This window comes from Echiichthys vipera, assembly GCF_963691815.1.
Source record: "Echiichthys vipera genome assembly, chromosome: 19".
In the NCBI taxonomy this organism is placed as follows: domain Eukaryota; kingdom Metazoa; phylum Chordata; class Actinopteri; order Perciformes; family Trachinidae; genus Echiichthys; species Echiichthys vipera.
The window spans coordinates 10,608,441-10,837,472 of NC_139844.1; the positions used below are offsets into that span (position 1 = coordinate 10,608,441).

General features: G+C 41.3%; 7 protein-coding genes across 12 annotated transcripts; 2 read left to right on the forward strand and 5 right to left on the reverse strand.

The window, feature by feature from the left end:
• Positions 1 to 1,404: 1,404 nt before the first annotated feature.
• Positions 1,405 to 5,230, reverse strand: cep57l1 (centrosomal protein 57, like 1). Its single transcript, XM_083934254.1, has 10 exons — positions 5,090 to 5,230; positions 4,042 to 4,213; positions 3,725 to 3,919; positions 3,519 to 3,640; positions 3,211 to 3,324; positions 3,045 to 3,122; positions 2,632 to 2,796; positions 2,283 to 2,545; positions 2,048 to 2,192; positions 1,405 to 1,868 (listed from the first exon to the last, which is right to left on the reverse strand). The coding sequence occupies exons 1-10, from the start codon at positions 5,108 to 5,110 to the stop codon at positions 1,662 to 1,664; spliced, it is 1,482 nt and encodes a 493-aa protein (XP_083790380.1). The 5' UTR covers positions 5,111 to 5,230; the 3' UTR covers positions 1,405 to 1,661.
• Positions 5,231 to 6,553: 1,323 nt separating this feature from the next.
• On the forward strand, positions 6,554 to 58,563 carry sesn1 (sestrin 1). 4 transcript variants are annotated; one of them, XM_083934120.1, is made up of 10 exons: positions 6,554 to 6,623; positions 7,645 to 7,964; positions 55,159 to 55,233; positions 55,331 to 55,531; positions 55,623 to 55,805; positions 56,093 to 56,329; positions 56,483 to 56,737; positions 56,826 to 57,016; positions 57,124 to 57,268; positions 57,361 to 58,563. In XM_083934120.1, exons 2-10 carry the CDS (start codon positions 7,686 to 7,688, stop codon positions 57,445 to 57,447), a joined length of 1,653 nt encoding a protein of 550 aa, XP_083790246.1. In that variant the 5' UTR covers positions 6,554 to 6,623; positions 7,645 to 7,685; the 3' UTR covers positions 57,448 to 58,563. The 4 variants fall into 4 exon arrangements, with proteins under 4 accessions (XP_083790246.1, XP_083790247.1, XP_083790248.1 ...); XM_083934121.1 differs by having other exon boundaries at positions 55,159 to 55,224; XM_083934122.1 differs by lacking the exons at positions 6,554 to 6,623; positions 7,645 to 7,964 and adding an exon at positions 54,156 to 54,392.
• A 1,997-nt stretch (positions 58,564 to 60,560) lies between these two features.
• On the reverse strand, positions 60,561 to 77,127 carry armc2 (armadillo repeat containing 2; the record flags this gene model as incomplete). The annotated part of the gene is made up of 17 exons (XM_083934080.1): positions 60,561 to 61,051; positions 61,307 to 61,461; positions 62,504 to 62,636; positions 63,052 to 63,165; positions 63,345 to 63,473; positions 65,212 to 65,542; positions 66,612 to 66,711; positions 69,072 to 69,217; positions 69,996 to 70,210; positions 70,566 to 70,668; positions 70,766 to 70,950; positions 72,014 to 72,124; positions 72,792 to 72,859; positions 75,532 to 75,664; positions 76,246 to 76,411; positions 76,740 to 76,812; positions 76,910 to 77,127. The coding sequence occupies 17 exons, from the start codon at positions 77,125 to 77,127 to the stop codon at positions 60,918 to 60,920; spliced, it is 2,514 nt and encodes an 837-aa protein (XP_083790206.1). The 3' UTR covers positions 60,561 to 60,917.
• Positions 77,128 to 100,292: 23,165 nt separating this feature from the next.
• Positions 100,293 to 150,394, reverse strand: foxo3b (forkhead box O3b). 2 transcript variants are annotated; one of them, XM_083934013.1, is made up of 4 exons: positions 150,228 to 150,394; positions 149,125 to 149,848; positions 105,972 to 107,440; positions 100,293 to 103,641 (listed from the first exon to the last, which is right to left on the reverse strand). In XM_083934013.1, the coding sequence occupies exons 2-3, from the start codon at positions 149,680 to 149,682 to the stop codon at positions 106,001 to 106,003; spliced, it is 1,998 nt and encodes a 665-aa protein (XP_083790139.1). In that variant the 5' UTR covers positions 149,683 to 149,848; positions 150,228 to 150,394; the 3' UTR covers positions 100,293 to 103,641; positions 105,972 to 106,000. The 2 variants fall into 2 exon arrangements, with proteins under 2 accessions (XP_083790139.1, XP_083790140.1); XM_083934014.1 differs by having other exon boundaries at positions 105,968 to 107,440.
• A 4,371-nt stretch (positions 150,395 to 154,765) lies between these two features.
• afg1lb (AFG1 like ATPase b) lies at positions 154,766 to 189,795 on the reverse strand (the record flags this gene model as incomplete). The annotated part of the gene is made up of 13 exons (XM_083934571.1): positions 154,766 to 154,912; positions 155,336 to 155,443; positions 156,514 to 156,654; positions 161,049 to 161,149; positions 161,687 to 161,757; positions 162,547 to 162,629; positions 173,269 to 173,327; positions 177,902 to 178,001; positions 182,766 to 182,893; positions 183,149 to 183,250; positions 183,352 to 183,406; positions 187,945 to 188,261; positions 189,684 to 189,795. 13 exons carry the CDS (start codon positions 189,793 to 189,795, stop codon positions 154,766 to 154,768), a joined length of 1,524 nt encoding a protein of 507 aa, XP_083790697.1.
• A 249-nt stretch (positions 189,796 to 190,044) lies between these two features.
• snx3 (sorting nexin 3) lies at positions 190,045 to 204,670 on the forward strand. Its single transcript, XM_083934337.1, has 4 exons — positions 190,045 to 190,222; positions 200,518 to 200,613; positions 200,941 to 201,065; positions 203,873 to 204,670. Exons 1-4 carry the CDS (start codon positions 190,061 to 190,063, stop codon positions 203,976 to 203,978), a joined length of 489 nt encoding a protein of 162 aa, XP_083790463.1. The 5' UTR covers positions 190,045 to 190,060; the 3' UTR covers positions 203,979 to 204,670.
• Positions 204,671 to 207,165: 2,495 nt separating this feature from the next.
• nr2e1 (nuclear receptor subfamily 2, group E, member 1) lies at positions 207,166 to 213,405 on the reverse strand (the record flags this gene model as incomplete). Of its 2 annotated transcripts, none has more annotated exons than XM_083934704.1 (9): positions 207,166 to 207,328; positions 207,651 to 207,756; positions 207,915 to 208,064; positions 208,185 to 208,281; positions 208,531 to 208,677; positions 209,133 to 209,368; positions 209,723 to 209,810; positions 210,542 to 210,687; positions 213,378 to 213,405. In XM_083934704.1, the coding sequence occupies 9 exons, from the start codon at positions 213,403 to 213,405 to the stop codon at positions 207,166 to 207,168; spliced, it is 1,161 nt and encodes a 386-aa protein (XP_083790830.1). The 2 variants fall into 2 exon arrangements, with proteins under 2 accessions (XP_083790830.1, XP_083790829.1); XM_083934703.1 differs by having other exon boundaries at positions 213,345 to 213,405.
• Positions 213,406 to 229,032: the final 15,627 nt, after the last annotated feature.

The following is a 229,032-nucleotide window of genomic DNA, read 5'->3' on the forward strand; positions in this document are numbered from 1 at the left end:
AATAACCGTGAAAAGATGTATATTACCCGTTTTTTTCCCAAGTAAACTAAAAATGAATCTTACACAGCAGATATATCTTTGTGGTCTTAAGACGATAGCTGTTTATAGCCAATCCTCTCATACACCCACAACAAAATGCCTTACAGACTCACATCTATACTAGCACTCCTACCTACACCGCTCTCTGAACACACCACTGCCATTCAACACCAGGCAAAAAAAGAGGGGTGTGCAGTCACAAGGTCTCAGAGCTGCAGGGTCAGGAGAGATGTATGTCGGTATGGAGGGGTCTTGACTTGTCTCAGCTAATTTGATCGCCGTGTCCAGTCATGCTCTGTAATCTAATATGGAAGAACAGGGAAACAATGCAATAGGGTTGGTTTCTCTCTCCTATGCTGGCTCAGTCCATTTAACCATGCCCTGAACTCAGAGTCACGCCAAGTACACCAGGACCAAGCGATTCTAGCTGGATAATAAACTGAAAAGGCTGAATGCAGAAGGCAGTAGTAACAATGAACTGTTTTCTACTCCTATGACCCAGAACCTCCAACAGGATAGTGATGCACTGTTTTTTTATGTCAACAATTTCTGAATAAACAACCACTGTGGAATTGGCGGTATAGGGAATGAGCAAGATAAGCTTTGAGATGAAAAAGAAAAAAATCCTTATGTATCAAGAATGTGACCTAATGAGACAATAAAAATGTTGACCGAGACTTGATAACGAGGAGATAATGCAGGAATGTTATGAAGGAAGCTTCACGTGGTTATTCATCCCATAAAAAGGTGGCTGACTCAAATAAAGAGAGTAAATATGAAAGCCTCAGCCACGCCAGAAATGTGTCCTGTCATGTGACAAGCCTAGAATTTAAAAGAGTAATTGCTATCACAGTTGTATTTAAAGGGGATTGAGCTGTTTTGGCAGTGTGGAATAACAGAATCCTGTGGCAAAAAGCAGTTCCTCCCACTCGCACAGCGAAAAAAACCACATCCGTTTGTCCTGTGGTCAGGGCGACATTTACACAGCTGTCCTGACAGCTGCTGTAACAGAGTTCACAAAGCTTTGGTCCACATCCATTACAGACTGTTCAAAACAGTAGAAGCCTGATGCTGCATGCAACAATATATAAAGGTAATATACATACAACTGTACGGTGTGTGTGTGTGTGTAAGCGGGGTAAAAGACTTTACATTGGTAAAATAGAGAGGCTGAGCACTGCCACCCAGTGGTTCTTAGTGGGAAGTCATTACACAGAGGAAAACGTGTTGGCAAACGTGAACAAATATTTATTTACAATATGTAGAGAGAATAAGCTTTATTAAAAATTAAAAATATGTCTACTCCAGCTTCATTTGGGATGAGACAGGTGAACGTCATCATGATGCATAAAATACACCCCCTCTACCTATGGAAAACCCTCTACGTGCAAGATTTTATTCAAGTCAACAACCTTTTTTTAAAAAATAGGTTTTATGAATTATTAGACCCTGTGTGAAACACAAAAACACTTCACCCCCTCTTTTCATTGGTTACTAAAAATGTCCCAGAGGCCATTTGAACAGAGGGAAAAAGATCATCTGCCAGGAACCAAGGGGAGTCTTGCGGTTCAACCAGCTGTAGCATCAAAGCCCGCACACACAGAAAGGTCTTTCAGAGAACCTCATGTTTCCCAGCAGAGGTCGTCTTCTTTTAGGCTGTTTCTGAATTTCTGGGTCTCTCTAAGAAGCTGCAGGTTGTTGTGAGTGGTCCCACCTTTCTGTCCTTTCTTCTTAGCCTTAACAGGAGAGGGAACTGGTGGCTTGATCCCACTCAACTTCTTTGCTTTGTGTTCCTCAACCCATGGATGGCTATGGGTTAATTTATGGACCTGTGCAGGAGCAGAAGACAGAAAAGTTTAGACATCTACGCGACTAACACAATTAGGGATAGAAATCAGCTGACGCTACAAACATGACACGGAACATACTTAAACTTCTGTTGGCAGACAAAACATTCACACATGCACAAAGCCTGCCTCTGGACTGTTCTGAGATATGGTTCACATACCGTTCGCTGGTGTCTGCGGAGCTTAGTGATCTGAGCTCCTTTTTCCTCCATTCTGGCAACCAACCTCTCCAGTTCTGGCTGCAGACCCTGCCTCTGCTCGGGATGCTGGGTTGCGTCTATCTGATGCACCAACTCCTGGTGCTCACTGACAAAAAAACAAACACACACACACACAAATTATAAAATCTGTCAAAGAAAAAGTAAAACAAAACAATATACAAAAACGCTTACTCACAAGCTCATTTGTCCTAGCTCGTCCTGCAGAGCCAGGAGCAGGTCCGACAGTGAGCCAAGTAACTTATCTGCTTGTTCGAGTTCTCTTTCAGGCTTGTGAAACGTGTTGGAAGATGGAGCAAAGTCCTTTTGGAGGCTTTTCTTGGCTGCACAACCAGACCTGTGTACAGCGCTCACACGTTCACACAGCTGGGGCTGATGGTGCTTCATCATGTGAAGTATACTTTGTACGTTGGCGTGCACTGAGTGGCTCGGGCTTGTCGACTGTGACATGGAGGGGAAATTAAAAAGGAATTTAAAAAATGGGAAAGAGTTAATAATACATTTTTTAAGAGTTAGTGCCGACTTACCGTTCCTGCAACAAAGGGCATTTTTTGTAGACTCGGGCCGCTCGGTGATGCCAGCTCATGCTGTCTGTAGGCTTTTTTGGTGGTCTTTTTTGTTTTCTTTATTGGCTTTATTTCTTCAGTAGTCGGCACAGACAGTTGAAAGTTGATTTCCAACTCCTTCTGCAACTGTGGACATGACAATAATAGTATTCTTGTATTGCGGTTTTACATTATTAGACTTAAAACTCAACTTTAACAAAGGAACAGTAACATAATCTTTATATATATATATTTTTTTTTAAATATTGCTGATTTTTTTCTGTATTTATTGTTAAAAATGTGTATGTTCATTAAAATAAAAAAACAACAACATGAAAACATGTATTCTTGTGTCATTGTTGTGCTGATCCAAAAAGTGAAGTGTCTGGACTGACCTCATCCGCTTTCTCCTGCACAAGTTTACGCTCGTGCTCTTCTTTCAGTAGTTTTTGCTCCAGAATGGCAAGCTTCGACTGAAAGCCAAATTGCATTGTAATAAAGATCATATCATTCAGACTGTGTTAGTGTTTGGATTAATACGTTGTTAAAACTGTGAATTACTTCTGCCAGAGTTTGGGTCCTGCTCAATTTGAGACACTCGGATTCAAGCTTCTCCAGCTTCTCCTGCTGAGATTGGGTATTTGAACTGATCGGCTGCTGGTTCTGCAGTGAGGCCTAGTGGACAGGTAAACAGAGATTACATGGTTGTTTAGTAACATGCTTTTATGCCACTTACAGTACATCCAGAAATGCTAGGATGTAATGTAATGTTCTCCAGACTATAATTTGTCTCTCATGTTCTATAGGGTCTACTTTAAAGAAACATCGTTAATGACTTCTGTTTCTTTCAGTGTGCAGAGCTGGAGTACCTGATTCTCCATAAGGACAACCCTCTCCTTCTTAGCGTTTTCAACCATCTTCCGCATGTAGTCCAGCTGCTTCTCAAGAACCTTACACCGAGCCTCTGCAGACAACAGCTTTGAATCCAGCTCTGTTATCACAAACACAAGTACAACTATCAAAAAACATCTACAGAAAAGACTTTGCTTCTCGCTTTGCACCCTCCATCACTTACCTTTCCTGCCAGAGTTATTTGTCTCAGGCAGGCTGGCAGCTGCTTGACTGGTAGTGGGCACTGTTGAAGATGCTGTGACTTGTTGATACCGCTGAGCATCATGGGAAAACTGACTATAGCTCTTCTCCGCTTGCTTCCTTTCCAGCTCCAATCGCTTGATTTTCTCCTGGAGGGTCTTCAGTGCATCAACAACAGCTGAAGATGAGTTAGGAAAAACAGAAAGGTGTCAATGGTAAGTGCAGCAGCAGGTGGCCATAACAAAAGTGTTGCGTGAGACAAGAATAAGAAGCTTGACATAAAGGCTGTGCCACACACACCTTTGCTGTCAATTATGGGTTTGGACTGAGACATTCGAGGGCTGGTCATCTGTGGGTCCATGCTGATGGATGAGTGGGCAGGGAAATCCAGCTGTCTTGCTACTGGTAGTATCCTGTCTGGGGGTTGGTAATAGCTCCCAATATAACTGTTTTTGGAGGGTGAGTCTAAAGTCTACAGACAAAAAGAGGACGAAGTTGCATTAAAAAAAAAAAAATCCCACTGCCCAAGGCGAGTTCTTCAAATAGGGCTGTTTTGTTTGACTCATCGACTAAGTTTTGCAAACTTTAATTTCCACTATGTAAAGCTTGCGTTTAAATGTTTAAATGGACTTGCTCCTCAGCCTCTCTGTAAATACATAAAGAGACTACAGAGCAGCAGCAGATCCACCAGAGCAGCTTTAAGTGGCAACTGTAAAGCCTCATTCTGAAAAACATCTTCCGCTCAGGCAGCTTTTTTTTCTCTGAGAGAGGAGCAAAGTCTTCAAACTTGTTACCTGATAACTTGAAATTTGCTGTAAACTTGTTAGTTAGTTACCAAATCCACTCATGTCTAGTTGTCTGTCGCTATATTACTACTAAATGTGTTTTTTGTATCTAGTTGTACTCTGTTTACCTTGCTTTAATCTCTTTTTTCCACAAAAGCACTTCTAGGTGTTGCAAATACATTGGGTAGGTATTCTCAGTTTGTCTATGTACACTGTATCTGTTCCTAGCAAATAAACCATAAATAAACATAACAATAATACCAAAATAATATACAGTGTATCCACATTTGTGGAGTCAGACAAGTTCAGTGTGTTCTCCTATTTAAAATATTAAATTACTAACGTTAAGTGATCAACATTGTAACTGGTAAACTAACCTGAAAATCAAATCTTCATGAGTTCTTTCATAACTGCTAATGCTACGCAAAGGAAAACAACTGACTTTGTTTACAAACAACGCTATGGTCATTAACGTCAGCTTAGTACCGTAAACACTGCTAAAGCTAACTTGTTAGCCGCTATCGGTCGCTAACAGTAGCTAACGGCCGATTAGCGGACGTTACCTGGTCGTGATGAGTCTCCATGTTGTGACATTTGAGGTTCGATTCTCGTTTCGAAGAGAAAAATATGTTTGTATATCACATAATCTCAGACTGGTTATGTTTTAAAAGAAGCTAAGCTAACCGAACGACTGTCAGCCGTCACCAACGGGCAGTCCGCACTTTTTAAATTTCCCTCCTCTTTGCCTGCTACCATCACATTGGTTCCGCCTGCTCATTGGTTCCTCCTCCATCTCTCCAATCCACAGTGGTCTAGCTGTATGCAAGTATGATCAGCGTTTAAGATAAATACATGTCTCGGATGGGAGGTTGTGTCAATGAGACACCATCTGACACTTTCATACAATTTAAATAAAAGTAAGTAAAATTGATAAGAACAGCACCCACCTAAAAAACAATCCTACACACACTCCATTGGAGGACACATTTTAGCAATCTAAAGTTAAAATGTTGGAATTTTTTAAATAAATAAAATCCAGATTACAAGTTCAAAGATATTTATACCGTTGACAGAAATGCAAATCAGTCCTGCATGCAGCTTTTATGGATTAAAAGTATTTTTATCTGTAACTAACCAACCAGCAGCACCTCATTTTCAATCTAAACACTGGTGCAAGTACGAAGAAAACAGTACCCTGACAGTCTTACACACACACACACACACACACACACACACACACACACGCGCACACACACACACACACACACACACCAAAATACCTTGGTGAAATTGGGAGTACATCATACAATTATGCTGAGACATGAAAATAGTTGAAGCCATTTTTCTGATCGTTATTTTCGGTTAGTAAAGTGTATTTAGTCAGTAAATCAATCAATCACCCTGTAAACATTTGCACAGCAGTATGCAAATAGCCTGCAGCAGGAGAAAGGCAGCATGTCTACAGTGTGGCAGGTGTGCTGCATGGAGGGAAGGGACATATTATCTGTTATACTATAGATTTGTGTAACTTTTTGTTAGTTTTTTCATTTTGCAACAAAAAAAAATCACATTTCCCCTAAAACAGACTTACATTACGACACACCAGAATCCAATTTTAACAGTTTGACATGTTGTATGCTTTTTTATCAACTGACGTTACCCGTTTAAGTTCATTATTTGTCTGTTGAATTAAATACAAATGAACTTAAACGTAATTCTCCCTTTCTTTCTCTCCTTGTCCTGTCTCACTAGCCCAGTTTTTCTGATAAACAACACTCGAAATGCACGATGGGAGATGTTGTTCCCAAGATTTACCCTCCACACCACGCACTGAACGTAGATAACTCAACTCCCATAAAACCTTCCCCCGCGAGCTTGGCAACTCCTCTGCAACCAATCATTTGTCAGAAAATAACACGGCACCGCCCCTAGAATGCCCAGGGACGCATTTCATTGGTCTGTCCGTTCTGCCAATCAAATGCTTCCCCCTTAAACCGTCTCCTCCCCTCATTTCTACCTAGGGGACTAACGTTACTGGCCAGTTGCTGTGTCAAGGCGTCCCGTGGCAGAAGACCTGCACCGAAGAATGTGGTTGAAGTGAGTATTTAGAGAATGACACTTTTGTTTTTTTGGTCCACAGTGAAAGGTTTGTGTGTGGGAATGTTGTTTTGGCCGCGGTGCTGTTGTACACTACTGCTGTCTTTGTTTAACGGGCAGCTAGAAAGCCGTGACACCAAAGAAGAAGAAGAAGCCGAATGACAGCTTGCGCATTTGTACATTTTATAGTCATCATATGTCTAACATTTAGATATAAAGTCATTAACCGTAAACCTACGAGGGCTTATTATTGTTTCTAAAAGCTAATAACACTGTAATTACCAGATTATGGATGCTTGGAAGTCTGACAGACCAAATATCAGTACAGTTTTCAGCATGATCTGGATTTACATCCCTGTGTTCAATTATATTTGTTTTAGCTTTTATCCTTTACATAAACACATTTAATAAAACTCCCTTAAATTCCATTTTTAAAGAATTGTAACCACGATATTTTACTGAATAGGGTTGATTGATTTCTCCATAGCATAAATAGTAGTATCTATACCCTTTTACTGTCACTGTGATATCGGGGATTTTGTTGTGTATTTATTTTACTTTCTGTAGGCAGTTCCTCATGTCATTTTCAAGAAAATGTATTTTTACCACAGTATATATATTGCAATATAAAAACACATATAAGATTTATCCATATTTCTCGTTCGTTGTGCTGATGGGAAAATATTGAAAAATAAAATTGCAAGTGCTCTCCAGTGGACAAAGCATGTCATTTCAGCATAGAAATTACATTTCCATTAATTTCAGTTTTCAAAACATTTTGGGAATTTTTATACTGCAGTTTCTTGTTACATATGTGCTGATATGGATATATGTGTGATTAACTAAAACCACACAATAGTATTGGCTGGCTTATTTATCAATCAGGCTCTAATTCCTGCAATGCTGTTTGACACTGAATGGCATTATAGGTGCATGCCCACCTGCAGTACCCCATTAGAATATCTTTCATCACATTGTTAAAGATTGTTTTTGACTTTTTCATGTGTTATTTGTTACATAGCCAGTTGTAAGAAAGCACAATCGTTAGTCCTACGTCAAAAGATGGAAGTGCAGGACCAGGAGTCTCTGAGGAGATGGGACGGGCTTGGCAGCCGGGATGCCATCTCCAGAACTGAAGCCATGGAGAACATCCGCCAGGACGTCATGAGGAAAGTGGAGGCCATCAGGCCCATACCGTCATTGGCCCCATCACCCCCAGCCTCGGGAAGCCCTCCCAATAGTGACCTGAATGACATCCTGGCTCACCTCCTCATGCTTACCAAACGGTGTCCCTTTGACGACGTCAAGGAGCGATGCATCCGACTTCTACAGGGTGTCCAGGTAGGAGATTCATACAGCTTATAATGAGACGTGGTGAGCTTCTTGCTCTATGTTGCATTAAGCTGCACCAGTCCTCCCATCCTAGTGCTTATGCCATTGTTCTGCTGCCATCTGCTCCTCTCTTCACCTCTTCATAAGCATCGCAAACATTGTGGTTGAGTCAGCACGTAGTTGAAACCCAATGCATGTTAAGTCAAGTGGTTTACATTCACTGACACGATCAGACAAGTGAACTCCTTAACACTTAACAGCAAAAGAGTTAAGGACTTACCAATGCAGCACCTCAACTACATGCAAAGAGAAGAGCAAGTCAATAATTTGCACAAACATTTTAGGAATGGTACAAGAAATGAGACTGGCTGAAGGAGCAACATCACACCAACCAGTTAGTGGTCGGTCACAACCATATCCTCATATCAGATCAAATCAGAGTCAGCACTATCAGTGTGCCCTGTAGTTTTTGATGTCATTGCAGATGTGGTGGGGTGTAGTTGGGATTCAGGTCACGCTGAATTTTTTGATGATTAATTTTGGCACTAAAGCATTTTGGGTTTATTATAATTTGTCAGTTAAAATGTCCTTATGTGTTTGCACGGAACAAAATATCGGATTTATCCCGGCTTTAGCGCGGTGTTAGCTGTGGCCTGTTCTACTTAATGAGTCGCCTATTAACAAACAAAACTAAGCCTTGTAACTTTTGATGGCCTGAAATGTTGTTATTCTGAGGAAACGGACTGTTTTGCCGTGGCATTAATTCTTGTTTATGCGGAAGTGTTTTTGGAAGATGGAGGAGAGGGGCAGAGAGAGAGATGAGAGAGGGAGAAAGCTGCTTTGCAGGTTTAGCAGTGCACCACAGTACACACCGTCTGGTATTTTTGAATTATGCTAAGCTGCATTTGCTGTGGGTTTGCCAAAGGGTACATTTATGAGCCCAATGTGGCAGCTCACGGTTGAAGAGCCCCCCCCCCCACACACACACACACACTACACACACACACACCTTTCTAACATTGTCAGAGATGGAAGGGGGTAAGGGAGGGAGGCTTTGGGCTCAGACAGACTCTAATTCCAGCAGATCCGCTGATTTAAGACAAAATCTTTGAAAGCACGGTCCTCATGGTCTTCTGCTTGGTGAGAATAATGTCTCTTAATACTCGCATGTCTTGCAAAAATTGGCCTGGAACTGTGATTTGCTGGTTTATTGCATATCCACATAACATTTTGTGCATTTATCATCTGTTGGAAGTAAATCCAATAACATTGTCCATGGTGTGGCATGAAAAAAATCTAATTCCAGGCCCTCTTATACAGTAGATGGTTCAAAATAAAAAGCTATAATATGTGCTTTTAGTACGTTAAAAAAGATATGCTAATGCCTATTGGCACACTTACTCACACTTCCAAGCAAAGGTTTGAAAGGTTTGTCCTTTGAGTAAAACACTTATTCAATGTCCTTATTATATTATTGACTTGGCTGTTTTCTCTCTGTCAGCGAATTCTTATTAAAAATACTTTAGGAGGTATGTTGCCATATCCAAATAAAGATTTTTAAATAAACTGTGCCTCTTACATGTCTGGCAGCTCGTTAACAATTAGGGGGTATCCATGTAAGAAGCCTTGTAATTATCAGACTATAATAACCATGGCTGATAGTAAGCGGCATAAACGTCAACCAAACTGGACACAAGAATAGCTTTTAGCTTTAGCTCTCAGCAAACTACTAAGGCAAGTGTGCTGATACATAATGGCAAGGATTTTTTTTTTATCCCACACTCTACATTTGCACCTGAATGAAGGCAGAATTAGGTTTTTTTCCTTTTTTGCTTCTGTTGCCATTCTTGTTCTAGATCCAATCATAGTTGAGGAACCCATATGATTAAAACAGAGATTCAGAAACATCTCTCATTGACGGCCATAAACCCATCTCTGGTCCCAGCAGTTACCTCATTTGGCTTTTTTTTTTAATGCAATCTGAGGCTTTGCTTGTTGTTCAAGGCGCCCTGTTAATATGCAGGTCAAGCTGTGTGTGTGTGTGTGTGTGTTCACAGTTAAAGGAATGGGCTTGAATGTTTGCTGTGTTATGTTGCCCCACTATTTCTGAGGTTAAGAGGTCACAGGTTTGTGGCTGAAAATAGGGTTCTATATGTGAGCAGGGAGGAGGCGCCGTTCTCATGTAAGGATCTGCTGGGTTGAATTTACAAGGGTCAAAATCCTGTGCAATCCTGCAAGTATGGCCAATGGCGGTGGACCTAGCTGAGCTTTATTGACCTAATGCATATAGTAACACAGAATAACGATGGGTGAAGACAACTGCACACACATGCATTGCATACAAACCCGTAGAGACAATAGCAAGTGTTTGTTCTGAGTCTATAAAAGGGGTGTGCAGACTCTATCGTCCCTCTCACTCTCCAGTCTCCATGTTCCCTCACTGGATGAAAGGAGCCCAGTCTTGGGCGGCTGGACGGAGACAGAGAGGGGGTTCTTTGTGTTATGTAATTACTCCATTGTGTTAGCCCTCTACCCTAACTTGAATTAAGAGCCACTCTCAAAAGATCAACGTGTTACTGCTCAGATTCCAGAGACTTTGTCCACATCAACAGCCTACAGGGATGAAATTATGTAGTGAAGAACTTGCAATACCAAATGGACTTAGTGTCTCTTTGAGTTTCATCCAGTCCAGTACTGAGTATATATAATCACTGGTAATGCAGTCCAGTCAATTCTAGGTCGGATATTCTTTGCCATTTAGACTTGGTTTCATTACAAAATTGCAGAACAAAAATTAGCATTTTACTTTGTTAGTATTGCAGCTTGTTCTAAAGCCAAGCCTTTCTTATTCTAATGCACAGTTCAGCATTGTACAGCCCCAGTTTGTGCCTCTTTTTTATTTTTTATATATGTCTGTATATATATGCATATGTGTGTGTATCATAACATTTGAGCCACAGAGCTAAGCATTTGTTTTTCTGAAAGCTTTGACAATCTTTTAAAAACCCTGCGGCTTATTTAACATTTAACAACAACTGCATTATTATTACGGCATATTACGGTATTTACAGAATGCTCAAAGACTCCTTTGTCCATAAGGATAAAAAGAAAAGAAACTGTGCAGTAAAGAAATTTTGTTTTTGAAATTGTGACTGTTTCCTTACGCATACAAAGATGAATGTTAAATTTGTATGATGTGACCCAAAAGTAAAAGGTTTAACTGTAGGTTGCAGTTATTTTCCAATTCCTTTTAGTATTTTCATACATAATACTGCATTTATATTTTTCTGGCCTCTCATTCTACAAAATGCAGAAACCATCTTGTTCCGGTTTAGAAAAGTGGAGTTGTAACTTGTGAAGTGGGTTTAAAAAATCTTTTTCACTGTGCAGCAGACACATTTTGGTTTTGAGCCAGATCTTGTAGCTTAAAGACTACAACGATGAGAGGTGAATGTTTTAGAGATTTCTTTACATAAGCAACACAGTCGTGATTTAGACTTTAGCTAGCTTGTTTTTCTCTGACGAAGTCTGTGGATGTTTCAAGCTTATGCTGCTCCTAATTTCTTACACATACTTATTTAGCTAATTATGGACATTTAGGATGACTCAGCAGTTACTGCAATAAACACTTATGTGTGATTAATTAACTGAAATTGCTTCCTGGATCTGGCCTCCTCTCATAATAACCCAAAACACATTTTTGTCTCCACAATAAAAGCTTGGGTGTGTCTCCAGGACCTTAGAGATGACATCGGATATTGCTTTTTTCAGGATTGATTCATTCATAGAAGGCGCATAAGGTCTCTGTCGTACAGGTTTTAAAGGTTGTACATTGCCTTTCAAATTTGTGTGTCAAGACCGAAATATGTATGGTTGGACAATTACCAATTTACATCCCTTCTCTGAGGGTTTGAGATTAATGTGTGGTGGCTTCTGCAGTGATTTTAGTTCTTTGAGATATTGTTGCGTACTTTGTGAATGCTTGTAGATTTGTTTTGGTCTCGGAAAGCATGTCGCCTGCATAAGCCTGTCTCAAAGGTGGCATGCTTGTGCTGAGGATATATAAACACATTTGACTTGTCAACCTTGACAGACAGGAGTGTGGACAGATGCAACATTGCTTTTCAGAGAGTCAAAGTCCACTCGTAGACCATAACATTAGTTCACAGTTGTTAAAGTTTTTGCTCACCCTCACAGTTCCAAGAAGTTCTCTTATTTTCATATGCTTTTGTGTATGTGTGTATGTACCTGCCTGTGTGTTTCTGAGGGTACTGTATGTGTCAGCGTGTTTGTGTACATGCTAGTCCAGTCCTCTCCAGGCCACCTCTGCTTACTCTGTAAATAGAGGAGGGACCCACAGAGGGAAAGCCTTGTGGTCTGGACAGATCTGCTGGATTATGGGCGATTTTTGCACGAACCAGGTCAGACAAATTGCATGTTGAGGGGGGAGAGAAAGCAGCAGCAGCGGGCAGTGACCTTTGGCACAGTAACTGTACAGTGCTCCATGGATATGGAGGATGTGATCAAGAAATAAAGCTGTGGATTTACAGCTGCCAGCCAGCTGGGCAGAATGATGGGACAGTGTTGATAGGAGCTGGGGTGGGTGTGTATGGACTGGCAGTTTGTGTCTGTGTACAGTCTGTGGGATGTTCAATCTAACTAAGCTACACAAAGCTTTTTGATGCATCCATTCTGCGGCCACTTAAGGCTCATCTACACTCCTTCAAGCCTCTTGTACTGTGATTGTTTACAGCCCTGGTGATGCTGATACTGGTGATGGAAGCTGCACAATGATGCATTGAATTCTTTGATGCATTTTAGCTTCTTTTCTGTTACTTTTCCATCTTTTGGTGCAATTAATCAGTGATTCAATCGACCTAAAATGTATCAACAGCATTTATGATAAATCATTTCAGCCACTTTTTCAGCCTCTCCACTGTGAGGATTTTACATCCTTATAAACTGATTATATACAGTATGGTTTGGGACATTTGATTAATTGAATATAATGTAGCTAATAATTGCTGTCCAAGTACAACCTCAACATTGTAAGTATGTGGGTTTTATCCTTATGCCACAAAAGTCTATGAATAAAACACACAGTGAGTGGCTTTCTCAAAGTAAAATATGAATTAAAAAACACCAATAATTAATAAAATCTATAATAAATAAGTCTTTATTTATAAAGTGTGTCAAGTTCACTGCACAGGATAATAAACTGTGCAAGAAACTGAGGATTTACACAATATCTTGCAGCCTCAATGCCTGTTTTGCCAGGATATTAGAGACCATTTCTAACATGCTAGGAAAACATACCAACACACAAGCCCCCGCTTTGATCCTACAACGCAGACAGACCCCCACCTTCCAGGCAGTGCAGCATGCTGCCGGCTGTAGACTCAGGAAGACTAGTGAGGAGGGGGCATGCGGGAAGTGTGCATCTAGGTCACTGTCAATCCTATTCTAAGGCTGAATAAATGATATAAAAGCACCATTTTCTGTTTTTAGCCATTATTACACAAGTAAAAAAATCTCTGAAACATTTTCCTGTAGAAAGAAAAGGAAGAATGTTTTTTTTAATTTGCTCCCTGTATCATTCGTCTTCATCTGTAACGGCAGTTTCACTAAAACATGTAAAGGCTGTATTATGCTGGTGTTGAGTATGGGCTTTTGCAGAGCCTCGGCAGTCGTCATGGTACCAGTGGCATGAGGTGCAATGATGTGGTGGGTTGGTTGACGTCGTTACTTGGGGATGGGGTGGGGGTGCTGGCTTGTCTGCGATTATTTCTGGCAATCCTATTCAGGAATTGAGAGGGAGCGAGATGGAAGAAGAGGAGTAGACAGGTTGCAAAACATGATGTCTACGCACTGACGGTTGGACAAGAGATTGGGGGGGGGGGGGGTTACTGCGTTTGAATAGATCATGTGAGAGAGGTGAAGGGGTGAAAACTGAGGAGGTGGAACGCACACTGTCCTTCTCTTTATTCAGTCAGCAACCTCCAGTGGAAAACTACTAGCACCCTGAGTCTATGAGCTATATTCTATATTATAAATATTATTCTATTATGAATATTATCTATAATAACAATAATTTCTGCCAGATCCAGAACCGAACCCAATTAATAATAGCTATAACTGTCCGTAATGGGAGTAAACCCCAAATAGGTAAGAATTTCCCTCATAATAAGGTGATAATCAGGCCACTTTGTCACCCGAGCCTACATCCTTGCAATCCACCCTTGCTTGCAGTTGTCGCCCTTCTGCTCACGCACACATTGCAAGGCTCAGCTTGTCTGACCCACACACCCCGACTGTGGGAGGAAGAGGAGGAGGAGGAGGAGGGAGGAGGGTGGAGAGAGGAGACTGTGGGGAGAGGAGGCCCGGCTGTGGACAACAGTAACAAAGTGCTGCAGCAGGAGGTGGGGAAGGAAAAGCAAACTCTTTTGAAGGAGAGAAACGCACAAAGAAAAGGCACATAAATAAAAGAGATATACCGTAGGTCCATGCTATCAGTGCAGTGCGTGGAAAAAAAAATCCACCTCAGCCAGAGGATTTACTGTGTTACTCCTATCAGGAGATTTGAGAGTAGAGATAGGGTGATCACATGGCGCTGTTGAATAAACAAGGCTCGCTCTCCCTCTCATTGCCATACTGTGATATTTAGAACTTGCATATGGAATTAATTTTCACACATTATTTATGAAGTTAAGCTTTCTGCTGTTTCGTTAGCTCCTATTTTTTATTTCTTTTCTCAGCACGTCCCTCACAAGTTTGTGTTCAACTTTCTCTTCTGTTGGTTTAATGTTGCCAGTAGAAACTGGAGCTTGTGTAACTGTAACCACAGATTAGTCCTGTTGGTTTAACATGTTAACACACATCCTTAACAGGTTCATCCACTGGGGCAACTTTAATGGTTCTTCAGCTCTGTGGACCCCTTTTTTCGAAGCAGACATTTTGACTTGTTATAACATGAAAAAGTAATAAGTAAAAAGTAAAGTAAAAAGTAGTAATAACATAACTGATGCCTGGTATCGTCCTTGTTGGCTTGCTGACATGGGTGACCGGACACTAATGAAATAGAGCCATCATTAATGTTAATTAACACCTGTGCTTTTCGTGCCATGACAAGTCAAAATGTCTGCTGTGAGAAAGGTACAGTATATTGACCCTGTAATCTGGTGACAGCATTACATCATCCTGTAGCAATAGGCTTTTTTTTATGGCATACATTTGGACATGTTACAATAAAAGCAAGGTGGAAATACAATAAAATAAATTATAGTTGAATTCATTATTGTGCGCTCAGAAATGAGCTTTAAGGAACCAGTGTACTCCAAAAGACGTACTCACCACACAAGATTAAAGTATAATGTTCTTTATTACAAAGCATGAAGTCTCTTTCAAGTAAACTGAACAGGATTGTTTTTGTAAAGTAAGTGCAATAATAATACACATACATAAATATCTTTTGGTTGAAGAAGCTCTCACTGTACTGTTTTTGCATATTTCTGTAGGCTTTTGGATATCCTTAGCCAGCATTCAAACACACACACACACACACACACACACACACACACACACACACACACACACACACACACACACACACACACACACACACACACACACACACACACACACACACACGCGCACACACACACACACACACACACACACACACACACACACACACACACACACAATCCAACAAAATAAATCTGGCTGATTATAGAAGTGGCTGCATATCACCCCACTTGCCTCATGCACTCAGCCCCTAGTGTCAGACACTTTCATCTATCGACTTGCATGCCATCTGTTCAGGATTAATTTGATCGAATTCATAAATGAATGATGAAGGTTATTGTCCGGTGGAGGCAGCACTTGAGAAAAATCAATATTTGCCCTTTATCCTCCACCCTCTTACTCTTTAATGTTCCTCTTTTTACTTGATGAGAAAGAATCGAATTGAGTGGATTCATCATTCACACAGTGTACTGAGGGACTGAGACAGCTGCTGTTCACCTGTGTGGACACAGGGTGGCGCACTGCACCAATCTGTAGTGTGTTTTTGCTCTCCTCAAGTTGCTGGATGGGAATTTTCCATGCCCTGTGCTGAATGCATGCAATGCTGCACATGATTTTAATTTTTTCCTTTTGCCCTGGTCACCGGGCGTTCATCCAGTTTGTGTGTGTGTGTGTGTGTGTGTGTGTGTGTCTCTCTCTCTCTCTTTTCTATGTGCTAATGTCTGTCTATGTGTGTGTTGGTGTGGCTGCCTTTGAGTGTCAATGTTGTGTGTTGTGTGTTTACAGGTCTTGAGAGATTTATAGCAGTGAGCATGCAGGATTTAGAGGCATCTGTGGATCAGGTCACAAAGCATGAATAGCCTGGTGGCTGCGGTCCAGGCCTCAGTCTGAGGTGGCCCCTATTAGGATACAAACCACACAGGCTCAACACCCAGCTTAACCAGCTGGAATACACAAACAAAATATTAGGGACTCTCGCTCCTGTTCTCGGGAAATATTGTGTAACCACTGGAATTGAGTTCAATCTGAATCCAGGTGAAAAGCTACCACTCTTTATCGGTTTAATGTATTGTATCTGCTTCTGACTTGAGAAAAAGATGCTACTGAACAGTAGTATATCTACAAAATTGTCCCAATGGATTGCATTAATCATGTAAAAACGGCAAACATTTACTTGTTGTAGTTGCGTTTCTCTGTATATCACTGAAAAGTGAATATCTTTTGGTCTTGGACCACTGATTGGACAAAATAAGGTCTTGGGCCCATTTTTCATTGCTTTGACATTTTATAGACCAAATGATTCATTGACATATCAATATAATTGTTAACAAATGACATTGTTGCATCCCTAAATGACACAAGTTTTAGACTTTTGAGGGTTGGACTGCCTTAATAGTTGTGTATATCAGTTATAATGGGGCAAATAATAAAAATCAAGATGTATAAACTTTTAGTTTGCCACCAGTGTTTTTCTGATTGTGTGGGCTTCCCTGTGAGTTTCAAAGGCCCCTAACTGCCAGAGCCAGACCGATATATCAGTCTTCCTTTGTTATCGGTTGATATTGGCCTATCCCAGAGATATAGTTATTGGTGTATGTGTTTTCTGATATGCAAACCTTTTTATTGTACAAATAATGCAGGAAAAAAGCTTGCTGTGATTTGGAAATGGTGTCACATAACTCTAAAATTGGTATCTGTCTCAATAATCCCATATCGGTCGGGCCCTTCTTACTGCCTTTAGTCTTAAAGGAATACATTAAACCTGCAGCAGTACTCACACAGTTCTCACAAGGGCACGTTCACCTCTGTGCACCTCATCCATTCTTGTAAAGACCCCACACTTTGAGACACGAACTTAGCTTTGGTCAGCAGCACCTGATGGATGGTTTCCCACTGCAGGCATCGTAGGGTGCTGCTCACTGAGTGGTGTTGCTTCAGTTTACCCAGTGCCATGTTGGCTTAGGCCTGGCTATGATGTTGTTTCAGTGTGTGTGTGTGTGTGTGTGGTATTGTTTCAGGCCCAGTGTGGAGTGGTATTGTGCTCTCTTCTCGGGGTATTGTCCCAAGCTGATGTATGTGTGCTTGTTTATGTTACAGGCCAGTTTGTCAGAACAGCGACAGTTTCACGCTACGGGACCTCAGTGTTCCCACACTCGTTCACCTCTGACCTCAGCTCTTTTGCTCCAAAACCAAGTGTGAGTGTCTGTGTGTGTGTGTGTGTTTGGTAGAAATGTGGAGGGGGAGAGTGTTTGTCACATGCATGATTGACGTATAGTGTTTGTAAAAAGTGTTTACTTAGGGTAGGAACACACACTCCCTCACATTGACCAGTGTATCTGCCCTAAATCTGGACGTGCACCTTCATGTTGGAGGTTATTTGGTCTTATCACACACACATACCTAAATATTATTTACTAAAAAAAAAAATTCAGTTTTGTCAGAGAGTTTGAAATGAAACAATGATTGTGAGATTTCAGTGTAAGCACATTTTCAAACACCAATAAATAAATATAAAGAAAATCATTCACACATGAAAAGCAAAACCCTTGTAGCACCCCCAGAAAAGTCAATATTTTCAGGATGTCCCTGCTGCATTGTCCTAAAATTGGGCTAAAAACAGGAACAAAATGTAGTAACATAAACTTTACTACCACAAATATGTTTATTATATATTCTGTTATAGCATAGGTGCGCGTATAGGTCAATACCCGATAGAAATTAGCTATATTTGTCACTATAATGGTATTTATAGTAGTAGGTTGCAGCCAGCTGTTGAGAAGCTTCTAGTTTTAGAAGTGTAACCAGATACTGTGCCAAAATACTCCTGATGATATTGACCACCACACATCGGCCACCAAGACACTTTGAGGATCAAGATTAATAGCTAGTGACACATTTTCATCCTGTAGTTGACTCACAGAAGAATTCCAGGTTTGCAGTGAATATTTTAAAGGAGCTTTGCATTCACCAGGTGACCAAAAAACATGACTCCAAATGAATAAAAATGTTGCTCTGTAACTGCTGGATGTGCAGCTGTTTGCTATAAAGTTCACCAGGTGAAGGAGATTATATGTCAATGTTTTGTTCTATGCTGCCCCCAAGTGGCTAAAATAGTCTGCTATTGATAAATGCAATAACTTAGGTAAATGCGCATTTTAGCTACTCCATATAACAATACCCAAAATCCCCTATGATATGTAGTTTTGCACAATTGTAATAATATCATATCAGTATTTCACCTTTCCAAATACTGTATATGGAAGTTGATATGTACAAAGTTATGGGCTGTCAGAAATTGTATTTGTTCACTAATTATAATAAAATATGCCTGTGTGATGAGTCTGACAATCTATAAATCTGGAATGAAAGCAGCCTGTTAGCATTTTTTTTCAGACTCTGCCCCTCCTCACTATGGGTAATGAAACTCAAACGTGTTTATGTGTGCGTGTGCTCACTCTGAGACCAGCGTGTTGCTGTTCTCGGTTGATTTGGTCACTTCACATGTGTCTGGTGTCTAAGTAAAAGAAGACTCACGTGTCAAAGAAGAGGAAATGCTTTTGTTCCCCTTTTTTGTTTTTTTGTTTTAACAGCTCAACAGTTTTTAAAGTTCATGACTGAATAAAGAACGGAAACTTCATCTCAGTGGTGCAAAGCAAGTGCACAGAGTTGTTTACCCTTCTGACGCTCACACACTTGTACTACATGTCCTAACTCAGTGATTGGGAGAGATTCCGTTACATCATGTTGTCATCCATCACACCTTGAGGATTTATTAGACCCCCGAGTGTGGCCACCCTGACACACACACACACACACACACACACACACAAACACACACACACACACACACGCACGTACTAAGCACTCCTGGAATGTTCTGATAGCACATTACCTAATAACTCCACACTTTTATGTCTTCTGTCAGTGTCGTACATGTAAGCACGTTTGTATTACTTTACTGACTTGTTTTGCAGGAATCGATTGGTTGGATATACGGTGCAAGCTGGTCCCTGAACACATCACGTAACTGTGGCCTTTGTAAGCCGAGCCCTTCTGACTCATGAGCCTTGTAGGAAAATACTGGTGTTTTGTTGTTTGCACCAATAATTGAGGTTGTCCCCTCCTTTTGAATTATTCCAGATGTTAGCTTAAGCCACCTTGACAATATTACAACATAGACATCAGTGAAATAAAGTGGTTATCTCATAGGTTCTTCCAGCTGAACTTACATAATATAGTTTTAGTAATCGACCAAAAGAAGCTGAAAATTGGTGTTTATTGAGATTTAGTCACACACGAAACGCTATTTAAATACATTTTACCACCTGAAGAACATTGCAAAAGTCAGGATGTTTTTTCTCCCTCCTGATGACTCAGAATATCTGGAAAATCAGCTGGCTGGACTAATGATTCTTTGTTCTGGAGACTCTTTTCTGCCGCCAGTAAATGAGCTCCTTAAGATTTCTTATAATAAGAGCTTATTTTGTCTGACATGCATTGGAAAAATCTGTGCTTCTGTTTCAATTTTTAAGCATTTAATCAGTGGCAGCTTTAATTAATCTGTCTGGCTTACATTTTTCTTATTTAATTCAGTTTTGATAGGATTCCTTTAATAATATTTCCTTTAATTATCTATTTACTTTTAGTTCACTGTAGCCTGTTATCTTTGACTTACACTGGCATTGTTATACATGTTATGTATTTAGTCTTATTTGGAGGAATCAGGGCTAGTTTTTCAGTCAGATAATGACTCTTGTGAAGTAGTCTATCACTTAACTAACATTCTTAATGAGTTTTTATCAAGTTTTACACCTTTGATTGCTATTTTAGTTTGGTGAAGATGAAACTCACACAGAGATGTTCCATTGGACCGTAGATACAGTTCATGCTCTTTGATTTGGACAGGTGGGGCTGCACATTGTACCTGTTGACATTGAATGTTTAATGCGATTCTTTATGTTTACCTTATAGGCGGTTTTATAACTTGTTTTTTTTTCCTGCTGAAAATGTAGGAGTCATTAAGGCAGATGGATGTATAATGGCAGCGTTTCTCAAAACTGTGTTCAGAAAGTCCTGGAGAGAACTGCAGAGGGTCTCCACTTTACTGTAATCAAGAGAACTTTACCCAATTTCAAAACGATTAAAATTGACTGCTGGACTCAAAGGTCAACAATGGAGAGTATGGACGTTTCTGAGGATTAATATTTAACTTACGAGGGAGTGTGGAAGTCTATTTGGAGGCCCAGCAAACAAATATATGTATACAGTAGAAACAAGGTCCTTTTTTGTGGTCTGCAGGTTCTAATACATCATGCATAACAGTGCACAAAGCCTTCACCAGAGCATTTCAACGGGAGCGTATAGGCTTACAGTGAGCATGCAGTATGTGTAATCCAGCGGTGATTAGAAAGTAAGAAAGAGCCCCTCTTTGAAAAGACCAAGTATAATCTCTGAGGCCAAAGAGCACATTAGTCAGAGATCTTAACAAGTAGAAATATTTGGAAACAATGCAATCCCTTGTTTAATGTGCAGGACAGTGAAAATGAGAGGTTGGACTGGAGGTATGTGAATGAACAGGTACAGTGATGTATAGCCAAAAGAGAATGCCAAAAAGAAACAGTAAACAGGGGGAAAGTAGATGGAAAATAAGGTAGCAAAAAGATGTTTCAGGCTACAACCAGGTTCTAGTAGAGAGAAAACCCATATTTTGACTGACTTTTTTGGAGCTTGGAAGTACAAGAATAGTAGGGGCCAAGCTTGGCTAAACTCTTGAGAGAACAGAAGTATCTAGGCCACAGGGAGATCGATGGCAAGATAGACGAAAACAACTTCTCCATCTGGTTCCTGAATAGTCTTTGCTGGCAGGTTGCCACACCTTGTCTGCTCCTCTGTAGATTTCTAGTCATGTTGCAGTAAACACTCAGAGGCCCTTAGGAAACCAGGCATGTAAAAGTTGGCAACCAACCAACACAAAATATACACAAACCCTGGAGTCAGTCAGTCAGTCAGCTCAGTTTCCCCCCTCTTTTTCACCACTGGGGATAACATCCTGGTAAATATCTCTAAGCCCTGAACTAAGATCAGCTTTCCCCAACATCAAACCTTAATCTCTGAAATGGTAGAGAAGGAGTCCATATCTGCAGTAAGAACAGAGCCCCTCATGACCGGCATGAGCTTATTCGGACAAGATCCCCTCCGGATATCAATCAGTTAAATGCTCTAAGTCGTTTATTGGCTTGTTTTAAGGGTGTGTCAGCGGCTCATTGGCTCATTTCTCGTCACTCAACGTCAGGAAAGAAGGAGGGGAAGGAAACGGAAACTCTGTAAGGACCCCTTATCATAAATCAAGCACAGGGCATGCTGTGATGTCAGGAGAGAAAGCAACTAAATGTTATGTAAAACATTTTCCTCGATGTCCAGCCAGTGAGCAAGTCATTAGTCAGATCTTTATCTTAAAATCAGTCAGATTTATTGAGGTTAAATGCTGAAGCCGATCTCTGAAATTGACGCCTGTCCAAACTGGCCTTGATTTATAGGTAGATTTAGCTGAGTCGGCAGATCGATAGGTGTAGAAAGGTTGTTGTATAGATGACCCATTTATTGTTCTTTACGAGAAATATGTTCCCCTCTCTGTGGCTGCACTGCCCATCTGTCATCTGTCAGTTCTGTGCGTTTGTATATCTTTGTCCGGACACGGCATATTTTTCTTTGCAGTGTTGCCTTGTTTAGCTTGTTTGCTTTTGCTCGAGACACCAAGCCAATTTGCCATATGGTGGTCATGTTCTTTATCACATGTGTGCGTCTACCTGCCTGTGTTGTTTTTATGTCTGCTTCCAATTGGGTAGAGAAGGCCGTGTTTCAAATGTTGTTGTTTTTAATCAACTCATGCACAGTTGGGATGTTTATTAATAGTTAATGTTTCAAGCTCAAGTCTAAAAACCTGACTGTTCAAAGACCAAGCTGTAGAAGTGTGGTGAAGAAATACGTTACTGTCAGTATAGTTGGTGAAAAAGGTAAATATAGGGTCCAGTCCAAAAAGTTTGGCTCCAGTTTTGATAATTAATGAATCCTTTAAGTCATTTACCAAGTGAAAATGGTAACCATGTCTTGCTTCCAGCTTCTCAAATGTGATGATTTGCTCTTTTTCTTATATTGTAAATTGGGTTTTGTGCTGTTGCTCAAAACAAAACAAACAATGCAAGGAGGTCAGCTTAATGGCAGTTTGTGTTTTTCAATATTTTTTAAAAGAAAAGTGAGAATTGGCCAGTTGATATTAGCTTATTAGCAAATATGTCTGCTGATAAGTCATTTGCAATTCAGAAATGCCAAAAACATGTAAAAGAAAGTGTGCAATACTCAGTCTCTGAGTCAAAGCATGGATCAGAGCCAGCCAGCTCTGTGCATAATGGCATTACGCCCGGCTGTAAACGGTTTCTATGTCCATTAAATCGCCTGAAAACACCACTCTGCTACACACCACACTGATATCTACACACATCGGACAGCTCGGTTATAACGCAAAAACGGCAATGTTAGAAAATCTCAGTGACAAGTTTATTTTTCGCGTGTGAAGTATCCCACACCTGGTCACAATTCTTGCATGCCCTAATTTACAGATCCTTACAGAAATGTTGTTTTTAAAAAAATGTTTATCAATCTCGTTCTGTATAGCATTGACAAAGTCAGCATCGGCATTAGCCTCAAAATATAGTTTCAGTCAAGTTATGGTTAAGTGTCTATATAATGATTAAAATAATGATTTCCTGCAGCCCCATTAGGGTCCACTCAACTTGAAAATGTATTTGTCAAGTGACCGAGCCAAACTAATTTATGTATGGCTTGATAGATGTTTAAAACTTGTCTAAGCCTGTTTTTGCTCACATATGAATATGGGTCAGCAGGACTAAGTTATACATGGATAAAGGCGTCCAAACATGCTTTCATCACTCCCTTGTCTCAGAAGTGTTCCCTCCTCATACACGTGAAAGAAGAAAAAACACAGTGGAGCGTTTATGCCAAGTCAAGCTCATAAACTTGTTTTCAAGTCGTATTTGATGTGATTGTCTATTTGTGGTCACCCCACAACGATTCTTTTGTTAACCAGTTGAACTTTTTATCACCCGCTGTTATCGCAGGAGGTCTGAGCAGTTGCATTTCACTTGATAAGGGCCGTGTTTGCTCAAGATTTTTCTTTTGAGTCGTTACAGAAGTACCAAACAACACTCTGGTAGCTTTATTGGGCAACACAACCCCATTGCATAAATTTGACTTGAAGAGGGAAGGAGGCAGAGGGAGAAAAACAAGTCATGAATGTTTTCCTTCTTCATATTTTTGGTGATCTTCTGCAAAAAAAACCTGTAGTACATGTGTTTTTAAATCTGTGGTGCTGTTTGAAAATGCGAATCCTTTCCAGTTTCTGAAACTACACTACTTTTGATATGTTGAAATTGTTTGCAAATTTTCTCTAAAAAAACAAGAACTACTTTTGGCTCTGCTTATTTTGAACTTCTATTTTGTGCTGATGTTGATATGGGAAGTGCAGAATTATCTGTGTTTGTTGTTGACTGGTTTGACAGGTGCCCTGTTTGCACTAGGCAGACAGTCTTTCCCCTATCGCCCGCTCTCCACACCCTCTGACCAGATATAACTAGCAACTGTGGGCTGTTTGGGTGTGTGTGTGGGAGGGAGAGATGATGACAATGATGTTTATGTGCAAGAAACAAAGTCTGGTCTCTGTGTCTTTGAGAAAGGGAGAGGGAGGGAGAGAGATAGATAATGATGAAGCGCATGTGAATGCTGTGTAGGTTCAGTGGTAAAACAAAGTGTGTTTGTGTGTGTGTGTGTGTGTGTGTGTGTGTACGTACATGTGCACTATGCACATACACTTGTGAATTTGGGATTAGCCCCCACCTAATTGTGGGCAAGCACTCAAAGCCTATTAATGCCTGACCTGACCTCCTCTTTATTCCCTCCATCCATCACCCTGAATGAAGAAAACACAGAGAGCAGCAAAACAACAACTGCCGTTAACAGAAGGAGAGCCGGCTGCTCCAACCGGCCGCTGTGATTGGCCCAGATGCACAGCTTGGAAAGGCTGCTATTGGCTGTGAGGAGACACACCTCTAGAATCTGTTTATGTGCAGCCAGAGAGCAGGGGGGGCTGGTTGGAGGAAGTTGATATTGGGGTAGGGGTGTGATTGCGATGTGCAGAAACAGAAGGCAAGAGCTTTGGGTGGAGTGCAGTTGCATATATTTTCTGGAAAACTTCCATTGGATCGCGTTCAAATCCTTCTAGGAAACTAGGATGTTTGTTTGCTTTTCTTTGTATTTGTGTGTGTGTCTGTGTGTGTGTTTTGTAATGAGCCCCGCTGAAAATCACAACCAGGCCAAACTAATTTAGTCAACACCATTAATGTGCCAGCAGCCCTTCCCTGAAAGTTGACCGGCAGCAACTGCATGTAGAATGGTTGCAATAGAGGAAAATCAACATCTTTATCTCTGTTAATCACATCAACATGCTTCTGTGGTCAGGCCTGCCCTTGCATGCTACAAAAGACCCACTTTATTAACAACAGCAGCTAAGTCACTTGTGTTTTTCACATTTGACATACATGGGCATTTCCTTGCAGCATAGTACAGCACAGTGAAGCATATACATCATTTGACAAATGTGACCTACTGAGAGGCAGAGGGGAGCGTATCACACAGTATCACTCTCTGAAGTTAAAGCAAAACAGGCAGTTACAGCTGGCGGGTCTGTGTCTGCAGAGCTGTTGTTTTCTAATCACAGAGGCTAAGGATGTAGGAGGAGCTTGCGATGTTTGTGTGTCAGTTTAGATGTTGAGAAGATCTGCACATTTTGTGCAGGTGAAACCTCAGCCATTGAGATGAGCCAACAGGTTGAGCCAACAGGTTGACAGATGTCAGGGAGATCCCTGTGCTCTTCAAGACATTGATCTCAACCAAGATTAGACAATACAGGGCAAGGGCCGATTTCTTCTTAAAGTAAGTTAAAGTATATTGCAGAGTTGTACCCCCTAGGGCAGTAATATAAATAGGCTCAAATGTGTTCTGAGAATTTAGGCAGAGTTTTGGGAAGTGCTTACAAACAAACAAGTGCACAACTAAAACCTTTGTATAAAACGAAGAGATATTTTTAGTTGCATCATCTTATTTGCCTCACACAGTACTGTTTGTATCAACCAAGTGAAAAGCAATCCTTGTAAATTCTGGTTAGGATCAGGGTGATATCACAACCTTATGGTTAATTTCACAGGGCTACGATGGAATTATAAAACAATTATCCATGCATCAAACCTTTTTATTTTTCTACATGACTTGTTTTTTTTCCCCATGTGCGACTACTTGCTACTTTTAAAGCATAGCATATCTATAATGATCCATAATTAGAAAATGTTGATGAAGTAGCCTAGCTTAATATGTAAACATGATGCACATGTTTACGGAACGTACAACCAAAAAATAGTTACAGACGATCATGTCGAAAATTGGGTTATAAATGTCCCATTATTGACTTTTACGCTGTCAAGAGAGAATCACAATGATTCTAAGAATCCATTTTTTTCCTCCAACAGTAGAAAATATTAAAGTAATCACTATTTTCAACATCACTCATGTTGCTAGATTACTGTCTTTTGACCACAGTTCCCAGGGTTGATTGAGGCCAAAGGTACGGGAGATGTCATAGTTTCAATACAGATATGTTTGAACAGTGCTTGCTACAGTCTGCATCGAGTGTGTGTGTAATAGAGTGTGTTTATTAGCAGAGTTAAAGCCAGGAATTTGTGCTTGTTATGTAAGCTGAGAGCCTGGCTAATCTGAGGAAGAAGTGTAGGGTTTCTGATGTGTAGGTTACTTGTGTACATTGACTTTTCTAAACATCATATGACAAAAAGGTTCTGTTACCTAAAAAGTAAGGCTATTATATTATATTATATATATTAGGGGGGCGCACTTTGGAAGAAACAGAGACAGTTTTAAGATGTTGAGGAGATCAATGTTCATTCATGCATACTGTGTGTATGAATAAGTGATACATACAGTACAGCATTTAATTGATTGACAATTAAACAAACAACAGGTCCTAATTTAAAAAGTGATGATGTTTGTGCTTTATTGTTTGTATTGTCAAATGACATCTAACGCTTTAATAATAGAAAATTTTATGAAGGTGAGACTAACCAATAAGTTTGGAAAATTGAAGTTGAGTAAAGGATAAATTGTATAAAAAAATGACAGGTCGGGATCCGTTCTCTCAACTTATCGTATTCGCCTACGGGCCTGTCTCGTCAGACTATGACTCCTCCTCATTTCCTTTTACCAAAAAAGGCATGTATGTGACATTGGGGGGAGGGAGAGACGTCCATTCGGCTGACATATACCTCCGAGGAGAAAAGAGGGCCAGCCGCTAGCTGTCACTCAAGAGGCCACGCCCCTAATGATTCATAACTTTAACCTCTAACAAAATAAAAACTAGCCTGGTACAAAATAAAATCACTGTTGTCATGGAGATGTGACCTAAACATACAGACATTAATGGTTTTTGTACCAGCCTTAAACAGGTTTAATTATGCTGTGATGTGAAAACAAACACAAGTCGCTGTGGTGTGGGCTTAAGTAAAAGTAGTGACCATAGACTTTATGGTAGCGAAGAAGGCGGAGCTTATGTAATAAGCACACGTTTAACTAATGTGGTTGTGATTGGCTGGTTAGTGGTATCTATGTAAATAAACATCTACAACAGCTTGACAACGGCATTAGTATTTTAATATTACCTCTATTTTTGATCTTAAATGATTGTTCTGTGTTGTTCTGTTATTGTTCTGTTATTGTTATGTAAATGTTATTGTTATTGTTATATATTGTTTAGGTTTGTCCTGTTAAATGTTTGGAAACTGTGAGCAAAGCATAAGCCGGAGTCAAATTCTCTGTATGTCCAACATACTTAGCAATAAACCTGATTCTGATTCTGATTCTGATTCTAATTAGTCCCACCCATGGCGCTGACCGGCTATTCGCTAGTCACCCTGGGGCGGGAATTATTGGCTCGAATGGGTTTTCAGTCGAAAAACAGCAGTCAGATGTACGAATCAGTCAGCTCGGTGGGGTTGTTCTTGTGTTTAAAAAAGAAAAATGTATACCATCTTCCAAACTTGTTTACTGACAATAGCTCTTAGCATTGCCCCACACCTTCTGCTGCAGCATGTTAAAAAGAAACCCAAAGCTTGACAGACCTGCGGTACCTAGCCACCTTTACAAAGCTATGTTTGTAAAACTGCTGTGCAGAGGAGAGGTTCAGTTAACGGCCAATTTCCAAACAATATGTTACTTTGTTCTCAGCTTTAAGAGAGTTTTTTCCACCTTATACCAATTACTAATTTTGACATGTACTATTGATTGTTTTCCCTGGTTTTATCAAAGGCATGTAAGACATCTAAGATATTGCACATGCCAAACAGATGAGTAAACAAGTGTGTGTGGCAGACGTTCATGTGTTATATTTCATTCAACAACTCCTCACTCCCTGCAGCAGACTGCTGAAGGCTGGTGGTTACATGTTCGGGCATGTTGTGTCAAGATATCGTATAGCTCCATGTGTCTCATTTTCCTGTCTGGACACATTCTCGTGGCAACAAATTCAATATAAACAAATAACTGCAAGAGCTGGAAGCTGCATTGTTTCCTTGTGTGCAGCGGTATCGCCCTCAAATAGGGACTTAGGATCGTATCTGTCCCTTCCATCAAGCTTGTAATGCAGCCACCAGGTACCTGGAGATGCATATTCATAAATAATTTGCTGAAAACACATTGCACATACACATCCACAGTCTTGTTTTTTTTTATGTGGGTACAGAAAGTATGTGAACATTCCTGATCCCTTTACTGGATGTACTTCCTGCCACTGGGTCAGTTTACTCAGAGTTGAAAGGTTACAGCACTTAACAGAATGGTGCATACATAAGTCACAGTTATACATACATAAAAGTGTGTATGCAAACAGAGCTGTACACTTGTATAAACTAACCGGTAAGCCATTCATGAAGCTGTCGTGCAAGAAACTCGTGTGAAATGTCTTATGGCCAAATCGTTCCCATATGTGTATCTGTGAACATGCGACAGACTCCACAATGGAAAAAAGCTATTGAAAGCACAGCAACAGCAATCTTGTCTGAGTGTATACAACATGAGGTGTGTGATAGACAGATATCTGTGTGTTTATGCATGTTTGTATGCATGTGTGAGGAGATTTTTGTGTACTGTATGAGGTCTGTGGTCAGTGTCTGTGTGTTGTCTGTTGGCTGGAGCCCACAGTCCTCACTGGTTCAAACTAGTTTATCTTTCATTGTGGGGTATGTGGCTGTGGCCTCGCCGCACAAAGCCACTTGTAATAACAGAGGGGTTTTTGCTCTGCATGAAGGGTGGTGGTTGATGGAGTGAGGTGCTGTGTTTGGGCAGAATTGCACAAACCAGTTTGGTGCCAAACCCACCACTGCCGCTTCTTCCAGTGTCCCAACTTCACAGACGGGAGTCGAAAATAGACGTATGAACAAGTATTTAAACGATGACAAACAAACAGATAAGAGAGTGATATTAAAAGAAGGTGCAGTGGTTTAGAAAGGAAGGAAGGTTTATGCTGTAAAAGCTATGAAGGGAAATGTCTGTGTCTTTCATAGGAAGTGAGACTCTTGAGTGTGCTACCCCACACAGGAAGTACAAAGAGTATGTAAGAGGTCGTCTGAGCCCACAGGGGAAAGTTTCTCCAAGGTTTCAACATCTGCGTGCTATCTACTGTACCCTGCATTTACATGTTGGAGTGCAGACCTCTGTATGCTTCAAACCAATGAGGTCGTGTGATGTGTCGTCCAACCACGTCCAAAGTGCAGAATGCAGTTATTAAACCTGTTCTGAATGGCCACACTGGAAAAGTCTGTCAGTCTAAGCCTTCTCTGGCGATTTACACTGCCTCCCAAATCTCTCTACTAAAACTGTACCTGTACTCAGACACTACCAGATGATCCAACAAGCACTTTGTTTTAAACATACTGCTGAGGCCTTAGGTCCTGGTCAGGCAGAGCACTTTTTAGCAGTCTGGGTTGACTGTTTTAAAACTGTTTTGAGGTGAGAGTAAAGCGTTTTGCTTGCTCTTTTTTTGCATTGCTGAGTGTTTTACGTTTTTTCTGCTCTATGTGCCTTGAGGCCTGAGTGTCTCAGAGCGGAAAAGTGCCCAACATCATTTAACTTCACAGCAAAATGACGGTTAAGTCAGGGCCTTACTTTTTAGCTAATAGACAGATAGTTAATAGGCAGTTAGTTAGTAGTCAGTTAATGGACAGTTATTTGAATGTTAGTCAATAGTTAGTTAATAGACAAACAGATAATTAGTTTGAAGTTATTTAATAGTAATTGATTGATAATTAGTTTATAGTCAGTTAATAGACAGTAATTTGATAGTTAGTTAATAGTTAGTTAATACAGTTAATTAACAGATAATTAGTTTATAGTTATTTAATGGTAATTGATTGATAATTTGTTTATAGTTAGCTAATAGACAGTTATTTGATAGTTAGTTAATAGTTAGTTAATACAGTTAGTTAACAGATAATTAGTTTATAGTAAGTTAATAGACAGTTAGTAATAGATTATTCGTTTATAGATAGTTGATAATTAATAGACAATTAGTCAATAGTTTGTTAATAGGCAGTTAATATATAGTTAGTTAATAGATAATTAGTTAATAGTTCCTTAATAGATTGTCAATAGACAGTTGGTTAATAGTAAGTTAGATAGTCTGAAGTGCAATGAAATCCGACAATTTAAAATCAGTGTTGTATGTTCAGTAAACTAATGTCAACCTCTATAAAAAAAATCAAGCATGACACATTTTCTTTAGGTTTTTTACCTTCTATGAATCCTAAAGTAACTGTATTATTCTGTCTAATGCCCCATATGAACAATGATTATCTCTCTTGAGTTTCTCCCTCTGATATTTTTAATATTTCACACTTCAATGTTCTCACTGTCTTCTTTTTCACACCCAGCTCTTCCTCTCCCCCACAGATACTGTTTTTTTTCTTCTTCGTCTTCACACATACACACTTTTAGAGAGACACACACCAGACGCTCACTGACAGTGACTAAAGTCGGCTTGTTGTTGCAGGCAGCTGGCGGAGGGCTTTCCTGTCTAAACAGCCCAAACGCTGAGGTGGCAGAGCTGTGAGGGACAGGCAGAGTTACACAGGGGAGAGAGAATAGGCCGAGTGGGGTGACCACCAGCTAATCCTCAGGCCGTCCAGGGGGGTGGAGCAGGAAACAGGGGGCATGGGAGATGGGCGAAGGCCAACAAGTTCTTCCTCTCTTACCCCCGAACGGCTGATATGGCAGGACCTACAAATTCACACACGGACACCCACGTGCAAAGACACATGCATGAACACATACATACACTTTTGTTGGGAGTTATTTTACAGCACGAAAGCCAACCCTGACTTGCTCCGCCACCCCACGGAGTTTGTCAGAGGAGAGTCGAGACGCTGCTCACCTCAGCATATCGTCATCCTCATACTTTTCCTCCCTCTTTGATAGCTGACAGGGGATGAGGACTGTATCTCAGTTAAAGGAAATGTTAAGTAATTCTGCTTTCTGATAAGCTTACAGAAAACAATGTCACTGACACACCACAATTAAACAAACTGTACAGTAGCGTAGAAAGGTAACGTTAGATGATGAGTCATACCACAACTAAGTCCAACTTTCTGTCTAAACTGTAGGTGCACCTCAGAGTACCAGTGGGGAAGTTTCCGACCCGGCTCGTTGTCTGTTTGTAGTGTTGTGCTTTTTAAGTGCAAAGAGTTATTGTTGGCTTTTCCTTTCCTCAATAAATATTTTCTCCCTCAGTAGTTTAAGTCATCTTTCAAGCAACATTTCCCCTTTCCATCTTAGTCTTAGTCGTATATGATGGTGAACTGAATATCTATGTGAATATTTTTGACTGATAAACAAAAATAACAGTGAAGGATGTCCCCTTGACCTTTAGGAAAATGTGATCTCTGATATTTTGTTAACTAATGGAGGAAAAGTCATTGTTAGTTGCAGCCCTAGTGTAGTACTTTTTTAAAGTGCATGCTTTGAAGGTCTTTATGGAGAAGAAATTAAGTTGAATTACATTTAATTATTTTACTTTTCATGGTATCATCCTACTGGTGTTCAAAAAGCTTTAAGTAGTGCTTCGTTGATGCATTAGTCACAACTTTAATTCCATGAACAGGGGCAATGCATTAGTTCTGACAGAGTTAATATGTAGCCATAGTTGTTAATGTTTGATAAAGATTACAGCTAACAGTTGAGGTGGTTTGAAAACATAAACACTACCTCACTGTTATAGGTACAGATGCCAGCAGACATTATAAGCTGTATTCCTAGGGGTAAATGACCCGAGGTACAACCTGCTGAGAGTCATGTGACACCCCCCCCCCCCCCCCCCAGCTCAGCCCCTCAGTGTTATGTAACCCCGGGGTAAGTGTGACGGCTGCAGGGGTTTTATTTCTGTGCTCCGACGTTCAGGTGTGACATTCTGTACTGACCAAAACCTAAACGTCCTCTGTGTTTTTGTATTTCCTCTTAACAGACATTTCGGTAGGCAGGTAATTACACACATGTACGGTGAAGAATCTAGAGTCGTGAAAACACACTGGACACTGATACTGCAGCGGGAACAGCCATGAAAACACAGAGAAAGGAAAAGGGAAGGGTCAGAAACCAAAACAAAGAGTGGAGCCACCCAGGACAAGCACTGAGCAGTGGGAACTGTGTGCCTTCTTGACTCCGTGTTAGCAGACGGGGCTGCTTTGTTGTAGGTTTTCTCCTTATCCATGTCAGTGGCTCCACTTTCTGTAGTCTCCATATGGAAAAGAAGAGGGAGTGATAGTCTGAGGGAAAGTAGAGGAATGAGACAGAGAGTTTGCAAGATGGCTGAGGTGAGATAATAGTGAGAATTTGAATAAAAAAATGCACATTAAGAGATGCTGAATAGACAATGAAAAGACACAGCTAGAGAGGATAGAGTGGAAGTGGTTATTTTGGCAGATAGCCTGTGCAGCTGCTTCAGACAAGAAGCAAAGATCAGGAAAATGTTATCCGCACTGATACACACTTACCCTCTCTCACACACACACACTCTCGTATCATATTGAAGACCTTCACTTTTTTGTCACCAGCAGCTTGCCTTTGTCGTCTGTGCTCTGAAAGTGGTTTTTCAAACACTGATTTAAATCAATTTGAGAAATTAGAAGATGAGAGGTTTCTGCTTTCACCATGTGATGATGTAATCTAAGTTACTGAAGAATAAACAGACCTCAGTGGAAACTTTTACAGTTGTCTTACCATGCAAATGCCCTCACCGTGAGTTTTATTTTCATGTTGCAGCATTTAGACACAAGACCTTTAATGACTTAAAATGTAATGACTTAAAATGAACTATACCTTCTCATGACATATTTTGCAATCTTCTTTGAATTTGAGTTCTTTGAGTCTGACGTCTCGACATTTCAGAGCTGTTGCATAACCGCACGAGTGCATGATCATTCACACCGTATCCATCAGACAGATACCTTCAGCACGCTTTGCTCAGCATCTCCAGCACATCTGACATGAAGGTGTAAAACATTCCTGCTGCTATCTAGAATTAATGTTTAGGTGTTTGTTTGTTTGTGTAGTTGAAACCAGCTCATCGTTACTGACTGTGCAGCACAGCGGAGACTCCACGTGACAGTTAAATGACACACACATTCACACAGACAGACCAGGGCCTTGTCCTGAGGGGACACGGTGTTCAGTTGACCCTGCAGTGGGAGGACAGGGCAGGAATATTGGGAGTAGCTATAGTGACATGTCCATTAACATGCTTGTGAGAAACAGCACCCTGCCCAGACCCCAGGCAACCCGTCTCTGACTCTGCTTATTTAACGTGTGTGTGTGTGTGTGTGTGTGTGTGTGTGTGTGTGTGTGTGTGTGTGTGTGTGTGTGTGTGTGTGTGTGTGTGTGTGTGTGTGTGTTTGTGTGTGTGTATGTGTGTGTGTGTGTGTTCACTGTCAACATGGATGCCTGCTGGTCATTGTTGGGGATCTCTATGCAGCGAGTGTGTTTTATGTGTCCTCAGGCCTTGACTTCTTCTGAAACACATGCCACAAATATAATACACTCTTGCCAGCTGTTCATTGATCCCAGCATGTTATCTATTGCAGTTATTAATCATCCAGACTGTTTGTCCCGTACCGTCAACTATTGCCTAAAATTACATTTTGAAAACTAGTCCTACAGTAAAGTGGGATTATCCTTAAGGCCTTTTAAAGTGAAACACTAAATCCTTCCATTAAATCAGAATGTAAATCCTATATTTGTGTAGCTTTAGTCACATACTCGCACACTCACTGAGAGTAACTAACAGCCAAAGAAAATAATTCGGGGCCGTTTCTTAGACTGTTGACTTTATCACTTTGAACTTGTTTTTCTCAGAAATGTATTTTATCCGTGGCAGCAGAAATAATGACATGAGCTGTCAGAAACTGTAGGTCAACCTGCACTTACTGAAGACTTTTACAAATACACTAAAGCCCCTTTCCCACTGAACAAAAAACACAAACACCCACTTATATCTGGCTTTTGTCTTTAGTGGGAAAGGTTACAATCTTAATTCCTTCCCGGGACTCTGCGGTAGTCATGGATATTTATCGACTCCAGCTCCAATTTGCTGCAGTGATGGAAACATGTCAAGCTATGCTCCGTCGATAATTTCTGCTACTCTTTGTCATCTCAGCCACAATTTGCATCTGTCTTCGTGCAAGCAGCGACATTGTTCCAAATTAGTCGACTGAGTTTGAAAGAGAGACTAAGAAGTAACCGCTGAAACATTTTAACTGGCCTTTATGCTGCTTTCTACAGTTTACTCAGCCTGTTTTCCTTGTCTGGGATGTTGAACGTGACCACACCAGAAAAACAGAACAAATACTCGTCTACTGCCAATGGTAAAGGAGTCTGCTTTCAACGTGTTTTCCTTTGTTTAAAAAACCTGCATATATACTCACTTATTTAGTTGGAAAAGGGGTAAAACAAACTTGAAGAAACTCACTAGCCTTGCAACATCCAGGCTATAAATGACCCATAATGTCAGTCAGTGTGCTTATATGCACAGCAGTAACCTTAAAAAAAGGTTAAGGGAATAATCTGATCATTGAAGTTCCCCATGTATACATGAGAGGGGGTTGAAAGTGAAAATGACAAGAGTAACTCCGGTACAGTAGGTGGCACAACAAACAGCTGGTTGGATTTCAGCTTTTTTTCCCGGTTCACTTTTGTCAAAATCACAAGCGGACAAATTTGGACAGAATTACGACTGAAACGGATCTTCTTGGTAGTGATGTTAGTTGCCATGGCGAAGTCCTCCCCTGGTTTAAAGGTAAAACTCTATTGTTGTTGTTGTTTTTTACGTTGTTTTCGGTGCCTTTGCCTACTAATTTATTCTATTTACGGATCAAAAACCAATGTCGCAGAGTAGGGAAGGGGAGTTATAACCCACGGAGCATGCGCAGACGCAGAACCTCATATTAATCCGAGAAGGCTGTTTTCATGCTCCGGAGGAGTTATCTAGGTCTGTTAACCGGGGTATGACAACTCTAATTTTACCTGGGGTACAACGTTTACATGGTGTTTAAGAAACCGGATGTCCTTAACCCGAATATAATCTGTTTTTTTAACTGCATGTAAACGAACTGAATGTAGCAACCAGTGTTGCACCGGTATTCACTCAGACTGTTGTCTCATATATAGGCTAAGACGGTACTTTTATTAACACTTGTTGTTGATGAATAGCATGTATACAAGCCAGGTGTCAGGTCTCCCCCTCTGATTCTGATATATCGTGTGTGTGTGTGTGTGTGTGTGTGTGTGTGTGCGTGTGTGCGTGTGTGCGTGTGTGTGTGTGTGTGTGTGCTTCCTTCCTGCGCTGCCACAATCTTGGTCAGGCTTCCTTCATGTTGTCCATGAACTCCATGTAATCTACTGTGTGTGACTGAGATTGTTGGCGTGCGTCTCTGTACACAAGTGTGCATGACACACACGCAGCAGGTGCTGATGAGAGCGCACACAGAAAATTGGGAGACAGGGCTCCTCCGCTGTGTTTTGATGTGACCCTCGCTCTGCACGCACAAACATCCCCTGGCACCTGTGAGGTCAGAGGCCGATAAGAAAAGACATGAAGTAACTTTCCCACGCAGTGATGTCACCGCTTGTGAAAATCTTGTCACAAACCAGCCTGTCTCTGGTTGCTATGAATCATTTTCTCTTGGTTCTTTTGCTTTCCCACCTCTTATATCAGTCCCACCTAACCAGACTTTGTCCTGCGTCATCGATACCTGCTGAGAGGTTACAGGGTCAACAAGCTGGCTCAGACTCTCACAGACATGTCAACACCAAAAAAGGCAGTCTTGGCTCGTCTTTATGTGGTTAGCACTTCTCCATCATTGATGAAACGGCAGTTTTCTTGCAACACAAGAATGTTTCTGCTTTTTGTCTGGGCACTGTTGGGTGCTGGGTACTGTTGTTTTGACCCTTGTGGACTTTATTGGCTACTTGTGCTGTTATTTCCACCAGTTTTGTAATCTGGATAAAGAGAGAAGGCCTGTTGTTCACTGGATATGACCCAACAATGTTACGGCAACTTTAGTTATTGGTCATATAGAGGACAATTATTGATTAATCATTAGGCTTACATAACACATGCTGTTCCTTGACATGGGCCATTTTACAGTATCACCTAGATAAGTTAGATATTTGAATATTCACAAGCAAGCACATCATTTGATTCAGAAATAAAATGATATGTTCCCATGCTGTATAATCAGCTTTAGGAGTGTCCGCGTGGGCAGATGCATTGACGTCAAAAGGGGAATGTTTGTAACTGAAACAATTCGATAAAGAAAAGTAGCAATGATTATGGTATCAAGCAACATTTAAAAACAGCTGCTCCTGCAAAAGATAAAATTAATTCTCTGCAACTTGCAGGATTTCTGGAGGAAATAGATTAAATCAGCCTGCACCAAAACTAAAGCCTAAACCAATATTAAGTAAAAAAAATTGAATGCATCACCGTGATCTCCTGAACACAGACAATCTTTCAGCATTGGCTTACTTTATTTACATGCCAATATACCCACTTTTGATTCATCCAATACTTAATAATAATAATTCATTTATTTTATACAGCGCTTTACAGGGACCCAAAGATGCTTACAGTGAAAGTAACAGAGAAAACATTTTTACAGACATGGTGGTGGCAGGTTGATGAGAGCGACTGAACTGTAAAAAGGCGTGCTAACTTATTAGCCAAGGCTGCATTACTACGAGGTACAGGCTAACATTAATCCTACAGCACATATGCTACATAACATAAGGCATTATTGCAACCGGTGTGCCCGCAAGCCATCCAAAAATCAAGTAACGTGTATTTTAGTATGACAGATAAAAAAAAGAAAACGTTAACTCCTTAAAACGTTTGGATGTTGTTCATATATGAATCTAACATCACCTTGAAATAATCGCTGGACTGTAACTGTACCTCCTTGTTTGGTTTTTCATTACAATGTTAAACATAACGTTACCTATCTGATCCGTCTTTATATTTTTGTTTGAGCAAATGTGTCAGTTATGTTATGAATGTTGCATGTTGTTATGGTAAATGCTAAGTATTGTTTCCCTTGGTCTGAAGACCACGGTGGCATTGATTGCATAGTGGCTTCTGCGGATTGATGATACCATCACGGTCATCTGCCTCATACGTAAAGTACTTCCATATATGACACCACCTGGTCCAGTTTTGCTAAGAGTGGATTTAGGAGGAGCTCTGTTTTGTCACTGTTGAGTTTTAGAAAGTTGTGGGTCATGTTTTTATTACCCTTTTTTTATTACACTTTTGCAGGGGTTCTCCCTGAGTGCTGAACATCAGATCAATGATAAATGTCAGTGTTACAGTATCTAAGCAGCCCAGTCTCCTAAAAACTAGGTTCCCATACAACAAAATGGCATTCTCAATTAAGTTTTGAGGTAACGTAACACAACAACGTTTCGTATCAAAGAGGTCAGGGTGAATGGACGGGTCAAGGAGACTGCTGTTTGTGTCCTGTGTAAAACCAAAAGTCAACTCTGACCTGTTTATGGAACGTTCTTAACTTACCTAGTTAAATCATGTAACAAAAACACCAAACCTAACTAAGTTTGTTGGTGGTTTCTGACAGTGGAGTGTGTAGTATACGGACAGACAGGATCAGCATAGCTTTTTTTAAACTCTGGTCAGTTTCAGTATATCTTGACCCTCTGGAATCGTCTCTGGCCTGTCTGAGGTCATGAGACTGTATGTGTGTATATAGCTGCCATAGAAACCATGCTGATAGGAGGACCTGTCCTCTATCTTGGCCTGTGGTAGAATCCACTCCTGAGCTCTTGTGAAGTACTTTGGAAAATATGCACTTTAACTACACACACACACACACACACACACACACACACACACACACACACACACACACACACACACACACACACACACACACACACACACACACACACACACACACTGACACAGATAGCTGGTAAATTTATGGCATGACTGATGCCCTAGATGCCAGAGCAGTAGTTCCTTTAAGGTTCACCGTTAAAATTCATAATTTGTTTCAAAATGGAAAAATCCAGTGCATAAAAATCAGACGGGCGAAACAAAACAGGAAGAACGCATGATCCTTTCTAAAAGCAGATCCCGTGAAAGCAACCAGTAGACAAAAACAGAAACACGACTGTCATGTGCCCTGTAAGATGCAGACACACTATGTCTCCCTCGGCTGCTGCAGAAGATATTTTAATGTGTTTTCAATAAGATTCTTTCCATGAAAGTGTCAGTCGTGTCCCATAGACAGTTTGACTTTTTTAGACAGACTTTTAGATGATAAGAACCCGTGCCCAGATGCCTTCCACAAATATCCCACAAAAAAAGTGTTGATTGCATCAACGCTCCTAATCAAACGCCTCATTCGCACCACACAACCCAAACTTTTACCCAAAAAATCTCAACCACGACTCATTCGTTTGCTTTCCAGCAAAACAACTTGCACAACCCCACTCAGATTCTCTCTTACACAGCCCACAAAACACCCAAGAATCCCCCAAAGAAAGACTTTAAAGAGAAAACACAATCTGTCTTCGGAGTGAGAAAAGCATTTTTCAAGATACCAGTGTTTTTTGTTTTTTTCCAGCGTTCACAGAAAACAGTGTGGAAAACACATTTTGCCTTTTTCTTCCACAATTGTTTCCATGCGGTAAAATCGTTTCAGCTGTAGGAGTGTCAGCGTGGGGAGATGCCTGGACGTCACAGGGGGAATGTTTGCAACTACGACAAGCCGATAAAGGAAAGTAACAATGATTGCGGTGTCCAAACACAGATACGAGGAAGGAAAAGTGGTGAAAAAAGCCTTGAAATTGATCAGAAGTCTCTCAACTGTGAAGTCTGAGGCCTCACTATAACTGGGTTGTCTTTGCTGCGGGGGGCTGCAGACTGGTATAGAAGGGGCCCTGTTTTCCAAGTGCGCTGTTCATACTTGCAGTGTTCCTCTTAAGGCAGGCTGTCAGTATGTTGAACAGCCGTAGAGGGCCTTGGCTCAGGGCTTTCTGTGTTTTTTGCTGGGGTTTGAGCTGTAGCATCTGTTGCTTTGAGGGGGCCTGCTATTTATCAAATTGAAGCGGAGTCTGCTGGGAGCCCACAGGGAAAGAAACATGGCTCACTATATAGGTTAACCCCTCCTACTCCCGTCCTACTCCCTCTCTCTCTCTGTCTCTCTCTCTGTCTCTCTCTCTCTGTCTCTCTCTCTCTCTCTCTCTCTCTCTCTCTCTCTCTCTCTCTCTCTCTCTCTCTCTCTCTCTCTCTCTCTCTCTCTCTCTCTCTCTATCCTACCCTCTGTTACCTCTGAATCTGTAGACATGTTTTTCAGAGCTGTGTTTGTGCGAAGGGAATAACTAGGAGGGGGTTTGGGGGGGAATTGGAGGGGGAAGGGGGTTGAGGAGGTAAAATAAGAAAAAAGGATGTGACTTACAGTATTTCCAATGACTCCCTATAGTGTTACAGTTAGATCTATGAAGAAATCGACCTTTTTTAGACAGGCACTTGGCACCCGATGTTGTTTTTGAAAACTCTGTCGAAATAGTTGAGTACTGAAATACAGATTTGCCCCAGGCTTTTCAGGAATCCACCAGCACTTTCCTAGAAAGACTGCATTTAGGGAAGAAAAAAAACCAACTTGTAGGTTTGGTTTTATCCCAGGCGCCTTGGAGCAATCATAAAAAACAAAACAGTTGTGTTTTTTTGTTTAGTAGAAACGGGCAACAGAAGCACACTTGCACAACAGGAGACATGTCATGTCAGGCACCTTTTTTAACAATTTAACCAAACATCGTCACACAAACACACACACAGGCGTGACCTGAGCTGCTTCTCACTGAGATGACTCATGCGTCAGCCGGCCCTCAGGCTTGCCTAAATACTGCTTTGGCCACATTGTTCTGAACTGTCCCATTGACAAGAACAATGATCAGGGGGTGATTGCTTAGCTTCAAGGCGATGATGAAAGACAACAGGGACACAAATTGACAGGGAAAGGTGGGTGAAAGCAGTGGACGAAGATGAGTATTGATTAACAGGACAGAAGTAAACTGCTTGACAGAAAACACTTGAGGGGGGACTGGGTCAGGTAAAAAAGAAAATGAGGTTGCATATCTACCCCATGCATGAAAACTTACAGCACAAGTATTATTTCCTTCCCATCCATTGACCCACTTACACCCCCAACGGTCAAATTTCTCTGCTTCTCTCTGCTCTTTTCCCCCCTTGTCCCACTTTCCCTGTGTCACTTTCTCTTCCCCTTGCTTTTATTTGACCTCCCTCCTTCTTTCTCTCTAACTCTTTTCGTTGTCATGCCACCTTTGTGATGTAACATTCCCCAGCAAACGTACTCTTGAAGGAGGCCACTCTGCCACGCACACAGAGGCTCCATTCATACAAAGTTGTTTTCTGTGGTTTACGTCTTTCTTTTTCACACAAGAGCGCAAATGGCTCACATGTCTCTCGCGCATCTGTTGGCCCGCCGCAGCCAATAAGTCCTTTATTTATGTAAGATGAATCTTGTTGTGGGTTTAGCTGCCCCCAAAACATGCCTCCTGACACGCCACAGAAAATAGAACAGGCTGAAAATGCAGGGCTGGTGTTTTTTTTTTCCTGTATTAACATAGGCCGAAACAAGAACATAACATAAACAGTTTTTACAGTGCGCACACAGTAAGCTTGAGGCTCTTCCTCCTCTCTCGCTCACACACACACACACACACACACACACACACACACACACACACACACACACACACACACACACACACACACACACACACACACATTCTCTCCAATCAAAACGTTCACGCTGAGAGGCAGCAACTGGTCAACAGGATATGAAACCCTCCTTTCTGTTTTTTTTTCTTTTCTTCTTCATGTCAGAATTGACCTTTCTCCTACTTTTGCCTTTTCTGCACTGAAGGTCACTCTCACTCTCTGCCTGTGTTTGCGGTTTACCCCCAGTTTGTGCGCTCAACATTTTTCAACCTGTGATAGAGATTTCAAACACTACTATAAGAATATACCTTCACTTGGGGAAACTGTGCGTCTCAGTCAGCACATCTGGGTCTAATAAACTCTCCATTTCTGAGCTGTAACTCCGTGCAGACTTGCAGATAATCAGTGTCCAGCTCATTTGCTTCATGGGTTATGGCTGAGTCATTCCCATGTACTTGGTGAAAGGTGTTCGCTCCGAGACCACTCTTTGGAGCCTCACCCCCCTCCCCTCCCTTCTGACTGGTGTTAGTGGAAGGGAAGATGACCATCTGCTGCCCCAGTTGCCCGGTGACTGGACAACAGCCTTCCCTTATGGCACAGTTCCACTGTCCATTGTCTGCTGAGACTGTGTGTGTGTGTGTGTGTGTGTGTGTGTGTGTGTGTGTGTGTGTGTGTGTATGTGTGTGTGTGTGTGTGTGTGTGTGTGTGTGTGTGTGTGTGTGTGTGTGTGTGTGTGTGTGTGTGTGTGTGTGTGTGTGTGTGTGTGTGTGTGTACATCTAACATAAGTGAGAGGGATTGTGTTCTTGCCTTTTATTTGTGAGTGTTGAAGTTTGTCTTAATCTGTCTTTGTGTGTGTGCATATGCGTGTGTGTGTGTCCCTCAAGGAGAGCCAAGTATTGTGTGAGCTTTCCTGTGGGAGTCCCGTAGAGAACGCACCCTCACCCAGCAGGACGGTGCTCTGCGCCGTGCGAGCTGACTCGGCCTTACAGTCGGGTTAGTGGAGGGTCAGGGATTTATACGGCTATAGGCCAAATCTTTGCTCCGGTGCATCAAGAGAATACATTTCCTCTCCAGACGTGTGTGCAATCACACACTTGCAGACAAAGCCACACACACACATACACATCCATGCACACTATTGTTGTGGATCACATCATTAGCCTTCATGGACACGTTGAGTGTGTAGAAGGTGGGTAAAGGTCAAGGCTCAAACTGTCATATTACATTTGTATTTGCAGTGTCGTGCCCGTAGAATCCTTAACCGTCTTGTTGCAGTGGATGCTGTGTCATATTTGTATTCAAAGCTGTTTAAATTTCTACAACATCCACGTGACCAGTTCATTCACAAAGCTGCAGTTTATGTGACTTAGGAAGCAGCTGCTTATTCATGAGCACATGGAGTTGTGTTTGTGTTTTCAGCATGTTATAAAAAAAAAAAGAAGTCATCATTCAACTGATTGGTGGCCATCTTCACTCACGAGGCCATCTCTGACATTTGGTGAGCACTAGAGGTTGTCATGTTAGCTCACTGTTCATGTTTCGTTTTACGTGCCGAACGGAAACCAATACTGAAAGATCTGCTGTGGCTAACCCAACAAGAGAAATATACAGTACCTTACGTGATCATGAAACCCCATTTGTTCTCTGTAGAAACAAAATACACCCACTCAGCAGATAGATGTCTTTCGTCTCTTTGTCTTTAATTTTGATATCGAGAGTAAGAGTCAGTTTATAACTTTTCTGATCACACATTTCTTTTGAGCTGTATTTAGTTTGTGTGATGTGAAAGTGTTGTTTGATGCTTTTCTCGCCCTCTATTTCCATTTCTGTCTCGTCTCTTATCCCCTCTCCTTCCTGTTGCACACTCTGTCTCTCTCACACAGGTGATTTGGGACCTAGCTGAACTCTGTTACTCATTATCCCCTCCTCCAGTCCTGTCAGATAGCTGTCTGCTCGCTTTCACAGGGGAACAGTGGCAATCTCAGAGCCGTGCAGAGCAGAACTCTTCTGCTCAGACATTTAGCGAGGAAAACAAGCCCAAAACCATGCATTTTTTTCTATCTTAGCTTCTTTCGCAAGATTCATGAAAGAATCTTGCGAGCGTTTCCAGCTACAGTTTTGTGAATGGTGCCTAAAGCTCATACCACAGAGACACTCATTTATGGGTGACAAAATTTACGAGAAGCTTTTTGAGTGATGCTAAATGCCTTTGTACGTGTGTGGTGCAAAATGTTGTTAGGCCCCACTTCTTCATTTTTATTACCTTTTTAAACCTGAACTCAGTCTTTATTGCATAATGATATACTGTAGATTAAGAACAGAGTTTGACAAATGCTCCTGAAGAAAGCAGGGGGATCTGGGAGATTTGCGGACTGCGGCTGAGCCATGCTGCTTTGATATTTAGGTGTGTGTATGTGTGTGTTAAACCTGATAGAAATCTGATTTGGCATAGCCATTATCCCCTTTAGACTTCAACAGTAGGCCTACACCGCACTGTGGCTGCCACTAATCCCATAATGGGCTGACGCTGCACTGAAGCCGCACAAATACTGTTCCCCTTGGTGAAAACTGTGACACAGAGTTTGTTTCTGTTAATGCTCCCCTGTGTATGTGCAATCTGCAATACAGTGTGTGCATTAGTTGTGTGTGTGTGTGCCTCCTCAGGTGAGTGGGCACGGATAGGTAATCTAGTGTACAGAGTCATCGATTTTCCTGCTGCACAGGAAGTGGCTGGTTATTGATTCTCAGGGACAATGATGTCACTCCAGACGGTGTGGGGTGTTTGCTTATCCATGATAAAGGTACGAGGCGCTTTCTCTCCCACACTGGTCAAATAATCCTCTCCCTCTGCCCTCTTACCTTTTATCACTCTTCTCTCATCACTCTTTCCACCCTCCATCTTTTCATTCATGTGAATGCCCTCTGTAACCCTCACATCCATTATGTGTGACATAATCCCTGATGAGGGATTGTCACTTATGACCCGTATAAATGTCTTATTAGCTAGTAAGTATAAATGTATGCATTTAGATTTAGATAGTGGGCCCTTTGTTTGATACAGTAGACCATTAATTTGGTCAAAAAGTATGAAATTTGAAAAGTTCTGCAGCTGCTGATCTAAATTATATAAGCAGCGTTAAGAGCTTTGTATTTTAAAAGACCTTGTCTTTGATTACAAAAACAATGGATCGCTTTACTTTTCTTCACTCTTGGGTGCTGACTTTACTTTGTCATGATGTGCTTGTCCTTTTTCTTCCTCCTTTAAAAAAATAATGTGAGTACTCAACACTTTCCGACTTCACTGACTCAGTCGAGCTACAATGCCAATTAAGCTGAGTTCACTAAACAGCATTCTATCACTGACTATCAACTTACTCATAGATTAATCAGTCTTTATCAAACATGACACCAATGGGAACACTGCCAGGAGGAACAATGGCGTCTATCTATTTGAGTTATGTAAGACCACTTATTGCACATCAGCTCCCAGAAATTAACAGGTTATCTGTTTGCTCGTTTTTTAACAATAATAGAAAACAAAATACTTGATATAAACATATAAAGTAAGAACTGATCTGATTGCAAAACAATATTTTACTTGCTGCATGAACTGATTGACTTATGTTACCGTTCACCACAGTACGCTGGACAGAAGCCATCTTATCTCATAATTATATCTGACACTTCAAAGTTAGTGAGGTATTTGAATCGGAGTCCACAAGGGGAACGATACAGAAGAGTTTCGGCTGTTGGTTTGTTCTTTTCTTGGTCCCACAGGCCTGTAATTGATTAACCACAGAGCAAATATGTCCAAACACTACCTGTGGCATGAGGACCACACACACACACACACACACACACACACACACACACACACACACACACAAACACACGCACACACACACACACACACACACACACACACGAACACACACACACACACACACACACACACACACACACACACACACACACACACACACACACACACACACACACACACACACACACACACACACACACACACACACACAGGGTTGTGAGGTCCATGGGGAGTTTTGTAGAAGTGACACTGTAGATTCTTAAAGTGAGGGTTCAGAAAAGTTTAAGATGGATTCATTGTTAAAATAAATTAAAAAACACAGATATTATTGGAATATTTGTCTTTAAAGAGTCTGAGTTTTTGTATTAATATTTAATTAGAAATACATTTACATGCAGTGTTTAATTTCATCAAGCAAACACTGCATGTAATCATAAAAAAATGCAAAAACACGTATTTGTAAACGTAGACTGTATATTGTGCTCATGAAATCATGAAAACATGTTCTCTCTAAAATATCTACATCAAGTGATGGTTTGCAAAAGCTGCTATACTTAGATTTAATTGTTATAAAGCATCTTTATAACTTTATAGGTATTGTAATTTCAGTTTACTTAAGTTTACTGTGAGACATGTGAATGACTCAGCATGCACTGTTTGCGTAACCGGTAGGATGTATGGACATATTTTTAGGCCTCAGTAATCATTTTCTGCATTTTTCCAGTGTTGTTTTGGACAGTACAAACTCATGATCTCATGTCATGTGCTGGTGTTTGAGGAACTCACTGGGCATAGTCCCAAGAGGACATGAATGTACATGACGACTGTGACTTTGTGTATGTTGGTACTTGTCCCTCTTGTGTTTGCACACATTGTCTGCCGACTTCACTGAGTATATTTTAAGCACGTCATATTGGACCTGTGTGAAGTTGAACTTGTGGTGCAAGAGTCCACAGCTGTAATCTGTACACTTCAGTTTATTAGAAGGTAAAATATTGTTATTCAGACTCCTCTTATTTACCCTTGGCTGGCCTGGTTGATTGAGAGTTCACCCAGGAAAGTAAAAAATTAAACAGGTGGAGCTTGGAGGGGAAACCTTCGAAAAAAAAAAAAATGATGGACCCAGGGAAGGGGGGTAACATTTCGAGGAAAAAGTTGCAGATTTATAAGATTCAAAGTTGGAAAATAGTGTTTTGTTTTACATTCCCTGTTAAACTACATCGCTTTAGGATCAACACAGACACTGCTGCATGCCGTGTAGGCTACTATGTCTGCAGCAAACTCTGAAAAATATTATACAACAATAATAATGTAATAAAATAATACTGTGTTTTGAAGTTAAGAAAGAATGAAGGACGCCAAAGGTTTGAAATATTACCCCCCTCCCCGGGTCTTAATTTGGCCCTCATACGCTGTCGTAGAAATCAGCCCATGTTGCCTCAGGGTTTGTAAGACAGTGTATTTTTTGTTAGCATGGTAAACAAGAAGAACAAGTGTGTATCTGATCTAATTTAAGAAGTGACCGACAGCATATGGATATCTAGCTTACCTCCAAAGCAAAGAAGCATTTCATACTACATTGGTTTATAAGGTTACAGGTTGGTTAAAAATACAACATCTCTTCATGAAAGCACATTTAGTGTGCAGCTTTAATGCTTTATCACATTGTTAGGTAGTATTAGCAGGCTTGTCCTTCCCTAATTGGATTTGAGGTTGTTTACACTCCAGCAACTCCAGCCAAAGTTGTTATCGAGATGGTGGTAGTTTACCAAACACACTGGTTCGTCCTCAACATAAAAGTTAAAAATCTGAACGCTAAAACTCACTCAACCCACAGCATTTGCATTGCTTGTCCAAGTATGTAAACTCAGCATACAGACAGGGTTATGTAGGAATACAGTAATCAATACATAATACATTTCCCTTATCCCACTTTGTACTAGTGTTTACTGACTCTATTCTGCAACACAAGAACAATGCTGCTCCTTTAGATCATGGATCATTTAACTGGTAAGGATGTAGATTTTGTTTTCCAGTGACCTGCAGCTTTAGCTTCAGTCTGTGTTGTAGCCATCAAGTGCATATTTATGATCGGATGAATCTTTGTTTACACTTTTAAATGAAAAACTGATTTAAACCTTTTATCTTATGTTGAGTATGGGGGAGATTTAAGTCGCTATGAGGAAATAGTATTAAGTTATATTTAACTTTAATATTACCATTTTGCACCAGTCATTGATTTGATTTCCAGCTTCTCTTTCTGCCGTTCTTCTTCTGTCTCCACTGTTCAGTGTTACACAAACCGTCCACGTCTTAAAATAATCTAAACTGATTGAAAATGTCAAGTTAGTGACGGTGGGTGAAGAGGACAGCGACCAAGGGGATCGAGTTTCCACCTAATCAAACAGACATTTCATAAACGATTAAACATTAATGGGGCAGTTGCCATGACGTTGCACTTAAATGAGGTTCTGCCGGCTATTTTGTTCTGCCATTCAGTACCGGGGCTCATTGCCTATTAATGAAGTAACAGGAGACGGCCAGAATGGTTCTGAGGGCAGCGATTAGGCCATATCGCTTCCCCGCCCCCCCAAAGTCCAGAAGTATCACATCCACTCTCAACTTTGCAATCAAAATGCGTCCTGGTGAAGGTTACAGATTGAGAGAGTCCATGGTGGAAGTGGAACAGGCGTTAACAGGAGTGCGATGGTTTCTAATCTTTGCTGAAGATCGTTGCTCGCAGGACTGTTGAAGCTTCTTATTCTATTTTATAACAGTTCATCGACTTACTTGTTTCAACCAAGCCTCCACCACAGCGACTTCCTGGTTGATCCAATCAGGAAGTGCCAAAAACTGCAGTTCTCTGAGTGTCCACTAGGGGCAGGTTTCAGTATAGAATAATTTCTCATTGACCCCCATGTTAAACAGGCTGTTTTCACAGCATAATTATAACCTATTTAAGCCCTGGTACAACAAAACAAGCACAACATTGATGGATTTATACTGTATATAATAACTATAATAATTATTACAGTTTTTATTAAAGATAGTGCGACTTGTTGCTGCTCATGGGGAAATTGTTGAGTCTCTGTAAATCATGAATAAGTCGTAGTGTGGTCATTAACTGGCTGCTCTATATGTAAAGTGTCTTGATATAACTTCTGTTATGACTTGGCACTGTAAATAATATTGAATTGAATTAATCGCTTTTATTGCAAAGAATTTCTAGGAAATTAAATGCGTTTATCAACCGTGTTTAAAGCCGCTCCTTTGACCACTTTATCCCAGTCCTGGATCAGCCCGCTGCTGTTGAACGCCATCAACTCAAGGCGAGCGTGTTAAAGACATACTTTCAAGCGTGTGGCCTTGTTGTAATGGAGATGCAAATCCTTGCTGTGCTGGGTTGAAGCGCTGAGTCAAACTGAGTGAAGCCAAGCCAACACGTGTGTATGGAAAAGGGGCTTTTGAGTAGAAGCTGGAGCTTTAAGCTGCTGTTGTGAACTTGTTGTTTATTGGTATTTAGGGGAGTGAATTACCTCTGTTCTGTATTCTCACAAAGACAGGTGAAGGGTTGGTTCTTTTGTGCTGGGTTTACATTGCCCATTAGAATTACAGGGTGATGATCAACAACTTTTTGGCCAGTTTCCCAGTGAGATGAGTCATTTTTGCACAGTCAGCAGAACCGAGGTCTTGTCAGAGAGAGAAAAATAAACAGCTGTGCATGCCAGGAGGCACACAGCAGCGTCCGACCAGAGGGGCTGTTTTCTTTGGGGCTGTTCGAGTCTTAATGCTGGTGTAAAGTCAGCTTTGTTAGTCCCATGTTTTTGGATAATAGTAGAGATAAGCTTTCACTAGATTTCACCGTGCATGTCTTCAGTATCTGAAACAGTTTTGCTATGATACTTTGCAAGACTCCGAGTTATTTCTTTTGAACTTTTGGCAGCACCTCTGGACTCGCACCGCAGTGTTATCTCCTGTGTTTCCCATCAGTAAACTTTATGAAGAGGGGGAGTCAAAGGACAGCTGGGCTTGTTATCAGAGAAAAAGAGAGAATATAGTAGAGAAAAGAGGACAGGCGAGTTTTTCATTGATTTGTGGTGGCTGTGTCATATCAATCTAAAGATAGCAGGGGGAGGGTTTGGTATTTTTTGTTTTTCTATGGGATCTTTTCTCTCGGAGCCTGTTGTATTGTGACAGCTGCCCTCTCCCTGTTAGAATAACATCCCCGGGAACTCACTCTTCCTCACGTGCACACAGGGGTTGCAGGCCAACGCCTTTTCTCCTGTATTGTAACCCACTGTACATATAGATTATTCAGGGAATTGTGTACATACATGTTTACGCAGTATTAAGCCACAAAAGAGGAGTTATCTTTGGTCCCTCGATGTGTAGGGTTTTTTTTCTTCTCTTTTCCTTGTGCTCCCTGAGGTCTCCACAGTTCCTCTGCGTTTCATAGAATCCAGGGAGCGCTGCTTCCTCCCAGTGTTGGTGTGCGCTTGTCCAGGACCTGCTGGTCTGGGGGGCACGCCTCTCCTCTCAGGAAAGCCGGCGCTTGGCGAGACCGCTCCACTCTGATAGCCTGCCAGAAAACACACAGATCAGAAGAAGAGGCGACTGGGGAAAAAAAAGTTGAAGAAAAGGAACCAAGAGTCGCTCAAAGAGGGCCAAAAGGCAACTCTGGTCCAGTTAGTTCCCACGTTGGTTCAAGCATTGACATCAAATGAAAATAAGGTTCAAGAAACAATACATGAAACCCTCAATTATCATTCTGAAGCTTATGATCAACATGTTTTGACAACAGCCCCTGGTTACTGCTGTGTAAGACGATAGAAAAGTCTGCTGCAAGGGTTAACCCTCCAGTTTGCTGAGTTAAATGCTCTGTGATAGGTGAACCTGGCTCCACACAGAGCCGTGTTTGAAGAGTGGGGTGGGGGATACCCTCTCACTCTGCAGTTTTCACTCTGTGCACAAGTTTAAAACTACACCTACAACTGTAGATCTATAGTGTTTAATGATTTACTGTAAAATACAGTTACTGAAGCTTTCAGAGTTCATCTGTTTACATGGAGAAAGAAAATTCTCGGGTTGTTTTTCCGCAGATGAGAGTTGCTGTTGTGAACCTCTGGGTTAATTTGAACCATGTGGTTTTGTGTTTGCTGTAAAGTTAGAGGACAGTTATTTTGCCACTTTTTGTCAGAGAAAAAAGTTTTATAACTGGGCAAATACATCAGGAAACTGAATTACTTTCTATGAAACAAACCAGCTTAGTTTGTTCAGTGAACTTCATACCTTGGCAAAACTTTCCCCCCCTGTTTTTCTTTTCTTTTTTCAGAGAAACAAGAGAGCAGAGAGAGAGGGCAGAGAAGATTGGTTCCTCTAACTGTTGATCTGCCCCGTGATTGGTGGAAGCCTGTTGCTAGGCTTATGTCAGTGTTTGAGAGTTTTCTGCTTCCTCTTCTCTGTGCACTGATAGGTTAGGTTTGAACTGGTCTGGTGGACTTCTGCCACTTGTTGAACATCCCCACAGTTTTTGCGGTTCCCTCGCATCTCGCTGCATGAGAAAACACAGCAGCCGCAGCGCTGAGACACATATGTGCAGAGCTCACGTCTGGCATGGCTTCCTCTCCATGTTTTTTTTAATCTTATTAACTTTTATCATCCTCTTTATTGGTTTAAGTCTGTTTTTAATTCTGCTCCTCACTCATAAAGGAAAAACAACTGCTTGTGTGAGAAAGTAGCTGCCATACTTTCTAACTTATGAAAGGTTTAGTGAACTAATAATAATCAACAGGAGACAGTTGGATCTTAATGAAATGCTACTTTTCTTTAAAACTACGAATTGTTTGGTCCAGTTTTAGTATCCTTTTTCTAAAGTAATCTTCATAACTTGGCAGTGATGTTATAGATGTCTGTTTACTGGTGTATTTCACTAAACCTTAAATTCCTCACTGGAAGCATCACTTATTGAACTTTCTATACCTAGTATGGTTTCACTCCTTTCTGTGGTGTGTATTTCACGCTTTGTTGACTGATACTTACTATGCTATATATAACGTATACGTATTCTGTGGACGTAAATACTGCTGGCTGTACAACGTTTGGAGCTCATTCGCTCGCGAAGCACATAGACAGTGGTCAGAACGCCAAAATGTCTACTTCTTAAACCGCTCCTGCAATACACAGCCATCTTTTCACCTAGATAGAACCAGAAATACTGTTTCTAAACTTTCATATCTTGCTTCCTCCACCATGAAATGTGCTTAAGCTGAGGCTCTCGTGTGTCAAGTATGCATTAAGTGTCTACGGCTACTGTGCCAGGCATCAAAACGTTTCCTGAACACCATGCCTCTGTGGCCACAAGAAGCAATTATGGTATAATGGTGAATGATCAAATGTAGTGATAGAGTAGCAAAATCAAAGAGGAGTCACAAAGTCCGATACTGGGCGTTATTATTTCCAATGGCATCCTCCAGTGCTGAAAAATGGAGTCAACGCGGAAGTGCTAAAAACTGGAAAAAATCGATCCATCCATGTTAAACTGCAACTTCACAGCAGAAATAAACACGTTTACAGCCAGGTGCAAAAAATAGTTTTGGTCTCTATAGCTAATTTCCCCGTTCATGACAACTGTACGAGAGGTGATTTTGTTTTTTTTGATATAACTCACCTGTTTAAAGTATGTCACGGCTTTGAAATCCCAATGTTGTCCTAACGTCTGTACACACACACACACACACACACACACACACACACACACACACACACACACACACACACACAGTTACATATCCAGGGTGTCACGATGGCTTAGTAGCCAATCTTGTAGCCAAAAGGTCACTGGTTTATCCTCCACAACAGCTAATGAGTCTCTCAGCCCCCTTGTGCATGATCACAACAAGCTTATTTGGAGTGGTTCAGATCATTTCCTCACGTCACAGCCATTAGCCAACTAAAAACACTGTTAGGGACATCAAATAACTGAGACACCTAAAGATGTAGGTCTCCAGACTCCTGCGAAGACACCTGTCTTATGAACCAGTCAGGCATAATGTACTGAAGTCTGCAGTCTAATTCTTTTTTTATGTTTTCTTACATCATCAACACCAGAGACATGAAGTCCAAGTTTGCAAACAAGTTCAACACACTTATCTAAAGATACAGGGATTGGAACTGGATGTATACTTGGACAAAAAACATCTTAACTCAAGGGTCAGTTAGGAGGTTTTTTCTGGAGTTTTCCAAATTCTTCCATTAAAGAAACATCCATAAAATAGTACATGGATGGTAAGTGTTTTGATGAAGTTGTTTATTACGCAAACTTTTATTAATTCCATGAAACTTGTTTACAAGTTTGCTTTTGCAATATTTCACTCTGAGAACCAACCACGAACATGAAACTTTTTATCACTTGGACCAAAGACAGTGACCTGGAGGACGTGTAGTCACAGCCTTGATGTAGGAAGGAGCAGATATTCCTGGGTCACTGCACACACAGAGATACTCCTGATGTGAGTACAGTAAAGCCTACAGAGTAGTCAGTGCATGCCCAATGACAATGGTGTTTGGCCCTGTCCGCGAGGCCGGACCCCCCGAGCCTAAGCGCTTTTATGTGAAAAGGTTTGGTGTGTCGTAAGCCCTAACGCTGACCAGCCTCTTCTGCAGCTTTGCTGAGCCATGGGGCTCCCAGCAGCCCTGGGAGTGCTGACTCCAGCCCTGGGAACATGTTTACTGCTGCCCCGCACCCCACCCTGTGCCATCAGGAGAGGGACCGGGGGGCGGTTGGCTCGATTCACACAATGAACCTGCTGAATACTGTGCTATCTAACTGTCAGGGCTGCGGACTTGCAGTCGGTTGCCAAACTGGCCGGGCAGGCTCTTGATCGTAGTGCACAGGGACATACTTGCCTTTTCTTTGCTTCCACTCACCATGTCCTCATCGTTACCAAATGTTACTTGTTTGTCAGTTTTTTTACTGGGTTTTTATTGGGTAACACAGTTCACCCAAACACTTACGCACACAGGAGTTGTTGCAGTAAGGATGAAGTGAAGCATCTCACAAAAAGTTCAACTTCACAAACCCATTATGTAGTTTTTTTCCCCATAAAATGTGTCTGTGAAATCTCTGAAAAGCATTTTTTGTGTCATGTTGAAATCTCACACAGAAACATGACGCACAGATGTGCATGTATGTGTGTGCACACTGGTCAGTATGTGGATGCTTTTGTAATATGGTTGCTGACAATCCACAGGGGGAAACGACACTTGACTCACATGTGCTTTCGCATGAAATTACAACCGTTTATCTCTTGTTTACCAGGAATCTCAAAAACAAGTACACCACTTCTGGTACAAATCATGTCCATAACAGACCTGTCTGTATGAAATAAGGTGGCTATTGCAGTGTAATATAAAATTTGCGGTACACAGTGTTGTTTTCAGTCCATCTCATCCGATATCATTCTAAGTAATTATTGACTTTTTAACCACCGCGGTGTGATAAACCAGTTAAACACTGTTCCAATGAACGTGTTATTGCCAAGCTGGGATAAACAAAGCCATAAGAACTGCCTTCCCTGTTTCTGCTTCCTTCTGGCGTTTAAAGGACTCCTTCAGCTGAGGCTGATAGGTGGATCACATTATCTGTGGTCTGATAGGCTGTGGTGCAAAACCACTAACTGAAGTGGCTGTTGTTGTTGCGGCAGGTCCTGCAGCTATCCATCTCGCTGTGTGGCGTGCGTGCTGATGCTGATCTTTACACAGCAGACCTCTACCTTCTTCTGTTGCTCATAAAGGACAGATGGGAGCTCAGTTCATCCCCCCACCTCCGAGTGCAGCAAGAAGCCAACAGGGGGACTTTGCTGCTTCATGCTAGAACTGGATTTGTGTTGTTGTTGTTTTCATTAAATGCACTTAACACAGATGAACACACAGATACCACAAACATGCCTTTTTCCAGTGACATTTGGCAGCGTTACAGAAAACAGTTTTGAGTAATCCTGCAGAGTTAGTTTCTCCACACCACGAGAATTGATTAAAGAATTGATTGGAGTGATCGGGTGGAAAGTCAATCATACAGTTACCTTGAATTGATTGCTGCCATTATTTTGCATACAGAGTCAAATGCATTACATACAGTAAATTCGGTCATGATCAATGGCAGCAGCAGGGAACAAAAGAAGAGAGAAGTGATGATGTTCTTAGAGGGGGGGATTGTTCTCTCTCTGCTCACGTTTAGGACCCCCCTCCCTCCCCTCTCGTTCCTCACGCTTAGCTCCGCCCACACGTGCCCCCTCCCGCCGCCATTGGCTGCTGTGAGGCTGTTTTCGCAACCCGATTGGCCGCCGAGCACGTCAATCACACGAGCCTCGACTTATTTACCGAATGTATGAGCTAGAGAGGACGGTATTCTGCTGGAGGGCTGCAACAGCTGACTGCCGAGCACTTTACCCAGTGCCTCAAGGAACAAAGAGAGGAGGAAACAGCCATCCAGAAAATACGCGTTTTAATTTTTTTTATTCCCTTCAAATAATCAAAGTGCAGCGAGGACACGCGATGAGGCACGCAGTCGCACCGGCAGAAAACGTGGAAAATAATTATTTTGCAGTGACAGACCTGTTAAAGATATGTACCCATTGTGAACGGCATAGCAAAAAGGTAAGAAAGAAAGAAAGAAAAGGGGCTTCAGGAGCAAATAACACTCTTTGTAAACGCACGGCTATTAAAGCTTCCCTCTGGTGTTGGGATATAGATGAGCATGTCACATTATTGGTGTTTTTAAGCGACGTTTTCCCTTTGAACAAACAAGCTGCAGTGCAGTCTTTTGTGCATACTTGTTTACGAGTAACAAGAGTTTCTGGTCATCGGTCAGGAAATCGTCTCTGCGTCTGTTTTCTGTGTTTTAAATTCCCACAGACACAGACGTGTAACTGAGAGGTGTCAAGTCATGTTTTTAACCCAGTGTCATTTCTGAATAATATGCTTTTATTTGGTCATTCATTCATCCTCTTCATGTCCGCTGCGGGACGGTGTCCGCTAGTGGACATGTCTCGACAAGCAGCGGAAAGTTACAGGACACAATAAGAGGCAATGCAAATGTCCTATTGTGTTTTACATTTTGCATGAAGGCAAAGTGTGCGTTTGAATTCCTCCATTAATAATTCAACTCTAGAGTTTAATCTTTTTTTTTTTTTGCATTCGTATATTGACTTGCAGATGAGAAAACCTTGAATCGCAATTTTTTTTTTATTCAGTAAATAATCGGTGATAAACAAAGCCTGAGATTTCCCTCACTGGTGAACAATACAGTGACAACAGAAAATGAGAAGTGATGATCGCAGACAAACAAAGTACAAGGAGCGTTTCCTCCGTTTCTCCTGTGGTATTTAAAGTGCATCTGTTCTCTCATTTCTTTGACCCACAGGACTTGGGAGTAAGGATCCCAAGACCCTTAGGAAACGGACCAAGCAGATTTATCCCCGAGAAAGAGGTAAAAAACGTATGTAATCTGTAATCTCACCGGAGACTTTTAACTCACTTGCAAATGTGAAATGTATATCAAGAACTTATTTATTTTTGTTTTTTTTTCCTGTTAGATTCTTCAAATCAGTAAAGTGGACGCCAGGACACAGTCGATATTTGAGGATGCGTTTGCAGCCCTCGGTCGCCTTGATAACATTTCTCTGGTGATGGGCTTCCATCCGCAGTACCTAGGGAGTTTTCTCCGGACGCAGCACTACCTGCTGCAGATGGATGGACCCCTGTCTTTGCACTACCGACACTACATCGGCATCATGGTACAGTTGCGTTTATCTTCTGATGTCAAGTCCACGCCTCAAAAAGCTGTGAAATATCTCATGGTTAATTTCTTCTCCTCTGATCCTGCAGGCGGCAGCTAGACACCAGTGTTCCTACTTGGTCAACCTCCACGTGAACGACTTCCTCCAGGTTGGGGGTGATCCCAAGTGGCTGAATGGCCTGGATGACGCCCCGCAGAAGCTGCAGCAGCTCGGGGAGCTCAACAAAATTCTGGCCCACCGACCTTGGCTTCTCACCAAGGAACACATCGAGGTGAGAAGGACGGGCATGGTGTCGGGGGCTGGACATGAGAAGTCTTGCGTAACGGGCTGAGATCATGGGTGGAGGCTAGAGTATAGCTGCAGCTGTAGGACTTTGGAAGGATTTGGGAGTTGTAGCTGTAGAGGTATAGTGATGGAGGGGTGGAAAATCTAGAGACAATAAATTGGAAGGGAAGGGTTAAAACACATTTTCCAACTTCTTAAAAGGTCAGTGATATTGAAGTCATTATTTGGCCCCAGCTACCAAGACTCATTTTATTTTTTTCTTATTTTTTCCAGCGCCTTCTGAAGGCAGAGGAGCACAGCTGGTCCCTTGCAGAGCTAATCCATGCCGTGGTCCTCCTCACACACTACCACTCCCTAGCCTCGTTCACTTTCGGTTGCGGCATCACGCCCGAGATCCATTGTGACGGCGGTCACACTTTCAGACCCCCCTCCCTCAGCCAGTACTGCGTCTGTGACATTGCCAATGGCAACGGGCATGCTAATCACCATGATGATCCGCTTGGCAACCAGGTGAGTGTGTGCAGTAGAGCTAGAGCTTGTGATGGTTTTCTTTCAAGGTGTAATCCCAGCACTTATTATTGTTTGTGTGTTTAGATGCAGCTGAGTGAGGATGCTTCCTGTAGGACTCTTTTCTAACTGTAGGCGTGCTCTTTGTTTCCATAGGAGATGTGTGGCGAGGTGGAGGTGCTGATGGAGCGCATGAAGCAGCTGCAGGAGTGCCGCGACGACGAGGAAGCTAGCCAGGAAGAGATGGCAACTCGCTTTGAGAGGGAGAAAACGGAGAGCATGCTGGTGGTCACAGCGGAGGACGAAGAGTGTGTCCCCTCCAGAGATATCTCCCGACACTTTGAGGACCCCAGCTACGGTTACAAGGACTTCTCCAGGAGGGGGGAACATGTGCCCACATTCAGAGTGCAGGTAGAGATCAGATACAGACCAGATTTAAAAGTACACTAACGGATGATCCATATGACTGTCATTGACTTCTCTTTTCTCTTTTCTCCAGGACTACAGCTGGGAGGATCACGGTTTCTCCCTGGTTAACAGACTGTACCCTGATGTTGGTCAGATGCTGGACGAGAAGTTCCAGATGGCCTACAATCTGACCTACAACACCATGGCAACACACAAGGATGTGGACACGAGTATGCTACGCAGGGCAATCTGGAACTACATCCACTGCATGTTTGGCATCAGGTCAGTCGCTGGACTCTTTGTCTTGTTCTTTGATGTTACCTTTATTTTGTAGAATGTGCCGCCATGCTCGGCACTGTTGCCTCACACAGTTTCTCTGTGTTCTTCAGGTATGATGACTATGATTACGGGGAGATAAACCAGCTTCTGGACCGTAGCTTTAAGATCTATATCAAGACAATGGTGTGTAGCCCTGAGAAGACCACCAAACGAATGTATGAGAGTTTCTGGAGGCAGTTTCAGCACTCCGAGAAGGTAAGATCCTGATATGGCCTGGTGTGTTAAAGCTATTTTAATTTGTTGATTAATGTACAGTGTTTAATACGTTTCTTTTTTTTCTCCTGCAGGTCCACGTTAATCTGCTTCTTATGGAAGCGCGAATGCAGGCAGAACTGTTATACGCTCTGAGAGCGATCACCCGCTACATGACATGAAGTGCTTTTGGCGTTTTTATTGTTGTCTTTTTACTGTTATTGTCGTTACTCATTATGGGGCACCTTGAGAAAAAAAAAAAAGAAAATCAAACGGGAGGGGGATTCAACAAAAAAATGTGGAAGAGATGTGAGAAGCCCTGGGTTGTGACGGTGCTCTTTGGATGGATTTTGAGAAGAGGATCAGAACAAATGAAAGCAAGAGAGAGGAAAAAAAAAAAGAACTGTTGAAGAAAGTCATCTCAAACTACAAGTGGATACACAAACTTAGTTCATGTTGCCTGCAGTGCCAAAACTGACCAAGAGAGGGCAGCCTAGCGTGAACTCCTGCTCCGGGCCTGAGCACCGACACCGGAGGCACCCAGGACAACGTTTCAGTATTCAAGCATGCAACACCTTTTTGTTGCCAATCTGTTCTGTCACCTGGTAGAGTGAGGACCCACAGAAAATCCCCAGAAAGCTGTGCAGCCAGAAACAGTCTGCACTTTGATTCTGTTGTCACTGTTAAATGTGTTGAGTATCTTTTTATTTCATTTTGTATTAAGGGAAGTGGATGTTGTTGTCGATGTGGTTGCTGTTAGTGGTAACTGGAGATGGAAGCATTAACTTTAGGCATTTTTTTTTTTACGTGTGCCTGAACTATCCAGCACAGTGTGCATACGTGCTGATGCTGCTGCTCCCATGTTGTATTCAGCGGGGTCATATTGATCCCCAAATCACCCCATCCCCATTATATCCCCTAAGCCCCTATCCATTAGAAATCCACTGCATTACCCCCCTCCCTCTAGCTTGTCCTCTACCCTCATCCCAAATCTCAAACGTCAATGTAAGCTAATCCACAGAGTGTGTGTGAAAACCAGAGAGTTGTGGAGAAAGAAACTCAAAGAACACTGTCTGAGCCCATTTTGAGTATGCCTGTACACGTGTGGATGAGTTGTGTTCATGATGATGACTGAGGTGTGTTCGTGTGTGAGAAATGATAGAGGAAAAAAAGTTTGTCTTTGGATTTCATGTGTCAAAAAAAAATAGTGCGGCACTTTGAAGGGAAGACTGTAGCTCTGTTATTGTTAGATAAGTGTTTATCATTTGTTTTTGATGATGTCTATTATTTTTCTGGTAATGGGAGGGGAGGGGAGGGAGGGGAGGGAGGGGGGAGAAAAAAAGCTAATCAAAAAGAAAGTTAGAAACCAGGTTTTCCAGGAGGGATTTGCTTCCGGTTGCCCCAACCACACCATATCTGTCTTCCGCTTATCCCAGCTGCCTGGTCACCCTAACACTTTCGAAGCTTTGGATTGTGAATTTACCAGTAAATGAATACCTCTTCTGTTTTCTCTATAAAACATATTAAAAGTGCTCTTTGGTGAGCAGAGACTCTTTCTGGGTCGCCGTGTTCCCATTGCTCGGGGACCCTGCGGGGCCCACACGGGGCCGTCTGCGGTCGATTAGCTGTCGAATGCAAAGGGTTGTAGCTGTGCTTATTTCCCTGCGGGGGAAGTCTAACCAGTGCAAAGCAGCTTTTTAAAAAAAAAATTGAACAGAGGTGTGACACCTCTACTGTTTTGTTTTTTGTTTACTAAAACCAGTAAAGTACTGCATTCTTCTGAGGGTGGATCGAGAAAATCAGACCGATGAATGAGTGATGATGAGAAGGGTGAAGATGATAAAGGAATGGTACATTTGGAAGTGTTTTGAGAGGAAGTGGAGATTTTTTTTTTTCAAACTTCTGACTGATGTCAGGTTACTGACACTTTTTATATGAAAATATATGAAAATTCTAAAAAAAAATAAAACTATGATATTAAATTGTTGTGTATTATTCGTAGTTTTCTCCTAAACAATTTGATTTCTCTGCTTCATCAATGAGATTGTAATAGATGTGGAGACGCCGACACAATTCAGGAAACAAAACAGCACAATCGATCAGCTTCCACTGTTCAGGTGCACAAGTATAGGAAACTAAATGACCCACGGTAAGATGACTCATGAAAAGACATGTGATTCTATCACCTTTGGTTCTAAAGTACACTCGGCTGTTTGATCAGAAAGCTGACTTCATCAACAGCTGTGAGTCATCAGTTCGGTCCAGGGTTTGACATGAATTGTATTTTACTGTACAAGCTTGAGCAACTGTTTGACTCAATGGGCTCCACTAATGGTCCCAGTTCCTGTGGTGTGGTTTGCTCCTGTTAGCGGTAATTCATTGTAGGAGACCGTACTTATCTTTGCTGTTTGCCCCTACATCACACCTCGCAGGGAAAAATCCTTTACTTCCCTGATGAGGCTGTCTGAAGTTCAGGGTGTTTTCCATCAAGGCCACAGAGGCCTGTCGGTCAAAACACAATCCCCTTGGCGTTATCCCCAATGACCAAACTGCCTTCACATTTCGGTGGCTTTCCCAGACGATATATATGGAATAGGAAAGATTTATTAAGCAACCGTCATTTCAGCCAGCCAACTGTCTTTCATATCAACCTGAGAAAATCTTTGTAGAGAACAATGTTTGTTATTAGCTTTGGCTAACGAAGCGTTTTTTTAAAACATCAGCTTGTCTTGTGGTTGTTTTAAGGTCGCTTTTGTGTGAAAACTGGGCGAAGTGACAAAGGGGGGGGTTTTACATTAAGTGCCGTTTCTGATTTGTTTTGTTGTAATAACGATGTGATTATGAAACGCTGTACTTTAGGCTACTTATTGAACTTGTAAGCACTGCCTGGCCCCATATATGTGTAATAATAAAGGCTTTGAGAAGCAAACATGTTTTTTCAATTTCTTCTGCTTTATTATGTACACGTTTCAATGCCACACAATCCCCAAACAATAAAAGATTTAGTTATGAGGTATAGTCCAAGTCAGTCATCTGCTTTTCAAGACTTCATTATCATAAAATGACCTTTACTACACTGAGCTTGCAGTGTGTTATGTAAATGTGCAAAGAGCTTGTATTTAATTATCCCTGTACATGTACGGTACCCAGACATTAAGGCTTCTGAAAGCTTTATGGGAATTAAAGTGCGTAAAAATGGAAAATGAAATAGCTTCACTTTTAAAACATGTATATAAGAACTATAGATGTTGGTGCAGTGACCAAAGGCTACGAATTTAAATAAATGACGACCATGTACAGAGAAAAAAATCAGATTATTCACACATTAATACACATCATTCAACACATATTCAGCCTGCCTCTCATATTTGCATAATTACCTTTGTCAGCAAACTAATCTATTTTGAATATGACATATGGACTGTATCTGTAGGCCTAAAAGCTGGCTGTAAAAAGTTTGTAGTCTCATGAGAAACTTCACCTGCCGAGTGCAAAGTGAATTAGATGAACGGTTCTTGAGATATATGCGAAGGACAGACCTACATGCACAGACAGATTCCTTCCTTAACAGTTAGAAAATGTGATTAAGAGTTTAAAACAATGCTATTGTTTCTATGACAACATGAAACACTTAACTCCATCTACCCGTTTGTCAGGCTGTCTGGTCCAGATGCTGGAGCATCCTCATCAATTTTTTAGCAACAGGTAAGAACTCCAACTCCCAGCATGCCCTGTGGAAGTCTCTCATTTCTTCATTTTGTATCCATTTCAGAGCCTCCTCTTGATCTAAGGAATGAATTAAAAAGTAAGTGGACAGAGGATTAGAGTGCGAACTGGGCAGTCTGGGGTTTTTACTTTTCAGTGACAGGTATTGTGTTCAGGCAACTCCCAGATGTGACCGTGGAGGTATTATGTTTGTGAAGATGGGGATATGTGTCCCTCCCTTCCCCCTGAGGGCCACTGATGTGAACAAGAGCATGTTCTTTCCAGCATTCTCCCTCCCTTGTTATGTAACGATTAGTAATAACACTGTCCACCAACCTAAGTATGTAGTGAGGATCTCCAGCAGTGACTCTCTCTCTTGTGTGTCCAGCAGCATCTCAGAGCCGCTGCAGATCATGTTCCACAACGCCTGACAAACCTGGCCCGCCAGCTGCCAATCACCTGGTCCGAAGTCTCTCAGACAGTCCACAAGCCTGGTCTCACACACACACACACACACACACACACACACACACACACACACACACACACACACACACACACACACACACACACACACACACACACACACACAAACCACACACACACACACACACACACACACACACACACACAAATACATCGTGTGACTCGAGGGAGAAGGATTCACATGACCTGCAGGTTTGTGGGCATTAGCTTCACTTCATTGGATTTGGATCTGAAAGAGCACTGTGTGTGTGTGTGTGTGTGTGTGTGCGTGTGTGTGTGTGTGTGTGTGTGTGTTCGTGTGAGTATGTGTGTGTGTGTGAAGGGGAAGTAAGAACTCAAATGTTCAAACGCTAATTTTTGGAAGTGAGCTTGCACCAGAAGATCAAATCACGGAATATTTGTTCCACTGATCAAATCAGTGATCGTGACTTTATTTGTTTACAGTAGTTATACTTATATAACTACTGTAAACAAATAGCATCATGTTTGAGATGATTAGTAGTATCGTGTTCACGTCATTGGGGTTGTTGTGCTCAAGTTAATCAAAACAAAGACTAACCCCCCCCCCCCCCCCCCCAAAACGTTTACATTCTTTTGCAAAGAGGTTGTTACCTTTTCCAAAGCTCTCACTAATAAAGGAATCAAAAACACTAGAGTGAGATGAGGATATTGATACCACGTTTATATCTGCTAAATATGAACGTTGCAGCTGGTTATCTTAGCTTTGCAGAAAGAGCAGAAACTAGGGGAAACAGCCTTGCTCAGACCAAAGTAATAGACCTGCAAAAAAAAACAAGACTAGAGACTAGAGAACCAGGCAGAGCCAGGTTAGTGTTTTCCCCTGGTTTCCAGTATTTAGCTAAACTAGGCTAAACCAAGCTAATTGTGTCTTGGCTGGAGCTTCTTTTTTAGTGTACAGACATGAGAGTGTTTCTCATCTAACACTCAGCGAAACCTATGGGTGATGTCTTGGAGACTGCATCCGTATTTTGTCCAGTCTATGATACACGATCAAACTCTCATTTCTCTAAGTGCGTTAGTCCTTACTTGGCAGCAGCCCCCTCCACTGAGAGACTGGCCCTGGCGGGAGGGTCCAGAGCCAGGTTGGTGAGGACCCCGCAGGCTGAAAAACACATCTCAGTGCTTTTTGAGTCGAGCAGCGTCACTAAGAACTGATGTACTGAGGGAGAGGGAGCGGAGAAAGATGATGATGTGAGGGAGCAGACAAAGACAAAGCAGGTCAAAGATAAGAGGGTTGCTATCACCAGAGTCAGCAGGCATGTTTATACTGACTGTAGCTGGCCTGGCAGATAAGTCCAGCCCAAACATGACACATCAGTATGCAGAGATGTGACTGTACTCTGTGTCCAGGTACTCAGTAATCTGTAAAGTTCTTTGCATGGATAATCGGATTTATGCATACTTATAAAACCCCTTTTTAAATGTACTTCTGTCTGGTATTAGGCTTTAAAGACCTCTGCTAAATTTCCTGCAAGAGTCAATGAATACTTTATTGCTGAAACAAAATAGGAAATAAGTACAGTGTCACGTTGGAGTGATTTGTGTGTCTGTTGGTGTTTGTGTTCATCACATACCCTTGTTTTGCATAATAAAGTCCCGCACATCTTTGGACTGGGACAAATTTCCATATACACGGGTGGCCTCAAGCATGGCGTCCATACTGGAGCTGAGTACCAACTTCAACATCACTGAAGTAAAAAGACAGAGTGAGCAGAGGAAAAGAGAGGAATGGGGAAGTCAAAGGGGGAGGGAAATTGAACAAAAGCAGGAAAACGAGTGTAAAATCAACAAAACAAACAAACAGTAACGATCTCATTGTTTTTATTTTATATGTCTACATTAAGATCTGTCAGTCCTTCAGTCTTACACTTTGTGATGGTGACTTGAGAGCATCTGAGTACAGAGCTTTCCTCCCGATCCTGATAGAAGGACAGGTTGTTGATGGTGGCGGCCACATTCACCAACAGCTCCTCGCTTTCCTGCACAGATCTCAGCTCTGCGTCACACACAAACCAAACACAAGAGCAGAGTAGCCTTGAATTGACATAATCTTGAAGTAGATGTTTTTAATTTTCCTGAAAAGTTCTCTTGTATAAAATCCAACCAACAAAGAGAGCGCACTGCACGGTCTTATTCTGTTGAACATAATGTGAGAAATTATAATTAAAACTTTTCATTTCACCGCTCCTTGCTTTTAAAGGGTGCTCTATTCGAAATACCTAAAACAAAAAGCGGGTCAGGGTTGCCTCCACACAGTTCTCACCCCAATAAGGAAAATGTTGACTTTTTTCACGGCTACATGCACTAACACGCACGCGCAGCCAGACCGTCTATCACAACAAACCACACAGAAACTTTGAGAGGGAGAGTGACTTCATTCTCTGCTCAGGACGCCATCTCTCCATTATGTCTTTACATAAAGTAGTTGCTTTTGCTGCCTTATTAATGTTGTGAATATCAAGTACAGTGACTGTAATGACTAACCAGGTAAAAGCTTTGCTTCCTTTTATGTTGATGAAGGGGAGAAGATGAAGTAAGGGTAGACACAGCAATCGACAGATAAACAGAGCAATTACAGAACCATTTAAATATGATAAATACATACACAAATACAGTAGACGCTTTGGGTTTTCAGCCTTTTTGCATATAACAACTCGGCCACATTGATGTGACACTGTAACATTATCATAAAAGTGGCTGTTATCTGTGGTTTCGCCTTGATATAGTCAGTTTGATCATGAGCCGGCATACAAAGGTCAATGTGACCCAATCCAACCACCCATGAGACTGTGAGTGACTTGGAAACTAAGTCTGCTCCTGATATAGCAGCAGATGCCGTGTGCTCGCTCATAAATCGCAGATATTGTGGTTGGTGTCAACCCGTGGCTGTGTCACACTCAATTTTGTTTCTGTCTCTGACTGGAAATGCTGCTTTGTTGTCCCCCTCCTAAAAAGCTCTGTAATATAAAGCAGCACTGTCTGTCATGATCAAAACAGGACATGGATCAGCCAACCCTGCTCTTTCATCGACTACTTAGATTTTGTTTTCTGTTTCCAGCTGTCACACCAACTCAATTTTCTTCTCTCATTTGCTAACGTTTCATTCTGCAGTTGTTCCATTTACTTCCCACCTTACTCTCTAGCATCAATCACATACCCCTCTATATATTATGAGCTATGACATTTTTTTCACTAATTTGACCTCTGTTGTGTTGATTTAATTTTCTCTCCTATCTGCCATGAAGTGTGTAGGAGGCAGGCAGCGGAGAAATCGAGTTTCATATTCATCTGTGTATCAGTTCAACCTGTACTGAAACCATCTAACCACATGGAAGAATTTCACACACACAAACCAAGTCGGCTGTGAGATGCGACAGAACATCCTGCGCATGCAGTGAAGCGTTTCGGTCTGTCAGACTTTAAAAAACAAGCGAAACTGCGTAACGACAAGAGCGATGGAATGAACAGACACATGAGGAGTGTGTTCCCAGTACAAGGGAAGTGGTTGGGTGCTTAGCAGATACTGTACTTACAATGCACAAAACAGCTATTTTTAAACTTATCAGAACCCCAGATTTTCACACACAGCTCTCTTTGTATGACAGAGATATAACATGCGTGTTATAGCGTTAACGTTAAAGCTGTAAAATCTTCCAGTGACTGTATCTTCTATTTTTTTTCTTTAGTTGATTTAATGCTGACTAACTTAACAAGGATGATTTCTTCCTGCTCACCAAGTGTCTCCATCAGCAGCTGTATGCAGGTTGTGTTGGTTGCCAGAGCTGGACCTACATCTGGGTGGATGCACATGTTCGCCAGCACCCTGACCAGCTTCACCAGCACATCCTCATCCTCCTGCACACTCCCTGGAGGGGTCCGGGCCTCGCTGGGAGAAGGGGGACCTTTCTGCAGGTGTGTGTGTGGTGAGTTGTTTCTGCACTGATAGGTGTCGTACAGCTGCAGGAGTGTGTTCATGCAGTCCTCACACTGAAAGAGCTGCTGCCGAGCCTCATCACTTTTGGCAGTGAGGTTCCCAAGGGTGAAAAGAAGGCGCACAACAAGGTCCTGTGGGAGAGCGGTGTAGAGTACCGTAGGGGTCAATCTGCATCTCTATGCAGTTATTTTACTTCCTGAATTAAAGCAAACCAACAAAAATCTGCTTTGATGTTACTTTCTATTGCAATGAGAGGCAAAAATGTGTCAGGAAAAGTTACTTAAACCTGTGGTAGGCAGTTTGTTTTTGTTTGTTGGGCCAAAAATCCATAATAATCTTAAATGATATTGCCATTCAAGTGTTCTGAGAGAAAACTAGACCTCTGCCCCTCCTTTTGGCTGTTTCAAGGCTTTAGAAAAACTAATGTCACTCTTTTTTTCCCCAGAGAGTTCATAGCTGTGTAGACATGTTGGAGTGTAACTACACCCTATGTTTTTAATGAGTTATCGCACAGTTACTGAGAAAAAAGGTGACAAATGACACCCTGTGCGTCACCCTTCACCCGACTCTACTTCATAAATAACATGAAGAGCAGGTGAGCTGAGAACACACTATTTTGTCCCATAAAGTGACACTGGTATGAGGACAGGACGGGCTGTCCCAGGATTAGGTGCTCATTACATGTTTAACTGTCCAGTGTGAGTGTGTATTTGTAGGCATGGGTGTGTGTTTATTCCTGGTGACATTAAAAACATGGTCAGTCATGTCTGATGACCAAAGTCCCACCCCTTTCTTCTCCTCCGACTCCTCCCCTCCACCTTTGTATCACCTCTACTGTCTCTACTCGAGCTCACCTCATATGTTTTTTTTCTTTTTCTCCTCCCCTCCTCTACCACTTTCCTTGACTTACTCAGCCCCTCTGGAGATGATTAAATGTCAAAGCAAACGGAGACGAAAGCTACATGCAGATGGACACAATGTCCTGTAAATGTGCTTGGACTTGAGGTGCACAAACAACTTCCTCTGAGGGTAAACATGCTCAGTGGATTACATCATGAAGACTGGAAAAGCTTGGCTTCACTTCTCTCCAACACACAAGCACATACACACACAGACTCACACACAGACTCACACACACACACACACACACACACACACACACACACACACACACACACACACACAGGCTCTTGGACTCACCTGTTTTTGGTGATGTTTGCTCAGCAGTTCTAAAAATAGTTGGTAGCAGTCGGGGGTCTGGGCCAGAGCGAGGCGGCACTCCGAGTAAGAGGAGAGCTTACTGAGGAAGAGAGGGGACAACAAACACCGCTGACTGCTCCACTCACTGCTCCGCTTTGCTGACTAAATATGGAGACATTAAATCAACACTGCTAATGAATAAGTAGGACTGGACTACCTTTCATGCGTTCATTATCTTGGGCTGTATTGGAAAACACTTCTTACGCACTAAAGTGCTAAATGTTTTATTTTGTGCATGAGGTACAAAAAAACAAAAAAGAAAATCTGAAAATGGGGACTGAGCATCATTCGACTCCCTGTATGGTGAAGGTATTGAGCATGTCCTGCTGTCAGAGCAGGGTTAAAGAGAAAATGAGGGGGGACTTTGGTGCCCCTCATATTACTCTGAACCATTCTCCTATGTGCTTCTACAATAGGTTAAGAGTATAGTTGGCACCTATTGAATAGCATTTATTCTGAAGTAAGACAGTTCAGCAGTGGAATCAGCTGTGTGATGAGGGGGGCTACAGCGGATCTTAAAAACATTTTCACACCTCTAGTTTGTCTTCTATGGTCCAGATCAGTTGATTACTTTGTAAACTCCCCCCCCTTGGTTTGGGTTCCTTACACACAGAGAAAAAATCCAAGCAAACCACAACACATCACTACAAACCACGCAAGAACATTCACTCTTCCTATTGGTCAGCAAGAAAGTAAATACAGGAAGAAGGTCCAGTGTTCTGGACTAGCTTAAGGTGGATAATGTTAGCTAATGTTAGCTTTTTATACAAATGGTTAATGCAAACTTATTTTACACCTAACAGCTTAAGTGAAATATTTGTGATATTTGTGTGAAGTGCAGAAAGGAAAAAAGGTACATAAATTGTTTGAATTGAATTGATAAAGAAAGACAAGAACTTTGCTCGCTTACGGAGCCTCTATGCCACATTTTGCCAGGACTGTGGGTAATTTACTCACCTATTCAGTTTTGTTTTGTTAATTTCTTAATATTTACGTTCAATGTGTCAAAAAATGTGAGCTCATGTTAGCAAACTTTAGATAGTTTTGTATCAGCTCCTCATTCTCCGGTGCTTACTGTCATTTTCCTATTTCCAGTCCGTTTTAGCTTCTGTCATACGTCGTCTTTCCCCTGGGTGATTGATTACTGTGCTCACCTGTTGCACAGGGTGTGGGCACTGGCTCCTAAATAAGAACTGTGAGCACTTGAACAATCAAGGTGTGACAACGCCCATTCTTTAGGGCTTGAGAGGGGTGGAGTTCTTTGCCATCCTGAGTTAATGCAGACTTCATTCTAGCAGATATTGTCAGCCATAAACTTTGTTCTTAGATCTTAGGCATGCAAAAACTCCTGCACTTATGAAGCCTTCACGTCCTAGGAAAATATGGTAAATACCAAAAGCCGATGTGAAAATTGCATGAATACCCCCTCATGTGGTAATTTCCGCTGGGGAGCTCGTAGAATATATTGATACACGAGTTGCTGAGACGAGATAACCTTTGACCTTTTCAACGCGGCGGAGTGCAACGCAAGAGTCGTATATGGTAAGCACTGCACGCTGTTAAATGTTTTCTGCTGCTGTTAACAGATAGTTTTTGTAGCCTATACAATGTTATCCCCTAAGCAATTTCAGTCAAAAGCAACTGGACTTGATTATTTGTCCAAGAAGACGTTTCACCTCTCATCCAAGAGGCTTCATCAGTTCATGTACACAAGTGACCAGGCTGGGAATGGTCCCAGGATAACGATGACCTGGACAAATGAGAACATTCACAGACTATACAATGTTGTGGCGTAGAAAATTTAAATATCATGTGTTAATACTTAGTGTAATTTTTTTAAAACACTGTTATTATTTGGTTTACCTACCCAGAGCAGATGCTAGCTAGCAGGTCAAGATCTGTGGGTCCGCTGAAATGTTTAATTTCACTACGACAACATAAGCACTTGAACACAACGCACTGGTAATTTCCCCTTCACAAATGGAAAGGAGCGTCTTTTCCATAGCACGTGAAGGCAGCAAAACACTTGTTTTTTTAGGTCTTAACATTTAAACTAATCTGTGAATTAAGAACTCAGCTGTGTCACTACCGTTTGTGTTTTTTGGTATGGACGCAACAGCAGTTGTATAATCACATCCAATCTGTCGAATGCAAAGGTTTTCTTGAGAATCTTGTTTTGTGAGACCCAACTCCAAACATAACTCCATGTTAAAGGAAAAAAGACAGCAGGGAATTCAGAAGAAGAGTGATTACTGGAGTTGGATGGCAAAACGGAACAGAGGGACAAAGCTGAATCATGACCTGTCTTAAATCAGCGCACGACAGGTTATGATAGTCTATGTTAGGGAAAGCTAGGGAGAATAGGAAGAAATTATCCTGATGGAAGTGCATGTGTGGTACCTGTATATTCTGGAAATGTTGGTGCAGATGTCCGGGTCTTTGCGGTGATGACGCAGCACCACACAGAGTTTTGGCAGCATAGAGAAGGAGATGAAGAGTGGACGGGAATCAGGGTGATCTGCAAGGTTCCTCAAGGTCGCCGTCAGCTACGGGGGTCAGAGGTGAGACAGAGACAAAAAGGGGTGAGTGAGTGTTGGAAAGCAAGAAGAAATATATACAGATGTACCTAAGCATTTATATTTAGGTCAGTATTGCGTGTCAGTGTTGTTGCACACAATGTTGGTCATAGCTCATTAAGTCTGGCTACTGGCCTGTACAGGACGCCATACAGCTGAGCGACCGGAAATTGTTCAGTATGGACATAAATCATTCTATCAAAAGACGGAAACAGTCATTTCCAGCACACGGCAGCACTGAAAGTTCTGGAAAGTCATAGTCTGCTTATTTCCCTTTTCTAGCAACATAATGAGTTGTGTTAGATATCAAATGAGGTGCTGGCTCAAGCCAGAGTGTTTGCTCAGTCCAACGTATGCGGTTAGCAGCAATCATTTCTGAGAAGAGTGAAGCAGGGTGTGTTTTAGACTCAAGTGGCCAGGTCGGCAGAGAACATTCTGCTCTTGGAGCAGCTTTTTTTTTTTTTTAACCAGACATAAACAAAAACATTTTTGTCTAATAGTGGGAAAATCCACATCAGCCAACAAACATATGACAATTAATATTTAATATTGCATTACTTTATATTAACTTAGTAAAACTTTTTAACTCAGATAGTCCAACTGTTGAGAAAGTATGTTCATTGAATATGAATAGTTGCTTTCAGTTGTGATACAAATGTTCTTGGTGTACATCAACTATCTAATGATATATTCATAACATTTTAAAATATCCTTTAAAACATTCTCAGCCGTGTTTAATCTAACAGACCTGTACAAGGATGTGCCCTGCTATAGTGAAGTTGGTGTCTTCTGCTGTGCAGAGCCTTTGGATGAGTTTCTGAGCCACACCAACACAGTTCTTATCCAGCAGGAGTCTGAGGATTGCACTGTTTCCAGAGAGAAATTTCAGAGTCCCAACACAGTACAGCAGAGCTTCTCCAGATGAGGACACATCCTCATTGCTCAAAACGCCCAGAAAAGAGTCTAGAAGAGAAAAATCAAACGTTAACATCCATATTGTGGCAATCTGCGATGACCTGCTAAAGAGGTTGGCACCAAATAGAAGCAGACATAAAATCCAGACAGATAAAAATAAAAATCACTCCAGGTCAGCAGAGAACTTTATGCTCTAGGAGCAGCTCTTATAGAAAGCATTTTTTTGTCTAATAGTGGTAAATCTACATCGGTCAACAAACCAATAAAGACGATTGAACATTGTGTTGCTTTATATAGACAAAATATGAATTTGTTTTCATTACTCATACATATTTTAGAATATAGGACTTGGTACAGAATAGGAAATCTGAGTTAGATCATGGTGACCTAGAATAGTGTTCACCTATGATAGAGTTGTTCTGGAAGAGGGTGTCGTTGCTTTCACTGCGGCTGATCTGGAAGATGAGCTTACAGATGTTGAGCAGGTTGTTTCCACTGACACACAGCTGAAGAGAAAAATGCAAAACAGCTTTGTGGATGCCCTTGTGACTTAGTGGCAGACATGCTGACACCCACACACCCACAAAGACCCAGCCGACTCACAGCGAGGCAGAGCTTGGCGATGTGCAGGTTGAGCTGGGCAGAATTAAGGTCAATGAGGCGGAACAGTGTTCGAAGTATCCCTGACCTCCTCTTACAGCGTCGGCCGAGCATGTCCCTTTCTGCCAAGGTGCCGTGGAGACCGTCACACAAATCACACAGACGGCCCACCGAGCCCTCAGAGCTGCCTGGCATCGCAGGAAAACAGACATTACAAAATAAATTATATCAAATTCAGGGCGGCATGTCAAATATTCACAGAGAAACCAAACATCCCAAAATGAAAACACCCACTTGCGTGTTTTGGCAAATGTGTATGCATATGAATACAGATTAGTTGTTTTTTTTGTGTGTATGTTGTGGTACGTATGTGCAATATGCTTGTGCTCGACTGCATGGTGTACATTTATCATTAGCATGACGAACTTAAGGTTAAATCCTCAACATCAATAATGCATTGGTCAGCAGTAAAATAACATTCCCCTCCCTTCTCTAAGAAGAAACTTTGAGTTTCAGTGGTCAAATGCAGGGGAACAATTCTGCAACAGCCAGCTACGATCCTGACGCAGAGGAAGAGAAAGGGTGGAGTCTTTTCCTTGTTTTTGAGGTAAAATAAATGTTTTCCTTGCATAAACAACAGGGCTTTGGCCATTTTAAAAAAAGGTTGGCTGCAGTCTCACACTCAACACTTCACTGCAATTTCCCACTGAATCTGAAAGGTGTTTTATGCATGAGCCAGAAGGCACTTGATACAATAAATATTTAATATTTATCTTTCAAATGAATTTTCCATTAAATTTGTAGAGTGTTAAAATATTTACAGCCATAGATTTCATTTCATGGCTGCCAGACTGCAGTTTCAAGCTTAGACAATTCTGCATGGATGCCAAACAAAACACTACTGTGTTTGCCTTTCTTCACTGGTTGAAATGACAGTGTTTTTTCATTTTGTGAGACTTCATGCATGACTGATCTGCCAATGCTAAAAAAGTTTGAAAATTAAATGTAATAAGGAAAGAGAAATGGCGCACTCCAAAGAGAAACTTACCTTTTTAAGACCATAATCACTGCACCCATATTACATTTTAGATAAGCTTCAGAGACTTTCTTTAACCCAAAGTCAAAAATGTGATAGTGTGAATGAAGCTAGTGACAGAAACAATATATTCATTGGGTCATATGAATAGATCTGGTCATTGCATTTCACATGCTTGCACATTTTAGTGGGTTTCCTTATTGCAGTGCCCACACTACCTGCAGCCACACTCTCTAGTTGCTGGAGAAGAGGAACGATCATATTATTCCACACCAATGATTCTGAATCCTCCTCTGCGCTTGTGCTGTTGTCTCCATTTCCCTGCTCTGAAATGTGCAGAGAGAATTCCTTTTAGAAAATGACCACATCCAAACGCAGACAGTGAACATGAGCGGCAAGCATGGTTCACAAGTTCACTGTCTTAAAATAAAACTAGCAGGAAGTTTGATGTGCCACAATGAAAGGTCGCCATCCACAGTTACACTTCCTCTGATTTCTGTTTCTGTGCTGAAATAGTCTCTGTGTGGGCACCTGAGTGTGTGCATGTGCGATGAAAACATGTGCTTGCATGTTTGTGCACGCAAATGTCTGTAATCTCTCCCACACCGTGCACCTTTTTTTGCTGAACATTTGGATATCAGCTTGCTTGGTGTGATGCAGGAAACTGTGGTTGCCCAAACTAACAGCTCTCTCAGCTATTGGCTGACTGCGTCTCATGGTGGAAATTAGGCCCTTAGCAACAACACCCCAATCAAAGTCTGACACTCAAGAAGGGGTGTTCATTTCCTTATTTCGGTTTGGCTGTAGACATCTTAGAAAATATGTTACAGTTAAACCACTGAATGGTTGAGTGGTATGTTAGAAAAAGTTGCAACTACATTTTCTATTTTACATGCTGTACAAAATGAACCATTCATGTGTAAAAAAAAGAAGAAAAAAAAGGTTGTAGGTTAGGGAGGTTAAAAAGAGTTAATTGAATGTATCTGGACAAACCTGTTCTCCGTCCTGCTGTACACTCTGTGAGTCTAACCCCTGAGTCAACACCAGGCTGTATTATTCTACTGTTGGCACAAAGAAACACAAAAACACAAAGAGTCTAGTTATATCAGATTTTGACCTGAGACATGAATGACTACTGACCTCATTAAATTGACTTTGGGAGATGTGGTTCAGTTGTGCATTGCAATAATAGTAAATAACAAAACAAGAAAAATGAAACATTAAAGGATGAATTGTGAGGAAGAATACATCTCCATGAAAAGTTACTAACTTTATATAATGCCAGCTACAGGTGTATTTTCATCAACTGCCACTAGGTGTCCCTGTTGTAGCAGAGGTTAAGACGTGTGTACAAGCGATGTTATCTGTAATGTGTGTGTCTGTGTATGTACATTTGCATACATGTAAATAAATGTATGTGTCTGTTTGTTGCGTGCAGCTTGTAAGTTTTTGTGTACATGTGAATCTTTGTATCTGTGCAGGCGTGTGCACCGTTGTGCATCACAAACTGCAATCCCCAACAGACAGGAACTAAGATCTTAGCTTTGTGGGCAGTCTGGTTAAAGCTGTTCATGCTTTGTCACTGTGAGCTGTCTCCACAGCCTTCCCGCCTCTGTGCAGTAACCGTAAAGTGCTCCCCAAAACACACCCCTTGTCATGCTATGTTATGTGTTGTGGCTTGCCCTCTGCATGTCACTGTCAAGTCTGCACTATTCTGCCCATACACAAAGAGAATGACTCAATGCTAGAATAAATTCAGCGAAACACAACAGGTAGTGTGTCTTATGACTTATTACTATGTGACCAACTGAGAAATAACTAATAATAAAATAGATAAACACAGGTAACATGGTGAGTCATCCTAATCACTGCTATAAGTGCAAGATTTGCATCCCAAATCCCACACAAGAGGGTGAATCAACCTTATAAAATATGGAAAAGTGTAATTATTTCTCATTCATGTTATCAGGACTCTGAAGCTTCTGCAGTGAGATTAGTACAGAAGGCTGACTCTCAGCTTATTGAGCTTTTACACTCAAATAAGCTTTATTTTATGGCCTTCCTGACAGGTATGAGACAAAAAATGGGCCTAGTTTTTGTAAAAATGGTGCCTTTTCATCCATTGTGGCAACATCAGAAGGCGTCACTTGATGACATTAGCATTAACGATTGGTATTGGAAGGCACATAGGGCATATGCAGCAGGGAGTGCTGGCCGAGGCATGTGCAGTTTTTCAGAGAGGGGGCTTTGGCTCTGTATGATAGGATTAAGAGCCTGATAATAAGGCTTCTTTGTGTGATACTGCATTCTCTGAGACATGACCTCATCCCAGTCTTTGGCCTGGCCAGTGCACTGCAGTCACAACACACGCTGCTGCCAGCCTTGCCCAGATGGGCACCAAAATCTAATAGAGAGCCATTTGGAGCTATAAAGCTCTGGCTTATTGGAGAAAAAGAACCTAGTGGATGTCTAATCTCCCCTATCTTTATATCTCATCCAACTCATCATATTAATCTGTCATGCTGCATCTATTTCCACTTGCAGTCAGTGTACTTCTGGCTTGACTATCACTTTGTTTGTCTCTGTCTAATGCACCTTTTATGTAGTTAATTGCAACACTACAGAAAAGTGCTTCAAAAACTCTGACCTAACACACCAAGAATACTTTAATCTTTTCAATTTACATCATAAATAGACCACAGCTGTGTCTCTTTAGTCTTCTCTTTGTAAGCAATAAGTTACAAACATTGCATGTTAACTTGGCTTGTGAGGGAGGAGGCTGTACTGCGCCCAGGTTTCCTGTAAAAGTGTTTTATGGTCTGTCCCCCATCTACTGCCCCAGCTACCCCACCCAATCGATAGGTGGATGGATAGTAACGACAGCCCCCAACCTCACGCCCAGAATTATGCCCCTCGTGCTGACACACAGCTGATGAGGTCGGCAGAAAAAAGCAGAGCTTTTAGCCTTTCTGCACTGTGAGGTTGTAAAAGCTGACACATGATAGTAATGACAGATAGAGGCAGTTTCAATGGGAATAAAACCGGATTTCACAAGATATAGTGTACAGTAAAGTATATGAGGGTTTAAAATGGGGTTGAGTGTTTCAAGATGAAGATTTTTTTCTATCTATAAGTAAGTGACACCCTTGCTGATCTAACTGACTTCATATATTAAGCTGTCAGTGATGGTAGCTGTGTATCATAAAGAAAACACTAGTAACTTGCCCTGGATTTGAGTTTGTCTAATGTGCCTCTGTACAATAAAAAAACATGTCAATCTATTTGAGAGCAATATCAGTTTTCAGTCCTGTGTTTCGGATCATGGGTTGGGCATAGCACAAAACACAAACACTTATAATGATACCAGCCTTACTAAGATATTTCCAGTTATACCTTTCTCTTCCCAGAGGTCTGGATAAGTTAAGGACCAAGACAGGAACACAAAAAGACATGAGAAACTCTTGTCACTGAATTTGACAAAATAGGGCAAAAGAGGGAGGTAAAAAAGTGAGGAGGAGGAGGAGGAGGAGGAGGATTGGATGAAAGGCAAAAATAGGAGGCATAATAAACTCCATCTTGTAACGGCTACTACTGCAACCTCTGTGTGCTATAAATCTTCAATTCATTGTTGCACTGTCACTTTGGTCTAAAAGGGGGAGTAGGAGAGGATGGGGGGAGCAGACAAGAGAGAAGGACAGATCTTGCAAGTCAAACAGAGGGAATGAAAGCGTACCTTTCACTGGATGTTCTGCGGGGGCCAGGTTTGTGGCGACCGCTCAGGAGTCGGACCTCGGTGTGGTCTGAACTGGGGAGTCGTTTGGCTGACGTATCCTTTTGTCCCGGGCCTGGATTTAAACGCTCTCTCACTGAACACATAGAAAGGATGTGGCAAAAAGATATTTACAGGGTTGTGGCTATGTGCTGCAATAATGTTTCTACTTGTACCACTGGCTAAACACATACTGCACATTCTCAGGTCAAAGATTTTCAAATTCAGTCAATGCTTTTAAACATACTCATCTATGTTATTGCTCCAAATGACAGAGCAGATTTGCTAGACAAGGTTAGAGAGAGAAAGAGAACACTCATTTCCCACTCAAAACAGCAGCAGTAAGTCACGTTTTTCACCCAGCCCAACCACAGAGAATGTAAATCAGGTATAATGTCAGCATGTGAATGGCTCCATTCATTTCCCTTTGAGAAAACTGCTCTTGCACTAGTGCCTGCACAGAAGATTCACAGCGATGAAAGGGTAAATATATAGTGAAGTTTTCTTTTTCATTTTCTATGTGTTTAACAGATGCACAGTCTAACACCTTCTCTTATTAGCACTGGATTGTAAGCACAACATGGATGATTGCCTGATAATAATGACTTTACTTTCATCTATCCATCTATAATTTTTCTATTAATCCAGACTTGCATCAATATTTTTTCCCTTCCTTACCATCTATGTTTCCCTCTACAGGAGACAGCGTGGTGAGAGATCCAGCCCGGAGGAGGCGTGCCCGTGCTCCTGGCAGCCCCCTCTTCACTTCCAGTGGGTCAGTGGGGGGTTTAGGAAAGGCCTTGAATGGATCCGCAGCATCGCAGGGAACTGGAAACTTTGGCTTCTGGTACCACACAAACATATTAATGGAATATGGTGTGAACAATGAATCACAACTTGGATCTACAAATGAAACTACTCATGTCCACAAGGAAATCCTAGTGTTTTGGTTACTCATTTATTCCTGTTTTTTGATTTCAGAAATGAACATTATAATACCTTTTATCAAAACCAGATACGCTTTCATATTGGCGTACAGGGGTGTGTATACCCAAGTGCAATTACTGTGTGTTTGTGTGTGTGTGTGTGTGTGTGTGTGTGTGTGTGTGTGTGTGTGTGTGTGTGTGTGTGTGTGTGTGTGTGTGTGTGTGAGAGAGAGAGAGGGGACTCACATGGTCCAGAGGAGAGAGGCGAGTCCCTGAACCTGGCCTAGAGTCAGGAGCATCAAAATTTTGAGCATGAAGACTGAAAAGGGAAATAAAAATGACTCATTATTTCTACAAGTTACATGTGACCCACAGTTGAAAACATGAAGGAGAATGAAGTGGAGTTTGTGACATACCTAAATGCGGATGGAGGTCTGTTGCCACGGTCTGCACGAACAGAGCTCTTTCCAAAAAGTTTCCTGTGTCCATCTCTGGGAGTAAACGGTCGTTGGGTGGACTGGACCCGCAGGGACTGTCTGGCTTCACTCACTATTTCTGCACTTGTTTTCCTCACAGTGTTGCGCCGGGAACTGAACGGGCTGCAAATCTCATGGTTTCCCTCTATAGAGGCCATTTTAGCCTATGTGACACTCGCCAAGACACGCTGCAAATGACCTCAGCGATTTGAGTTCATTATGCAGATGGTTACAGGGTGTCTCACTGCTGGAAAACAGTTGGAAATATAAGTATATAAGTATAGGATAATAATGCCAGAACAGAAAGTTAACAGCAAGTGTAAAAGGCATATACAGATTTACATCGATTCTATGGCAAATACAAGTCCAGCATTCAATCTTACTTAAGTAAAATAATAATTATTAAGTATTAATTGATGACTCTAAAATTGCCCGTAGGTGTGAATGGTTGTCTGTCTCTGTTCGTCTCTATGTGCGTCCTGTCCAGGGTGTACCCCGCCTCAGGCCCGATGTCAGCTGGGATCGGCTCCAGCACCCCCCGCGACCCCGACCCCGGGATAAGCGGTTGAAGATGAATGAATGAATGAAGTATTATCAATTACTTCTACCTAAAATATCTAAAGTAAAAGTACTCATTATGCAGCAGAATCCCCTGTCAGTGTAGTAGTATACTAACTGTCATGAGTGCATTTAGAGCTGCAGATTATTTTCATTATCAATTAATCTGACTAAATCTAAAGTGGTTAATCAATTATCAAAATAGTTGTCTAGGCATAAACATGCCTTAATGCCATAGCTAATAAGAGGTGGAGGAGCTCATAACTACTTTCTTTTGGTAGTTTATAAAACAATGCATCATATTTTATGTATGTATGTTAATCTTAACCTACAAAGTCACTATTAGGCCTAACTATAAGTGTAAATTTCCCTCTGAAAGTTTAAAGTTGAAGTTGAAGCTTAAGTTGAAGTTTAAACTGTAAGTACTCAAGTAAAACACCTTACAATTACACCTAAGTATAGTGCTTGCCTGTTGGATACCTAAAACCCCCTCAGTGTGATGAATAACGTGTGATAAATAATGATGTTTGCAGTGTGTCCATGAAGAGTAAATCCATCAGCACAACCTCTACTCTGGATTTTGTGTGAGTGCATGAGAAGTCCCTCTGCGCGTCCACGCTCCGTCTCCATGGTGACCAAATGCCGCTGTGGTCACTTGGTAACAACAAACCCAAGAAACAAAATAACCGTAGCATTCAAGAAGCCGAGCTAAAAACGGCTTTTTATTCCGCGTAAGCGCCTCTGTAGTTAATGTACCGCGTTTTTTCCAAGACCAGAGGGACAGATGAAAAACTGAAGCGTTTGAAGAAACCGGGTATTGAATGAAAGTATATCTACTGACGTTAAACCAAACAGTTAGGGAAGTCAGAAAAAACTCACCGTGAAATCCTCTGCTGGGATACAAGGCAGAGTTAGAGTTATTGTGCCATATCCTCAGATAGTCTTCCACAGACAAAATGAAACAATCATAACACCTGAAACGTGCTGTCAACTGTCAAGTTTTCCATCTTGGCCCGAGGAAGACGCGTGCACGAGCTTCACTTAGGTCTCGCGCGATTCGTTGACGCGCGTTTACCAGTTGTCCATGATGCAAACTGCAGCTTCACGCGGACAAATGTAAGTAAGCCAACAATTGGTTTATTTCCAGGAAAAGTGTCGACTATACTAATAGTCCTCATACTAAGTCACTATTTTAAGATACGTTCTCATTCTTTTAAGATACTTTTTCATTATTTTAAGATACTTTCTCATTATTTTAAGATACTTTCTCATTATTTTGAGATACTTCATCAATATTTTGAGATACTTTGTCATTATTTTGAGATACTTCATCATTATTTTGAGATACTTTCTCATTATTTTGAGATACTGCATCATTATTTTGAGATACTTCATCATTATTTTGAGATACTAAGTCACTACTTTAAGATACTTTCTCATTATTTTGAGATACTAAGTCATTATTTTGAGATACTTCATCATTATTTTGAGATACTTCATCATTATTTTGAGATACTTCATCATTATTTTGAGATACTAAGTCATTATTTTGAGATACTGCATCATTATTTTGAGATACTGCATCATTATTTTGAGATACTGCATCATTATTTTGAGATACTGCATCATTATTTTGAGATACTTCATCATTATTTTGAGATACTAAGTCACTACTTTAAGATACTTTCTCATTATTTTGAGATACTTTCTCATTATTTTGAGATACTTCATCATTATTTTGAGATACTTCATCATTATTTTGAGATACTTCATCATTATTTTGAGATACTTCATCATTATTTTGAGATACTAGGTCACTATTTTGAGATACTTTCTCATTATTTTGAGATACTTCATCATTATTTTGAGATACTAAGTCACTACTTTAAGATACTTTCTCATTATTTTGAGATACTTTCTCATTATTTTGAGATACTAAGTCATTATTTTGAGATACTTCATCATTATTTTGAGATACTTTGTCATTATTTTGAGATACTTCATCAATATTTTGAGATACTTTCTCATTATTTTGAGATACTTCATCATTATTTTGAGATACTAAGTCATTATTTTGAGATACTTCATCATTATTTAGAGATACTTCATTATTTTGAGATACTTTCTCATTATTTTGAGATACTTCATCATTATTTTAAGATACAAAGTCATTATTTTGAGATACTTCATCATTATTTAGAGATACTTCATTATTTTGAGATACTTTCTCATTTTTTATGAGATACTTCGTCATTATTTTGAGATACTTTCTCATTATTTTGAGATACTTCATCATTATTTTGAGATACTTCAACATTATTTTGAGATACTCTGTCATTATTTTGAGATACTAAGTCATTATTTTAAGATACTTTCTCATTATTTTGAGATACTTTGTCATTATTTTGAGATACTAAGTCATTATTTTAAGATACTTTCTCATTATTTTGAGATACTTTGTCATTATTTTGAGATACTAAGTCAATATTTTGAGATACTTCATCATTATTTTGAGAAACAAAGTCATTATTTTGACATACTTCATCACATTTTGAGAAATGAAGTCATTATTTTGAGATACTTTCTAATTATATTGAGATACTTTCTCATTATTTTGAGATACTAAGTCAATATTTTGAGATACTTTCTCATTATTTTGAGAAACTAAGTCATTATTTTGAGATACTTTCTCATTATTTTGAGAAACTAAGTCATTATTTTGAGATACTTTCTCATTATTTTGAGATACTAAGTCAATATTTTGAGATACTTTCTCATTTTGAGATACTTTGTCATTATTTTGAGATACTAAGTCACTATTTTGAGATACTTTCTCATTTTGAGATACTTTGTCATTATTTTGAGATACTAAGTCAATATTTTGAGATACGTTATCATTATTTTGAGAAACTAAGTCATTATTTTGAGATAATTTGTCATTATTTTGAGATACTAAGTCACTATTTTGAGATACTAAGTCACTATTTTGAGATACTTTGTCATTATTTTGAGATACTAAGTCACTATTTTGAGATACTTTGTCATTATTGTGAGATACTAAGTCACTATTTTGAGATACTTTGTCATTATTGTGAGATACTAAGTCAATATTTTGAGATACTTTCTCATTATTTTGAGAAACTAAGTCATTATTTTGAGATAATTTGTCATTATTTTGAGATACTAAGTCACTATTTTGAGATACTTTGTCATTATTTTGAGAAACTAAGTCATTATTTTGAGATAATTTGTCATTATTTTGAGATACTAAGTCACTATTTTGAGATACTTTGTCATTATTTTGAGAAACTAAGTCACTATTTTGAGATACTTTGTCATTATTTTGAGAAACTAAGTCATTATTTTGAGATACTTTGTCATTATTTTGAGAAACTAAGTCATTATTTTGAGATAATTTGTCATTATTTTGAGATACTAAGTCACTATTTTGAGATACTAAGTCACTATTTTGAGATACTTTGTCATTATTGTGAGATACTAAGTCACTATTTTGAGATACTAAGTCACTATTTTGAGATACTTTGTCATTATTGTGAGATACTAAGTCAATATTTTGAGATACTTTGTCATTATTTTGAGAAACCAAGTCAATATTTTGAGATACTTTGTCATTATTTTGAGATACTAAGTCACTATTTTGAGATACTAAGTCACTATTTTGAGATACTTTGTCATTATTTTGAGATACTTTGTCATTATTTTGAGATATTAAGTCAATATTGTGAGATATTTTGGGCTTCCATACAGGCCCTCTATACAATGGACAGCTTAGATAGAGGAATATTTCGCAGGAGAAATAAGGGGGTATCTAAAGTTTTTTGTGGAGGTTTTGTGAGACGATAAGGAGTTGTTTCCATAGTGGTCCTTAAAGATTCATAGAGTTCAAATAGTAACTGCAGGGACTAGGTTAAACGTCCAAGTTTCCCATGAGACATTATTTGACCGTCTTAATTAATATACTCTTAAATTTATTTTGCGTTCAATAATATTTTCAATCCTTGACTAATCCTGGGCAATAAAAAAACATGAACAATTCATTTTGCCTTAATTTAAGTCGATGTGAAAAGTACAACAAAATCTTGAATTACGCATTATAATGTACCTCCTACACTCATGAATTAAACAAAAAACACCAATGTACAACAAATAAAGATTAACACATGTTTGACTGGATATTTTTTTATATGAGACTTTATGAATTTATACTGGGAAAGTTTCTTGGTAATAACTTCTGATGATGATCATATAAATACATCATAACACAATCTTTTACAATTGTTTTTGGAAAGAAATAATGGGGCAAACAGAGAAATATATATACTTTTTTATTTCATATTTCTCTGTCATGGCAGCAGCAATATGATGTTGTGCATTTAAAAAAATCAAAGACAAACTTGTACAGGTTTCAGTAGATGGATATGTGGTAAACACTAATAATCCAGGTTAACAAAAGTCACAAATCAGTATCACAGCATAGAAAGAAGCAACAACTCCACTGACTGAAATTATTTAAAAATGGTTTATTATTTGATAAACTGAGAAAATAGGGTGCGTCATATCATATACTGTACGTTTTTCACTTCTAGGTTCATTAAGCGCACAAAATACTGTTATTTTTCTACTACTTTCTAGCATTCAGACCACTTCAGTCATTGTAGTTCTCTTGTTATCAGGGTAAAACCGTAATTGAGTGGCGGTCGTAGCTCTAACCTACTTTCACCTCTCCTCTCTTTCATGTGAAAGACACATGGGTCATTTCTCTCTAATCCTGTAATAGTATAAGCCAGATAGCCTGTTCTATTGACATTTGCGTTCTCTGTGACACAAGACGACATGTATAGGAAAATAAGTGAAAGCTAAATAAAAGCAATATACTAGTTTAAAAGACAAGTAGCCTTTATTTATAACTTTATATTTATATTGTATTGAAAGTTACATAATTATTGACCTAATTCAACAAACTATATCTTACAGAGAAAAGTAGTAGTAGTAGTAAATTAGAATCTCTCATATTAGCAAGATACTGTACACAAAATCTACTCCAATATGAAAATGTTAGATATTCACTTTCAGCAAAATCGTAACATTTTATTTTAAAAAAGATTTTTTCGTTGACAGCCCGACATTCAGATTTTGTCCACCATTTTGTCGTCACAGAAAGTATGACGCATCAAAAAACGAGTGGACTCAAAATGGCCGCAGACTTACGCTGTGTTCGTCAGCGACAGTCTAGTTGTGGTCCACTGCAAGTTGGTCTTTGTTGCAACAGTCCTGCTCCGGCTACACCACGAAAGACCCATAGGCTGACTGCCCCCCTGACACACAGTTGTACGGGAGAAAAGACCTCCAGCTTACACTTCCTCTGTCCATTTGATTCGAACTGTGCCGTCCTTGCTCTCTTCATGCTTCACTAACTCAAGCATCAATGCGAAGCAGAAGAAGTAGAATTTGATCGATATTCATAGATAAACTCAAGGTTCAGGAGGAGTACATGATGCAGAAGTTCATTCATTCAACTCACGCTTCGCTCTATGTCTCTTTAACCCGTCTAGGTGGGACGACCACTTTAAACACCAATCAGGTCTGTCTGGATTTGCACATTCGTCCACTCGTAAACCTTTCCCCCACTAGCTTTTTATTTTTTTGCACTGTGAAATATACATCTGAACAATCTTGTGAGTCTCTGGTTGGATTTAAATAGCCTTACATGCTTCAGTCTCTTGGATACAGTGAACCTGATTGGCCGAGAGTGCAGGCTGGGCATGCCCAATCACAGGACATCACCATGGAGCTTACCAGCCAATGGGAGGAGGAAGATGGTCCCTGTGATTTCATTGTCACTAAGGGAGGGGGAAACATACTGCCAGGACAGTTGGCACTAACATGCTAAGCAGTGGACTCTTTTGTAGGCAGAGTCTATATGTTTGCGATAACCTGTGGAGCCAGATCAAGAGCATTGCCAAAGAGGAAAAAACACAAGGTGGCAAGATGGAGCTCCTCTCACCAGGAGCTACACAGTCCCAGGCACACAAGCTCACAGTACACTCACGTCACTGTTATCGGTGCTGCTCACGTCACATGAATGAACGGTTTGATTTGTGAGAGCCATCGTCCTGCTTGAAGGTGGTGTGTCTCCTTGGCAACCAGCTCCATCTCTGGCCAGGAGCTTAGACTGACAGAAAGCACTCGAATCGCAGGACAGGGGCTTTTTTACCGTCTCCCAGTCGCCATTCAGTCCTGGTTTGACCCCTGAAGAGTGATATCTTTTCTTCTCACCATCTGTCCCTCAGTATTATTCCTTTCTTTGACCTGTTTTTGCCACAGTATTGCGTCTTTTTGTCCTTCACCTCCCCCCCCAAAAAAACACACTTCATCTCTCTGTTTTTACAGAGATGCAATTGTTTATTATTTACATCATTCATTAATCTACCAACTATTTTCTTAATTAGTCAATTGATTGCTTAGTTTTTTTAGATGTAAGAAAAAAATCTTTAATTTTAAATATAATAGATATACATACACACAGTATATATATATATATATATAAATATATTTTTTGTCTGGACAGTCCAAAAAAAACAGCACATCCTTTAATATGAGAAGCTGAAGCTGGTAAATTTTGGTACAGACATCAGGTACAGATCTCAACAACACACGTGTAAAGTCACATGACTGTATATTGCACGGTTACAACACAGACATATAAACATATAAACAAAAATACTCTAAACTTTCCTTCGTGTCTCAAGGACCACATTTTGCCATTATGACACACACAGACACACAAAACAGCATTGCTGTCACGGTTGGCAATTATACTTCATAATTAGCAATTATATATTACATGTCCACCATGTCATACTTCCTTTCAATATATTTCAAGAACACATAAGATAGAAATTGAAGACTTCCAATCCAAAATATGACAAACAGTAAACATAATTTAAAAGCATTTGATATCTTGTGCATCACAGATCATTGTTGACCTTGGAAATACAAGTTTGACACACAAAAAAAAATCACTTATTTGATTTTTCAAGATCTCCATTACAATGCATTCTGTATCCACCATTTGAGATATTGCTGTTTAGAAAAATTGAAAAAATCTTATGACGTTTAATATATTTTTCCTTTCATATGAGCATATGGGGCTCACTTGTGGTTTACTGTTTTGACCGTTGACTCATAAGGCCGTAGCACTCCTGATGGGCCAGAGGTTATTCCTTTCTCTCTTTTTTTAACATGTAGCCTTTTTCTAGCTCTTTGGTCAGTCCTTCCAGCAGTGATGCAAGTAACCACCAGAGTCAAGTTTTAATGAGCCAGCAGGATGACGTTAGAACATGACAGGAATGAGCAGTGAGTGCGTGGGCTCTGACACGAAAAACATCCAACTCCTAACTTTTCAGCACTGTTGCTTGTGCAACATTACAGATTCAGCTTTTGTGCTTAGTCAGAAAATCTAAGATAAATTAGGTTCTTCAAAGGAAGAAGGTAATAAGGAGGGCTGTCTCATACAGGAAGGACAGGACAGAACAGTGTGTATTTTGCACATTTTGTGGAGATAAAAAGATGCCACAGTAACTTTTCTTACTTGATAAGCACATTTGTTTTTCACTTTATCAGTGCTGGCTGTCAGTTTTATTAGGGAGGGAAAGGCAAAATTAAATATAAGAGTCGCTTAATCTTGAGCTGTCATTTTATCCATGTGATCATTTTCGTTGGCAGTTTTTACTTTGTTTGTAAATGTCAGCCTGTCCACATTCATGAGACTGAAGCAGGGGGATACTTCAAATTGATAATTTAGCATATTTAAACGGAATTAGTATTGTGATGAAATCATATATTAAGATATCCTGATACACAATTATGTTTCTATATTCCTATATCGGGATGGCCATATCACCCTAGATTAAAGCATCCAGCCTGTTCATTCAGAGGCAGAAAACCAGAGTCTCCTGCTGTCTTTTAGGACTAGGAGTTTACAGTCACTGTACACAGACAGTCAAATAAAACAGATATGCCACGCAGACAGTTGGCGTCTTATCGCTCATCTTTATTGTGTGCATGGAAAATAAAAACTCTTGCACGCACTCACACACTCATGTTACGCACAGATACGTTTTTTGAGAGACTTATCAGGACATAGAGAAGACACGCAAACACTTGAACATATGGGCATGCAGGCGCACAGTGCAGCATGAGACACCATGAGATAAAAATCTAAAGTTTTAATTCTATAAAAACATAAAAGTTGTCCTAAGTACTCAGTATTGCCTATGAGTCAGATAAAAAAGACAGTAAGAAGAGGACAAGTCAAGTGAGCACATCTGTGGTTAGTGGTCAGCAAGCTAAACTGGGGGTTTTGTGACACATTATTTCTTCAGACTCAGGCCAGCTGTTTGACCTTGTTTCAGTGTTAATACTACACTACGCTAACCACCTCATATTTATGGGAGATTGGTATCAATCTTGTCATCAAACTTTTGGCAAGAAAGCAAATAAGCGTATTTCCTAAAATGTTAAACTGACATGTAGGACCAGAGAGAAGCTGGTTTTTGTTTTCCCCTGAGATTGCCATCACCCTGACAGATCCCACTGAGGCATGTCCATCTCATTTTGTATGCTAATCAAAATGCAGGCGACTAACCCCTATCTTGATGGAGCTTATGTCTGTTTCTATGAATAGATATGCAGGTGTTTGGGTGCTGACATGTGTGTTTCGCCGCGTTCCTCCCCTGCATTGGACCTCGCAGCACTTTTAACCCAGGCCGTCACCTTCAAACACACGCATTCACCGACTCTCTACCTAGCAGGCAGTTTCATTCTGTTTGCGAGGGTGATTGCTGAAATTCTGAAATGCTAATGCACATGTGTTTTGTCTTGTGTCAGACATTTGCTCCCTCCTTATATTGCTAGGCTTTTAAAAAAAAAATTCTGTTTAAAGGATCGAGGTCTGTGTTCGGCGCTCCCACAATAGGCTTTTCTCAACAAGCACACACGAGGGCTGGTGAAGGCCATCGGCGCTCGCCTCGCTCTTTTACAGATTTTTTTCAGGCTTTTGTGCATTTGTGTGTCTTTTTGCATATGTGTGACAATGAATGACCTCATCCTTTTACTTGAATACCTTTTGCTCATTTATGTTATGTAACCAATGCTACAATTGCTCAAAGAAAATAAGAAATAGTGTTAGCTTTCATAATCCCACTTATTATAGATCATCTTTTCCTAATTTGATGAAAAGTAAAAACGTGAATTTGAAATGATGACATGTTTCAGAATTTTACGGCAGAAAATTACACTTTTGTTTGGGGTCTAAGACAAAAGTAATGTAGCCAGTGGAAGACTTCATGCAATCCCCTTGAGTAGCAATTTGAACATGTTTAAACGGTTTATTTGAAGTAGTGCATGACTGCAGCAGAGGGTAAAAATATTATTGTTGGGATATTTTATAACAGATGGTTTATAAAAGGTGAAACCAGGGAGACAGGCCTCTCTGGGTTGTATGCGGTGGGGTCTACAGGACGCTAAACAATGAGTAAAAAAAAAGGCTAATCTGGTATTTTACTTTGGTCGACAAGCCATTTGTTTGTGCTTTGGACATCTCTCTACTGTAAGAAAAAGAAAAGCACAATAAGAAAAGGATTGCAATTAGGGAACTGTATTTTTAGAGCACACTTAAATATAAGAGAAGCAAGTGTCACAGTTACACAATGTTCTGGAAATCTGTCTTTGAGCTGCAGCGTGCATGTTTGGCCACTGTTGCTGTGGAATGGAGTGGAAAAATATTAGGTACATAGGTGCATATAAGACTTAGGGCAACAAATGGACAAATTCCAATATGGAGTTGTCTTTCAAAGTGTACTGGTGCATGCTGACAGGAGGGTGTCACATCGTTTATCTTATGATCACATGGGAAAACATCCCCTTTGACCCCTGCTGTACTTGCAGACACGCACAGAAAGGCTGGGCCAACTGGAACAAAAAACAGGAAAAAATAATGCAGGACATAGTTGCTCATACTGAGCATTCCCATCTAAACCACATGTGGGGAATACAAACCACATTTTATAACATCCAGTAAATACGTCTCTGTAGCAAGACATGCAGACCATTTATGGAGCTCTATAATAACCTGCACTATATTAACTGCCACACACTCTATATCACCATCATCAGTGGGGTCTTCTCGTCCTGCTGTCACCCCTCCCCCAGACCTGATCTGCTTTGTTCCACCTTGAGGATCCATTCATCCCTCTTGGGTGATATTTGCCTGTGAACGACCCTGTGGTGATAACTGGTCATCTAACATTTCTTTATCTCCCTGTGTTTCTTCCTGCTGTTCTTCTCTTTTTTTCAATATCCTGCCATCGCTGACTGACATTTCTGTGTCTAGATCTTGCATGCACACTGCACACACAAACAAACTAAAATAATCAAACATTAAATAAGTTAACAATTTATTAAGATCTCTTAATGGAAGACATCTTAATTCATTCATAAATACTGCATATTTTGCTCTCATGCGGGTTCTGCAGTCTCAATAAACAAAGTCAGAGTGAAGCCACAAGTTTTATTTTACACACAAACATATAAACACACAGATGTACATTTCAAAGCCAGAGTACACACTCATCAACACACATGTAACACAGATGAGAAAGAGGCCTTTAAGATAGGGGTTGGAATATTATTCTCTGTCTCGTAAACATAACACACATAAACACGTGTGTGCATTCTGCCATACATATGAAGACAAAGAGACATAAGGATTCAAAATTAAAGTCATTAGTGGTCACTGGTCACATGTGGTGTGTTAGCGTTAGCCTGTTGGTGCACATTCCTACTCATGTAGGAGTACTGTTCCTTGGACAATTTGGAAATATTTGAAAAATCTATAACTGATAAATAAGAATTTAGTGTGATTAATGTCTTATTTGAAGCGGATGTATTTTCTTTACTGGCTCATTCTTTACGGTAGATCTGCACCTCTTTGTCTCGCCAGCCAACACACCGTCACCACTATTACTTAACGTGTGGAGGAAACAGGACGGATGGGAGGGAGGAAGGGAGGGAAAATGGAGAAAGGGAGTAATGAAGCTGTGTATGTGCTTTCCCTGGTGGTTTTAAGGGTGAGTGCTGGTCATAATTCTCTCCAACGCACACAGCCACAAATGAATGCACGGTTATACATGTATATGCACACGCACACACTCGGATGCCCAAAGCAATACTTTTCGTATATGTGCTAGCGAACTAACACCCAAAGCAATACTTTTGACTCTCTTTGTGTGTATCCTACCCTCCATTTAGGCCAGAGCAGGGAAGATATATGGATGTGAAACACAGTGACCTTGACATTGTGTGTGTGTGTGTGTGTATGTGTGTGTCTGTCTCTGTGTGTGTTTGTGTGTGTGTGTGTGTGTAGGATGGGGGTGGATGAGGGTCTACACTGACTGCACCAATCCACCCATCTATAAATCATTATAATGGTGACCCAGCACATCAATTTTAAAAGTACAACAACAATAGCAACCAAACATTAAATAATATAGTAACATACTTGCCGCAGCAATTTAATATTGTATGTTAAAATTGCTTATCATCATGCGATTACTAAGAGTTATTCGAACTGATATTTATATTATTGTAAAAAAATATCTACTGTTTGAAGTCATTTGTTATAACATCCTTTGTAGTCTTTAATACAGAATAAAACACTTCTCACACTCACACTGTCCGTCCGTACAGTGCCCTGTGCTTTAGGGTACTTGTCCCCCCTCCCTCTCCCCCCGCGGGCCAGGCCCGTTTGTACTAACACTACCGGGGCCTCGCGCGAATGCTTCTTGCCTGCCTATACGTCATCACGCCGTAACACGTCACAGGCATTGATTGACGTCATCGTGTTGTGTCGCTTTGTTTACAAATCTTTCCATTGACCTCAGAGTTTTTGTGCGTCTTGTCGACTGTTTTTGAATATTTTCATCGACCAAATCTGCAGTAAACACTCCACCTCCGCATCACACCAACGTGAACCTTTCGCCGCCATTGTTTTAAATGTCCGCACATGGTCCGTCTTTCTTTTTTCTATGTTCGAACAGGAGCACATAAAATGACGTCAAAACCGCCGCAAGCCTCGTGATTGTACACGTGCGCACACGGCCCACCTCTCCCAAACGGGCCGTGATCGGCAAGCATACCGCTCCTAGGCGCGGTACGCTTGCACTCACACTGGTCAAACGAACTAGACTTTAGCCGTGAAACGTGCTTGGGCCCGGTAGGGATGGACAGTGTGAGTGCTCTCTAATTCAGTTCAGTTTAACATGCTTTATTGTAAAAACAAAACAAAAACAACAACCAAAAAACGTGTGCATGGCCGGATTAACTAGTTCGGGAGCTCTGGGGTTAAATTTATTGTTGGGCACCTATTGCAGCCAAGTACAGGGCACAGTGCACACAAATCAACCACTGCTGACACAGTTAATTTGGGTTTTGGGGACCCTTAGAGGTCCGCGCACCCCGGGGAGGGAGTCGGTTTTAAAGGGGACATATGATTATCATTTTCAGGTTCATACTTGTATTTTGGGTTTCTAACATGTACGTATACACATATAAGCAAAACGCATTCGTGCCGTTGGAGGGGGGACAATCACCCTAAAGCACAGGGAACAGTACGAATGGACAGTGTGAGTACGCCCTAAGTCCTCCACCCGAAAAAGCCCAGTCTGCTCTGATTGGTCGATGTTTCTGGGTCTTTCACATCTGCACTCTCTGTGTCTCTGCACCGTCATTGCAGCCGAGGAATGACTATATTGGTGCTATCGTTTGATTCTTTCACTGTATTTACACTTCAATCTGCTTTATAATAAAAAGGAAATTTTACTTTTACAATATGGGACCTTTTAAAAATGTTTTGGGCGACCCCTAGTGGTCCAACCTAACAAGACAATGCAGTTGACAGAAATGTGACAACTTTTGTTGAGAGAATTAAATTTTTCTAAAATTCAAAATATGACTATTTGACAGATAACATAATCACAGAACTGTTAGGAGACGACAACTTTACCAAAACATCAAGATAACCACTCCTTGTGTCATGTGTCTACTACATGAATCGCCAAGCACCTAATGAAGTTTAACACTTATCATCACAGCTCTGCCTTTATCTAAATATACTGTATATATTCTTGGATAGTGGATTGAGGCTGAACCATCGAGGAAAGCAGTATCGTGTTACATTCACAGGAACATGGGTTAGTCATGTAATGAACGCACACTCAACAAGATAACACATTTCCATGTAGGTCAGTGGTGGATGATGCAAGACATGTTTGCGCGCCTATACAGTATGACACATTTCTCACTGTCTTCAGCTGTTCCATAAAGTGGCTTTTCATTAAGAATCCTCCACCCTGAAAAGGCAGCTTGGTAGAGTACAGTATAGTTTATTGTGCCCTATGACCCAGTGCATACACATGTAATGCAGTCACATGCGGCCACATGCTACAGTGGGAAGTAATGCTTTCAACCCAGAGGGTGGTGGGGGATGGGAGCACGATGGGGGTTAGTGGGCTTATACAGCAACAGGATTGAGAGCAAGCTGAGCATGATGACTCCTCACATGGCGAAATAACACAGCCTAGGTGTGTGTGTGTGTGTGTGGGTGAGAGAGAGAGCGAAAGAGAGTGAGAAATGAACTCAACATCCACTGGTTTGATATAAAGTAGGTGGAGATGAAGGTTTGACAGGCAGCTTTTCTGTTTCCTGCGTGATTATTCCACCTCATCTCCCTCCCTGCATCCGACCCAGCATCGTCCTCCCTCTTTGTCTGTGTGGGGCTGTAATTGAGGAGAAGTGGGGTTGGCAGTGGAGAAATGAAAAAACCATGAGAATGATAAAGGAAAGAGGTGTGAGAATGGATGGAGGGAAGGTGAGAAAAAAGAGCGGGGGGAGGGAAAAGATATTTTAATCAGATTGTATCGTGTCATACATTCTTGCATTTTGCATTTGGTTATATTACTGATTAACTCAACAGATACAATAAAACAAAATAGGTTTATCATGTATAACTCAAGATTACATCACAAACAAAGCCCTCACAAGTCCAAAACAGATCAATGTGACAAATGAAAAGCATCAATCAACACAATGATTTCCTCACTACTAACACGCCACTCCTGCACTGCTGGTGTGTGAGGTTATTTAGTTCATTCCCATCAATGGTTAAAGCCTGCATCGATTGAGACGGAAACAACAAAATCATTTTGAATCCATGGCGATGCTTTACCAAGTTGGATAACAAGAAAGAGCACACAACATCCATCAGCTTCTACCGCTGTTATGTTTTCTTCTGAACATCTTGTCCTCCTCTTGTTCCAGCTTCATTCCCACTTCTTTTCTCTTCACATCCTTCCTCCAAACATCTCTGCTGAGTGAAAGGATTTTTTCCTCTTCCCCTTCATATATCAAGGGGGGGGGGGGGGGGGCAGTAAGTGATTCAACAAAACAAGATAAAGAAAAGATGAAATATGAGGAGAGTTGTGAATTGCAGTAAAAGCGTCATCCATTTATACCTACACTTGAGATATTGCTTCCTTTACGAAAACTAATTTATGAAAGTAAAACTTACTTAGGCAAGACACGTCCATCATTCAGACTTTCGCCTGCAGGGGGAAAAGAGTATTACGTTTATATTCTCAAATGACTTAGGTTGTTCCATTTGCTGCAACATTTGGCTATTTAAGGAATTATCACGTCTGAGAAATGCGCGTTACCTTGACATTAGAAAGCCCTTTCTCACAGGCAGCTAAAGCCGCAGGAACCTTGTCAAACACGGGAGTTGCTGATCTGCTGCTGCCTCGATCAGTTAGTTGGTTTGTGTTATTGTGTGACTTTTGTGAATACTTTTTTATAGTAACAGCCTCGATATGGAGGCCCAGGAGGGTGTATTTTATTGTGAACATTATCATTTATTAATACAAATGTATTTAGATTGTCTATAACTTTCATATTAACATACTAGATGACCATTTTATGGAGCAATACCTAACATTAGGCTGTGGTATGTTGTGATTATATCACAGTTAAGGGGCGTTGTTCAGGCCGATGCAAAATGCTCAAGTATATTATTATTGTTAATCCTTCTTGATGTTAATTCTCTGTTTACCATGTTCCAGATAAAACAAGAGACCAGAGGGAGAAAATACATAACATAAAAAAATGATAATTGCATCTGTAATTTTACTATTTAATTTAATGATTTTCTCAAAACCTCAAATACCAAAATAATGATCAATTCAAATCACTTTTAGCTTAGAGTTTGCTCAGTTGTCAAAGGTTGAGTCAAATGTGTGTTGACGTTATTTTGAATATATATTTGATTGAAGCTCTGTTGTGTTATGTTTAGAAAGTTAGTTTACTAAAATACTTTGGATTTTTTACAACAACAGAACACAAAACACAGAGAAACCACAAGAACACACAATTATAGCAAAGAGTTCACAACCTTCAAAACAACACAATCAAAAGAAAGACAGAGACTTTTGATATGGACAGCTCAATAAGAAGAGGGCCAAATGTAAACGTAAGAGAATCTCAGAGGTCAGGGAAGATGAAAGAAAGGTAGGGGGATGATGCTACACACCCAGGTGATGTTGCTGTCCTTGTAAGAGCTGCCAGTATTTTGTTCTTTGGAGCAGCCAAAGGACTTTGATGACGTACAGCGAGGACATAGGAGACAAGGCTCAGTGATTGTACATGTTTGTCTACAGCGCTTTTAATGTTAGATATCATAATTATGTAAATATTCCAGTTTCAACATGTCGCCACCTCTGACTCACCTTTCTATCAATCCAAGTGTTTCTTTCCTCTTCCTCTCATGTCTCTATTTCTGTCATTTCATTGCACCTCACCTCTGCATCACATCCTCACAAGTTCGTAGCCTACTTGTGATGTGCCCATATGAATGCACATACTGTGAATTTTAAAAGGAAACGGAAGAGAAGGGACTGACAGACCTGTGATTACGTAGGTATAAATTGTTCCGTAGAGATTGTTTCCACATTACTGCAAGCAGTGTGTAAATCTGTGTGTGTGTGTGTGTGTGTGTGTGTGTGTGTGTGTGTGTGTGTGTGTGTGTGTGTGTGTGTGTGTGTGTGCAGTGTGAAACGATCTGTCTCTCCACCACAGGCTGTGAGTCTGAGCTATAATCTGTCGTGATGACGCCGATCACAGCCTGTGAATGGAGGTGCTGCGGGACAATGCTCAACCGTTCTGTGCCGGTGTGCCATTACAGAGATGACATCATTCCACTGCAGCACTTAGCGCGCGCATGCACACACTCACACATGCTATCACACGAACACACACACACAGACACAGAAGTATCAATTACAACTGCTCAGTTCTCAGCCCCCCCTCCTTGGATTTGTCCTCATGTGGCGAGCAGCAATTAGTATGTGTGTTTGTGCATGTTTGTGTGTGTGGAGCAGGGGGGGTTCAGATAAGGTACAGAGATCAGGCGAGCCATCGAGATTAAGAGAAGCCCTGCCACATCCATCAACGGGGCAGTGTCAGTGCTGGGGGATGAGAAACCCACTAATGGCCATATCTCAACAGATCCATCACATCTCCATCTTGTTTACACTTTGAACCCCACACCACATATTGATGACTCACTTCTCATTAGCCAGTCAGTGCATTTGTGCATCGTGTGTCTCCACACGCGTTTATGTAGAGATAAAAGATAGAGATTAACGATAGATAGATAGATATGATTCTGTATTTAGCTGTTTTATCTCCATGTCAGGACCAACTTGTAGCCCAACCTATCATTATGACTAATAGCACTGAAAGCCAGAAGCCACAGTGACTCTTCACCCTTTAGACTGCTCTGGCAGTTGTCTGTTTTCTTGCTTGTTCAAATTGCAAAATTATTAATGCCTAAGGCTTTTGTTATGGTTCAAACAACACTCAGGTTGGTCTTACCTGTTGGTATGGTGAGGTATATCAGTGAGTGGACTGGGATAGGTCATGAGGTTTGAGAAAGGAGAAGAGGTGGACATATTGCAAGATATTATGATGCTTAATATTATGGTACACTAGCTACAAAATCCAATTTTTCTTTCTTCATTTTTAAATACACTTTCTTAAAGGTCCCATATTGTAAAAAGGAGATTTCCATGTCTTATTTGATTATAAAGCAGGTGGAGGTGAGTATCAAAACACTCAATCTGCAGAGAAATACACACAGCCCATATTCAGACACTGTGTCTTTAAAGGACTTCTGTACGGTTGTGATGAACCCAACTGACTATTTATAGGTAGAAAGTGCCATTACAGTCATTTACTGGCTGCCATGACCGTGAAGAGAAGCTGAGAGCACAGATTTGAAAGACCCGGAAACGCTGACCAATCAGAGCAGGCTGGACTTTTTTGGGAGCGGGTCTGAAATATATTGAGAAAATAAATGTACAAGCTGAACTACCCCTTTTAAAGCATGTAAACACCTTCTAATAGAAACCCAAAATACAAGTATGAACCTGAAAATCAAATGGAACCTTTAAATCGTATGTGTTTTGTGGATTGTTTTTCCTGTTAGTGTTGCTGTTACTCGTTGCGTGTGAATGTTCTAATAAACTGTCAGGGGGGTGAAATATCACCTCATTGGACGGTAAAGTTTTACTGTATCCTATGATTAAATTTGCTGTGTCCAGACAGCGTTTGCCATTTTTAATATGTGATGACTTTTGATCTGTCGACAAAAACAGAACGATACACACATCTGAATGCGGAACAACTTTACTTAATTCAGCAACATAAAAAGTTCTAAACAAGCCAATACCATCTAAAGACTAGAGCCCTATCAATACTGGATTTACTGGAGACTGACACCAATATCAATATTTTAGCAATAACAATAATAACAATATATCAACCAATATACTGTAGTGCGATTGTTAATTATTGGCTGTCATGTACCACAATATTAATACCTACAAGAAGCCAACTTCAGTCGATACATTTTCAACCCACACACTAGTGAAAACTCAAAGTTTCAGAAAATAAGTATTTTAAATATTTCTCCGTTGACTTGCGTACCCTAAATACGACTAGGACTTTGTCTCTTGTCAGATGTCTTCTTCTGTGGTAATGCAGCTGTCACTATGGATGAAACTATGACTCATTCCTGGATATCATTATATAATACATCACCTGATGAGCCACAGCTCAGAACAGCGTTATCCTGATTCCAGATCTCTGAATCACAATTTAATTAACAACAATTAACAATCGGGACATCACAAATCAATTAAGTCTAATTATCAGATATTGCTTCTTTAGGCGACTAATCAAATGAAACAACACAACACATAAGGGGCAATAACGTCTGATTAACTTTATTTGCTACAGCATACGAGGGTGAATGTTTGGAAAACACAACACTATCATGTATTGAACGCCTATGGAGGCCTGCTAGTGTCCTTGCTTCATGGTTTTAAGGGTTTCAAGTGTGAGTCAGCTGCAGGCATGTTGCGTGGAGTGCTGACTCATGATGCCACACTGTAAGCTATAAACAATAAACACAAAGACACTTGTCTTTGGGAAGACTCACATGGCACGCAAAGGATGTACTTAAAGCACCGTGCCACTCCCTTTTAGGTAGAATTACATCCCAATCTGACACAGAGCCTGCATACTCGCAGGTAAATGCAAGGTTACCTGAAAACACCTGTAATAATGCACACACAACACCTTGGAGATTAGTTCCTGATGGGTTAACAGTGTGGAGGAATGATAATATATATAATGTAATATATAATGTAAACCACAAATACACACACAAACACAACCTTAAACTGTACACTGTATGCCAAGTCACTTGTGGCCATGATGAACACATCTCAGTTAAATCAACCATGAGTTGATTTCTGGTAGCATACAGTGAGTACACAGGTTAATTGCTACCTGCATTAGAACAAATGTGACATTTACAAAGTAGGAGCCCATGACATGGAACAAGGCAGAGGCGAATAAAACACCAAAATGTGGGTGGAGATGAAGGCAGCGGGCAAACAAACAGGCACAGTCAGTTATGACATGACATGAAACCAGCCGGCGAGGCAACCAGCAGAAATGGTTGGTGCTTATCTATCTGTGTATGAAACAACGTGAGTCTGTAACTTTGGAATGGTCTATACAATATGTAAGTGAACATTTGATAGCCAATTCCTGTCAATTTAAAGCTAAAAATAATGGCCATCATCACCCTAGGGTAAGGATGAAAAATCACTGAATCTTGAATCTGGATAGTTGCTTTAAAATAAGTCGAGAAAAAACAAAGTTCAGCCAGGCAGTTACCTCGGTGACCTCGCACAGACTGTGTGCTGCAGCCAGGCCAGACATGTAGCCAGTCAGGTGACCAGCTGACTGGGAACTCCTATTAAAATGTGGATTTGGTATCTGTAGTTGTGGTGAGCTCTGCTCTCTCAGTCATTAAGCAGTATTTTGGAGTTCACAGTCAACCTTGAGCTTTGGCAATGCTTGAAAGAGCACAGTAGATTTTTTAAAAATCCTTTCTAAAATGTCTCCTCTTCTTAAAAGAGTGCTTGAAAATACCAAGCAAATAGCAAGGACTTTGTGTTTGTTTCAGGTTCTTTTATATACAGAATTTGAGTACAAAATGAAAGGGCCACTTTGGTAGACCGGAGGTACCTGATGCATGTCCTGGGTTTGGCAACAATGACAGTGTGGTCATGAATGTACCATACTGTATATGACGACACAGCTTGGGGTTCACAACTCTTTCAGGCTGGTTTTTACTCAGACAAAGACCGAAGTACTTGTTCAGCATTTAAAATGTGACATCAAATCACTTTAATTATCATCTAGCAGTGGCAGGATTTTGGAAATACCGAAATCATGAGCTATAGAGCCTGTGAATGTTCTCATTTGTCCAGGTCATCGTTATCCTCAAAGCAATTTCAGTCAAAAACAACTGGACTTGGTTATTTGTCTAGGAAGACGTTTCACCTCTCATCCAAGAGGCTTCATCAGTTCATGTACGCATCTGACGAGGCTGGGACTGGTCCAGGACCAGGACCCGGCTGGGACTGGTCCAACTAACTGGTGTAAGATCCAGGTATTTAACCTCTCACAAGGCCGATGATGTCACTGAAACCCTTTGTGCTCCAAATGCCCACGCCCGTCGTTAGAGTGACAGTCGTTGGTGGGCAGTAGGTTTCGACTTCGTTAGTGCTCCATTGAGTCTTAACGACAGTCGTTGGAGTCACAGGAGGCCATTTGTGAACAGTTGTTCTTTGAGGTTAGATTGTTGAATCTCCTGAAGGGATGAAAGGGCAGCATTGTAAATTGGAGATAAGTGGTGTCTCAGACCTCCTCCTCTGTTTAGCGATGGTTTCTCCACTTTTACATAGATGGCTTCTTTTACTTCTCTTTCAAACCATCTGTCCTCTCTGTCCAAGATTTGGACATTGCTGTCATGAGCTATAGATATATTATCAGCACATTTCTCTTTTGTTTTAACTGAATGCAAATGAAGCACTTTTACATGCTAGTCTAATTTCTATATTTCAAAGAATTCTCTACATTGTCAGAATATGATTCTGATGCAGAAATACTAATCTATTTTCTTTGCATATTGATAATAACAAATCCCCAGGAACAATACCACAACATGATATCAGGGTTCTAAATGATAGCTATGTCTCTTCCCTGCTGATTAAGTAGCATTAATTCAAGATAACAGGTGATCATTATCAGCCAGAATGATGCAATATCTTGAAGATGTTTACACCTTTAGGTCTGATCAATTGCCAATGTCCACTACTAACATCTGCTTTATTAATGGTTCTCTGTATAACTTTCAGAAACCCTTCTTGTTAGTGACACAGGTGGCTGTTAGTGAACTGCAGTCATCATCCTGTTGTTTGCGTCTGCATGCTCACACACTCCGTAGCCACGAGCGAAAACTAAAACTTAAAAATAATTGGTCGGCATCATGTTGGTATAATGCAGTAAAATGAATTACAGTCGTATTTACAACAATGCTAGCTTGCTGTTTGAAAATCACTCCATCAGCCAGAGCCATGAAACAAGTGATGGCAAATCCAATCTGTGCAGCCGAGCCGCAGCCAGTTTACGTTTCGGTGAGCTAGCTGTAACTTAGCTAAGCTGCATGGATGATAAAGTACTTTGCAAATGACGAGCCAGCCAGACGGGGTCATCCTTATGTTCCACGGGTCCTATGTTGCCAGGGTCCTATGTCCCCGGTCACATACAAAGCGAGGAACATAGGGCCTGGGGAACATAGGTACGCTCCCAGCCAGACAAGCCCAGTAGTTGCAACATTAGCTAGCTAGAAATTTGTCCCCATTAGCAAGCAAGCTGACATTAGCAAACATAAGCCAGCTTAAACCACAATATATTTCACGTCAGTGTTTCCTCTTGAATTTTTATCAGCAAATGGGTTTTGTTGTACTACCACAACACATATGCTACAGAGTCCTCCTCAACTACACACAGCGTCCGGCCACCTGCAGACCCTCAGCCAGCATAAACTCCAGCACCAGGTCTCTGGTCCCAGACTGCCGCTGACTTTAGGTCCATCTCCGGGCTGCCGTGGCATGAATGTATAACGAACGAACAGCATGTGTGGACTCGCTTAATTTGTTGACGTTAGCGGACTCCATTTAGCTGTCACTGTTGGCTTTAGGCAAGCTGAACGGAGGCGAGGGACTCAGGAGTCCTGAATCCTTTACATAGAAGTCAGTCCACCGGTTATTGGCAACCAAGAAAGTAGTTACGTAACAACCCGTTCAGCCTACATAGGACCTTTAAGTGAAGATGTAGGCCTGACTTATAAATGATGTAGTGATTAAGTCATATATCTGTTTCATGCTTTGTCTGTTTTTAGTGATATAGTGACAGTTCTGGGGTACAGCACATTTTCATTTTTCTCTAAGATGATTAAAAAGAATAATTAAGGTTCCCATAAATACTGCAGTCTTAATGGACGAGTCTCCTGTCAGCTAACCCGAACGATACTCATCCGTACATAGAAACACACACTTAAATGTATAGGATAATCTGGAATACTCTTTTTATGATAACAGGCTTGGCCTCTGGTATAGGGGGGGAAGGGGTCTATTGGCTGTTCTCAACAGGAGGGAGGGTCTGTGTTAATACTTGGCACAGAGGCCTGGAGGAAATTTCAGACATGTAAGTGACCCCTATCTCTGACTGTTACCCCACTCTCCCTTTTATGTTTCACAACAATTGAGGAAAAGCACCCGGCCCGGTGTCAGGTATCAGAGGGTTTCTGTACGTCTGTTCTCATTTAATGCAGCCTTACACTAAACAAACATTGTGCAAGAGGACTTCCAGGAACTTGAGAGGAACACAGAGATGTTTTGCTGTTTAGATCCCTCCAGACAGAAATGAGAAAAAGGATTTATGTCCTGGAGGGTGTGTGAGGTTAAATTTGTTCATGCACAAGCACTCAGACACACACTGTTTTGGAAAACACTTGGCAGGATAACTTGTGAATTAACATCACATGTAAGGCAGGCGGGAGCTGTAACATTTTCCTTGCTGGGCTGAAAATTCCTCTCCTGAGCTGTTTACAGCGGCCCTGTGCTTCCACAGCGCTCGTGAAATTTATGTACCTCTAATACTTTCATATTTTTAGAGCAATAAAACCATTTAAGACACGGACATGGAAAGGGTGTGGAGCCTCACAAAGCTTTATTTACATGCGCACCATTTCTTATACAAACTAGATTACAATTCAAAATGGAATACACAGGAAAAATACCCACTAACATCAAGTCGAGAAGAAGCAAGATTAATAAAGGGCAAAGTTCAGAGGACGTATGGAGGGGAGCTGGCCCGGGTCTCTAAACAAGGATGGAAAAAGTCCAAGAGAAGAAAATGAAAAGGAAACGTCTGAGAGGTGATTAAGGTATCTAGTGGTATGTTTCTTCTATTACTTTTTTTTTTTTTGCTTTTCTTAGCTTTAAATTTGCTCATGTTGTGCTGAGGGTGTATGTGTCTGTGTTGGGCACCAGAGGAGATAATCTGTGCCTGGATGGAGCAGTAGCACTGAGTGGTTCTGTGGAAGGCCTGCTCCACTATGACTAAGTGTAAACTATCTCCTCAAAAAAGCCAAAACATTTTACACTGAATGTACAAAATGTAAGGAACTCCTCACTGCGATGGAGATTTGCAGTTCATCAAGGATCAATAACCCCTCTTTAAATAGAAAGGACTACAGGGTTCCCCGGATTTACCTTGTCAGTCTTCTTCACATGAGGAGTAAAGCGCTCCTAATGGTTAGTACAGTTAGAAATTCAAATGCTTAGCATTTCAGGTGATGGCTCAGGATTCCCCCTGCCAAAAGACGTGATAAATGCTCTTGAAATTTTAGTACAAGTGTGTAGGACATTCCAGCTCATTGTCAGATGACACTTTAACCACATCAAAGTTATGACCATTGAGAGCACCAGGACGTGACCCTGCTGTACTCCACGTGGAATAAAACAAGCGTGAAGTTGAGGAACGTCCGTTAAGAAGGTTTTCCCTGTGTCTGTCTCGACGTACACACACTCGTTATAATAAACCCATTAATGTGGGAGGATGTTGCAAGTGTTGCTCAGTAAGCCCTGATTTTGAAAAAAAGAAAGTGTGTGTTTTTGAGTGCTGAAGACACAGGGTTCCTCTGTGTATTACAATTTCTGTCGCAGGACGGCACCATTGGAAGGGTCTAGGGGTACAGCTAGGTCATGCACTAAACCTCAGATAGCACGGTAGATCATTCTGGCTAACCATGCACACACACTCCTCTGCCTTGACCTCAAAGTGATATACACACATCTGTACACTATAATACACAGCAGGGCATACACTTCATGTTGCTACCCCAGACAGAGAAGAGATACCAGGGTGTCCAGATGCTACAACAACGGTGCTTGCCACCATTTTCAAAATCTGGTTCAACAATAAATTCGCTGGTAACAGTGTTCCCTCCTACCGGGTGTTGTTCATTATTTCTTCAACTTTACCTTCAGTTATCACAAAATCCAAGGGTCAAGTACTACATGAGTATATAAGGACATACAGCGAGTATATATGCATTTCACACAATTCATAATGCATAAATACATACATGCATACAGTCGGCTGTGCTGTATGCACCATGAGGGGTAGTGAGGGATTACACATCCTCTAGATTAATTCAACAGAAATAAACTCCACAGATAAACACACACATTAACATGTAGTCAGGAGATACAGGAAGTCACCTGCAGGAGCACCAGGCGTGTCCATGACGGGATCGTGTGTATGTGTGTCACGAGTCCGACAAGAGGAAGGAAAAAAAAAAAGCCATGACAGCAAAAACAAAAATAACAGACCGCGTGAAGTCTTAATCCTGACGTTTATCTTCCTTCTTCATCTCGACGGCCGCAAGTTCACAGGTTACAAGTTCACAAACACAAAGCATTACTGTTTTTATCAAGAAATGTTAAAATACCATTAGAATGTGACTTGATGTTACTTAAATGGGAAGCCTCCCTTTTCCCCCCCTGAGTGATTCTATATATGCATAAGAAGCCCCACAAGCTCATGACAAGAAAACTGCAGAGCTTTACACAGATCCCTGGTATTATTTCTTCTATCTATGTGTGTGTTCAATATATGTGTGTGCATGTGCTGTGATTTGGCTGCCAGCATATCCTACTGTTTGTTTCAAGTAATTTGGCAATATACAGAGATAGCTTATTGTTTTACTCGAGAAACAAATGGCTTCTAGAGGAATGAGCCTAAAACCCTGCTCCCCTCCCCGCTGCCGTCAACGGGTTCAACCTCGCTGTGCTACAAGTGGCTGCAGCTTTGGGCTTCTGCAGGTTGTGGGTAAAAACAAACAAAACGAACAAAAAAAATGCACGGTTTGCTCTCAGGGCAGGATCCAACACTGTTTACATAGCACCTGTTATGGTGTGGAAATGTTCACAACCCTAGGACACAGGTATTCATTTTTGGCTACATCATACGCAGTGATAAAAGACCTCAACAGAACTCACCAGAAGTTAGGAAATCTAAGAAAAGACAGACAAGATCTTCCCCCTCCTTACTGAACTTCACACTGCCCTGCACTATACAAATATCCATGACAGAGATTTCCTTCTTCCTCTGGTTTTTTACATATTTTTTACAGGTAGATATACATAAAAGATAGCAAATATTTTTGTAATATTCAGCCTTTGTAATATAACCCTCATTATGCAGCATTTAATTTAATTCAAGCAATTTATATAAACAAAATTGGAAGTGCATGCCGTTAAGTTGAGGCATTTTTACTTCTAAGGATTCTGAAGTTTTACAAACCGGGACAAAGAGAAGGTTCGTTTGTCTGTCTGTGTGTTTGCATGTACTGTATGTGTGGCCGGTACGATACTCCATTTACATTTTTTCATTTCATCAATACACCAATTCTTTTGTAAAGACATGTATAATGCAGAAACAATTATGATAAAAACAGAAAATCCAGAAAACAAACACTGAACATTTAAAATCAGTAAGTGAGAACAGAGGGAAATTCTTTTTTCAACATAAAACATCCCAAGAAACCACTGGATCAGATTTACACCACATCACTTCTTGATTTTTTCACTTTACACTTTCGTATTTTTTTTATCTTCAACGGGAACAACTGCACCGTGCACTCCTTCAGTCTTTCCTTGGGCCTTCTATTTCACCTGAAACCTGTTCTGATAAAGCAGTGTCTCTTTGATATCAACAGACTGGGTGTCAAAGGAAAATTGCATAATTCTAAGATTTGTGTGTTTGACATAGCTTGCTTTTGTCGTTGTTGTTTCACAGGAGGCTTTGAGGGCTGATGTGTAGTATCTCTAGAGTCTGTCGGATCATTCATGGTTCACCAGTGTGGGAGCGAAGAGGTAAAGCTCTCAAGAGGAAGTCTTCTTCTGTAAACACAGGGTTTGTATTTTACGTTGTGCTGATGGCAGGTTTGGCAAAAAGGATGTTGTGTGTCTGATCTTCTCTTGCACAGTTCAGACCTGGAGAAATAAAGGTCGAGATGATTATGTCTGAGTATTTGTTCTTTACTTAACTGAAAGCAAGGGAAAATCTTTTTGGTTCTAAAGTCAAATGTTTCTACTAGGAGCCCCTTTAGCAAATGCATTGCGACGATGACATGATCTTGACATTACCTGGAGGAGTTGTATGTGAGAACAAAATGTAAGAATCAGTTGGACTGGTCATTAAATGGACTTTTGCCGCAAGTAGGACATCTGTGTAATGTCCGATAGAGTGTGAACATAACAGGTAATTATTCAGAGAATTCACAGCGAGAGAGTGAGCGTGTTGATGATGTTTCTATCATGCGGCTCGTCCAAAACAGGAAGAAAACAAACATCTGACGGTGAAGAACCAGGGTGATTTACACAAACAGCGCAATGCAAATTGTTAGACAAAATGAAGGGACTCAGTTGTCTATGACAAAACTACGAACCGACTACATGACTGTGGTGTAATCCGTGCCACCTGTTGGCGCCACCCCTCGCCTAAACAAAACGGTGTATTTTTCAGTAAGTGATAATACATTTCACATTGTTGTGTGCTATGTGTGAAAAATGGGAAACTTGGGACAATGATCATAGGAGAAAACTGCTTTCTAAGGAGGCACTGATCAGATTGGGTATTGGACTAATGTCAAAAATTCACATTTTGTTCAACTTTTGCTCATTTGCAGCAGTAAGCTTATATGCTTAGAGCTACCACTGGTACTCCCTGCATGTGCTTCACAATAAATTAATTTTAATGTGAAGGCAGACGTTGACCTTTACCGTGAAATTAGAAGTCTTAGCAGTTAGTAGCTAATATTTCCAAAGATTTTAAGTGAAATTCCGGTTTAAATCATCCCAGGGTCTTTTTAGGCAAATTGGGTCATCAAATAAGCCATTGAGATCATTTTTTTCGTGTATGAACTACTAATGTAGATTTTACGGAGAGTTGCTAACAGCCTGGCACGCATAAGCTCGTATCGGAGTGTATTAGGGCGCACTCACACTGTCCATCTTTCTTCCATTCTTGCCTGCCTATACGTCATCACGCCGTAACACGTCACACGCATTGATTTATGTCATCGCGATGCGTCACTTTGTTTACAAAAGCGCGCGGTCTTTTGGCCACATAATGGATTGTCCAACTGTTTTTGAATGTTTTCATCCGACCAAATCTGCAGTAAACACTCCACCTCCGCATCACACCAACGTGAACCTTTTGCCGCCATTGTTTTAAATGTCAGCGCATGGTCCGTCCATTTTCTATGTCCTAACAGGCGCAATGACATCAGAACCGCTGTAGGCCTCGTGCTTGTGCTCGTACACGTGCGCACGCTCGTGCTCGTACATGTGCAAACGTGCTTTACAAAAGCCTACCTCTCCCAAACGGGCCGTGGACGGCAAGCGTACACTCACAAAACAAGTGGTTTTGTAATATATAGACTATTTGTGATTGACATACATGTAGACCAATCACTACTCAGAATACATCATGCAGGAAGTTCTTGAGTGGTTGAAAATGTTTTCTTCTGCTGCCTGTTCTTTTTTTGAATCCTAATCAATGCACTGCTGCAAATGTGTTTTTTCTGTTGCTGTTTATTTGTGTGTATTTGCGAGCGGCGTGCGTCTTTACGCAATGCTGTTGGCCATCCTGTTGTTTTTGTGCCGCCATGCACACACTGCACTGTTGAACTTGTGTTGTATATGTGCTGTTGTATATATGACATTTTTCAGGCCCTCCCATGAAAACCACATGCCCTCTCTACAGATTTGCTCTGGCGATGGGCCTGGATGTTATTTTGATAAATAAGAACAGCTCAGGAAACGAAGACTAATATTATATCTTATTAAAAACAAACTTTTACCAACTGCGCTTGAAAAAAAAAAGCGAAGTTGTTTAGCAGGTGGGTTTTGGTTTGGGGAAAACTATTGATGTGGTTTAGTGAATAGATGCAGAGGTATGTAATTATGTTGAGAGAACCTTTCCCATATGGATTCACAGGACAATGAGGGCAGCATTGATCCTGATTATAGTTAATGACAGCGGTTCAGTGCTTTTTCTTCAGGTCTGTATTTCCTTACAACACTATTAATTCGACAACACGAAAAACATTTTAAACAATAAATAACATTTTCACAAGCCCAAAAGAGCACTAGTATCAGATCTTTCCTTGGCATCGGCCGTACCCTGAGTTCAGGTGTCAGAATCAGGGGAAAGAAATAGTTGGATCAGTGCATCCCTAACTCCTTCATCTTAACATTATCACCTTTGCTCAAATGCCACATGATTTACAACTGTGCATGCAACAGTCAAACTTACAGACCTTCTCTGCTCCTCCCCGGCCTGACCCTCTCAGCCGGGTACCCAGCTCTGAGAGTTCTGCTTGGTGCTTGTGAAGTTGCCGACTGCGTTCATGTTGGCCAGAGACTCAAAGTTAAAGTCAAGGCCATCTGCGTCCATCAGCTCGTTCCTGATGATGGAGTCCATATCACACTCCAGGCTGCTGTTGAACATGTCCAGATCCAGATCTGTGGGGAAACGGTCCTGGCAAATTCCCCCACTGCTGCTAACTGTTCCGTTTAGGAAGATCGAGGTGTCGATCTGCATGGAAGAGGAACCATTTCCTCCCAAGGGTGAGAGTAGGAGCTGCTGCTTGGCATTAGCCAGAGCGTTAGCCTCATTGGCTAGGTTCAGGCCTCCGTTTAAAGACCTCAGGGAGCTCTGGTTGTGGTTGTTACTTTGCCGTATCTCCCCTTGACTGCCCTGAAGTCCCGCAGTGGTCCCAAAGGTCATTACGGGATCGTTACGGAGCATGAGTCCACGACGGGAGTTTTTGGAAATGACGGCTGCAGCGCTGGCCTGCGACATCAGTGGGTCAGACTGGGTCATCATGACATCACTGTGGCTGTGGCTGTCAGAATTGAGCAGGTCTTGTAATGTCTGGCTGCCGAAGCGAGACAGGCTGATGCTAGAGAAGGAGGTCTGCTTGTTCTCCTGGATGGTCTGCATGGGGGATGGACGCAGAGAGGAGCCCGTCGTGTGGGGGCCAAAGATGGAGTTACTGTATCCATTAACTCCACCGTTAGGAGAAGAGTTGCTGGAGGGAGAGGAAGTGGAGGAAGGTGAGCCTAGCCCATTGGGTTTGGACCCAAAATTGAACCCTGAGGAACCATTTAAAACATCCGGTCCTGAAACTAGGTTGATGTTATCTAGCAACTCATCCATCAAATCATCTGTGAGTCCGTCATTCAGGTTCATTGTACCTGCCAGGTCTGCCAAGCGGGGAAGCTCAGCCGGCACTGCCTTCCCGTTGGTCGTAGCGTTGCCGGGAGACAGCGCCCTGCAAGGGCTGGAGTAAAGCATAGGCGAGAGAGGCGGCTCGTCATCGGGCACCTCGTCTAGCTCAGGGTTGGCCAGAATGGGTGAGAGGCGACCACTTAGTGTGCTGGCGTTGGAATTAGTACGGGAGCGGAAGTCTGTCCAGGCATCCAGCTCTTCGCTGCTGCGTGACGTTGGGCTTCCAGGCCACTTGGAGAGACCTGAAGGACTGTCTCCACCGCCTTCACCAGCTGCAGCAGCTGCGGCCTGCAGAGCTGCCTTCTTCTTAGCAGCGCGACCACGGGCAGACTTGGTGTACTTGTTACTGTTGTCCATGGAGACTGCACGGCGGCGAGGAGCCTTGCCACCCTTCCCTCCCTCTGGGTTGATCATCCACCAGGAACTCTTCCCTGTCCCCTCGTTCTGGACGCGGATGAAGCGACTGTGGAGGGAAAGATTGTGCCGGATGGAGTTCTGTAACACAAATGAGAGAAAGAGAAGAGGCTGTGTTGAGTGATGTGTGTAAAATCCTTTTCAAACTATTTCTCCAATAATTACGGGCGTCAATATTGACTTCTCTCCTTTTATCAATACAACAGTTACACCCACTACTACTGATTCTGCAGCAGTGTAAACAGTTGATCTGGTGACTAGGCACAAAAACAAAGCTAAAATCCTATTGTTTCCATTGTTCATCCACTAAATATAGACAAGAACACATTTATGTGTAGCAGCAATTAGGACTGATGTCTACATTGTTCCCACTGTAGCTTTTGTGTTGTGGGTATAAAGGAGAAAACAGAGACAGTGGTCTATAATCAAGCGTCTCCTTGATTATGAATGACACATACAAAGAGCCCCTGTGTTTCTTAAGGAGCTCGTTCTGTGTCAGATCATGTGCGTTTGTGCGTGTGCCTGTGAGTCTTGTCTGGTGTGTATTGACCAACCCTGAGCTCCCTCCTTGTGCAAGCTCCTAAGGCTTATTATGGGGTAAGCAGGGTTACAACAAAGAGATATATACTGTACATCAAAAGGCCCAAACTGCCTTATAACACCTCTGTTGAATCATTGGTTGCCTCCCTGCTGGCTTTGATTACATAAACTTATCGAACAGACACTTTCTTATTTTACACTATTTTACAATCTTTCTTATTCATGTTATAGTGGTTGTGAACACACATTTTAAGACATGCTTAGAAGTGCTAATTATCAAATGTCAACACGCTAAACCGATATGGTATTATCTGCTAAACATCAGCTTGTTTGCATTTTCATTGTGAGAATGCAAACATGCTGAAGTTGACACCTCAAAGAGCTGCTAGCATGGCTATAGTAGAACTAGGATTTAACTTCTATAACCTTTGTCACATTTCAGTCCAACTAATAATTGCAATGTTAATCCTGGGGGAGAGAGGTTATACAGAGAACCAGAGCAGAGCGAGATGTGATGGAATCATTAGTGAACCAACAGGGATTTTACACTGATGGTGGATTACGTTTAAACCACGAGAAAGGAAAGAGATATGCCTGGAAACCATTATACTATTTAATGAAACTACAGCACTGTTAAAGTATTACTGTTGGGTGTCATTGTGGGTTTCTAATTACACAATATAAAGGATTCACAAAACATGTTTACACTGTAGAGATGTCATTCTAACTTGTCGTCACTAATCGTTTAGTGCAGGTTGAAAGAATGATTGTATGATGTAAGCTCTGGCTTTGCAGTTACTTAAGACGCAAAATTCCAAATGTACTTGAAATGGACATGAGCATCTGGATAACCCCACGTTGAAACAAACTCATAGACACCCAGACAAAAACACTCTCAGCCATTTGGTTACTTAAGGAGACATCATTTCATGGTTCTTATATGACAACATAATGATGACACACAAAGACTGAAACAAACATGCATGTGCACCTTCTCTAATATCAACTCACAGTTATAGGACATAAACCTTTTGCATTATACGGATATTTAATATACTTGGGTTAGCTTTTTCCTCCTCCTTTTGTGCCCCCTCAGTCTCCTTCTCTTTCCATACCCCCTTGCTCTTCCGCAGTTTCTGTTGTTTCACAAACACATAGCTCTTATGAGCCCTGAGGGACTCTGAGGCTATGCTATATCCTCCCATATAAACAACTGAACCGCCATCCACATCATGCATGCATTTTTCCTCCTGTGTATATTTTTACTTCCTAAAACAGAACAGATTTCTGGGTTCCGAAAGGCGAGGGCCAAAATCTTCGAGTTTTTGTGGGAATCACAATATTGTTTTCCATGAAGCAGTCCCGTCTTTCCTGGGCAACAGTTTACAGACAGCTTGGTTTGTTATTCTGGTCAAAGGCAGTTCAACCAGAGAGGAGAGTGAGAAGCTTAAGTTACTGTTCTGAATGCTACGTTGGCAGGGGGAGAAAGTTTCATCTCTGGGGCCAAACTGAACCCAAGACCCTGTGTGTGTGTGTGTGTGTGTGTGTGTGGGTGTGTGTGGTAGTTGTATGGAAAAGACCATGTTTAGGTTTGCAGGCTCTTGAGTGTTTTACAATTGTAAATGCAAAAGATGTTTCTGCAGGACTGCGGTGCTTTTTGTGACGACTGCTGTGCAAAAGCAAACCCATAAAAAGTTGCATTTAATCATGAATGGTGTGTGTAAGTGAATGTGCATTTCCCAAGTGTTTGTGTGTGTGTGTGTGTGTGTGTGTGTGTGTGTGTGTGTGTGTGTGTGTGTGTGTGTGTGTGTGTGTGTGTGTGTGTGCGTGTGTATTCTGTGCAATGAGGTAAGATGAGAAGAGATACCAGGGAGACCAATGTTTATCCTCTGCCAGCATCTCTCGAGGCATGACGTAATGCCGCTTTATTACAGAACATTTTACAAACACACACACACACGCACGCACACACACTCACGCACGCACGCACAGGCTAAATGTTTCCAGCTGCCAGGGAGATGTAAATACTAGCAGAAGATAGACTTTGTAAAGAAAAAAAAAGAGAACTTTTGGAGGGATGAATGAGAGCAGTATGAATGGAATGCGAATTTCCTCCTGCTGCTGTAAACATTTACCTGCCAGCACCTGACACTTCATCAATCCTACCTCCTCGCTTCATCCTACACCACCTTTATCCCTGCACCTCCTCCCCACTCCCACCTCCCAACAAAGCCACTTGTTTAATGTTCCTCTTTTCCGTGACTTCGCTCGTATCCTTCAAATGTCAAATGAGATATTTCTAACTTGGTGTGATGGAGCAGCAATGAAAGGAAACGGTACATCTGCAGCCGAAGCACGGACAGGGACAAAAAGGAAAGTGCCAAGTGAAAATGTGTGAGTGATGGAGAGAGGAGGACGGTTGCAAGATGAAAGAAAGAAAACTGTGCCTGCTATGTATCAGCATTACGAGTGATGTATGTGTGTAGTAATAGATCCTCCCCCTTTCTCCAAAAGATAGTTTTTAAAAATGCCATTTTTCTAAACCATTCACCTCAGTGGTACAGTGGCAGAGGTGGAAAGTATGTTGTTTTATCATTTTAGTGTGCTGACCTTTTAACCATTTGGGTTTTGACATTTCCTTTGCTTCACATTTCATGTAGACATTCAGTCTCTCCTGCAGACCACAACATCACATTTCTGGCTGCCGTGATTCTTACTGTATCTAATGACAAAACCAACTGCATTATTTAACGGTGCTCTACCCAAAGTTTTTCCACGGCTACATAAGCTAACATGCACGCGCGGCCTTACTGTCTATCACATAATTATTATCATTGCCATGTTCTGTCACCCTGGCTGTGCCTGTTTCTTGCTGTTCTGCTGTATTAACTGCCATAACTTGTAAGTCATATTCATATTGCTTTAACCATCACTATAGTCACTGTTACTTTGTGGTTGCTTGCATCTCTGGAAGTGTGTGTGTCTGTCTGTCTGTCTGTCTGTCTGTCTGTCTTTGTGTCAGTCTTTGTCTCTCTCCTTTTCTTCCACCCCAACCGGTGCAGACAGATGTCCGTCCTCCACTGAGCTGGGTCTGTCTGATGTTTCTGCCTGTTATAGGGAAGGTTTTCGTTGCCACCGTACTCTACGGGGGAATTGTTGGGTCTGTGTAAATCATAAATAAGTCATAGAGTGTGGTCTAAACCTACTCTGTAAAGTGTCCTGGGATAACTTTTGTTATGATTTGGCACTATAAATAAAATGGAATTGAATTGAATTGAATTGAATTGAATTATCACACAGAAGACAGAGAAGAACAGAGACTCTTGGATAACAAGACACAGAGGAAAAGTGACTTCAGTCTCTGCTCATGACATTGGTTTGCTGCTATATTGATGGTATGAATGTTAAGTACAGCCCCTTTAAATAACATTATAATTGATAACAGCCTTCATACTTTACTAAACATAACACATACTGAACTCTGGCTGCTCATATGTGGAGAAAGAATATCCAACTTTTCCTCTGGGGTATTCCGAAAGACAGACACACACACACACACACACACACACACACACACACACACACACACACACACACACACACACACACACACACACACACACACACACACACACACACACACACACACACACACACACACACACACACACACACACACACACACACACACACACACACACACACACACACACACACACACACACACACACACACACACACACACACACACACACACACACACACACACACCTTGCAAGAAACCACCTTCAGAGAGTTAATGATGCAGTTGACACTGGCTGGCAAATTTTTAGGGATTTTCTTTTCTCTCTGCCTAATTTTCCGCTCCATTTTTATGGAGTTATTATTCTGTATTCTCCTCATTCTCTCTCATTCAAGCATTTCCCTCAGAGATCTGTATTGACATGTCTGGACCCTGTCTCACAAAGGCAGACAAGTAGGTCAGTTAGCTAATTTGTTTAACAACTCGTTTGTAACAAATGCCTTCACTTTGAAGATTGATTCCACTTTTATAACTTTAGTTAAATGCATAGACTGCCTATGTGCCTCCACTTCCTCCCACTGTACAAAAGTGAAGCCAAAGTATTCTGGATATGGATGCTGCCATCCTGTAATTTTGCAACCTTAGCCCGACCATAAACCCGCCCAGTCAATCACAGCTGAATATCATGATGTTTCACCTCACAGCATCAAATTAATAATTATAACCATACTCATCAGATAAATGAACTACCCAAAATTACAGAAACTCTTTGGGGAAAAATGTATTTGAGGTGTACTTTATTATTCATCATACTGTCCTATATTGCAGCCAGCCACCAGGGGGCATCAAGTTTTTTGGCTTCACTTTCAGGGAGCTGTCAAGTCGTCCATCTTTGTAGTCTATGGGTACATTTAAAGCTACAGCCAGTAGCTGGATAGCTTATTTTAGCATAAAGACAAGGGGAAAAAACTTGCAAGACTTCAGGAAGTCACCAAGAAATATTTTTGTACAAAAAAAAAAGATTCAAGATGTGTTAATTAGAGGGGCTGGTAGATAGTGTTACCTTCAGAGCCAGGCTAGCTGTTTAAACACGATTCCAATCATAAATTTTGATACTAAGCTAACTTGTTGCTAGCTGTAGCTTTATATTTAGTGACTCTTAGTTTAGCTGGTTAGTCTTCAAAACACTTCAAAACATTTGGTCAACAGTCAACTGCTCGTGAGACCAGTTATCCAGGTTCACCAGTGTTACATTTTTGAAGCAAACTGACTCAAAGATAGCCTGACCAACCTGAACTTTCTTTGTGAGACAGGCCCCAGCTGTGTGTGTGTGTGTGTGTGTGTGTGTGTGTGTGTGTGTGTGTGTGTGTGTGTGTGTGCACCAGCTGCAGCCAAAGCTCAGGAACACAGAGGCCTTTTTGTCCGTCAGCAACATGTGGGAACAATTAATCACTGTCAGCAACCACGCTAGGAATCTCTTTCTCCTTTCTCTCATTATTCAGATTTTTGAAGGTGCGTAGGTGGGAACTCACATATTTGCATTTATGTAAATCTGAATGCAGACGTGTGTACGTTGAATTTTTTAAAAGAGGCATTCAAGTTGATTTTAAGTCTACTGTAAGAGAATAGGATCAATTTAATACCGCAGCTGCATGTTGTAAACGTAAAGAAGTTAACAGCTCAGACCCCTGAGAAACCTGAAAACAGGTTCCTCTGATTGGTGCAGATGATTCTAAGAGTGCTTTCTAATTGGTTGTAGCTGTCCTAGCTCCAGCAATGGTGATTGGTGGAGTGAAATTGGTGTGCGTAGCCAGGCAGTACAGAAAAGGGAGGGTCTGCATGGTGTTGCAAGTGGATTTCATCACCCAGCTACAGCACATATCTGAACTCAAATGTGTGAGCTGGGTCTGTTTCACTTTGCCAGGTTCCTGTACTCTGTGTGCACCTGAGAGAAACATTTTACTGGTCAGCCCAACCCACACACAACCTTGCCTGCCTTCAGCTGGAAGGAAATGCAAACAAACACACACGCGCACGCGCACGCACACGCACACGCACACGCACACGCACACACAGCTCTTCATGTGTTGTGCTACAGGAAAGTGTGGGTCAGAGGGTTACAATGTCATAGAGCCAGTAGACAACACTGTGTCAAAGGTCAAAGTGCTCTGAGGTTGTAGCTCTCGCTTCATCCCATTAGCCCCGCCCCCTGGACCCTGCTACCACTGCTGTGATTGGACCAACTCTGTGACCTGAGCCTCACACCTCTGGTGTACATAACCATCCTATGACACAGTGTGTATGTGAGTCCTTGCCAAACATAACCACATTTTTATCAGCCATTATGTAAACCAGCACTAATCTGAGTCTAATGTCAACAGTGACCGCTGCCGGGTCAAGTGGACAACTTGCGCAACATTAGTTAGCATTTAAAACGAGGTATTGACAATGGGCTGTGGTGAAAATAATGCTTGTCTTGCCATGAAGTGTTCTTTCCTTGGAGAATGGAAACAAGATTAACTTTGTGCAAACAGGTGACAGGAAACGTTCTTGCAAATAAACTACAGATACATGGCGACGGGTTGTTTTTTTTTTTAATAGAGAAAAAGTACAGTCTACTTTTTCTAGCGCCTGTGGAATCAAATGTTGCTTGTAGTGTGATCACAGATTAATGTCACGTGTTCTCTCGCAGTCACACGGACACTGAAACCATGAATTGGCCTAGAGTCGTAGAGGAGAGTGGTGAACGTGTAGCGAGGTGGTGTGAGGTAGAGGCCAGATGACACGCAGGTCTTTTGAGTGACGTTACGTATAAGGCGGTTTATAAATAAATAGGCTGGTCTAACACTGCAGAGAGGACGGTTATTTATACTGTGGGCCTACATGAACACACACACACACACACACACACACACACACACACACACACACACACACACACACACACACACACACACACACACACACACACACACACACACACACACACACACACACACACACACACACACACACACACACACACACACACACACACACACACACACACACACACACACACACACACACACACACACACACACACACACACACACACACACACACACACACACACACACACACACACAGTCCAGGTTCCAGCTGCCCTGAGTTCTGGACTGCAGACAGAACATTCCATTCTCTTCAATCATATGTGCGTTCTCAAGCCAGCAGTCGGGTGTCTCGCTCAGTGTGTGTTCGTGTGTGTGTGTGTTTATGTGTGTGTGTGTGTGTGTTCGTGTGTGTGTGTGTTTATGTGTGTGTGTGTGTGTGTGTACTCTGGAAGGGGATCTGGAGCTTGGCAGAAGGAATCCTGTTACACCTAGTTCTGCTTATATTTCTACTCTTATTGCCTCATCTGCTCCTCTTTTTGTGAATAGATTAAGGTCTTCATGGGAATACACACACACGCACACACACACACGGATCTGTGTCACCATTTAGACAGTTTTTGGTTAAATTCTATCAAACTTTCTGTTTAACCTACAAATATAAATGATGGTATAATGTTTAGAGTTAATTTAATGGTGTTAAACTAAAGTCTAACTTCTTATCTTTGTAACCAAATATTGTTTTAACAAACGACTTTATTTATCTTTGTGTTTACACGAGTTGTCAACGGGACACTAAAACGGTGAATTAGCCGTGTGCTCCTCTGGGCCCTAGTCCGACACCCCGACCTCATTGCCGTAAACAGTGGGAGCTGCCCGTCTTACACATTAACATCCATGTTGTCAAAACATCCAGGGCCATACTTCACTCCTTCACAATAAAATCACATGCTTTAACAGCTCCAAAATATACCGTAAAGTCTTCTTTATTTACATTTTTTATGTTAACCACCACCTGAGCTGTTTCAGGCTGAGCGTCGCCTCAAACATTCTCACTGCTTTCTCTCAACGCCACTTTTGTTTACTAATTTGACATGTAAATGGCCATGTACAAATATGAAATTTCACTTGTAGATTCTTAGAAGTGTGTAAATAAATTCTACTGGCACTTCGGTGTGGAACAGCAAAAAGACTGGAAACTGCGGCAGACCGGATCCGTCTGGATAGGGATAATACCAGCCAACGTCGTCTGACTGGTGATACAGTTACATTAGAAACACTTTAAATGTCAAATCAATTCAGAAAATAGATCACTTTTTGTTTTGAAAAACAGTCTATCCAATCTGTGATGCCATCCAGATGCTATGGTGTAAACAGCAATATCAAGTTCACACAAGTACACTGACACACCCACGGCTTTCCAAGAACTGTGACCTTGTGAAAATACAAAGAGTCTGCTCTTGTCAGCACAGAGACTTTACTACTGCAATGTCAGTATGTCCCTCTCTCCCTCTCTATCATTCCCATCTGTCTCCCTCTCTTCTCTTGTTTTTTACCTGCAGGCAGTGTGTTCCATGCTGTGTAAGGCCACATGCTCAAAGAACTTCTTGTTTACTCTAAAGTTTCCTCCAATCAGGTGGGAGAGCTGGCCAACCCAGCCCACCTCAAACAGCCAATAAGTGCAGGCCGGGAAAAAAGGCACGGCTAGTCATGTGACTCCAGTGAGGCTTCATTGGGTCAGTATGTTTTGATCAGTGCTCCACGGTCACCTGAGTTCCAGTGGAGCATTGGCTCACGGTCACACTGGAAAGTTAAGCACACACACACACACACACACACACCACACACACACACACACACACACACACACATATGAAAAGCAAGAAGCAGAAGGGAACTCTAAACTCTATCAGGTCATATTTTCATGATTTTAATCCAGAGAAAAAAAAAAACAAAAAAAAAAAAATCTGTCATTCACATGCAGAAAACATACAGTATGAGCTCACAAAGTGTATTTAGTCGATGGTCATTCACAACACACTGTTCATTGCAGGTCAATACGGGACGCATACACTTTGCTTTAGGACAACACAGGACATCCCTGCTGGGCTTTATCAGCCCGAGTTCCAGGACATGCCGTCCTTAAACTAAGGAGCAACTGCAAGCCAGCCAAGAACACACAAAAACACACACACACAGACAGACACCAGAATAAACAAAGTGATCACTTTCTACATGCACACACACACACACGCACACACGCAAACGCACACGCACACACGCACACGCACACGCACACGCACACACACACACACACACACGCACACACACGAACAGAAGCATCTCAGAAAAGACAAAGATGATTATTCAGACAGATACAGAAGGGGAAAGAGGTTTGCAAAAGAGTAAAGCAGCAGTGGGGAAAAAGTTAGTAAATGTGTCCAAACACAACACCATTTTTTTCATATTAGTGTATTTTTCCTTTTTGCTCTGTATTGTAGAAGATGAACCAGGGGCTGCTTTGTTTTATAACTTGCATATCCCAGACTTACACTGTAATAAAGGAGCTTTCGTCCACATTGTTGGTACAACCATAGATATTAAAGGGGGACATATTCTGCTCATTTTCATGTTCATATTTGTATTTTGGGTTTCTACTAGAACATGTTTACATGCTTTAAGCCACATTATTTATCTCATACTGTCCGTCTGAATATACTAGGGGTGTCCCCGACTAAAAATGTTCATAGTTAAATCTGATTCGTCACAACTTGCCTATAGTCGACTAATCGTCGAATCAGTTTTTTTTTTTTTTTTGCTCATGAAAAACCCTCTTATCCGGGATGGGCGAGCCACGGACATGAAGAAGACAGCGGCGGGTGCACGCGTGTCAGGCAGAGAGTTACTGAGAGATGTGATTTCTGATTTCTGATAGTGGCATCTTGTTAAAAGTATTTGTTGTTATAACATGAATGTGTTTTGTTTGCATGTTTCTTTGACAGTAGCTGACTATAGCTATATTTAGAACTGTAGTTTCACTTTCATGGTGTTGTGTCAGACTATTTCGGATTGAAACGTCTATAATGAAAAACAACAAATGGGCAAATATTCAAATGAAATGATGCTGATGATTAAACAGGAGCAGACTGTTTCTGACGTCCAGATAGATTTAAAGTCCAGCCAAGATGCCTCTGACGGATTCGGATCCTGGAAAGTACAACTTAATCAATCTCCTTAGTGTGCGGGAATAACCCCCTCCCCATCTTAGACTAAAAGCACATGAGTTATTTTCACATTTTTAGCAACAGTATTTATTAATAGGCTTATATTTATACCAAAATAGGCTATTTATCACGATTTATTGGGAGAAACCAAGCATCTATATGTAAAATCAGACATTCAGCACCCCCAGAGCCAGAATGGAATAATCCATTGTTTCATAACCATATTTTGCGACGATTCGACTGTCGACTATTCGGGGTCACCCCTAGAATATATCTGTAGTCACCCTCTATCTCAAACGCTCCTTTTTAGCGCCTGTCTCTTCAAGGACCCTCCTCAAAAAAGCCCAATCTGCTCTGATTGGTCAACGCTTCCGGGTCTTCCTGCAGCTGCATTCTCAGCATCTCTACACCTTCATTAGAGCCGGCGAACGACTGTAACGGCACTGTGGCGTACTTTACTTATATATAGTATATAGTCCTGACGGGTCGTTTAAAGACACAGTTTCTGAATACAGGCTGTGTGCATTTCTCTGTGAACTGAGGATTTTTATTCTTTCACAGTATTTTTATAGCACCTATTGAATTGAATTTATTTCAGACATGTCACAAAAAGAAAAAAAACATAAATACAATTAACTATGCCTGAAAAGGAGTAGGAGGAAGTTTTCACTTATTTAATCCTATCCCTTGTTCACAATTCTGTAATAACTATAATCTATATAATGTATCCACTAGATGTACAATTTGTAAATCTAACTATACAATAATAAATCCTATACAATATTATAAATAACATATAATATATAAAAATATAATATATATATATATAAGTAATATAATATCATTTATAGGCCTACATCCATAGAAACACATATATAGACACATATATATATATAACCGTAAATACACATATAGAGCCCATATTTATACATAAAGCAATTTTTGTTTGTTTTTTAAAGCCCTCCCTCATCCCTGTACCTTTTGGAAATCATTGCCCTGTCCTTTTTTTTTAAACTGGACCTTTAATTTAAAATGGAATGGAAATCTCACTTTTTACAATATGGGACCTTTAATGCAACATTTCTTCTGGAAGAGAAATCTCTGTTGTTTTATAGTACTGTATACATTGTCATAATGTCCCAATCTTCCTGCACACCATAGCTCCTTTAACAGAAATGTCAACTTCATCTGTCTAACTCTTTCGATCTGTTGTGAAAATCAAAAATACACTCAAAGCAGTATTAAAGGGAACCACAATCCATCTGCCAGTCAATAAATACCACCAGAGGGAACATGCTCTTAATATTTTTTTGTGAAAAAACAGCTGGTGGATTTAAAACGTTATATATGCTTTGTGAAATGAATGTTGTTTGGGTTCGTCTAGGGGGTTGGGTTGGCAGATCCTCTGCCCCGGCTTTATGAGGATAGAGCCGTGACTCGCAGCCTGCCCTTTTTAAGAACTTGAACTATTTCAACATCTGATGTCTAAAAATAGAGAGGGACCAGGGGGCAAGTCTGCTAGCAACGATTATCGTATTTATCCTGGCGTACCAGTGTGCTGATGACGGACGCACTCTAATACACACACTGGGAATGAAAACACAGTGTTGTTGTGGGGCATGAAGTACACATGTATATAGGGACAAGGGTAAAAAGACAGGGTAGGCCAACCACCAAATGATCTCACTGGTATGCATTACAGAGCTTTTCAATGTGAACAGGTGATTAATGAGACCGTCAAACTGTGTGTGTGTGTGTGTGTGTGTGTGTGTGTGTGTGTGTGTGTGTGTGTGTGTGTGTGTGTGTGTGTGTGTGTGTGTTAGAGGGGGATTGAGAGGCACTGAGGGAGACAGAGCTAGATAAAGAGTATAGGGGGACGACAGAGAGATAGAGAAGAAGAGGACACGCTTAGCATTAAGACTAGCATAGTGTCTACATGATTAATTACATCTCTGTGCCACTCGAGCAGCAGCGAGGAGTGAAGGGGTAAAAGGAGAAAGGGGGAAGGGCAGAATCATTCATAATTATCACGAAGGGGAATGTTGCTATTCCTGTGGGAAGATATGGTGCGGGTGACAAGAAATACATTTGGGAAATGAGCCTTCCATCTACACCTCAACCCACAGACCGATTTCGAGGGCAATGGAGTAGAGGAGTGGGATGATTTATTTTTGGCTGAAAGTAAAAATCCTGTGTGCTTTCTGCATAGACAAGGTCAAGTGACTGGCAGTTGGAGTACTTCCTAGGCTCTGAATGGGCATGAAAATCTCCTGATCAAACCACGGAGCAACCGTGATTCAAGAACTTGGAGATAAAATATGCAAAGATTTATGTCAATATCATCCACGCTTGTCACTGTTTTTCACGAGTGTATCTAATGTGGGTGCCTGGCGAGCTTTGTGGGAAGATCTTCATTCTTACTCCCACCTGCAGAGCTCTGATTGGTTGATTGTTACTTTAATCAGTAGAAATAACCATTTCTTTTGGATTCTCATTTCAATTTTGGATCGTCAGCGTAACTATTATGTGGTATTTTATTTGTGACTTGCATGCTGGCATGTTCTCCATCAACAGCTACTGAGGCTCATGGGTACTGAGTCTGTGCTGCGTTTCAATAGTGTTTCAACACGCCCTCCTTTACCTCCCCTCAGCCCTTGGAATTACATAACAGCACACGGCACACGGAGGCCACTTGGAGAGCAGAGGGAAATTGGGCGGGTGGAGGAGCGGGGGATGAAATGAAACGCAGCTGCACTTGATCACTTCAGCCCAAACTGTCATTGATCCACCACCAGGTGAAAGTTTAGCGCTGTACTGCTTCATACAAATAATCACAAATACCTTTAGACTCATTTCAATGAGACAAAGACATTTTCTGCAGATGACTGCAATACATCTGCACCGTAGGGACTTTGTAAACAGCTGCATCTTCTTGGTCTTGGATTCAATAATGTCTGTTTGTGATCTAGGATATATTGCAAAAAAAAATTCCCCCCTATGTTTAAACAGATGATGTTGAGAAGATATCATACTGTAAATAGAAAAATTAAAACTGAAGCATGTCAGATTGTGAAGTTTTTCAATAATGATAAAAATTTGCTTTATTTATGTATATTGTTCTTCTTTAGTGGGGAGTAATCAAAGGGTTTTACCTACTTTACTGCCAACTAACCATGTATGTATTCTCTTGCACCAAATGCATAACTGCAGTGCATTGTGGGTGATATCCACCTCCGGAGTCAACAGCGTTGTTCACTCGATCCCTCTGGGGGTTGATCTCACCAAGTTTGCTTCAAGTTTTTTTGGAACGACACTTATGATGGCGGCGGGGGAAGGGAACGAGTGCGTGTTGAACCACTATTGAAACGCAGCTTTAGTTGAGTGGTAATGTGGCAACAACAGTGCCAAAAACTGCAGTTCCTTGTACGGCCACTTGAAGCAGGTTCCAAAAGTGAGTCAACCACCATAGACCCCATGTCAAAGTGCCCTGTACACACATCAGCCCGGTTCAATAAAACCTTTTTGGTCTCTATAGCTAATTTCCTTGTTCATGAGAACTGTATGGGGTGGCGTCACAGAGACAGCACCCATATTTTATACAGGCTATGAATTAGTCGCTAAAGTGATTCACAAAACGTAACTTACCACTCTCTAACAGACATTTTTAAAAGGTTGGGAAGAGATTAACTAATGGCTTTATCAATGGTAAATAAATCATTTACTAATGCTTTACAGAGCAGTCCTATGTTTCTACGCGGAGACAAATTGAGGATACCATTAAGAAGGAACATTTCATAAGATGAATTTACCACTATGCTACTCTTTGGATGGGGAGAAAAGCGGGAGAAGAAGAGGGCGAAAGATGAAGTGGTGGGACAGAGGGAGGAAGTGAGGGAGGGGACGACGACATGCTGTTTTTATGTGCCTAGCTTGGGTGAGGGGTTGACAGAGGTTTATTGCCTCCCTTAACACTACTCTGCCCTGTGTGCATACTTGTATTTCCACTGAGGACCAGTGGGAGTTCTGCACTGAATAACACATTTATGGATTACACTGGGAACATGTAATAGGTGAAAGGGAAAAACTGTGCACATCAATTTTATGATATATACAGTTATCAGAGTAACTGTCTACATTTTTAGTAACCCAAATAATTATCTAGTAACTCGTCACTGGTTGTAAAACTTCTGCACACACAGGAAATTACAAATCCATGTCTTCTGCATTCTCATTTGTCTGTTGTCTCTATTTATAATGAAACACTTTTGGTCTTGAAATGTACTAAATACTATCTTAAACCAGTATAACTTAAAATCTCAAAAATATTTCTTCCACAATATTCACTGTAGATGTAAAAGGACATTTAAGCCCCTGAAGTATGACTATTAAAAACATTTAGCAATCATATATTGCTATTACACAATATCACATTTATCTTTTCTGGACCTTTTGTTTAATTCTGGATACTTTTGGGGCCTTTTAAAAACCCTTTTACTGAATCTGAAAAGGAAAACTTCTCACAACTCAAGTCCAAACTAAAACCCAAACCTATGACAAAGGGGTCACTTCGACATAAAAGGTTAGGAACCATTACCTTACGTAGTGCAATTTCTTGGCAGTCCATTTTCAAAGTGCTGACACGCAGGGCCATTAATGTGCAAAACTGCCTATTACAGTAGATGTGTTACCATTAAGCAGGATGTCGCGGTAAACGACAGTTGTAAATGAATAAAAGCCAATAAATGCCCTTCTAGTTATGTAACATATGCAAGTTGCCTGCAGCATACAGGGCCTTTTTTCCTCAAAACTGCCTTAGTCAGTGCGTTTACATGACGGAGTAACTCGACCCCCGTTACAGTAGGTGGCCAAGATACAGCCAGAATAGGGCTTTTTTCCCCGGTTCACATTCATTCATCATCACAAGCAACAGACTTTTGGACAGGATCACGACAAAAACGGGTCTTCTTGGTAGTGATGATACTTGTAGATGTTACTACGATGGTGAAGTCCTCCCTCAGTTTAAAGGTAAAGTTTTTTTTTCACGTTGTTTTTAGCGCCGTTGCTTCCTGGTTTATTCTATTTCTCGGTCAAAAGCCACCGCCGCGGAGTGGGGAGGGGGAGTTATAACCCATGGAATATGCGCAGACCGGACACCTGTTATTACTCCGGATAAGCTGTTTACATGCACCCCGGTTACTAAAGGAGTTATCCAGGGCTGTAAACCGGGGTACAGTATATAAACTCAAGATTTAACCCCAGATACGGTGTTAACATGGCGTTTGAGAAACCGGAGTATGTCCTTAATGCGAATATAATCAGGTTTTTAAACTCTTCTCTGTCCATGCGTTATGTTCCCTTACTTTTCTATGTTTCGTCGGATTCAGTAACATCCCGCAACGATACATACACTAAAAAAAACACACACACACACACACTCCTTTGCCACTGATTTTCCATCTGTGCATTTCATTGTCTTTTATCATTACACTTGTCTGCTTGATCTACCTTTGCTTTGGTGTGTGTGTGACCCTAAGGTGTGCCGTCCCTTTGACCTGCCTGCTTAATGCCTCACGGCTGTATCCAGGTCACGCCAACGGGACTTAGTTCGGCTTGAGGAGGGGTCGATGCGGTTTAATGACCTCGCAAACCTTCAATTAACTCCGCTGAAGGTGAGCTATGATCTCATTTAGACAGATTATGGCTATAATAGCATTATGCATAATCATGTTGTTGGCTAACTAAACAGTAGGCTTCAAATCTAGTTTGAGTGTTTGCAGCCGTTGATGTGCTGGTTCTTGTTTTAAATATGCATGTTTTGTGTGTGTATGTTTTGGTGCAGCGATGGAGTTCACATCTGGGCCGGATTAGTGTCGGGGCCCCGCTGGTGTTCACAAGCTCTTCGCTCTAATGGTGCTAAAAACAGATACAGTACACACACACACACACACACACACACAACACACACACACACACACACATAGACATACACACACACACACACACACACACACACGCACACGCACACACACTTCAAGGGTAATTCTTTTTTATTACAACTTGGGTTTTGTTTTCTTCATTTTGGCCTGTAACAGTAACAATATAGCTCTCACCAGGTTACTTTGTGAGATCTGGCAATTGTGACATTCCTGAAAAGACGTCAGACAAGGCAGGAAACACAATCAGGCAGTATTTAAACAAACTTATTCTGACGAAGGAGACTTATACATTTTTCCCCCTCAGACTCAGTTTACAGAAAGACTTCATAGTTCAACTTTGACCCACCACACCCACTGTAGTTGTGGGATGAGGAAATATTTTGAGCGCACACCAGTTTTGTTTTACAGCCCAATTACTGTATCTTAGATAATCTAGATAAAAGATTCAATTGCAATACACTAAAAATGTTCCTTTTAAATCTAAAGCCCGTGGTGCTGGTCTTTCAAAGTGATAATGATGAATAATGCTGCAGACTCAGCATGGAGCCATCTTTGAGTTTTATTTTCAAGATTTATACCACTTTGACTGCTGAGCCTGCTGATTTAATGCTGAGCTATTAGAGCCAGCAAGAAAAGTAGACTTTATTTTATTTCAATCTACCCCCCCCCATCTCTCTATATATAATCTTCTAATCTAACTGTCATTCTCGCAAACTCCGAATCTATAGGCCAGTTTAACTCGTCTGACCCAACATGCCCAGCATCTGTGCACTAGAAAGTGTTTCTGTTTGGCCTTGTGTGTGTGTGTACTTTATTCTCTGCTGATGTAAGCACTTCCAGGCCTGTCAGCCTTCTTCCTCCTACACACCAGCTAAGCAGCTGGAGAAAGGGAAGGAGGTGGTGGTGGAGGTATTTGACACACATACGCTCAGAAAGTGTATCTGTGTCCCTCAGTGTGTATTTTATATGTATGTTTTAGCACCGGGTGAGACCCTAAGGCAAACATCCAATGGCTGACACACACACACACACACACACACACACACACACACACACACACACACACACACACACACACACACACACACACACACACACACACACACACACACACACACACACACACACACACACACACACACACACACACACACACACACACACACACACACACACACACACACACACACACACACACACACACACACACACACACACACACACACACACACACACACACACACACACACACACACACACACACACACACACACACACACACACACACACACACACACACACACACACACACACACACACATACACACACACCTTGGGAGAGTTTTCTCCCAGCAACAGCAGCTTCCGCAGCCCCTCTGAGGAGTCACATTACTTCCTGCTTTGAGACAAAAAGGAAGGAGAGCAGCAGTTTGCCATCACTCTGTGCTCTTCTTCTCATTTGTCTCAGGACTGGTGAGCTGTCCCCTGTCTTCTCTTATTATTGCATCACTTTCTGGATCCTTTGCATCCCCGTATCTGAAGCAAAGATATTGTTTCATGGCCCCATAACCCACTTCAGTGGTGTCTGTGCGTGCATATGCTTGTGTCCAATATGATTATGCTTGATTACATGTTTGCATGATTGGAGTTTGTATGTGTGTGTATGTGTGTGTGTGTGTGTGTGTGTGTGTAGAGTAAACGTGAGTGTTCCAGCTTTTGTTTATACAGGTCTGCTTGCGTGTGTAGAGCACGTTTCTGTTAAGCTTATTAATCATTGCCAAAGGAGATGATGATGATGACGTAGCCGTGGTGCCTCCACTCTGCTTGTGTCAGCTTAAATCTGCACGTACTCCTCGCCTTCATTCAGCCATTGTTGTTAATGTCTGCATGCATTTTTGTCTGTTTTCAAGGTCTATGCTCAACGTGAATGACTTTTCATCTTTGTGTCTAACCCTGTTTTCAATCAGTCCACTTAGTATACAGGCTTTTTTCAGTCCAAAACCCTTAAAAACCTTCATAGTATTGAATCAGGAATGAAATTTAAATCTCTGCCAGTAACTTAAAACTAAACCCTGAAACATCTGTGCGTGTGGCTGTTTGACACAGGACTTGAACTCAAAACAGAGACTTTAAACCACAGCTCTGGGAGGATGCTCTGAGCAGCATGTAAAAGAAGCCCACTTTCTTTTGTGCGACTTTGCTGTTATTCTACTTTTTTCTCTCTCTGACATCCCCTTATCAAAGAAAAAGGTCCACTTTTTGAATTGTTTGTACGGCAGTTCTGCTTTTTTTGTTTGTGTTATGATCTGTCTACACCACAGACATGCAGACTATAATCTGCACTTTTAATTAAGAATTGTGTGCAAGAAATTGGTGTTAATATTTGGCTGTTGAGACGATTTACTGAAGAAAAAGACAAAAACAAGAATCTTCTCTTTTATGGCATTTTGTTTAATCACAAAAAGTACCCCAAGGAGAATGACAGGAAGTCTTGGAGAGAGTGATGATAGAACAGTTATGCATCTTTGTCCAACGGGAACCACCACTCCTTCAAATTTCTTATTCGCCCACTCTTTAGCTTTCTATCTTCCATTGTGCACAATTTGCAGCGGAGTATATTTGTCACCAATCTGTTTCTTTCCACATTTATGCTCATATACTGAAGGTTGTCATTCATTTTCATCGGCTGGCTAAATCCAAACTCCAAAACACCTCCTTTCTGTCCTCGCCGCTTGAATCGAACTTCAGTGCCATGGTGACTGTATTGGAATTTCATTAGCCAAGCAGACTGTATATTGTTATCAGGTCTCAGTATTTATTTTGGGCCCAAGGGCGGCTTGAACTCAAATACCCCCATGCTACAGGGGGTTATTTGGGGGTACGAGTATGGGCATCTGGGCCCCTGTTTACCCGGAGCAGGGAGGGTTCAGCGGGGACACAAGAGGCCCTTCCTTCATCCTTCTCTTTGTCTACGCTCTCTCAGGCGCTCACAGCTTAGTGCTTCGCTTAATACATGACAATACACACACACAACACACTAACTGTTTATAGGTCAGGCTGATATTTTCTAGTTTCTAGTTATACACATCCACGAGAATACCCACTCACGAATCAGGTGAACAGTGGCCTCTATTGAATTGCCCACCACGTCACCTCACCCTTCCTCCAGCTGAGCTCTTTTCCCCACACGCAGCACTTTGTATTTATATTACCCCGCTATTAATAGGCCATTGGCAACCGCACAGCTACCCCTTCTGACTCCTCTGTGTGTATTTTTCTTTTGCATGTGTAGCCACCAAAAGTATAGTTTCTTTTTTCAGCCCTTGCTATGTTTAAGTTTTGTTCCCAATGACCCTGATTTTGAGATGCATGCGATTGTGTTGGCATGACAGGAAACAATGGTTTCACAGGTAATCGCCTTATCTAAGCCGCGGCTGATGGCATTACCCAGAATTACCAGTTACTGTAACAGTGACATCAGTGCCCTACCCCTGACCTCACCTGGTGAAGCAAAATAAAGGGCAGAGCGTGACGCCTGCATGTAAATTAAAAACATTTTTAGCGTGATTTTTGGGCTAGAAAGAGTTTGTGGGTGGGTAAAGAGAGATGGAGGGAGGGACAGAAGGGTGTAGCTGTGGCCTGATCTCTCTAATCTACTGTACAGGCTCATGAATGAGTTTCTATCATCTGCTTTTAAACCCTCCTCCCATGCCTCATTTTTCTCCTTTCTCCTTTATTTGTCTGTCCTCTCCCTTACAGCTGCCTTTTGTGATTAATTCTCCTCCTGTTTAGCCCCATTCTCCCCTTGCTCCAACGTCCTCTCATTGCCCCGTATCTGTATTTCTCTGTCATCTCCCACTCTTTTCTCTCCATCTCTGAAAGATCCTTTCTAAGTCAACTCTCCGCACAAAAGCTGTATGGTGGCACCAGCTGGCTGCAGGCCAAAACTCTGCTCTCTGGCTCTTTCTCCCTCTCTGTGTCGGTGAGCAGCGATCACTCGATCTGCCTCTCCTTTCCAAATCACTCTCCTTGTTCCACCTCTCTTTCTGTTTTTCTTCCTCCACTTTCTTTTCTCTCAGTGGGTAGAAGGTCTGAGATCTCGAACGCGCAAATGTTCGCTTTCACACACGCACACGCACACACACTATGAGGTGACTGAGGAGCTGTAGGGCTCAGTGCTTCTGAAAGGGGTGTGTCTGGTAATCCTTTTGGAGCTCGTGTGTGAAGGCCTTGTAAACCGGAGAGGGTGGAAAAGGGGGGAAGAAGAAAGGAAGAGTGGAGGAGAAAAAAAACATGAGAGAAAGAAAGCGCTGACAGGCTTTTCAGCTGAGCGGGCCTCTTTCTGATAGTGGGTGTAGCACCACAGCATCCACATGCTAATAAAAAAGAAAGCACACAAATGCACACATATGCTCACACAACACACTGGCCTTAAAGTGTGTGAACCTTTCAAGGAGGACTCTTCAGGGAAACCTCACCTCGGAGCTGATTGACAGCGCTTTAACCCAAACACACACAGTAATGAAAGGCTTGCTCATGAATGCTTGTCACGCAGCAAGTTCACATTGCTCCAGACAATGCGTCTATAAGGAAGTTAAATGAAGAAAGAGGTGACAATAAGGACAAATGGTAATCAAGGAATAAATTAAATGGAACACAAACCAAGAAAACGTGGCTTCAGGTGTCCAGTGTGCAGTGTCAGAGCAAGATGCAACTTGTGACTTATAATCCTCTGAATTTACATGCTGACCTCACCACAGTCACTACGGCGTGACACGAGCAATCAGCAGTCGCTGGCCTCAAACTGACTCAAATAACCAGAGGAAAAGGGAAGCGGTGGTGTTACATTAGTTGGTCAGTCTGTTTCTTGTGTCCTTGGTCACGAGATCAAGGCAAAAGAAAGAGCTGAAGTGGCTGCAGCTCTGACCCTGTGTTGTAACATTAGAAAAACCTAGATGAAATCATGAAAAAATGGGCTATTGTGAATGGTGTATGTCTGCGCTGCACCGTCCTCAGTGTGTTACATAACGATCAGTGTGTGTTTAAGTTTCAAGGTGTGGTTGCAGTCTATATATATTACATTCTGTGTGGGGTGTGTGTGTTTCCATAGCAGCTGCTATACACTGAACTATATCCTCAACAGACGTAGTTAGAAATGAAATGAATAGTTTGAGAAAAAAAAGATTTCTTGCAGAGGATTAAATGAGAAGATTGATAGCATTCTTTCTGTTCATTACGGTTAGCTTAGCTTAGACTGGCTCTGTGCAAAGGGAACCAAATCTGCCCCTCTAAAAATCTCACTGATAAACATCTCTACAAAAACGAAAAAGGCAAAAACAACGATTTGTGATCTTATGGAGGGGTTATGTGCCCGACCTTTGGACACTCCGCAAGAAAGTGTTTCCCGAAATTTTGAACTATTCCGTATACTATAAATCAGAGACTAGCGTATATTCAATGAAGGTCCTCGCAAATATAGGAATGCAGATTTGACTGTCTGCATTTCCAGGTATGCTGATGTGTCAAGTCATGACATCACTGGAACAACCAGTATGGGACTACTTTATGGCACAGAAGCAGGCCGTGCGTCTGCATTTTCAGTTTACTCAGTAAACTTGTCCACTGTATCTGTGTGTATGTGAGTGTGTGTGCATGTATATCTTTTGTTGTTTTTAGCTTTAGAGTGCCCTGGAGTAGAAACGTTACCGTCTGTCTGGTGCTCTATTCCCCACTAAGTGGGTCAGTGGCTGGCTGAGTAAGAGGGTAAAGTCAGGTTAAAGTCACCCAGTGTGTTTGTGTGTGCATAATTGTGGGTGGGTGGGGAAGAGTCGCCTACATCCACCATAATGAGTTCAAAGCCAGGGCAGAGTGAGAAGAAGACAGAGACAAGGGAGATGAGATGTAAAAGGGGAAATGTAACAAAGATATTGAGAAAGCGAGGCAGGCAGGAATGTACTTCACCTCATGTATGCAAGGCTACATCTAAAATGCAATGAGTGCTATTGTATGAAATGATGGGTTCCTAATAAAAGAAAACGCAGGCGGGTGTAAAAGATGTGTAGATATAGACACAGACAGACATGGAAAGGGAGGGCTGCGGAGAACACAAACTGCTGCGGGGTGCTTTTAATGTGAAGTATGCAGACAGACACGGCTGCAGAGGGAGTAGTAAAGTGAAGTGTACAAGACTTTATTTTGTCTGCTTTTCACAGTCTGCTTGTCTGGGTTAGACTACTATGGGCAACGCCTAGGGACTACCACTTACGGGGGGTGCTTGTATGTGTGTGTGTTTCTGTGTCTGTGTGGGGGCACTTAGGGGCAGAGTAAGCACTGTAGAAGAATTTGGGTTAGTGTGAATTATTCACTGGTGGAGCAGAGCACATCAGAGCCGAGCAAGTTTCTCCTCGGGGTGGCACACTCACTTTTTAAAAGCCGGGATTGGATGAGCGGAGTAGCTGTTGCAGGATTGCTGCGTGTATCAATTGGTTTACAGTTTCCACAAAGTCAAAACCCAGCAGATTAGATAACCACACTGGCCTCTATCTAAGCCATTTGGGGTCTGTGAGGACGCCCTGTGATCAGCGTCCAGCCAGTGTCGGAGAAGCTCATGGGGTAAACTGGGGGGTGTACAGGGTTCGAAGTAGTAGAAGTTCAAACCCAAAATAGTAGAAGATCAAGCCCAATTTGTTTTCTTTTTCCGTGCCGCCCTTTATTCATGATACTCCATCCCTCTCCTTCTCATCTCTTCTCACAGTCAAACAGAGAGAAAATAAATACCCCGCACTGCTATATTCGCCGGGAGTTGTCTGTTTGGATAGTGTGTGTGCGTGCGTGTGTGTGTTTGACTGACTAACACACTGTACTATTGCACTGCTGAGTGCAACAGGGCACCCCATGTTAAACCATTCCCTTCCCCCACCTACGCTTCCCTGCCCTCTTCCTTCTCCTCCCCTTCGCCTCTTCAACTTCCCTTCCTCTTTTAACCTCTCTGCTTTATTCCCCCTTTCCTCTCTCGCCTCAAGTCTCTCTGGGTTTGAAAGTTGGAACACGGCCAATTAACACAACAGCCGGTTAAGGTGGTGGAGGAGGGGAACAGAGAGAGAGAAGGCTCACATCGCTACACACTGACCTACATACACTTCCACCCAGCTGATTGAATCTTAAGTTGAGGCCTGCGGCCAATCACGAGTGGGGGTGGAGTGCCAGCCAGCCAATGGCATCGGTTGCTCTCCGCGGAGCTCTTGCACTGTCTCCATACAGTTTTCAGTAATCATACAGGGGCAGAGAGAAGGAGAGAGACAGAGAGAAAGGGTGAGCTTGACAGATGAGAGTCACAGAAAATGAGCGAAAGAAAGAGACAGAAGGGAGTGAGGCTGGGAGACAGAAAATAGAAAGGCAAAGCGTGGAGGCAAAATGTGGCTCAGACAGACAAAAATAAACGGTTGTTCCTTCGTCGTTTGCTCTCGGCCTCAGTGTCTTATGGAGCTACAACTGCAGACAGATAAAGGCTAATACTGGCTAATGTTAAACAGTGGATTAGTGCCCCATATTTGTCCCTGCTCCTTCCTCTGCCCAGGCTAGCCTTTTCTGAGCCTGAGAAGTCTCCTCTCTAAAACTGAATTGTTGGGTCTATGTAAATCATAAATAAGTCATAGAGTGTGGTCTATACCTACTCTGTAAAGTGTCCTGAGATAACTTTTGTTATGATTTGGCACTATAAATAAAATTGAATCATCTCCAAGGCCCTGCACGGACCTTGCATTAACATGCATCTTGGCTGATCCAATCACAAGTGGACAACTCTAAGTACAGGTGTGACTGCATCCAAGACTCGTTGAGGACGCATTGACTTCTGCATATGGCCACATTCTTTTGGCAGTGTGGATGCGAATTAGTACACTGTATGATCGCCTACGCGGCTGACGTCCTCTGTGTAAGCGAAAGTACATTCTCACATTAAATACAGCGTGAGCTGGCTTTGTTCACGATGTCTGAAAATTTTGCAAAGCCTATATCAAATAGAGATATATTATTGACAGATGGCATCTTTGCTGATTTGAAGGGCTGTCCTTGATTAAAGAAATTCCTGTTTATCTACAAAGAATACTGCAAAAGCATCACTTCAAATCTTGTGTTTACTAGATATGCACATATGTTTCTTGGAAATAAGTCATTCTGCATAAAAAAACATAGAAAATGACTAATAAACTAACTAAATAAAGACCCATTAGTCGACTAATCAACAAAGAGGGGGCAGTCCTAGTGGTTTGGTTTGCCTGGAACTCGCCAAGGACCCAGTCTGTATTGTTCGATTTCTTCTTCTTTAAAGTTCCAGCAGACTAGGAACAGGAAAGGCGTTACTGCCTCCCTCCGATTAAAAACAACAACACATTTGTTCTTTGCAAATGGATATGAAGTATGTGTTTATTTGCATATAGAGCGGGGAAGTGACCTCCGATCACAAGTGATCACCCAAGACGCATGTTAATGCCAGGTGTAAACAGGGCTAAAGAGACACTCAAAAATATTAAAAGTGTCAGAATGAATTCCTGCCGTTTCCCAAACACCTCATAACTCAGGTTTTTGGTGATTATCATGTTTTTACTTGAGCTCGAACTTGGCCTAATGACCCCCTGACTTGTATGGAAGTAAAACCTGTAATTAATCTTTAAAAATGCTGAATTCCTCAACAGTCAACTCTTTGAGGCTTTGTGAATTTCATTCTAGTAAAAGTATGAGGAAATCACACATGCAGGTGGACTATATACCAAATAAAACTGTACAAGATTAACTATAGACGTCGATGAATGAGACTGACAGGCTCAAACACAGACAGATACTCTCACCCACAAACACACACAGACACCAAAGTAAACAAAGCGTGCACTTTCTACAAGTGCACACCACACACACACACACACACACCTTTGACAGCACAATGACACCACAGACAGGATGAGGGCATCCCTGGCATCCAGCGAAATGGAAAGTTCAACCTACAGCCAAATAACTGCAGGCTCTAAGACAAAACCTTACATAAGCGTTTATAATTAAGTCCAACATAGGTAATGCAATTCTAGTCTATCATGTTTTGTTCTGTTTGCCATCGTTTTGCTGTGGTGGCAGGAAGGAAAAAAGAGAATACAATAAAAAAAGCCACAAAAGGCAAACTGAAGGAAAAAGAGGGGGCAGCGGTGAGGTGTAGAAAGGCAGTGTGAGGCACACTAACCCATATTTAAAGAGATGGAGGCTTATACTGCTCCCACAACAGAGCAAACACTCTAGAAATGATGGATTATGGGGAGTAGAGGGAGGACAAAAGCTATAATATGGTGCCCAGGGACGATATTGGATTTGAATCATTGGGTATGCAGAGACGAACACATTTAAACATGGACACACACATGCATGCACTAAGTCAAACCACATAAAGGTGCTTACATACTGTATATTCACATTCAAAAACACTCAATCTGTATCTGGTACACACGTACACGTACACGCACGCACACACACACACACACACACACACACACGCACACGCACACGCACCAGACACGCACACGCACACACAATGTACATTAATCAGACTAAAAGCCTTTCAACCACACGGTGATGTCATTGCACAGCGATAATCCATCCCAGAGGATACAGTGGTCAGCGTAGGTCTGGCTCACACTGGTGGTCCGTACATGGTGCCCCCCAGACCCTCCCCCGAGCCTCCCGCTTGTCCAGTAGACAGCTCAGCCTATGAGGGTTGATGGGTCTTCATGAATAATGCACACATTGACTCAAGTGCTCATATGAAAATGGATTCCTGACCAATATTGACCCGTCTACTTGAAACAAAACAAAAAACGGGCAGCACTAATCCTGCTATGGTCTCCAGAGTGAGGTGTCCAGGATAATTAGACAGTATTGTGAAAGTGAGAGGGGTGGAGGTCAGTTGTGACCCTCCAGTCTGAACGTTGCCACATGACACAGTGCTCTTACGCTGATACAAGGGGGGCGGGACCATCCTGGGGCATGTCATAGTGGTCATGTAGAGCGTGTCTCACTTTTCGCCCAGCCTTCACATGTGGCCATTTGGAACCGCTATAAACACTTCGGTGGGACGGTGCTTCACACAAACTAGTTAATTTCAAGCGTACCCAGGTCTTAAAAGATGATGCTAAGAATGTATCAGGTCAAGGTATTGCAAACTGCATTTCTGACAATGCACTCCAATAAATCAGCCAGGCCAATATAACCGATATCAGCTTATTGTAGGGTTGAATCCCAATATTTGACTATTCAGATATTAATTGGTCGGGTAGGTATCCAGTTTTCTGTTTTGGGATTGAGTAGTACTGAAGCTTAAAAATGGTATTTGGCACAGCTCTAACATATTGAAGACATTTCTACTTCTGTTTGAGTTAATGATTTGTTACATTTCCCATAATGCATTTGGACAATAAAAAAGTGTGTCTGAACTTGTCTCATTCAGCTGCAGGCGTAGATAGCGTTGTAATATTGATAGCGTTAAAGCAAAAAGGGTTGAGAGAAGGTAACCTTTGCTCAAATTGCAATATTTGCAAGATCTTCTGTCTGCAACACTGCAACATACTGTTCTGTTGAGCTGCCCACAATGATCTCCTACTGTATGATTATTAAAAACACAAATCAAGATTATGAGGCACTGATACATCATCAACCGTTGTTTTTTAAAACCCATGTTGAAGGGAAGATTTCTTTTATCCCTCGGTTACAGTTGCCTGTAGTCTTTTACACAGTAACAGTGTAACAGGGTGGGACAACACACACTGTCTGCTTGCTCGACTCTCCAGCCAGATCACATGAGTACGTACCCATCCCCCACCTACAATATGCTGAGGGAATGACTGAAAAAATGGACAGAGATATACAGTAGAAGGAGGAGGAGTTCTGTTGCTTTTATTCTGCACACATCACCGTGACCTGAAGGCTTCCTCCACAAAGGAACGCAGGAGAGAAAGTTGGCTGTGCAGGGAAAGTGAGGATCTCTCTGGGGGAAAATGTACAACGACAGCTGTGGCCAGGGCTTTCCCCTGCATTAGCCCAGCCCTTCTGTCTATAGCACTACACACACGTGCCTACATATTCATAGTGAACACAAAACATTCACTACATCAGGGCCCCTTCATATTCAAATGCCTGGAGCAGAGCATGGAAATAGGAAACATGCACTAGAGAATGTCTCCCTGGCTGGGTGCTTGAGTGTGTCTTACTCCAGTTTAATGTTTGCTATGCATGTTGTGTGAGTGTGTAAATGGTTGCAAGCCTGCTTATATGTGTATTCAGTATTCTGTCCTTGCCGTGGAGCCATTTTGAAACCCTCCAGGTCTTGAGGTCAGGTCAGTCTCTGGGTATCAGTTACTCTCCTCAGCAGCACAGAGGGGCTAAGTGATTGATGGTTGGGATGAAGGTCATTGTGGGAACAGAGGGATGAGCTGGAAGTTGAGAGGAATCACACATGCATGCACTCATAATGCCTACAAACACACCTCGGCACAGGGTGAAGATGAAGGAAGGGCTGAGGAGAGTGTGTAAAAGCAGAGAGGAAGGCTCTGTGTCTGGGTAGAGCCGTGCCCAATGTGCATTGAGGCTTTGGACTGATTTCATGCCCCCATAAGCAATGAAACACACACACAGACACACACACACACACACACACATACTGCTGGGCATTCTCTCTGCCAAGTTACCCGCATCGGATGAAAAAAAGAAAGCATGGCACGTGGTGAGAGATGGGAGAGGGACAGAAGAACAAAGATAAGCAAAGAGAGAAGTCTGTTACAACATGCATTCACTATCGGTTGCAGCGGAGTGATCTAACTACTCATACAGCATTTTGCTTTCAATGTTATTGAATAAAGAGCAAACATTCAGCTTTCTGAGTCAACATGAAAAGTCTTCAGTAATGATTTCTGAGAAAGTAGTTGCCTTTTTAACCTTTGTACAGGAAAGCGTGCATGAGCTCTCTAATAACACTGTGCACCATTCGCAAAGGCAAAAAAGTGCAGCCTTAAATCATAAACATATGTCTTAAGGGGTCAATACAGTGTCAAAACGTACATGTACAGCAGAATGCTTATGGTCCTGTTTATACTATATTGAAATATAAATACATTTTGATGAAAATTTTACATTAATGGTCCCTCCTGCCATGTTGATGTGGAGTGTATTACTTTGTGAATAACAGTAATGGTTACGGACTTAACCAAGCTCTGAGAGAACATAAAGAGAAAAACCTTTGAACAGTTCAGTGCCCTGCTATTTACCCCAGAAGACACTGAGTTTTTCTATTATACTCAAATATGCTCAGCTGGTCCAAGGATTTGACCTGGTAGACAGTGATCGTATATTCTTAGTGTACTATATATGTTTTAGACCTGGTTATAAAATGCAACACTATTAAATTTCAACAGAGCAGAATATGGTGAAGAGGGTGGAAGAGGTTTGTTGCTTTCGGCTCACCGGCTGCCCGAAGTCAAACTGGGACTGTTGGTTCGTGGGTGAGAGGTTCTAGAGAAAGCTTTATCTAGGGGTTACTGGGCCAGCATTCAAAAACTAACCTTTCCCTTCGTCAACTTAAGGTAGATGTGCCCCTGCCCATGACCCCAGAGTCAGATTTCACTAACTCCACAGTCTCAGATTCCTTTGGAAGATTCTTCTGTCAGCTCTTCGACTCTCAAGTTTTTCCCCCCAATAAAACAAACTTTATTTGGCTGAGGCTCAAGTTAGTTTGTGCACTGTCAGCAAACACACAGTGGCATGCTTATTAGATCGACCCCAACTGCTGCAGCTGTGCTCTGCAGGCATATCTGTTGACCCTTATCAACCCCCACACCTCTCTCTTATAAAACCCAGGTGTGCAAACACAAAGGTTTACCTAGGCCTCATAAACGATAACTGATAAGAAAAGAGGAGAGGAGAAATGAAAAGGAAGGAGGCCCAGCTCATCAGATCCACAGTGACCTCATGATCTGGTTTGTGACCTGGCCTAGGTTTGTCATCCCAGGAAGTTCTTGCACAGATACAACACCATTTATTGTCTCATCTTCTCATAAGTTAAAAACCAAATCAGTTAAAAGATGTGACTGCCATCTGGTATCTTCTTTGTAATCAGAAGGTCACACGCTGGAATACTGATATGAGCTGTCTACGATTCTGAGGGAGGTCTCAAGGCATCAGATAGATCTCAGCTAGCCGTTTTGTCATCTGAACTCTGGACAATGTCCAACGAATCAGGGGTTGTCCTTTCACACGTGCAGTGCACAAGAGGACATTGTCTATGTCAAACACATTCTCACTGGTGAGGGGTGGCGCCTGGGTAAAGTGTGCATGAAGCAGGACATAACGTGGATTATACCATGGTTCATAATTTGATGATAAAAAACAGAGTCTCTTGCAGTTTCTTGAATTTGCTGATTTCAGCTTTGGCATTTAGCGTCAGAAAGACCTGACACTCGTAAGACATTTTCATCGGTACCACGTGAGCCGTTTGATAGAAACATCAACACGCCCACTGCTCCATTCACACATGGGTTCAATCGGACATTACACAGACGTTTGCCCACTCACATACAGATCTGCCAGGTTCTATCTAGATAATTTCAGGTTTGCGGTGCATGTGTCCTTTAGATGCTACATTCATGCTAGCGGCTCTGTGAGACTGTTCTTAAGATCAGTGGTGCTTTGAGCTTAAAGCTAATGGTGAGATTTTGACCTTACAATGGTTCTAGATGGGAAATTAATGATTACCAAAGTTATTATATTCACTCTGTGGGGAACATGAACGTGTGTAACAAATTCAACGGCAATCCATTCAATAGTTTTCACTCAAAACCAAAACGTTACCCTCATGGTGTCACTAGAGGAAAAATATACCTATAGAATATCAAGTAGATGTTGAGATATATTAAAAGATATGTGAAAAGTATAAGGTATGAAAAGTGTGTGGAACCAAAAGACAAGATGATGAGGGGATGCAATAGATCTCAGTTCGCCCCAGAGCAGATGGTTTCCTTTTTTAAAAAGCGATGTGAGAGAGAAAGATTGTCTGATACTCTATCCCTTGCATGTTTCCTCTGGACCCTCTCGTGCTAGCAGTGACATATTGTCATTTGATACATGTGGAAAACATAAATTACACAAGAGAAACAAAACAGTAGCAGAAATAAACACAAAGACATACGCTCTCTCATGTACAGTAACTTCAGCTGCTGCCATTTGCCTTGTCTTTCTGTTTCAGTGTTCCGCGGCTAAAGCAGGCTCAACAATGGTTTGCCTTCATCCCACACACACACACACACACACACGCACACACGCACACACGCACACACGCACACACGCACACACGCACAAGATTGTATTTTGTGCAGACAAACCACCACGGGGAAATTATGGGAACTATTATCAGACGCCCAGAAAGAACTGAAAACATCATTCCCTCGTTTTAATGATGCATGGAGGATGTGGAACATTGGAGCCCAGCGTGTGTACAGCAACACATCTCGAGCCGTGTAATAAATACCAGAAACTGACACGCTTTGCATGTGTGACTCTGACCTATAGGATTTCACAGAGACAAGAGAATCCTGTGTGTGCAGATAGAAAGCCTGTGTGTTGAACAGGTGGCTGGCAGGCTGGCTGCTTGATGGCACTCTCAATCTTTGCCTATCAAATCTGGGAGTGCCGTCTCTGTGGTTGGAGAGCTTCCACCTTTTACTCTGAAGCCTAAAGTGTATGTAAAACTGCACACTCTTTATGCAAATTGTAATAATAATACTTTGGGCTTTCTGCACAACAGACTACACTATGGGAATCAGGGGAAAATATTTGAACACTTGTTGATTTGTCAGAAAGAGATAAGTAAGTATAGATGGTTTTAGCCTCTACAATGTCTTTGTCTTATGTAACAGAGGTTTATACTTTTAAATAAAGCAATTTGATTCATTAGTTTGAGTCATTTTTTTAATAGTTGGTTCCAGATACTCAGATACTGCTTTCTTGTATCCTTGTTAACTGAATATTTTGGGCTTTTGGATGGTTGGTCCGACAAAATAAGAGATATTCAGTACTCTCTGGTGTTTTATTGAGGAAACTATTGAAATAATCAACAGGTTAATCAATAACGACTGTAATGGTAAGTTACAGCCCTTAATTCTGTATTATGTGTATACATATAAGCTTTTATGATTTTGGGGCTGTCCCGACAATCCAGTGGTTAAAAGGGGGTACTGACTTTGTTGCATGTTCTCTCACCCCATGTTTCCTGTCTTTATCTCTACTTTTAATTATCCAGTAAAATAAAAAAAATGATTTGCATTTGGGCAAGTGATTATTCATCCATCATATGTCAGTAGCACATTCACTACCACCCCCCTTTCCCCACCTCTCCTCTTCTCCTACCTCCCTCCTCTGACACAGAAAGCTTTATTGCAGTCAATTAAATGTTAATCAGGAACAGTAGCTCAGCCCGTCCTTTGCATACTCACTGATGCCAGATAGGTGGAGTGGTGAAATTGAAAGAGACAGGCTCAGAAGAAAACAAATTAAAGTTTAAAAGCCAAGAGTGGCACTGCTGAGCCAAATTCAGAGATGATCTCTTCAAACTAGCCGCTCGCTGATGGCTGTTGACAGAGTTCAGATGATGTCGGAGGACTGAGAGAGAGAGAGAGAGAGAGAGAGAGAGAGAGAGAGAGAGAGAGAGAGAGAGAGAGAGAGAGAGAGAGAGAGAGAGAGAGAGAGAGAGAGAGAGAGAGAGAGAGAGAGAGAGAGAGAGAGAGAAAGAGCTCTTCACCTGCTTCTACATCCCAGAATACACAAAAACGGCTTGATTTAATAACGCCTGCGTCAATAAAATATACACAATATTAATGACGGACAGAGGGTGTGTGTATGGTATAATGGCATGTATGGTGGTGGAGGAGAGAGTTGATTTCAGAGGAGGAGGAGGCCCAGAGGCGAGGGGCCCACTTCAGCAATGTGGTTATCGGAGAAACTGAGAAGCAAGGCCAGAATGGGAGGTATGTGCAGTCTGACTGTATGCATGTGGGTGTGTTTAAGCAAAGGGGGAGGGGAGATGCGTTCAGTGGGTCGCTCTGTTATCAGCTGTCACCCAAACTGCAAGTCGTCCCCCCACCTGCTTGACAAGTTATCAGTTGCTATGGAGACAAACAAGTAACAAGCCCCCTCCTTTGCCCTGTTGACACAAGTATGCATGCCTATATGTATGTTGCTGTTTAAACACACCAGCACGTATACACATCTGCACCTTCTAGACTCCTAAAGACTTTTCTGCCCAGCGAGACTTCCTGTGCTCCACCGCTTATATCCTGTACTAAGAAATATTTCCTTTATTGTAGTCAACTCCACTTTTTGTTTGTCATATCAATATATGCGTTGGATGACAACAGATGGAGAAGAGAAGGACAAATCAAATGACACAGTTCACGATTATGTGAACTCTTCTGTTATTTTAACACCAGATTTTAAATTCAAAATTGAATTAAAGGAACGAACACACCTGCGTGAATATACCAGCAATCTTCGGTTGTTGGCTGATGGGTGGAAAATGCTAACATATTGCCAGACGCTAGCTTTGTAACAACTGCCTGATTGTTTCTCCAATGGGACCCATAAGCTTGTTGTTTTTACGCTTCAGTTTTTGTATGAACTGAACAAATGAGATACTGTATAACGTGTGAGCTTTAGAGGTGCTGGTTGATTTTGTCATCTTTGTCATCTTTGGCCAGAGCCAAAATAAGCTAAACGGCTGCTGGCTCCAGCCCAGCAGAGTGGTGTATCTATCTTCTCATCTTATTCTTGGCAGGAAAAGCAAATAAGCATCTTTCCCAAAATGTCAAACTATTATATTAAGATCTGCACATTAACTACATATGAAAGTCTCAGGGCCACACTATAGACATAATGCTGGCAACTCTTCAGTCCCTTCACTGGTAAAGCTGCTTGTAACTCATAAAATAACTTACACACAGTAGCGCTGATGCTTCAGTGTAATGTTCAGCAAATTAACTTAAATATCTCTGTAAGCATGTGTGCTTGTTTATTTAACACTGGTGCTTTTTTTGGAACGCGTAACCTTGGACAAAAATACACTTCTGCAGTGTGTACGTTTTTGCCTGTGAGCACTTTTGTTTTTCATATGTGTATTTGCAGAGATATGTTATTTGGACAGAGCAAACTGGGCTCAGGACGACGTCTCCCGAGCTCAACCTCGGCACACAGGCATACGCCTACAGTACGTCATTAAGGGACGCTTAAATAAGCACATCTTCAACAATGTACATATTTTTACAGTTTCTCAGTCTAATTCAAACAGTGACTAAAACACATTTTCTTTGTAGCTGCAGAGAGCAAAGTCCTAAATGAGGTAGACTTGCATTGCTCCAGTGCTGGAGTATGGAGCATGAGTTAACATTCTGGTTTCAGGGGAAAAAAACAGTCTGGGGTGTTTGTATCTCTCTAACCAATCATAATCATCCTGGGCGGCCAGATTATAAATGAGATGATGTAACTTGAGAACATCAAAACTTACATGAGGTTTCATTTTTTATATATTGTAATGCTGGTTCTTCTTAGCGTTAAATATTAACTTGTAGTTATTACATACATACGTTCGGGACGTGGATAGAGTAAGGGCACGGAGACAGTTTCGACTATGTAACCTGGTTTTCTTTAATGACCCCCTCGGCGTAGGACAGCTCAGTACTTATAAACAAATGTGCTACATCATCTCATCATCCTATCCCTCCGCCAACCTTAACTGTTACTGAGTTACAGGCAGGGTACAACAGGTTAGATAGTTCCCTTGTTAACTCAAGGAACATATTACACTATGAAGCTACAATTAATTCAAACATGAAACTCATTTCATTAACCCTAAAAAGGTCCTCTGTAATGTTTACAAAATAAGCACTGATAGAGGAGAGTGAATGGCAGAAACTGGCAGATTTTAAGTGTAACACTGGCGAGAATGGACCCCACGGCCCTTTTCGGCATGAATATACATCAAATAAGCCATTGAGGCATTTGTTTTCGTTGATCACCTATTAACAGAGAAATCCCGGAGAGTCGCTAACAGCCACTAGGCAGCTTGGGGTGAAGCACCGAACGCATCCAAAACGGCCTTTTTTAAACACTTATGCTTGTATGACCCCCCCCCCCCCCCCCCCCCACACACACACACACAGACACACACATAACAAATCCCAATTTCCCCCCTGTGTAATGGCAGGTTTCTTAGATGTTTTGTTTATATTTCCAGTGGCAGACAGACAGTATGCCTTTGAGCTACATGTCCCTAGCACGATTTTCCAGTCACACTGGTATTTCTGTATTCTCTCTGACATCACTAAAAGTTTTCTTACCCTTGTAATTTATTGATCCTGCTGTTGGAGAAAACTGTTCTTTGCTTGACCTTTCTCCTGAGAGGTCAAAGGTCAGGGTCAACGGCACAGCAGCAAGCCCAGCCTCTAACCACCAGAAAAACCACCATAGTCCTCTGTCCTGCCATACTGAGCTGGTATGTTAAAATAGATATTTACTTCCTGTATATCCCCGTTTTGTTTTGTGTTTTTAGGGAATAACAATGCATTCTCTTTGGGGTCTTCTACATCTGCCTACCTCTACCTGTATATAGTGTAACTGTGACATCACAAACGTACCTAAGTCCTGACAGCTCGCTTAAATACACACTTTCTAAATATACGCGTTTTGTACATTTCTCTGTGCATTGAGTGTTTGGATACTTTCACAGCATTTAAATAGCACCTAGTCCTGCTTTATAATGAAAGTGTTAAAATGTTTTACTTTTTACAATATGGGACATTTTGTAAAAAATGTCCCATATTATGTCCTTCGAGAACATACACTTACTGCACAAATCCAGTTAAAACGCTTTAACGTGTAATCAGTTGCTATCAAGGACTGAGCGTGTGCAGGCAGATGGTTTATCTTTTAAACACAACATATAAATCCTGTGACATGTCAGCTCTTAACTATCATCATGTAGAACAATTCTAAGTCATTTCTAAAATCTCGAACTCTGTATTTTCTGCAAACAGCTCAGCCCAGCTGAGCCACATAGAGGTTTAAAACTACTAATTTATTTTACAATCTATTGTTTTACAACATCAACAACAACAACAACGACAACAAAAACAACAACAACGTGGCCATATTTTCTCAAGTATCTAAAAAAAATGTTGCAGTGTTACAGTAATGGGGTGTAGCAAGAGCAGAGGTACAAGATTTATTTCCATTCATTAGAACAGATTTCTACAAGAGATTTCAAGAGTTGTGCTTCAGAGGAGCAGCGGCAAGCTACAGGGGGATGGCTTGTTTTTGCTCACCACAGTGTTTTACATCCACACAAATGAGGGAGCTGGCAGAAAAATAATGAGGGATGGTGTGTGTGTGTGTGTGTGTGTGTGTGTGTGTGAGAGAGAGAGAGAGAGAGAGAGAGAGAGGAGGGAAAGAGGGTTAGCCTTTAGCCAAGAACAGGCTCTTAAAAATTAATACAGTGATCTGAATTCATCCCGAGTGCATTGAATAATTGAGAAGTGTCTTTGAGGAGAACAGATCGTGTAGTGTGACATTGTTCGGATGGTTCGGATGCAGAAAGAATGAGAGAGAGAGAGAGAAATCATCTTTTCTTCTTTCTTTTACAAAGACATTCATGTAACACATGGGAGACAAAACAGAATAGTTAACTAGATAGCCTTATGTCTGCAAGTTTCAATGGCCGGACTAATTATTAAAGAAATACATTTGGCAAATAGACACAAAAGGAGGGGAGCAAGATGGTAAAGAACAGGTGTAGGGATTAGAAAACAAAAGAAAGGAGAGGAGAAAACCTGCTGACATATACTGTGTGCAAAAGTATGTTGTTTAACTTATGTTATTGCGCAGATCAAAAAATGAAAGAGGGTGGGAATGCAGGCAATTATTATGTTTATTTTCTGACCTTTGGACAGAGCTAGACTAGCTGTTTCCCCCTGTTTCAAGTGTTTTATGCTAAGCTAAGCTAACTGACTGCTGGCGGGAACTTCATAGTTGGTAACTGTACAGACATGAGAGTGGTACTGTTCACACTCACTAATGCTACTGTGGAAGAATGGGAGCAAATCTCCGAAGCCAGGTTCCCAAAATCTTATGAAAAATTCAAATTAGAGTGAGTAACAAAAACGGTTTAAAAATGGTTCTGGAGCGAGATGCTCGACAATCACATATAGGTATCCGTTGGCCATATTGGGTCATTTTCAGATGTAAAATCTTGATGCAGCGAAATCTCCTCAGGCATCTACAGTAAAAAAAATACATGTTCATTGATTGGAAATGGAACCAGAACAGAGCCTGGGGGTTCTCCTCCACACAGAGGTCGACTGCTCTGGGTGACACTATTCAGACTTGAAGGGGTGTCTGGAGCTGGCTTGTTCCCATAACCCATCGCCCCTTTAGCTTCACACACCGACAAACCCCTCCATTGGGAATCCCAGCCAGGGGGCAGTTGTAATACACCAATTTAGAGCAAAGCTTGTTAATTTACTCCCTCAGCTCCCCCTCCCATCTCCTCCTTCGACTGTCTTCACCACCCCCCCCTCGACCCCTTTTTATTGCCTTTTTGCTTCAGTTCCCTCAGCTTGGCACAGGGCCATCTGAGGGGCCTCCTGATTGTTGCTCTGAGTACCTGAGCGAACACACACACACACACACACACACACACACACACACACACACACACACACACACACACACACACACACACACACACACACACACACACACACACACACACACACACACACACACACACACACACACACACACACACACACACACACACACACACACACACACACAAACACACAAACACACAAACACACAAACACACACAAACACACACCCCCCTTTCCCCCAGAGATTTTCTTACTATTATATATTAGTATCATATATCAGTATAATAGCAATTCCATTACTGGCCATCATCTCATAATGCTTATAAGTTAAAATTCCAGCCGCTCCATGTCTCTGGGGCTATTCATGGCTAACACCAGGTTCTTATCACACATAATGCTCGCCGAACTCTGCATTGATGGACAGCCAATAAAAGGATGAATGTTTTCTTTTCTTTTCTTGGCAGACCCTTCTCTTTTGTCAACCCTGTCCTGCTCTGATAGGAACAATAAATTATTTCAGCCTCGGAGAATCAACACTTTCAGTGTGCTAGGCTATTAAAATGATAATCAACATACCCGGCAGGCTTATGGGGGCCATACGCTTCTACACAAAGTCAGATGAGGGGTAAGGGTGGAGAGTAGCATGAGAGCACCTCTGTGTATGTATCTACGACGGTTGTGCCATGGATGGACCTTTGCTTTTTGGTCTCTTTGTAATGTGACAGCTCAAAAGTCGAGTTAAACACTAGTGGTCATGACTCACTGCTTCGTGGGTTAAGCTCCATGTTAAACAACAACCTTCTGTTGACTTCATGACTACCCTTAAAGACTTAAGTAATCTCATAAACTCATTTCAGACCCCTGGATGAATTCAGACCTGCAGCAGAAGCTCATTGTCACTAAACTTGGCGATGAGCCTGAACATGACCGGGTGAATGCACGCTACATGCCTGAACATGTCTGTGTGTGTGGGAATGTATAGCAGGTTTAAAAACTATAATGGTGAACTTTATCTGAGGTAGAAAGAACTGTATGTACCGAGAATGTGAGCGAGTGTGGCCGTTAAAACCTCATAAACTTAAATGACAATATCAGTGTGTGTGTGTGTGTGTATGCGTGTGTGTGTGTGTGTGTGTGTGTGTGTGTGTGTGTGTGTGTGTGTGCATGTTTATGTGGAGTGTCACTGTGACATAACTTGGGCTTGGCCTATGATTGGCAGCTGCTGGGAACAGGGAGTCTGTTACAGCAGGGTTAAGTAACACTAAAGCACAAGGTTCACTGCAGCCAGAAATACACAAATACACACACACACACACACACACACACACACACACACACACACACACACACACACACACACACACACACACACACACACACACACACACACACACACACACACACACACACACACACACACACACACACACACACACACACACACACACACACACACACACACACACACACACACACACACACACACACACACACACACACACACACACACACACACACACACACACACCAAGAAATACACGCACACGCACACGCACACACACACACAAATACACAAATACACTTGCCTGTGCACACAACTACACACACTTAATCTTTCGATTATGCAGAGACACACAAGTGAGAGACACACACTTAGAGTGTTACAGGTATGTTTACAGGGGCTATTTTGAGATGCAGTCCGTCACTCCCCTGCCATACTAAAGCTTCTCTTAGCACACATTTCAGCAGCTCCGACCCAGACCTGCCCCTCTGGGACACAACTCCAGCTGGAACATACTCACACAGGCTGTGTTGATACGAAGTGTGTTAGTAAAAGACACTTAAGCTGACAAAATATCGTTTATCATGATGACCAATATACAATAATTCAGAATGTATCGCTAAAAAAGACCGGCTGGGTATTTTATATAACGACACAGGAATGAATGAATCTGAGCAGACATTGGATGCCAGGTGAAGGCGCTGAGTTTAAATACCTTGCCCATAACAAGATTTTAAGAAAACAAAGCTACGGTTAAATCATTGTTGATGTAGTATACACCTAGTTTTGCATTGTGTAAGAAAAGGTAAATGACCAAACATTGTGTTACAGCTAAAAGATTGTACAGTGGCTCCTCTTAGTTAAAGACAAGCTAAGGTAATAAAATATTCCAAGTGTTTTGCTAGCTGTCTTAGGCTACTTTTACCAGGGCTAATTATTAACTGACAAAGATATGAAATAGAGTGACGTAAACAGGAACCTGGGAGAGAAACCCAGGGGGATTACTAGGATTTGCTCAGCAAATCTCCTCAACAAAGGTGCCCTTGCTGCATGAAAATGTCTTGATCAGCGTTTATTGTTTGCATTTTGCTAACCAAGCTACCTACCTAGCGCTAGCATTAGCTGGTAACATAAGGGAAACTGACGATTTTCAACTGACTCCGTGTAACTTCTATAAATATAGATGCGCGGCGCGGGTGCTAGGAGCTCTCCGCTCACCCCTGGCAATGGTCCACCAGATGACTTTTCGGCAGCCAACGTCACAGTACGCACCAGAACTTTCAGCTGCATCATCGGTGCGACCTATGTTTCCATATGGCCATTGGGATCATGGATCTTTGGTTGACGTGGGCTTGAGCTTCCTACAGGTCTGACATGCTCTTGACGGCACATATACACAGGTTAGTGTAAACAAAAATTTGAAAACGGACAGGATGTGATTTTTGGAAACGGAGATGGCAAAATGTCCGTTTATGATATAGCCTGCCATGTGTAAACGTAGCCTAAGACAGTGCAAAAAATTTTGTTCAAAGTGAATAACTCTCTCAAATCCAGAAACTACAGGGATAAATGAATAAAGTAAATAAAGTCTGAACTGCTCCACGGACAATGAATTGTGAAAGATGTAATAAGTGACACTGAGAGCTCCAAAGGCAGTGTTCAGGGTACATTTTTTGTTTCAGAAACGAAAACACTACAATAGAAATACATTTGTTTGGGTATATATATAAAAAAGAAAATCTCCCATTCATCGTCTATGGAGCAGCGCCGGACTTTATACTTGATGACATCACAAGTTTGAGCCTCACTGATCTCTGGTTTCTGGCTTTGAGAGAGAGAGAGAGAGAGAGAGAGAGAGAGAGAGAGAGAGTGAGAGAGTGAGAGAGTGAGAGAGTGAGAGAGTGAGAGAGTGAGAGAGTGAGAGAGAGAGAGAGAGAGAGAGAGAGAGAGAGTGAGAGAGTGAGAGAGTGAGAGAGTGAGAGAGAGAGAGAGAGAGAGAGAGAGAGAGAGAGAGAGTGAGAGAGTGAGAGAGAGAGAGAGAGAGAGAGAGAGAGAGAGAGAGAGAGAGAGAGAGAGAGAGAGCAGCTCATGTTCACAGATATTGATTGAACTTTTCTAGACCGTGGAAATAACATATTCATTCTGGTGGTTTTACCCTTTTAATATGGATGAACTTGTACATTTGGAGCTGCAGAGACCTATCATCCTACAATAGTGTGCTTTATCTAAATCGTACTCGTTTGTGATACTATGTCCTGCCACAGCTCTGCACTTGAAGAAGAAATAGCTAGTAATGAAAAGAGTCTCTTGAAGGCAACTTTAAAAAGGCTGAGGCTGTGAGCGGCAGCCGAGATTTATTGACTGACCATGCGTAACACTCAACCACCGGTCCTCATGCCCGAAATTCCAGGAGTAACAGCCCTGCGTGGTGAGGCTGAACCTGGCCTTGACTCGGTGGAGCTACACACACAACCTCCCTCTTTGCTCGTCACTGGAGCATATCACATAGCAAAGTTTCAAAAGCCCTGACAAAATATGGCCCACGGGACTGTTCCTTCAAGCCTCTGATTGGCGATAATCTCTGCTCTCTGACCTTCTGCAACCCCCTGTCTCTTTTCGTGGGTTCCCCATATGTCTTATGGGTGAGCAGATAGCTGCCTTTTTAAAAAGAAGAGGTAACCTAAATAGCTCACCTAAACTCATGGCCACTAGTTATGCAATTCCCCCATGGCAGGATCAACAACCTTGCCAGTTGCTACCTGACCCAAGAGATAGATCCCTGCCAAGGTTTACATAACAAACAGCAAACAGGGCAATGCCACTGTGGTTACAGTAGCATTATGGAAATTTAGCCACTTAATAAAAAAGCAAGAAACATAATGGGAGTATAATCTCACTGTTCACAACCACAGAAAGACTGCTGTGAGAGTACCACATGGGTTTCATGCCTTCAGGAGGAGCCTTCTCCCTATTTTTCACACAGCATTCTTGTTAGAACGTTTTGTTTACATCTAGCTCCTTGTTCTATTAATGTATTATCTCCTATTCAGTAAACTGGCTTATGTAATTGCATCATTCTCTGAGCTTCTTAAATGGGGTTGCATCACTCGAAATAGGCTACCGTGTTTCCAGACAAACCGGTTACAACGTTTCTGTTTGCTCTAATTCCAGCCATGTGACTGTGGCCTCAGAGGAATAATATGCACATAACTCATCAGACGTCAAATAAAAACCAAAAAAAAAAAAAAAAGGGAAAGAAGACAAAGAACATGCATTTGATACGATTTAGATCCAAACTCCACAAGCGTATTTGTCCATTAAAGGTCTCTGATTAAGTGCGAGATGTCACGTTTTGGTCAATTTATGAGATAATTATGTGTAGGTCACCAAACCCCACGCTGCTTGAAGAGATTAATGATATTTTTTTCTCATTTTCTCCACGTCTTCAGACTGGTCTGTAATTTCCATTAGAATGATAATGAGAGGTATTGTATAATGAGAGACAGACTTTCCAATAAGACGCTGTAAAAAAACGCGGCTGCGCTGGTATTGTATGTGTGTGTGTATGTGTGTGAGCGCGCGCTTGGGTTTATAAGCCACATGCTTTTTGTTTTTGTTTTGATGGAGGAAGGAGGGGGGCTGTGTGGGTGAGTGGGGCGACTCTTACCTTCCATCCTGCAGAGCTGTTGCTGTCGCCTTTGTCTTTAAAGTAGGGGATGGATCTCACCATCCAGTCATAAATTTGAGACAGTGTCAGTCTCTTGTCCGGCGTGCTCTCAATGGCTTTGGTTATCAGGTCTGCGTAGGAGAGATTCCCCCAGGCGTTACGGCGAGATGATGCTTTCCTCGGGGTCTGCTGTGCAGACAAGCTGCTGGTGGTCAGCGCGCCCGAGGTGGCCGTCGGAGAGTGCGCGGAGAGCGGGGAGCCACCGCTCTCATGGCCGGGGGAGGAGAGCGCTCCATCGGCCACGGGGCTGTTGCTGCTCTGGTCCTCGGTCGCCAAGCCAGAGCCATTGACACCAATGGCCGTAGGGGTGGCATTATCATCTTCATCGTCCTCTTCCTCAGGTATAATATCTGTGTCATTGCTCTCCGGTTTCACCGCGTTCGAGTCTGGCCGTGGCAGCGGCCAGGTGCAAGATCTGGGCCGCTTCTGGGGCTCGAAGTCCGGGTCGATGGCCACGTCCAAGTCCGGGAGTGGGTCGTGGAGCGTAGCCTCAGCCATTATCTCGTGCTCCAGTCACAATCTCGCCCCTGCTGCCAGGTAAAGTTACAAGACCAGAAATGAGAAGCTGTCAAAGTCGCGTCCCATGAATGCGCGCTCCCCTCCTTTGTTGCTCCACACCAGCGACGTCCCAACACAGGGCCACGAGCAACTTAGTTATTAACGCCTGTTGAGGACATAAAGACGGACAAAATAAACCAACACATTCGGTTAGAAAGAACAAAACACCGCCTGTACAGCTACAGTACAGCCGCAGCCTTCTGTGTAGGTTCAACCTATTTCTGTCAATGAAGCTACTTCTTAAAAATGACAACAAATAAGAGATGTTAATGAAGTCATTCTCGTCTCAGAGCGTGTCTTCATTATAAAACACTACTTGATCATCAATAGGAGCTCCACACGAAAATCCCGTCCTGGTGCAATAAGGGTCTGAATCCACCCACTGGGGATCAGTGAGTGAGGAGAAAGTGCTCAAACCTCCTCCTCTCTCTCTTTCTCTCTGGGAAATAAATCCACACTGTACACTTTTAAATGAAATAGCCTACCTTGCACGACCAGTCACTTGTGCAAAAACCAAAAACACACCGAAGAGACTAGATCCCGGATTGTCCACGGCCACTTCCAGATGCCATCTTGACTCTTTTCCTCTTTCACTCCTCAAGTCCGCTCTGATACACAGAGGCAGATGGGATGTATGCAGGGCAACTCAGTGTCGATGTGGAACAAGACTGCCACCTCACTCTGGGTTACTACTGTATCTCGATCTGCTCTCTCCACGCAGCGCTGCACACACACGCACACACACATGCACACACACACGCACACACGCACGCTCACTTACACACACACACTACGTGCTAAACCACAGACACGCGCATGCAAGTCGATCAAGGGCCAGCCCCCTGGATCCTGTGCATGGGATCGCCTTTTAAAGAGACACTGCAGGACGGAGCAGTCTGTGCGCAGGTGGAGGTTGAGACACGTCCTGACATGTTGTGTGACGGAAATAGAGGGACACAGATGAAGACAAGGGAGAACCACTGAAGTCCAGTAATGTGTTGTTTTGAGAAATATATAGATATATTTTTAACTTGCACAGTCAAAGTGGCAAAATACATGTTTAAATGTAGTTTGCAGGACACATCTTGGTGTAAGTGGCTACTACAGGTGTCTAGAGTCCATTCATTTTGATTATAAAAAAAAATGAATAAATGAATAATCAGAAAATAATAATACAAAAACATCCATCACAGTTTCCCAGAGCCCAAGTCGACGTTCAAATGCATTGAAATGAAAATATACTTGGTTTAATGTCATGGAAGACAAAGAAAACTAGAAATTATTCATATCTAAGAGGCAATAACGAGTTAGTTTCGGACATTCTTGCTTAAAAATGACTCAAAGGATTAACTGATCAATCACAGTGGTGCCAATCAACTTATTATTTCACCTTTAAATATTTTTTAACAGTTAATTACAGTGTTGGATTAAAAATGATGCTTAAAAGAAACATGTCCAATTGTTTGAAGTTTTTGCAGATTTCATCAATGGTGTCACCTCAGTAATTCGAGTCCCTGCAGAAATATTAGAAATATATTACAGCCATTCAATGAGAGAGCAAACATAATATTAATGTAAACTCTAATCTTACAATTTAATATTGTGACTTTTTGTCAGTTTGGTCATAATATCAAGTGCTCTGTTTAAAAAGCCTCTTGTTGCTGCGTTGTAATGTGCCTTTAATCAGCGAGCTGTCAATCACGTCTGTCACGGCGCTCAGACCACGCCCCCTTGCCCGGGCCACCTAGCTAAGGATGACGTCATCCCGTTTATTAGCCAGAGATATAGAGAGAAATCCTAGAATGGTTCTCCATCCTGTAAGTGATGCTCTGGACCTTCCTCCTCCACCTCCTCCTCCACCACCTCCTCCTCCTCCTCCTCCTCCTCCGGATCAAAACAACCTCGTCTTCTTTGTCTGGAGGTGCCCTGCCGCTCAAGATGAAGGTGCGCTCGCTCGCAGTTTCTGTGCAGGAATGCGCGTTCACAGCTGACCATAACAAGAACATCACTTCACTATTACTGTGCCTTATATGCTCCTTAAATTCACCACAATAACGCATAATTATTTGAGGATATTGATATTGTTTTGGGCAATAATTGCATGTTTTGTATTTCAGTTTATTCCCTGCTAAAATATCACTAATAAACCATAAATACACTGTATATAAATCACAGTATTCAGTAGTCACCCAACTGACACACATGCACTCTGAAAGGGTCGGACATTATTGTTTAGCTGTGTTCATTGACACACATTTGACCAGGCAGATTGGTACATCTCTCTCTCTCACACACACACACACACACACACACACACACACACACACACACACACACACACACACACACACACACACACCCACACACACATTTACTGTACAGGATTACAGGCAGACATGTACCACATATTGTGCGGTGGTTATTGTTCCCTTCACATCAAAGAGAATACCTGATGCAGCAGTTTGGCTCCTGCAGAGAACTATAGCTCCATCTGCTCACTGGATGTACAGAGAGATTAGGATGTCTGACTCTGTGTGTATGTGTGTGTGTGTGTGTGTGTGTACAGAAATACTGCAGCCAACTGTATCAGACTTTATACTACTTTATAAGTAACTTTAAGTAAAGAATCACATTTCTTTTGTTTCCTTTTAAACCGATGATTAGACAAAGAAGACAAAGGTTGAAACTGTTTATTTAATTGGCTAATGACCAAGCCCTGTAACTAATTACAGCTTTTTTTTAATTACCTGACTCTGTACAAGAGACTATAATCAAATCTTCTATTTGAAGATTTCAACCCCTTTTCTTCAAGATCACCAGCATTTGATTATTGACATACCACACCTTTATTTTCTAAATCCCAAGGACTCTTTGGATGTTTTTAGGTTTCTTTGTATGGACCACACCACTCATTTTAATTTGCTTTTCCATCAAGGTACAGATATGCTCATGCACATTTAAAATAGCAAGCTGATAAAGATTTTGCCAGCTGTCCTGACAAAAATCATTATAGGTGTCGATAAATAAGTGTCCCACATGTCTCCTCTATACCCTGCTGTAGTGTCTCTGGCTTTTGGCCAATTTATTTCTGTACCAAGATAAGCCAGCTTCACCCTAAATGCCCCTTTGAGGACCACACTAGTGTTAAACAAGGACAAATTCCATGAATGAATGAACACACACAACCCTGAACCACTTGTAATATTTTTCTTTACCTAAGGACATATTTAAGCCAACACTTTATAATCTCTTAGAATAAAGTACATGGTATCGTAACATAAGAGTTCCATTCAAGTATTTAATACATTGATATTGTTAACTGTGCTCTCTCAAAATTTGATTATCAGACTTTCTAACATCAAAATCTTACAACCTTATAATTCCATATGTAATGCAAGTTTTAGGTGACTTATCTAAAATTGCCTGAATTGAATGTAAAAGCAGAAGGTATAATGATCCTATTTTACATCTGCTTCTGTTCTCTCAAAGAGACCAAAGGTGGACTGTTTCCCATCTTCCCTCCATCAGCATGGGTATCAAGACTGTGGTCCAGAGAGGACAGAGACTGCGACCACCCCTCTTAATCCAGCGTGTATCATCCAAAAAACACAATCACCAAACACGGCGGCCATCTCTGCTTGTGTCTGATGTTTCCCCCAAACAGCATAATGCTCTGATTGGATTAAAGGCCTCAGCGTAGGGCGTGATTGATTTTTCTTTAATTGAGAGCTATGGTGGGAAAGACTCAACTCTCTACCGACTCAAGTGCTTTTTAATGATACAGGTCATTGCATGGATCCATGCTCACACCCACACACCTGCTCACACACTGAGCCATTTACTATATTTTATAAATAACGAGATTTCCCATTTCCTCTGGTGTTTTTGTACTTTTGCTGCTCGGTGCAAACACAGTATCTCACTCATTTGTCTTGGTTTGGAAACTGTAGGTGCTGCTCATGGAGGGCTGGTCCAGGCTGGAGTGGTGCACTAGGATGACCTCATCCTTAGATGGACGCAATAACAAACCCTGTAGCTTTTGGTAACCCTCTGCTGCCACCTACAGGCAAACAGGAAGAAGTTCCACCACAACACAGACAGTAAACATTTATATCTTCCCTTTAATTGTAACTAAAATATTAATGAAAAAACAGAAAAGTGTTTATAGTTTGTCTACCAAAGATCACCATTATCCTTTAAATTATATTTAATCTTAAATGTTGCGGTCATTTTTGGAAGAAAAGGTTTTATTTTCATTTTTCACATCAATTTGGAGCAAATCATAAAAACAGACTGTGTTTTTATGATTTGTTTAAAACACTACCAGTTGACATCAATTTATCCATCTATCTACATGTATATCAAATTGTGCAATCTAATATATTTTTGCATGGCCCCACTATTTATTTATTGTTGGAAAATAAGTAGAAGCTCCTCAGATGCATGAATACATTTCATGTGACCAAACATGTGTTTGTGTGATTTGACTGTTGCTCTTATCTATCGACAGCAGTGCTTCTTGAAAAGTCTGGCTACTGTGAACCTCCTGTCAGGACAGCTGGCATAAAATAGCAACTGTAGTGGAACCCTCTTGGGAAAGTGCATCATGCATACATTTCATATACAATTGAGGTTTAATTCAGTGACTGATATTCTTTCACATTCATCCACTAGAGGGCGGCATCAAACCACTCTGAGGGACACAAGTGTGCCTTCCTCTCTCTGAGGTGAGCACCTGTTTGCCTTATGGTTCACACACGTTGGAGAGGTTTCCATATTGTTTACACTTAACAGTCCACAAGGGGGAGAGAGCCCACCTCTCAGAAGAGAAGAACACGCATGCATAAGATAAAGGGAAGTCAGATTAAAATACATACAGTATCTAGTTTTATTATATATTTAAGGCAGATATCAGGTCTTTATTGGATGTATTGGGGTCTTTTCTCTCGTGTAGTGTCAGTAGTTAGTGAGGTACTGTGTTGTCTGGAGGTATAAATGATCATCAGGCAGTCAGCAGTGGATGTTAGGTGTTTGTGTGTTTCTTGCTGTGACTGCGGTCTCCCTTCATCCAATATGACTCCGTTTGCATCTCCATCAGTCTGGAGACGGTCCTCTGGAAGTCAAAGATCTCCTCCTCGGCTGTGAACAGAGTCAGGTGCTCTGCTGCCTCCTGAAGAGAGGAGCCAGTACCAGGGTTAGCAGCCGAAACACTCAAATCTAAATCTAAATGAGTGAAGTATTTGAGAAGAAGAGAAATTAGAGAAACAAGATTAAGAGTTATGAAACTTTCTTTGCACTCACTCACACTAACAGCTCAACAAAGTTGTAAGTTGTCAGTTTGTTATCAAGCCAAAACAAAGCAACTGACATATTGACATTTTAAAAAACAAATGAAGTAACATACGGTCACAGGAAATGTACAATAGAAATGTCAGTTGGATTTATACTCTAATTAGTAAGCTTAATGTCATTATTTACATCAGATATAAAGCACTACATGCTGCTGCAGACCTGTGTCAATTTTACTTTAATTCTGCAAAGCCCCTTTTTAATGAGTTAACATGCTAATAAACTACAGCAGAAATGATTTTACCCCGCTAAGCCCCAGGTCATCCAGCAGCTGTCTGTCCCTCTCGTCGTCCCCTCCAGTGTGGACAAACAGTCGGTCTAAAGGAGAGGCCGCCAGCAGCACCACTCTCACCTGGGACACGGGGAAGAACAGAGACACAGGAATGTCCCGTTTATTGATAGAGGTGACTTCCTATATTATTAATAATGAGGAGCAGTTAACCATTTATTCATTAATCCCTTAAAGGGATACTTGAGAGCCATTTTAACCCAGGATTAAAATGTGTAAAGTAAAGTATCTCTGTAGAATGACGGTACTTTGATTCTTGTCAATTTGAGGTGTTTTACTGAGAAGCTCTAAGTGCATATTGACTTTTTATACAGAATCAAATTTCCTCTTCAGTGGTGATTTAATACAGTAATATTACTTTTTTGTGCAGTAGTAAATAGTGTAGTGATTTACTATTTCAATCAGGTCACTTCTGCCATCAAGCACACTAAGCAGCGTTAGTTTTTTTGGACATTTTGTGAGTTTATTGTCAACAGTAAAGAGATGGTAAGAAATTAGGGAAGAGAGAGAGGGCAGACAATGGGGAGTGACATGCTTCAAAAACCCCTTTATCTTGAATCATCCTCTCAGTTCATGTGTGCACTGTACACTTAATTATCGAGAAGAAAGGTCTTAAAGGTCCTATATTGTAAAAAGTGACATTTCCAATCTTTTTTTTTTTTTTTTTTTTAATAAAGCAGGTCAAGGTGCTATACAAATACTTTCAAGGTATCAAAACGCTCAGTCCCCGGAGAAATGCACACAGCCCGTATTCATAAACTGGGTCTTTAAAACGAGCCGCCAGGACTTGTGTACAACTATACTGTATAAAGGTAGAAAGTGCCGCTACAGTGCCGTTACAGTCATTCCCCGGCCGCAGGAAGATTCAGAAACATTCACCAATCAGAGCAGACTGGGATTTTTCAGGAAGGGGGCGCTAAAATGGAGTCTTTCAGACAGAGAGTAAATACAGGTATATTCAGAAAAATGGTGTTTTTTGAACATTAAAGCATGTAAACATGTTCTAGTAAAAACTGAAAATACAAATATGAACAGAATATGTCCACTTTAAGGTGCAAACCTTTAAGCATTGTGGTTTACACTTTTGGTGTATTTTTTCAGCCCAACTCTAGTTCCTCAAATAGATGGAGCACCTTGTTGTCGTAGAAGTTGTCTATGAGGGTGGTGAAGCGCCTGGCCTGGTCCTTCAGGGTCAGTGTCAGAATGGGAACATGACGAATGAATACGGTATCAAAGAGCCGCGCCATCTCCAAGTAGTCACTGGCACCCAGAGGCTGGAAAACAAGTGAGCGGGTTTACATGAGCTTCTAAAGAGCAACAGCAAATCACAGTGCAGAGAGTAAATGGTTTCAGTATAGCACACACAAAAAAAAATGGTCTCACTACAATGAGTTGGCTACTTTGGGGACCATCATCATCACAGCTTTAAAGTCAGACCCAATTTCTGACATTCAACACTGTTTATGGACCCAGTATGCAGAAATATTACAATGCACAATTTTTAGAATAGGCCAAATAACTGCATGTTTATTTGCCCCAAACTGTCTAGATTATCATAAAGTGGGTGTGTCTGTAAAGAGGAGACTCATGGGTAACCATATAACCCAATTTCATTCAGATATCTTGAGGTCAGAAGTCAAGGGACCCCTTTAAAAATGGCCATGCCAGTCTTTAGCCTAACTGTGGAGTATTATTTAGCCTCCTTCCAGACAGGTTAGCATGAGTTGGTTGGTACAGATGGATTCCTTAGATCATTTAGTTTCTTATGATACCAATAAATGCACTCTAACTTTAGACCCTGTTACAGCCTCTTAAACACAACCCATAGCTCTTTGACTGGGGGGGCACCTCAGGTGGCCCAGCCCCCCACCTAGAAACGCCCCTGACGAAGGGGGCACCTTGTGCAAAAGGCTCAGGCTGATGTTCAGTCCCTGTCCTTGGTTCTTTGCCATTCAGAATGATTGCTCTTAAAATTAATGTGGCTATGCCAACATGTCAGATGGAAGAAATCCTTGAAACCCAGATGCCTGCAAAGGCTCACCGCTGTCCGTCAGGCTCGAGATTCTGCACTGCAGATTACAGCACCACAACTGCTTTATCTGAGGTACAACGGGCTAAACTATTCACTAAATTGTCAATAGACTTGCTTTTTGACATTGAGCAGAAAATAGGACTGAGATGGAGGGAAGGTGATTCAGTTTGAGAGCAAAGGCTTGGACAATAAGTACACAGAGGAGGGAAAAACAGAAAGCAGAGGTAATAAAGAGCCAGGAGAGGTGCTTTGAATTTGAGCAGTTTTGATTAGTGGTGAGTGGATTGTGTGTGTGTGTGTGTGTGTGTGTGTGTGTGTGTGTGTGTGTGTGTGTGTGTGTGTGTGTGTGTGTGTGTGTGCGCTAGGGTTGCAAAATTCCCGGAATTTTCAAAGATGGAAACTTTCCATGGGAATTAACGGGAATTAATGGGAATAAACGGGAATTAACGGGAATTAATGGGAATTTATGGGAATAAACTGGGAATTTTCAAAATTGAAGGTTGGCTCTTCTTAGGGAACTTAAATATAGTTGAGCAAAGTATATTTTAGCCTAATATTGACTAAAACAAACAGATGCCATTCAAATACACTTGAATATCCATGCCATTCCTTAATCACATGCACAGAGCACATGCTTGCTGCATGGCTATTGAGACCCCCTACTGGCACTGTGCATGCCTCCATCACATGAACACATGGACCACACTTTAGAGCCTGAAGGACAAAGAGTATTGAAGGCACACATTTGAGCCTGTGGACTTAACAAGTGAGGTAAGTTTTGATGATATTATGGGGAAATATATTCATTAAATGTTTAAATTGCAAATATCACATACACTGTATTAATCTGGTAGATAGCAATCTGATAAGTTAGATGCTAAATAAGCAATAGCTAGTAGGCTATAGCATAAAACAGATGCTAGCTACCTCATTTGGCTGTTTTGTTTTGAAGATCATTCCAGTTGTTTAGCTAGCCTTACTATTTATATCTGTTTATCATATTGCATTGTATTACTACAATCTCTTGCATTGCATTAGCATTCTTACAAGCTCTTGTGTTATTTTACAGAAAAATGCCACGTGCGCCATCTGATGTGTGGAGACCTTTTACACCAGCTATTGTACAAGGGAAGTCTGTATATATGTGTAAGTATTGTGATAAGACCTACGTGAAGAATGCCACAAAAATGCAACAGCACATTGCAAAGTGCAAGAAATTTCCTCAAGGCCCAACACATGCAGCAGCCAGGAGCTCCACTCAAGGGGAAAATGAATCTGTTTCAGCTGCATCAGAGTCAGATACCCACTCATCAGCTCTTGGTCCCTCTGGCATCAAAGGATTCTTTGATTTTATGGATGACACTAGCCAGAAAAACGCAGATGAGTGTTTCGCTCGTGCAATATATGCAACTGGCTCACCCCTGATGCTGACATCCAATGTGTACTGGAAGAGATTTTTGAATGTTCTCCGACCAGCATACATTCCCCCAACCAGACATGCATTGTCGACTCATCTACTGGATGAAGAGTTCAGTCGAGTTCAAGCCAAGGTGAAGCAGACCATTGACCAAGCTGACTGTATTTCAGTCATATCTGATGGATGGTCCAATATAAGGGGACAAGGAATTATTAACTACATAATCACCACTCCTCAGCCTGTGTTCTACAAGAGCATTGACACAAAAGAAAACAGACACACAGGCCAATACATCGCAGATGAGCTAAAAGGGATCATCAATGACCTTGGACCAGACCTTGCACTGGTCACTGACAACGCAGCCAACATGAAGGTTGCCTGGGCACACGTGGAGGAGACCTACCCTCAAATCACTACAATTGGCTGTGCTGCCCACACACTGAATCTTCTCCTGAAAGACATAATGGCACTGAAAACAATGGACACTCTGAACAAGAGAGCGAAGCAAGTTGTCAAATATGTTAAAGGCAAACAAGTAACTTCCGCTACATTTCTGTCAAAGCAAAAGGAAAAGAACAAGGGTACTACACTGAAGCTTCCCAGCATAACGCGATGGGGTGGTGTTGTTATCATGTTTGACAGCCTTCTGGAGGGAAAGGAGTCTCTGCAAGAGATGGCCATATCCCAGTCTGCAGGCATCGACAGTGACATCAAGAAGGTCATCTTGGATGATGTGTTCTGGGAAAGGGTATCTAGCAGTCAGAAAATCCTCAAACCTATTGCAGCAGCAATAGCAAAGATAGAGGGGGATGGTGCCATCTTATCGGATGTCCAGTGCCTTTTTGCAGAGCTCAAGGAGGAAATCCAGACAGTTTTGCCCACTTCCCTACTGCTGAAAGCAGAGGAAACGGCTGTGGTCAAGTCATTGGAAAAGCGGAGGGAGTTCTGCATGAAGCCAGTGCATGCAGCAGCATACATGCTGGACCCCAAATATGACAAGGGCATACTTTCTGGGGAAGAGATCAACGGTGCCTATGCAGTCATTACAGCCATGTCTGACCGCTTGGGTCTCGATAAAGGCAAAGTTCTAGGCAGTTTGGCAAAGTATCGAACAAAGCAAGGCCTTTGGAAAGGGGATGGAATATGGCAGTCATGCCAGCACATATCTGCAGCCACCTGGTGGAAGGGACTATGTGAATCTGAGGCCCTTGCACCTGTAGCCTCCATCATCCTCCAAATCCCACCATCATCAGCCGCCTCCGAGCGCAACTGGTCACTGTTTGGGAACACCCACACAAAGGTTCGCAACAGGCTCACAAATGTGAGAGTGGAAAAGCTGGTTGGCATTCGGGCAAACCTACGGCTGTTTGAGCCTGACACAGAGCCATCCTCAACAAGGCTGGAAAGTGACACTGAAGAGGAAGACTCAGAGTTGGATATTGAGGAAGTGGACATGTTGTTGGATGATGATGAGGTCCAGGAAGAGTCTATTGACTGAGCAAAAAAGAGAAAAGAGGATTGCTTGAAGGAAGATTTGCATGTTTAAAGAGACATTTTGGAGGAAAAGTGGCATTTTTCATTTAACCTTTTGAATGGGACTTTGTGGAGATTTCTGGATGGGGGGCATTTTTTTTGGGGGGGGGGGGGGGAGTGGGGTTAGGGGATGGTATTATTAAACTCAACATTTCTGTTTTTGTTCATCCATGAAACAAGTTATTGAAACGTGTTCTATTCCACTGTATTACAAATAAATCTGTTGAAATATCTGTTGAAAACATTTTGCATGGAGTTTTTCTTATGACTTCTGTTTATATTTATGCTTGGAAATAATATATTCCCAGTTAGTTCTCCTAAGTTTCCAATATGGAATATTTCCAAAATTCCCGAGCTTAACTTACCATGGAAATTTACCGGAAACTTTCCGGAAATTTACCGGAAATTTTCCGCCCCTTTGCAACCCTAGTGTGCGCGCATGTGTGTGTGTGTCAACGCTGAGCTCCATTCCTGCATTGTTTCGTTTATGCTGTTTATTTTTTTAATGTTCTTTGTAAACACTGTAAAAAATACACAATATTAATAATATATTTTATTTTATACATCTAAAGATTGTGATTATCTGCATTAATATATATTATTGTTAAGAGTATGTGTTATTGTGTAACTCTTATTTTACAATTACATTATGTTGGCAAAATTATTATTAAGGATAAAATTCTCACTCTGCCACACAGCTCATCAAAAGTACAGTCAGCGATGGAGCCACAGGTCTTTTCCAGAGTCACGTCTCGGCCCAGCACTGTGAGCAGTCGAGGGCCTGTAACTATGGAAACACACATCCAACAATAAACCTGATTCTCATATCGTACAGTTTATATCATCACATTTACAGTTGAATCATTATATAATAAATAAGTGAAAGTTAAAGTTAATCTTAGACCACTAAAATTAAATCCTCCTCATTTCAACCCTCACTTAATAACTAAAAAGCAGAAAGCAACAAGTATATATTGCTACAGCACAGTGACATACATCATGTACACAATCCACAGTTAAGTTACTTATATTTCAGGGTTTTTAGATAAATATTAATACAACCATGTTTCCAAAACAGCTGGGATGCTGTGTAAAATGTAAATAGAAACATTGTGTGATGATTTCAAGAATCAAGAATGTAAAGCGTCGTCTGGCCACTGCTTTTTCATTCCAATAGAAACGATGTAGAACATATACGATAGACATGTTGTCATCATATCACCCAGTTTCCTATACAGTATGCAAGACTTTGGAAACTTTGTCTCTTTATTATGGAACAAGTCGACAAATCTTCTCAAAAGTTGTTTTCCTTTAACTTCCTTACCACACTTTTGATTTAAGGCCAGCTCCTCAAACAGAGTATCCAAGAAGGCCTCCGCACCAGGCTCCCCGGTGCTGAACAACACGCACACACGCACAAACACACACAGGCAACAGAATAGAGAAGAGAAATAGGATATGAAATTAATAATACTGAAGTGCCACATCAAACGCTGGCAGCAAGGAGTGCACAGGAAGGGGGTACTTAGCTTTTCACTTCATCAGTAAAATACAGGATGTTAGGCTCTAAACACAAGCATCAGCCTGTGAATGCACGTCCAAATGAGATTGTAAAGTGTGTGTGTTTGTATCTGTGTGTGTGTGCTTGTATTTTAACTCCAGGTAAAAGGGTGTGATGCGGTCTATTTACATTCAGTGAATAGACGAAAGCACTTGAAAGCTCCAATACGGTGGTGAGCAACATCAGTGTCATTCATATCTTGCTCATCTGCGTGTGTGTTCCCAACAGCATGTACTGTATTTAATGAGGAAAACAGAAAACTAGCTTTTAAAGCTCTACCATTTTCTCATATTCTATTGATTCCTCTTTCAGTCTTTTCATAGATCTCTCAAGGTAATGTCGGCCTTTATAAATCCCCCCATTTATCCATCTTTTTGCCTTCTCTTTCCATCCTAATAAAATAATAAAATAAATCAAACTCAATGTGCAGAAACATTTTCGTGTGTGTGTCTGTGAATAACTGTGTGCTGTGTCGTGGGTGCAGGTTTTAACGTTAACTCTTTACCAGACCTCTGCACAGCCTCGGAGCAGATTTGGACTAGCAAATGTAACCATTATTTGTGTGTGTGTGTGTGTGTGTGTGTGTGTGTGTGTGTGTGTGTGTGTGTGTGTGTGTGTCTTACAGGTAGTAGAGTTTCCCCGCTGCAGCATACTCCAACCTCCTGTAGTCAATCCCAGAGTCGAGGCAGATGGTGTGGCAGTACTCCTGCACATGCACAAACATAAACAAATACACAACATACAATAAGACGAATGAAAAGGTGGTCAAATACGGAGCTTCTAAACTGATGGATATGCAATAAAACACAATCACCAGAACTATCTGTGATATTTAACCTGTGGTGCAAAGACAGTACTATGAAAATATGGAAAGAAAACACTGAAATTCTGCATCATATATATGGAATGAACAGATGAGATGCTCCATTTTAGGTTTAGATTGAGCGTCTGATGATTGATGGAAATCTTTGAGATAACTCAGTTTGTGCTCCATTTTTGTGGTTGTGAATTAACTCCTTGTGTCTCTACATGATACCTTCTTTTCTATTCTTTCCATGAAATGCTATAGTATGTGCCAACATTATAGTACAGTTCTCTACTGCTCATCTGTTATGAGCAAAGAGCAAATCAGAAACAAGCGAACAAATTTATCAACAAAGCAAAAAATAACAGTGCCAGGATTTTGTGGCACTTCTTCTTCATGCTTTATTGAGCCGATCTATTGTTCCCGCAGCTATTCAAGTGTGTTACAGCAGGGGTGAACTTGTGATGCGGGGTTCAAACTTTTGCAGATAGTGTAAAACGTCAACAGGATTCATGTCAGGGAGTGCAGCGCAAACTGTAATCATCATCTCCACCATTCTATCAAAGAAAAGAAAGGAATTGCATATAATCCCATCTGAGCCATCGCTGGCTGAGTATTCGACGACAGCTCCGGTAAATTATGAAATCAGTGAATTTCTGCCACTGGCCTCCTTAAGCTACAGGATAATTAGTAATCATCACAAAGCAAGGGGACGGAAATACTCTATTCTTCTCTGCTGTCAACTTTTTATCTCCGTGTCCGCTCACACAAACGGGGTTCCCACTCTGAGCCAATTGGCTGAATCAGGCTTAATAACAACCTGACAAATTCGCCCTCCCCCATGCACAAAAGGGAGGTGTCATTTCATCAACCTACTATGACCCCAACAACGGGTAAATAGTCCCTCTAAAATGGAAAAAAAGAAAAAAAAACTTGTCACTAACGCCGCCACATCATTAGAGTCTCCGTTTGTCTTTTCTCCTGCCATCTTCTGCTCCCTCCCTTTATGAAGCGTCTCTGTCTACAGTAAAGGCGGCTGACGGAGAAGTGAGAGAAAATAAGAGAGAGGAAAGAAGGAGGAATGGAAACACAATCAGCGATGATGATTCCATTGGTTATTTATAATCAGATAAGGCCCAAGGCCTTGCGGGTCATTACTTGATTATCCATCTTGAGGGGATTGTCAAGTTCTCACTCCTGCAAGATTTCATCCGCCTACACATTGTGGTCACCCCCCTCTGCCATAAAACTCCTGTCACACACTCCAACCCTTCTCCGTCTTCTTACAGTCTCATCGCCAAATGTCCTTTATCTTATTCTGTACATCGTTCAGCACAGTTGGACAACAACAGTGTGATATACAGTATATACATAATAAACTCTACTGTTGCATCGATTAGGCCAAGTTTGATGATGAGTGTATTGGCTGTGTACCTCTGTTTTATATCTTTGTAAATGATGAGAATCTTTTGGTTCTGCATGATTTGTTGGACAGAATAAGCAATTGAAGTGCAACACACGCTCATAAATTACATATATGCTTAATGAATTAAAGATCAGGGATACTAATAATACCCGAATGCTGGATAGATTTTTGTGAGGCAAAAACTACTTTGCAAAAGGATTTTTTTAAAAGTACAATTATATTACCAATTCCAATTTCTTCAATATATGACAGCATCTCTGTCCTTCCTTTGCACCTGTGTTCACTTTTGTCATTGAACAAAGACTTTTCTATCCCTCTATTGGCTCTTTGTAGACCTCTAAAAGAATTAATAATAACTGATCGTCTAACTCAAGTCACATTGTAGCATCATTTGAAACCATTAGGAGTATATGAACAGAAGATTCACTGGCATGCATTTTGAGAAAAAGTCACTGTTTTAAGCTTCTCATATGTAAGAATTTGATCTTTTCTCTGTTTAATGTGAATGAAATTAAATTTATTTTAGTTTTGAACTGCTGACAAAAGGCAATTCCTTTTTCTAATTAGTATAAAGTCTTACTATAATAATAACTGACATTAAATTGAAAAGGCAAATAATCATTAGCTCCTAGTGTCATTATCACCATGCATCAGCAATATTCTCTTTTTGTACTAGGTGTTAAAAAAAAGTCCCATGCATAGCTGACTTACAGAAAAAGCAACACCTGTGCAAATTAAGAGTTTTACCATTTGCACGGATGTATTCACAAACTAAGGGACAGGAGAGAGGTGGGAGGGAGATGACAGACATGAGAATCAGAGTCTCTTTAGAAGAAAGTCATCCAAACACATGTAGCTCCAATCATGTCATTGTCCAAGCTGTCCACTGCTCTCTCTGGACAGCCGTTTAGCATAAAAACAGAGTGGCTTTTTTTTTGTTTTTTTGGGCGCTGCCTCCCCTCTGCGCCCGCTCCCTCTGCGCCATATCTTTCTCTGTCCTTTACTCCTCAAAAAGTTGCTTTTGAGTTTTTCAAAGAGCGCGGTGCCATTGAGCTGCAACAAAAGCCAAGGATAGCTGACTATTGGGCCCTGATGAGGTCCACTCCCTCATTACCCAGCAGCAGAAAACATTTGATGCTTTTTTTGTTTGGCCCGGAGAATTGACCAGGCCTCAATGAAATGCGGGGTGGGAAGGCTGAAAAAGAGACGGAGGGGGGAGAGAAGGGGAGAGAGAGAGGGAGGGAGGAGGAGGGGAAAGGTTGTCGTTCATTCAACCATGTGTGTCTTACAGCCTTGTGTGAAGGGACAGAAGAAAAGAAGGAGGGAGGGATAGAGGGGTCGAGAGAGAGAGAGAGAGAGAGAGAGAGAGAGAGAGAAAGAGAGACAGAGAGAGAGAGACGGGGGAGAAAAGAGAGAAAGCTTAAAACACTGCCTTTATGCTGGCAAGTTCTGGACGACTCTTCTGACATCAAAGTGTTTTCACAAACTGGGAGCGGCTGTGTGTGTGTGAGTGTGTGTGTGTGTGTGTGTGTGTGTGTGTGTGTGTGTGTGTGTGTGTGTGTGTGTGTGTGTGTGTGTGTGTCAGAGAGAGGGTGAGTGTGTGAGAGAGTGTGGGGGGTGGTGGTGGATCTGGTGATTTTATTCATTCTCGGGCAGTCGGGGGGGTACGTGACAATGTGAACACCCTAATTACACCTAATGATCTATTCCCTTAAAGTGTGACCGCCTTGGGCCAGAGATGGTTTGTTCTGAGGGGTCGTTCTCACAACCTCCCCCTACCTCGGCTGCTCCTCTTGGGGAAACATCCTTTGAGTTGGAGGCCCCACCTTTCGTGATCCAGGACCCCACTGGACCCCCCACCCTCAACCCCCTCACGCTCTGATGAGGCCCAAAACCCGGTGGAGTCTGTGCTACCTGCACCTGGCCAACAGAGGCTCCACATGCTGGTAGCAACACACAGACAGATGAAATGCAGCTGAGATCATCGCTTCCCACAGTGGGAAAGGTACACAATACATTAATTCCAAGGAAAAATGACTCCAAAGTAGTCATGGGTGTTTATCGGCTCTAGCTCCGATTGCCAGTCATGGAGACATGACACCTGGACGGTCACGCTAATATTCACCTTCTGCCACAAAATCTGTCCATCTCAACCCAAGTGATGCTTGATCATCATTTCAATTTCGGCAGCGTTGGAAAGAGACTGTATGTTGTAAGTAATAAATTAAAACACCAGGTCAACACCATAACATTGTTACTGGCCTCGATGTGTCTTTCTACAGTTACCACCTTGCGGTTGTATGCCTCCAGAAACCAGTCAATATGCAGTTTACATCCAAACTTTCCACACATCAACCACCACAGTTTCAAGATTAGTGTCACCAATTCAGTATCTGTCCAAATGTCTTCCCTTCTGTTCCTGAGTTATGAAACATAATGGTGTCACAGTGAAGTTGACATTTTACCTTTGGGCTATAAAATGTCATCACTTCATCATTTTTAACTGTTAGTCATTTGTGTGAAATGAGAATCAGAATTAGCGCAGGGATTCTTGATTTATTGACAAATATGCATTTTGTCACAGGTCACGGTAAGCTTGACCTTTGACCTCCAAAGTCTAATCAGTTCATCCTTGAGTCCAAGTGGCCATTTGTGCCAAATTTGAAGAAAATCCGTTCAGAAATCCCTTCCTGAGATAAATGTGTTCACAAAAACGGACTGACAATGCAAAAGGAGTTATCGCCTATTTTAGCTGTTTTTCAAAGTGTTTAAAAAACTTTTTTGGGGAAAAGGTTATAAATGAACATATTTTAAAACACTACTACTACTGCTAGTGTAGCCTCAAGCAGAGATGAGGAGCGAGCTACAGAGGTCTGGTAACCTAACCCCCCAGGTTTTCAAAGTGACATCTGAGGCAATTTCACTCTAGAGCCTCAAAAGGCTTTATATAATTTTTTTACACTAATGTAGTACTCCCAAACCTCAACTCAACCTGTAAACAAGACTTAGATGTGTAAAATCCGTGGTGTTCCCCTTGAGGTCAGCCAGATATGGGGAAGCTACTATACGTTGCACAGATGTAAAACAAACTTGCGGAAGATTTGGGAAAATGCAAAGGGTGCTCAATACCGTGAGTACTTGATACTAGTGTAAACAGGGTAAATACCAACAAATGTTTCCATCCGCCTCAACTTAGATCATGTTCTGGGCTCATGAATTCATCTCAGCTTCTCTGTTGCGTCCATGCGCACAATTACCCCCTCGTTATTTCAGAGAATTCACAAAATAAACATGGTTATTCACCGTTAACAGCGTTAACAGTTAGTAGTTAACAGTAGTTAAGACAATAATGAAAAAGTAATGCCTAATTGTTGGCAAATATATTCTCAAGATCTAAACTATAAATGTGCATGTTTCACAGCACTTCCCTCCAAAGTCCCACTATCTTCCCCCTGCCTGACCTCTGACACTCCCTCTTCCCCCGACACGTGCCATGAGAGAGAAATGCTGCGTTCCAGTGCCAGGGGAAGCCAGACGTTTCGGACCTCCAACTAGGCAAAGTGCACTGGAATGCCTGTCAAAGTGGAACCTCCTCCTACTAGCTAACTGGAGGAAGATTGACATACTTTTTCATACACTTTTTTCATACACAACTTCGGACTTGAACGCAGCCTGAGCCGCGTAAGTGAAACAGAGCGACGGATGACAGGCAGGAAGCCTGAAGACCTTTATCAGAAATATATGAGAATTGAATATTAATGATCTTCAACACCTGGTGAATTTCTTTCCTGTGGATTTTAGTTTGCAATGCACTTATAAGGAGCATTTTAAGATTACAAAAGAAAAGTGTAAAAATGCCAGAAAGGTAAGAATTAGATTAGTTTTTTGTTTTAGTCTGCCATTTGATTAATTCCGTCTTTTGTTTGGTATTGATGCGTTATGTGAAACCCTTTCCCCTTCTGAAGTTGTCTTGCCATATGAAAGTACTAATAGCATCAACAATGTACTACTGAGGTATAAGACGTGTTTGTACTCAAGCGAACAGGTTAGTAACCCCCCATATCTCCATAAAAAGGCTGCCTGAAAATCTATTTCAATTCCTAACTTTAAAAACAGGCCGTCTTTTCAGCTACATGATGCTACAAATGTGTAAACAGAACATCCGGAGTGGGTTGATCAAGAGTGCAACAGAGGCAAAGAGAAATAAAAAATGATACATGTTAGCGAAGTTAGAAGTGAATGCAGGAGGTCTGCTTTAAAAATGAACACATATAGACCAGAATAATGTGTGCATGCAACACATCTGACACGTCTACACTTATAAGAAAACACTGGGACATCAGGAAATAAGCCAAGGTAACTGGATCAATTGAAAATTAGAAAATAAATCCAGAGCCAGAATGAATTCCTCATGTTCAAAAAGATAAAAAATGATTTTGTCCTTTATCAGTTATGTAGAAGCGAGACACTGATATGAAAGAAGTGAGGTACGCCCTCGTGGCATACGGTGAGTGGCCCTGCCTTGCCATTGCATGCTCTGGAAGACAATGCGAGTCATCAAATATCAACATCCATTTGATTTGAACTGGCATGCTGCCGGCTGTTCACAGGAAGTCCTTCTCACCAAGGTCTTCCCTGGAGCACCAACATCCCTCTCATTCCTCATTTTTCTTTCTCTATCATCCTGATTTTTTTTTAGATATTTCTTTTTCTCTCATCACCAACTGCACAGCACACATACATGATTAACAATGACACTCAAAAAGAGAGGAGTAGAGTGGATCAAAAGAAGGGTTAAAAACAGCAGGAAACCCAGAGATACTCAAAGTTGCCTCAGGGTTATTGTCATGCCCACCCCACACCCCTCCCCTCGGCAGTATTGTAAGCAACTGCAATCGAACAAGCGGTAGGGAAAGAAAGTCACTATTCTGCTACCAAAATACAGAGACCTGACCTTGGGTGAGTAAAGCCAGTGAGCAGAGCAGGATAGTAATAGAATAAAGAACTGGGATAGAGGGGTAGAGAGGATGGGCGATGAGAAGTGGAGTGGAAGGACAGTTTGTAAGAGTGTCTTAGTTACAATACTGGCGGTGTCCATTAAAAAAAAGCCCTTAAGCCCTGTATTTTACCGAACTCTGAGCTCTCGCTACAAAGAAAAGAAGCCTTAACAGATGAATAGGTTTCCTGATGGAGACTACAGAGACACTAAAAAGAACAAGAAATTACGAAAGACTGAATGGAAGGAAAAATTAGACAAACTGAAAAGAGAAAAGCAGTCAGCGACTTTTCCATTTCTGGCAAGGGGATTTGCGTTTGCAGTGCTTCCCTGTCTGTGCTCTTTGCATCTCGGCACGGTCATTGCAGCTGGGAAATGACTGTAATGGCACTTTACAGGGTTCCTACACAGTATGAAAAGTATGGAATTCAATTTGAGAAATTTCCAGGTCTGGATAAGTATAGAAAATGGGAAAAGAGTTTGGAAAAATGTTTGTGTTGCTATATCACTTTCTAAAATAAAATAAATGAATATATACAAATCAAAACGAGCTTACTAATGCAACAAAGCCTAAGTGTAGATGATATGAGACTAATTAAGCTGGCTGTAGAACCGTGTTGGGTTACCATGGTTACCGTTCACCGTGCGACTGTGACTTTCATTTATTTAATTTTTTCCATACTTGTCGTCTACATTTTATTTATGATTTATTTATTTTTTATCATTATATTATATATTTACAAGTATGTTCATCTAAAGCCAATAAAGCACCGACTTGTGCGTGGTTAATTGTCCATCTCTACTGAAACTGTCTGTAGGGGTTTCAGGAACACAGTTATTTATTGCACTATTTAAGCATTTTGCTTGAATAAAATGCTGTGCATTGAACAGAGTTCATTCACTTATATGAGCCTCAATACGTATGAAAAAATGTCTTGTAATTACTTGGCAACATAATGGCATACATAATCAGAATTTAACATACGTGTTAATTGGGATTTTAAACCCATTTATTTACATAACCATCTAACAATTGTTATTCGGATGTTTAATATTTACTGAAAAATCCTCTGAGAAGTCTGGAAATTTGAGTCTGGAAAAGTCTGGAATTTTGAAATGGAAATTGTGTAGGAACCCTGACTTTATAACTATATATAGTATAATTGTGACATCACAAGCGCAAAGACATCCTGGTGGCTCGTTTAAAGACATAGTTTCTGAATACGGGTTGTGTGCATTTCTCTGTGGATTGAGAGTTTTCATACTTTCCCAGTATTTATAAAAGCACCTCAACCTTCTTTATAATGAAAAAAAAACTTTTACATTATGGGACCTTTAAGATTAGGAACAAGATGACTTTGGGGGGATGGGTTGCTGAGGAAAAAGGGGGTCCCAACTAATCAGAAGTCAATAGTTAAATAAAGACATCATCCCAGGCAGGCAGAGGCTGTGGATTAACCTCTACCACTCAGCTCAGGTGATAGGGAGGAGAGGTCAGAGGCTATTTTTTTACTTTTTAACACCCTCATTCACTCCCTCGCCCGCTATAGAAACAGACTCCGGCAAGCACATACGAGAACGAGTTGCATCAGGGAGGAGGAACCTGCACCACCGGCCCTGCATGCATTAATTAAATCTATCAAGGGTCAGCTAGTTAGCAGTGTGACCCCGCTAAAACACGCTTTGACTTTACAGAACAGGCCACTATAGAGAATGCCGTGCACCCCCCAAAAAACCCTGACCCCAAGAACCAGATGGCTTCACAAAGGGGAACATGGAACCCTGAAAGAGAGGAGGTAGTGCGGGGCAGAGAGGAACAACAGACATTCAGGACCTTGATGAGGGTGGATTAGAGAGGGCAAGGGTGCTGCTGGGAGAGTGGGTGGGGAGCAGCGAGAGTCGAAGCCCCCCCTGCTATAGTGCGTTCACATTTGTGTGTGTTTGCGTGTTTGAAGATACAGTGGAGCAGCAGATGACCCTGAAACTGTCTATATAGCCTGGGCACTACAGATCCACCATGTTGCCCTTGTTTAAGTGCTTGTGTTTTGATTTCCTTGTTATTTCGTACACAACGGTGCTCACATTGAGGTTTGTGATGTTACAGGCAAAAGGTACATGTGATGGGATCATTCTAATCTAATCTAAACTTACTTATGTTTATATAGAGCCTGACCAATAATGGACATTTTAGGCCAATCCGACTTTTAGAGTGATTTTTAAGAGAATGAAAATCATCATATCAGCTCATGTTATACAGTATATAAACTCATATTTCACCTTAAATGTGAGATATGTACTGGAGGCAGAGTTTTTTAAATAGCTGAGACCTATTTTTCCCAATTTAATATTCTTATCATATGTACCTATATCTTCTCAGATGTGATGCTATACTAATTACTGAACTGATTTCTGCAACGAGTCTGTTGGACAATTTGTGTAAAAAAATAGAACTTTTTCCTTCATGTAGTGTATTTTTCAATATATTCATGATTTTAGTACATTTAAGTACCAATATATCAGTGAATACGGTTGTTGTCTGAAGTTAAAATAACTGAAGTTTTAAAAAAAACCCCACATCTTTAAACAGATTTCCAACCCCCAGGTGCACAGATGAAACAGCAAGGAGGAAAATCAACTGGTCCTCAACCTGTGGCTGTTACGGCAATCTCTCCAGCAACAAACCCACCACGTGACTGGAGACATGCGCCACTACACTGGTGGAGGTCGGAACAGCCAGTGAGTGACCGGTCACTGTTATTCAAGAAGCAAGCTATAGTTAGCTATGCAGAAGGAAAGGCAAAAGGTCCTTCAGGATTTTGTTTCCTATCGAGTATAGTTTGTTGTTAAATTTAAAATTCTGCTATCATGACAACCTTATTGGTGACATTCAGTTTATGGAATATTCAAAGCCAAGAAGAATATACAGTGTATTGTTATGGCTCTAACCATTGTACAGATGTTAAGTTGTCTGAAAGGTGTATTCAAATGAGCCAGTTTGCATGTTCTCCCCGTGTCTGCGTGGGTTTTCTCCGGGTACTCCGGTTTCCTCCCGCAATCCAAAATCATGCATGTGTTAGGTTAATTGATGACTCTAAAAATTGCCCGTAGGTGTGAATGGTTGTCTATCTCTGTTTGTCTCTATTTGCCCTGCGATAGACTGGCGTCCTGTCCAGGGTGTACCCCGCCTCACGCCTGATGTCAGCTGGGATCGGCTCCTGCACCCCCCGCGACGCCGCCCCGGGACAAGCGGTTGACGATGAATGAATGAATGAAAATAATTTCCTTCATCAAGCTAGCATCATTCAAGTAGCACTGAGTGGTGATTTTCAGTACTTCAGTCACAAGAGAGCATTTATTTGCTACATTATATCTTCTGTGAGTGTAACTCAGACAGAACTTAACTGAAAACGTCTAGGTCTGTATGGAAAAAAAAGGTGCATACATTTGTATGTCTGTACATACATTATGCATAACATTTGTTTCGCAGAATAAGCGTAATTTTTCTTAGGAATAGTGAAAGAATAAGCTGTACATTCGTGGCCTATTACACTACAGTTGGATATTATGCCATTAGCGTAAATACCAATAAAAGGTGCAAGAATGCTGCCCTCCTCTGTTGCAAAATGCATGACAACAAATTATTATGCAATTATTTATGATCAGGATCACTCCAAACACATCAATGATAATCTGAGATGCAGGCAGGATAATGGTGCTACCTACTTAAATTGCAAAGTAGATTTTTCGCTGGAAATGCTAACCAGTGCATCGCTCCTCTCCTCTTCTCTCCTCTCACTTTTGAAATGCAAGCAGCCTGGGTCAGTCACTGAGCTCGTCTGCCCATCTCTCATTCACATTACCTGTGCTCACTCACGCTCTTTCCATCTCTCCCTACCTTTCTCTCTGTGAGTCTTTCACCGTGCCCTGGTATGATCAAAGACAGCTTTGTGACACTGTGCGAGGCATCCAGGAAGCAGAAAACATCAAACCACTAAAGAGCAACTTGTGAAAAAAGACAGAGGGACAGAGGCGCACATGCAAGTGTGTATGTGTTTATGTGTATGATAAACAAATGAATTAATTAACAAGACAAGAGAGAGGGATGACTTTGTCTCTACCTTCAGCACGTCAATGAAAGGTAGAAAGGTGTCCCTCTGAAGTCCGTTTTTGTACAGATCTGAAAGAGGAGGGGAGGGCCTGTATTAGAGCTGCTGTTTAGCCTCCTAATAATGTCATTCCCTCGCCGCAGATTGGCAGATAAAGTGGCTATTGATGAACTGAAGGATGGGTGGGGAGGCACGACAAAAGGACTGGGACCAGGAGAGAAAAATGGATTTCTCTACCGGCAGCGGCAGCAACATAAAATTCATTACATTCCCAAACAATGGTGGCGAGAGAAAGGGCTGTCGCCTTTTCAGCACGGACAATGTCCACAGCAGCCCACTGAATAGATGTTTCAATTAGCTCGGCTGGAACAAATTACATCTGAAGTAGCATCTCTGATAGACAGATAAAACAGATAGGGCGTCACACACAAACACGGACAAAGACACACACCTACAAACACACATCGAGGCTTAAGCTTTCTCCAGCTGCGAACGTAAACAAGCGGCCATTGTTGATGTTTGGGCTTAAGCTTACTATAACTCCTATACTATAATGGACTGTGCTGTCTATGAGACATGACTGCTGCCATGCTCAGAGGAATGGTTCAATATTTTAAGACAAACCTTTGTTCGCCTTCTTGCCAAGAGTTTTTTCAGGAAATCAATACCACTGTGATATCTGTGCAGTAAATATGAAGCCGGAAGAGGAGACAGTTAGCTTAGCCTAACACAAAGACTGAAAAGGGTGGAAATAGCTAGCCTGGCTCTGTTCAAAAAGTTCACAAATAAACACGTTATATCTATGTGTTAAATCTGTACACAAGTCAAGAGCAAAAATGACCAGTTGTGGTTCCACAGGGGGTTATGTCTTGGACTATTCCTTGGCAATGAGCAAGAAATATGTGAATTCCTAAAAATAGCCCGAGATATAACTCCCATAAAACAACATTGGGTTGTTTTAACACTTCAGTGTTTGTATTTCAGCGTTTGTCTCATCTAAAAAATGAGATATAACGTGTTAATATGTGAGCTTTAGCTGTGTTTGTTGTAGGATTTGGAGAGAGCCAGGCTAGCTGCCCCCCCCCCCATTTCTAGTTGTTGTGCTAAGTTAAGCTAACTGACCAAGCGCTGTAAAAATAAAGCCAACAAGTTAATGCCAAAAACTGCAGTTTCTCAAATAACCACTTGAGGCCGGCTCCAAAAGTGAGTCAATTTCCATAGACCCCATGTTAAAATGCAACAACAGAAATAAACATTTTACAGCCTTTTTGGTCTTTCCAGCTAATTTCCCCGTTCATGACATACAGGGGAGATGTTTTATATAACTCACCTCTTAAAGATTTAAAGATTTTGCACAATCAGATGCCTGGCATCTTTGAGTGACAGGTGGGTGCCGTCAAAGGTGGCGAGCATAGACTGTAGGCTTCATTTGCCCCTTTTTTAAATTTGCCCGGGGGGTTAGGAGGTGTCAGGCACTGCTACGAGCCACCGAGAGCCACCGATTTTGAGCTTCACAACGACTCTTCAGAAACATACGGGTGACGTCACAGAGACTACGTCCATATTTATACAGTCTATGTAACAGACTGATAACAGTGGCTTCATATTTCCTGAAAAAACGTGAAAGTGGTATCAATCTGGTCAACTTACCCTCAGCAAGAATCAAATACGCATATTCTTCAAAATGTCAAACTATTCCTTTAAAAAAAAGCACAGATTGTACACTTTGAAAAATGTGCCATGCCAGGAGCCAGCTATTTTTTAATTTAAGAGAACTATTTCCAATGATATTGTATTGTTGATTGACATAGATAGATGCACCTCAGAAGTAAATTTATTCCTGGGACAGGGGCGTAAGTCCATCAATGTAAAATACACTGATGTTGTTCCACTTCAAGAAATACATAATGTATCCTCGTAACCCTCCTCAATCTCATTAAGCTCCACAGGGGTATAACAACAATAAAACACTAATACTACTTTAGACATTCTAGTAAAAACCTATCTCTAAATTCCCCCTCCAAACACATCTACAGCTGTTTGATACCAGCATCTCCACATCAATAAAGGTAGAAAATGTATGCCTTTCATGTCCAGTTGTCTCTTATGGCTTTCAGTGCTCCATTAACCATGTAATTAATACCAAGTAGGCTCTCTATCAAGTTTGCATGGTTTGACGCTTTGTTCTTAATAGCTAGTAAATATCAGAGACGGGCGTCTTTGTCTACCAGAGCCAGCTTGCTGCCACTTGAGACTTTGAGACATCAACGTCTTCCTCCATAAAGAGAGCCGTCAGATAGCACATCATGCATTTATCTCCACCTTGATCACCGCCTCGCTCATTCTTTCTTCAACCTTGCTCTGCTGGCAGTAAATGCAACATCAAAGCCTGTTGAAAGGTTGTGTCACGTCTCTAAAAGTGAGAGCTGTGTCAAATGTTCCCTCGCCTTTTCCTCTGGTTATTAGCTGTTAACAGGAAGTGGTTGGTGTGGTCTTGTGATTTGATTGTTTGAGCACTTTTGGGTAAAAGCTTTAACGCATGTTAAGTGAATAATGCAGATGTATGTAAAGTAACTGAGAAATGCGCTGGTTCAAGAGGAGGAGGAGCAAACATTGATTTGTTGTTGGTTTGGAAACGTTTCTTTGAGGGAAAAAAAGCTACTAAACCAAATAGTGAAGTGGCCCAGCAGGCTGATTGGTGAGTCACAGCTCAATGTGGAGACCTTATACACACAACAGCTACAGCGCATAACCGGTTCAATTCCAAATGACAGTTCCCATCCATTGCACACCGAGTTTCAGCTTCTCCCCTTTGGGTGCGGGTTTACACTCCCCATGTGTAGAACAAAAAGACACAAAAGCAGTTTTATCCCTGCAGCCATCACACTGAGGAATAAGTCATAGCTATATTTTGCACAAGGGGTTATTTATTGCAGATTTATTTATATACTCAGTGCTGTATTTATGTCTTTTACTTTTTTTACTGTATTTTTCATTTTTTTTTTACATTTTTTTAATATTTATTTGTTTTTTTACCCATTACGTTTTAACAACCTAAACGACTTTTACAAATTTCTGTGGTTTTACGTTTATTATATTTTTACTATTAGTTTGTATATCTTAACATGATAGGGTATAAGATATTTCTGGACCTGTAAGAACCTTTTAATTTGCCATTTCCTCTTAATATCCACTGTCCTAAGTTGGATGACGTGTGATATGTGCCTCGTGTGTTTTTCCGATATGTGTATGGGAACGCTACTGCAAACAAAATCTACCTCCAGGTACTAATAAAGTAACTTGAACTTGATATTACAGGAATATTACTTGCTATTTCAGCTGTAGTTCTGATGACGTACTGGTGCAGTTAAGAGGAGCTTCAGGGCTGAGACATTGACAATGTTTTACCGTCAGTCTTTTGCCTTCTCAATCCTTTTGAGTTGAGATTTCTATAGAAGATACACCGCCTTTTATTCTTGCATGCTCGCAGTAAGTGGTGAAATGTACAGAATTCTTGCCGACGTGTCATGTTATATTCCGCCGACATCCTCAAAATATCAATCGTTTTTTCTTCAGTGCAGCACTGGAGAAAGGCTGGAGCTACAGTTTTGGTGGTTTTCATTTTCTGGTACAGATAATCCTTGTGCAAAGTGCTTCATTGTACGACTGAATATAGCTGTGGGTATGTGAGATGTTCTCATTTTTTTCAGCCAAGGACCCCTTACAAGATAAAGAATACACCGGAAAAACCGGGGACCCTTGACATAGCCAATTTATTTACATAGTCTTACAAGTTTTAGTTATGTGAAAGAGCAACCAAAGAGAAATAGAATAGGTATTAGATATGTAGACAATATAGTTTTGTTTGATTAGAATATAATCTATGAACTATTATAGATTTCAAAATATTTTAACATTTGTTAAACTGTGAGCCTACTTTGAGAAACACGCACTAAGCAAAAGGAAAATGTTCCAGTTGTGTCAATAACGCGTTTGTTTTCTTCCATTTTATCTGTCTTATAAATGATTTACAATCATTTCAAAAAGGTTAAAGTGCAGCCTTTTGCAATATAATGGTTACTGGCTGTCGTTGCAAGTGCATCAGAACAGAGTTAGTGTTCCAAAGCATTTTGAAGTGACATATTTGGAAGGTTTGTTTTTCACTTATGGGGATGCTATGGTCCACAACTATCTAATTTATTTGTCAGATCCACAGCAAGAAAAAACATATTAGTAGAATTTAATATTTGTTGTGGTAGTCATAATGTTTCACCTTTACTTTGACTATCATTATTCATATTTCTATTATTATTACTGCTATTATTGCTGCTACTTGTATCATTCTAGTACACCCACTGCTATAAATATTATTAGTCATATATTCCAAAGTAACAGCCTGTTAAAAGGAAGGTTTTCGTCGCCGTGGTTTCAAGTTGATAGTGCGACTTGCCGTTTGTTCATGGGGGAATTCTTGGGTCTCTGTAAATCATAAATGAATCGTATAATGTGTGGTCTAGACCTACTCTATATGGAAAGTGTCCAGTGATAACTTTTGTTAAGACATGACACTATAAATAAAATGTAATTGAATTAAAAATACATAAAAAAGCATAATACGTATGTGCTGGGTCACCAGTTGTCGTACCATCAGGAGGTCTGTTGGAGGTGGCCACCACCACCACTCCGGTCTTAAACAGCATCTCGAACAGCTGCTTCAGGATCATGGCATCAGCAATGTCGGTCACCTTAGAACAGAAACAGAGAAGAAGAAGAAGAAGAAGAGAGATATTTGTGTACTTTACAATTTACCTTTTCTTACCACATAACGCGTGTGTGCGTCTGAGGTCAAACCGTGCCATCAACACTCCATGTTGATTAGTGTCATTCAGGTGTGCTCATTCAATCCATTGTGTCTGGTCATGGCCATTCGCACTTGTAAATGTCCATGCATGCGTACACGCAGACACGTAGACACACACACGCACATCTAAACCACTTGAACTGACTGCAAATGGTCACGAAGCGGCTTTCTACTGAGGACAAGTAGCTGAGGCAAGACAGCGGTCCCAAGCTAATCAACTGACTGACGTGAGAATGACTGAACGCAAGTGAGAAAACAAGAGGAAGAAAAGAATGATGAAAATGGAGCAATGTGAATCCAGACTGGGGTCACAATGGCACACAAAGCCTCTGTCCAAGATGGCTACACAAGGACTACACTACAATACTTTAGCCTAAACAAGGTTATAATAATACATAAATCCAATTCATCTGCCTGCTGCCTTTTTTTATCTACATCATTTCCATTAGCCAACCATACACAAAGGTCAATGACAACACTGAAACAAGGACGTTTATGAGTCTCTGGCTGTTAAATGAAGAGCTCTGCTCTTTTTATTAGTGCTCTCACTTTTGTTCTTATTCTCATCTCTCTCTTTCACCTCTGTTGTTCATTTGCACAGTAGTCAAAGCAGCATATGTACAACGCGCCTGATTAAACATGATGGCTGACTGATACGAGATGGGCATATTGTAAAATAAATTTTAATTACCTCTGCAGTTGCTTAACGTCTCATGCTAATAGTAATTTGTATACAATACATAAATAACTTTTCTTCCAATATGACATACAAATCCACAAGTGACCTTCCCTTACAAAATTATTGCTGTAGAGAGAATCCAGTGTTGAGGAGAAACATTATTTCCAAGTACCATCCACATTTTAAATAAATTGAGAAATACATTTCAAATTGCTAATAGCAATTATGTTAAAGAAAGGGAAAAAAGGAAGACTTCTGTCCCGCCCTCTCCTCTTACTCCCTCTTACCTACTTTCCTGTATATAACAGGCACTTCTGATGGCCATACCCACGACATATGCCTCCTTTCATACCCTGGAGAGTCTTCTGCTTTTGCATATTAGCCCCCCTGCCCTTGCCAATACTTGATTAACATTTGTGTTAAAGCCTTGATTTCGCTAAGGAGAGGTGGCCAGGGGGCATCAAATTAGTGTGTATGTGAGTGATTGTGTGTGCGTGTAATGAGAATCAACAAAAAGCCAAGGCTCTGTGTCTCTCTGAAGGGGCCCCCATTTCCTCCGACCGCAGGATTTTATTTTCATTTCAAAAGAATCATTTAAAAATGACCTTTTATACAACCTGGATTTGTTTATTCATGTGCCCTCAACATGGGCATAGTATGAGGGGCAATATTGATTGCTGAATGAGTAGGGGGAGAGGGAAAGAGAATGGGTACCCACAGAATGAGAAAGGTGGAGGGGACTGATGTAGCACTTGTGGAACACAAAAAAATAATGGTGCAATCTCCGTAAGCCAATGCCGATATTCAAATGAGCATCCAATTACTCAAGCGGCTGTCAGTTTACAGCAAGGCACACGGGTGCCAAATTAAACCTCTTTTGATGTTACACCTCTTTATGTACACAACCTATGAGCAATTTCACTGACTGAGGCCATGAGACAATGACGCTCAAGCATTTTCTTCTCACTCTTCTTCTTCCTTCGTTGCTCTCTTCCCATCTTTCCATCTCGGCCCTCTCAATGGTGAGTATTCATTAGGGGAGATGGGTAGGGGGCCGTAAAAGGAGGGAGGGGAGCGACAAATTACTGATAATGGCACGGCGCTAATGAAGAGAATGGAGAAATGTCATTAGCATTTAAGAGGATAAGATCCATCTGACCCGCCGCCGGCAGTCGCTTTCTAGCTTCACTCACTTAAGGAAGCAGGAGAGTGCGACTGATACCCAGAGCCTCATTTGCATGGCTGAGTGGAGGAGGATGCTGATTGGTATAGACCCCTGCAACCCAACCCACCCCCAGCTCTCCCAACCTCGCAACCTCTTGTTTATGCATCACAAACAACGTGCACATGTCTTCTTGTTTCCCCTCTATTCACCGGTAGCAACAGTCGACAAGCGAAAACAGCAAAGCTGGCGACAGCAAACAAAACAAATCAATGAGAATGCACAAACAGCGCTGCAGTTTAAAATGTGAAAGACGGGCGGATGAAAGGAGCAGCTCTTGATCCTCACAGATGCATAGAGAGTGATTAGAGAGAGCAAGCGCACCTTCTGTGACCTTTGACCTGCTGGCATTAACTGTAATGATATCAGTAAGAGGAACAACATTGTGCTGCTAACAGATGTGTTTTGCTGGCTAATAATAAAGACAGGAGTACACGTCTTTCTCTACTCAGTGAATGACTAACTACCTTACAGAGAATAGAGAGAGCTACAGTAGTGGCTCTCTCCTTTGACACCAAAGGGTGAAATAATGATAAGTTCTGCAACACTAATGGCAGATGGCGCCTTTTAGTTGTGGAAATCCAAAAACTATGACCTGCTTGTGATGGTTTGGGAGCAAACAAATTGTCTGAGTGCATAAACAAGCACAACAAGCGCGTTCTACATTACCAAATGTGACATTACAAATGTATTTCCTAGTACAGGACTAGTGACTCACTACTTTACCACAGCCTAAGGAGGAGAGGGAATGTTTCATTGCTACTGGAAGTCATTTTACAATTATGCTATATTCAAAAAAGCCACTAGGTGTCCCCAGTCCTGTTTTTGTGGGGGTCTCAAGATCAGAAGCATCCAGTTATCCAGAAAGATACTGGCTTTAATTGAAAACTAATAGTGATCACAGATTGAACATTTCACATGTTTTCTGCCCATTACTTTATATGCCAAAGTCTCAAGTCCTATTTGGTTCTGATAATTTGTAGCAGATCCTCCCTGAACATGATCGGGGAACACCTCCTTTGTCATAATCAAAATCTGTAAACATATTGTATGATAATCTGTCATGGCACTCTGTTATTTCCCATTGAAGTTACTCGTTAATTGCTTGTTGGCCTATTTTGGATGCAATTTAAATCAGATTTCTTTATTTTAAAGAGAGATATCAATCACTCTGGTCACAGTGACGCCTAAAGCGTGTTAGTTTTGTGCATGTGAGCTAATGTTACCACAATTTGAATTAGGATACCCTCAGCAACAAGGAGGAAACTGGTAATATGTCAAAAAGACAATTTGTTGAATTTCTTCCAACCAGAAGGTCAGTCAATGTTTTGGCATTTTACTGTAAGCCCCACAGATATTAGGCGTTTCTTGCTGTGCTGTGAAATGAGTATAATAATGGATTGGATTTATATAGCGCCTTTCTCAGTGCTCAAGGTGCTTTCCAGAGTCCATGTTCCATTTATTCAGACAGACATACATGGTTGTGGTAAACTACGATAGAAGTCACAGCTGCCGTGGGGCAGACTGACGGAAGCGTGGCTGCTAACCAGCGCCAACGGCCCGTCCGACCACCTCCTCAAACATAGTCTTACACATTCAAACGAGGCAAGGTGGGTGAAGTGTCTTGCCCAAGGACACAACGAGCATGACACAAGTAGGGAAGGGCAACCCGCTCTACCAACTGAGCCACAGCCGAGTATGGTCAAACATAATTGTCATCGTTGTGGGCGTTTAGTGTTTACTAGGCTCACAACAACATTTGTCACAACAATATTTTGGTGATCTGCATATAGCGTTGTTTATTGTCGTTCTTGTTCAGTGTTTTCTGTGATTCCGTGACTTTTTTTTCTTCCCCCGACCCGCCGGGTCAGCAGCCTCTCTGTGTTCCAGCACCTCCTGATTTACAAATCAAGCACTGGTTCTAATCTATAACATATCTCCATAATAAAAAGGTGTATGCTGCGCGTGTCAAAATAATGTACAAATAGATGCTTCAGCATGACTGAAGGTCAGATTGACTGTAAAAATGTGTATTTCACATATAAAGTCTTGAAGTTGAGCTTTTTTCAGCATCGTGGTCGTTTGGGATATCTTTTCTCTTTGCAAACTTGTTTAAACCTAAACATACCCTTAAGATAGCTTATACACAATGTGTCCAAAATGAAATATTGGCTTTAAATCTTTGGTACACTTTAAAGGACTATAAGGGTATTTATTATCTAATCCTCACGGCACACTTTAGCAAACAGTAAATGTTTTAATGTAACATAAGAGTCAGCATTCCCTTATACTACTACTACTATTACTAATAATAATAATAATATGTGACAAAGTGCTTCATAAGGCAAAATAGTAAGTAATAGTAGTAAGAAAACAACATTCATGAAATGCAAAATAAAAACACAACAGACACCAAAATAAACAGAAGCAGGTCTATAAAAATGGAGTTTGAAATGCTTTTTAAGTGTCCAATGGGAGAGAGTTCCAAAGTTTAGGTGGTGCTGCACACACACACACACACACACACACACACACACACACACACACACACACACACACACACACACACACACACACACACACACACACACACACACACACACACACACACACACACACACACACACACACACACACACACACACACACACACACACACACACACACACACACACACACACACACACACACACACACACACACACACACACACACACACACAAGAAGCCTGCAACAAACAAGCTCACCTGAAACTCATCAAAACACAAGAGGCAGGTTTCATTGCTGATCTCCATGGCAACCGGTGATATGGGGTCATAGGTGAACATTTTTCCTAGCCTTCGTTTTGGCAGGCTTTGTTTCCTCCGATGGATCCCTTTAAAGCAGTACACAAACGTCAGGCATGTCTTAAAGCAACACCTGCGTCGGCAAATACAAACCCGACGACAATACTGAATAAAGCGGTAATTTCACCTGCGTGCATAATGGTAGACAATTAGCAGGAGGGCTTCAGGACAAACACAGAGATAAATATAGGATCTCCAGTGAACGAGGAGTCCAGAAACTTCTGTAAAGTCAAGCAAGCAAACCTTTAGCGGTAAGCTACGTGGAGTGGGAGGATAATACTCACTTTTGTGGATGTCCAACATGAAGCCATTGAAGTGGACTCTCTTTTTACGAGTGTTTTCCACATGGGAATAAAACATATCCATGAGCATGGTCTTCCCTGTGCCTGAGAGGGATTAGAGAAAAAAGAAATTAGTCTAACCTCTGTCCTGATCTTTGATATCTTGTGCAGATTTAGAAAACACCACATTTCTTTTGTGATCTTACCAACGTCTCCGTAGATATAGAAACCTTTGGGTGGAGGGAGGGGAAGGGGTTCCTCCTTTAAGGGGAAAGAGGAAACCTGAGGAAATGGCTTAAGTATATTTGTTTTACATCAAATCTTTTCACAGCTGCTTGTCATCACAAACAACAATGCATAAAAGCAAACCATAAATCTATATGGTTATTCAAAATGAATGCATAAATGAATTCCTTAGTTTAAGAAAGTCACAAAACACTATAGCTGGTGACCTACATAAACTTCGTTTTATTCATTAGCATATAAGACTGAATCATCATTTAATAAACAAAGTATGCTGAGGCATTAAGCCACCACTACAGTGTGAGGTTTCACATTCACCAGACTAGCCCACTACAGGGGAGGAAGACAAAGGGGATCTAATCAACAAGACAAGCCAGGGTTCCCACGAAAGAAAAGCATCATCAGAGGAACAATGGGGGGATTTGTCAGACAAAACGGAGAGGACTGGATGAGGCTCCATACGAGATGGAGTGGACTTGTCTGTGCAGCCTGTTTAGCGCTGCTAATTGTGATACGGTACTGTTGCATTGAGGTGCTGCTGGAAGTCATTGTGCTGCCTGCCTCCTATCATCAAAAGGTCCTTGCTTCAAAAAAAAAAACGTCTTCTTTGTGACCAAGCTGAGAATTTTGAGTAAAGCCAAATATCTCTAAAGAGGACTTGAGCCATGTAAACGCATGTGTCATCAGTTTAATCATGACATGTAAACATAACATGGAGCATATTTGTATACAGGAGGATAAATGATAGATGTTTAATACAGGGTTTGACAACAGCGCGGTTGACGGTTGTCCATCTCTGTAACCAGGCAACACCAAATAGTTTTGGAATTAATTAAGCACTAAATAAAAAGGCTTGTCCTCCTAAAATTTAATTTGCAGACAATGGCCAATTGAGAACTAAATGAAAAAACAAACTTGTCACCCACCCTCTCTATCTACCCTCTTCCTTCTTCTCCCCTCCTCTCCTCAGCCCCCGCCTGTCCTGTGCTGGAGTGAAATACTGGAAGACCAACAAGCCGTTCCTGTCTGCTCTGGCATAACAGTCTGTGACTTCTCCCTGACTTCCCAAGCTGCCCTCTGGCATGGTGGGGTAATTGTCAGTGGTGGCTGGAAGCCATTCTGCCACGGCAGAGTGGAGAAGGACAAGGCTGTCCCTCAGCCACTCTGTCTAGCTGAGCTCTGTGGCCTTGTCTCACCTCCAGGAGGAGGATATAGACTGACACATGAGTGAAAGGTTCACATGCAGGACATGGCCACTTTGGCTTTTAAATGACTTCAGGAAAAACTGTGTTTGAACATGTTTACCTACAACCAGAGATGGCATGCATCTTAGAAGGTTAATGGAGTGATTGAGGGAGTCCAAGTTTGGTTTTAGTGGTACAACTGTCCTGCGACTGTCCTGAGATCTACAGTGCACAGGAGGACTCAATGATGGAGGTCTGACTTGAAGAGGGTGGCTCCCTCTAAACAATGGCCCATTGTTAGCCGACCATCCGCAAAACCACGCCACATTGGGTCAATATTAAGTCAAGTGTACTCTGCTCACAGACTTGGTCAGTTAGTGAGGACAATGGCGGCACTTTCACAGAGAGAATAGACACCGAAAGGACAGTGGTATGACCTGATTCAAACCAGAATAATTGCATAAGTACTCCAGTCAATGTGAGTGTGTGTCTGTGTGTGTGTGTGTGTGTGTGAGAGAGAGAGAGAGACAGAGCAAGAAACAAGGTGCAAAAGGAGAGGGGGGTGGTGGTGTTGATAGCCTAACACCAAAGTATTTGTCAGAGTCCCGAATCAAAAGCAAAAAGGACAAGAATGGCCCAGACAATGGGGATCCCCTCATTACTGCATGGGGACGGTGAGAGAGTAAGAGGGGTGCCGGGACGGGCCCAGCAGGAGGTCTGCCCTGCTGCCTTCCAAAATCTCTGCCTAACCCTATGTGTCTGTGCCAGCGAACTAACAAAACAACTCCCACCACCAAATACTAGACAGTCAGCTCCGCTGACCTAAAAACAACAACAGCCCCCTACATTACGCCGTTCCAAAACTCACATGCACAATACACTTCCCAGACCCCTACCCTCCCTTTGACCTGAGCCCCATGGCCATCATCAGTCATACAACTGGAGTACAGTGCAGAGGACTCTGTGAAGTCCCTCCATATGTTAGATGTCAGTGGGGTTTTATAACAGGATGAGTCCAGATGCCACACGTCCAAATGCTTTGAACAAACCTGTGTAAATTGGAACCTATGTCCCAAATCACTCACTATTATACTATATATACTTCTAGCTAGTGCCCCGTTTTCACCTTCCAACTTTTTATTTGAGTGAATGGGTAAAAAAAATAATAAGTTCTGCAGCACTGATGGTTGATGGCACCCTGTAGTTGTTATATTGTAATATGGGTGACTTAGTTGGAAGGATTTTGAGAGTGCTTGAACAAGAAACAGGAGCAGATTTTTACTCCTCAAAAATGCCAACAAAGATTTTGTTTTCTCTGTAGCATGTGAACTACTCCAAACAATGCAAAAATGACAATTCAGGACCAAAGGTGTGCAAAATCTCAAGTGACTACTGCTATTGAGTTATATTCTATAGAGAACAGTGAGTGATTGAATGGGCGAGTGATTTCAGACATTAGTCTTGAGCATGATGGTTAATTCCTGATCTGGAAACAGTAGATTGACAAGACAAACCCCCACTTAAAAAGGACCACTCACTGGCTGTCCCCCGACTTTTCCACCATGTTGTGCCAGGCAGGGGCAAAGTTCCTGTGTTATGTGTTTTTCTTCTTTTTACTTTTTCTTTCCGTTCCCTGTTTCCTCTCCAGGAGCCAACAAGTTGACTAGTTTCCACTTGTGCAGCTCGGTCATGCCGATCATTTGTTCCCATGGGGTTTTGAGCTGGCCAATCAGCACTCGGGGCCCTCAATAAGAGGAGCACACCTGATGCATTTAGTCTCGGATCTTCTCAGCTGTGGTTGCTTTGTTTAAAAACGAGTTAATAAATAAAAATGGATGTGGTGCGAGTTTGAAGACTGTAGGTGAGTTGAAGAGGCCTTGTACATATTTGGCACAGTTAACTTTCATAGATACACCAGGATGAATGGTCGGTGCCCCCTGTACTTGTTGTGGTAAAGCTCTTTTTGTTTGGGTTTTGGTTTTGAGAGGCAGAGGTTAATTAGCTTTAGTTCTGCAATTCATTTAATTTGTTTGGCACAACCTCTGTGACCCTTCCTCTACACTTTGGTAACCCTCTGTTAAAGAAACTGTAAATAAAAACACTTTGATTAGATTGTTGTGTTACTGTCTCCGTTTCCATCCCATATTCAAATTCACATCACATGGTCTTCATGAGGTTGTTCAGTTGTCCCTGAGATGGATCTGTTGACACACAGCTCAAGTAGCTGTCTTTATTATTAGAACAGCTACTGAACGCGCATGTCATCAGATGCATCTCCATGACAACTGACCCAAACTCCACTCATCAATGGAGATCATATCATACAGTTTGAACCTCCACAAAACCTAATGAGTTGAGTTTTGGATTGTTTTATCAGAGCTGTAGTCTTGACTATATAGACAGGATAGTCTTGTATTAATTGAGGCTAGATTTGTGGAGTGGTCTTGATCAGTTGTCTTTACTTTTTTTTAAGACCTAAAAATCGCAAGTTGAGAACTACATCAAGACCAAAATGTCCCAAGTCAAGAATAAAGTTAAGACCTATGGGTCTCTAGTAAATCCCAGGTCAAATACAAGGTTAAGACCTAAAAGTCTCAAGTAGAATCCCAAGTCAGGCCAAATGAGCCCCAAGTCAAGTTCGAAATCAAGAGCCAAATAAGACGAGAAAGTCCCACGTTAAGAAAAAAGTCAAGACTACAGTGTCTCAAATCAAGAACGAAGTTAAGAGCAACAAGTCTCAAGTCAAAACCTTCACATCAAGACCAAAAAGTCCCAAAGTCAAGATCACAGCGTCTCATGTCAAGGTCCAAGTTAAGACCCTCTACGTCTTCAATAAGGAATGGGGCTGAAGGATTTCGCTAAATAAAAAAATATATGATTGTGATTGTTTTGCCTGGTATTGCAGTCGTGTATGATTCCCAATATAGTAGGGAATTATCTTTTTGCATTTTCATTGAAACATTTTTGTTCTTGAGAGGATCTATCTCACTTTTTTCTGTTAAATTAAATTCATGGCAGGGACATCTCTGCAGCACCACAATAATTCAGTACCATATTTTTAAACATATTCCCTCTTTAACAAATACACCTCTTCAATTTGGATATTTCACTAAACTACTGTAATTGATTGTTCAACCCAAATTAGGAATAATTACAGACTTGATTTAGCTAAAAAATGTTGACATACTTGTTTAGTAAGAATAACGCATGTGGTTCATGACAACTAACATAAAGTTGATTCTAAATAACACTCATTGCATTTTGTGAGGGATAATTTGTTGGTATGATAATGTGGTAATCTTTTGCGGAGTGGTGAGGATTTCATTATCAGACCATGCATCATTATCGCATAATAACTAATACCTCCTTTACCGTGGCAGCAGATTCTTCACCTTCGTTTCCAGCTGTTGTAATGTGGGAGTCTTTATCTTTTGGAAGTTGACCGTTGTCATCTTTAGAGTTTAGCCGCAGTGGAGCTGGGTTCAAGTAGTTGCGGTTGCTGTAGGTGTCCAGGGTGTGCTGCAGCAGAGCCAGCTGCTGGAGGACACGTCTCTGCTGAAGATCGTTCCTCAGGGAGCCACACCGCACGAGGCGATCATAGCGTCCACTGAAAACACAAATATCTGCTGCTGGAGGCTGAGAGGAGCAGGACGATGAGGATGAACTGCACATCCTCCAACTAGTGTAACCTTGAAACATTCAAACAAAAGCATTATGTGTTGCAAAGCTTAAAAAAGAGCTTTTATTACGGTATATTAGATGCATTAAAACCATGATTAGAAAGGGAAGGTGGTACAGTCAAGTGTAACCCAGAAGATATTGGTGATGTAGCCAAGTTCACGTTTCCTAAAAAGACAGGTTCTAACCGTAGACTTTATAAAATGTATTTCTTTAACACAGTCTTTGGTTTTGACACACCTGAAAATAAGAGAAGCTTTCCCTTTATTAGTCCCACAGTGGGGGGATTTAATCTTACAGCAGCAAAGAAGATAGTGAAAATAACAAAAGCATCAACAGCAGATGCAAAATACTAAATATTATAATAGCCTGTGGACACAGTAAAAAAAAAACATTAACAGTCATAGCAAAAAAAAACCCAGTAGAAAACAAAACACCTCCCACAACATGAACACTAATGACTACAACGTGAGGGAAAGACACGTACCTTTTCCAGTGCAAAGGGCGGACAGCCGGCAGACTTTATTTGAGACCATAACTTTGTTTTTTAGTAAAACATTTATTGAGCATCTGACAGCTGCAGGAATCATGGGCGCCGCCATGTTTCAAAGCGCCAAAACTTTATTGACAATCGTGTGACACGTGATTCACGCATGACATGCAGCGGTCTAGTGCTGAACAAATGTAATCAGATTGAACAAGTGTCTTCCTTTTATTCTTTACATTTAAGCTTGTAAAACAAACGGTTGCCCATTTTAGGGCCGAAAAATAAATAAATCTTGGTTGTTTGTATGACTGTATTATACCATTGTTCATAATATGATAATAATAATAATACATATTATGCTTTTTGAGCAAAGTTTTATTTTATTTTAAATATATTATTTTGAGCATATTCTGAGTCACCTCAACAATATTGAACCTGTTTTTGTTTTGTCTTGTTTTTTACATTTAAGCAGCAATTACTTTATATTGTAAAGGACGATTGATCCGGATTATACAAATACAAAAAAAACGTGATTAGGTCAATGTGCAGGTCAGGTTGTAAACAAACCGAGCAGAATATTATAAAAAACAAAAAAACAATACAATACATTGGATTGTCATCTTATTAATTCTAAAAGGAACATTTAACATCCATAAAGCAAAATCTCGGCCAACTTTTATTTCAACTTTATAAGAATTATTTTAAGTCTATTTAAATGATTAATAATGAGAAAAAATTGATACCTCTCTATATACTACAATATTTTATAAGTAAATATGATTATATAGCCTACCTTTCAATTAATTTGTTTGTATTTATTTATTTACTTTGCATTTATTGTTTTATTCGTTTATTTCCTTTCATTTATTGTGTATTTACGTACTCTTTCTTCTTAAATGTACTTGAGAATTTGCAAATAAAGTTGTGAAAAAACAAACAGACAAACCGAGCAGCTGGTGGCCGAGCAGTGTCAGCTGAACCTCAGCTGATCGGAAGTGCAGGGCGCTGGGCTTTTCAAAGCTCGCGATAGTAAGAGACAGAACAACACGGGAACTCATGTAACGTGCCTTCAACATAAAAGTCACGCGTAGACTTTTTTAAGTGTGTAAACTTTTTAACCGCATGGGAAATCACTTGTATAAAAATATAGTACCATTAAAACAAAGACGCTCTTCTAATGTAGTGCTACCTTTCACTATATGTCTTCATTTACGCGGATACAACAGCCACCAAATGTTTTATTTTGAAAGTGTGCAGTGGAATGTAAATATTTCTATTTGCGCCAACTTGACACTAGCTGCTGGAGGGATCAGGGGGAAAAACATGGCTGACACCATAGCTGATACAAGAAGGCTCTTCTCTAAGCCTCAGAACCTAAATGATGCGTATGGACCTCCGAGTAATTTTCTAGAGATTGATGTGAGCAACCCTGAGACCACCGGGGTCGGCAGGACCAGATACACCACGTATGAAGTCAGACTGAAGGTGAGCCAGCAGGAACTACAGTGCTAATGACGTTAGCTCTTAAAGCTAAGCTACCTGAGCTATCTAACGCCTTTTCCTGTTAGTCAAAGAAAGTTGGGTCTCCTCGACTCCACTGTCAAACAGACGTGCGTGCAATCACAAAGTTGATGTTTTGTCATTAAGCCAACAAGTTAATTACAAATGTTAACGTTTGAATCCAAGTTATAGGACGAGACGTTTGATAAGAAGTCATCGCGAGATTTCCACAACAACGTCCACAAGTACAGTGAACCTGCAAATGTTTGCTTTACAGCAGTATCTCGGTCCATAAGGGGGCTCGGCTTGGGATCCTTATGGTCTCCGGTTCGAGTCCCCGTGTGGACCAGGTTTTTCCACTTTATTCCTTGGGCCTGTGCCTTTGAGCAAGGCACTAAATCCCCAACTGCTCAGGTGCCTGTCCATGGACAGTCCCTTTCGCTCTGACATCTCTGCATGTGAAAAGGTGTGAACCAAGTCACTTTTCCAACCTTTGTTGCATTACAGACTTAAAATAGATAAAATCAATCTTCACACAATACATCAAAATGACAAAGCAGATGTTTACATATTTTTAGCAAATTCATAAAAAAGAAAAATACTAAAATATCATGTGCAAACGTTTATGGACCCTTTACTTGGTATGCTGTTGAAGCACCTTTGGAAGTTATTCCAGCCTGGATTCCTGCAGAATTAACACACCCATCGACATCACCTGACACTTTATGTCTGATTTTCAGGGACCCTTACAAGAGATGCTATAACCTCTCTGCAAAATCTTTGAATGGACCTCTATGAGAATAGAGGACGGGACTAGAATCAGATGTAAGTGACAGTGGTACAGTGTGGAGCAGCTGGTTGGATAAACAGCAGTAAGTCATCAAGGGTCGGATGGATTAAGTGAGCCTCAAACCATCACCATTTGCTGCCAGATGTGCAGCAGAGGTGATATATTTTAATCTATTTTAAATTGAGTCTATAATACAACACAGTTTGGAAAAAGTGACAGTGTTCACATACTTTCAAGCAGCACTGTATATAGGTCCTGTTTGTGCATGTGTGTGTATTTCGGACCTGTTTGTGTAACATGAAAAACAGAGTGAAATAATTGTATTGCCCCTTGCAGGATTAATAAAAGTTAAAGAAAGAAATGAACTTGTAACAGACATGCTGCTATTGCTCTGCTAAAGAATGGGAATTTGTTTACATTAGCCTCAAGTGTTTGTCGCAGTGGCGTGACAGTGCTGATGTTTTAAAGTCACATGCCTTCAAAGAACAGGAAAATGACCCCTGCAGCCAACTGAGTAAAATATGATTACATGACATCTCCTTAAAGTTAAGAGCCTGAACAGTTCAGAGTTAAACTCCAGCCACACCCCAGTTTCTGACTGCGATAGATAAGAGTCGGTTACACTTAATCACCAACCTAATGCATCACCAAATGCTCAGCTCGGTCCTTCCATATACACATCATACTAATATTACTTTAGTGGAGATGTTAGTTAGTTAACTTTGTCCTGACTTCACTGATGATTCATGAAATGCCATCCAAAGTAGTACACTCTAGTACCGGGCCAAAGGGGAACCTAACCTTTAGCCTCTCTGGAACTGTAGGCAGGATGCAGAGTTTCCTGATCTGTTTCCAGTCTCTCCCATCCCCCACCTCAACACGTTTCCTTCCTCCTGGCTGCTGAAGAACTTGTAGAGAAGAACAAATGCTTTCCTTCTTCCTGCTCTCCACTGGTAAAACAGCTGGTAGTTGGTTTGAATGCTTAAATATACATATAAAATTGTAATCTAAATGCTTCTGAAATGTGACATAGACTATTAGAATAAACTGACCAGAAATGTGCCATTATTGAGAAATCAGTGACAGGAGTAATGGCAAGACAATCCTAGCTATTGCGAAACAAAGATCCTGCATTGTGTGTATTTTACTCAGTAGAGGCTGAATCAGCTTAATTTTTTAGACAATTTTTGAACATCCCTAGGACTCTACTTAAGTGAATTAACACATAGCAGACAATAATTACACTAAATTATTAACCAAAAACAAAAGGTTTCAACCAAGCGACGATCCATTACGGTTGGTTGATCCAATACTGAAGTGCCAAAAATGGCAGATTGTCCAGTGTTTACAAGGGGCCAGTTTCACAATTTCTCATTTTCACAGCATAATTAAACCTATGTGAGGCCTGGTACAAAAAAACATTCTAGTCTGTATGTTTAGGTCATATCTCCATGACAACACTGAGGGGTTGAATTTTTTTTTTTAGCAGCTAATTTTTATTTTATTGGAGGTGAAAGTTTATGAATAATTAGGGGCGCGGCCTCTTGAGTGACAGCTTGCTACTGACCTTCACTTCTCGTCATACTCGTATACGTCAGTTAGATGGATGTATCTCCCTCCCCCCCAACGTCACATACATTCCCTTTTTTGGTAAAAGGAAATGAGGCAGAGTCTGACAAGATGGCTACGTCCATTTTTTATACAGTCTATGGGTTCAACCTTATCAGGTCATCACACAGTCTTTATCAACTGATGGGAGTTTGCTCAGTTGTCATCAAACTGTAGATTTTCAAACATAGCCAACATGAGCAAGAAATCCTTTAGATGCTCAGGATAACAACTCAGTGACAACTGTGCAATCTTCATGTGCTAATGAAGACAGTCTGATACGGTTGAAAGCTCTAGAGTAAGCAACTTAGAGGACCTTGGACTGAGATAATTTTTTTTGTTTTGTCAAGAATGAACTGATAAGCTTAAATTAGGCATTGCTTTAGTGGTCAATTACAAAATGATCGAGCTGTAAGAGTCTTTATTCAATATATAGCCGACTCAAACATAAGAGAAAGGTTTATGATTTTCTTTAAAATTGCACCACTTTTTATGAATTTGACCAAAACTTTTTCTCAAACACATTTTCTGGTTTCAATTTTCATCATGTTTGTCACCCCATACAATTTCGCATTGCAGTTAAGCCGTTCTAGTACTCCACTGTATGCACTTTTAATGCGAGGGCTGTATTGAGTCTGAAATGGCCATTAGTCTCATCTGATTGTCTCATCTTTTTATCTTTAAATTGTCATTTCAGTTGACTGACACCCCTGTAGTTAGTGGCATGGAGTATTTAGATTAGTGATCAGCCCTAAAGTATTTATGGTTTCCCTTTACCTTAAAGAAATGTGTTGAGGGAAGAGAGGCCGTCTCCAGACATTAGCGTTGAATATAAGGCTACTGTACTTGATTAGCGTGTAATAATTAGCATATGCGTGTAATCAGCATTATTGTGCACCTCATAGCCCCGTGTGACCCTGCTTTGCATAAGACCACAGAAGAAGCGGCGCATCCCTCACATCTCAACAAATGTGGTGTCAACTTTGCTTTGCTTCTCTCCTTCTCCTTTCTTCAGCTTTCTTTAGAAGCGTTTTACTCCATCTCCAGCATGTTAAGAGCGTTAGCCACAATGCCTTGGCCTGGAATGCATAACCTATGCTTTGCTCTTTTTGTTTGAAACTTACATATAGTATTTAGAACTACTTTATTCTATCGTCTAATTATGCTAGGCAGATTCTGTTTATAACGCTGCTATTCCCTTGTCTCCAGTTCTCACTGCTGTCTTACTATCCACCCCAAAATTGAGAGAGCCCTTGTGGTCGCAGTGAGAGAGTCTGCTTAATCCCCTCATTGAGAGAATAGAAGAATGAAACAGGCCAGGGTGTGGGGGAGCCGGAGCGTTTATACCCCATCCTTACCCCCCACCCATGGGAGGGCAGAAAGCCACCCCCTCACCAGCCTTCATCCCATTGCCCACTTATCCCATTTCACTCCCAGCTGTGTGCAGTCAGTTGCCTACTTCATAATGTGTTACTGAAGCCCCTTTGATAACTATATATGGTTTGATGTATAGTATAAACATCAGAACGATGGCTTATTAACTCTATGAAATTGTAAAAGTCATAAATAAGTCATTGAGTGTGGTCTATACCTACTCTGTAAAGTGTCCTAAGATGATTAATTTGGCACTATAAAATAAATTGAATTGAATTATTGAAATAGTTGTCAGCGTATGCGTTTGGCTTGTGACTCATTGACAGTGTCTGAATGGTCATAAGATTAATGGTGAAACAAACTGGATAAGGATTGGGGATTTATCATGAGAAATCAGCTGGTTGCAGTCGCTGTGAGGTAGGTTACATAGTCACATGTTGACAACGAGGCCTGCATTTGGTGTTTAAGGTCAATGGGATAAATCTACTTCTTTCAGTCAGGTTTTTAAAGAGGTGGAAGGAAGCTAAGTTCATCGTGAAAGGAGGCGGATATCTCATTTTGCCTGAGCAGACTTGTAATGTCCAGGTTCGTGTTGAAACAATAGGTTTTTGTTCTCACCTAAATCCCTTTAGTTTTAAGTGTAGTTTCTTAAATGGCTTATAAGCCACAGGAAGCTGGTAGGCTTGGTGTTCTGTCTTTGCTGCCTCTGCACAGTTTTTTATATTCTTAATGGACAGTTATTCTGCCATTAAGAACATGAGTCCTATCATATCAGGTTTTTTTGATGGTTGCTGGTTTGAGAGGCATAGTACATTGTGTATTTCTTTGGACCCTCAGCAAACAGAGGGCTGGAGTTGGTATGAGGGGGGAGGAGGGGATGTTGGGTATTATCAAAATTTCTTGTCTTTAGTTGGTTCCCATCTCATCCAGAGAGCACATTCAGGGGAGTGAACTTCGGGATCTCACTTTGTTTATGGATAGGAGTACATAAAAGGCCTCTTATAGCTCTGTCGCTCACTCTCACTCTGCAGTCTTCTACCCCTCCTCTTCTCTACTCCCATAGCTTCTCCCTCTCTCTTTCTTTCTCTTTTCCATTTGGGCTATGGGGCGGGGGGCTTTGGTCATTAATAAAATGGGGAGAGATGGGGAGTGTGTGTGTGTGTGGGGGAGGCTTGTCAGGCACAGTCAAGTGTAATCCAAAGTCTACAGCATCCTCTTCGACAACTATTTTAATGGAAATAGGGAACATATTGTATCAAGGCTACCATATCCTACTTGAAATGACAGTATCAAAAGTGGGAGTTGATACTATGGCAACAAAGCAGCTTTTTGCTAGCTAGGCGAGTCGCAGAGAGGGTAGGCTGTCAGGCCGCAGGGGCCGGCAAGCGAGTGAACGAGTGAGAGAGTACATGAGGCGAGAGCAAAAGACCCATAGCCCCAGCGCTTTTGTTCCCTGTCTTTTTTTTTTTCCCATTTTGGAATATGATGCAATGAGATGGTATTATGTTACCATTTTTTATGCTATTATTCTGAAAGGAGAGCATATGGGAAGGGTAAGAATGGAGAATGGGGGAGGTTTAGGATGCACACTCTCAAACTTGACTTAATCCATCCTGCTAAAAGCTAATGCATGGTGGCCTTGAACTATTCTCTCAGGAGATGAGTGATCTTTGTCCTCTCTCTCCCTTTCTCTGTCTCGCTGTTTTTAAGGGTTCTGCCTCTTTTCAACCCATTTTCAATGAGCCTAAGGTATTGTATCCCACACATTATGAATCACATTCTATTCCTATGGAGCGCAGATAGCACCTCATAATGGAAAGGGAAGCTAGGAGATTTACTTTGAAGGAGGTACATCTGTCTTTTTGGTCTTAATTTTAAGCATTTCTCTTTGAAACATGCTTCTAATATAACCATTAATTCCTATTTTTTGTGTTTTTTTGTCATACTTTAAGTTTCAGAGTTATTTTCTGCTAACTTAAATTTCTTTCACTGTCCTCTCTTTTGTTTTATTCTATTCCTGAGAAGGTGAGAGAGGCAACATGTGCCTTTTTAGACGATTAATCAAATGTTAAGACACGGCTGGGTGTGGGCTGGTCCCACCTCCCCAATTACTTCAGGGGCCAGTAAGTTGAGACACCCAGGTCCTAACCTCTAACCAGCCGTGAAGAGAACAGAGGCCAGAGAAACCTTATCTTTGACTCGTAGAGCTCTCACGCACCGCCTCTTTCTCTCTCTCTCTCTCTCTGTGTATGTGTGTGTGATCTCATTTTTCAGTTCTGTAATTTTCGTTCCTCCCCTTGTCCTGCACGGCCAATCTCTTAATCACAGGGCGAGAGGATTGAAAGGCCAGGTGACTTTCTTTCCTTAAACTCTCACTGCTAGCTTCATTGTGTTGAGACGAGTAGTCCGGGTTCGACTGAGTGTGCATAAAAAGGCTTGAATGCCTTCGGCTATTATATTTTACATTGTTAACTGTGTGACTGGTCAAATCTTTATAACTTAACACCTGTGCATGCATGCTTCATGTGCGTCAGTCTGTGCTTGTGCGTGGTTAAGTGTTTTCTATGTGCACATGATGGGATTAGAGTCACGGCGGTGGCAGATTACCTGTAACTGTGATCTGTTGTGGTGGGGATTAACTTTGCGGCGCTCCATGCTGTGAGGTAACATGACGCAGCGGGGGCAGACAGCGGTGAGAGGAGAGTGGAGTTAATGCTAGTGCACTGGGGTGATAAAGCTAAGATAATCCACTTCTCCTGTGACCTGAGAAAGAGGAGGAGTGAGGGGCTCATTGACAACTTCACCTGGAGAGAACTTGAAATAAGTGGGACAGGAAAGTTTTCAGTGCTGGCGTGTCTCATAAAAACACGGTGGGAAAGAGGGAGTGTGCATGCACCGCATAGGTCACAGAAAGACACCGGATACAGAATGGTGTGTTTGTTTAGGAAAAAAGCTGCAAGGCTGGTGGTGGTGGCGGCTAATAAGCAAAACTCGTATTATGACTCAAACAAAACATAAGAAAAGAAAAATAAAGCACAGGACTTACAGAATAACAACATTTCCAGTGCAAACTATGCACCATTTATAGTATTTGAGGTCTCTCTCTCTCTCTCTCTCTCTCTCTCTCTCTCTCTCTCTCTCTCTCTCTCTCTCTCTCTCTCTCTCTGCCACACCCTCATGCAACTCCATACACAATATTAAACATAAATATTGATGATGATGATGTTATTAGTAGGACATGACCGTACAGTCTTATCTGTGAGCTGCTCACATTACCAGATATTCTGTGTCAAACGTTAGTCGTGACCTAGGACAAATACCATAGAGGACTTAATTCTACTTAATCATCATGTTAATTAAAGAATCTCTGCCAGATGGACTGCCATTCCAAATACTACAATGTCAAATACATCATGCTGGACTTTAACCACACCACAGACTGTATGGCTGTTGCTGTCATAGGCCAATCACACGTCACATTAAATCGGAGAAAGCTTGGGTAATAGGCATTTTTTGCCTTCTGTACTTTCGTCGTCCTTTCTCCGGCTACACACATCTCTTTGAACTCGACCTTCATTTTAATCTCAACTACAAACCTGTAAAGTTGCAGGAATACATTGTGCATGGTTAGTGGGCCAACTTTCTACCCCCATTCTTCCCCACCCCTTGCTCAGATCACACCCATTTTCATACTCTGCCTTTATTTGGATCCCAACTACCTGTAACGTTTTGTGACTGTATCTATGGCGATGAAATCTATCCACAGACATATGAAAACCTGTGAAAATACTCAAAACCACCTCTGTGGGAGGGTTCAACTACAGTAGGTGTGCCCAGAAGCACATTGTGCCATGATGACACAGACACACACACACACACACACACACACACACACACACACACACACTGAACTTATTAGATGATAAAGAAAAGTCTGCTGCTGCTTGAAAAAGAATAACTCAAATAGGGAGTATTGTTGCCAGTTTATTAGGTACACCTAGCCAACAGTCATGAAGTCTAATGCAACAGCCCTGCAAGTCCAGACTTCATAAAGCCTACCCTCATTGATATGATGGGGTGGGCAAAATAATAGAAACACCTGTCACAACAACACACTTTACCAGCACCCCCATCAACTACATCTTCGTAATGATGTATATTGAGTGGGACTGATGTAATACACGGCATTAGTTTTAGCTATCTAATAAACTGGTAACTGAGTGTATACTGTGACATTAACCAGGATTCTCTTTCGATAATTTGCCTCGGTAAAATTAGTTTTACAGTCAAACATGAAATCGGTTCAACCAAATATGTGTAGGAGCCATCATTTTTTGACTATGAGAGAGGACAGAGTAAAGAGGAATGAAAACGAATGGCTGCATTTTACCCATTGAAACACAACAAGAGGAGTCTCAAGGGCAGAAAATCTGACTTATTATCGCAGAGCAAGGGAAATAAAGAGGGAAAAGACTGAAAGGGAGAGACCATGAGAACGAAAAGACCACTCCTGCTCTCCCTCCTCCTCAATTAGTCCTGCACAGACCAGATGAAGCTCCCAACCCCTTCAGTTTTTTCTCCTCTTCCTTTATGACCACGTACACCCCCTCCTTTCTCTTTTGTTCAGCCATTTACTCAGCCTTCTAGTTAACTCTTCCTCCCCTATACTGCGCACAGTCACTGCCGTCTGCTCATTGATCAGTCTGCAGCTCACCGTGTATTCATACCGCACCTACTTGCTCGATTGCTTTGCTCTTGTGATTCCTCCTCCCATGAATTCTGACCTTCTGTGAATGTGGCCTGCCAATGAAATGCTCATTCACTCCCTCCTTGTTTGTACATTGTCATGGGATGGCCATGTGCCGTCAGGACTAGTGAAGAGGTTTGGCATTGTGCTGTAATGTGCTGTTTGCTCAATGTTCTCTGTCAATGTCGAAACATCTCCCCTTTTTAATATGAAATTCACTCTCAAGTGCTTGTCAACAGCAACTTAGAATTACAAACACATCTGTGCTTGGGCCTACAAGAACACACACAAAAATGGCAAAGCGTTCTGAGTGCGATAGACCTTGGTGAGCAAAACATAAGTGAACGTTCATTTTCCTTCATTCAGTTTGGTTCAATTTGAAGGAGTCTTTGTTTTTTTTTTAGTCAGTTTCCCCTCCTTTTTCTTTTTTTTTAAAGATAACACAAGGCTACGCCCCAAACCAAACCCAAACCTTGAACTGTCTTTTTTTCCAGAAGTTTGCATCTCCCTACTGATTTCTAGTGATCATTTTCCTTTATAAAGCCGCTGATTGGTTGTTAGGGCTGCACGATTACGGCTATAATGATAAATACCATAATTTTGATCAATATGAGATTACTGTTATTTATCACAATATATTCATTGATTTTAGGGACAAAATATTTGTATTGCACTTCCACATTTGAATACGCTGCTTTTGAAGTTTAAAACAAATCTTTACATCAAAAGACTTATAATAATACAAGGTTCTTGAATTCAGTGCATGTCCTTTTTGTTTTGCCCGTCTACTCTCTGTTGTATATTACTATGTTACCGTGGACTGCAGTGAAGGTTTTTTCACAGGGTGCGTATGCAACGGCATGATAGGTCCCTAAAAAAGCAAAGCCAAAACATCTTGATCACCCCAGTGGCTGGCAGTTGAGGAAGCGCTTCATTTGTTATACAGCGAAGTTTTCTATGAGTAGAGCACATGTTTTTAATGCCACCAATGCAGTTGCTCATGTTCATTTCATTTTGGGAAGCCAAAGTCATGAACAGGATTAATATTCATTTAATAGTACAGCCCTATTGGTTGGTACTTGACTGTTAAAAGGCTCTATTTGGACATCTCAAAAATGGTTCACTGTTTTGATGATCTTTTAATAACACAAGGTGTTTGGTATAAATGTGATAACGCACACCAATTGGTTCCAGCGTGCATGAAATAATAGAATAAGTCCCATGATGTGACGGGAAGTAGGGCCTTTTGATTCGGTCTGTAAAATGTCAGGAAAAAGTGCCCATCACAATGCCCTGACGTCCAAGGTTATGTCTTCAAATTGCTTTCAACAGTTTTAGTCTAAATCCAAAATGCATTCAGTTTCCTGAAAAATCATAATTTTTTGTCAAACATAGAATCATTTAATTGTTTCAGCTCTAAAGAGATTGATTATCGATTATTTTATTGATTATCGATTTAATAAAAAAGCCAACATGCCTCAAGAAAACATCACAATGAGGTGTGGCAAGAAAAACCTACCGAAACAGAAAAAATTGTGATAATATAAATTTATAAATCACAAATGCCATAATGTTTCTGGTTTCAGACGTCCACTTGGGCTTTTGGAAACTGGCACAAGAACGTTTCACTATTTGATGATGTTTTAAGATGAAACGATAAATAGTTAAACCCTTATGGTTTAAGCCATACATCCCAAAATTCCTCAAGGCAACACTCAAACGTGACATCTTTAACACTGTGCCATGTGTGTGTGTCCACAGACCAACCTACCCATCTTCAAGCTAAAGGAGTCTAGTGTACGGAGGCGGTACAGCGACTTTGAGTGGCTCAGAGCGGAGCTGGAGAGGGAGAGCAAGGTGAGCCATTGAGGTGAACTCCACACAAAGGCTCTTGAGTATTTGGCTTATCAAATCAGAATCCAACATTGATCGCAAGAATGTTGTTCAAAGGTTTTGAGCCTCTGCAGTTTGTTAAAGAAGATTTCACCTGAATGTGTTCTTTGTCCTATCTGGTTTATAGCCTCAGAAATGGCATATACAAAATGTCCCCACCAGATCATACACTACACTACATTTGTTCACTTTTCCAAAATGAATTCTAAGAACTAAAATCCTCATTAATGAGTCCTATATGCCTGTTTAGCTGCTGCTGTATGAATTTCTGGTTGTGCTCTTTTATCTCAGGTGGTCGTCCCACCTCTCCCAGGGAAAGCTCTTTTCCGGCAGCTTCCATTCCGAGGGGACGATGGGATATTTGATGACTCTTTCATCGAGGAGCGAAGACAAGCTCTGGAGCAGTTTCTTAACAAGTAAGCCTTTACGCCTCATCTCAGTCTTCCTCCGTTCCTCAAACCGCTTTGACATGAGGTTAAAACAATTTATTCTTTACAATTTTGTCTCTGTCGTCACAGTCGCAGCTCTTTATTTTAACTCTCAAGAACAACAAAACACTTTGCGCAATAAGTAGATTCAACTTTTTCACTTCTCTTCTCATTGTTAACAAAGTGAACCAGCAGAGACAGGCAGGTCTTTTTCCTCACTATCCTCCTTAATTCTCTTTCATAATTACCTCGCAGAACGACAAGAACAACCAAAGAGGACTGAAGTGTGCACCCCCACAACATAATTTTTCCTACATTTGTTTTATTGTTGATGTGTAATTTATGATAATTGCAGCTCAAATTACAGTGCGTGGTTCCGCGGGATCTTGTGTACACCTCTGCTTATTTTTGATCCAGCATGTCCTCATTTTCAGCTGCAGAACAATAAAAGTTACAGTGTGATTGTAATTATTTGCTTTGATTGCAGACTTGGCCATTATCTTTGTTTCATGTGCAAATGCATCAATGTTTCCTTTTGGAATATTAAGTGCTCAAAGACAGTTGAGGAAATTAAAATCCATAAATATGTTTTTTTTTACAAAGATGTGAATGTGTTAGTAATTAAGTTTTTCCCCCACGTTTGCTTCCTGTGAATGAAACACTGCTGTTGATCATATCATTGTTCAGACTAAATGCCGGGCCGTGTAGCTGGCAACATTGTTTCGTCTGTGATTGAGAGCATTGTGAAGAGGAAATCTTTTGGAATGGTAAACGTGAATGTCGCTGTGAAACAAGTGAGAGGGAGGAGAGGAGATGAGCATCGTTTTTTGATTAGGCTAGTCGAACATAATTCATGCTTGAGGTAAAGAAGAAGGGCTTGCATTCCCACTTTAAAAAGCAAGCAAGGGCATGACATTTTAACATTCAGCTGCACCTTGTCCTCAACGTCAATTTCCAAAACCTATTAAACATGGTTTGTTGTTAGTTAATGTGTAATGGGTCATCAGTATTTGTCTAAAATATTTCCCATTAGAGGTTAAGATGCATGCATACATATAATGTCATCATGTTGACATTACCGTTTAGAAAAAAAATAGGGTGTCTTTGTGGTCTCAGGTGCACTGGCTCATTTTTGTTAAGCTCCTGCGTCATCTGAAGGGGCATTCAGAGTTTGATGTCAAAGTGGCTCTAACAGACTTCCCAGACATACAGTATTTTCTAGATGTAGTGAAAAAATATGCAGCCGTGATGGTGCTAAAAACTACAGATTGATTTAAGTAAATCATAGGATCATGAAGATTCATATGGGGGGGCACATTCACCAAAGCCCTGAGAAATAAACGATTTTAGCTTTTTAGTTGTGTCCTTTTTAACAAAACCTTCATACCTACTCCCCCGAACTGATTCCACATGGTAGTGGAGGGACATTCTGCATCATTAAACAGATGTGGAAGCTCTCACAGAAGGCTCTTGTGTATGTTTTCCCCTTGGTTGATGGGTCTTTCTCCTTGACAAGTTTTACTTTCTTTTTTTTATGGCTTGGAGAAAAAGCGTGTGTGACCCTAACCACACATCCACATTCATAAACCAATGTGTTCAAAAGTTGTTTAACTGCACGGTAATGAGGCTGATGTAAATAGGTGATGTATGTATCGCTGTATGTCTTTGACCGTCAGTGAAATCTGCAGACATGACTGAGACCATCATGTCTGCAGAGTTCTATCTTTGTCACTATTAACTAGATTTTTTAATGGCATATTGATTACTGTTTATTGCAGAGGTTGTTAAACCTAATGTTTCTGGCTGTCATTGTATCCTAGTGGTTTCAGATGAATACCATTTAATCACAGCATCCCCTGTCCAATCAGAGACCCTTTTTGGACCGTCTGTAGCTGTGTCCCAAGTCCATACTGTACACTCATATCAGCAGGTTTTGAGTGGTAGTGTTCAGGAGTTTGTGTCTTTTATTGGAGAGACAGTAGAGAGACGCCGGGCAATCTGAGGAGACAAAGACGGGGACAAAGGTCCCCAGCTGGACTCGCAAACCCCTTTTACTTTTGAGCGTGACTCTATTCTCCCAAGCAAATGGAGAAAATGAAAGCTAATTGTGGATGTTGATGAAACGGCTCCAGGAGTACATCAGAACATAAAATATTACATTACATATCACACTACTGTTTCACCTTGCTATATTTCACATTTTTTGCCCTTCCCTCTTCTTTGATACGTACTTTCACATGCCAGTGCCCAAAATCTGACGATACAGAAATGTCCTGATCCCAGTAACATAAGAAGAAAATACAGCCAGAGAGCCTCTGCAGATACACATATCACCACACACCTGTAGTGGTTCATGAGTAATGATTGAGAAGAATTATTTTTGTATGAGGTATATCTTGGTTGTTTTTGTTTTTTTAGGAAAATCCTGCATAATACATCTAAGGAATTGAAGACCTAACCTTAAATCAGTCTTTTTTTTTTAAAGAAAATTTTACCTCCAGTATTTAAACACACTTAGAGGTGTGCAGAACACTGAAAATGATGATTGGCATCTTGACTCTCTTTGTGCACATAACCAATGATTCCTTAACATTTTTCCAGTTCATTCATGCTAAATCTTTCCCAGACTTCTTACCTTAATGTTTGTCCAGTGCCCCTTCAGTCTCTGTCCATCCTGCCCTCCATGTTTGTCCTTTTGTCCAAAGATACATTTGCGCCTCCATCATGTCACCAAGCCTCGTCTCTGAACGCTCACCCAGATTTCAAACCTGCCTTTTTGCTCTTGTGTGTTTCAGAGTGGCAGGTCACCCTCTAGCTCAGAACGAACGGTGCCTGCATATGTTTCTACAGGACGAGTCTTTGGACAAGAACTACACCCCATCCAAAATCAGACAAGCCTAAAAGAAAAGATGGCTCCGCTTGGCCTGGTCTGGCTCGGCCCTGCTCTGCCCAGCTTGGCCCCGACAACCCAAAGCTCTCATCACTGCTCCAGGTTTCTCTCAGACAATAAACATTTCAATGATAACTTCCCCTCCCCGCGCCCGCCAAAATAATATTGTTCACTGCCTCTTCTAGTTTAATTAGTGACCCTGATTGGTGTTCGTTTCCACTTTCTAATTGGAGTCAAGAATGTTCGACACATAACTGTGGTTGAAAGTAATTTATCGTAATTTCTCTTTATGTATGGAAATGCCACTAACATGGATATATTATGTATTTATCATTTAGCTATGTCTTGAATATATTCATTTATATAGTAACATTGAATGAGCGTCCTATGTATGCAAAGCACAGCGTTTCTCATCATATATATCCATTACTGGCATGTTGTGCACCATAACTAGCAACACATACACACATATATGTGATGAGCCTTGAAATCACACTTAGTTGATCCTCTCTTCAAAAGGAAGCACGTGTGTGTGTATCAACCAGCACCTCCCAGTTATCACAATGATTTTCTAGTAAGAAAGAAGTAATTTACACAGAGGGAACCGCAGTATTTCTACTGGCTATATGCATTTTGAGATTTGTATACTGCTGTGCCATTTTTGTTTATTTTGAAGATTTTCCAATAAAATAGGTGAAAAGTCTCAACGCCTGATTACATTTGTTGATTTGGACTGTTGACCTGTCTAAAGTCGAAGACATACTTGCTTTTCAACCATGTGTTGTGAGGACGTGCACAACCAACAGACCAAACGGACGCAGGGAAATGAGGCAGCCACCGTGTACAGTACACAAGTATATCTGGGGCTTAACGCACCACATTGGGTACTCTGCTAGGTACTGCAAGCTGCCACAACCATTACAGCTATCCTAAATATATTATTACATTACTTGAAATAAGTAAATACATTATCTGTCTTTTTTATTGCAAAGAAAGTTTAGGCCTATGGCCAATCAGTTTTATTTAGAAGAGATGGCTGCTCTAAAGGGAAAGCAGTAACCCTTCATAATAAGTACAACTGCTTAAGTAATCCAAAATTGATGTGTTACTTGATCATTTAATGCAGAATATACCTTGATGAGCAAGTCAGACTTTGTGATAAGTTAACATGTAATGGATAATAATGCTTGTTAGTGTTAGATGCTGGTGAATTAGCTTTGATCCAGGTACAGGCAAAAGGGCGTTTCAGGCCTGTTAGACCACTGAAGAGCAGAACAGTTCCATACTTCTTTGTACTCATACTTTTAGTCAGTTTGCATTAATCATTGGTAAATTAGTATGTCATTACTTTACTCAAAGGGACACATATAAACCAGGTAATTTGTAAGAAATAGCAATGTGTCTTCTTTTGGAGCCCCAAAGAAATCAGCCAGAGGGCAAATTCTCAGACTCTTCAGCTCTAACGTTAAGTTGATACTAGTCTACCTCCGTATTAGAGACACAGAGGACAAGACCACAATGATGCAAGTACAAACATTCATCAACAGCTGCCTGAGGTGGATCTTGAGCATCCACTGGCCAGATACCATCAGCAGCAATGATCTCTAGCAGAGAAAGGGTCAACAAACTGTGGAAGAGGAGCTCAAGAGAAGAAGATGGGGATGGATCGGCCACACACTCCGGAAACGCAAGGCCCGCGTCGGCAGGCAGATAAAGCCTCAAGGCACAATAAAGAAAGGCCTTGCCGAAGAATACCCGGTGAAGGGACCTCAAGACTGACATCAAGCAGAGTGGGATAGCATGGAAACAGCTGGAAAGGGAAGCCCTGGTCAGAAGATTCTTGAAAACTTCCATAAAGAAGGAGAAAGTAAGTGTCTTAATTACACTTAGTATTCACCTTATTTGTGCGTCACCCCAAAAGCTTGTAAATATAGTAATGATAGTGTATCATTACTGTTGGGTCATGCAGCAGCAATATGTAAATGTTGGCATCTGACTGCCAGTTTGACTGATAAGAAAAATGCATAGATCTGAAATGCCCTTTATTTATTTGAACGTAACTTGATTGCAGCTTATTCGGTGGCATATAAATATGTATCTGGTAATTTTTAAATGGACAATCCTTAATTGCATACACTGACTTGGGCGTTTCTTGCGTATCCCAGTAAATCACGAGTCTTACATGAGTTATCGTGTGTTTTGTACCCTTTTTATATCGTTTTACTGGAGAATCTTTTGAAAGTGTACTTTATATTGATAACTCGATTTAGATCTGAGAAGCACATTACCAGTACTGTCAGCTGGTAGTTTATATCTAGGTTATTTGAAAGCAGCTTGATTCATTGTATTTTATTCTCTTGGTTACAACTCTAAATAGTTATAACTCCAAATACGTACAACAGAATACAAACATCACAGGCCACAAAAGCATTTCCAAGTGCTGAATATTATTTTATCCAGTGTTAGTGCCTAACTTCACAAAGTCGACCTAAAACAGCCTCAATAACACCAACACAAACAGAACATTAACCACGTAAATACAAACACCAACTTCGGATGAATGTAGTTTTACAGTCTGGGAGGCAACGCGAGCACATCCTTCAAAAGTCTTTCCTCCTTAAGTCTTCATAGAGTTGGCACCGCTTCTTGCCCCGTGCGTTTGGTTTCAGCACCGCGTCGAGGGACAGCAATTTACATCCCCCATTACGCATGCGTCATCTTTTTAGTTTAGGTTTTTTTTTGTTTTGGTTTCCTCCGTTGGGATTGATCAAAGCAATAAATGGCTGAATTGGTCGTCAAGCTCATTGGTCTCACAGACTTTCGAAAAACAAAAAAAAACAACGTCTTAATATATAACATTTCTTCGCCAGACGCACTTGGCACGCGCTCTCCAGAGTCTTTAGGCGATATTTAAACACTGTGGACTGCCTGTGCCCACACCAGAGATCTCACACAGGTACTTCTATAATGAAAGTTACATGCTAATCCTTAACTAGAGCAACTGTTAACAGGCTACTTGGTGAATTCCGGCTGTGTTGCAGTCGTTGTTTCGAAGGAGTCTATGCCTAAATAGGCTACTTTATGACAGCCTACGAGATTCAACCCACGGTGACACCTGCTATGATTTGACATTCTGTCGAGTGCTGGGTGGGTATCTGGGCCTTCAGCTCAAGTCTTTTTTTCCCAGATGGCGAGAGTTCATATATCGCTGGACTTGTACATGTCAGAGAGGAGCCTGGTGATGGGCACGTTACCGATGGTCTTCTTGAAGAACACCTCCTCTATGGTGGACGGGCCCACGGAGCGGAGCGCCGGCAAGAGCAGGAGCAGTTTCCCGAAGCGACACGGCTGAGTCGGGTACCTGAAACACATCAGTCGGGATCAAAACCAGTTTCTCTCACACTCACTGACTCAATCACTCACACTCTCTCCCCGGTTCTTTGTGCAGAGTGTCTGGCGCAGCCTATCCAATTAACGCACACCTGTGTTACAAATAGCTGCTAATTTAAAACGAAGTGCAGCTGCGACACCTGTGCACAATTACAGGATGCTACAGTGGCTTATTGCCTCATTAACTTTATAATGAATCTGGCTGCTAATAGTTACCTGCACGACACGGTTCAACAGGCATGGAACATGATGGATAGACACATGGATAGATAGATCAGATCAGAGTCTCTTACCTGGTGTGTATGTAACTGTTCAGAGTGAGCTGTGCCTCGTCTTGGAGTGCAGCGATGGCGCTGGCGTTGCGGAAACTTCTTAACTCAGTGTTGCCATGCGTCGGAACTATCAGATAGAGGCAGGTTTTTAACAACAAATAACGTGGTGCAATAGCTAGAATAACTTTTGCATGAATAAAATAAATTAAAATTAAAAAAATCCTTCTGGTAAAAACACTTTGAACCGTCTTTCAGTTAAATGAGAATACCGCCAAAGGTACTCACCGGCTTTAAACGTCACGATACATTTCAAACAGGCGAACTCTGTTGCATCAAGACGCATCTGTCTGAATCTGGTGACCACCTCTTGAAGTGCTTGTATCTCGGATATGATCTTATTCATCCGCTGAGACTCTGTGTTTTCAGTGTTCATTCCTACGAACAAACACGGAGAATTGTGAATGTTAATACGCATGATGACATTTACAACTGTACATCATGAGGCCTGTGAGTGGACTGTATTTAAGATAAGCCCTCTCGGGCCTCGTTACATACCAGAAACGGCGAGGAGAGTATTGGAGTCCACAGGAATGGCCCACTGCGCGATGCCCAGAACAAACAACTCCCTCCAAGCGTCCTCCAACAGAATCAGCTGCAAAGATGAATAGTTACAGTTTTGAACCGTGCTGCACCGCTGCACCACCGCGAAGCAATCATGCACTGTATTCCAAGTACCAGTGGAATATTAATACACTAATGAAAGTGTCTTTAAACATCATTTGGCTTAAAATATTTTAAAATCAAATTAAACATTTTCTTAGAGCAGTCAGTTATGGACCTAATCGAGATTTCGCTCACGTTCAAATGCCCTGCTGGATAATATTTGGACTCCAAAGCGTACCTGGTCAGATAAAGGCAGGGTGGAGAATGCGGGAACACTCTTTGCCCACTTGATGGACATGAAAAGGAGGCGCGCCGCTGACTCGCACACAGACTCCGTCGCCACCTCGTACAGGTACATGGGGGTGCCGCTGACTTCATGGGGATACTGGAGGAAGTGACAGAGATTATCATCACCACAATCCTCATATATCAGTTTATGTTAGAATGAAACGAAGTTTACAGAATGGTAAACAACAAAGGTCAAATTCCAAGCCCTTGCTGGATTTATAATTATTAGTGTTGCTTGTGGTGGATTTACAGTGAGAAATCTAATAGGCGGATTACAGGCTGATAAATCGGGGCAAGAATTTCAACTTCTAACCTCTTACGGAAAAAAACTAATCCTATAATAACATTTGGGAAAGCTGTATTACAAATATCCACAGAATATCATACACTATAAAGGAAATTGAAAGGAAAGAAATTGTATATTTTGATCATCTGACCAAATCTTTAAAGAAAGTACATTATAATGTATTATTTGTACAATGATGTAATTTATTTGAAGGTGAGAACTACTTATAAGCCAAGTTATTTATATGTATAAAAAAATATATATACCTTGGGGGTGGGCTGTGCCAGACCCACGATGGCTTGTCTTTCCGGTGTGGTGGCTACTCCGCTCATCTCCAAGTTGTGAGGCTCCAGTTGCGTGACCGTGGTGAAGAAGGGAGGGCCGGGCAGAGAGGATCCCGGGAAATGGGTCGATGATCCGTTCACCTCTTTGTGTCCCCGGAAATATAGGGCGACCTGTTTGCGGATGGTGGACGTCCGGGGCCCCCTCTCGTGTTGGACGGCTGTGAAACGGGACGGCAGGGGCACAGAGTGACGGAATGATCTCAGAATGGCTGAATGGCTTATTTTATCGAACGAAACTAAAGGTGTTAGTCAACTTAATGAGTCGAAGCTCTACATTTGTTTGTGTGAAAGAAGAAAAAAAAAGATTTAATGAGCTGTAAACTGTAAAACCTCCCACATGTGTTAAATAATATCCCCTTTAAAATTAGTGAAGGGAAGGTAATTATCAACCTGTTGCTCCTGTTCAGCCTTCATTAACACCCTTACTACACTTTTCCATCCGAGCTGCCCACCTCTAACCCAAACGCCACTGCATGGCGTGTCTGAGTGATAATTCAATTAAACCCATTTACCGTCTTTATTCATGTTCACTTCTAGACACTTTTTCAAACGGCACGCTCGGCACTGGTTTCTGTGAGTTTTGTCAACGGGACAGCCACCCTGTACACACACACACACACACACAGAGAGAGAGAGAGGGGGGTTACAGCCTTCAGTTGAATTTCTCTCAGCTTGCAAGACCGAAAGCTTCTTGCTATTATCTTCCTGGGAGGCCAATCTCCAGGTGAAAGATCGTGCTATTATCGTGTAGCTATCGACCTGCTCCCCTGCGGCTCCAGTGCGGCCTCATCCCGGAGGATAAGTACTCTATCCCGCCCTCTGCTGCCTAAATCCTCGCCTTCGAGTCATCACATTAGATTGGATTACACCTGGTATATTATAACAGCGCGGTGTTTAGCCCAATACTTAATGGTCCAGGCATGACACAATTAGGCTCATCAAAGGAGACTTAACACAGCATCAGAAGGGGGGGGGGTCTGCGCGTAAAATGCGCATTCCGTGCGTAAAGTTAGTAATGTTTTTTTGGACGAGAGCCAGGGATGTCGTGTCACTTAAATCCTGATTCTAACAACAATGAGAATACTAACCTCTCTTGGGACAAGTGCAATAACTGTAGATTACTGGTACATATTATTTAGTGAACGTAATAGGCACAAATCCCTAATGCATTCACTTCCCGTTACTTCACCTGACTGTTTTTGTCTCCAACTTGTTCGATTCTCCACAAAAAGCAAAGATGTCACGATCTCAAAAGAATTGCTGACTTATAAGCATTCCACATTTGCCACAGGCCTGTGTAAGAGGGAGGATAAGGAGAAAGAGGCTCTCACCTGAGAGCCAGATTTACAGACGTAGGTTCTGTTTCTGCGGATGCTCCTCTTGAAGAATCCGGAGCAGCCGTCACAGGCGTAAACGCCGTAGTGTTTCCCCGAGCTGCGGTCGCCGCACACTTTGCATGGGATGTCCAGAATCCGACCTGAGAAAAGTCCATATTTCAGTTAGTATCCAGTCGCTCAATTTTGAGGGAATAAAATGTCATTGCTTATCGTCAATGTTCATCATCTGGATAAATTACAAGAACAATTTCTAAAGTTGCCACAAAACTTTAGAAAATAGTTGCTTGACTGAGGTTGGACGTTTAGATGTGTATCTTAATGAAGTGAGTTTCAGAGCTGTCACTTTGTCTGCTTCCACCTGCACTGTGGACATACAGTAAATATGGACAAATCGTCCTACAAAGGACTTGTTTTTGTCAGACAATCCCACAAAACACACTCTCACAATCACACACACACACACACACACACACACACACACACACACACACACACACACACACACACACACACACACACACACACACACACACACACACACACTGGACAGCGCCTCGGCATGGGAATTCACGGCGCACATTTCAAGAATAAAGTCCGGTGGGAAGCGTCATATCTGAGCTCTCTAAGACAATGGCCTGATGGCGCACAATGGAGACATTAGGGGAAAGTGTTAACTTAATGATTTTCCCCCATTGAACCTCGTCTGACTGCCTGGATCTCGACAAGCTGCCAACTCCCCTTCATAATGGGACTCGACAGCTGCTTTATCCCGCAGGTCTATAGGCCCCAGGATTAGGGAGTGACACTGCACCATGAGAATAATGCGCACCAACTCGTTTCACCAACTCAAATGAAGTGTATGTAAATCGACCCCGGTGTAGATGAAAAAATGTGATTTTTTTTGTGTGAAGATTTTGTATTCAAATCTATGAAAAAAGAAGTATATTTGTATGCATATGAGGGAGTCTTTTTTATTCTGGAGGGAAAAGCCGACTATGTAATTACACTGACGTTTTGCCACCTGCTCATTGATTCACCAGTGACCCGTCAAAAAGGGTAGCATGGGAATAACTACTGAGCAGCAAAAGCAATGACTCCTGGAGCAGAGCTATACGGCTTCAATTGCCAGATTATTAAGAATCAGAAGGCCGTGTAGGCTATTTAACTCTCGGTCACCGCCGTGTAATTGCCATAAGATGGAGATAACCAACTTTTTATGTAGCATTTATGTCTGGAAAGAGTTTCTTTAGAGCTGGCCTCATCAACGGAGTAATTAAAAAACAATCCACCTGTTGTACATTAAGTTATATCCACATTTGTAGTTGTCTAGGTCAGGCAGATTATATATATTTTTTTTATTAATAATAAATAATGCTGACTTTACTCACTAGAGTCAATTACTAATTAACAGATATTAAATAAAGCAAAGCTAAGCAAGTCAAGTTAATTTGCCCCCCCCCCCCAAATAACAGTTTTAAGCGTATGCCTAATTAAATTGAAGATGAACTATAAAGTGCGCCAAATGTCAACCAGATATACTCAAAGAAATATAAAACTGTAAATTGCTGAGAGTCAATTAAATAAAATGACGCACAATTTTGTTGTGAAGGGGGAAAATGTATTTAACTTCCCACTGTGGGGGTCCAATTCGTCTCCATTGTGCGCAGTAATTGCTTGAAGATATATGGCATATTCTATTAACGTAATCACCATCAAGGCGCAAACCTGTTAAAAGAACTGGAAATTAAGTTTTACTGAGTACAGGAAATGTTTCTACTGACCACCCATAATGTTGGTATGAACGTATGTGACGGTGTTTGAATTGTGGTCGCATCCTTTGTTTTATTCTAATTTGAAACAGATTGGTTATTAATAATAATTTGTAAACATCTAAGCACCCGAGGATAAAACAACAGAAGAAACACGTTTGGAAATAATAAACCCTACTGGAAAAGAGCACACAAGCAAATATACAATTACTAGAAATGTATCTTTTTTTGACACACAGCAATAATATACTTTAGGTCTATATTATAATCTAAGTGGGATTTCATTTGGATTTATTATGAGGCCTATACTGAACTGCTCAAAGAAATAAATTTCGAACTTTAAACCACAAGAAAATCTTAAATAGAAGCAGAAAAATACTCAACGCTTCAATTAAAAACCACACATCACACTTATGATTAATTATATAATGACATTGTTTTACAGTAGCTACCACAGAAACGCGCGAATGCCACACATTAAGACAGATAGGTAGGCTACTGTTTATTCAATTGTGTAAAACAGTAAACCAAAGAATATTTTATGCAATCTTTTAAATCGTATGTTTTAGTAAATATCTCGCTGAATATTGCATTAATGCTCTTTTTTTAGAAGTTGCTGGAAATTAAATCACAGGCAACAAGTGGCATCAAGTGGGCTGGAGAGGAATATTCTGGCGCATGGATACAGATGATTCATTCTTTACTTCTTGAAAACGTGTTCTACTTTGCAAATATATAAATTCCATGAGAGAAATCAGACTGAGGACGCTTTAATCATCGGTCATGGACACAAGTTTACGCAGCCAACTGTGTGTGTGTAATCGGGAAAAGAAACAGCTATTCCCCATGGACCACTACTCCCATTTCTGCATGACCATGACCTGACTTAAGAATTGTATGATTTGAGACATATAGTTAAGCGTGCAGCAGCTTTATCTCCATGTTTTACAGTTGATGTCAGAGAAAGGCCCATATAGACCACTGCGGCACTATAGTGTCCAGCAGCATCAGGAAAAGAGAACACTTACTTGATTTGACATTCAGAATATCCAGACAGCCACTTGTTGAGCCGGCGGGTTTGCTCATCATGGACACTCGACTTAATAATAAAGTTAAGAATGAAACGTGTCCTCTTTCTCTTCTTGTTCTTGCTAACAGAGACACTGCCGACAAGCACCTTTTTTAATTCTTTACCAGCCGCGGTGAGATCGGCAAGTCACAGTCCCGAGTTGCCCAACTTGACAGAGTAGATCTCCAATCGACGAGCCCAAATTAAGACACGCGATTGCACATCGTATGCGACAGTCTTCGCCTCCGATATGCAGGATGTCTGTGCGGAAGGAGTACCGGACCGCAGCGGACTGGTAAACGGCGACAGCAGCCCTCCAGCTCTGGGAGCAACAGCCGGTGCATAAAAGTTGAAGTTGGAAAAACGCTGCCTGGCGCGCTTCCGACGGTGCCAAACCAGGGTGAAAAGAGAAAAATCAAATTTCGGATGTTCTGACAGGTGAAAACGTGTTAAAACCAGGACACGACGTGACTTTGTGGTGTGGGTTCCTCAAATAAGCCTTGGTAATATTTATGAGAAGTGTCAGGGGGAGGCTGGAGGGTGGAGATCTCCACTTCCTTCATCCACTTGGCTTTCTACTCCAAAATCCATCCTGACGTCACTGGCGTGTGTGTATGTGTGTGTGTGTGTGTGTGTGTGTGTGTGTGTGTGTTAGAGAGAGAGAGAGAGAGAGAAAGAGAGAATGTGTGTGATGCCAAGTGCCTTGCTCATGGATCAAGAAGCATTGCAAACAAAACACGTGTAGCATCCATGTTTTTCTGCAACATTTAGAATCGTTTTTCATTTATTTAGACCGCAGTTCTCCCGATGTCACACACATACAGAATTAAAAAGTGCGCTGAAAACTTGCAGTTACGACCACTATAAACAACTTGAGGAATGCTGTGGTATGTTGTTAGACAACTAAGAGCTTATGGACACACACACACACACACACACACACACACACACACACACACACACACACACACGGGCTCAGACATAAAACAGTTTCACGCTCCTCATTTCCTACGTACACAATTGCGTCTGGTTACACATGCAGCCCTTAAGATTCAAGGATAAGTGGAGACAACGACACTGGTCAGTTAGAGCAACTGTCAAACAGTTGAGGTGATGCTGATTTTATTCTGTAGCTACAGTAATGATGTGTTAGATGTTGGTTACATTAGAATAGAAATGCTAAAGAAATATTCTGATGTATGCAATGTTGAAGAAATCTAAATATGTAAGTGTTTCTTGTGTCAGTGGCTCATTTAAAAGTCATTTTGAGTGTTACTGAACCTGTTGCACGTGTTTTAACTCAGTGGTTATTTTGTCTTATTGACAAATGTCCATTCAAAGGACTGTCCTTAGATGGATTAATGTGGTCTACAGTTGCAGCCTCGTTAGTTGGACAGTGACCCACACACACACATACACACACGTGAGGCAGAAACAAGGCTCCTTGGATGTGATGGAATGATAAATAAAAGGCGTTTTTTGCATGAAAGACACATTTTAATTAACGTAGTTCATTAAAGCAATCCATACATAACAAAGAGAAAATATGGCAATTTAAAGAGACGACTATAAGTCTCAGCCTTTTCTGCATTTTAAACATTATGGATTATTATGAAGCTCTGAATCAAACGCACAAATAAACAAATGACAATATGTAAATACTTAAAAAACAACGTTTTTGTTGATTTTTTTGTACAGATCCCTCTTCACTGAGCACTCTGGTGTAAAACATTTTAGTTGTTTGTTTTTAAACATTGTAGTGCGTTTACACAAACAAAAAAGAAATGTACAAAACCTCACATATTGTGCAGAAAATTAACTTAATAAACAACAATAATGATAAATAGCCTAATATTTTTATGCGATATTTCTTTTCCCCCTCTTTTGCCTCAATTGCCTTGAAATGATTGGATTAATGGTTTAAATAACTGACTGCCTTCAGTAGTGGGTAAGCTGGTTTAATGTTGGGTTTAACATCCACTCTGATGCTGCACACCTCCCGTCCCCGTGTCCGGCTGTCCGGAGGAGGGTCTGGGCCGGGCTGCAGGGCTGCAGGGCTGCAGAGCTGCAGGGCCTCCGCTCACTGACACCCTGACCTTGACAGCTTGCTGCGCTTTCGCCGGGTAACTCCAGAAATCCATATTCTGCTTTTAATTGTGTTCATTCCCACGGTACACTAAAGGCCATATGGACTCACAAAGTGTCGATTTAAGCGGACAGGGGCGAGGCGGAGAGGCGTAGTTAATTGCAATCAGCCATTGTTGTGTCTTTCAACCTTCCCTTTATCTGAACAGCCGAGGCTGGAGACTAACAAGCCTGGGGAGGAATCAGGATTTTCCTGCAGGGACACACAGAAAGACTCCTCATATATATATATTTTTACTTCCTATAAATAATGAACACAATTAATGCTACCATGCACATTTATTATGGAGACCATTTTCCAGGCGTCTCCTTTATTCCAAAGGCTATAACGGCCGCTTGTTTGGTTAGTGATTAATTCATTACACCTATCAAATAGTAGAATAAACGTGTCCTAAATAGAAACACTGGAAATCCCTGTTCCATTCTCGCAGATCAATAACATGTTCAGTTATTTCTAAGTGTGCGCGATGTGTGTGTGTGTGTGTGTGTGTGTGCGTGCGCGTGTGTGTGTGGGTGGCTGCCGGGGTGGGGTGAATGGTGAATGTGTGACATAATCTCCTTAACTCGTCCTAATCCTCCTCATTCACTGATAGCCTTTACACAAATATAACCAACATCATGGTTGCCGGGGTTGCCTTCTTTCACTTTTTTTTGTATTAGTGACTCTCTTCTCCTCCAACAGTCAATGAACTGACGCTGACAAAGGGGCCAGTGGATTGTGTATCTGTTTTTTGGGGAGCTCAGCATCAGTATGCGGATACTTGACATACTATAGGATAGACTTAAACAACGAGGAGCGAGCGAGAGTCCAGCAGAAGTCACCAGAAAACAATAGGTGTGCTCTGAATGTCTTGACATCCTTTTTGATTTTTTCTTTTTTTTTTTTGAACAGTGAGAAAACACCTCCATAAACACACGTCAGGTGTAAATAACATGTTATGCTGGTTTACACACCTGTTGATTCTGACATTCCTATGATGTGAAAATCACAATAACAGCATTAGTTAAATACGGTATTTAAATATGATATAAATAACGTTTTTGTTAAACACAAGAGATTCAAGGAGCCCAAAGACACTGGTCAGTTAGAGCAACTGTCAAACAGTTGAGGTGATGCTGATTTTATTCTGTAGCTACAGTAATGATTTGTTGGATGTAAGTTACATTAGAATAGAAATGCTAAAGAAATATTCTGATGGATGCAATGTTGAAGAAATATAAATATGTAAGTGTTTCTTGTGTCAGTGGCTCATTTAAAAGTCATTTTGAGTGTTACTGAACCTGTTGCACGTGTTTTAACTCAGCGGTTATTTTGTCTTATTGACAAATGTCCATTCAAAGGACTGTCCTTCCATGGATTAATGTGGTCTACAGTTGCAGCCTCGTTAGTTGGACAGTGACCCACACACACACACACACACACACACACACACACACACACACACACACACACACACACACACACACACACACACACACACACACACACACACACACACACACACACACACACACACACACACACACCTGAGGCAGAAACAAGGCTCCTTGGATGTGATGGAATGATAAATAAAAGGTGTTTTTTGCATGAAAGACACATTTTAATCAACGCAGTTCATTAAAGCAATCTATACATAACAAAGAGAAATGTGAAAATTGAAAGAGACGACTATAACTCTCACCCCTTTCTGCATTTTAAACATTATGGATTATTATGAAGCTATATAACACCACAAGTTAAATATGAGATGAATAAAGTTTTAAAAACAATTTATATATACATATACATATATAAATGTATATTCTGATTGTTATTCGTACAGACAGTCAGCCTCTTTGAGAGTTTAATCGTCTTTTTTTATTCACTGCTATCACTGTGCAGGCCCCTAACCGACCAGGCGTGAACCAATTGGCTTTAGGGAGAAGTCACAAAGCTCCAGAGAGCAAATAATGGGGAGAATTCAAGCTGACCAAAGACCCAAGCAGCCATGAATCCTTTAAAAACTGACCGGGGAGATCAAACTCAGTCATCTTGCAGCCCAGTGACACTGCTGGTGTTTAACTCAGGAGATGAGGGGGGATCATTCCTTCAGCTGTCAGAAATGTGAGTGGGCACATGCTTCCTTAGCAGGAAATGAAAACACTTCTACATTATAATATCAATACTTGGCAGTCTTAAAAATGATGTAAGGGAAACATATGCAGCCTGCTTTCAGCACCACGGACAGTTCTGCAACAGGAGTCATTGAATAGGGGTCACCTGTCCAAAATTCAACATTTAAAGGCGCCTTGCTTCTTGATTTATGTGTAATCGTATATACTGAGTGAAGATGCAGTTTAAATGTGATTATAATTTTTTTTTTTTTTTAATTCAATTACTTGTATTTTAATGAATCCGTCTTTGCTTTAGGAAGTGTTTCACTCCTGGATGTGATCTTGACTTGAGTCCCCTAATCCTGACAGTCAGACAGACCATTGAATTCAGCCAATCAGGAGCCAGTACTGTGGCTGCCTTCCCCAGAGGCTGACTGAACCTTTAACTTTAAATATAAACATCAAAATAATCAAAACTTGTAAAAGGGAACAAAATACTCAACAGACTTTCAAATGAAAACTGAAATCTAGACACCGGACTGAACTTTTTTATTTGTTTTAATTGTTTAATTGTTTGTTTTATTATATGTAGGCTTCTCAGTCCAACAGCAGTATTAACTAGATGGATTATACCGAAATAAAGTAAAATGAATTTAACTGTACTCAATTAGACGAAGTGAAATGGATCTGTTTTTTCATTTACATGTCACTCACTTGTTTTTTCTCGTGTAAGTTCACATTTTTATATTAACACTCAGGATTCAGTGAAGAAAGTTGCTTTTTATTTCACCCAACTTTAAGGCAACCCAAGCTGAAACTCTGAAAAGACAACATTCTCTGTAGTATAATTCAGAAGCTGCAATCTGTAACACATGATTACTTGCTTCTCCTTATGAATGTTTGAATGTTGTTTTTTTTATACTATTGGTGGGCCAGTGGGGGGATGGGGGGGGGGGGGTGTAACTAAGTACTTTTACTCTGCTGTACAGGTAGAGAGGAAATAATTATTTTATAGACAGAACATTAATAGTCGACTCTTTTAATTGTCATTTTCTTTTTCATGCAAAAGTCCCAAATTTCATGGCTCTAGCCTCTCAAATGCGAGGACTTTCTGCTCAGTTTTAGATTATTTTAGTTAGTTTGGACTGTAAGACAAACTAGAGATGTTCCGATACCATTTATCCCTTCCTCGAGTACCAATCCGATAGCACTGCGTTAAATATAAATATTGTGTACTACTAACCCTGTATGGTTGTGATATGATTGCTATCATTAGGTCAAACCCTTTAAACCCTGCCATACAACATGCTTTTATTATCTAGTTTGACAGTCAGTCATAACGGAAAAAGAACACAAATAAACTACTTACATTTTTTTTCGGACTATATTACTACCTGGTAAAGGGTCGGTGCAAAAACTGACGTATTCACTGATACAGATACAGATACATATACATAGACCGATACCATCATTTGATGCCTAATCAGCGGCATTTCTGATACTGTTATCTTTAAAACAAACATTGGGAAGTTGTGGCTTTGGGTTCTTAATTTTAATTCTCTGAATTTTTACAATAGTACTCTTTTAAACAACTTCAACAAAACAATCAGCAGGTAATCCATAATGAAAGTTATCATTAACTGCAGTCAAATACAAATAATTAGCTCCAGCTACAGCAGTGAAATGCAATTTACACATGAATGCATGAGTGATAATAATCTAATGACATAATATATGACAGCTTAAATATCTGGATAGCTCAGTTAGTAGAGCATCAGACTTTTTGGGGTTGGCAGTAGCTCATAGGGACTTAAAAGTTCACTTCCTGGGCACTGCCGAGGTGCGCTTGAGCAAGGCACCAAACCCCCAACTGCTCTTGGCGCTTTTCCATAGTGCAGCCCCTTGCTGCATCATCTCTCCATTTAATGTATGTATATAGGTCCTGGTTGTGCACGTGTGTATGTCAGGCATGTGTGTAATAGGATAACAAAGTGACAAACTTGTGAATTTCCCTTTGTGGGACAAATATAAGGAATGCATTCTTTCTTTTGTTTTAAATTCTCCTGATCACACATAATGCATTTTAAATGCAAGACTTTTAATGTGACATTAGTGCAAACGATACTTCTCCCACCAATGCTGGTGGCCCCAGTGGGTGTTGAATGTGTCACTGTGCTGGTGCCACAGGAATTTATTCATCAAGAAAAGTGTCAGATGTTCTTAGCAATTACAGTAAACCCAGTGAGGAGAGATCCCAGAGTCCCTCAGGACCACCACACCAGTGACTTTACCCCATCTTCTCCACTGGCCCACCTCTGCACACACACATGCAAACCTGTGCACACTTACATATGTGCACACACACGCCAAGGCCTCACAGTGGAAGAGTCCCCCCCAAAAAACATAGACCCAGAACCCAAACCCAGAAACCCACAAGTCGGTGCGGTGCAGTTGGACGCTCTGACAAATCTATTTGGGGCAAATTGTCAGTGAGAAACTTCCGCTCGAACTGCCGTGGACAAAACTGGCTGTTGGGGAGAGCAAATCCCGCTGCATGAGGGTGGGGGACAATGGGGGGCGAATGTGTTGATGTGCGGCCGGTGGCTGGGGAGGGACAATGGACGGATTAGTCAGTCCTCTGGCTGACTGATTTGAGATGGCTCCTCTCAGCCTCTCACCGTGGGGAGTCCCATTGTCCCGCTTCTGATTCCCACTTCTCACAAACTCCAAACAAAAGTCAATCTCTTTCTCAAGGGGTGGGGGGAAATATCGACCCGTGTTTCAGCTGGGGAAAGTGACTAAAAAACTTATTTGCAAGGGATGGCTGACTCTCTAACTCCCCTTCCACTTTTTAAATGTCTTTTCCCCCTCCTCTCTGCCTTCATCTTATCGTTCGCACTCTTTATTGCCTGGTGTCGGTGGTGGTGGATAGCAGGATGTTGAATGATCCCGGTTTTTCAGACCCGAGTGGGGCAGGGGCACCTGTTGGAGGCTTAGAGGCAGCTTTGCGGACGGGGTCATTAATATTAAAATATACAGAGATGCCATCACGGGCTGGTCTGAAATCGGTCTGATGTCGCCCCTGGGTTCCCTCTCTGGATGGACCTCTGCTTTCAGTCACTCGTGAAGAGCCTTCTTTTCTTTTTTTCTGTCTTCTCTTTTTCTTTTTTCCCTCCCTGAAAAGACTCGTTAACAAATTATGACAGCTGAGTAGAGGGGCTTAGTCTGTTCACACTGCAAAGACAAACATGTGAGAGCCAAGGAGCCCGCCATGTGATCAATGTATCTACAGTTCATTTAATATTCTGCCTGCATGTGGTGTGTGAAAATACCAGGATTTGCCAAGAGTTGGAAAAAAAAGCAGGTTTCACTCATGCAGCGGTGGCTAGATTTGTGGGTAAAATGTGTGTAACGTAGCCAAAAGCAAAATTTGTATATATGTGTGATCGTGTGGCTATTTGATTTTTAAGACTATAGGTTAATTACACGTTACATGTTTTATGTCATATTGGAAATAAGCGATCTGCCTTTAACATGTCTCCATCCCGGTCTCCACAACTCACCTCATTTAATCATTCTTCAAAAATGATTTTAATATTTCAAAACTTTATTATTTCTACTCAAATTACAAGGCGTTACTCTAGAGTAGAACATCCACTCTGTAGTCTGTATTTAAGTTTACATTATACAGTTTAAGAAGGTACATAAATGAGTTGGTACTTATGGCTAAAAGTGAACCAAACTTACAAGATCTTCATTCCTCTGTGACTTTGTGATGTTTCTTATGTGTGTATGTGCTCGCATAAGCATTGATAATTATTATATTGATAATATTAGGCCGCTAATTCATAATAATTCTATTTATTCAAACTTTTTAATACTTTTTCTATGCCTTCAGCTTGCTTAGAATATTAATGCTGAAGTAACTGCAAAAGTCATCTGATACTGACTTCAGCATGCAGGCGTTACATCTTAAAGAAACACAGCTACACTAATGGATCAGAGGCTTTAATAACATACCTCACATTATTCATCTTTGTTTAAAGGGTCCAAGCAGTTTTCAGATAATTGATCTTGTCATATTTCAAACTGATTAGTTGTGACTTTGTACTGACTTGTTTTGACTTGTTTAGCGTTTTGGTTTGTTTCTGGTGTATGTGTCTGAATAATCCTATCAGGCTGTATAAATAACCCGACACATATATTATCATGCGACAATAATGACATCATTTAAAAATCCCCTCTATATAGAAATACTTTGCTTGTAATGTTTTGTTATTTCTATTTAAAATAATTCATTTAAAAAGTCCAAACCTCTGTTCATGTGGATTAGAGGTTTCAAATTCTCACATTACACACAAGTTGCACATTGGACCACGATTGGCTCCATACTTGTGATGTCACAAAATCCAGCCTGGTATCAAATAAAAATGAACCACACAGCAATAATGCAAGTCATTTTGCGTGTTACTACTGCACATTTTTGCTTTTCACCTGTCATTTCACAACATTTAGCCTCTAGACGGATGAGTCAAACAAAAAAACAACTTTCACTAAAGAGGTCGCTGTTCCTGAAAACAAGTCAAAGCTGACTTATAACCCTTTATGCACAAAAAAGAGCGCATATATGCAGGTTTTTTAAACGCAGGAGAGCCTGCTAAAATAGGCAACAGATAATAGTAGTAGTAGTAGTAGTAGTAGTAAACAGTAGAAAGCAGCATGGAGCCTAGTGACAATGTTACGGTAGTTGCTTTTTTTTATATCTATTATTTATTCTGTCTCTTTCAAACTCCATCCATCCATCTTCCATCTTCAACCGCTTGTCCCTATTGGGGTTGCGGGGGGGCTGGAGCCGATCCCAGCTGACTTTCAAACTCTGGACCGATAAGTTTGGGACAATGTTCGAGTGCTGCTTTTGCAGAGAAGGACGAGATTTGTGGCTGAGATGATAAAGAACTGCAGACGTTACCGACGCGTTTCATAGCACCATGCCGGAAAAGTTAGCATGTCCACTTGCGTGTCATGCTTCCGTACCGGCTGATTGGAGCTGGAGCCGATAAATCGCCGACCTATGACTACTGCAGGGTCATTTGTCCTGGGAATGAATGCTGATTGTAAACTTTTCCATTGAAGACAAAAGCCAGATGTTGGAGGGTGTTAGTGGGTTTTTTGTTTTGTGGGAAAGGGTCTTTATTTACTTTATTACGCTGATGCTGAATTTACATAACAAACATACTCATCCCAAGTCTTTCCAAGTGGAGAAAAGCAAAATTTATTTTTGAGTGGAAGGGAATCTAACAGTTTGCTGCCAAACACAAAAAAAGATAGTTTTATGTATATTTGCTGTCCATGCGTGCACACAGTTTGTAAATGTTTTCAAACAGCAGCAGCAGTGTGAACAATGGTCTCGGCCGTCAGACAGATTAACCACAGAATGGCTGTCATCATCAACGCTTCACCTGGACTCGACCTGACAGTCTATCTGCTGTTTATCCTGCTCTGTTCAGCAGTCAGTCTTGCTTCTGCCCTGCTTCTCCTGATGTTATCCTGCCGGCTCCACAGGTCAGGTTCAGCGGTCGCGGTCTGGGGTCACGGTTTCCACTCGTCATTAACCCTCCGGGGACCCTGCAGCACAAGAGCTGTCATCAGGAGCCTCACACTCACCTCGCAGGCCTTAATACACACCCAGACATCCAGACACACTGTGGACTGTGGTTCATTGATAGAATCAGGGCATGTGACCTTGTCTGTATTCAAACTGGGGTGTAATGTGTGTGATGAGGCTCTTTGGAGAGCAGATCTATGTCAGCGTTTGAGTGTTTGTCAGGTGACATGATGAGAATATTGATGAGCATGTGACATTTAGGTTAGTAATTGTATATAATCCCTCACACTGGATGATATGGGGTCATTTTAGTTTAACCTAACAAAAAAGGACAACGTTGCTGTAATTTTGCTACAAGATTTTTTCTGTGTGAAGTCAAGGACCATTAGTAGTCTTAAGTTTTCAATAAGGCGAGGTTGACGATGTGTACAAATGCACTGCAGTCAGTACTGAGTCAAAACATTTCGGTAATGGACGTTAATCAGGCCAGTACAAATGTTTTACCCTCCTGTTGACCTCAGGAATTTAAACCTCTAGAAAATTATTTCAATTAAATTCATTTCCCAACATTATGTGTAAGGTACTTTAGGTCTCTTTTTTAACTCCTTTAGATAAAACATAACCCCCAACGCCTCCCGTTTTACATCCAGAATGCTTGGAAAAATGTGCAAAACACCATCAAATCTCACTTGAAACTAATCTATTCTTGGTGTTGAACTGGCTTCGTACAGAAGTTCTGGCCTCATACGGAAGTTACGGCCTTGATTTGGCCTCACTAAACTTGGTACATACCACATTTAGATGAATGAACAAAACTTATTAGTTCATTTTTGGAAATCCTCTTTTGTTTGTTTGTAATTGGTTTCCAACATTTTGAAGGCGTGGCCTGATGTGCTTAACGGGCCATAACTCTTCAATGCTAAATTCAATTTCAAATTTGGCAAAGTTCTACGTGGGCGGCATAGTGGTGTGTTGGTTAGCCCTGTTGCCTCACAACAATAGGGTTCCTGGTTTGAATTTCGAACACCTTCTGTGTGGAACTTGCATGTTCTCCCCGTGTCTGCGTGGGTTTTCTCCGGGTTCTCCGGCTTCCTCCACAGTCCAAAGACATGCACGTCTTAATTGATGACTCTAAATTACCTGTTGGTGTTCTGTCTCAGTCTATGTGCCCTGTGATAGACTGGTGTCCTGTCCAGGGCGTACCCCGCCTCACGCCCAATGTCAGGTGGCATCGGCTTCAGCCCCCCACGACCCCGTTAGGGACAATCGGTTGAAGATGATGGATGGAACTATTGACTGCCATATCTTTTTTTATGTAATATAACATGCTAACCAAATTCAGCTGAGTTATACAGATAGGGATGCTGAACAAGTCTGTAGCATCTGATACAATTTCACCTGAGGGTTGCGCTAAAAGATATGAAAAATTGCCGCTATAGTAGCAGGAACAGCTAGCTGATTCCAGCACTCATAATGTAGTTAATATCATTTAACTTTATAATATAAGTTTATTCCAGCAACATTTATATTCTAAGTTGGTTAGCAGTGCCCACCCTTAGATGTACTTTTATACAAATACACAACTACATGACACATTTATATTTACATTTCTGATATTTCGACATAGTGTTCATTCATTAAATGATTACAGGTGTTATGAGGGAGCCAGGTGTTGCTACAAATTCAGTTTATTACACATATACACATGTATACATTTATTTGACTGTTTCCTTCTACAGTGGGTTTCTAAGTATTAATTCATTTGAGGTATTGCTAAAGTTTGTTGTAAAATTCCTGAATGAAAGACTGGCATTAAATATCTTTAAAGAGTATATAAATCATAAGTAAATGATCGGTGATGAGTGTGGTAGACCTACTCTACTGTATATGGAAAGTGTCCTGAGATAACTTCTGTTATGATTTGACACTATAAATAAAATTGAACTGAATTGAATCGACAGAATATTACATTGACCTCTTCATTTAATTGCTACCCTTCAGGTGTAGAAAATATCTTCCAGAATATCACAAATATGCGCCTTTATTGTTTAACTATAACAAACTAAAAGGTAAGCCTACATTTGTTTGCTTGAAAAATGTCATTAAAATAGTGAGACTGTGCTTAAAACTTAACTTGTAAGTAAAAAAACAAAGCACTCAATTGAAAGTAAAACATCTTCATAATAAAATATGACAACACAATGCATGTCGGCTCTATCCGTGTAGAGACAACACCAGAATGTTTGTTATGTGAAGACTCTCCGTCTTGGACTGGTTTGAATTTTTTTTTTTTTTTAACTTTGAAAGATAAAGATGAGGAGTGATGAAAGCAGCTGGGAGACACGGGGTCCTTTAGAAACACCCAAACAATGACGAGGGCAAAGAGGCACTTGTTTTTTCTCATATTCACCACATTTTTTCAATCATCAACCCCACCACCCAGCAGCTCAGTGCTTTCCCATCCTCAAATTCCCTCAAAGTTTCAGATGCTCACAATTCCACAATGCCCAGATGCTGTCCTTTGGCCCTTTACCCCCCTCAACCCAGAGCTATCATTCATAACCTTTCTGTGGAGCTGGGAGTGAAAGAGGTGGGATAAGGGAGAAAGAGGGGGAGCGGAGAGCAACATGGCAGCTTATTTAGAAGACTTCCTTTATTGGAACATGTGCAAGCAGTTCACTCACAAAGGACTTAAATAGGATATTTTCTGTTCTCTATAGTTGCTTTCCCCTTTTAAGTGCCGAGGCAAAAAAAGTAAGTTTACAACTCCCTCCTCAATGGGGGCTCTTCACTCTCAGGTTGCGGGGACCTGAGTGACCTAGGAAAGTTAATTAGGAGGCGAACAAAGAGCGAGCTGGAGCAGAATGCCTAGCCTCTCCTCCAGCCAAAGATGTCATCCATTAATTAGGAAAATCTTTAAGGTGGCCTTATTGAATTTACAGAAAGCCCTGTGGTTGGCGGGCAACAGTTTTTTGATCAAGCCCTGACTCAAACAATGCCTTTCTGGGGGTTAAAAAAGAAGAAGAAGGGAGGAGATTGGTGGTAGAAGAAGAGAGGGAAAGGGGGGGAGAAAAAGAAACGTATGGGTCTGCGGTGCAGTACAGTTTAATGGGGGTGGCTGCCGATTGTGACAGCTCAGATTCACATGGGTATGGGGGGCATAGTTTGGGGATGATGTCATGCAAAGGCAACCTGGGGGCTTGGGAAGTAAGAAGGAGGGGTACTGAGCTTGAGCCACAGGGGCCACTCAAAGTTAACATCGCTGCGTGCATCTGGGCCAAATCCTTTTCTTCTGGCCCAGGAGAGGCTTTCCTGAACGCCAAGCCCTCCACCACTCCTCCCACTCCCTCGCTCACAAATCAGGGCTTGCTTTAAAGCTAACCCCTTGCTAACTGACTAGCTAACTGCCTTTTCTTTCCAGTCTTACTGCCTATTCATCCCTGGCCCACTATGAATAATATATCTGGCTAACATGGAGCTGTAGTGTGTCTCCTCTACTTTTCTACAAACTTTGTCTATTTAAGTGTCAGCTTTCACTTTGTTTCAACAATATTCTGTGTTTAAACCTTAGCTGAAATGACTTTACATTTAAAAATGATTTCCACTTTTAAAGCCCACAGTCCGATCAGATCTACGATTTTGTTGTTGTCTATCGTCTAACTTATATGTCTATTTAATGGTACATATAACAGCAAAATGATTAGGCGTTATTAGTACATTACTTTACATCACTTTATATCGAAATTATATTTTACTACACTTTCAGGTATTACCCTGAAACTTGGGAAATAATAATCATGGCAAATAAATGTGTCTTTCAATCCCTGTTAAAGGAACCCTGTGGAGATCTTATCCACCAGTGGTGCTTTAGAGCAATGTTTTATTGTATTGTTTATTTCACATGCACATGTAAGAGCAGAGAGGACATGGTGCACATTTCTAGTGAATAACGAGGACAGTAATGCATTTCAAGGGGTTTTAGAAGTAATATACCACACATTGATTCAGTGTCTTGTTTGTTGAATGTTTTATGAGGTAAAAAATGCATTCAACACATTTGCTGCTTTATTTTTATTAAAGAACGTCAAATGAAAGCAAAACTCTTGGAAAAATTAGAACTCCAAGGGATACCTTTAAATGTATGTAATGAGTGACATTCTTTTTTTCAAAATAGAAAAGTAAATACTAATATGGCCAATATTAAACCTAATGCTTTAAAATTAAAATGTCTTCTTAGTGGCCTCACTGTTGTGTTGGTGATACAGCATAAAACATATTTGATTTTGCCTTAAAAATATAGTTCTTAAAGATTTTTTCTTCTGATTCATGTGTTTACTTTCAGTGAAGATGTTTTTGAAAAAGTTGCGGATTCTACACAAAAATAATGTCACACAAAGATAACATTTTCTAGCAGTGTGTTGGATCATATTATAAATGTATATAATTCTTTAATTTGAGTTTTCCCACATTTTTAAGGAGGTAAAGAAACTGTAGTCTATTACTTCATACCACAGATGTAACATAAAACTGGCATAAAGTGGGAAACAAAGCAAAGATAGCAGAGAAAAACACCAGTATACGCGTCTGGGTGGATCGCTGAAAGCATGCTCATGCTATATGCTGGCATGCTGTCCTGTCAGTGCGTCTCCTGGGACATGAACCCCTCACCCCACCCCCTCCTGGGGGACTAATTTGAGGGGAGGGACGATGTGTTTTGTTGCTTGTCAGAAACAATCACTCCCGGCCCATTACATTTACAGCATGTCGTGCTTTCATTGCTGTAACGCGCTGAGCTCTGAGAGGGGAAGGATGGCTCTGAGAGGGCCGTGGAGAGAAAACATAGATTTAGACATAAAAAGTTGACAAACATCTGTGAAATAGGCCCAAAACCATCAAAATGCAAATGTTGCATAGTTGGTTCTGTGGAGCTGGATAAATAAGCTTCAACCTTAGTATATTTGGCCCGTTTTTTCCCCCTCAAAATGTAAGATTAAAGTGAATAACAACTTTATTTAGTGCGCCCTGTGCCGCCCCCACCCCTCTCTTGTCCTCTGTCCTGGCCCACCCGTCCTCTCCCTGTTCTATTTGGGCACTGGAGGTTGTCAGTCGGGGTTTATGTCCAGTTCACTGGAGCTGAAAGAAGTCAGTTTCATGTCTTGTTATGGAACAAGACGTCTCTGCCTCTCAGGAGTGATGAGAAGTGGTCTGGGTGAGCAGGGTGAGCAGGGAGTGGGACCATCCCCTGGAGGCAACCAGCAGTGAGGAAGTCAAAGCGGCTTTTGTGTCGCTGCTGTCGGCTGCGTGTTTGGTAATTATCCCCCTCTATATGAGCACAGACCAGGCTTTCCAGGAGAGATCCCAACCCAACCAGCCCTCGGAAGAGTGCACAACACACCGTCAACAAAGATTAACTTCTCACAGTGCTGAAGAGATGCCTGATTGGGGGAGACACAGCAAATACTGAAACCCTCTCTTGTGTGACGTGCTAGTGATGAGCAGATCTGCACACAGTCAAACTGTTACAAACTGTTGCAGTGATTAGATAGTGACACCTGTAGAGCTGATAGACTGCAATATCTGTAACACAGTCAACCCTTCATCCTTCTCCTCTTCTTCAGTCTTACTCTTATCCAGTGGTGGAGTAAACATCCAGGCACTTTAGGTAAAAGTACCACCATTTAAAAATGACTGCCAGTAAAAGAGCTGCATTTAAAAGCACACACCGTTTTACTGTTGGTGGAGGAGAAGATAGTTTTTAGGACTCTATATTCTGTTAGCAGTTATTTAGTCCAGTGGGTTCCCA

Bases quoted from the DNA above. Each gene is read 5' to 3' on its own strand.
- cep57l1 (XM_083934254.1), bottom strand. From the start codon at position 5,110: ATGGAGACTCATCACGACCAG. The intron at 3,920-4,041 runs GTGTGTGTGGCA...ACTCATCTTCAG, and splicing joins ACCCATAATTGACAGCAAAG to CTGTTGTTGATGCACTGAAG. The intron at 2,193-2,282 runs GTGAGTAAGCGT...TTTTTTTGTCAG, and splicing joins GAGCTAGGACAAATGAGCTT to TGAGCACCAGGAGTTGGTGC.
- sesn1 (XM_083934120.1), top strand. From the start codon at position 7,686: ATGGAAGTGCAGGACCAGGAGTCTCTGAGGAGATGGGACGGGCTTGGC. The intron at 56,330-56,482 runs GTGAGTGTGTGC...TTGTTTCCATAG, and splicing joins ATGATCCGCTTGGCAACCAG to GAGATGTGTGGCGAGGTGGA. The intron at 57,269-57,360 runs GTAAGATCCTGA...TTTCTCCTGCAG, and splicing joins AGTTTCAGCACTCCGAGAAG to GTCCACGTTAATCTGCTTCT.
- foxo3b (XM_083934013.1), bottom strand. From the start codon at position 149,682: ATGGCTGAGGCTACGCTCCACGACCCACTCCCGGACTTGGACGTGGCC. The intron at 107,441-149,124 runs GTAAGAGTCGCC...TTTGTGTTACAG, and splicing joins ACAGCTCTGCAGGATGGAAG to AACTCCATCCGGCACAATCT.
- snx3 (XM_083934337.1), top strand. From the start codon at position 190,061: ATGGCTGACACCATAGCTGATACAAGAAGGCTCTTCTCTAAGCCTCAG. The intron at 200,614-200,940 runs GTGAGCCATTGA...CTTTTATCTCAG, and splicing joins AGCTGGAGAGGGAGAGCAAG to GTGGTCGTCCCACCTCTCCC. The intron at 201,066-203,872 runs GTAAGCCTTTAC...TGTGTGTTTCAG, and splicing joins CTGGAGCAGTTTCTTAACAA to AGTGGCAGGTCACCCTCTAG.